Source organism: Glycine soja, chromosome 17 (assembly GCF_004193775.1).
Source record: "Glycine soja cultivar W05 chromosome 17, ASM419377v2, whole genome shotgun sequence".
Classification (NCBI taxonomy): Eukaryota; Viridiplantae; Streptophyta; class Magnoliopsida; order Fabales; family Fabaceae; genus Glycine; species Glycine soja.
In genome coordinates, this window is record NC_041018.1 from 2,429,086 (window position 1) to 2,679,311 (window position 250,226).

At 32.7% G+C, this 250,226-nt stretch overlaps 33 protein-coding genes, 4 long non-coding RNA genes and 3 other non-coding genes across 55 annotated transcripts; 24 read left to right on the plus strand and 16 right to left on the minus strand.

Annotated features, from left to right (window-relative positions):
- Positions 1-1,016: 1,016 nt before the first annotated feature.
- Positions 1,017-7,209, minus strand: LOC114392901. Its single transcript, XM_028354154.1, has 13 exons — positions 6,852-7,209; positions 6,452-6,638; positions 5,927-5,999; positions 5,284-5,431; positions 4,991-5,100; positions 4,575-4,715; positions 4,349-4,490; positions 4,126-4,269; positions 3,531-3,691; positions 3,353-3,427; positions 2,971-3,109; positions 1,894-2,169; positions 1,017-1,419 (listed from the first exon to the last, which is right to left on the minus strand). The coding sequence occupies exons 1-13, from the start codon at positions 7,128-7,130 to the stop codon at positions 1,270-1,272; spliced, it is 2,025 nt and encodes a 674-aa protein (XP_028209955.1). The 5' UTR covers positions 7,131-7,209; the 3' UTR covers positions 1,017-1,269.
- Positions 7,210-14,321: 7,112 nt separating this feature from the next.
- Positions 14,322-16,268, plus strand: LOC114392240 (probable N-acetyltransferase HLS1-like). The gene is made up of 3 exons (XM_028353290.1): positions 14,322-14,646; positions 14,927-15,057; positions 15,229-16,268. Exons 1-3 carry the CDS (start codon positions 14,458-14,460, stop codon positions 16,115-16,117), a joined length of 1,209 nt encoding a protein of 402 aa, XP_028209091.1. The 5' UTR covers positions 14,322-14,457; the 3' UTR covers positions 16,118-16,268.
- Positions 16,269-20,927: 4,659 nt separating this feature from the next.
- LOC114393680 (protein high chlorophyll fluorescent 107-like) lies at positions 20,928-25,955 on the minus strand. The gene is made up of 8 exons (XM_028355074.1): positions 25,301-25,955; positions 24,775-24,918; positions 23,275-23,580; positions 23,121-23,180; positions 22,698-22,943; positions 22,169-22,279; positions 21,901-22,077; positions 20,928-21,612 (listed from the first exon to the last, which is right to left on the minus strand). Exons 1-8 carry the CDS (start codon positions 25,826-25,828, stop codon positions 21,235-21,237), a joined length of 1,950 nt encoding a protein of 649 aa, XP_028210875.1. The 5' UTR covers positions 25,829-25,955; the 3' UTR covers positions 20,928-21,234.
- Positions 25,956-28,176: 2,221 nt separating this feature from the next.
- On the plus strand, positions 28,177-28,827 carry LOC114393224 (dirigent protein 21-like). Its single transcript, XM_028354494.1, has one exon. The coding sequence runs from the start codon at positions 28,260-28,262 to the stop codon at positions 28,800-28,802; it is 543 nt and encodes a 180-aa protein (XP_028210295.1). The 5' UTR covers positions 28,177-28,259; the 3' UTR covers positions 28,803-28,827.
- Positions 28,828-30,536: 1,709 nt separating this feature from the next.
- On the plus strand, positions 30,537-36,160 carry LOC114392562 (ATP-citrate synthase beta chain protein 2-like). Of its 2 annotated transcripts, none has more exons than XM_028353745.1 (17): positions 30,537-30,828; positions 31,820-31,938; positions 32,061-32,163; positions 32,273-32,338; positions 32,428-32,551; positions 32,648-32,782; positions 33,289-33,349; positions 33,426-33,502; positions 33,625-33,780; positions 33,880-34,008; positions 34,165-34,297; positions 34,401-34,528; positions 34,753-34,858; positions 34,974-35,050; positions 35,133-35,203; positions 35,310-35,594; positions 35,875-36,160. In XM_028353745.1, exons 2-17 carry the CDS (start codon positions 31,839-31,841, stop codon positions 35,948-35,950), a joined length of 1,827 nt encoding a protein of 608 aa, XP_028209546.1. In that variant the 5' UTR covers positions 30,537-30,828; positions 31,820-31,838; the 3' UTR covers positions 35,951-36,160. The 2 variants fall into 2 exon arrangements, with proteins under 2 accessions (XP_028209546.1, XP_028209547.1); XM_028353746.1 differs by lacking the exon at positions 30,537-30,828 and adding an exon at positions 30,835-31,341.
- Positions 36,161-38,883: 2,723 nt separating this feature from the next.
- On the plus strand, positions 38,884-47,019 carry LOC114393066 (serine/threonine-protein kinase STY8-like). 4 transcript variants are annotated; one of them, XM_028354326.1, is made up of 14 exons: positions 38,884-38,946; positions 39,232-39,752; positions 40,239-40,662; positions 40,744-41,404; positions 41,631-41,671; positions 42,065-42,133; positions 43,908-44,008; positions 44,146-44,224; positions 44,379-44,477; positions 44,608-44,676; positions 44,807-44,856; positions 44,960-45,041; positions 45,404-45,498; positions 46,245-47,019. In XM_028354326.1, exons 2-14 carry the CDS (start codon positions 39,334-39,336, stop codon positions 46,369-46,371), a joined length of 2,316 nt encoding a protein of 771 aa, XP_028210127.1. In that variant the 5' UTR covers positions 38,884-38,946; positions 39,232-39,333; the 3' UTR covers positions 46,372-47,019. The 4 variants fall into 4 exon arrangements, 3 of the variants coding, with proteins under 3 accessions (XP_028210127.1, XP_028210126.1, XP_028210128.1); XM_028354325.1 differs by having other exon boundaries at positions 38,917-39,752; positions 46,245-47,008; XR_003662463.1 differs by lacking the exon at positions 38,884-38,946 and having other exon boundaries at positions 38,954-39,752; positions 45,393-45,498; positions 46,245-46,298.
- A 1,540-nt stretch (positions 47,020-48,559) lies between these two features.
- LOC114392932 (huntingtin-interacting protein K-like) lies at positions 48,560-49,614 on the minus strand. Its single transcript, XM_028354197.1, has 4 exons — positions 49,365-49,614; positions 49,202-49,257; positions 49,037-49,103; positions 48,560-48,943 (listed from the first exon to the last, which is right to left on the minus strand). Exons 1-4 carry the CDS (start codon positions 49,491-49,493, stop codon positions 48,863-48,865), a joined length of 333 nt encoding a protein of 110 aa, XP_028209998.1. The 5' UTR covers positions 49,494-49,614; the 3' UTR covers positions 48,560-48,862.
- A 6,181-nt stretch (positions 49,615-55,795) lies between these two features.
- Positions 55,796-56,617, plus strand: LOC114393477 (glycine-rich cell wall structural protein-like). The gene has a single exon (XM_028354828.1). It carries the CDS (start codon positions 55,796-55,798, stop codon positions 56,615-56,617), a length of 822 nt encoding a protein of 273 aa, XP_028210629.1.
- Positions 56,618-64,939: 8,322 nt separating this feature from the next.
- Positions 64,940-67,174, plus strand: LOC114393188 (GDSL esterase/lipase At4g16230-like). The gene is made up of 5 exons (XM_028354452.1): positions 64,940-65,313; positions 65,394-65,521; positions 65,687-65,932; positions 66,063-66,318; positions 66,443-67,174. Exons 1-5 carry the CDS (start codon positions 65,058-65,060, stop codon positions 66,664-66,666), a joined length of 1,110 nt encoding a protein of 369 aa, XP_028210253.1. The 5' UTR covers positions 64,940-65,057; the 3' UTR covers positions 66,667-67,174.
- A 397-nt stretch (positions 67,175-67,571) lies between these two features.
- LOC114391981 (probable enoyl-CoA hydratase 1, peroxisomal) lies at positions 67,572-69,939 on the plus strand. The gene is made up of 3 exons (XM_028353005.1): positions 67,572-68,088; positions 68,536-68,818; positions 69,634-69,939. Exons 1-3 carry the CDS (start codon positions 67,679-67,681, stop codon positions 69,733-69,735), a joined length of 795 nt encoding a protein of 264 aa, XP_028208806.1. The 5' UTR covers positions 67,572-67,678; the 3' UTR covers positions 69,736-69,939.
- A 1,968-nt stretch (positions 69,940-71,907) lies between these two features.
- Positions 71,908-73,038, minus strand: LOC114393479 (putative ubiquitin-conjugating enzyme E2 38). The gene has a single exon (XM_028354830.1). It carries the CDS (start codon positions 72,922-72,924, stop codon positions 71,908-71,910), a length of 1,017 nt encoding a protein of 338 aa, XP_028210631.1. The 5' UTR covers positions 72,925-73,038.
- Positions 73,039-75,796: 2,758 nt separating this feature from the next.
- Positions 75,797-76,096, minus strand: LOC114393480 (putative ubiquitin-conjugating enzyme E2 38). The gene has a single exon (XM_028354832.1). The coding sequence runs from the start codon at positions 76,094-76,096 to the stop codon at positions 75,797-75,799; it is 300 nt and encodes a 99-aa protein (XP_028210633.1).
- Positions 76,097-81,239: 5,143 nt separating this feature from the next.
- On the minus strand, positions 81,240-82,500 carry LOC114392938 (probable ubiquitin-conjugating enzyme E2 24). Its single transcript, XM_028354202.1, has one exon. It carries the CDS (start codon positions 82,413-82,415, stop codon positions 81,402-81,404), a length of 1,014 nt encoding a protein of 337 aa, XP_028210003.1. The 5' UTR covers positions 82,416-82,500; the 3' UTR covers positions 81,240-81,401.
- Positions 82,501-88,583: 6,083 nt separating this feature from the next.
- LOC114393481 (putative ubiquitin-conjugating enzyme E2 38) lies at positions 88,584-89,651 on the plus strand. Its single transcript, XM_028354833.1, has one exon. The coding sequence runs from the start codon at positions 88,584-88,586 to the stop codon at positions 89,583-89,585; it is 1,002 nt and encodes a 333-aa protein (XP_028210634.1). The 3' UTR covers positions 89,586-89,651.
- A 4,234-nt stretch (positions 89,652-93,885) lies between these two features.
- On the plus strand, positions 93,886-98,301 carry LOC114393927 (probable protein phosphatase 2C 42). Of its 2 annotated transcripts, none has more exons than XM_028355432.1 (4): positions 93,886-94,486; positions 95,127-95,497; positions 96,530-96,766; positions 97,914-98,301. In XM_028355432.1, the coding sequence occupies exons 1-4, from the start codon at positions 94,180-94,182 to the stop codon at positions 98,124-98,126; spliced, it is 1,128 nt and encodes a 375-aa protein (XP_028211233.1). In that variant the 5' UTR covers positions 93,886-94,179; the 3' UTR covers positions 98,127-98,301. The 2 variants fall into 2 exon arrangements, with proteins under 2 accessions (XP_028211233.1, XP_028211234.1); XM_028355433.1 differs by having other exon boundaries at positions 94,353-95,029; positions 95,110-95,497.
- Positions 98,302-101,394: 3,093 nt separating this feature from the next.
- Positions 101,395-103,703, plus strand: LOC114393889 (pentatricopeptide repeat-containing protein At3g06430, chloroplastic-like). Its single transcript, XM_028355366.1, has 2 exons — positions 101,395-101,775; positions 102,196-103,703. The coding sequence occupies exons 1-2, from the start codon at positions 101,443-101,445 to the stop codon at positions 103,327-103,329; spliced, it is 1,467 nt and encodes a 488-aa protein (XP_028211167.1). The 5' UTR covers positions 101,395-101,442; the 3' UTR covers positions 103,330-103,703.
- A 959-nt stretch (positions 103,704-104,662) lies between these two features.
- On the minus strand, positions 104,663-104,858 carry LOC114394285. Its single transcript, XR_003662691.1, has one exon. It is a non-coding gene; the product is annotated as a U2 spliceosomal RNA (small nuclear RNA).
- On the minus strand, positions 104,663-106,397 carry LOC114393892. The gene is made up of 2 exons (XR_003662620.1): positions 106,324-106,397; positions 104,663-105,106 (listed from the first exon to the last, which is right to left on the minus strand). It is a non-coding gene; the product is annotated as an uncharacterized LOC114393892 (long non-coding RNA).
- LOC114393890 (pleiotropic drug resistance protein 3-like) lies at positions 106,330-110,454 on the plus strand. 4 transcript variants are annotated; one of them, XM_028355369.1, is made up of 4 exons: positions 106,330-106,867; positions 107,272-107,395; positions 107,516-107,601; positions 110,320-110,454. In XM_028355369.1, exons 1-4 carry the CDS (start codon positions 106,590-106,592, stop codon positions 110,360-110,362), a joined length of 531 nt encoding a protein of 176 aa, XP_028211170.1. In that variant the 5' UTR covers positions 106,330-106,589; the 3' UTR covers positions 110,363-110,454. The 4 variants fall into 4 exon arrangements, with proteins under 4 accessions (XP_028211170.1, XP_028211172.1, XP_028211169.1 ...); XM_028355371.1 differs by lacking the exon at positions 110,320-110,454 and adding an exon at positions 108,294-108,646; XM_028355368.1 differs by lacking the exon at positions 110,320-110,454 and adding an exon at positions 107,737-108,218.
- Positions 110,292-117,786, plus strand: LOC114393887. The gene is made up of 15 exons (XM_028355365.1): positions 110,292-110,623; positions 110,727-110,921; positions 111,532-111,606; positions 111,694-111,861; positions 112,130-112,293; positions 112,488-112,706; positions 114,075-114,201; positions 114,343-114,531; positions 114,898-115,139; positions 115,709-115,828; positions 116,320-116,545; positions 116,626-116,685; positions 116,765-116,938; positions 117,032-117,141; positions 117,267-117,786. Exons 1-15 carry the CDS (start codon positions 110,447-110,449, stop codon positions 117,430-117,432), a joined length of 2,412 nt encoding a protein of 803 aa, XP_028211166.1. The 5' UTR covers positions 110,292-110,446; the 3' UTR covers positions 117,433-117,786.
- A 1,905-nt stretch (positions 117,787-119,691) lies between these two features.
- On the minus strand, positions 119,692-119,779 carry LOC114394321. Its single transcript, XR_003662725.1, has one exon. It is a non-coding gene; the product is annotated as a small nucleolar RNA snoR118 (small nucleolar RNA).
- A 92-nt stretch (positions 119,780-119,871) lies between these two features.
- Positions 119,872-119,945, minus strand: LOC114394301. The gene has a single exon (XR_003662706.1). It is a non-coding gene; the product is annotated as a small nucleolar RNA R66 (small nucleolar RNA).
- A 2,223-nt stretch (positions 119,946-122,168) lies between these two features.
- LOC114393891 (calcium-binding protein CP1-like) lies at positions 122,169-122,918 on the plus strand. Its single transcript, XM_028355372.1, has one exon. The coding sequence runs from the start codon at positions 122,270-122,272 to the stop codon at positions 122,738-122,740; it is 471 nt and encodes a 156-aa protein (XP_028211173.1). The 5' UTR covers positions 122,169-122,269; the 3' UTR covers positions 122,741-122,918.
- A 2,631-nt stretch (positions 122,919-125,549) lies between these two features.
- LOC114393886 (DNA replication licensing factor MCM2-like) lies at positions 125,550-130,998 on the minus strand. Its single transcript, XM_028355364.1, has 17 exons — positions 130,720-130,998; positions 130,440-130,621; positions 129,673-129,842; positions 129,393-129,576; positions 129,075-129,294; positions 128,779-128,986; positions 128,461-128,595; positions 128,183-128,374; positions 127,927-128,099; positions 127,639-127,827; positions 127,408-127,524; positions 127,133-127,217; positions 126,906-127,055; positions 126,682-126,807; positions 126,406-126,588; positions 126,034-126,195; positions 125,550-125,952 (listed from the first exon to the last, which is right to left on the minus strand). Exons 1-17 carry the CDS (start codon positions 130,932-130,934, stop codon positions 125,836-125,838), a joined length of 2,808 nt encoding a protein of 935 aa, XP_028211165.1. The 5' UTR covers positions 130,935-130,998; the 3' UTR covers positions 125,550-125,835.
- A 954-nt stretch (positions 130,999-131,952) lies between these two features.
- Positions 131,953-133,177, plus strand: LOC114392268. The gene is made up of 2 exons (XM_028353327.1): positions 131,953-132,282; positions 132,534-133,177. The coding sequence occupies exons 1-2, from the start codon at positions 131,983-131,985 to the stop codon at positions 132,963-132,965; spliced, it is 732 nt and encodes a 243-aa protein (XP_028209128.1). The 5' UTR covers positions 131,953-131,982; the 3' UTR covers positions 132,966-133,177.
- A 6,603-nt stretch (positions 133,178-139,780) lies between these two features.
- LOC114392007 (transcription factor bHLH148-like) lies at positions 139,781-140,786 on the plus strand. The gene has a single exon (XM_028353045.1). It carries the CDS (start codon positions 139,984-139,986, stop codon positions 140,626-140,628), a length of 645 nt encoding a protein of 214 aa, XP_028208846.1. The 5' UTR covers positions 139,781-139,983; the 3' UTR covers positions 140,629-140,786.
- A 13,284-nt stretch (positions 140,787-154,070) lies between these two features.
- On the plus strand, positions 154,071-158,382 carry LOC114392566. The gene is made up of 5 exons (XR_003662343.1): positions 154,071-154,238; positions 155,321-155,388; positions 156,740-156,860; positions 156,960-157,058; positions 157,534-158,382. It is a non-coding gene; the product is annotated as an uncharacterized LOC114392566 (long non-coding RNA).
- A 13,166-nt stretch (positions 158,383-171,548) lies between these two features.
- On the plus strand, positions 171,549-174,646 carry LOC114394278 (WRKY transcription factor 23-like). Of its 3 annotated transcripts, XR_003662684.1 has the most exons (5): positions 171,549-172,202; positions 172,620-172,763; positions 172,945-173,442; positions 174,103-174,276; positions 174,415-174,646. XR_003662684.1 is itself a non-coding variant. In XM_028355960.1 (4 exons), exons 1-3 carry the CDS (start codon positions 171,652-171,654, stop codon positions 173,444-173,446), a joined length of 1,197 nt encoding a protein of 398 aa, XP_028211761.1. In that variant the 5' UTR covers positions 171,549-171,651; the 3' UTR covers positions 174,103-174,646. The 3 variants fall into 3 exon arrangements, 2 of the variants coding, with proteins under 2 accessions (XP_028211761.1, XP_028211760.1); XM_028355960.1 differs by having other exon boundaries at positions 172,945-173,446; positions 174,103-174,646; XM_028355959.1 differs by having other exon boundaries at positions 174,103-174,646.
- Positions 174,647-182,678: 8,032 nt separating this feature from the next.
- Positions 182,679-192,732, minus strand: LOC114392763 (flowering time control protein FCA-like). Of its 2 annotated transcripts, none has more exons than XM_028353987.1 (19): positions 192,183-192,732; positions 191,050-191,120; positions 190,865-190,943; positions 188,944-189,026; positions 188,806-188,857; positions 188,148-188,215; positions 187,850-187,916; positions 187,483-187,562; positions 187,336-187,400; positions 186,654-186,710; positions 186,380-186,545; positions 185,249-185,323; positions 184,611-185,078; positions 184,042-184,254; positions 183,755-183,961; positions 183,632-183,670; positions 183,421-183,486; positions 183,291-183,336; positions 182,679-183,020 (listed from the first exon to the last, which is right to left on the minus strand). In XM_028353987.1, exons 1-19 carry the CDS (start codon positions 192,412-192,414, stop codon positions 183,013-183,015), a joined length of 2,142 nt encoding a protein of 713 aa, XP_028209788.1. In that variant the 5' UTR covers positions 192,415-192,732; the 3' UTR covers positions 182,679-183,012. The 2 variants fall into 2 exon arrangements, with proteins under 2 accessions (XP_028209788.1, XP_028209787.1); XM_028353986.1 differs by having other exon boundaries at positions 184,611-185,138.
- A 2,101-nt stretch (positions 192,733-194,833) lies between these two features.
- LOC114393484 lies at positions 194,834-195,256 on the plus strand. Its single transcript, XM_028354840.1, has one exon. It carries the CDS (start codon positions 194,834-194,836, stop codon positions 195,254-195,256), a length of 423 nt encoding a protein of 140 aa, XP_028210641.1.
- Positions 195,257-197,527: 2,271 nt separating this feature from the next.
- On the plus strand, positions 197,528-198,499 carry LOC114392117. Its single transcript, XR_003662248.1, has 2 exons — positions 197,528-197,610; positions 198,357-198,499. It is a non-coding gene; the product is annotated as an uncharacterized LOC114392117 (long non-coding RNA).
- A 2,006-nt stretch (positions 198,500-200,505) lies between these two features.
- LOC114393725 (GPN-loop GTPase QQT2-like) lies at positions 200,506-203,571 on the plus strand. 2 transcript variants are annotated; one of them, XM_028355144.1, is made up of 6 exons: positions 200,506-200,945; positions 201,065-201,194; positions 201,307-201,533; positions 202,219-202,509; positions 202,699-202,904; positions 203,032-203,571. In XM_028355144.1, exons 2-6 carry the CDS (start codon positions 201,101-201,103, stop codon positions 203,312-203,314), a joined length of 1,101 nt encoding a protein of 366 aa, XP_028210945.1. In that variant the 5' UTR covers positions 200,506-200,945; positions 201,065-201,100; the 3' UTR covers positions 203,315-203,571. The 2 variants fall into 2 exon arrangements, with proteins under 2 accessions (XP_028210945.1, XP_028210944.1); XM_028355143.1 differs by having other exon boundaries at positions 200,506-200,810.
- Positions 203,572-204,475: 904 nt separating this feature from the next.
- Positions 204,476-214,302, plus strand: LOC114393733 (galactokinase-like). 2 transcript variants are annotated; one of them, XM_028355158.1, is made up of 14 exons: positions 204,476-204,600; positions 204,701-204,936; positions 205,062-205,240; positions 205,411-205,457; positions 209,407-209,501; positions 209,659-209,741; positions 210,343-210,411; positions 211,082-211,267; positions 211,792-211,926; positions 212,105-212,239; positions 212,713-212,783; positions 213,408-213,485; positions 213,686-213,827; positions 213,920-214,302. In XM_028355158.1, the coding sequence occupies exons 2-14, from the start codon at positions 204,774-204,776 to the stop codon at positions 214,028-214,030; spliced, it is 1,494 nt and encodes a 497-aa protein (XP_028210959.1). In that variant the 5' UTR covers positions 204,476-204,600; positions 204,701-204,773; the 3' UTR covers positions 214,031-214,302. The 2 variants fall into 2 exon arrangements, with proteins under 2 accessions (XP_028210959.1, XP_028210958.1); XM_028355157.1 differs by lacking the exon at positions 204,476-204,600 and having other exon boundaries at positions 204,651-204,936.
- A 1,456-nt stretch (positions 214,303-215,758) lies between these two features.
- On the minus strand, positions 215,759-216,617 carry LOC114391866. Of its 2 annotated transcripts, XR_003662188.1 has the most exons (4): positions 216,494-216,617; positions 216,268-216,357; positions 216,033-216,147; positions 215,759-215,915 (listed from the first exon to the last, which is right to left on the minus strand). It is a non-coding gene; the product is annotated as an uncharacterized LOC114391866 (long non-coding RNA). The 2 variants fall into 2 exon arrangements; XR_003662187.1 differs by lacking the exon at positions 215,759-215,915 and having other exon boundaries at positions 215,917-216,147; positions 216,494-216,614.
- Positions 216,618-225,665: 9,048 nt separating this feature from the next.
- Positions 225,666-228,469, plus strand: LOC114394193. Of its 2 annotated transcripts, none has more exons than XM_028355832.1 (4): positions 225,666-225,764; positions 225,953-226,666; positions 227,746-227,890; positions 228,013-228,469. In XM_028355832.1, exons 2-4 carry the CDS (start codon positions 226,129-226,131, stop codon positions 228,071-228,073), a joined length of 744 nt encoding a protein of 247 aa, XP_028211633.1. In that variant the 5' UTR covers positions 225,666-225,764; positions 225,953-226,128; the 3' UTR covers positions 228,074-228,469. The 2 variants fall into 2 exon arrangements, with proteins under 2 accessions (XP_028211633.1, XP_028211632.1); XM_028355831.1 differs by having other exon boundaries at positions 225,760-225,847.
- Positions 228,470-231,836: 3,367 nt separating this feature from the next.
- Positions 231,837-232,742, minus strand: LOC114392933 (cell wall / vacuolar inhibitor of fructosidase 1-like). The gene has a single exon (XM_028354198.1). The coding sequence runs from the start codon at positions 232,565-232,567 to the stop codon at positions 232,013-232,015; it is 555 nt and encodes a 184-aa protein (XP_028209999.1). The 5' UTR covers positions 232,568-232,742; the 3' UTR covers positions 231,837-232,012.
- A 3,338-nt stretch (positions 232,743-236,080) lies between these two features.
- Positions 236,081-238,345, plus strand: LOC114393486 (peroxidase 40-like). Its single transcript, XM_028354842.1, has 5 exons — positions 236,081-236,122; positions 236,347-236,610; positions 236,964-237,155; positions 237,423-237,588; positions 237,834-238,345. Exons 1-5 carry the CDS (start codon positions 236,081-236,083, stop codon positions 238,205-238,207), a joined length of 1,038 nt encoding a protein of 345 aa, XP_028210643.1. The 3' UTR covers positions 238,208-238,345.
- Positions 238,346-238,683: 338 nt separating this feature from the next.
- LOC114392276 (cell wall / vacuolar inhibitor of fructosidase 1-like) lies at positions 238,684-239,637 on the minus strand. Its single transcript, XM_028353341.1, has one exon. The coding sequence runs from the start codon at positions 239,543-239,545 to the stop codon at positions 238,997-238,999; it is 549 nt and encodes a 182-aa protein (XP_028209142.1). The 5' UTR covers positions 239,546-239,637; the 3' UTR covers positions 238,684-238,996.
- A 2,141-nt stretch (positions 239,638-241,778) lies between these two features.
- Positions 241,779-242,642, minus strand: LOC114392235 (cell wall / vacuolar inhibitor of fructosidase 1-like). Its single transcript, XM_028353287.1, has one exon. It carries the CDS (start codon positions 242,498-242,500, stop codon positions 241,946-241,948), a length of 555 nt encoding a protein of 184 aa, XP_028209088.1. The 5' UTR covers positions 242,501-242,642; the 3' UTR covers positions 241,779-241,945.
- A 4,066-nt stretch (positions 242,643-246,708) lies between these two features.
- On the plus strand, positions 246,709-249,034 carry LOC114393905 (prostatic spermine-binding protein-like). The gene is made up of 2 exons (XM_028355402.1): positions 246,709-247,390; positions 248,503-249,034. Exons 1-2 carry the CDS (start codon positions 247,055-247,057, stop codon positions 248,728-248,730), a joined length of 564 nt encoding a protein of 187 aa, XP_028211203.1. The 5' UTR covers positions 246,709-247,054; the 3' UTR covers positions 248,731-249,034.
- The last annotated feature ends 1,192 nt before the right edge of the window (positions 249,035-250,226 follow it).

Here is a 250,226-nt window from a genome sequence, read left to right on the forward strand (position 1 = left end):
AGGTATTGATAATGATAGATAATAAGTTTATTTATTTTTATTATCGTTTTTGAATATTTTCATATTATACTATTTATTTTAACTACTGTTATTTACAATATTTTATTATTCCAGCTTATACTTCTAGATATATTTTTTTTATTCAATAAAACTAATTTAATAGTTTTTGGCTACTAGTTATTGACTTTTAGTTATCAACTAATTTTTTAGCATTCAAATAATTTTTCAGTTAATTTTATCAAATATAAATTGAGCTAAAGAGTCTAACATTGCTTAATGCCATGAGTAAAAATAGCTCCAATAATTTAAGGATGAAAATTTTAATTGTCAAAGTAAATAATTACATATTTGGGCTAGTTACTAAATTTTAAGTAGGAGAATGCGTGTCACTCCAATGGAGTAGCATGTTTTATAGAGTTTGTTTGAATACAAGGACAAAAAACACTTTTGAGAGTTTCTTTACGGGAAAAAAGTTTAATATTTTCAGTAGAAAGCTCTCAGAAAGCGCTTCTTACTTATCTAAACAGGTCCATAGTGATTATTTTTCAGTTCTCGGCTAAACAAAATCAACAATTTATTACTTCTTACATGGCGATGTTTTGAAAGGTGAGCCTACTGTGATGCATACACACCCTTATTCATTTTTTTTTCTACCTTTTAGAATTATAAGTGGGTGATAATTTCAAATAAAGTAGTGCCATATTTTATCTGAACATAACTTTTATAACATTGTGGAAGCGTCTATAAATAAAATTGAGTCTTTGTTGGTGTTGTCTATAACCACGAACCACAATCAATTACAAACTTGTGAACTCTTTTTTATAACCCATGACCTCTTTTATTTTGAATCTATCCATATAATATGCAAGTCTCTCAGAATATAAAAAACTCCTCCCAACAAAGGTTAGAGCAATGACAAGATTGACAAGTAAAAACAAAAAAAAAACACAAGAGAATGAGAATGATGGGGTGAGATGACTATCTAAAAGTCGTTAATAAAAAATAATGAGACTAAATTCATTTTATAAATTAATTAAATAAAATATTCAGTCAAAATATACTATAAATCCTTACACTTTCCTTTGGACACGTCGCATGAGGTAGCGCTCTTTACGAATAACCATGGGCACTGCAGTCAGTGCCAGCGACTATACTGAAGAATAGAAATACATTCCATTCCAGGCTTCAAAACTTAAACGATAGTGGAAGGAATGGTGCGTTCAAAGTCTCATTACAATCCCAGTTCCCCCATCGTAGTGCATTCAACAATTATTCACATTTACATGCACGTGTGATTTCCCACGAAATTGAATCGTCGGGCGAGAGGCCATCTATCACACAACCATCTCGCTTGCAGTTTACCAATGCAACCATAAACCTTTCATTTTCTAATGACGAAGGATACATTACTTGTTCATCCTGAAACAAAAAATAATGTGTTACTTGCAAAACAAACAAGTATTTTTGAAAGTCATGTTACATTTAATCTGAATTCAATGCATAGCCACCTATGCAATTATGCTATATTTGTGGGCTGAGTATTTTTTGGTGCAGCATTATCCAAACCAACAAGCAAAGCAAAATATACTTTTTATTGCTTGAAATTTGTGTTGCCCGATAAATTATTATTATTAAAACAAAAAATTAATTTGTTATTCATTTTTTTTTAGGAAGTGTAATTGCGGATAGTTATTCAACTACCGGCCAGTATTACCCTGTTTAGTGTATTCATATGTTGGACACTTGGGCCACAATTTCCGGATAGTAATCCGCCTTATGAGGAAGCTCTGCCCCCCCGCTTCTTATGCGTTAACGGGATAAATACCATCCCCACCTAGATATGAACACAATTTTGCTTGCAATAAACAAGTGATATCGAGTTTAAAAAGTTACCTCGGGAAGTTCATAAAACTCCTCGGGAGATATTTGCAACAAATCCATAGCAGTTTGACCTGTGCACCATGCTAAAACTTTCGTACCCGTATCCTTATCCGCAAGAGTAATTTTCAGATGGAACGTGCGTACTACCGCAGCATCAGAAATTGTACGACAAAAGCTGCATTCCACCCATCTATCAGAAATCTTGTTGACAAAATGACCACAGAGAGAATGTGCAAATATTGTATTAACGTAAAAATACTCAGATGGATCGAGCCAGACTCGACATACCTACAACAATATTAAGGAAAATTATCAGAATTTGTAGGTAAACAATAATTAACGGAGATGCTGTAAAAACTAAAAAGGATAGGCATACTGGCAACGGTGAGGACGCTAGGGAAAGAGATTCAGAACCGTCATCAAGTACGGTCAGGTCATATCTGACGTAATAATATAATACAATATATTATTTATGCCATATTTTTAATAATATTATTATCTTGCTCTCTATTTTTTTTATTACACCATACTTTTCTTTTATTGAACAATATTACGCTCTCTCTGTTGCATTTCTTGCATGTGAAAAGCGTTTTTATACATGAGGCTTGGCGCGAAACAACAGTAAAACCTTAATCTTCTTGTAGCCCTAAAGGCTTCTACTTTGCTTTTTCTCAATTTGGGCTGGTTAAGTACAAACGACCAAAGGTCGGTGAACTAGCTGCGACCGGTAAAACTACAAGCCCAGCCATAAATCAGACTCGGATCATCTGGTATTCCAACTAGTGCTTCATTCATTATGGTTGAGCATGTGCATAGAGCAACAAAACAAGGAACATCGAGCTCGGACAATAAAGAAAAATAGAAAAAGTGGGTAAGGTTATTGCAAGATGTCTTATTTCAAGTACAAAAACAAAATATAAGATGCTCGCGGTACATGATATCAGGTTGCAACGGCTATAATTACTGATTTGTTTTTAAAATGTTAATAACAGAGAAGACACTAGTGACATGAATACGACATAGTAATAATTGAAACAAAAGGAGAGAAAAAGTCAAATAAACATTCAAATAGTAATGCATAACTCTTACTTGCGCATAGCTAGTCTGGTAAAAAATATCAGTGAGTCGCGATAGCTTATGAAGGCAAGATGAGTTGATCAATGCTGGTAAACAACTGAGATTGATGAAAGAAGCCCCAATATCATTCTCAAACCATAATACTTCCAGACTGTCAATCCAAAAACGTTCAACTGCGTTGTATGATTATGTGGATACTTTAACCAGAGTACAAAAACGCATTAAACTATACAGGCAGATAATACAGGTAGAGCAGACAATATGATGGAAAGGGGAACTAGGCAACATTTTTTCATCGTCAATTTTCACAATTATCTTTCTCCTTATGTGTGAGTCTGGTGGCTGGTGATGTGCATCAATTTTCAATTTTAACATTGAAGTTGGATGTACTCACCACTTTTGTTTTGACATCGTACATGTCAAGCCAGATATGTATACAGTGTGACCGAAACTAACTCTTCCCAATGACCTGAGGTATATTATAAGACTATAAGAAGGAAGAGTACATAAGAAAAAGAATATTTGGAAGTGCAAAGAAGCATGTTAAATGGTTCCATTATACTATTCATTACCAAAATCTCGCAAAATGAAGCTTTGTCCAAATTTCTCCACTAGTATCTGCGATTCTTAAAGAGAAAACAGTTTGTTGGTTATTTTCTTCTTTGATAATATCTGTAACAGCACCATAGAGACTGATGCCAGTCATCTTGATACGAAGGTCTACCACAAATGACTGCAAAACTTCACACAAGTAATAAAGTTAAGTAACCAACCATAAGATGCACAAGACAAACTTTTAGCAGTGCACATAAGCTAGCGTGAAAAATATTAGTAATAAAAGAGAAAAGCTAACATATTTTTTTTTCCAATACATCCTTTATTACTGGGAAAATTTAATGTAGGCTCCACTGAATCAATGTTGAGGCCTACATAATTTATCGGGCAACAGAAATTTCACGCAATAAAAAGTATCAAAAGCGTGTGGCTAAGCTAAAGCCAATAATACAATCAAAACAACGGTTATTGGCAGGCTTCCAATATAAATATCTTTCTAACATACATAAAGTAAAATAACATGCGAGATAGCTATTGAGATCAAGAACAAATAGAAATTAAGAAAAGCTATCGTTTACTTTTCTTGGGAAAGGAGGTAGAGGGCAAACTCACCCGAAAAGGATAATTACTGAAATCAATGGTCCCCTGAGAATCACGGGGCAAGCTCACTTGAGAAAACTTAAGATCCTGACTGGAATTAAAAGAACCCAAGGGCCGTGAACCATGACGGCGGTTTGGAGTCAATGTTACGCACACCTAATCGGCAGAGCTGTTTAATATTCTCTCCATATGACAATTACAATAGTTTATTTCAATACAGAAATCAATAAATCACCTGTTCTTCATGTTGAATATAAGGCACCAAATATAGTTGTGTTTCGCTTCCGTATTCAAGACATAAGTCTTCACTTGTCTCAGTATCACAGTCCACTGAAATATTAACGTATGGTTTGTCCAGTGCAAGCATGCTTCCCACTCTGTATACCCCCCAAAAAATGAATGATATACGAATATGAAAAGAATTATGCTGTTTCAGATGTCTGACCACTGCAAAAATTCACCTGAAAAGATTGGCAAGGAGAATCTGCTCACCCCACAAGAAAAACTTTAATTTGACTCCATCACCATCAACAAGAGTAATCTGTTTTCTTTGTAGGGTTTCAAACTTCCTGTGAATTTCCGAAGATTCAATCTTTTCAATCCTATAATCAAAATAAAAAATAGAAAGGTCACATATTTTCAATCCTATAATCAAAATAAGATAATAGAAGGGTCACGTGCAATAGGGGAAAAAATGACTAGTTAAGGCTATGGACAAAATAACTAGTAAGATCAACCATGGAAATATATTATCTCATAAAAGACGCAATGCTCTGCAAATTCACAACATGCTCACAACAAAGTCAAGTGAAAAAATATAACACCAGTTTTTTTGGATAAGCAAATATAAATATAACACCAATTGCAAGTAGTTTACCGGGCATAAAGTGAATATGAAGCCCCTCGGTTCACCGCATCAAGAGAAATTGAAGAGAAAGGGTCTGAACAAAACTGAGCTCCTAGTAGCATTGCATCATCATCCTGATTCTATGGTTTTGAAGAAAATTAAAGGATTATCATCATGAAAACTTTATCTGAATCTCATCTTTTAGGTGTAGCAAAGACCAAAAGAAAGAACTAGTCTACAGAAGCACAGAATTTATTCCGAACTTGAAATACTTGCATATGAAACTACCACAAATTTATATTTAAAAAATCTTTGACCATTACCTCATCCAATAGAATCACAAGATACTCTGTTGGCAAAAGACGTGGATGTCCAGAACCTCCAGTGGCAGTTCGGAGGTAGCAACCAGTGAGGAAAATCTCTCTCCCTCGCTTCAGAATTCCATTCTGCAGTCCTGTCAAGTCATAGAATCTGCTGGACAAAATATGATACGTTTAATATTAAATGAAATTGCAAATAAGAGCATTCCAAGGTTTTGATTTCAAAAAACTTGCTACATATTTGAAATTGCAAAGAGGAGCTAAATCCATATTCAATACTTGTATTTTATGCAGATATTTGAAATAAATGTAAGTCATTGGAAACTTTAAAATCTTTACCATAAGAAAAGTTGATTCGATGAACAATTAAATGCACATGCAGTACAAAGAGAGAATATCTTCTTGAACTTCATTATCATCAGATTGTCGCCCAAGTAAGTTGAAGAAATAACGCACTTAAATTCTCTCAAATATAAAATAAAAGTATTTCTATGTTTCCATATTTTCAACAGCAAGATAACCAAGCTACATGCAGTGAGCAAAAAACAAAAATCAGCTGACAGTGCAGGCTTAGAACAAAATCTTTTATTTACTATGCATCAAATTACAAAATTGAGTTTGACCTTGATTGATTTAATACAATTACCTGCGGTGTAGATAGACATCTATGATATTGGAACTCCAATAATCCCCTAATGTAAGCATGTGGATGTTTGTGCCTGCAGATGATAAGCGTCAATCATTACAAAGCCAAAATAAAAACAGCCTTATCCAACTAAGTAGGATTAGTTACATGAATCAAAGGATCTAGGAGCAAGTCTTTTTTTCCAGATTTCTCCTAAATACCTAACCCAAATTACTTTCTACTGCACTTAATATGGTGTAACACGTCAAAACTGATGCCTATTTGTAAATAATGTCTTGATCTCCACCTCACATCTCGCCCAAGCATTTTATAATTATAACCAACCAAATAAAAGTGTAGCTAAATAGAGAATCAAGAATGCAGAAGTTGAATTTAGCTTATGGAGAAACCAAATGCATTTTAAATATTTTCTTCTACAAGTGTTTATGGATGAGTTTATTCAAACAAGGCACGTTAAATTTCACATTCATTCCCCGTACTAAACCGTATTCAGGAAGAAGAAAAAATGCTTTAATTCCAAATTACCTGGGAGCACAAATGCATCAATAATAACAGCTTCTAGAACACTGTTCAAGGACAGGAAGTTCTTCGCGTATATGGAATCAATGGTAACAGTGTTTGGAAGCTTTGTCCTCCGATGATTCTTCTTGAGGTGATTGATTAATTCGAGCGGCTTCTTCGGAGCCCCAACCCAGCGTTGCTCACTCCACGCCTTCAAAACAAAATTAACGATAAGAAAAGCATCCAAATACAGCAGAAACCTAAATAAACTCAACACCACGCAAAAGTAACAGCAGTTACTACATAACTTATCTCATTCCAAAAGAGATGAACATAACCGACTAGAAATCCCTAATTAATGCATTTAATAGTCCGTGCGAAGAGGAAATTAGAAAAATGAAGGAGCGAAGGTGATGTTATGCACCTGAGAGAGTTCAGAGAGCAAGATCGCGGGAGTGACACCGCTTGAATAAGCAATGCAAGTCTTGAGAATACGAGAAACGATCCAACTCCATCCAAGTCCATCGGAACCGTCGTCGTCTTTGTTTCGATCGCCTTCCAGCGATAATAGCTCAGATCTTGCGTAATCCACGAATTTGAGGAAAGGATCTTCTTGCTCTTCTTCCTCCTCCTTTTGTTGGCAATGGTCTACGTCCATGGCGGAGCCTACCTTTGTATTGCAGGCATAACCTCTATTCTCCATTTTCGAGTCGCTGAGTTTTCAGATGCAGAACGAGAGATCTTTCCAGGGTTGAGTGTATAATGTATATGGAGGCTTGGCGCGATTTTCAATTGAGAATGCTTGTAAATAGGTCTTCCACTTTTTGGCGGGAAATCATTTGTTGGGCTAACATACGGCGTTAGGGCCCAAATTTCATACGGAGAGTCTGACCTGCCTATTTTTTATTTATTGTTTTGTAGGCAACTTTTCATTGCTTTGGCGTAATGCCTTCAATTTAAATTATACTATACTGTTATTTTAGTCTATCTATTATATAAGATTAGCATGTTTTTATATAATTAAAATTTATGCTGTAAAAAAATAATTAAAACTTATAATATATAAATATTTTTTTAATGTGTAAATTATGTTATAATTAAAGTTCATAGCAAACAAAATCTTTTGAATATATAAATTATATTTTAGAATTATATTTAATAATTTAAATTATTATGTAAGATTATTTTTAATTTTAAAAAATACTATTAAAATCAAATCAAGAGATCAATACAAAAGATAATAGATTGGAACAAAGTTTAAAATGTCAATTACACACAAAAAAAATGTTAACTCAAAAAAGAAATTAGTTGGATATTAAATAAAACAGCATATATCTTTTAATATATATATATATATATAATATAAATAAAAAGAGGGATAAAAAATAATTCCTTTATTTTTAAAGTTTTTATTATTATTTATTTTCTTAAAATCTAATAATTTTAATTAGGTTGAAAAAAAAAATGAAGATGATGAGTTAGAATACTATAGACTGGTCCATTATATGTACTCTTAATATTTATCCTTCATTTTATTTTAAACTAATAACTCAGATTAAATCACTAAAAGTGTACACGTGACCTTTTCTTCTCAGTCCTACCAGATTTCACCGTTCTCTGTGTCAGGCAAACAGTACAACAACTCTTCTTGTCACATCCGTTGCGTTGTCGTCACATCCCAGTCTGAGATATACACCTTTCTCTCGAACCCTAGCTAATTTTTATTTCTCTCTCCTTGAAAAAAGAAGGGGGGTCTAAGAACAATTCATTATAATGACTAGGTGGTGAGGCTTTACCTGGTTTAATCCGTTCAGGTTAACAAAGTTTTGTCGGTTGTTCGGACAATTATTTTTAAATATTTTTGTTATAATAACTGTTGTTTCTTTAATTAAGAATCTAAGATGTTATAACAACTATTCTTAATATTAGTTGTTATAAAAAAATTTATTTAGTATTTTCTATCATGTAACATTACCTCGGGGAGAATTATATTGTTCATGAAATCATATGTATAATGAAGAATAATTAATTTGAAATTTTTTCTTTAGATTATTATGATACAATTTTTATTTTTGTAAAGCGATAATTAAACTATTAATATTTGAAATCTTTTTTAGTAATGCAAAAAAGACTTTTACTCAATGATTATCAAACATATCGAATCTCCATATGTAAAAAAAAAAAAAGTTGTTTCATTACTAAACCATAGTGTTTCTTTTTATTTAAAATATAATTTTCCATTATTAATTATTTATATAATAATTTATGCATCAATAATAGTCGGCCATATAACATTTTATTTTCCATTTTATATTTTTCAGTAAAAAAAACATTTTTTTATCTTACTTGTCTTGTCGTTTTTTGTCCTGTATTTCAGATCTTATCTAGTGCTCTAACCTCTAACGGAATCTGATGATTGAGCATTATATTTATAATTTTTTATATAAAATACACCTTTCTTTATTAAAATAATTAAATAAATCCATATCTTGAATGTATACGTATCCAAGGAAGAAAAAAAATACGAAGATAAAAATAAATATTAATATATAATGAATAATATAATAATTTTTTATTAATATTCAGAAATATATATTTTATCTGGAAGATGCCTTTCAAGTAGAAAATGCACAAAGTTAAGAAATGGAATATGCTATCTTTCTATTTTCAGCAACAATTAAAAGGAAAAAATTCTATTTAGAAAGTTGCAAGAATAAGTAACACTATTTCACTCTGTTAGGTATATTGTAAATTTCTATTTATGATAAAAAGAAGTAAAGTAGTAGAATGATATTCACTATTAATTAGGAATTCATACGATAATTTTACGTGTACTTTGATTCTATATGTATCTTTCTTCTCACATGTTTCTTTTATGTGTAGATAATTAGTCGTGTTGTTTTTGTTGTTTTCTTTCTGATAGATATACAAAATAAATAAAAATGGGTTGCACGCTGCTAAATTGTGACTAATAGCTAATGGACGTGACATTTATTTTATAAACTTATATATCAAATTAACTTAATATTATTTAATTAATTACCGAATAAAAAATTATACTTTTCTTAATTATTTATTTAACACCTAATATAAATCATAAGATATTTATATAGACTATATTTAAAGGAACAATTTATTGAACTAACTTTATTTTTAAAATTAAAATTTTCCAATAGCTATAATTTTATTTTTTAAATTTATTTTATTTTTAACAAAATAATATTTTTCTTAAATGCTTTTTAAATTCATATATTTTATCCTCATGATTCTCATATATTATAAAAAATATTGAACCGCAGTAAAAACACATCAATAGCAGTAAAAAAAACAGTTTTATATATATTTATAAATTTTAACATTATGTACTACACAATGTGTTTTAGAAAATTATAAAAATCATATATATATATATATATATATATATATATATATATATATATATATATATATATATATATATATATAATAAACTACTAATAACAGTTTCCTGAAAATAAAAATAAAAATTACTAATAAAAGTAGAAACAGATCGAATTAGAAGCGTTCAAGTGGCAATTCAACGTTTCAATTTGTGATTGGAGCGACAGATAGAAATCGACAAGACGCTGAAATATTCGAGATATAATGCAGTAGTCGATCGATGTATTTTCAGAAATACATGCAGAATTTCTACAACCTCTTCATTAGAATGCACAATAGTCAAACTCCTTATAAATGATTTAAAAAACTCTTTTCCCTTCTGTACATTAAACCATAAGAAAAATTGACGACAAAAGTTCTTAAAATGAAAAAGGGAAAAAAATTAAAGGAATCTGACACTGCCATACCCTCATGTTTCTCGATATTTTCCATCAGTAGGGTTTTTACACGTCTAAAGTAGGCTTGGATAGTGTTTCTGCAGCAGACATTAGAAGGACAAAGCAATTATAAGTTCAATGACTAAAACTAAGAGAAACAGTTAAGTGATAAGAAACGAGCGAATATGCACACAGGGTATACCACTGTAATTTAACTATATTCCTTGATTGGCAGTGGCTGCATCTTCACGTGGTTTCTTCAACAAAGGTTCCCTAGTTTGCCTCCTCATGGTAGTAGTGATAACCACAAATAACAGTAATTAACCCAATTCAAAGACTATAGTTTAAGAAAATAAATTAAATATCACTTCAATTCGTCTCTTCATGAAATGAGTACTTATAAGTACTTCCAAGGAAAAAAAAATGTACTTCCAAGGAAAGGGCATTTAACATGCTGAACTTGATTCAAGTCTCTACTCATTCTAGAGACCAGGAGTTGTGAAACATAGCAAATTTTTTCCATCTTGAAAATTCAGTTAAAATTAAATAAATCTAAAAGCGATGCTATTTTTTTATAGGATATAATCTGCGTGCAATATGACACCATTTTTCTTTTTGTGTTAGTTTTTTTTTTTTTTTGTTGCAACCTAGGAATGATTACTGGTTCCATATGAGATCAGCAATGATTCTATACAAGACAGTAAAGAGGCATTCGACGTGTAATTGTTAAGGCCACGATCTATATATAAGTTTCATATGCTTCAATATTGCTGACTAGTAAGAGCAAAATATTAAAGGGATCTTTTTTTTATAAAAATTTTAAAAAAACTTAGTATATTACATAAAATATCAATTTTTATGTTAATCTTTTAACTTTTTTAGCTGTAAAATCATTTATCAGAGTTTTATAATCAAGCAATTCTAACACTTCACTTTCAATAGATAAAATAGTCAATTCATTCAATCTATCTTGTAACATTGTTGATTTTAGATATGATTTAAGCAAAAGATCAACATGAAATAAAATTATAACTAAATGTATACATAATCAATTTGGAGTTCTACAACGTATTTATCTAAATTTGTAAATTAATTTATGTATACAAAATATCAACATGAAATAAAATTTTAACTAAATGTGTGATCTTATAATCAATATTTTTTGCCAAAATATTTTTTTATATATCAACCATAGATATTAAATTTAAACTTTGTATTAATTTTAATAAATTTTTTTTAGGTAAAGGAGAGGTTAAATATAAAATAGATATAAAATAATTTTCTTTAACATTTTGAAATAAAATTAAAATTTTAGATAAATGATTTACGATGACCATTACATTCATAACTTAAGATTATGTTGTCTTATTAATGAAAAAATGATTACAAATAATAAATTATATCTTAACAAAATTTACCACTTAATAATTTAAATTAACAAAAAAACATTAAAAATGTAAAAAAAAAAAAAAAAAAAAAAAAAAAAAAAAAACTCTTGAGGTCTAAGATAAAAGTCTGATTGACCTTATGGTTTCCACGGCCTGCTTGCTAGGATACGAGTTGAAATTGCATATGAAATGTATAAGGATCCGAGGTTCTCACAGTTCCATAGTCAGGATGGGAACACTAAAAAATAACGTATATTTAATAAGTTTATAAAAAAATATATTAAGATAAATTTAAAAGAAAACTTATACTAACTAGGCGTTTGTCTGGCGGACTAAGTTATACTCCTCATTCCTTGCATCAATATGTTTGTAACTTGTCTAAAAAAAAAATTGTAACTACTTTAACATTTCTTGGAAATTTAAAATTTTATTTCAATTAAAAAATAAAAAAAAATCAAATAGACTAAAGTGAAAGTGAAAAATTATTTTAGACAATAAATACTATTCTCATGGAAATACAATATTCTCATTTATTTACATGAGAATAGAAAATAGAAAAGTTATGTGTAATAAACTTGTATGACTTATTCCAAACATAGGAATAATACATTTCCCAACTTATATGTCGGAAAATAAACTTGTATGACTTGAAACAAATGTCACGTAAGTTAACGAAGTTTAGTTTAGTTGGTTGGATAAAATATATGAATTATTATAATTTTTTTATAATATTTTTTATTCTCATAAATAGAAAAAAAATTTATAATTGTCATAAATGACTTTTTGTAAGTCGAAATAAATTTAAGAGAAAAATAACTATGCACTAATAGTATAATTTTTTTACATTATCATTCAATTACAATTTATTATTTATGATTTTTATAAAATTATCTTAAAAATCATAAAAATAGTGATTTGTGATTGAATGATATTAATGTATCACCATTAAACTCTAAAATTAATTTGTAAAAGTCTTCTAAAAGACCATTAATTAAGTTTGGAGATATTACATGCAAAAAAAATATGTATATATAGAAGTCAAAATGATGAATTTAAAGATGAAAAGTTAAGCTGTGATAAAATTATTCTCTAGTTTTTTTAGAGGAAAGGTATTTAAGTATTAATGACTAAAGACACTAGTATTATGTTCGACAAGACATTTTAGTTTTTTTTATTACCTTAAAAAATTATTTAATTATCTGATAAATAAGTTTTTTTAATACTTTCTAACATTTTTTGAAATGTTACTTGAAATAATATTTGTTTACATACTAGCTTCTAGATTATAGTTTTTTATATTTTATTTCACTTTTATCTTTGATATATATTTTTTTTTATTACCTTTTTAAATAAATCATGATTCACTACTTTAATAACTAATTTTATCAAACATTTCTAATTTAATAAGTTAATTTTTTAATTTTAAACTAATTTTTCAGCTTTCAATTATCTTTTCAATTAGTTTTATCAAATATAACCTAGGTATTATATTATACGATGAGAGATTAATTAATTACTCTATAAGAATGATTTTTTTATAGTTATTTTTCATTCTTACCATTTATTTTTTAAAAAAAGGTAATTGTTATAATGAGTAGTAAATTTTAACTATTAAATTTAAAAAAGTGAATAATAAAAATGAAAAATGATTCTTTTAAAATTAATCTTGAAATATAATACAAGAAAAAGTTTGAGAAAATTAGCATTGTTCGATAAAATTAAAATCTGATAAAAAAAAACACGCCTGAAATCTTACATCCCAATCTCAGTTGTGATCCATTTTTGTATATGATAAATTCATGCGCCCATATAAAGTACGTACATGCATGTATGTATACATAATACTATTGGGAACCCACATTCTAAGAAATGCATTGTATACATTTTCATTCAATCTCGTAAAGTATTCACAAACCCATCATTTCCTAAACCTCGTGCCAATAATTATTTTTTACAATAACTTCTACATTATTTATTTCTCTTATACATAATTATTTTTAAAAATGATATATATATATATATATATATGTATATATATATATATATAATAAAAACACTAAAAAACAAAATTATCAGTAAGGGTCTAGATCCGTTGAAAAAATGACCAAGCATATGTACCCACCAAACCCCGGCCCCCCCTACGTATCTGTGACAACTCACATGTCTGACCACACCTGGAGTAAAAAGATCATCAGCATTACCATTATAATCAATACTTTATGTGTTGAATAGCAATTAAATTCGTGGAGTTTTATGTCGAAGGGCATGGATGAGTGTGGACACATAACATATGATTTCTTAGGTGTATCGCAAACGACATTGGTAAGTCTTTTTCATTAGCTACGTACACACACTATATAAAGTACGTACACGCATGTATGTACATATATTTTAAGTGACAATGTTTGAACAAAGTTATGAAAATCCTTATGCATAGATTCACTGGATCATTTTGAAAGACTACTGTTTCGGTTTTGTGGTGCATCCCGTGTAGATTGTGTACTTGTATTTGTCCTAATGACAACGACTTTAATGAATAGTGTCAGCCTTTACTAATAAAAGCTAACACGGTAATGCTATTTTCAACGGACGCATCAAGTTGCGGGTTGTGATAAAATAGTTATTAACGGAATATTTTGATAGAGATGATACAAGATCATAGGACATTGTGAACTAACAACCAATGATTTTTCACCATATATAAGGATGCCACATGAATCGGATGGTCGGGAGTGAACCCAATCAAGAAAGATCCAATCTGAAAAATCTTTCCTTTCCCAGATATCACACCTTATATAGTACTGCATCACTTTGCTTCTTTTAGGTAAGCAAGGAGAGAAGAAAAATGGTTGACACTTTCAGTATAGAGAGCAGGCTTCTTATAAGAGAGTTTGATGAAGATAGAGATGTTAAGGTGGTGGGGAAGCTTGAGAAGAACTGTGAGATTGGGACTAAAAAGGGGGTCTCCATTTTCACCAACATGATGGGTGACCCTTTATCTAGGATTAGGTTCTATCCCCTTCATGTTATGTTGGTGGGTAGCTAATACCTTTTCTTTTTCTCATTTACATGATTATCTTTTCAAATCCTCACTTGGAAACTTGAGTTGAAGCTAGCTAATTATAAATAGAAATATGTATTCCATTCTACATCTGTCCCAACCAGGATCACGACGCTCCATTATTGTCTATACTTACATTCTGCTTCTCCTGTATATATCGAAGCTTTATCTGTTTCCAAATTAAACATACATATAGTAATTACTAACATGAATATCTGACCGTACTAATCATATGCTTCATAATGGCCTACAGGTGGCTGAGCTGCTTGAAAGCAAGGAGCTTGTCGGTGTGGTTCGAGGGTGCATTAAGAGTATGCGAACTCCTTCTGAATCATTGCTGAAGATAGGTTGCATACTAGGCCTTAGGGTCTCTCCTACACACAGGTAATACTAATTAATATACCCAGTTTCTTCAATTTAGTGAGATGTAAAATATTGAATTTAACTGGTTCTGATGAAGCAACAGATTGCAATATAGTAGTCGATCAGTATTGTGCTGAATAATAATATATACCACAGATCGAACATTTTACATTTACTCATCGATCTATGCAGGAGAAAGGGGATAGGACTAAAACTTGTCAACTCAGTCGAAGAATGGATGCTGAGAAATGGGGCTGAATATGCATTCCTAGCAACAGAAAAGAACAATGATGCCTCTATAAACCTATTTACCAACAAATGCAAATACGTGAGCCTCAGCTCACTTGTCATATTTGTCCATCCAATTATTAGTTTCCCTGCAAAGCACATTCCTAAGGATATAAAAATTGAGAAGGTGAACATGGAGCAGGCAATTTCCTTATACAGAAGAACCCTTAGGGCCAAAGAGTTGTACCCATTAGACATGGATTCTATTTTGAAGGAGAAGCTCAGCTTGGGAACCTGGGTGAGTTATTACAAAGATGAAGGGTGCAGGCTCAACTTGCAGAGGAATATGGTAGAGAGTGTCGATGAAGACATAATTACCAATGAAATCACAAGCTCATGGATCATCTTTAGCATATGGAATACTTGTGAGGCTTATAGGCTTCAACTTAAAAAGTCTCAGCCACTTAGGTTTCTCCATACAACATTAAATCATGCAAGAGACAAAATCTTCCCTTGTCTGAGAATGTCGGTGAGTGAATCACTCTGCACACCCTTTGGGTTTCTCTTCCTCTATGGACTCCATGGAGAGGGAGAGAACCTTGGGGAGTTAATGGAATCCATATGGAGGTTCACATCAAGGTTGGGAGAAAGCTTGAAGGACTGCAGAGTGGTTATAACTGAGTTAGGGTTTGGGGATGCACTTGTAAACCATGTCCCTCTAACAGCTTCTATGTCATGTATCGATGATATCTGGTACACTAAGAGAATTTCAAGCCACAGTGATGAAAACGATGATGAACTGCTGATGAAGAGACAAATCGGGAACGTGTTCGTTGACCCTAGAGATTTTTAGGTATATAAGCTTCACACGGCTACTTTTTGTTGATCTAAGTTGCAAAGGCTTCGTCTATAGCATCATGAGATCGCAGCATATTGAGAATTATGTATACCATTGACTTTAAATTATCTCTTAGCTGAAGGACTACATTTATGATTAACATCAATTGATCATGTGATCCTTTTTATTTCTACTTTTCGATCGGTCTTTTCCTTTTCAAATCCCAGATCCACGAATCATCATTGCAACAGTTTTATATATCAAAAGGTGGACTTAAATAGTAGTTATTTATCATTTATCGATTGAACTCAAAACAAAATCGACATATATACCTACATGTTTTCCTTGGATTTTACGATACAAAGTTTCAAATAGAATCCTCCTATCTTCAGGAATCATGGTTAATGGCTGAACTTATACATACCCTGGCCAGTTCCCCGTTTCAAACAACAGTATTTCTTTTTTGCAAAATTATAGTATTGTTTCAAATAGATTAATTCGTATATTAATCTCGCTGGAATTCGACCTTTTTATTACTAAATTAATTTATATAGGATATGAGCATATTGTTTAATACTATTCAACACCAATTCCCTTTTCATGGAATCATCGGGTTGCTTGGAAAGGTAAGAGAATGTAGTATGACGAAGGGTACGATTTTCTTACCTAATCTTTTGGTGCCACGACACTAATTCAAATCAGTTTGGATAGAAGCTGATGTAGTGATGTGGCTGTTCATGGCGTCATCAGATCCATTGAGAGAAATATTTGCATAAGGAAAAGCATAAACATTCATCCTGTTTTGGGTGGATATTGTTTACATATAGCTAATTCTTTGAATACATTTGCTAATATATACTACTTTTAGAGTTTAACAGACATTAATTGTAAGTACAAGTTTTTATAACAAGTAACCATTTTTATTATAATTTTTAACATAATTATTATAAAAAATAACAAATTTTATCATATATTATTTCAAAAGTTAATGTAGTTATCATATACTTTTAATAATTGCATAAATTTCACGTCAGATGCAATATTGGCCTATGTTGTGGATGTTATTTTCTGCTTCAACTTTACAATTAATTTTACAGGAAGCGGTGGGGCACTAATATTATCTTGCTTCATCTTGGGTTGGCTCTCGCAATATGGGAGTTTGGAAGGTAGCCACATCAAAAACAATAGAAGGGAATTGATTCAAGTGGCTCGTCATGCAGAAGGGATTGATACATGTCTCTTTTGTTCCTATTTTTGCTTGCCTCGAAGGTGAAAAGGACGTCGTGGATATGGAAGGGTTAATTATGGTCTTAGCAACTATATGCAGCAATTCTTCTCATATACGTGGACAATTTGAAGGAGTTTCCATCGTGGCTGGAAGGTTAAACAACACAATAAATAAAATATGTAGAGGTTAAACAACTTAATAACATGATATAATGTAAATTAATAAAATTAGTTATACACAATTAACAAAAATGCATCAATGATTAAAACTCGAGCTTCAGAATTTAGAGTTCACTTCAGCTGTCCAAATTCAAGAAAATGATATATTTTGGTTATGTTTGGCAAAAAAAAAAAATTAGTTGAAAAGCTAAGAAAAAATTGTAAAGTTAGCATAAAGTTGAAAATTAGATAGAAAATGATAGTTAGAAGTTGAAAAATTAACTTGTTAAGATTGTGTTTGACAAAACATTTTAATTATCTTTTAGCTTTTTTTATTAACCGAAAAAACTCATCTAATTGTTTAATAAATAATTTTTTTAATAGTTTTTAACATTTTTTGAAACGCTACTTGAAGTATTTTTTTTAAAGCAATAACTTTTATTTTTTTTATATTTTTTTCACTTTTATCCTTGATATATTTATGTATTTTCCTTGTTATTTTTTTAAAAAATAAATCATATATTATTTTTCTATCATTTTTGTATTTTTCAACTACTTCAATAACTAGTTTTATCAAACATTTTCTAATTTAGCATGTTAGTTTTTCAACTTCCAATTATCAGTTAATTTTATCAAACATAGCCTAAATTATAAATGTTCGATAAAACTAGTTGTTGAAGTCATTAAAAAATGTAAAATGATTGAAAAACAATAAAACCATGATTTGTTTTAAAAAAAATGTAAGCAAGAAATTTGATAAATATATTAAAAATAAAAAGAAAAAATATAAAAAGTTAAAAGTTAGCATTTTAAAAAATGTTGTTCGTTTTAGAGAGCTTCTAGTGTTTTGTACCAGCTGAAAACTTCATTTGGTTATTTTGGTAAACCAGTTTTTTATGATTCTAGTTTTTAACTTCTACCTTTTTATATTTTCTTCCATTTTTACTCTTAATATATTTATCAAAATTTTTATTTATCATTTTAAATAAATCATTATTTTATTATTTTTTAATAATTTTACACTTTTCAGATATTTCAATAATTAGTTTTACCGAATACTTAATTTAATAAGTTAGTTTTTTAACTTTCAACTTCTAACTAATTTTGATGAACATAGCCTTCAAGTAAACTCTAGAAGTTACTAAAAAAAGTTTATTTACCGAACACCCAAATGAGTTTTTCAATTAGTAAAAAAAAGTTAGAAATTAACCGAAATGTGTTGTCGAACATAACTTTTGTCTGTGGAATGTTCGTCTTCCAAAATTTTAAAACTTATTTGGGATCTTTCAAATTATAAATACTTTTTTTGGTATTTGTCATAAGTAATATTTTGTTATAAATGTTCCGACCTCAAGTCCACATCATTTTTTTAATTCTGAAGTATTAATCACTTAAGTGTTTGGTGGAATGACTTTTGACTTTGACTTCTAAACGATGCTGTGACTTTGTGACTTTCGAAACATATACAAAATTAGTATTTTGATCTTTTAACATATACAATCTATTATCTTTTCTACAATAAATATAAATATAAATTTATTTTTTAATACACTAATCCTTATTTTGTCATCTCATCTCATATATCCATTCCATCACTACAATTAACATTCTCATTTTTGCAACATTTATTATTTTGGATGCATTTTTTAGTTTCATCATGTCTCGTGGCCCATACTAATCACTCCATCACTTTTCCCATTATTCTCTGCACTAAATTTATTTTTATCTTTAAGAATGAAACATAATATGAAAAGATTTACAATACTCACACACTCTATTAAATCAATTGAGTTAAATTTATTCATATTTTCTTTACACTATATAAGACATCACATATCTTTGGATACATTTTAGACCTAATTTTATAGATTTGTTTCTTTTAAAGTACAATTAGAACTTTAAAGAATGAATTGTGCACATCCTAACTATTAATGACAATAAATAATTCATATTATTACCGCTAGTTTAAATTTATCACATTAAATTTACTTTAAAAAGATAAAAAAAATACATATTGTTATATTATCGTTTTTACCACCACAATAACTATAGTTGTCACCACTAATGATTGTATAATGGTGATGACGATAATAATAATAACAATAATGATAATTATACAAATATGAAGATGGTGGAAGCAATAACATTGGTAGGTATTATATTTTAATTTTTTTAAAAGATAAATTTGATATGGCAAATTTTAGATTAGTTGTAACAATCTAAATGGTTAGGATGTACATACTTACCTTGTAGAGTGCAGCTGCTCAATCCAACTTTTACACTTCTCCTACATTTACTAACTTCTGCAATTAAATTATGCAGGTGTTTATAGATTCTACTGTCGTCTGGCGTCCTCCGCGGTTCACATTTATCTAATTTTCTAGATGTTTCATTACCGCCTAGCTACCATTAAAACACTGCAAGCCTTTTCTGTGCATTAAATTTGCTGCCATATAGCAGTGACAGTAAATTTGCTGCCATTCATTTTATCTTTCTTTGAATTATATGATTTACATCCTTTATTTTCCTATCACTTTGCATGATTAGCTGTGCAGTAAATTTGGTACTTCTTCTATGAAACACTCATTCATTTTATCTGTATTTGAATTTTATGATTTACATCCATTATTTCCCATCACTTTGCATGATAAAACCAAAATACTTAAATTATGTAACTTCAATAGTACAGGATCTTTCTCTTAAAAAATAAAATTAGATCAGGATCTTCAAATTTCACCTTTGTAAACAAAAGTCACGTGCTTCGGAATATTGTCTCCACATCTGTACGTAACTTCCCAATTTTTTCTTCTTCAACTTTTTGAATTAGGACTATATTATTAATAACCAACGTGCATTCATTGTGGGACCAATTGCCCATATTTTTTACAATACTTTTTTAGCACCTTAACGCGTGACTTCCTTATTGATGAAAACCGTGTATATGTCTTTTTATTCTAACCATTGCATTTCTCCGTCAATCTTTAATTTGTAGCATTTGCTTTCATAATTAACCTATTTTGCGTAAAATGTAACTGATTTTTCTTCAATACGAGTCTCTTGTCTTATTCTCGGATCAATGTTTATCCCACCATAACACTATCAAACTAACCAGCAAATTTTAATCGAGGCATCAATGTCAGTCAAAATTCGAGATTTTATTACTTTTGGCAGGTTTAAACTTCACGGATCAACATCATTAATATTTTTTTTCTCTTTTCTTGATGAATCTTGTACGTCGATCTTAAGTGCCTTTTCATCAGAATAGGAAACTAATGCTTATCAGTAACACTGGAACGGCCTTGCTCCTTTTTTCTTTTCTTTGTGCCAGTGAACTGCTTAGCTCTCATTACATTCTTGGATGCACATTCGAACCAGATGGATCTCGAAGAAAGGATAAGACTATTCTAAAGTGACATTGTCTCTAATTAAAGTCTGTGAGTAAAAGGAATATCGACTATGGATTTAATTTAATATGCATCATAAATCGTAACCTATAAATCCAAAAGGGAAATACACCATTCCTTGGAAACTTCGGAAGAGAAACCTTTTTCCTCTGACTCAAAAGCAATGTTTTGTCAGTCATTTAGTTTAGTATATTTTCTTTTCATTAAAAAAATATTTCTTATAATGCCGTGTTCAACTCAAGGCAATTACACCTCTCATGCCACGGTCATACTATTCAAAACAATTTTTACAAGACACCAATATGTATATATATAGCTGAAGACCCCACACCCTAAACTAAATTACTGTGTGACTTGCACTTCAGCAATTTCATTAATTGATCGTCGCCATATCCTTCTAGGAGACGTACTTCTCTTCACAGAATAAAATTTTGGTTCTTCCAACTGAATTTCTAGATTGGACAAATCTAATGTTAGCTTTTGCTTAATGAAAGCATCCAAATCAAAGTCACTTTTTCCATTTGCATCATCATCATCCTCGTCTTCACTAGAAGAATCAACTCTGTTTTTATTTGTTCCCGCAATGTTCCTCAAAGAATCCAGTGGCATGTTGTACGAATTTGGGTTCAGCTTGAGGATTCTCTTTAAACTGTCAATAGCCGGGTCTAAAATACCTAGGAATCCCATAACCCATGAAGCATCATCTACAACTTCTGTGCGCTGTAGCATGCAACAAATAATATATCATATATTAGCAGCACATAAGGATATTTTTCTCAAATTTCAACTCATTAATCATTATAAACAAATTGATAAATACCCAAATTATGGAGAAATTATTATAGTCCGGACAGCTGCATGCTCATGATCTTAACTAATATCTATGTGATATGTAGTCATTTTTTCAATTTAAGAAGGAATTAATAAAACTCAATTATATGTCATGTGGAAATTGGGATTTGGGAGCAACCAGATCATGTAATAATCTCTCCAATTTATGACAGTTACCTGTTGGAAATAGAGATTACGAATCTCTTCAGCACGCACAGAATTTCCTTGATCTTCCTCCACTGATGCCCAAGTCATCCATGTCACGTAACTCTGAGAATTTATATTCAACGATGATTTAAATAATCGACGAGCAGCTGAAAGATTGCCAACCCTATGCTCCAGAACACCCCAAGCCTGCATTAGGAGAAAGTTGTTACCATAAATGAATAGTAAGCTATGTAAGGGATCAAGTTGTCACGACATTTATCATATGCAAGCATGTCACCTGGAGACATCTGGCAGCAGTTTCACTGTTTTGATCAATTGATAAAGTTTTTTGGTATAATTGTCTGGCTTTATTCAAGTTTCGTTCCTTCCATTCCATCCAACCCCAAGCCTACATGTCCCCAAAATTTTCTGGTCAGTCATTCTCTTATTCACATAGTTAATATACCAAAAAAATGTATATATGGGAATCAAAACTATGCAATAAAATAAAAATCATGATCCATGCAACATGGTGTTTTAAATATAAAAGATAAATAAACTTGTATGTTCAATTAGTATATTCTTTGAAACATTAATTAGGATTCGGAACCAGGCGAGGACATCTGTTCCTTTGTTGTCTTTCTAAAATATCTTATTTCCTGCAAGTCAGCACTACATCATGAATAGTGTGAGGTAGATGCGGAGAGACACAAATCCCTCATCATATCAAGCTTACTAGTTACTACACAGAAGATCATACAAAAAGGAATAAAAACTAGGATAAAGATATTTAAGATAGATTAGATCCGAGAGAAGAAATTCCTTACAAACCAAACAGGCTGGTGCCTTGGATTCAATTCAGATGCTCTCCTGAACAAAACCCGGGCAACGTTTGCAGTTGAGTATTGGTATTCTAATAAAGCAAGAGATTGAAGTAGAACAGCATCCCTTGGGTTTAGATTATGACCTATCTTTAAAAGTTTTCTTCCCATGTCAATGTTGCCCATGTTAGCTTCAAAAACGCCCCATACATGCCAAGCATACCTATTTTTAGGACTAGCCTGTACTGCTTTCTGTAAATTACAAAGAGTAAAACACACATAAGTCATGAATTGAAAAAAATTAATAAAAGCAAATGGCAAAGAAAAATGTCCTAACTCCTTATGAGTATATAGTCTGCCAAGTTTCACAAAAGAAGAGGAAACAGAAGGGGAAAAAAAAGAAGGATGGAACTAGAAATGTTAAATAACCTCAAACAATTTCCTAGCAGCACGGTAGTTTTCCTGCTCCACCTCCATTTGCGCCCAACTCTATTTTAGAAAGAATGAATATGATTTGATAAGATAACAAGCATTACATAAAGTTTAATTCAGAAACGATACCCCTCAGATAATCATGACTTACAAGCCAACTAGCACAACTATTAGGATTACACTTAGTGGCCTGATTGAATAAATATCGAGCCTGCAGATATCTATTTGCTCTAGCTTCAAGCCGTGCAAGTGTTTGGTATATGTACTCATTCTGTCCACAATATTGAAGACCTTTACCAAGTAGAATCCTTGCCTTCTTTAGATTTCCCTGCTTTAATTCTAGATTTGCCCATCCATGCCAAGCAGCAACATGCCTCTTGTCAGCAACTGTGGCAGCATCAAACAACTCTCTTGCTCTCCTGATATTTCCCATTTGCATTTCTAGAACAGCCCAGCACTGTTCAAAGAGAACTTGCACTTGTTAACTTCAGTAGAATACAGGTTAAAATTCAACATATCAGGGTATTAGAAACAATCACTCTCATTCCTAATGTTATTTTAGCAGCTGAAAGTTATCTATGCCGGGTCCAGTACATGCCTCAAAGGCCATATGCATGCCAGGTCAGTAAATTATAGTCATGTCTAAGCTTAACTGTGATTTTAAATTAGATGTAGGGGCACTTTTAATACATGAAGGAATTTGATGCCGAAAGTTTATTATCAACTAAGTAAAAAACCTAACACAAGTACACGGCTACTAAATATAGATAAGGTCAGAGGCAACATGCATCACTCTTATCTTTAACAATTGACTCATTGTCTAAACTCTAAAGTGTATGTTGGTGAGGGTGTACAGATATGTCGCTGCTCTCCTGCAATTGTAGTGGACACTCTCACTAAACCACATCCCTAAAGAGGGGAAAATGGGACCCCGCCATGATTCTGCTGGGGTTGAATGATCAGATCATCCTCATGGCTTATCATCACAGCTTCATGTTCATAATGATGGAGTAGAGAAATAAGTTCTATTACTAAACAAGAAAATTACCTTGATCCATATCCAGTTCCATTTAGATGCCATGAATTATCTTAGGAGAATTGCAAGCCCTATAAAACTATGTCAGGAATTCTAAACCTTTAACACACTCTCTAGTAGTCTCTACAAAGTAGAACACTAGAACTTGTGCATAGAGAAGGACGTTACAACTCAAGTATTCTAGCAAGGACTAAATTTAGGTGCAGTTCTTTAGATATTTTTGATACTGTTCTCCCATCAAAATTAGAACTACACCAAAAATACCTAAGAAACTACATGTATGTATTGTCTTTCTAGTAATACATGAACGATTTCCAACCTAAAAACAAAAAAGTGCACATTTGGATTAAAGTTAAGTTTGCAAAAGCAACTTTTTTTTTTTTTTCTTTCAAAAATTGTGAAAGCAACCTCGATATTCCTTTCAACTGAATTTTGGTTTCAAGACAAATGTAAGAATTGAAGGAAGCCAAACAAATACATATAACCCGAATGAGTTTATTGGACAAACGTAAGTTGAAGGAGGAGCTCAAACAGTAAAGCAAGCATAGCCTAAATCAGCTTGAGAGTGCGAAGCATGATCATGACATGCAAAAATTAACACACATGAAAAATAACCTGCCAAATGTAGGCATTTTCACCCTGCGTAGCCTGGCAACCCTTCTCGTATATCTCTCTGGCTTCACTTGTTTTTGATTGCTTGCTCAATATCTTTCCAAGTACCACGTAAGGTCGACCATCTTCAGGCCAAAGGCTTATACACTTTCATTCCCAATCAAAACAAGACAAGAAAACCCATCATCAGAAAATAACCCAGCAAAACTTGGCAATATTTCCAAAAAACAAAACAAATTAAGAACTAAAAATATTAAATTTTATAGTGCACAAAGGCATCCGAAAGGTCCCCTTAAAAACCTATTCATAAGGGGTGATCTACCCAGCTATATAAACACTTATCATGTTCATGAATTACCCGATGTGGGACTATTCTTAACACGCCCCCTCGAACCAGGGCTCGTCACCACAAAACGAGGGCTGGCAGCACCCACCGGACAGAATCAAGGGATCTAGTTTAGATGGTTGAGCAGGGTGTATGAATTATTGTAAAGTCTCTGACACTATCATAAAAAAAAGGACACCACACCTTACGAAGTAATGACTCTGCCTTTTCATACTGAAAGGTTCTGCGAGCCAAAAGCTTCGCCCTGTATAACGCCAAGTCCAAATTAATTGCGAGTGGCCTCTCTTTGGATTCGACCCTCTCTGGCTCAAACATCGGCATCTTCTTCGCAAATCTCGCGAGCCCCTCGTCGATCGCCGAAGCCTTCGGGTCATCTTCTTCTTCTTTCTCCTCTGTCTCCTTCTCTTCTTCCTCCTCCTCGCCGGAGTATTCGGCGGAAAAATCCGTCACCGGCCGGCGAATCACGAGGGCTTCCTCGAAGCTCGAGTCATCCGGCGAAACTGCAATGCGGGAATTCTGTTCGGGTGAAAGGGCATTTTTGTCCAGCACCGTGGTCGACGAGGAGGACGAGTCACTGAGGGAGCAACATGGAGAAGGTGAGTGTAGGGGTAAAATGGGTACTTTATGTGTCAACTTGAAGAGATGATTGGGGTTCTTGGACTGAGTTAAGAAAGTGAAGGTGGAAGAGGAAGATGAAGGGAGGGCGTTCATTTCTGGTTACCGGACTAAACTGTTTCCTGTTCTTTACGTGCAAACCAATAGTTGAATGTTGAAGAAGAAGAAGAAGAAGAGCATGTAGAATTTTACTTCTATGATCCTCTGTTGGACTCGTAAAACATTTTGCTTTGTTGATATAATTCGGGTGGAAGGGTAGTTCAGGAATTGTGCATGTTATGTGTCAGTGTACTGAAATTATCCACGTAACCACATGGCTTATGTGGCTGAGGCCTTCATCCATGAAGCAGATTTTAGTCATACGTGTGGGTTCGTGATTGGAAACTGTGGTCGTGTTCGTGATTTTACGAACATAATATAATATGAGAAACGATTAATAAATGGGAAAGAACAACACGTAGTCAAAATAAAATTGTAACTTTAATATTCACGGTAATTTAAATAGAATTATTATTGTTTGTAGAAGTTACAGGTCTTTTTTTTTTTGAGGTAGTTACAGGTTTTTTTTTATGGAATGTAATTTTGCTCAATTTGAATTAAGCTAAAATAATTACGTTCGAATTAATTCACGGGCACGCATTTGATGGTAATATGCTTGGGAAATAAGAATAAGATGAAATAAAATTCTAAGTATTGGTAATAATGTCAGAAAATCTCGAACGAAAATAACTTTAACTTTTATAACCGAAGGTGATGGGTGTAAAAAATAATAATTACGAATATTAACAGCTTGTGTAAACAGTAGACATAAAATGATGTGTAGAATAAAGGTTTATTTTGTTCTTTTAAATATTTAAGATTTAGTCCTGCCAAAAAATATATATTCAAGATTTAGTATTACAATTTTTCAAAATTGTGTTATTATTGTTTTGAATTGGGCTTATAACCCAAATCACATGATCGACTATTTCATCACAAAACATTTGGAAAAACGATAATTACATTTTTCCTGATTAATAAATATCTTTTTTTTAATACTTTCTATAAATATATCCTTCTAATTTAATCCCCACCTTCAACTTATTCACATTGAGAGCTCGTTTTAGGGGATTTAGCTCCTCTAAAATGTGGGGACACACTTTAGAGGATAAAGTGTATTCACAATGGTTAGATTTTTTTTTTATTGGTTAGAAATTTAATTATTGAAAATTGTGATAAAATTAAATACATCTTCTAAAATGCAATTTTCACTTTAAAAGACTCAAATTCAACTTTAGGAAACCACTTTTTAACTCACTTTTTTCTTTTTTCCTTTGCTCCCAACAATCATGAGACAAAAAGAAGTGTCTCAATGAGGTATCCATATATCATAACATAAAGTCGTCTAAAAAATTCATAAATAATTAACTATTTTATATCAGGGGAGCCAAAATAAAATCTAAATAAAAATTATTCATAAATTATTAAGTATTTTATATTTTCGTCTAAATTCATTGATTTTTCTCTAGTTTCTTTTAAACAAAAGAAAAGAAAAATTCTTAAAATATCTTATCATGCAATCATTTTCTACCATGTTATTTTATGTAACTCCTATCATACTAAAATCAGACCAAAACATAATAATAAGAAGTTAAAAATAAGTTTGTAGTAAAGTTGTACTAAATAATATAAAAAATACACACAAATATAATTCTGGTAATGACACTAACTGCACCAAATTATTCTGCACAAGATATATCTTTGTTGTGTGAGAACATCATAGAATATTATAATATTCGTTCATATACTTACACTTTTAAATAACTGTTATATTCGAACTCAAATTTGCATGAATGTTCATATTTACACCTATTATAATCACTTGTTTTTAACACTTGTTGTTTTTTCTCGTTGGATACCTAAATGTTCATATTTACACCTATTATTATCACTTTGGTTGATTTTTGAAAAATTAAAAAAAAACATTGATTATTTTTATGAAGATAGAGATGTTTGATAGAGCTTCAAAATTTAAACCCTATCTAACATGACAATGTACAAAGTGATAAATGTTCCTCTAATACGTCATCCCTCTGGCTAATATTTTCAATTAGTAAATACAATAAAAATGCATATTTAAACCATTATCAAAAGTGAAATGAAATTGATATATTTTCTTTTTAAAACAAAAGGAAGTATAAGATGAATGAATATTAACTTATGTAGGACATCAATGTTCATCCTACACCCTAATTAAATTTTGTTTTCAAAAGCAACATATAAACGATCGAAACAAGAGATCATTTGTCGAAGTGGGACCTCATAATATGAATGCAAGTCAAATGCTTTTATGCAGTTGGAATCTCAACTAATCAACTTCGTTTGTCACTTTCCACTCGGAATCTTGTTTAATCAACACACAAGTATCTTGACCAGCCACAATTAAATTAATAACCGGTAGGAGTCTTGATTAATCAACACACAACTGACAACAATTAAATTAACGCCAGGTAGAAAGAAAAAAGGGTACAAGAAACAGAGCAGGGTCATGGGCACTCCGTTGAACCTCACATCCAACATCTTCTTCTTCATCTTCACCTTGACCATTTTCTTTGTTGCCTACACCTTCCCCAGGCTCCAACCAAAGCAAACAAACCTCGTATTCTACGTCCACGACCACTTCACCGGCGAGCTCTCCACCGCCGCCACGGTGGCCGGAAAGTGTGGACCCGCCTCCAACATCCTGCACTTTGGCACCGTGGCAGTCGTAGACGACCCAGTAACAGTGGGACCCAGCGACGACTCAAAGCTCATTGGTAGGGCCCAGGGCATATACGTAAATTCGCAGCTTGATGGCAAAGGCTTGTACATGGTTTTCTCCGTGATCTTCACCAATGGGAAATTCAAAGGAAGCAGCTTGGAGATTCAAGGATCAGATATCTTCACGATGAAGGAACGGGAATTTGGGGTTGTGTCTGGAACGGGGTATTTCAGGTTTGTGAAGGGGTATGGGATTATGGAAACGGTGTTTATGGATATTGCTAGTCTCATGGCTACACTTAAACTCAATGTAACAGTCAAGCATTATTAGGAGGATTTGATTTCTGCTGCAAAAACATTTTAACTGTGGTTGTGGTTTTCAACTTCAACAGCATACTCCATGTATTTTACAGAAGGAAAATGCGTGCGTGCAAACTTCTGTAGCAGCTGGACTTATCTGTGCTATCCCGATTCTTGATTCTAATTTACAAAACAAAACCAAGCTTCGTCCAATTAGATTTTTAAAGAAACAACAACAAAAACAAAACAGTTATAAATTAATCAATGAACACACAATATACACTACCTGTGCCCTATTCCTGGAACACGGATGCCCTTCTTCTTCATACTATAAAAAAATTCGTAAGGTGTGTGTAAGACTCTGTCACAAGAAAGAGCATAGCAGCTAGCAGTTAGCACCACATGTTAAAAGTTAAAATTGTTGTTGGATGGTCAGCTTCACAGGAAAAGACTATTAATCATACCCTGTCATAAGCATCCTTGATAGAGCGAGCAACATCATCAATGACACCTCCAAACCGAGGACCAACTGTAATTTGTAAGCAAACAAACCTGTTCCATAAGCTCATTACTGACCATTTACTTATGTATTATTAATATTTTATACTTCATAATACATTTCTCCGCATTCAAAAATTGTGATAGAATTCAAATGTATATAAGAATAGTAATGTTTTAGTGCATAATATATGAGTAGTTAAAATTATAAACAAAAGTTTTGCATTAATAATATAAATTATTTTATATGCATCATCTTCAAATTTAAATTATAACTGAATGAAAATAATCTCAACTATTTATACATGGCTTTATAATTAAAGTTTAATATTTTTACGTATAGATATAGTATCATATTATATTCTTATAAATATGAAATAATGTAATATTATTACTATTATTATTATAAACCATAACTCTTATTCCATCATAGTGATTGTAATTTCATTTATGCAATCTTTTTTAAAACAATAACAATTACAAATACTCTGTTATTATTATAATCATAAATAAAATATTTGTAATGTACGAACTTCATACTATATACATTGTTTAAGATGAATCAAGCATGACAAAATAACAACCATATTTTTTTTATAATAACAATAATAATAATTTTGAAGAAATACTAACAACATTATTTCTAACACTATTTTTACTCTTTATTAAAATTTATTAAAAATTACAAATTTTAACAAATATCATCCCTAAATCAATTGAGATACGAGGCTTGTTAAAAGTTTAAATATTGATTAATTTCAATCAATACCAAAATATGTTAGAGAAAATGCTTTTAACATTTTTTTTAGCTACTAACAAAATGTAACGTGATAGATAAATAATATTATTTTTTTAAATTTTAAATATGTGATTATCAATTCAAATTGTGAGCCGTGTGTATGAGAAATATTTGTTTGAAGATATTAAACCCGGAATCCAAATAATTTAAATGATTAATTTTTTATTTTTAGCCAGAAAAAATGTTACACAGACATGAGACATCAAATATGCTATTCTACGTCTAGAAAGAGAAAGAAAAAGTAAGAGAAAAATATAAATTTAATAAGATTTATAATGTAATAGTAAAAAAACAAGAAATATTAATAAAATATTTAAAATAATATGATGATTGCGTATCATTATTATTAAAAAAAGAATGGGCCACACTCCACTGTGCGTTTTATGTTATTTTGATGTTAATCAATCGCAACAAAAGCATGTTACGAATTCGGGGTCTGATTCACCACGCATTCAAGACCAATTAACCCACTGGCAGTGCTCACTGCTCACCGCACCGCAAAACAAGCAAGTTGAATGCGTAGAGCGAGACAGAGAGAGTAATGGACATTGCGCAATGAGAATGCGGATGCGATTTAACCAACAAAACCAGTCATAATAAACGTGACTCATAGCTAACTACCTTCTGCCACGTGACCCCTCTCATTTTCTTTCTCTTTCATTCAATATTTTCCTCTCCAGCACCCATCCGAAATTCAAGCATTTTTCCTTCTCTTCACTCACTCTGATCTCCGCCGCGGATTCCAATCCCCTCCCATTCTGTGAGTTAACTTTTTATCCAATGCAAAAGCTCCCTAATGTGCCTGAATCTGATTCCTCTCTCTTCCTTGCTTTTTTTTTGTGTGCCGAATTTTAAAACCGAGAACCTTCACATTCAAGTTATCATTCCGTTTCTTTTAAAAACAATAATTAAGGCGGAATCGGGGAATTTTCGGATCTGGCGAGTTACGTTAATTACGTTCGACGAGCGTTAATTAGCTTTTAGTTATTTGAACTTAATGCCTAATGTCACTTCTGTCTAGTCAGGGTAGCTGTTTGGTGGTGATTTAAGACTTTGTTTGGTCTTCCGTCTCATTTACTCACCGCATTGACAAATTTGCTTCTCCTTTTGTTTTCTTTTTTTTTAAAGTACGGAATTTAATGATGTACTACTACTTTGGCATTTCCTTTCCCGCGGTTATAAGAGTGAGGGACGCGTGTCGTATTTCTTCGTAAATACCTTTGCTGAATGTTTTGATTTCTTGCTTTTCAAGTTTCAGAGGTTCCACATTCTGGTTTGTTATCTTCCTTTTCCGTGTGCGTGCGTGTGTGTGTTATAACTTCATGACCTGACACGTGGATTTTTGCCTTTCCTCCCTTTATGAATGGTTGATCTGCTATTGTTTTGTTACATCACCAATTCGTATATCTCTATGATTGTCTCTTAATCAGTCCTCTGATTCTGGAATTTTTGTTTTTAATGAGTCAATCAGCCTTAAGAGGGTTCTGGTTGTTTTATAATTTATGTATCTTAAACAATTTACCTTCGTTTTGCTGCTTATAAATTTAAATAGTTTATTAATGTTGAACCCTGGAGAGAGATTTCGATTTCTCTATGTGATTTTGACTGATTAAGAGATTTTTAAAAAAATATTTCATTTAGTTATTTATACTACATTCCAAATGTTACTTTTGGTAAGGTGTCAATAATTCATTTATACTGTATTTAGTTTCTACTGCAATATAGAAAGTAATGCACTAGTATGTCATCAGATCTATCTGTTCCTTCGTCATGGCCACTGGACAACTCTTCTCCCGTACTACACAAGCTTTGTTTTACAACTACAAGCAACTTCCTGTCCAGCGGATGCTTGACTTTGACTTTCTTTGTGGTGTGTATCATTAACTTTATCATATTAAATTCTTATTATTCTTCCAGACTGACAGTAGCAAATTTGTGTGTTATATTAATGTGTTTTTAATATTAATGGAAGACCCTATTTTTTATTCGCAGGTAGAGAAACACCGTCAGTTGCTGGAATAATTAATCCTGGTTCTGAGGGATTTCAAAAGCTCTTTTTTGGTCAGGTGGAAATTGCCATTCCAGTTCATGCTGGGTACGTGTGTTTGGTTCTGGAAGATGAAGTAACTTGTAATGAAAGGAAATTCTTGTTTTGTTGTCCAAGTTTAATGTGTTCTTAGCCGTATGTTGAATTCTTTTTTCAGTATTGAAGCAGCTTGTGCAGCACACCCCACTGCTGATGTGTTCATCAATTTTGCGTCATTTAGAAGGTTGGTATTGCTATGATTATTGTTATTCCTTTTGACTCCAGGAGTATCTTATTGCATGGTATCATGAGAATAGATTGATATACTTGCAGTGCGTCTGCATCATCCATGGCTGCTTTGAAGCAGACAACAATTAGAGTTGTTGCTATTATTGCTGAAGGTGTACCGGAGTCAGACACTAAGCAACTTATAGCGTATGCTCGAGCAAACAGTAAGGTGAGAAGAGAAATGGAAATTCAAATTAAATAAATCAACTTCATAACTAAAGAGAATAGGCTGGAAATACTAATTTTAGTGGCGATGATGTGGTAGGTTGTTATTGGGCCAGCCACTGTTGGAGGAATTCAAGCTGGTGCTTTTAAGATAGGTGACACAGCTGGGACAATTGATAACATAATTCATTGCAAGCTCTACAGGCCTGGATCTGTTGGATTTGTTTCTAAATCTGTATGTAGTTATTCATTTTCCTGTTTATGTCATTTGTCGTTCTCACCTGATCTTCTCATATCAAGGATAGATCTTTTTATCTAGTCCTACTATGAAAGAGTGAAAGTTACTTAGCTATTAATATTTTGCTGAGCACTCGATCTCATTGATTTCAGAATGGAAATTATGGCTCTAGAGTGATGTATCAATTTAATACAGAAGTGCAGTTCTGCTTAATAGTTTACAATGGCAGTAAACTTGCATGATAGGATTTTGTAACATTACTAATTAGTAGCCACCATTCCCTCACCCCACCCACCCCTTTTTCTGTTGATAAATAGTGGCACTAGCTACTACAGCTAAGATGATGTGGTTACATTTTGCAAGTGAATAACTTTTATCCAATGTTGGATTAACAAACAGTGGTTTATAGTCACAAGAAAGATGGAATTTGAGCTTTATTTCTTTTGCATGGTCTTATTATACACAAATGATTTTGAGAGAAGAAAAAAAAAATTGAACTGCAGGGTGGGATGTCCAATGAATTATACAACACTATTGCCCGTGTAACTGATGGAATTTATGAAGGTACTGCCCAGGTTTATTTTTCTGTATTTCTTAATGATGGTTTTGAATTATATTGTAATATCCTGTTTTGCTACAGGCATTGCCATTGGTGGAGATGTTTTCCCAGGTTCCACACTTTCTGACCATGTTTTGCGGTTTAACAACATACCACAGGTAAAATTTCACTTTTATCTTGGGTACTGTATATAATATCTGCAACTCATTAAGAACTGCAAATGATTTGGAGTATGTCCTTTTCTTGTGAATGATCAGTTTGTATTTACATTAAACCTCAGGTGAAAATGATGGTAGTACTTGGGGAACTTGGTGGGCGTGATGAGTATTCTCTAGTGGAAGCCCTAAAACAAGGGAAAGTGACTAAACCAGTTGTTGCTTGGGTTAGCGGAACCTGTGCACGACTCTTCAAATCTGAAGTACAATTTGGTCATGCTGTATGTCAGTGGCCCAATATTTTTTTACTAATTCTCAGTTATAGCATTTATAATAAGGGAGCCAAATTCCTGATGTTCAGTGGCACTTGTATAAATTAGGGAGCTAAAAGTGGTGGTGAGATGGAGTCTGCTCAAGCAAAGAATCAGGCACTAAAAGAAGCTGGAGCTGTTGTTCCCACTTCATTTGAAGCTTTTGAAGACGCAATAAAGGAAACATTTGACAAATTGGTTAGTTTATCTTGAAATTTTTCATCTCTCTAACTGATAATTTTACCTTGTCCCCAACTCCCCATCTCCCAAAGGGAGCAATGTTTTAAAGAAGTGTCTTTAGTTTTTAGTTGCCTAGATTAGCTTGAATATCATAGTTGTTTTTTCTTTTGTTAGGTTCAAGAAGGGAACATCACACCTTTTAAAGAGTTTACTGCACCGCCAATCCCTGAGGACCTTAACACAGCAATTAGGAGTGGAAAAGTACGTGCTCCAACTCACATTATTTCCACCATCTCTGATGACAGAGGTATGTTGGGATCCTTCGAATTTATAAGTTGTAACATGGAACTGAGGTGTCCTAGACACATTTGATAGCTAAATTAAACTTTTCTTCCATTATTTTTCCAAAGGTGAGGAGCCATGCTATGCTGGTGTACCAATGTCTACCATTATTGAAAATGGTTATGGTGTGGGTGATGTAATCTCTCTTTTGTGGTTCAAACGCAGCCTTCCCCGTTACTGTACTCAATTTATTGAGGTAGATTATTCATACTCTAGTCTGCAGTGCTTTCCTTAAACTTTTTCTCCCTTTCTTTCAATGTATGTTTATCTCTTAAGCATGTGAAACTGTGTATGCTCAAGCTTTTTAAGATACATCATTGTGTTGTTAGCTTTTCATATAGGTGTTGGTTTTCAGAGTATAATATTGATATCTTCTTCTTGCTTATATTTTTCTGATACATTACATTGGTGATTGTTCAGATATGTATCATGCTATGTGCTGACCATGGTCCTTGTGTCTCTGGTGCTCACAATTCTATAGTAACAGCAAGGGCTGGGAAGGACCTTGTCTCCTGTCTTGTTTCAGGTAAATACAGGCTTCTAGTCTTTCTACTGCTGAAGTATGCTTGGTATCTGACTAAGTCCCCGTGTCTGTACACTATTATTTCCATTAAATGATCAGTAATGAGCTTATGAAACAGGTTTGCTTACAATTGGTCCTCGATTTGGGGGTGCCATTGATGATGCTGCTCGCTATTTCAAGGATGCCTATGACAGGGTATGATTAATAGCCTTTTCCTGTGAAGCTGGCCATCCAACTACAGTTTTAACATGTGGTGCTATGCTTTTTCTTGTTACAGAGTCTTACACCTTATGAATTTGTTGAAAGTATGAAGAAGAAGGGCATCCGTGTTCCAGGAATAGGGCACAGGTAGTGTATACTGTGTGTTCATATACTAATTTATTACTATTTTGTTTTTGTTGTTGTTTCTTTTAAAATCTAACTGTATGAAGCTTGGTTTTGTTCTGTAAATTAGAATCAAGAATAGGGATAACAAAGATAAGAGAGTCGAGCTGCTACAGAAATTTGCACGCACGCATTTTCCTTCTGTGAAATACATGGAGTATGCTGTTGAAGTTGAAAACTACACCCTCACCAAGGCAAATAACCTAGTTCTAAACGTAGATGGTGCAATCGGGTCACTTTTCTTGGATCTTCTTGCTGGTAGCGGAATGTTCACCAAACAAGAGGTTGATGAAATTGTGGAGATTGGCTATCTGAATGGGCTTTTTGTTTTGGCACGCTCCATTGGTCTGATTGGGTGAGTTTCATTTTGATTTTATAAATTTGTCAGGAAGAGCATTTCTTTTTCTTTTTTAGTAAATTACGGATATCATTTTTGGGTGTATATAAACACAAATTACAACCATTCTGTGTCAAAACTCGTAACTTCATTGGATTTTGATATCTCTAAAGTGATTAGATGTGTTGGGCGAATCAATTGGACTCACGATCTCCACCTCCACAAGCACAAAGGAAAAAATACATACACAATATTTGGGACTTGTACTAATTCACCGTTCTTTAATTAATATTTTCAGGCATACCTTTGACCAGAAGAGGTTGAAACAACCACTCTACCGCCACCCATGGGAGGATGTTCTTTACACAAAGTGAGGGGGTTCTGTATGGCAGGAGGAGCCTTGTTATGCTTCAAATTAGCATCTTTTGGGAAATTATGCATCATGCTGGAATGATTTAGTTTTTAGCTGTTCGACGAGTATACGGGTCTACTGGTATCTAGCCATCTTCGGTTTGTAAGTTGTATTAAAAATTCATTCATGAGATAACTTGGTCAAATTGAAAATTATTCCTTCTCTTGATGAAGATCTTCTCTGTTCTACTATGGGTTCAAAAGAAAATGGTTACCAAATTCGAGCGCATTACACTGCTAATTTGCCGAAGTTTTTTTTTTTTTTGCTAATAACAGTTCTAGTAGGCCATGGAAAGGTGCTGCACAATTTTCTTATAGCATTGGAAGAAAGAAGGGGAAAAAAGTCACATATTCAAAACTCTCGGGATATTTTTAATAAACACAGTAATTTTTGTTGGTGTATGAGTGAAAGTCATTGTCCGCTAGCATGAATGCTGAGATAATGCCATACTGGTGAAAGTCAGGTAATTCTACTAATGGTGGAAATCAGGATGAAAATATATTCCTAAATGGGGAAAGGCAATCGGATTCCATTCAGTTCATTGTACCTTTCACGCCTCCTAAAATTGTGTGCGTGCACTCATTGTCATTGATGTGCACGAAACCAACCATTAATAATTGAACCAGACAATATTTATAAGAGAGAAAAATTTGAAGGATTTTCATTTGGTGTAAAAAAATATTTTTTCTTTTACAAATAATAATAAAATGTCATACTATTTTTTTAAAAATATTTATGTAATATTAAATTATATTTGTAATTATTTATGAAATATAAAATTAGAAATAACTATCCTTGTTTTATTATTTCTTTTTCTCTACATTTACCAAAAAAATATCATTAGAATATTTTTTATTTCATTTATTATTTTTTATTATTTGTGAAATAAATAACAAATGTGTGATTTGATTTTTTTTCTATTTTTTCCTCACAATCAAACCTTTTCCACTAATTTATTTGTATAAAAATCACAAACCAATTATTCCCAATTTATTCTATTTGAATTTATATTTTTTCTTATAAAATGAATGTAGAATTTTTAATTAATTTTTCAATTATTTATTTTAATTTCTTAATTTAGTTTTAAGTATTTATTTTATTTTCTATATCTTTTCTATATATAGTTTATAGAATTTCTATATATAAAAGTTATTTATTTTACTTACTCACATATTTCAACCAATGCTAGTTAAAGAAGTTAACAAAGGAGATACAAATAATGTAAAAAAAAAGGAATATTAAATGCAATATGAGAAAAACAAAAAGAGATAAAAGTGTAATTTTTTTTAATTGTACAATGACAATAACCATGACCAAAACTAAGTCCTCATCATATTTCTAATGGGTTAAAGGAGGTTTTATTTTTACTTGATTATACTTTTGTTCCTCAAGTATAATAATTGTGTGAATTTAATCTTTCATGTTCTAATTTTATTAATAGCTTCTCTTAAGTATTATAAATATAAGATTTTAGTCTCTTAATTTCAATTGCATCACTTGAATCCTAATGTAAAAGTTATGTAATTTTAGTTCGTCAAGTATAATTGCACGATTGGAACTAATTTTTAGGGACTATTTTTTTCAGAAATTACAGATATTTGACCTTAAAAGTCACATTTGAAAGCCTAAAGGTAAATTTATAGAGTCGTAATACAGTTATAAATATTTTGATATAGGATGATAACATTGAGTCTGTCAAACGTCTACACGAAAATCTGTCAAAATAAATAAATCATTGTTTATAATAATAAAAATAATAAACTATTAATGAAATTTAACTTTGTTCGTTAAATAATTATTATAAATTTATTGATTTGATATCTGGATTTGATTCTTATAAATAAAAAAAGTATTTGCTCATATTAAAAAAAAGGTTAATTTTACTTGTATTAGATATTACTTAGCTTAACGCTGAATGACGGTTGACGTTGTATATCTTTATCATTTCAAACAATTTCTATTTTTTTGTTGTTGCTAGAAACACACATAATTGTTAATGAGATATAATTCAATTAATTGATTAGTACGAGTAAATTATGGTAAATTTTTTGACACCGTTGATTCCCACGGCTAAAAATAAGAAACCTTCATAATTGGAAAAAGTAAAATAAAATACATACTAGTGAAAGAATAGTGTGTTTTGACCTATAAAAAAGAATACTCCCTTGCTTAAAAAGAATACTCCCTTTTAATTTTTTTATCCTATGATAATGTACATCGAAATAACTCCACTTACATATATAAATATTCATTGCTATTATTGTAAGGTTATTAAATTTATATTTAATTAATCAAAAAGATATTAAAAATACCTATTTTTATGGACACCGAGGAACAGATTCAATTAAATGTGTCAGTACAATGAACATTCCCGAAATGTATAAAGAAAAATATCCTGATGCTTGCTCATTTGAGGTTTCATTTAATTTTGCTTTATAATGACTTATCACAAATTTTGCAAACAAGGAAAAAACAGAAATGTGTCTGAACCAAACTAAAACAAGTGGAGTCCTTTTGAATTGAAGAGAAAAAGAAAAAAAAAAAAAAAAGAGTAGCATGCTCTACGGAATAAAAAAGTGCTGGTGTATGAGAATGAACCAATATGAATGAAGAAGCGACTCAAAAGTTTTAAACCAAAAAGACAGAGTACGTTAAGAAACACAAACCACACACGCTCAGAGGAAGTTGGCATGTACGCTCACCAAAGATTGGTCAAACATTAAGAACTTTAAATGAGAACGGGCTGCTACTCACACGCGCATGTTCGCGCGTGGGTTTTTGACGATGATGTAATAATAATATTAATAATGAATAACTTTTCTTTTGGTCCAAATAGCTGGATTGAGATATTAACGATGAGACAGAGAGTGGAGAGAGAGAGAGTTGAAGTAATAAGACTAAGCAAAACCAAAGGAGAAGAGCATTGTAGAGAAAATAAAAAAAAATAAAAATGGAAGGGTGAGTAGAGATAGAGAGAGCAAACGCAAACGCTGGTTGTTTCGTTTTTGTTTTGTTGCTGTTTTTTTTTTATCCACAAATATTACTTGTTAATATTATTAATTTTTGTTTAACAAAAAATTTCCAACTGATGATTTTTACTTTATATCTCTCTTGTTTTTGCTACTTTATTGGGTGTTGGAGAGAGAGTCAGAGATAAGACCTTCAAGTTGAGTTGAGTTTTTTTATTGCAATCTGTTTTTGTCTGTCTAATAAAATATTTTTATTTATTTATGAGCCTTCTAGAGAGAAAGGGAGATGAATGTTGTTACTTGTTATTAGTGGAGGCTTCTGAAGAGAGTGAAGAGTAGTAGCGTGTGTTGTGTTGTTGTTGCTGCTGCTGCTGCAATGGGAACTCCACCAACGGATGAGCTTGTGAAGAAGATCCAACAGCTGGAGGAAGGACACGCGCACCTGAAGCAAGAAATGTCGAAACTAAAACTCTCCGATGTGAGACACGGCCACCATCGCCAGAGGTCGCACTCCGTCTCTCCGCAGCGTTCTAGATTGGGAGCTCCGCCGAAGAAGCGGAGCGATGCACCGGCTGCTGCGTGGAAGCGAGGTTCGTGTTCTTTTAAACAGTCGTCGCCGCTGCAGAGGGAGAGTCGCGGTGGCGGCGATCCTCAAATTCACGGCGGAGGAGAAGAAGCTGCTCCGCGCCGTGGTCCCTCCGCCGTCAATTTCACGGAACGGCAGTATCTTAATATTTTGCGGTCAATGGGACAGTCCGTTCATATATTGGATCTTAACTGTCGCATAATATACTGGTCAGTAATTAGTTTCAGTGCTTCACATTTTTTTATTAATTTGTTTTGTTTTTAATTTCAATATATTTTTTCCTATTCTGTAATGAAGATATAGTTAATGAGGATGCCTAACATATGAATGTCTTTACTTTTATAGAAACTTTCACATTTAACTTTTCTAAGATGAGTTATATAAGTTAATTTTAGCTTATGAGAGAAAGTGAATTCATTGTCTTTTTTTTTTTCTATGAATACTTATGGAAAAGTTTCTTCTTATAAATATTTATGGAGAAGTTTCTTCCTATAAATATTTATAGAAAAGTTTCTCCAAACAGGACCTTATGATTAGCCCCTTGCTGAAAAATGGATGTGCTGACTGTGTTTGAGGTTTGATATATGTTGACTGTTGAGTATGTAATGTTGTATGGTGATGAATGCATGAATTCAGGGAATCTACATTAAAAGCTTGTTTTTGAATAAAAATATAATCGGAGAGTAATTTTGCAGGAACCGTAGTGCGGAAAATCTATATGGTTATACAGCAGAGGAAGCTCTAGGACAGGATGGGATTGAGCTACTTGTAGACCCTAGGGATTTGGACTTGGCCAATAATACAGTGAATCGTGTTATGATGGGAGAGAGCTGGACAGGGCAATTTCCGGTCAAGAATAAAACAGGGGAGAAGTTTTTAGCTGTAGCGACTAATACACCTTTTTATGACGATGATGGAAGCTTAGTTGGGCTAATTTGTGTCTCTATTGATTTGCGGCCCTTTCTTGAAATGAAAGTTCCAATGCCTACTAGTGTAAGGAACATCGAGTCAGATTCAGATTCAGGTGGAACCCGACCTAGAAGTAGCATTACAAATAAACTTGGCCTTGACACTCAACAGCCGCTTCAAGCTTCTATAGCTTCGAAAATTTCAAATTTGGTTTGTGCAATAACTTTCTTGCTTATGGAATATTAATATACCATGGTGTGTCTTGACTCTTGACATTTAATCATTAAACAGGCATCAAAGGTGGGTAACAAAGTTAAGTCAAGGATCTGGATGGGAGAAAACAATTTGGATCGGGAAAGTGGGAGTGGTGAAAGTCATCATTCTGAGCATAGTTTGTTGGAATCTGTTTTTTTGGAGCAGAGAGAGGATGCTAATTCCAGTGGAGCTAGCACCCCCAGAGGTGATGTGCCACCATCCCATTTTGGTGCGTTTTCTCATGTCGAAGAAAAATCCCAGGGAAAAGCTCTGAGAGAGTCTGGTGATGAGAGTGAAGGAAAATCTATTCATAAAATCATACCTAAGGCTGAAGCCTGGATTCAAAGGAAAACATTATCATGGCCGTGGAGAACAAAAGATCGAGAAGGATCAGATGCAATGAATGTTCGTGTTGCTGGGTCCTGGAGACAGAATGATCAAGAAAATGAATCAGTTAATCAGAAGATTCTTTCTTCTGGCTTGAAGCAAGAAAGCCAGGCAGGTGAAAGTAATCGCCCTACTAACAATGAGGCTTCAGGATCCTGGTCCTCCTTTAATGTTAACAGCACAAGTAGTGCCAGCAGCTGTGGGAGTGCTGGCAGTGGTGCTGTCAATAATAAAGTGGATGTGGACACTGATTGCTTGGATTATGAAATTTTGTGGGAGGACCTGACAATTGGAGAACAAATTGGGCAAGGTAATCACATTCTTAACTAAACTACTAAAGGGGCAAGCTTGAGAACATAATCTTTTGATAATATCTATATTTTAACAACAAAAGTATTTTTATCTTTGAAATGCCATTTGCCTCTTTTAAAGCTCTTATAATTTACTAAACCTATGCTTTTAAACCCAAATATCTTGTTAGCAGTGGTTGTTATGCATTTTATGCCTTGTAACTTGTTTCCTATTCTAAATTGCAGGTTCTTGTGGAACTGTCTATCATGCTCTGTGGTATGGATCAGTATGTTCTTTTCTCTTCCTGTAATTACTGGTTTTAGTTTCATGCATTATAAAGGATATTCTCTAAGCAATTTACCATAACTTAAGATTTCTTTGATATGCGTTCTTTTCCTTCTTGCCTTTTTGAGGTGTAAGAATGTACTTGAGTTTTTTCATATATGTTTATGCAAATTGTGATTGTTGCAACTGGTACTACTAGCATTTAGTATGCTGAAGTCCTTTATTGTGCTAATTCACCATTCTTGAGTTAAGGCATCATAGGATTGCTGGTTGGCCTGTAAAATGAGGATGGCAACTCTAAGCTTGACAATGTTAGAATGTGTCTTTTATAGGTTGACAACCTACATTTTTCTTACTGCAATTCTGATGTCAACTTATATTCATGTTTTTGCAGGATGTTGCCGTCAAAGTTTTCTCGAAGCAAGAATATTCAGACGATGTGATACTGTCCTTCAGACAAGAGGTATACTTTCCCGTAGCCTAATTTGCTAATCAGTGAGGAAGTGGCATAGGTTTTGAAAACAACTTCTGTTGCTATGTAATTAGGAGAGAAAATTTGATTAGAAAATATTCGTTTTCATTAGAAAAGAATAGTTTCCTTGGAGGATCTTACTTTGATGTTTGCTAAATTTATTACACAATTGGGAGGGGAATGACATACTTGTTGCTTTAACTTGATTTTATGTGACACACCAATCCACATGCAAGTTGGGCATCATAGATTTCTAATATGTGAACTTGATTCATTTGTTAACCATGTGTTAAATTTATTAATTACTTAGGGTTATTTTATATGACGATAAATAAGCATCATTTTGAATTTGCTAAGCTTATGAATGAGATCAGTGTTTATACCCATAATTGGAAGTGCATGGTTGGGGTGAATGATGCCCTAGATTTTTTTTTTTTGATGGGGGGGCTGTTACATCACATTAGAGTGGATATAATTAGCCAAATACAGTGTAAAGCCATACATTTAGCGTAAATGATAAAGGTATGATTTTCATAGCATGACTGGTTGAGTAAAAAGTTCATTCTGTTTAACCAGTGATATAAATTAGGATAATTAAACTGGCAGATAGTTTTTTTTTTTTTTTTTTTTTTTATCTTAATCTCTTCTTTGAAAATAAAAATAAAAAACTTTAGCTGGAGGATAGGTTCTCCTGTGTTAGAATCTAATTGTAAAGTATGAGACTTGAGTCCCACATTGGAAATATGAGATTCTAGTGTGGGATTTATAACCCCTTTGGTTCTCTAACTACAACAACTAGTTTTTGTGGTCGAGTTCTCCGAAGGTTTTTATCAATTGGTATTACTGTTAGAGCTATTCATCATAGCTGTCAAATGAAAACAAGCAGCGAGTGGTGACTTTGACATTGCAACATTAGCTTGGGCTAGTCAACGGGCTGTTGCACAGGCAGCCTGCCAAAGCACCAAGGTTGCAGAGTGTGATGGGATGTTAGGATCAAATTGTTAGGTATGGGATTATAGTAGTGGAGTTTATAAGGTTTTGGCTCTCCAACTACAGCAACTAGCTTTTGTGGTGTAGTTCAACAAAGGTTCTTATCATCCCATTCTAGGGTCAGGCATGCCACAACACTATTTAATTTAATATGTTATTAAAGGAAAAGGTGGCTTCGGTTTATCTTTTTGATTGGATGGCTTTATGTGACTTCATTAGTTGTCCTTCAAGTACAATACTGTTTGGTTAGTCAGCATGTTGTTATTAGCAACATCTTTCTTCCTAAAATAAAATATAATAAACTATTAATGTTGATTTGATATGACCCATACATATTCTATTCCCTCAGATTATTTGACATGGTACTCCAATTTACCTTGGTAACATGGATATACAATACTGTTATAGTGACCTAGATTGAATTATATTTTCAAGTTTGACAATTCCTTTATCATGTTAATTAAAATAATCGGAAAAAATTTTGGATTAGTGCAGAACCTATTAATTGTTTATTTTGAGTGGAGTCGCAGCTATCAGGATTGCTGGGGGTTTGATTTAATGTACTCTCCAGAATTTAGCTAATATGGAACTGTACCTTGTTCTTCCACTTTTTCATTTTACTGTTTTGATCACTTTTCTCTTCTTAACCTCCTGAAATTTCTTTTGTCCCCTAAAATTTCTTTTCTCTTCTCAAGATCACTTTTTCATTTTACCAAGCGGCTGCCCCCTAAAATTTCCTTTGTCTAATATGAATTTGACATTTCATTGTATGAAGGTGTCTGTCATGAAAAGACTTCGACACCCAAATATTCTTCTCTACATGGGGGCCGTGACTTCACCTCAACGTCTATGCATTGTGACAGAGTTTCTCCCGCGGTTTGTTCTGCAGTTTTCTTTTGACCCCTTTGTCTCAAGAGCATTATGATTCTAGTTTATCATTCTATGTATCACAAAGTACTTGCTACTTAGCTGGACTGATCATTGCTCTGTTCATTTGTATTTTATGACTTCAGTGGAAGCTTGTGCCGCTTGTTACACAGAAACACATCTAAACTTGACTGGAGACGGCGAGTTCATATGGCCTTGGATATTGTAAGTATTTAGTAATAGAAATATGGACAGTAAGATGTCTATCTCTTTAGCTGGTAAATAAAGATATATCATTGTAATGCTGTTTTTTTGGTATCTTAGAAATCATCTCAGTGTTCGAAGCATGTTGTATGCTTACAACTTACTTTTTCTACAGGCACGAGGTGTAAATTATCTTCATCATTGTAACCCACCTATCATCCACAGAGATTTGAAGTCATCAAATCTTCTAGTTGATAAGAACTGGACTGTGAAGGTCTGCCACTTGTCACTTTTCTATTTATCCTACAATGTTGGGTTGGAAGTCTGTCGTTGATTGCTTAAAGATTTCTAGCATTGTGTCTGTGTAGTTAGAGAATATCTTAATCAAGTGTTAAATGAAACAGGTTGGTGATTTTGGTCTTTCACGTCTTAAGCATGAAACATATCTCACAACTAAGACAGGAAGGGGCACGGTAGGCTCATCTTGTTTTTTGTTCCCGTGGCTGTAATATAGTATATGTTTGCAATTGTCCTTTTCTTTACATTTTCACTACTAGAGGCTCAAAAACATTTTACTGATTCTAGCATTATTTTGCTTTATAGCCTCAATGGATGGCACCGGAAGTTCTTCGTAATGAACCCTCTGATGAGAAGTATGCTCAATCTATGCTCTCAAGTACTCTTTCTCTCCACTGATGTTTTTAAACAAATTTCAGACTTTTAATATCTGTTTTTACTGCTTCTTTGGAACATCAGATCTGACGTTTACAGCTTTGGAGTAATATTATGGGAAATTGCAACTGAAAAGATACCTTGGGATAATCTCAACTCAATGCAGGTATTGCTTTCATCTGTAGATGAACCTTTGAAAATATATACACGTGCAGCCTGAAATGGTAGTAAAGCCTATTGAATGGAAATCCACTGCAGAGTGTTGTTTTATCTTTTGGTCATTTGCTTTTTAATGTTGTTTGTTATTCCAGTGCTTTAAATTGTGCCTTTGGTTTGTTGCTTATTTAGTTTTTGAATTACACTTATTCTATGTTATTAAAGACCATGGTGACTGGAATCTTTTATATCATAATTTTTTCCAGTTCCTTCTGTATATCACATATGAAGACCTTTTTTCTTGATGGAACTATTGAATATGGATCACTGTGGGTGCATATATGAACAACTGTTCCTCTAGGAATCTTGCAGGTGATTGGAGCTGTAGGATTCATGAATCAACGGCTAGAGATTCCAAAAAATGTTGATCCACGGTGGGCTTCTATAATTGAGAGCTGCTGGCATAGGTGTGTATTCTCATCTCTCTGAAACTTTTGTATCCCAATCTCCCAAATAGCTTTGAATATCCAAGCATGAATTTTATCACCCAAATGAACATAGAAGTGGCTTGTGCTCCAATAGTTGGCCAGCTTACCGTAAAAATCTTCGTATTACTTGCTGTTTCATCGAACTGGAATCATTTGGCTTTTTTTTCTTAATATTAGTTAATGCCTAATGTTACATTTCCGTGCTGCAGTGAATAAGAAACTAGCCGTTGCATAGTTGACTTTTGGTTGTTGCGTTTGCTACCTAGGCTTAAACATGTTTCTAATTCTTACCGTTTAGTCATTATTCATTTTATACTTTTAGTTTTTTTTTTTCTGTTTTGGTCCTGATAAAATTTTGTTTTACGATTTTAGTAGTTGACATTATTTTTTTAGTCCTTGTAAAAGTGTAAACTTTTGATTTAGGTTTATCTTTTTTTGAAAAATATTCATTTTGGTCCCTATTATTTAAAAAACAACAGTCCAATAGATGATTGCCATGCCATCAGTAAATAATGACAATAAAACTGTAAAAATTTTATAGGGACCAAAACCGACACAAAAAAAATAAATTATGGGGGCCTTTTTGGTTTATATGTAAATCCTTGATCGCATCTATTTTTCTACCTCCTTTTAGTAGTTTTACTCAATACTCAATATTGAATCCATGTGGAGTTACCAAACACTTTTGCCGACTTATAAATTTGTGTATTCCTATTTCCTACCAGTGATCCAGCTTGCCGGCCAACGTTCCCCGAACTGCTTGACAAGCTTAAAGAGCTGCAAAAACAGTATGCCATTCAGTTCCAGGCTGCCCGATCCACTGCCAAGGAAAGCACCCAAAAGGAGTCCTAGACAACCTTGGAGCTATTTTTTCTGTCACTGTGGCTGTGGCTGATGCTTAATGATTTTTTTGCATATATTTTACCAAAGCTGCTGGAGTAGATGAGTTAGTACCAAGTACAAACAGCTGGTCTTGGAACCATGTAGAGTAGCTGATCCTGGAGTCCTCCAACATTTGCTAAGGTATTATGAAGAACGAAGAAGGGAGATGGACTGATAAAACTTAAAAGAGAGGTGGGGATTGCCAAACTTTTGATAGTGATTGGATTAGTCATCTTATTTTTCTCTAGTGGCATTTTAAAGTTTCTTCAATTGATTGGTGGTGTTGTGTTTGGAGTCTTGTCAATCGGATCGATCACCACCCGCATTGTACTTTTCTATGCAAATGTTTGCGCCACTATTTAAAAGTTGTACAGAAGGTAGCGAAAAGAAAGGGAAAAAAATTCGTTTGACTACATAGATTAGAATCACAAAGTCAGTGTGGTTCTGTGTTTTCAGTTAATGTTGGATCTTTATCATTATCCACTTGAAGCAAAAAGTGCAACTTAGCACGTCAGACAGCCTTCCATTCAGCATTTGGTTGGCCTGTTTCAATTCATCTTATGGAACGAGTGTAGAGAACAATTCCAGTGTGCATGGTAATTTTCAATTGCACGGGCATTCTATTTGGCTACCATTTTTATATATATTAACTGAACTTTAAAATTCTTATCTCCTAAAGGATGCTATAATAAAAATAAAGTAATATATAGGAAATAAAATAAGCAAAATTTATTTCAAATCAAACGCCCCTTTTATTTCTAACGAATAATTTCTAATAACATTATCAAAACCTTACGTATAGCAACATATTTTTACAAGATATTATGAGTTTTTTCAATAGAATACTATGATTGTTTGAATTCAGGAAGTGCAATTGGCTAACATTATCTAGTGTTTTTTCCTCTTAAGTTAAATCAAACACGTTTGAAGAAAAACTCTTACAGAAAAATCAAAGACATTATTTTTTTATAAAAGAAAAAAATAACTTTCAAGAAAAAAAAAACTAATTGAAGTTTTTAAAAATACACTACAAACCTTAATGTCTCTTCCCTCTCATTTTGAACTAATTGATATGACAACAAAACAAAACTTAGTTTTCAACGGAAGAATGTCGATAAGGAGGGAAACATCTCATGCAACTAGTGGAAATCTGAAACAACTTCAATGGTGGGGAATTTATAAAGCCTACTTCAGGACTAAGGTTGCTTTTATCACCTGGGAAGTCCATTATACTTTCAGATAAATATTATTGGGATTCCCCGACAAAAAAAAAAGGATGACAAACTAATGGCTCTAAAGACATCGTGAATCTAAGGATAAAGAAAAGGCACCATAGCATGAACTGTTGCAGCGTCTGGAGCCAGCTATATGCTTTTCCAATAGCATTTTGGGAATCTCTCTTGAATACGGAAAAGTAAGCGAAAACATGGTGGACGCTTCCTTCCCGACAATGTCAACTTCAATTAACACGGAGAATCTAGGCTCGTCAACTTGGAAGTAGCAACATTATGTAAATAACCACTTGCACAAGCTGTTCCGCACAATAATTTACTAGAGCCTGTCAAGTACAAGGCTTTCTGTTTGACAACACTAGTTGATAAATTATTAAGCACTGAACTCGAAGATGAAGGAGCTCCACGCTGAACATGCAAATGAGCTTATGCAAGTGATAAACAATGGAGATACAAGACGCCAACTATTCCAAGCCCCAACACTACTAGTACTATGCATGGAAGATCGATTAATTTAGTTCCAAAATTTTGTCAATTTGATGGATGAAAAAAAAGAAAGAAAAAGAGTTGTTAAGGTAGCCGAAAAAATCTAAGAATCTTGGTGCAGTTAATTTTTGGTCCAATAGTTAAATGAGTTTAAATACACTTAGATGGATGGAGGGAGGGAGAAAACTTCGTTAAATAGGAACTCGTTCAAACTATTGGTAAAAAATATCAGTACCAAAACTCTATTTTCCACAGAATTTCTCAAGAAAAAAAATGTTTGAATGGTATGATCCAATGGGTGCTCCCTACAGTGAGACCATGGGCTGAAATCCCACTCTTCACTTTCCCTATAACAGCTACAAATTCTAGCTTGAAACTATGTATATCAAAACAAGAGAACTACCCCTGACACCAGGTCCCCTAGCCTTCATGAAACATTATTTTATTGGTTCTAACTACTTAGATTGAATTGAGCCCAATGTATCGTCTAAAGGTCAGCACCAAACATAAGAGCAGAACAATGCAATACAACTTGGCTAATCTATTCTATTCTTAGCTCCTTTATATAATTTATGCTTTCCAGTGTTAGCTAGAAAGACTTGATGTATGAATATAGTAATTCTGTAAACATTTAAACACGTGTTTCAGTACAGGGAATGTATAGCTATAAGATTTCTGAGCAAAAATTAGGTCTTGGTATTCAGATGACTGAGATAAACATTGACACTTCCATTCCCACAACTCTAGCGAAGCAAGTGCCGGATTGCAGCTACTGCATCACCTTTATGCTCACGCAAGGTCCTTTCAGCAACCTTTTTATCCAGCTGTTAGAAACAACACATAAAAAAAAATATATCAATTAATTAATTAATTGAAAAATAAATAAATAAAATTTAAAAAAATACGAAGTTACCCACCTCTAGTTCATTCGCAATTATGTCAACATCAGCGGCATTTATCTTGACAGCAGCTAACTCTTTCTCCCTGAAATTAAGGAGAAAAAAAATACAGATTAAGAGTTAATTAATCATATGTGGAAGACAGAAAAATAAATAAGGAGTGTAAATAGAAAATGATATAACCTCATACGCATGGCTTGCCAGTCAGCTTCAGCAGATGCAGCAATTGATGCCATGGCCTGCCCCAAGATCGTTAGAAAATAGCGCAAAAAATCAGTTTCAACGCGAATCAAACCGTTGTTGTGAAATATCGTAGCAACGTTTGAGAGAGAATAGAGAGAGGAACCTCTTGGACGCGAGAAGAATCGAGTTGGCGATCCTCGACGCGGTCTGTGAGCTTGTCGAAAGCTTTGCTCTGTTGCTGCAAGTCCTTCGAATCCACAACCCTCTCTATTCCTTCGTCTGCACCTTCCATTTCTCTCTCTCTCTATTCACGCTTTCTGCCCCCAAAAATCAATGCAATTCCAGAACGCGCACACTTTTGCCATCGTATTACTAACGAACGGAAATTTCTTACACCACGCGCAACGCTGGAAGAAGTGCATTTGATACTGTTTGTGCTCGGTTGCTTTTCGGGCCGTACTGGGCTGAACGTGAGAACCACTAGCCTGAAGCATTAGGGAATTGCTATTCTTATTCCTACTTTTGCTATTTCTATAGCTTATGTGCTTTTAAAAAAATTATTCTGAAAATAATCTTTTAAGGAAACATGATTTCTTTAGCAAAGTAAACAATGTATTTATGTTTTTTTGTGTATGAGGAAGTGCAAAAAAATACATAATAAAAATATGATTTCATTATATATTTTGTCAATGGAATCGTATTTACATAAAAAATACAACAAAAATATATATTTTTTTGTTATTTTATACAACAGAAACATCATTCCATTAAAAGGGTATTTACGTAATAAAATTATTTTAATGCACATGGAAGTGTGAATAGCAAATTTGGGGGTGAAAGACTTTTCACACTCAAAAGATTTTATCAGATGACGAATTATCTTTGAAAAACTTAATTAATGATCTTAGGGCCAGGGCTGACGTGCATATCCTTGAAGAGAGAGGCATGGTGTACCTATTGTTTAAAGGTGTTGCATGGTACGAAAGCAATTGAAACCAATAAATATTTTTAATTTTTAATGGATGCTTGATATATTTTTTCATTTTTCCTTTTTCTTTCTCACTTTCCTTATTTACCCTTCCTCCTCTATGTCTCGTTTCCCTTTAACCACTCACCAGCCTCCACCGCATAAAGGAACCACAGCATCAGCGCGCTGCGACAATAACCCACCAAACCGCGTCGACCCACCGCACGACGTCGATGACCCATCACCTGTCTCACCTTCACCAACAATGGATCTGGTTTTGGTTTGTTTTTCCTTCCTTTTTCGACGAGAACCCAGCCTTCGCAGCAAGTGAGGTAGATAGTTGCGGGCATCACGAAAAACTTGTGGAGGATCTAATTTGTAATTTTGTTTTAATTTCGTTTTGGATCTGTTAAGTTTTTTTGATCTAAGATTTTCTCTTATATTTTGTAGTTGGTTTTAATTGGGGATCTTATTTGTAATGTAGTTTTTTGATCTGATTGTTGCGATGGGTAGTGAAGGAGGTGCGATTCTGGGGGTAGGGGAATCTGCGATGCTGAGTTGAAAGAGATAACCACACGGAGTTGAACGACAATGACCACAAGAATTATATTAATGAATAGAGCTAAGGGAGATGGACAAATTGGGAAAGAACAAAAAAAAAGAAAAAGAGAAAAAGAAAAAATAAGAAATATTTTTAACCATTAGATTTAAAATACGATTATCTAACGGTGAAAAATCCTCTCGCACCGCACAACCCCTTCTAAAATATGTCGTTCGCACCGTACAATCCACAAAATTGGGACACACGTCAGCCTTGGCCGATCTTTAGAAGTCTCTATTTTCGGCCATATTTTTTTCCATCTTTAAGAAATGTATTTCAATTTCATATTGCGTTGGTGTGTATGGTGGACTCGTTGTCATGGCATCGTAGGAACTGTGGGCTGAAGGGGATTGGGCCTATTTATGTTGTAGATGCATCTTGAGCTGCGCTTATCAGAAGCAAATTGGTTTGGGCACCCAGTATTTTTATTATTGGGACACTAGGCATGGCAAATTTTTCAACGAGGCGCTATTTTACAAAGTTATTCCCATTTTAGGGCTGTTTGAAAAGTATTTCTCAGGGGGTGTTGTTTTTGCACGTCCCCAGCATGGGATGCGCCATTTCTGATGGCGACTTCGTGCATGATGGACACATGTCGAGGGGGGAGGAAAACGTCATTACTGCTGGCGATTTGAGACGTGGGAAACGCCAGCACTGTTGGCGCCACAGTGAAAGCGCCACTGCTCTTGGCGATTCAGCCTAGGGTAGGGTCAGCTTTTCTGCAGCAGAGGCAGCTTTGCAGTAGGCGGGAGCAGTCCTTTGCAGATGGTGGCGCTAGTCATTTTGGCGATTTAGGAGAAGGAAGAAAACGCCACTTCCTTTGGCGTTTTAGGAGGAGGAAACGCCACTTCCTCCTAAAACGCCAAGAGCAGTGGCGCTTTCACTGTGGCGCCAATAGTTCTAGCGTTTCCCACGTCTCAAATCGCCAGCAGTAATAGCGCTTTCCTCCCCCCTCGACATGTGTCCACCATGCACGAAGTCGCCATCAGAAATGGCGCATCCAATGCTGGGGACGTGCAAAAACAGCACCCCCTGGGAAATACTTTCCAAACAGCCCTAAACTGGGAATAACTTTGTAAAACAGCGCCTTGTTGGGAAATTTGCCCACTAGGCATAGTACGTGAAATTCCTATTTTGCCCTTTTCATAAAATTGATGTGAATTGAGTGTACTAGCAAAAATACTGGGTGCCCCAAGCAGTTCCCTTATCATAATTGTTCTTGGTCCAGTAAAATCTTAAAATTTCTAAAAAAGATTATTTTACCAATCTATTCTAACACTTCACCATGCTTCTTTCTCCCTTTCCTCTTACCTGTGCCCTCTTTGGTCTCACCTACTATTAAATACACAACAAAAACACAATTTAATTGTGATCTTGATTAAGATATACAACCAAATCATATTTTTGCTTTGTATTTTTAAAATAAAAATAAATAACCAACAAAAAAATGATTCTACTTTGATCTTCGTTGAAACATGCAATGAAATTGGATTTTTCATTTTTTTATGATTTTTTATTAATTATAAATGCAAGTTACATTTTTAAAAGTAATCAAATTAATTATGATACAACTTAACATTTTTAATAGTACTTAATATTTTTTTTAAATAAAATTAAATTAATTGGATACAAGTTATCATTTATAAAGGTAATCAAATTAATTATTATAAGAATTACCTTTATTAACCATAATCAAATTAATTGATGATATTATTTTGATTACAATTAAAAAGAATAATTTATGTTATCATTAATTTAAATTTAAATTAAAAAGATAATTTATGTAACAATTAATTTGATTACTTTTTAAAAGGTAATATGTGTTATTATTAATATAATTTGTATAAAAATTAATTTAATAAAAAAGGTAACTTAATTTTATAAATAATTTTTCGTGGAAAAATACCTAGCAAAAGACATGTCATGAAAACATATTTCTGTTTTAAATTATGTTTGCATCCTTGCATTACAATAGAAACACGTTTACGTTGTAAATTTTCTTTCCGATTATACAATGGATTCATGATTATATGAGAAGGATATTTTTGGAATAAAAAAATTATCAACTCTTTGGTAGGAACCAAATTTGCATGGGACCAATACTAACACACATGCATTTTTTTGTTATGAACTCATGGTAGAACTTTAATTTTAAAAAAAGTCCAATTTAGAGATGTTAAAATGTGAAAAACAAATATTTGAAAACAAAATAATAAAGTATACATATTTGGACAAAAAACAAAAACACAAATCTACATGCAACGCCCAGTTTAAATGTGTGTGATTCCAAAGCATGCGATGACATTTTAAAAAAAAATGGTAACGTGACAAACTGTAAATTTGTTTGGGAATGATGCGCGCCACATTCTTAAAGTAATTAAATTAGATTTATTATTCTTACGTCTATATATACGGCCGTAATTCCTGATGCAAAGAAGCAGCAATCTCACAAGTTTCAACTAAACGCTGGTAAGGAAAAAAAAAAGGGGCCAAGCAGGATCGTGTGACGATGTATTCGAGTCCACGATGTATGTACTCAAAAAATTAAACTCATGCCTTCTACTAATACCATGGAGAACGAAAAAAAATATGAAAAATGCAATTTTACATTTCTCAATAAAAAAAACTTTCTACTCATAACTGTAATTAGTAGTATATATAAAATGTTGATGATAAATATAGTGTCTTGCGCGTAGTACCTTTTGCTTTTACATTTCAATTCTGCTTCTGAAGTGCTGAACAGCTAGCTTAATTAAGGCTTAGGATATCCCCACCCCAAGAGTTGGGTGGTTGATCACATGATACTGCCGTCCAGCTATTCTGACTTACTAGTAATTAATTAATCCCATTTTTTCTTAATTGTCGAAAATGAAGTGATTACTGATAGGGATGTTTTTTGGTCCGAAGTGTTGCCAGTGGAGGTCCAGATTCTATAAACTTGGTTGCCTATAGACTAGGCTAGCTTGATTTTTTTTTTAAGAGTGAAGGAGTTGATCTAAACTCCATGATCAAATACTATATGTAAATATGAAATGTAAGTCAGTGAATATTTCACAAGAATAATAATGCGAGAATAAAGGCGCATACAATAATGTTAAGAGTATTAAAGATACTTTATCCCCATTTTGTCCACCCGTCATTTACTTGGAAAACGTTATTAACTTTTTTTTTCTTATCAAGATTAAAGTTATTTCATTTTATCAAGAATAGTGGATAGTACAAAACTAGAAATATAATCAAAATTATAGATGTCAGCTTGAAATCTTGACGTCCTTTAAAATATGTATGTAAATATGGTTAATCTTATTTCACAAAGGATCAACTATTAGAATTGAAGGGCGGCATTAAAATCCATTTAAAATGCAGGTATTTTATTTGTAACATGCATTAATTGTCAATTTTTCTATAGCTTTATTAGTTAGCTAGATAAACTACTTTTTAATATTGAGGTTTTGTGAAATATGTGTATACCTAATATGCCTTTTACTATATATTCATGAAGCAACTTTTACATGTGCTAGGGTGGCTAAACGTCCAGGAATGCTATGTTTCTATAACCAGGCTAAACACTAACAGTTGTGAGCTTCATTTAATTTGATACTGAGATAGTTCACATGCTAATCCCATATATATGGCTTTGAACCGACAAATAATACACATGGTAGGGCAAGCTTGCCAGTTATAGATGACAAGAGCAGTATAAAGACGTGAGAGTCTTCAACAATTCATAATTGCGATCTGCCAATCGCAGCCACTTACAGAAAAATTTTCTACGTACAGTTTTTACTCAGGCTGAAAATAGTAGAAAATTAATCGCTCTGTATCCTTGACCTCGACCAGTTACGTCGAGCATTGAATATATTTACCAACTGGCTAGAGTAATTCTATTGGACACGAAATATAAGAGAAAATTTACGAGCATAAAATGACATGAATAACAGATAAGTTTACTTCCGAAGCATTAAGAGAGAAATTCAATATCTGGTCTAAGTATATGGAAAGGTATCTGTTAAAAGGTGTATGTCAACCATTTAAATAAATTTTAGAATCTATGATGGAGTAGTTATTGATTTTTGGTTAAGGAATACAATAATTTATTAAAAAAAGTTAATGAGAAATATTTTTAGGTACATTTGTTTTCTTTTTTCTAGATCTTGATTCCTGACATAAGAACTATGTTTCATGTATCAAGTGGTTGATTCAATAAATATAGCACGTATATAATATTGTAATTTAATCTAATCTTTTAATTTAACAACAGTCAGATCAAAAGTTGTCATATATAGGAGGATAACAAAAACTAATACTGGACATTATTAAGCTCTAACAATAAAAATGATTTAATTTCCTCTAACAATAAATAATAATAATTAGCTCTATCTTTTATTTAGAGTCAAAATACTGGACATTATTAAGCTAAAGAAGAGGAAACACATACATCATTAAAAATGATTTGATCCACTTGAAAAGAGACTTCCTCAGTTGGGCATTATCCAAATAAGAAAGAGCTAAAGCTTCTAAACAATGGGATCTATCTTAAAATGGTTAGTTTTTACAAAATTGTGAAACACGACTTCAATTTCTGTTAAAAGATGTTAACATTTACTACTGATTATATATCAAAATGATAATTCACTAGAAACCCAAAGAAACCTAATCGTTTTAATTTTATTTCATACAATGACCCGGGCCAAGCTCCTTTCACTTTCTCCATGTTTGTTCTTCTAAGCAACATATTAACATTTATGTTAATACTCCTACTCCACTGTACTTAAATACTAAAATGATCGAAGTAGTTGATGGTTGGGACATGACAATTAAGATTTCACCGGCCAATAGATTCTTCTTCCAAACAAGTTTGAACATTTAGCGGTGTTCGACAGATGAGATCTCCATAAGTCTACGTGTATTTATGGTGTGTGTGCTCTCGTTCACACTATAAATAAGTCCTTCTTTCCCAAGCTTTCTTATAGCAACCACAGCAAGCAATATTTTCAGCTGTATTATTTTCTCTCTTTGTGCAAAGATGGGAAAATTGCACAGCTATGTTTCAGTACTTGCTGTGGCATTTGTATTGGTGATAGGAGTAGCTGAATGCAGAAAAATAAAAGAAAATGAGTTAGTTGACGGTTTTGGAGGAGGTGGATTGGGTGGTGGTGCCGGTGGAGGTTTTGGTGGAGGAGCTGGTGCAGGAATTGGAGGTGGTGGTGGTGCAGGTGGGGGTTTTGGAGGTGGTAAAGGTGGTGGTATAGGAGGAGGAGTTGGTAGTGGTGGAGGTGCTGGAGGAGGCATTGGAGGTGGTGTAGGAGGAGGAATTGGAGGTGGACATGGTGGTGGAGTAGGAGGAGGAATTGGAGGTGGTGGAGGTGCGGGTGGGGGTGCTGGTGGAGGTTTTGGAGGTGGAAAAGGAGGTGGAGTTGGTGGTGGTGGAGGCGCAGGTGGGGGCATTGGAGGTGGTGCAGGTGGTGGTGCTGGTGGGGGTTTTGGAGGTGGTAAAGGTGGTGGTGTAGGAGGAGGAATTGGTGGTGGTGGAGGCGTTGGAGGTGGTGCCGGGGGAGGCGCAGGTGGTGGTTTTGGAGGTGGTAAAGGTGGAGGTGTAGGAGGAGGAATCGGTGGTGGTGGAGGCGCTGGTGGAGGCTTCGGAGGTGGACATGGTGGTGGAGTAGGGGGAGGAATTGGTGGCGGTGCCGGTGGAGGCGGAGGAGCGGGAGGAGGCTTTGGAGGTGGAGCAGGTGGAGGAGCTGGTGGTGGCTTTGGAGGTGGTGCAGGTGGAGGAGCTGGTGGTGGCTTTGGAGGTGGTGCAGGTGGGGGTGCTGGTGGTGGTTTCGGTGGTGGCGGGGGTTTTTGAATTAAAATATAATCTTAATAGTATGTATACTATATGCCATGCAATATGCAAGGCTCATTTATGGAAGCAGTGCGTATAACGTACTATATATAATATATAATATATAGATTAATGATTAAATAAATGTAAGTTTTCTTTCATGATCTTCTGATTCTTCTCCTTTGTAGCTTACAAGCCGATCGAGTTAATTATATTTTTGGTTTGATGAATTAATTAAAAAGCCAAAAAGTTTAAGACACATGGCATGTGGCACTTGCAATTAAACTGTACGGATACACACATGTAGTCTCGAAATAGTTCTTTAACAAGTTGGATTCTATCCAAGACGATGCATACAACTGAATATTGAACTGATAGGTAATAGAAACAAATTCGTGTATGACAAATGCGGTACCTATGCAGATTGATTCAGCTTGACGAGTTGTATATATGTACCTTACAGAAAGCTAGGCTTTATCACTAGAATTTACCGATCTTATTAATTTCTCTGGTGTGAACAGCAGATCGATCGTTCAGCAAGTCCTAGTTCAAAATGGAGAAGATATAGTACCTCCTTTAGTGCTATATATGCTATAGCCTATTATATATTAGTAATATATAGTACTAGGCTTTGTAACTGTAAATAACTATAGGACTTATTCTTTCTAGCTAGAAAAATCATTCAAGTGCCTCGTAGTTTCTTCATTTTGTATGACAAAGATTGGTTTTAGTGCTCCTCAAGGCTGTGTAAAGACAACCTACCCTTGTCTTTGCTCTCTACTATCTTTTCCTCTAGTGACTAACCATGCCATATTGAATTTATCCTTTGTTCTTGACGACAGTAAAGAAATGTAAACTTTTTTTTTAGAATAAATGAAATGGAAACTAATTGTACAATCCATAGGATCGATGTATACGTAAATATGCCTTATTAAAGATAAAAGTATTATATACTTCAGCAAGGGTAAATTAATAATAGTATTATATTTTTGGAAATTAACAAGGCTAATTAAGTATATTTTTTAAAAAAAATATCGTGCAATTCATAGCGTATAATTTTTTGTTTTTATTATTGTGACATACCCGTGGCATATAAGCTAGTCACATTACATCTATCAAATACGAGTTTTTAAGTTGATAGTTTTTTAAACAACAAAAAGTATTCACTAACCAAAAACACAGGTAGTAGCTTATTTTTGGTCAAATAGTTAGTTGATGACTGGTTTATATAAACTACTTAATTATCTTCTCAAATACACACATAGAATATATGTACAATGAAAATTTATAATGACATACTCTTAAATAGTCTCTTTTTGAATATTTTTTATTAACTGAATTTTATTAAAAAAATACATTTTTTAAAAATTTCATTTCTTATTCAATGAACTTTTCATAATTTCTAATAACTTTTAACTAATAATAAACAAATATATTAAAGAATATAATACTTGTACTACGACTCAACAATATTATGAGAAATGAAGAGGTCGATACACCCAATTTCAGGCACGTCGCTTCAGCCAGTTTTGGCTATCCAGAGGTTCTCGATGGTTTTTATTATAAAGAAATATTGCCACTTATATAATTTGATGAAAGCAAGAATAATACAATCATAATGATATTTGATAAAATTGAAATTTAATTGTTTAAAAATATTTATTTGACAAACTTCTCATATCTGTGTCAAATCAAAATGTAATTCATAACTAGTGGCTATTCGATCAATAATAATACTGTTCGGAACAACAGCTCATCAAGGGCTTTCATAATTCCATTGCTACTTAGGCCCTTGTAAATGCTCTTTGGGGGTTTGGGCTTAGCATTTAGCTGGCTTGCCAACCCCACCCTCGTAAAGTTATTTTTGAATCAGGGGGATTTGACCATTTCAGGTGATTTTTAAGTAACATTTTAATGAATTGGTGATTTTTCAAATTATTTATCTATCATCCGTGATTCTTACCACATCAAAATTTAGTGACACCACCAATATATCTTTTGTCATGTAGTATGTAGTGGGTGACATCATCCTGTCCATGTCACCCTTTCATGTGGAATTGGTAGAACAAGAGGCGCCACCCTGTTCCATGCATCCTTCGTTTTGTTTGTTTTTGAGGTAGTAAGATGGTAGGAGTTACATAGGTGGCACCAATCAAACACCTTGCCATCCAAGTGGCGCTAGTTAACACGTTATCTCTTGGTGCGTCAAACGAGGTCTTATTGTTATTGCTTATGAGTTCAAATTATGTCGCAAGAGTTGACCAATGTTTACTCATTAGGAATGAAATGAATTGGTTTGAATCTCAATGTGCACAAACTTGTAGCCAATACAGGCATCAAGGGCACAATTGAATTAATTATCCATAAAATTGACATAAGTTTGTCATGAATAAAAAAAAAATCATTTCATTCAAATTGTCATTATAATTATTATAATGCATTTCAATTTAACTCATTTTCATTATAAACACACATATATATATAATTACTTAAATTAAAATAATTATTAAAATTATTAAATTATGATTATTAAATATAAAACAAAGGAAGTAACTTTCAGGATGATGCTTTCCATGTAACACTTACCAGAGTCACATAACATGTTCTAATCCCACTTAAAGGGGTGACATAACAAAATACGAATTGATAGCATGGAATAGGATGGTGTTATATTTTTTGACAACTCCATCTAATGGATGACATGGAATAGGATGACACTATCCACTACATGAAAAAAGACGTATTGGTAGCGTCACCCAATCCCGATGCGGCAAGAATCACCTATCACGGGTAAATAGTTTTAAGAATAATCCAATTGAGTAAAATGTTTTTTAAAATCACCCAAAATGGTCAAATACCCTTGAATTACACTATGTGTTTGGGTTACCAATAAGTGGAATGTAAACCACGTTTTTTTGGATCTACCAGTATTGATATTTCTACATTTTGTGCATTGGAATGCACAAACAGACGTTTGGTGTCTTTCAAACACCCACCAAATGGTTGTCAGCTCTGTTCATATCGGTCATTCTTCATCACTTGCCATTCAACCTCTCCTCTATCAGATTCTCCACCATCTTAAGTGTAGTGATTGGCATACAAAGCCTAGCTATCAAAGTGCACTTGGAACATTATTTTACTACTAGTGTATATTTTGGATGTACATGAGCCAAAAAACAATATAAATGAATTTATCTATATGTTTTCCCAGAGATGGAAACACTTGGTACAGATATATAATAAATACATCAACTTTTGAGTCAAAGTAGGAACATACCTAGTCAACCTTCCGATTGTGAGAAGTGCATTAGGAGAGCTACAACAAAACAAGAATATAACTTTAAGAAACAAATTGTTGATAGTGATTGATACTTACAAAAGACCCTTGCAAAAGAAACATCCAAAATTAAACACAAAAGTAAAAAGACTTTCCTGGAGTTGAAGTTCCGACAAAGTACAAACCAATGTCTGCACTTGCAGCAATTTTCCGATCATTTTAGCTTTAAAGAGAGTGTGCACCTGAAAAGAGGGAGGAAATTTATAACTGTCATGTTCAAAATAAGCTCATTGTTCAATATGAGCAAGTAAATTGGAAATGACCAACCTGCCCGAGTTTGACATCCTTTAAATCTTGGAGAACATCTACATCTGTATTTGCTAAGGGTCTGCAAGCAATATATGAATTATAATAGGGATTATGTTACTAAAGGAAATACTTTTAACCTCCAGATATTCATTATCCAGAGTTCTTATATCAAAATAACTACGATCTGTAAAAAATTAAATGATAAAGTCAAAATAATTAATTACTACCGAAAAACTTTAAAACCAAAAGTTGCTTAACGAAAATCAGTGCTCCTTGATTCCACGTTGCAGAATTAATTTAAAATTTAAAATTTAAAATTGATTTTAAATATATTTTCATGTGTTTGATTTTATGTTAAAAAATAAATTAGAATTGATTTTGAGTTTAACCAACTTTAAATAACTTCTGGATTGAATCCAAAATTTAATATTGAATTTTACTATTAATTTAATTTTATGATAAAACATCCAAATATAAATTACATCATTTTAAAATTAATTTTAATTAAAATTAATTTTACAAAATGAATTTCATTCTAAATCAAATTTAGTAACGTTTATCCAACCGCACACACTTACTTTTGACATATATTTTTTTGGGTGAAAGTAAAATTTAACATATATCATTTGAGTATACATTTTCTTGTACTCTTGTCTTGTCCGAAACAGGACAGGGGATGACTTGAAATAAGACCACATGCCTGAAATGTACCAACATCGCAACATAATTATATAAAAAGAAGTAGAAGACCAAAAACGTAGACGAAACATTCGTTAAGAAAGCAGTAGAATTTTGCTTTGGATCATATCATATGAGAGAACATTTCCGTCGACAGCAAATATTGGCAATTATTAAGATTTTAAAATTGCAGAGAAGCGAAAACTTCCATGCACAACTCCAACAATTTCATTGATTTTGATTCCTCGTTCAAACGAGTTTTGATGGTTTGAGAAGATATATGCAAACCACTGTCGTGAGAAGAATTGATGCGCACCTCCAACAATTGTTATTTAGCAAATGCAACGCTATTGTAATTGTTTATAAAATTATTATTGTAGTTGTTGAATTTTGATTAATTACTAGTACGCAATATCTAAATGTTTTAATATTAATTGGTTTTTATTAAACAAATATTATAGTATGTTTCTAAAACCATGTATTGGTATTTAACTTGAAAACTTCAATTTAAGTTTTGCCCATTTATTGATTGATACTTGTTAATTTGAAGTTGGTGTAAACTCTTATTTTTTGGCTGCATAAAATCTTACTTTGGAAGTTGAAATCTAAGGAACTATTAATGTAAAAAGGTACAAGCCCTATACTTTTTATTTATCTATTTTTTTTTATAAAATATAATTTTTGTCTTCCTATTTTCTTATATACATATATATAATTTTTATCTTCTTATTTTTTAATTGAGATATTTCATCTCTGAATTTTAAAAAGTTCATAATTTTAGTTTTTCATTTTTTTAATTAAGATTTTTTATTTTTCACTTTTAAAAAATTTATAACTTTCAAATGTTAATCTATATATTTTGTAAATATTGACTGACATATGTCTATTTATTATCTACGTGACAAAATATTTTTTTAAATTATTTAATTGTTAATAAGCTTAATTTATTAAAAAAGTACATAGTTAAATATGAAATTAAAAAATAAAACTAAAATCGCATATTTTTTTTAAGAAGTGGGGATGAAATGTCTAAAGTAAAAAATAGGAGGACTAAAATTATAAAATTTTAAAAAATAAAGAACAAAATATCTCAATTAAAAAATAAAAAAACAAAAATAATAGATTTAGAAAAAATAAGGGGAAGCAAATGACATTTTAATTTTTTTTACTACCTCATTCCAATATCTATTGATATTTTAGTCTTTTTGAAAGTCTAATTTATTGTTTTTTCCAAATATACTTAGGTTAAAACATGAGTCATTTAGTATTTTTAGAATAAAGTAATATGTATATATATATATATATATATATATAAAATAAATTGTGATAGAATGATATATAATATAAAAATTCTATCAATGCATGAATTATATATTAAAAATGGAAATAATAAATTAGCTAAAGTCAAAAGGAGGCAAGGTGTTACTTATAGATGTAAATAAATAAAGGGCAACCAGTATTTCATCTAACTTCATTAACTAAAGTAGTTGAGGCCCAGGATGAGACAAGCTTTAAGTCAAACTCTTTGGCCATTATAGTTTACGCGGTCATGAATAACATGATGCCACACATGATCAACAGCTATGCTACTTCCTTGTTTCTTTACTGTTGATAGCTGTAATTCAGTTTGGAAAACCTGTTAGCCTCTTAGACGTTGAACACTTGATGCGTGCTAGCTAGTCATTCTTCCATATGCTGTACCATTTAAGATCCAAAAGAAATAGTTTAAAATGATGCATGTACACTTGCTCTACTGGTCCATGCTAGAATTTGCATTCCCTTCATACTAAAATCATTTAAAGAGAAAAAAGGATATATAGAAAAGAGAAAAGCGTGTATCTGTACTATATATTCAGTCATTTAATTAAATACAGGCAATGGATTTTTGCATGTTAATATTTTAAATAACTATATTAAGTCAAAAGTTTTGTGTTTATCTCTCTTCTTAGATATTAAATAGTTGGTCCATATTAAAATTTATGACTATGTACATTTTAGAAAAAACAAATAAACACAATTTTTACATTGAAAATTGAGTTTTTGTTAACAAAATTAATTTTAAATTAAATTAATTTATTAAAAATGATTTTGATTAAAATTAATTTTGAAATTTATACGATTTATTTTTTAATATTTTTATTATAAAAGTTACTCAATGGTAAAACTTATAATATAAAATATTTTATCTAACACAAAAAAAATCACTTAAAGTTGATTTGATTTAGAATCAATTTTTCAGCATGAAATTAAATATATAAAAATTTATTTAAAATCTCGTTATTTAATATTTTAACGTGATTATGGAGAACTTAACGCCAACCAAACATGTACTTACTAAGAGTGGATCGATTTTAGTAGTATAAGTATGATTTAATATAATAAGGAAGATAATGAGAAATGATATACTAGGTGTTTATAGTATTAGATAGGGATATCAATGAAAAAAAAATAGTATCATGACTTATTTATAATTATAGTGTTATGTTGTTTTACATGAAAAAAAAATTATTAAAAAAATATAAGAGAATACTAATTTTATAAAATTAACTTTATTATTATTATTAATCTATTTTTAGCTTCTATTGTTTTTATCATTAATATTATAAAAATATAAGTAAATGATAAGAAATAATGTTTTTATGCAAGTGAAAAAAAAGCTAAAATTTTAATTATTTTAGGATAATTTTTTTCTTTTTACCCATCGAATATTATGGAAGGAGGGGTTATCTTACTCAAGAAATACCCACAATGAGTTTTTCTAAGATTTAAAGCAGCAATGAAAATATTAATTGAACGATCAACGATGTCCCTGCAAACATTAAATAGTTTCCCTTCTTTTGCTGGAATGCATTTAATTACAAAACGTGAAAATTCATTACTTCTGAGCTCTGAAGTTTGAACAACCTAGTGCACTGTTAGTAGGTGAAGATGATTTTAAATTTGAGAACCTCGTGAGCAACAGAGCAAAGCTATGATGGATTTCGTTGTGTTGCACAGAAAGTCAAAAGCTTTCACAATGTAGTATAAAATATGTGAAATTCATTTTTCAATCTCTTTCTACTTAATTAATTAATAAATCTTTATTTGAGTTTTTTTTTTTTATAAAAGAAAGTACTTAATGTAGTAGCACAAAAGCATTAATAAAGACAAACTTTCCACAAGATCTCTGTAAAAAGGATCAGATAGTAACAATGATAATGAATCCAACAAACAATCAACAAAAAAGTTTTTATTAAAAAATATATTAATTAATGTTATTAATTACTCAGAAAAATTGAAACAAATAAATATTACTGACTCTCCAAGTTCAGTGTAATATCCAATACTTTTTATTCACTAATTCATTTTGGAGATATCACATTATATTTCACCTCTCCTCTTATTATATATAAGATTCAATTACCTAATTCATTAATATTAAGAAAAAATATTAATTTTGTTGATAGTAATACATTTATTTTAAATTTATATTTTTTTAAAAAAATTATCTTTAATCATTATTATTATTTTTCTAATAATTTATCAATATATTTTTTCTTTTTTTAATGAAGGGTATTTTTAATCTAAAAATAATTAATACAAAAAATATCATAAATTGAGTCTTAAAAAAATATAATTTTAAATTTGAATATTATAAATAAAAACAAAAAATATATATATATTTATAATACAAAAGAATTTTACATTGTAAATCAATCACATAAAATATTATCTAAAACAAATTTATTAACTTTTATAATACATGTGTCTGAATCTAAGTTAAAGATACACGTTTTTGTATTAGTTGCTTCCGATTTTATACGTTGATGCTCCAAACACCTGTTTAAACAAGTGAAATAATTATTTAAAAAGTGATATGTGATATAAAAGTAATTTCAGATTGATGAATAGTTTAATAGTATTAAACTCTTGAACAAATGTTTTTCTTTCAATCTCATTTATTTCTTCAAACCAAACGGTCAAGGCTAGTAGCTCTATAGGCAGAGCAATTAATGTTGACCCACTGCATGATATTATGCCCTCATCTGATTTGTTATTATAAAATTCTATTATTCATAGCTAGTGGGAACGTCTTCTGCGCATTATAAAGCCCATTGTTTTTGGTACATTTTAGCTGCAGAGGGATACGTACCATATCGAGGATCCCGATTTAGTACTTGATTGCAGTTGCAGTGATAACTTATTGTACTCTTTCTAATGGGTATCCATTTGAACAGGGTCATCAATAATGTTGGGATTCTGCTTCGAGTTTTTGTAGTCTTGGTGGTCCTGTTTGGCATTTCAACTTCATACGATCTCCCTTCTACTTTTATATTCGGAGATTCACTTGTTGACGCGGGAAACAATAATTACCTTGTTTCCCTCTCAAAGGCTAATTATCTACCCAATGGCATTGATTTTGGAAGACCAACGGGAAGGTTCACTAATGGAAGAACCATCGTGGACATCGTTGGCAAGATTTACCACCTTTTTTCCTATGCTACTTAATTTATTATTTTTTTTTTGTCTAATGAGTTTTTCTTACTTCACCAGGTCAGGAATTGGGTACCGGTTTCACCCCACCTTATTTGGCACCCTCCACAATTGGACCGGTAATTCTGAAGGGTGTAAATTATGCCTCTGGTGGAGGTGGAATTCTCAATTTCACTGGAAAAGTCTTCGTGAGTTTCTGCTTCAGCAGCTATTGTTTAAGATCTAATTATCGATAAATTATTGGATATCATCATGAGTGTTTTCGATGATCTTAGACCATTTAATTATTTCTTTCGTTATTTCTCTAGTAGAATAATAACCATACGCGTGCATATATGTGATGGGATTGATAGGGTGGTCGACTGAACTTTGACGCACAGATAGATAGTTTTGCAAATACCAGGCAAGACATCATATCCAGCATTGGTGTTCCTGCGGCTCTTAATCTACTCAAAAGGGCATTGTTCACCGTCACAATAGGCTCAAACGATTTCATAAATAACTACCTAGCACCAGCACTCACATTTTCCGAGCGGAAATCGGCGTCTCCAGAAATCTTTGTGACCACCATGATGTCAAAACTCAGAGTTCAGCTCACTGTAATATATATTTTTCTCGGCATTATAATTTTATAAAGTCCTTTTCTTTGTTTCTAAATATTTCTCCTACAAAATTTTAATTGGTGTAATAGTAATACGTATATAATTAACATTTTTCTACCACATGCAGAGGTTATTCAACCTGGGAGCTAGAAAAATTGTTGTGGCAAATGTGGGGCCCATTGGGTGTATACCAAGTCAGAGGGATGCAAACCCAGGTGCAGGAGATAGCTGTGTTGCTTTCCCCAATCAGCTGGCACAGTTATTTAATTCCCAGCTAAAGGGCCTCATTACAGATCTCAACTCAAATCTGGAGGGTGCAGTATTTGTTTATGCAGATGTCTACCAAATTTTACAAGATATTCTCCAGAGTTATGTAGCACTTGGTATATATGTGTCTATCTTAATTGTTTGGCTATTATTTAATCTATTAAAACCTTGAATTTGCAAGTTGCTTTTGAACTAATCAGGACACTATTTTGTTGTGTGTGCACACCACACGTGTGGCAGGTTTTGATAATGCATTTTCTGCTTGCTGTCACGTTGCTGGGCGCTTTGGAGGTCTGATCCCCTGTGGTCCTACATCGAGACTTTGCTGGGACCGATCCAAGTATGTGTTTTGGGACCCTTACCACCCTTCTGATGCTGCAAATGTTATCATCGCTAAACGTCTCTTAGATGGTGGTTCCAATTATATTTGGCCAAAGAACATTCGCCAACTCTTTCAATCTTAACCTGTTTCTTCCGGTGACAATGGATGCTTGGAGGAGTCATGACATTTTCTGATTGAAATCACGGGCAAGTAATATATTGATAAATGTCCATAGCAATTGAAGCGGAGTGGGTTTTTAATCTGCCATGTTATATGGTACGAAAGGCTTCAGTACAAATTAAGTTTATATATATAATTAGCTTAGTTATATATTTAAAAATGAAAGAAAAATTAGGAGTTAACGAAAACTATGAGTGAGTGTTGGTGTTCAGTTTCATGACTTGAAATTTTACAAGAATGGGAAATTTGGTTAATTTGTTTGGGTAGGATGTCTTTGCTCCTAGGGAATGGCAATGTGCCTCAAAGTTGATATGCTTATGAGATTTGATGAACTATTAAGTGCTATATCCCAATACGATGAAAGATACAATGTTACTGATATCTCAAGCCACCATGTTTATAAGCCATCCACCCACTTGCTACCCATTCACGAATAATTATAATGGAAGATTCTAACGTTACATCCGCGACATATTTTTACTAAAAATACTCCATTCTCAATAAAACTCTTGATGCTTAAGGTTAATGTATATTACAATTTAAGAAATATTTAATATTATTCACCAACTACACGTTTAAGGTTAATGCATATAATTTAATAAATATCTAATATTTATGATAGGAATAATTGTGTAATAAATCACAAGTGTTAAATAGGAATATATACGAAAAAAATAAAATTTAAATATATTTATAGTCCTTTTAATTTAATTTTTTTATTTTTATCTATTCAAAATTATTATTTTTAATTCTTAAAAAATATCTAAAATACTGATCTCAAGCTTGAAAGTTGGATAAAGGATAATTACCTGACACGTCATTTCTTAGTTGGCGTCACGCACTTCAATTCAACACTCCATCCTCAGAAATCACCCTTCTTAAGCCCCAATTGATACTAATAATCAATCTAACGTAAATAAGTACTATAATAGCTATCTATCGAAACCAGCGAGCAAGATCGATTCGGGTCAAACATGGATGGGCAATCGCCGGAGAAACTGATACTGGTGAAGCGCGAGTCAAACGGCGTCGCACTGGTGATGATTAATCGTCCCGGTTCCCTTAACTCGCTGACCCGGCCCATGATGGTGGACCTGGCCCAGGCTTTCAAGAGACTCGACCGGGACGAGTCGGTGCGGGTCGTCATATTAACCGGGTCGGGCCGGTCTTTCTGTTCGGGCGTGGATCTCACTTCGGCAGAGGACGTGTTCAAGGGCGATGTGAAGGACCCTGAGAGCGACCCGGTGGTGCAAATGGAGCTCTGCCGCAAGCCAATCATCGGAGCCATCCGAGGTTTCGCCGTCACTGCTGGCTTCGAAATTGCCCTCGCCTGTGACATCTTGGTTGCTGCCAAGGGATCTAAGTTCATGGACACTCATGCTAGGTTCGTTCCCTTTTTTTCTTATATGTAATCAACTCTTCAAATTTTCTCATATCAATAGTCAATATTGTAGGACTGAACATCTTGAACGTGAAATTAGCATTTGCAAGATCAGATTTCTGATTGTGGTTTCATATTAGGGACTCAACGGTCTGATAAGAGATGGCCTTACGGATCTAACAACAATCCTTAAGATAAGCTTTCATGACCATTTTAGAATCTGTGTTTGTAGGATTAGTTATTTGCAATTGTACCGATACACCAACAACATTTATTAGAATAGACTTTGATATCATTTTAGAATTTGATTTGACTCTAATACCGGTAGGAATAAGCTAACTCATAAGATGAGAGTTGTTCCACTTATATACACTATTTTGACTATATCACAGGATCTCCAACATTATTGGATGTATAATTTTCTGTTCTTATAGCATGGTATTGTTGCAGGTTCGGGATATTTCTTTCGTGGGGTTTGTCTCAGAAGCTTTCGCAGATCATAGGGGCCAATAAAGCCCGGGAGGTATCTCTCTCGGCCACACCTTTGACTGCAGAGGTAGCTGAGAGGTTGGGTTTGGTGAACCATGTCATTGAAGAGGCTGAATTGTTGAAGAAAAGCAGGGAAATTGCGGATGCCATTGTGAAAAATAACCAAGACTTGGTTTTGAGGTACAAGGCGGTCATCAATGATGGCCTCAAGCTGGATCTTGGCCGCGCACTTTCTCTTGAAAAGGTCAGTGTTGTGTAGAATTTGTGTGTCTATAATTACATAACATGAATTCAATGAGACAGGTTGGTTTGGTTCTCTGGTCTAGGCCCACCATAACAACGATGTTTGTCTCTGTCATAACATGTTGAATGGTGCTTAGAATAATGTTGGATGATAGGCTAAAAGAATATAAAATAATGTACTTGGGATAGAAATTAAATTTATCAGCAAGTGTGTGGGGTGCAGCCATTGATTACTGTTCCTGTTGTTGATAGAAATGCAGAGAGCATAAGAGCAAAACCTCAAAAGTCTAAAGTATGTTTATACTATGTATAAACTTTATAGCAGTAACATCATTAAAAATCTTATTGTTAGAATTGGAACAAATGGTCTCAGTAAGATAAAATGTTGATCACATTAGCTCACCTTATAATGTGGGAAATTTTGTTTGAGATCTTGAACAAGCATTTAATTGGTCAAATTTGCCTCTGGAAGTCTATCCAAAGTCAAATTAGTTTGCAATCCTTGTGATTAATTTGTCTTAACGATATTCTATCAATGGACCTCAGACTACAGTGGAATTTTCGTCAACCGGAGATTTCATATTCTGTACCTTTCGTAATTATTGGAAACAAATAGAGAAAGGTTGTGTTAAATTGAAATTCTATCTGGCGATTGCTTTCTTTACTGTCTCTTTGCAACTATTTCTTTCCTTATTGTGTCTGTCACTCTGTATTATCCATTTCATTTTTTTCTTCTTTGTGATCTGTAATCCTTACTTGGATTGTACACTCCAAATCATCTTACATACAAATTCTCTACCTGTGTATGAAATTTAGGAGAGGGCTCATGACTATTATAACGGAATGACGAAGGAGCAATTCAGGAAGATGCAGGAATTCATAGCTGGTCGAAGTTCCAAGAAACAGTCCAAATTGTAGGTTCTTTATTTTCGCTGATCTCTCGTGCTGTAAATGTGTATATGTTTGCTTCCCCAATTTGGGGTTTTACGAGCACTATTCCATACAAAAATCGGCCTACCTTGGTTTTTAATAATGAATTATATAAATGATAGCAGTTCCTCGTCATCGAAATTCAAAATGAATGTTGTTATGAATTATTTCTGGTTTTTGTTGACTTAAGTATGTCTGTATTAGTGTTTTTAAATATGGAAATTCTATTAGTCCCTTGCCCTGAATTGAACTCTTAAATGTGTGAATGGTTAAGAGGATAAAAATGAAAAAAAATAAAATTGAATTAAAGTAAAACGTAAAAGGTGTAAGTCTCACATGAATAATGTAAATTACGATGAAGTAACATACACAAAAAAAAAAAAAAAAAAAAACTACGAGCCAAATTCGAACTCTAGTGGAGTACTTAGTTCTTGCGCCCAATTGTGATTTAGGGTTGTTTTTAACTTTTGACAAACTCTTATAAAAACTTATTGAAATTCAAGTTAGAGAAAAGGAAAAGGTAGATTGGAAGAGATTGATTGAGAGAGAAATTGTTTCTGTAGAGAAGAGATAATATTAAAAATGTCAAATTAAAATATTAAGTGAAAGTCTCTTTTTCTAAATTTATAATTTTTTTCGTTAGATTTAAATTTTGTATTCTAATTTATAATGTAGGAATATATTTATATTTATGAGAGTGATTAACAAATTAACTTCCAATATTTACATTTCTCAACATTTACGTTAATTTTGGTAAAATTTGTAGTAACCAATCAATTGATTTTTTTAACAGGAATAATAAAAAAATTATTCGATTTAATTAACTGTTTGATAAATTAAAATTTCTTGCTCTAATTATTTAAGAAAATGATCAGAAGTTTAATATTCATAAAACTTGAATTAAAATATGTTCAATACTAACAATTGATTGTAATTTTCCAAAATTTACAAATATTTCAAAATAGTAATCCAAAATTATGATGAAGCTTTAATTCAAATTTTTAACTTAATATGATCTTTGAAAATTGTCCTATCAATATAACCCTTAAAAAGAATTCCAAATCACAATCATCAACTATAAGATATTTCACCCCCTTTCAAAAAAAAAAACTATTAGATATTTCACGCAACTTTTAAATTTTAATAGAGAAAAATAATTACGTTACTTTTAATTTACAAGGTTTACATTTATTATTGTAAGAATATAACTTTTAATTTTAACATAAACAATAAACAATTTACATTTTTTTGAAGTAGTGAACAATTTACTTATTTGATGATCGATGCAAGTTGTTTTTTTTTTGGTATCAAAGCAAATTAATAAAGAAAAGTTTGTGTAACTTTGATAAATCATTTAGAAGACCAGTCAAAGAAAAAAACCCTCTTATAATTATTGAGAATAACAAGAAGGGAAAGCTGGGGTAAATAGGATCTGCAAGCCACACACACAAAAAAAAAATGTCTATATATGTATATATGTTGATGTTGATATACACTGAGGCATGTGCTAGCTATGCGCAAATTTAAAAAAGTAAAAGATAAAATATTTTAATTAAAAAATAAAAAAAATTAAAAGTATAAATTTTAAAAAAATATGGGAACAAAAACTACACTTTAGTCTAATTAAAAATTATCTTATATCACAGTTTAAACAATTTATTATAAATTCTAACATAAAAATTTATATTTTAAAAATATTTATTTATTATGAATATTACTTATATAAAGGTTATCACTCATCATTGGGTCTGGCCACTAACTGTTGAAGTGGGTTGAATACTGATCCGACATGCACCATTATTGATGAATGGTGTCACACTTAGACTAATCAATCTTCCTTGATAGACCTAGTAATATTTATTTAATCATGTTTTATTTTTGGATATTAGAAAAAACATCTGATAAGATATTATCGTATAATGTAAAAAATAAAAAGTTATGTTACTTCGTAATTAATTTCAGTAAGTAGTGGCGATTTTTTGAATTTTATTTTACTAAGGATAAGTAAGTTGTGTTTTAAAACAGATTTCGGTCGTTATTTTTTTTTTAAGAAAATGATACTAAAGGTTAAAAAAAGTTTAAAATATATCATATATAAAAATTGATTAAAATCATTAACAGATAATGGTGACGAAAGATTAATCACTTAATAATTTCTCATTAAAATACCAACCTTTTCAGTAATAAATAAGAAACAAGACAAATTAAGAAGATTAAAGAACCGATAACTATCTTGTTGACGACCTCCTCGATGATTTCAGTGCTTTTGTATTCGGATTCCTCCGTCTCCAGCTCCAAGTGTTGGACGAAACCCCCCAAAGAAGCACTATCGTTCTGTCGAAACGCTCGAAGAAGCAGAGGGTAAAACTCTATCATCTGCTTCTTGAAACTCCGTGAAACTTGTACCCTTGACAAAGGAGGCAAGTGATCAGAAGAGTAATACCCAACTCTCACGCGGCCATTCGCGTACTCATTGCAGGCCGCGAGAATCAGTGACGCTCGCTCGCGAAAATGGGCACTGACAAAGGCTTCAAAGTTCCGAGGCGGATCCTGAAGCAGATGGAAGGAAATTTTACAGGTTTGGGTGAACACGTCCTCGTTGTACACACGTGACGTGCTCTCCAAGTTTATTAAACGCCCCAATGTAGTTGCACCAGGCTCGTTAAAGTATGGGTTCTCGTTCAGAACCAGACTTTGTAAGGAGAGCAACACTTGGAGCATGGTCGACCCTGATGGGTCCCACTTCTCCCTCTTTTTCCCGTACCACGTGTTGAGAAGGCTCAAGCACACTTCGCCGCTGGGGTGAAGATTTGGGTTGACCTGGAGCCCGAAAGAGTCAAAATGCAGCTTTGGAGGGTGCTTCGGGTAATCAGAAGGGAACAAAATGTCGAAGAAGAAGAGACCATCGTGGTACGGTGTGCCGGCAGCACCTACAATCACGGCCCTCATTAGATCAATGCGTCGCTCGTAGACACGCACGTAGATTGATTCGGGCAAGTTATGCTCCAGGATTCTCCACTCTCTCATGATGGTGCGGTACGCTTCACTCTTTGAATCGGTGAAGCATTTTCCTTTCTCTGAACCCAGAAAGTGGTGATCTGAATCATCTGAAACCACGTCGAATTGCCCGAACTCATTTGTCGTTACTTCAATGGCGTTTCTCAATGGTTGTTGCATCTTCTTCACGAGTATGTTTCTAATGCCTATCAAACTCCTTTTCTCCGTTGAAGGAGCGTTTAAAGGTGTAATGTAAGGTTTTTCAATTTTTTAATATCTTTCTGAATACTAATGCCTACCAGACTCTTAATTATAAGGAGCAATTTGTGACTTTTTCCAAAAAATAAAAAAGATAAGATAAGGTTTTTTGTATATTAATCCACAACAAGATAATCTTTTGAAGATTCAAACACCCACGAAAAAGATTTTATTGTTATAAAATAACAAATATATGTTAAAGAAAACAAATTTGAATTGTTTATGATGATTCAAAGATGATTGACAGATGTACAAAACAAATATTTGAAGCATTTAAAATACTTCCCCCATTTTTTAGGAAATTAATTACATGTTTTATTTAAATAAATTTAAAAATTTATTTTAAATTGGAGCATTTTTAGAAGTTATCTTTTAACTAAAATGTTTTTCAAAGTTTTTTTTTAACAAAACCAACTTTAGAGATTGTTATTAATCTCTTATCTTTTTCAATCTATTATCATTTAATTTTCACCTTTATTTTTTAACAGAATTTTGATATTTACGTTTTAGATATCAATATTTAAAAATAAATTTGTACTATCAAAATATAAATTATTTATTATGTCTTAAATAATTATTTTTATTATCATATTATTGGTAAAAAAAATTCAGCCAAAAAATATACACTGATGATTAATTTTCATAAAAATTTTAACAATCTAATTTTTATTAAAAAAAATTCTCTTAATCATATTATTTTATGTACAAACCTGAGATCATAATCAAGAATTGCTATTTCCACTCATTCTTATTACTAATGCAATCTCCTTTCTAAAAAAAAAACCCAAAAAAAATCCTGAATTCTGGAAATTAATACACTCCCCTTATGCTTCTCCCTCCCTTTGGGTACCAGATTCCCGAAATCTTATCACAAACACTTTTGCATGCTTTCCGTTCTTTAAAGATCTCCTTCCTTAGACTTAATTTGCACAATTGTTCAACAGCCTGACCGATCCAATAATCAAAGTGATTGAAAAACCCTTTAAATAATGACAACGAATATCGAAGATCCAATAACACAAAGGTGTGGATGGAAATAGAAAAAAGGAATAAGAAGTAAAGTGATAAACTGCACTGAATAATTATGTTGCAACTCAAAAGCAATATTAGAATTACATTTGTTCGCTTCAGGGATGATCATGGTACAATCTGAATATGCATAATCACGAAAACCTATTTTGACTTCTTCCTCATTTCCTCGTTTTACTTCTAATTATTGTTTTAAATAAAACACATTGATCAATTCATGATTCCTACGCTTAGTCTATGAAGGTTTGAAGGCATAATGATTTCCAGAAGACCTCTCACTGCCAACTCCTGTTTACAAAATCACCATACGGTAAAAAGAGAGTGTATTAGTTTTTGGAATACAGGGTATTCCAGTAAAATAAAATTACAAAGGAGAATGTACTAGTAATAAGGGAAGTGAAAATAACAATTGCCCTTGATTAAGGAGTCCGAGCATTGTAACACTCAGATTAATAACATTAATAACATGTTGGTTTGTTAAAAGTTATTTATTTCTTATAAATGTAATTATATTATTCTCTTAATAAGACAAAGTTTTGCCTTCTAATAATTGATGCTATAAATGTTGGCAGTAATTACTGATTTCATTAAAAATCAATTAGAAAAGAATATGGTGATTGGATAATGGGTTTTTCAGGTTATCTTTGGTGAAACTAATCATACTCATGGGTTTATTCCATGGTCTAAGGTTTGCTTATAGGAGTATGGTTGTCATAACGTTTATTGCTATACGGACTCCACACATATCCATCGCATTCCTTTTCTCATGAGTCATGATTATGCGGCTATCACTGACTCCATTAGTGACATGTTACAGCCTAGGCTTGCTCCATATTCGTGGCTCTCCGCCTCTTGGACTAGGGCTTGTTTTGCAAACTGATCCTATTGGCACATGGTTTCCTCGTTTGTAATTTATTGTTCCTTTTTCCCACACGAAAATAATAAAATTTTGATTGAAAAATAATATATAAATTGTTTTGAAAGATAAAAAAAGAATAAGAGAAGAGGGGTCATACGTGCACAATGTAAAATTATTTGAAGTGTAATTTAATAATAACTGGAATTTACATATGTATCACTTGTTTAAAAGGATATGAAATGACAACAACTTGCATCATAAACTTTAATAAAGTAGCACCATAGTCCTCTCTAGAAGAAGAAGCGGGTGTAAAATAAAGTTATGTTTTTTTAGAGGAAGAAAACATAAAGTTGTTAAGAAATACTACTATGAAATTACATAATTACCATTAATCTAGTTAAGACGTGTAATTAGGCATTATTAAATTTTCTTTTAAATGAAAAGATTAAAAATATATAATATTAAAATTAATTGAGATCATCATTAACAAATAATGGCCATAAACACCTAATAATTTCTCATTTAACACACTAATTCTTTGATCTTCCAATCAAAGCATCCAATCTAATCAATTGATCACAATAAACTATGGGAAATACTACTACTTGTTCAAACATAGAAAAGAAAAAAACACAAATTAGGATTATGGGCACTAGTTCAAAGATAAAAAAAGGAAAAACACAAATTAAGACTGTTAAAGAACCAATAATTGTCATTTTCATGACATTCTTGAAGATTTCACTGGTTTTGTTTTGCTTCCTGTAGAGCTTCAAGACGTTCTTGTCCTTGAAGATTCCGCTGTTTTTGTTTTTGGATTGCTTCATCTCGAGATCCAAGTGTTCGTCCAAACATTCCAAAGAAGCTCCATTGAGTCGAAACGCTCGAAGAAGCAGAGGATAATAAATGTCAATGATCTTCACCTTGAACACCTGAGAAACTTGTATCCGACTTAGACGGACGAGGAAAGTCAGAAGAGTAATAGCCAACACTCATGCACCCATTCGCGTACTCGTTGCAGGCCTGAGAGAATCCGAAACGCTCGCTGGGAGGGATCCGAAGCAGAAGATAGGAGGTTTTGCAGGTAATAAGAAACGCGTTCTCATTGTAGACATGTGATGCCGACTCGGAGGACGCAACACCAGGCTCGTTATAATACGGTTTCTCGTTCAGAACCAGTGCTTGAATGGAGACCAACACTTGGAGCATCGTGGACCTAGATGGGTTCCACTTCTCCGTCTTTTTTCCTGTCAACGTGTTTAGAAGGCTCTAGTAAAATACTTTTTTGCTTAAAAAACATACTTCTTCTAATCAACATGAAACTAATTTTACCTAACCTCCTTCTCCTTATGTAAACATATACCCGTATATATTCTCCTTCTTTTACACTCTTGTGTCTCTCATATTTATCATTATTTTGAATTTTTTTTCTATTAAGATATAATGTATTTTATCTAGTGCTATTTTTTCCTAATAGTTATTTTATCATTTTTTTAACCATATTATTGGTATGGAGTATTTATAGGCTTTGACAGTGGTTAATGATCATCGGAAAGTCTAACTGATCACCTTTGGTAAGTTTTTTTCTTCTAATTACTTTTTTTTCATCCATAAAACTTAAATTCAAGATCATTTTTAAGGAAATTAAGTCTAATATCACCCATACTAATGACTTATCGGTTGTAACTCTATTTTTTAAACCGATTTCTCTCTTTCATCAATAATTTCAAATTATTTTTTAAGTTGTTTTTGTTGAAGAATTTAGTTTTTAAAGTTAATACTAAAGATATTTAAACTTCATTTTATTTCTTAGAATAATATACTTAATTATGAGATATTCAAAATTAATTGTTATTGATATTAAAATCTATAGAAAAAAGTTATGATATCAATGACAAATATTTTTATATGTGTTTTATAATTATTCATAATTGTTATATATATATATATATATATATATATATATATATATATATATATGTGTGTGTGTGTGTGTGTGTGTGTGTGTGTATTTATCGAAGCATCTCGATCAGAGAAGAGACGACCAAATTGATGCTTAGTTTCTTCGTGTTTTTTGCACTCAAGATTGTAGGACTGTGTATCCTTCGGAGACCCTCTACGAAAGAAGAGATGACCAGACTAACACTTAGTCCCTTTGTGCTCTCGCACTTGAAGTTGTGGGGCTATGTATTCTTTGGAGACCCTCAATCGAAGAAGAGATGATCAAACTGACACTTAGTCCATTTGTACTCACGCACTCGGGACTGTAGGATTGTATACCCCCCGGATAGAGAAGAGACGACCAGACTGACACTAAGTCCCTTCGTGCTCTTGCATTCAAGATTGTAAGATTATATACCCTTAGGTCAAACCCCTTTTGTTGAACCATCTCGGGAATGGACCAATGCTCTAGGTTTACTAGATACATGACCCATTATGCATCCTAGGCTACTAAGCCACATAAACTGCCTAACATGTCCAGTGATCTCGAAACGTCAAGCAACGATAAGATAAGATAAACCTTCTCTCGGGAATATCAGATTAGTCAGTTATGACATATATCTATATATACCTTGATACTTAACCTAACCTAAGGAGACATATTACACTTCACACTTAAAGGTATTTGAACTAAGTCTCTTTCATCTAAAATACGATCGAGTTACACAATATATATATATATATATATATATATATATATATATATATATATATATATATATATATATATATATATATATATACACATTATTTTTTTACGACTCTTTCCTTATTGTATATTTTTTTACGGCTCTTCCCTTATTTTATTCTTCGTGTTGTAGTCTCTAGTTTCTTAGGAATAAATTATCTTTTTTTTTTTTCAAATTTCTATCAATGTGTTGTTTTTTAGAAATTTACAGTCTCTAATTTATTGTGATATTTTTTAAAAAAATCTATTAACTATATAAACAAGATAGTGAAAAATTAAATAAGCCCAAGCAATACACGGACTAAAACATTAGTTGCTATAATGATTTTATTTTCTAATTACAGCATTGTAATCACATCCTTAAGAATGTATATATGCTTACATATCTTTCTTAGATCGAATTCAAAACCTCTTCAATATTTTTAATATATATTATCAACTCAGCTATACTTATTAGTATGAATAGGCAATTGTTAAATATACCATAACTAAATTAATAATATACTTCTCATTTCTTTTTATTTTTACTCATAAACCCGTCCCGTTTGTAGCTAATTAACTTTAATTTTCTTTCTTTCCTAAACCCGTCCCGTCCCGTCCCCCAACTCACCTTATACTCCCATGTCATTCTACTTTTTTTCCCACGGAAACAACATTCACGAGGTTGAATTCTTGTACCTCCTTGGAGTTCAACCACGCATACCCTCATCCATACCTTAATTCCATACACCTATTTTGTTGGGATTGCAAAATAGGATCCTAATTCAATAGGCATACCAGAATCACATGATATGTGGTCAATCCAGGACACAGAGCAAAATCATCTCGAGCACAAACTCCTTCTAAACTTGTATTCCTAATGACAAAATACACTAAATGAAGAAAAACGCAGTTCTTAACAAGTAATCATAAAAAATATCAATCAGAGTGCGAACAATTAAGGAGAAAATTCATAACCGAAAGAGCAGAAGGACCAAAAAGATATACAAAATATTAGACTTTGTGAAAACCAAGTCCAAATCCAAAACCGCAAATGAAGAAAAAAGAAACCAGCATAAGCCGCCGTAAGGGGTTTTGAGAATTAGTTTGAGAAGAATTGTCAATTTTTTAATTTCTTAAAAATTATTTCCTCATTTGGTCTCTCGGGTGTGTTCATGACTGAGCCCTGTTTGCAGTGAAAGAAAGTTAAAAAAAATAAATGAGATTCATATTTTTCCTTTTATTTATTTAGTTCAAAACTTTCATATCATTTCACTTCTATTTGATTTGATGCTCATTTCATTCCATCAAACATTCTATTAGAGAGGGATGTATTTTCTTTTCTCATGGAAGATTGTATGAGAACAATAAAGATACCAGGGTAGTTTGGGACAAGTGAAAAAAAAATGAAGGGGAAAGGTAGGTGTACATAACTAAAGTTCATCAGTTTTGTTGTTCCTTACATAATGGAAATTAAATAATACCCATATTTTTTAATCGGAAAAATAAGATAATTAAATTAATAATTGGTACAGAGATACCACCAACACATACACAAATACACATTAATTACAAATTTTCTATTGATTTGTGTTTCAAGATAAATATTAATAAGTCAACATTACATCTCCATATTTACTCGCTACAGTTTGCCTATTGGTTAGTTTCTATTTATAAACTTTCACCTGAAAGTGTAAATACAAAATAACCAAGACTTCAACCAAATATCCCTCCCATCCTCTATTGTCAATAATTATCTAAGGAAATCAAAACACAATTAAATCAGGACACCACACATGGATAATGTTTTTGGCTTTCTCCAATAAATAATAATACCCATTAGTTACATAGATAGCAAGGCCCCTATTTTCACGATAGAATCAGATGGAGAATCTCCCCTGATAACTTGAATGATTTTTCTGTTTCTTCCAAACAGTGGTTTTTTTATGTAACCAAAATAATGATTTTATTTTAGTAATATTCAGTTTTGTTGATATCAGGTTTTAGGGTTAGGGGTGATTTCAGAATCTAAAAGTCATAATATTTTATATAAAAAATAATTTGGTTCTTAACAAAATCTTAAAGCTTCTAATAATTAAAAAGACTCGTGTTAACAGAGTCTCACATTAGCCTTCGTCAAACGTCAATCATAGACCGCGGAGTTCCTCTTCTTCCTAATTTCATCACCATATTTTATGCTTTGTTTCTTTTATCTATCTCGTTCTGTTTCTGATTTGTTTGTTTCTCTCTCTCTCGTTTTAATTTATCTCTCTTAAACGAAGCATATGCCCACAATGCAGAAGCAGTATGATTACAAACTTCCGGCAACAACGCAATCTTGATGATATGTTTTTTACATGACAGTCCATTTTTTTTCACCGTCGAGTCACTGATTTTCTTTAAAAATTAAAATCAACAGAGTCAAACCTTAATCTATCGGATAAGTTTCATCTCCTCCAATCTAACAAGTCACTGGGACATATTTTAAAATAACTGATTTATGGGACACATACACGCACCTTTTTTAACTTTCAAACAAAATTATCTAAGGATTTTAAGTATTTTGGAATTACCTTTTGATTTAAGTAGTTTTAGCATTTTAATTTTTAGACAAACTTTTATGCTAAGGATTTAACTATTTTTTGCATTATTCTCTTATTTAAGTACTTTTAGTATTATTCTCTGATATGATTATGATAAGAGTTTTCCTTATAATATTTCTCACACAATTACTTTTCAATTTTCAGACAAACTTTACGCTAAGGATTTCAAGTAATTTTAGTATTATCCTCTGATTTAAGTACTTTCAGTATTTTAATTTTTAGATCAATATGCCAAAGATTTTTAGTACTTTTAGTATTATTCTCTCATTATATTTGATAGAGTTTTGCCATATAATAATTCATGCTATAAGAAAATTACTTAATTAAAAATTAAATTTTGATTCTAAAGAATATATGAAAGAATTAAAAAATTACACTTTAATTTCGTCTTTTCGCATCTTAGACCATCACCACTTAACAATAAAGAGGAGCCACGCACGAGTTATAAATAGAATAAAATAGCATCACCAAAAGAAAAACAATTGTGAAAATGAAAAACTGGGATACACTTTTAAATTATCATTCAATCATAAATTATTATTAATATAACTTTTAAATAATTTATTGTTATTAAATAAAATGGCATAATTAAAAGAATTTCTAAATTGTTAACAATCTAAAATTCTTTAAACTTACTCTAGATAATAATTAAAAACACTATTAATATATTAGATAAATAAAAAATATATTTCAGTAAAAAAAAATACAAAATATATATATACATACACATACACACACACGAGCATGTGAGGGGGTGCGGGAAAGGATGATTCCTTTTATTTTCAAGAAGGATGTGTGTTTGTATTCGTGTCATGGGAGTGTATAGCGCGATGAAAAGGAAATACAAAAATTACATAATACTTAAAAGAGAGACAGATGAAAAATATAATACTGTAATTAATATAATGAAAAGAAGAAAAAAAAATGCAAAAACTAGACAAGAGAGAGATGATTTTAATAATAAGTACATTTGCATATGCATTTTGCAGATTTGCGGCTTGCTTTAAAGGAAAGGAAATAAAAGCCAAGACTATCATTTGTATAGCAGAGTGGTGACCGGCCAAGCAGAAGAAAGGAGGTGTAAATGAAAAAACTAACCTTTTTTTTTTTCTCCTTCCAATCAAGCATCAAATTTTATCAATCCGCCATAATAAACTAAGCGCAGTACACTGTACACTACTTGTTGAATTATTAAAATTAATAATAATAAAGAAGAAGCAGTAAAAGAGGCATAGTTTTATTTTTAAGAACTTTGAAGACTGCGATCTCTCCCTTCAATCTGGCTCTTTTTCTTCCATCCCAAAGTTTGTTTGATCTTTTCCATGACCTTCTTGAAGATTCTTCTGCTTTTGTTCTTCAATTGCTGCCTTTGCCCGCCGCCGCTACTTTTCTTTTCGGATTGCTCAATCTCCAACTCCAAGTGTTCGACCAAACCCCCCACAGAAGCACCTTTCAGTCGAAACGCTTGAAAAAGCTTAGGGTAAAACTGTATCATCTTCTCCTTGAATTCCCTTGAAACTCGTACCGTTGACGAAGACGAACGCAGGTCACTAGAATAGTACCCAACTTCCACGCGCCCGTTCACGTAGTCGCTGCAGGCAGAGAGAATCGGAAACGCCCGCTCGCAAAAATGGGCACTGACGAATGCTTCGAAGTTTCGGAGCGGCCTCTGAAGCAGAAGGAAGGAGGTGTAGCAAGTAATGATGAACGCGTTCTCGTTGTAGACACGTGACTTGCTCTCAGAATCGAAGAGACGCAGAGGCTCGTTAAAGTAAGGGTTCTTGTTGAGAACGAGTCCTTGGATGGAGACCAGCACTTGGAGCATCGTCGACTTGGATGGGTCCCACATCTCCGTTCCTTTCCCGTTCCACGTGTTCAGAAGGCTCAAACACACTTTGCCGTTGATGTAGAGATTTGGGTTGATTCGGTACCCGAAGGAATGGAAATGCAGCATTGGAGGGTGTTTAGGGTAATCAGAGGGGAACATGATGTCGAAGAAGAAGAGACCATCGTGGTAAGGTGTGCCCGCGGTACCTACGATCACGGCCCTCATTAGATCAATGCGTCGCTCGTAGACACGCACGTAGATTGATTCGGGTAAGCTTTGCTCCAGGATTTTCCACTCTTTCATAATGGTTCTGTAGACTTTACTATTTGAATCATAGAAGCATTTTCCATTATTTGAACCCAGAAAGTGGTGATCTGAGTCATCCGAAACGACGTCGAAGTGCCCAAACTCATTCGTCTTTACTTCCATGTTAAATTTTTCTAGATTGCTTCTCCGTCAATTCAAGGAATTGGAACCTGAATCGGAGTGAGAGAAAAACTCTTACAAGGTGTGAGACTTGAGAAGAAAGCCAGATTTAACAAACGAACAGTGACATTTATATTTATTTTAATCTATCATTTTCATCCTTATTTTTAATAAATTTTAATTGTTTTTAAATAAAATTATCAGTAGATAAAATAACTTTGTTTTATAATATAAATTATTTATTAAAAAAATTAAAATTTATTATATATTAAAAGTATTTATTTATTATAATTTTTAATTATACAAAATAAAGATTTATTCAGTGAATTATAAGAGCTAAAATTAATAAAACTGAAAACTATGTCCAATGTTGCAGATAACTAACCAGTAATACTGTAATAGCATATATACTTCCGTTGACAACTGTCAAATAAGACTAAATCCAGCCATATAATGTATCAATCATGTAAACTTTGAATTCATAATAATAAATTAATCCTTTATGTAGCCTTACATTTGTACGCAACTTTTCATGATGATCATACTGTCAAAGTGAAAAATTGACCCATTTCACTCAATAGCATTCTTGCATACCATTGGAAGTCTGTTCAATTCAAACATTTCTGGGTGCATATATGCAAATCTTAAATACATTTGGTTATTGTTTTTTTCTTCAATAGTTGGAGGCATCTTATGTATACCCTATATCATTTTGGCTGTCCCTCGATCAAACTAATTGCAGATGTGAAAAAAGATGAGCCATCTATATTAATGCGGATATGTATGGACTATTACATAGCCATATATGTAAAGTTTCAATTAATTAAGAAAAAACTAGGCAAGTTGAGTTAGTCTAGTCTCTCAAACTTGAAACTTGAAACTTGAAAGTGACTGCCAAGCAGAACTAATATTGTCCAAAATAACCTTATTTGATACTTTACTCCTATTCTGTATTTAGTCCACATCGCAGTGATGATTTAACTCTTTTTTTTAGCTGATAGTATAGTAAAAAGGGATCGGCTGTATATATCAACCTTGCAAAGTTACAATATTGCTAGCTATCAGTTATAACACAATTAGAATAATAGGACAAGTAAATAATCAAATAAACTCTGGCTGAAACAAGTATGTACTGTTATAAGGTAAGCCGTGCTATATATCGTGTCACTGCCATGGGTATAGGGGTAAGTGAAAGTAGTAATATTCTAAAACGTACATACACCATTTTTTTATAGATGTTTAAGAAATTCTTAAATTTAACCAAAAAAATATTATTTTATAAAAAAATGATTCATACTAATTTGACCAAAATAATATTTAAAGAAATAAATTATTTTTATTTTTATTTATTTTTTGTATAAACAGTAGGTATTATTTAATCTCTCGTTCGAACATAGTAGGATTACAATAAACAATAATATTTTTTTTTTCCAAAGAGACAACAAGAACGAATTTTAGTGTGATCATTTGCGTTAAATATCAGAAATAGAGTTAACCGATTCAAGTAAGATTTTCTCAAGTGAATATTATGTAATATATATATAAAAAAAAGTAATGTATTTTTTTTAACAATCAACCAATATCTTAAACGTGGTGAGAAATTCTTAATATGAAGATAATTCTAAAACTTCAAAAAAAAAAACTCAGTATGACTAAAATTTAACAAAACATATACTTATACAATAATAACGGTGAAATAATTTATAAAGATGATATTTGCAATGCAATACATATTTCAGTAAATTAACGTCAGACATTTTTATTAAATTATTTTAAAATTGATGGGTGTGTAAGTGTCTGAACATATTCAGTGAGATGACTAATTTCATGTGAGAGTAAGATAAATAAATTTGAATCATTTATTTTTCTTTATGAAAACATATATTTTAAAGAAAGAAAAATTAATAATTACAAAATATAATTTAAACTTTTCCCATTATTATTTGGCACCCATCAGTTTTACTTTAATTACACACGTATTCTATTTTTTTTTTCAAATATTTCTTTTGGCAACCCCTGTATCTAAATGGGGTTAATTTTTCATTAAATTTTTAAAGTAAATTGCATATATATCCTATCTATTTTTAGCAAAACCCAAAATTACCCCAGATTTTAACAGAACTTATTCTCCCAATTAACCCAAAATTTCGTTCAATATTCTCAAACATTCAATCCCTCTTTGTGGCGGCGACCTCGTCGGACGGCGACAAGGACCAAATAGTCTGGTATGGCGAAAACCCTGTTGGGGATGCGATCTACATTAAACAAGTTAGACCCTCTTTGTGGCGGTGACTTCAACCAACGGCGACGAGGATCTGGCAGATGGTGAACAACGACGATTCAAAACCTTCAGAGCCTTTCGACTGCGAACACCGGCATCGCTTGAGCAGTTCCCTTGTCTTTGCAATCTTTAGAAGCTAATTATCTCCGACAGCAGAATCCTCGGTGGCTTCAAATTTTTCGTCCATGGTGGTGATGCGCCTCTTGCCGGCGTTGTCTTGTGAAGATGAAGCGGAACACAACATTCTCCATAGATGCTGTCGGTAAAAATTAAATATACACTGCCATTATAATTTGCTTAGCCACTAAGAGAATTTTTGCTTCCCTGTTAAGTATTCACCGCCAAGCTAGAAGGGTATAGAAACTTCCAAATCTGAAATATGATGACAACAAATTGCAGCACCTCCTTTACTCCACTATCTTAATTTCTTTTGTTAACCATTAAACGTTTTCTCACTTTATTGTATTTACTTCCCTATACAATTGTAACGCATTTGAAATGAATTCAATAGATGAATTTGTGTGAACGAAAGTAAGAAATTGAAGTATAAATTCTTCCTTCTCTCTCGTTTTATTTTTCGGCTGCGTGAGTGAATGAGTTTTTTTTTTTTTTTTGTAAGGTGAGTGTTTGGGAGTTGAGTTACTTGTAATTGTGGGAATGATGACAGAGGAGGGAGAATTAAGAACTATGTGAGGTTCACAGAGAGAGAAGATTGATTATTAGATTACTGCAAAAAAAAATAAAAAAAAAATTGCGTAGTTGAATTTGGTTTGAATTTGTTTTTGCTGCAATTTATTTTTCTACAAACCCAGCTCCCCCTTTGAATGGGTGTGCACGAAGAAGAGAAGGGTATTCGAGATTAAAAAAATCATTAAATGACATGTGCTAGGCACATGATCTGTTGAAGTTAACAGACGGTATTAAGGGATTAAGGGTACTAGTGTAATGAATATTAAAAAATTAGAAGATTTTCAGTCGACTAAAAAGAAAAGGAGAAGATATATGTATAAATGAAATAAAACAGAGAAAATATTATTGTAATTTATTCTAATCTTTAAATATAATAAGTCATCCATATACAAAAAGGAGTAAATATAAATCATACAAGCATGCATGTGATGAAGATTTAATGTTATGAAAGAAGTAAATATATTAGTTGTGTTGTGACAATAAAATCTTTGAGGCCGGAGTATATACGTACGTGTCTAGGAGCGACGTATTGATCGATCGTAGGTGCCGCGGGCACACCGTACCACGATGGCCTCTTCTTCTTCGACATTGTTTTTCCCTCCGAAGCTGCACTACCACTCGTTCCACGATGCTCCAAGTGTTGCCCTTATTCATGGAGATATTCCTTATTGTTGAACTGGGACAAGAGGTCACGTGTCTACAACGAGAACGCGTTTAGCACTACTTGCAATGGAGGAAGTTTTGTTATTAACAGAAGATATTCCTTACTATATATGATCAGATTTTCATGTTTTAAACCTGAGAAGTGTGAAGTAAACCAATGAGATGAGAAACAAACAGTGCAGGCCATCTTCCCCTTGCAAGCATTAATTAGATGAACAAAATTAAGTAATCTTTATATATATATATATAGTTTTTTAAAAATGTTATTTGGTAATACTTGTAATTATTTGTTGAAAGTTAGTTATCAAAATTAAAACTACTCAAAGTTTCTTTGATATTTACTATGTTAAAAGATAAATTAAATTTTTTTTATGGTTTTATACCGAAAATATTTTACTAATGTTTTTTTTTTGTTTCTTTATTTTATTGCACCTAAATCCTATAATTGAAAATTAACCAAAAAAGAACCAATTGAAAAATAAAAAGTAAACATATTAATTTCATTTGCCATACAAAAATATCCTAATACAAAAATAACAAACTAATTACCATATATGGCAAATTAGAATTAGGTAGCAATGTAAATAATCTTTAGAGTATCCACAGTTTGAATAAGCTTTGGTTTATTGAAAAGGAACTGGAACACCATGCTTCTTGCTAACAATACTCATTCTCTTGTAGTGAGTACCCATACCAATGGGAACACCTTGATCAGGTCCTTCCCAAAAGGGAGCTTCACCATCACCTAGAAGACTTTAGTATCCTATCCTGAAAGATTCAGCCAGTTCCTCCGTACAATTTTGAAGGAGTGGCTCAACACGAAAATTTATTCCCAGCAAACCAAGAAATTTAGATTGAGTAATTGGTCCATGAACAGACACTTCTCCTGCATATATATAATCATTAAATTAGTCGAAAACTAATCTTTGTGTTCTGAGCTAATATGTTTACTTCTGACGTCTTTGATATGATAACACTATATGTCTTGTCTCATTATTACATGTCCAAGTTAAACCCAAATTCCAAACTTGGCCAAAACTGAATTCAAAGCAAACCTCATGAAATTCTAGATAACTGCAAATTAAACACCATCTAAACTGTGTACATCTTCCAACAAAAATATGTGAAAAAACAGATATGTTATTTCAAAGTCATTACTACTTTTGAAAACAGTGAAGACTCATTCATAGTCCAATACCATATATTTTAAAAGTTTTGATTCAGTGACACAGACACATTATTCTCATAGAGTACACATTGACTTAGGATTTAAGAGTATATTTTAATAATAAAATTAAAAAAAAAACACTAGCCACATTTTTTTTAATACTCTCTAATTAAAATTGACGAATTTGCACATTGATAAAAACTGTTATCACACCACACCCACACCTTTGATTTCCATAGAAGATTTTATTTAATTTCTATTTTTAATTAATTTAAAATTCAGCCAATAACATTTAACTACATTTATTTGTACCATGTTGGTGCAAATAGTGTTCGCACTATATAGCACTGGTGTAAATAATTTATATGATCTTAGAAAAGCACTAAGAAATATCATATACCTTTTTTCATATTCAGATCAATGGCGGAATCAAGACCCTAAGAATGAGTGGGTTCAATTATATAAATATAAATAAAATAAAATATAAGAATATAAAATTTTATTTACAAATTTAATAAATTTTAAAAAATAAGAAGCTGGAAATACACACCCTCACCGCTACGTAGGTCCGCCCCTGTCCAGGATTGTTGAAAATTTTTGACCCACTTTGATTTGTTTGAGACGAAGAAAATAAGATTTTACTTCTTTCATTTTTCCTTTTATTCTCTTTTTCTTAATGACGAGAGTTAAAAAAATACGTTAACTTTAGGAATGAAACCATATTTTATGTTGTTATGAATTAATCTTTTAAAATCTCACGTTCATCAAATAATAATTATCTTAAAAGACTATTCCACTCTTGCTCATTTACTTATTTATTTATCCTTAGTAAACCACTTACAGTTCACACAAACATTTAAATATTACAATATCATTTACTAAAGAAAGGTTAGTAATCCCTGTCATTATTTTTTTCCCATACTAAAATTCTAATTAGTGGTTTGGTGAAAGGTTGGCAGGATCCTCTATTTTAAAAGCCCAGAAACTCGTCTAATTACTCTGGGTTTTGAAATTATTTACTGGTGCAAGACATGCATCACTATCTTTACAAATTTTCACACAACACACATAACACGTATTTAAATAAAGCTATTTTTTTATAAATAAAAAATCTTAAACACGTTGAGATTGATCAGATAATAAACACGTGAGGTGATAATTTTGTATTGATAATTCTGGATTGGCTCACAATTTTCTGAACACGTTGCATAATTGTGTCTTCATTGCTCTTTCAACTGAATCCATGTCTGATGCATCTAGTGCCACGTGCCCCTTCCTCCCACTCTCACTTTCATTTCCATGCACTAACCGCTTTACTAGCTCACAAACAGACATATATAATAAGAATTAACAAACCAGTTCGCTCAACATGGCAAACACCAAAGACATTGAACGGTTCGACGTCGTTTCGGACGATTCCGACCACTACTTTCTATCAGCAGTTGGTCCGAATCCATATTCCTTCACCAACGCAAGAAGCGACGTGCACAAAAGGATCATGATGGAGTGGAAAATTCTTGCCAACAACAACCTTCCTGAATCCATCTACGTTCGCGTTTACGCCAACCGCATCGATTTGCTCAGGGCAGTGATCGTAGGCGCCGCAGGCACACCCTACCACGATGGACTCTTCTTTTTCGACATCGCGTTCCCACACGATTACCCGTTTCACCCTCCAGAGGTCCATTATCGCTCCTACGGCTTCTCCCTCAACCCCAACCTATACAACAACGGACACGTGTGCCTGAGCCTCATCAATACGTGGGTAGGGAAAAGTACCGAGAAGTGGGACCCATGTGGCTCCACCGTTCTTCAGCTGCTGTTGTCGCTCCAAGCCCTCGTCCTAAACGACAAGCCGTTTTTCAACGACTTTTGGTGCGAGATGATTGGGCGTGGCCGCGGGCTCTTCGAGAAGAAGTCACTGGCTTACAACGACACCGTCTTCGCTCTTAACTGCAAAACCATCTTGGGCTTGCTTCGACACCCGCCGCGAAACTTTCAAACATTCGTCGTCGGGCATTTCCGTAATCGAGCACGTGCGATTCTGGGCGCGTGCGACGACTACGCGAATGGGCGCGTGAGAGTTGGGCGATACAGTGAAGACGGTGACGGTGAGGCTTCTGATAGGAGAGTCAGGGTTTCGGAGAAATTCAGGGAGTCAATGCGAGTGTTGTATCCTCAGCTCTTGGAGATATTTCTACGGTGCGGTGCTTTTTCGCAGAGTGATGCGGAACGCTACTTGAAGATGGAAAGAACTAATGTGTTGTCCAAAAATATGGGGAATGTTACTAACAGAACGTACAGGGTTCTTGTGAGGAAGGTGATTGGGAAGATAAGGAAGCTTTATGCTTCAAAGTTGATATCATGTTAGCCCCGAGTCAAGTTTGCTACTCACCACAGTCTAGTATTTTCATGCTGATCAAACTAATAAGAACCCAATCAGAGGGTAATAAATTGATATCATGTCAAGCGCATAAAGCTTCGATTAACTTGATCCATTTAAATAATAGATTTCAATCTCAACATTTAGCTTGTTTATTTAATTAATTAAATACATAAATTTAATGAGTTATAGTTCATAAATAATTTAGTCCATTTAAATGAAATTAAATTAATGACGAGTAGTTTCTAAAGTATCACATATTCACATAACATGAATGTGTGCATGCGAAATGTCCAATTAAATCTCCATTTTTATATGAAATTGAATTGATGATGAGTAATCCAATTAGTTGTGATTAAAAAATTAATAATTAAAATTGAATTAATGATAAAAAAAAAATTTTCTTACTAATAGCAATTGAATTAATTATGATAAAAAAATTATATTAAAAAAGGGAATTTTCATAATAATGACCATTTGATTACTATTACAAATAGTAACTTTTAATTTGTTGTTTTCAATTTAACAAAAAGTAATATATATCATACTTAAATTGACTTCTATTGAAAAATGTAAATTATATCCTTATAAATTATTTGATTTCAATTAAAAAATTTAACTTATATAAACATAAAATTGATTAGTTTATAAAAATTAACTTATACAAAACGAAATACATCTCTATTTTGTTTTATGAAAATACAAAACAACAATGGGTTCCCATTTTTGTATTAAAAAATTATACAAAATGAAAATGTGTTTCTCTTTTGTATTTGAAAATTATATAAAACTGAAACGAGATTTTGTCGTGCTTCATGATCAACGAAAACACATTTCTGCCAAAAGTATTTTCATCAAAGAAATAAAGCAAACAAAGTAAAGCAAGGGTGTGTCAATAGCAAAAATGCATGAGTGTGCCAATAACAATGCCCTGAGCCCCTTGCCATGATTTGACAAGCCCAATGGAATTCAAGTACCGTCCTCAATAAATTGGGATCTCCATCCGCAGAAAATAAAACAGAAACCAGGAATAAGAAGAAAAATGTTGTTGATTTTTATTATAACTACTTTAAATTTATACTTAAACTGATTTTATAATGGGTTAAACCTCTAAAAAAATTACATTAACTGACCGTGAAAATTTAGCATCGTAATTACGCGGTTAAGTTTTTTTTTCGCCCTTATAAATCCCCGTAGATTATCCTATATAAAAGTACAAACCCTTTTCATGGGAGAAGGTATAATCCTTTTCCAAAATCAAAATGCATTTAGATGAATTTTCCCTTTTGATTTTCACCCTTGTTGGCTTTTAAAAATATCGAGCAAATTGGTTAAAAGGGAAGAAGAGCAACGATATTCTAAGCATATTATTGTGTTTGGTAGGAAAAAAAAAAGAAATATGTAAAAAATACAAGGAATGAAAATAGGAAAGAGAAAATTAGAGTGAATAAAAATAGATGAGAAATTTTCATGCCTTCTTTTTATTTTTAATTTCTTTTATATTTTTCACGTGCAATATTATTATTATATAGCCACTGAATATGATCAGACAAGTGGTGCATGCGTAACCAGTGGGGACTTGGCTTCCAATGTCTTCCATTTCTTCGTGCATCTCTCCACGACATCAACATTGATGATGGCATCATGTCTGAAATTTCTGTTAGCTAGAATCAATCTTGCCATTGATGTAAACTGAACTACCCTACAAACCCAGCTCCCGTGAAGAAACCTTTTCAATCTAAGCATATTACTACGTTTTGCAGGCATTTGCCTTCTGTTAATTGGTAACATTTATAACATATATATATATATAGTGATCATATATAATATTCCTAGCTTGTACTGGAGTTCCAATTCTAATGGAGGCTAATTAATTATTAAGGTTTAGACTGGTTTTATTCTTAATTTAGACTTGCTAGTGCTTGTGGATGGACAATATATATATTGATCAAAGCAAACTTGGTTTTAAAATGCGTAAGTACTAACTGTGCATTTAATTTTTAAATTTTGCTTAATTATCATTATAATCTATTTTAATTAAATTTGAAATATTAAGTACATTTTTCTAACCATTTATTTTGTGTACTAAGTTGTTAATTGACATATGGTGTGTTTGGTTGGCAGTGGAAATATGAAAAAGCTGTCACGATCATGCATGCACTTTCTAATGCACCGCTTAAACAAATATACACATAGTTGTTAGTTTCTATAGGGGCTTCTAGTTGGGTCTTTTGCCCTTCATATGCACACATGCACTAAAAAAAAGATTTTCAATGTAACAAATAGTTTTTCTATTACCAATTTAACGAATTCTTTTTTCTAACAGAAAGTTATTTTTTAATATTTATTGTTGACTGATTATATTCAATAAGATATAATTAACAAGATGTAATGAGATTCACATAAAAATCATTTAATAATAAAAAATATGTGTTAATGTGTAAAATGAAAAGGTGTCAGATAACAACATCTTGCTATAACATATTTTAAAAATAAACTTACTATAAACGGATCTCATCTATGCCAATTGACGTTATATATATATATTTTTTTTACAAAACTTCTTAACTCTTAATACTTTATAAAAAAATAAAATGTATTAAATATCTTAAAAACATAAAAAATCTAATACTTACCATACAAAATAAGTGAAGAAATTAATATAAAAAATTTGTTAGAAGATTTAAAATGGTTTTTTTTTTTTTATATGCGGAGAGAAGATGATTCTATTTTTATGTATTGCCCTGCGTAGTCTGACACCGTAACAAGCCAAGGAAAGCGAAATGCCGAAATCCCATGTAGAATCCGTAGTGCTAAATGTTCAAATGAATGAAGACAAAAGTTTGATGTAGAATTTAATTTCATTTAACACATAACTACATTAAACAGAATGATAACCCCTAGTCAATTTACGTCTAATCCTTGTTTAGCTGTTGGCATAAAAACTTATGTTCTTGATAGAGGGACAAAGGCAAGTGCGTGTTTGTCCTTTTCTTTGTTTGGATGATTAATAACTGGTCATTATCTCATGATATGTCGATTACCTTATACTATGAGTCGGATTACAAAATAAATCATAACTTTTATCCCAATTAAATTTAAAGGAAACCTAATAATTAAAGCAAGGAAGAAAAAAATGGCTTAGGATATGTGTGACCCAAGCTTAAATTAACGAGGTCGGTGATGCTAATTAGACATCCCTTACTCCAATAATGTTACTGTTATAAATCCCGCCATTAGTTAGTTATCTATGTTGATATTTTTTTATCTGTACAATCCAATTTTAATTATTAAAGAATTTATAACAATAAATATATATTATTCAATCAATGAAGTTAAACTTTTTTTATATACTATTATTTAATTGTTTGATAGTTAGTTGAAAAGTTATATTTAATTATGCCTACCCGCTATTAGCTACTGATATAAATTCAATCAATTTGTGTATTCAATTTCATCAAATTCTCTCTCTCTCTCTCTCTTTTATATATAAAAGTTCTTTTGCTTGTGAGTTTCTTGGGCTTGCCTACTTAATTTTCTCTCGCTCTGTATATCTCTCATGCATTTTATCCACAAACAAAAATAAAAAGACCATGAATCAACTCTCTCTCCTTTTTTTTTCTCAGGCATGAAAAATTGCTTGTATATTTTGGGACCGAGGGAATATAATATTAATTCAATGCTTATGTTTTTCTCAATTAAATAAATGAATGAAGATATTCATCTTCTATTCTCTATTCAACAATACTCATTATTAGCTTTAAAAAAAAGTCAGAATGTGTCTCATTTTAAAGACAAAATAAACCTTAAAAAATAGTAATGGAAAATAAAAATTTTAAGTACAGAGAGAAAAAAACAATTTGAATGTTTGTATAGTGTAAAAAGCAATGTATATTTTTAAATTGATTTTATTATTACTATCTTCGTAATACTGTGAAATTATTACGAAATGATGTGAATTATATAAATAACATTATACCAAAAACAAAATAAAGATCACTTAATTGTAAAAAACTCACACTCAAAGTGTATTAATTTTGTTTACACATATAATAACTTATTTCAAAATACTCATACTAAATTAAAAAAGTACTCGGATAAATATTATATATATATATCAAATGAAGACTAAACAAATATAAAGAAAAATACATATTTAAATCAGAAAATGAAATAAAATTAAAAAAAAAGCTAAAAACATGCTGAGGGAATATTCTCCCAAAGACACGAAACTGAAGAAGGTGTTTGTCCCAACCCAGGTATCAATTTTAATGTTTTTAAAAAGGAAAAAAGGTCTGGCATTGAAAATAACATCAGCAAACAGAGTCTTCCCCACACCATCCTTTCCCCCAAGAGAATGAGCCCGTTCATGCTCCTCTACCACCGAACACACCCCGCCACCACCGAACGCTAACGTGCGCCCCTTCCTTACCCTGCGCCTCGGCACTCTCCCTTATTCCCCCTCCTTCATAAGCTCCGCGTTAACCGTCCTCTCTCTCTCTCTCTCTCGGATCGGAGCGAGACTGGCGGCTCCGGCGTTGGGGGCGTTAGGGTTAGGGTTAGGGTTTCCAAGAGATGTGGTATGCTCCAGGCATTGATGAATCTGTTCTCGCTGTGTTGGAAGCCATTTGGCCGCGATGCTGCTGATCGAATCGATTCCATCGGAGTTACCGGAAGAGAAGGCAAAGACGGCTTGCTTTGGTTCCGCGACGGCGGAAAATATGGCTCTGGCGATTTCTCCATGGCCGTCGTTCAGGCCAACCAGGTTCTCGAAGACCAGAGCCAGATCGAGTCTGGTCCTCTCGGCACCTTCGTCGGCATCTACGACGGTCACGGAGGACCCGACGCCTCAAGATACGTTTGCGATCACTTGTTTCGCCATTTTCAAGGTTCTTCATTCGGAAGCTCCACTTTATACCCACAGTTTCGTTTCTCTGTTTTTTTATTTATTTATATGTTTACTTTCACGGTTGTTGTAGTGTGGATTTAATGTTGCCACGTTTTCAGCTTGATCGTTTCCTCATGAATTACGAGTAGCAGTAGTAGTAGTAACTGTTACCAGTTGTTTTCATGAATTCGCTTTTCTCGTGAACTTTTTTTAAAAGTACTTTTTATACTTTTATTTTTCTCATCGGTCTTTTGATGGAGTCTGAGATTTCACCGGGAAGTACACAGTTCAACATGCAGTATGATACTGTTTAGAAGCTTTTTTTTCTTTTAATGGTTTGTGTTCGTTTTTAATTATGAATCGATTTTAATTGGTGAATTGTGTGTAACTTTTTATTGACTTTCCTCTAATGAAACGAATTCGGGATTCCTTGGCACATAATGTTGTAATTAGTAAAGTGTTTTGGTCTCTTGACTTTTTTTGTGTTGAAGACCCGTGATTTTGATGTGGAGCATTCTAACTTCAATCTTGGTTCCTTCATGGGGTATGAGCGTTAGGTGTTGGTTGGTTCCACGTTGTCTTTTTCTGTTGGTAAAGGAATGCTTCTGATGCTAGCTCTCTTAGATTTCTTGTCTGTGCAGCAATATCGGCTGAGTCACGCGGGGTTGTGACACCTGAGACAATCGAAAGAGCGTTTCGCCAAACAGAAGAGGGGTACACAGCCCTCGTGTCAGGCTCATGGAATGCTCGACCTCAAATTGTAAGTGCTGGGACCTGTTGTCTAGTTGGAGTGATATTTCAGCAGACACTCTTTGTGGCAAACGCTGGAGATTCCCGTGTTGTATTGGGCAAGAAAGTTGGTAACACTGGAGGTATGGCTGCAATTCAGCTGTCTGCAGAACACAATGCAAATCTTGAGGCTGTTAGACAGGAACTTAAAGAATTACACCCACATGATCCCCAAATTGTTGTCCTCAAACACGGAGTGTGGAGAGTAAAAGGCATTATTCAGGTAATTTATATACTGTGTCCTCTCAGAAGTCAGAATCTCTCATCTTCCACATATGAAAAGCAGTTATTGCGTGAACATGGCTAAACATTTATTAATTCATTATATTCTCTATTGTTTTCCATTCTTGAAAGTGCTATGTGGAAGAGACGTAGATATTGATGCTGAAAGGTGTTGGAAGCTACTTAAACTGTGCCCTGAAAGGCCATTTTTCTGTTAGTTAAAATTGAATGCTACATATGGTCTATGATTTCTGAATCCGTATTTGTCGACAGGCCCAAGGCATGTAAAGCAAAAATCATATATTATAATTGTTATTTTACGCTGATAAAAAAATAATAATAATAGTAATAATTGTTATTTTACTTTTTGTTGTACATTTTCTACTGTCATATGTATTATTCATGATGAATCATCAACCCAATTATATTTTTTCAGAAGCTTCTTGTTCCTCAATCTTGTACTATCTTCATCTTCTGCAAGATTTTTTGCCAGAGTTCCTTTAAAAACATATTATCAGGCTAACTTTCAATAAGAAGATTGTAATTGTCCCCTATTCCCTTGTGAAGTTATCGGTGCTTAAAATTAGACCCTGCTACTGTTTGTATGTACCAAATCCCATACTTACACAAGTTTTAATCATTTTAATTTGCTATTTTACTTAGGCATTGTGGCATACAGCCTCTTTGGGTGTGTTGTGTGTGTTCAGTCGGTCCCTGATTTGTGTGGTTAAAACCAAACCATATAAATGGAAGCAAACTATTTATATTTGGTATAGAATATTCTATTTTTTTTACATTTGATTTGTATTGCATTAGTGTGTTAAAAATAAAAGCAATGGTCATATGAAAGACAGTCACTATACACTTTCCAGTTTAATTCTCCACACTATTTTATTGTTGAAGTCATACATATATTTTGTTAGTTAATGGTTCACAAGTTCTCCCACGGTTCTGCCATAATTATTTTGTTTATCTGTTTTACTTCCACACTCCAATTTTTTTACAAACATTTCATTGATTGTATTTGGTGCAGGTTTCTAGATCTATAGGTGACGTATATTTGAAACATGCACAGTTTAACCGGGAACCACTTAATGCAAAATTCAGACTTCCTGAACCAATGAACATGCCCATCTTGAGTGCTAATCCCACTATTCTTTCTCATCCTCTCCAACCAAATGATTCCTTCCTTATATTCGCATCTGATGGTTTATGGGAGCACTTGAGTAATGAGAAAGCCGTGGATATTGTAAACAGCAATCCACATGCGGTAAGATTCTTTTTTCCATGTTTGGATTTTCTTGTTGTACTTATTTATGTAATCGACGTTACCTGTTTTATATTTTCCTCATATAGCCATAAAATACATGGCTCTGTGTGTGTGGGTTTTGTGCGTGTGGGGGGGGAGGGGGGGGGGGTTTGTAATTCCGTGGTTGCATCTGGTGGAGGGCTAGTCCTGTTTTCATGCATTAGTAACCTGCAGGACCTATAATATTGATTTCGTGGTTTACATGTTGGTTGGGACAAGATTGGAAAATTCCCCCTGGCAAGTGGCAACTTTGATCCATAATTTCATTCTTCGTTCCCACCATGCCTCTATCTGATTCTGACATGAGAGGTTTTAGATTACCACTTTTGGTTTGATTTGATAGTGTGCAGAACAGTAGAAATGCATGACTGATTAATGGAGTAAGTAGTGTCTGTACATTTGCTGAAGTCTTAAGCTTTACAAGTCATGTATGTTCCTTTATCAAGAAGTTGCCAGATTCCAATTTGTTCTTATTCCTTTTGATGATGTTCAGATTTTTATTTGATCATCACTGTAGCCTTTAATATGATAGTTTATTCATTAATACATTGAGTTTTTTTCCTACATGCTTACCTTTCAGTAAGTTATTCTTTTTTAACTTATTATCATTGAATATTTCTGCTATTTTTTGCCTCATAAAGGCAGGTCCTGTTTAAATACATTTCTTCATAAGCATTTATATGAGAAGAAAATAAGAAAGGTAAATTGAATCGAGATTCTGCCACAAAATAAAATGAACTTTTGCAGTTAACTGTTATAGAAGCTTTCATCTAACTTCTCTAAAAGCTGAGATGCATAAGTTGGTTTTTAACTTATGGGAAAAACTTAATTTATTTTACTTTTTTATTCTTTTTTTTGCTAGTGTTTATGGGGAAGTTTATTCAAATGAGGCCTAACTTGTCTTCCAGCATTTGACTTGTATGAAAATTCAAATCACTCCCCTCACACACCCACCTCTCTCTCTGGTCCTTCTCATACTTTGTGCTTATTAAAAAGGGAATCATGATGACATTGTGTTATTTGGTTGTTATTCAAGAAGAAGCCTGTTTTATTGAATTCATTGCTGTCTTCCTCGTGTTGACATTGTACTAAAATTGTGTTACTGCAGGGTAGTGCCAAGAGACTTATCAAGGCTGCTCTACACGAAGCAGCAAGAAAACGAGAAATGCGATATTCAGACCTCCGTAAGATTGACAAGAAGGTTCGACGCCATTTTCATGATGATATATCCGTTATTGTTTTATTCTTAAATCACGACCTTATTTCCAGAGGCACAGTGCTAGACCCGGCACTTTCAATTCGAAGTGCTCTCGATCACTGACTTGTATCATTGTAAGCAGTCTTGTACCGATACCTGAAGCATACGCCATTGGTTTGCTAGGTACCTGGCTACAATATGCCATTCTTGAGGCACGATAATTTATTAAGTTATAACATATTATTTGAATTTTATTCGTGAAGAGGTAAAAAATAAATACAAAAACATCTTTTATTCCCTTTTCTAACCTCTTATAGTTTTACCCAAAATACTGGATTTTTTTTTTTTTGGCTGAACATAGCTAATCAAGCAGCATGTTGATTAAATTCACAAAATTATTAACAAATTATATGGAAAATTCAAAATTAGAACCATAATTTAGAAGCACCTTGAAGTTGAAATCTAATTGCTATTTGGGTCAACGAAAATAGGTAAATAAATAAAATTTCAATTTTATACCGCGGGATTAAAACTTGAAAGTGTTATCTAATCTGTTTATTATAAGATAAGATGTAAAATAAAGCTGGCACAATGACCAGCGAGCAAGTTAGCACTTAAAAGTCTATTTTTATTTATTTATTTTGCTTATAAATTGTCATTTGTTCTCTTTCTATTCTTGCATATAGAAGATTGAGAATTGAGAAATACGAATGTTTTCTTCCGAAAATTCAGTTGATCCATTAAAAACATGACAGCTGTCACCCAATTTATATAAAAAATATTGATTAATTTTAACCATTAGAATTTCTTTCTTATTCCAAATTTACCCTCTTTCTTCAGACAATCATATTTTGCAAAAGAAGCCACAGAATGGAAAATATACTTGAGTCATAGACGCCTTCTAACGTGCGTGAGTCATACAAGTCCTGTACGATGCAAAAGTTATCTTGACCGCCGGATACAAATGTTCCATAACACATGGGCGAGATTGTCGGATATATACTGTATCGGACGATCCCACGCGCATAGAGTATCCAATAGACAAAATAGTCTTTATGATAAGTCCATCCCCTTCTACCTAACCTTTAAGGTTTTAACAGCAACAAGAGAGATTGTACTAGAGTCGCACAGAAACCACCATATGTATTTTTATTTTTTATTAATAAAAATAGAACAGATGTGCTGCTAATCATTTCAATAAATGTTAAGAAAATTCCTACAAAATAAAGTAAATATTTATTTGAGACATTCATGCAAATTTTAATCTATTAACAATTAATTAGATTCTTTAGCACTAGAAAATATGAATCAATCAATAACTTAATTAACTCAAATCATAATTCTTATGTTAAAATGAAGTGGTCACTTAATAAGTAAAAAAAAATGAAAATATTATATTTATAAACAATTAAGTAGAATTTTTATAATCTTCTAATATATGTTCTTATTTATCCTAAAAAAAATGTAAAAACATATAAATAAATTTGTTAACAAATTTCATAAATATTACAAAATTTTAAAACAATAAATTAAATATTTTCTTGAGTCAATCGTCTAAATATTAATTTAATCACAACAAATGAATCAACCCGTTCGACCGTCTCACCCATCCATCGTCAAGTCTTCGCGCTCAAAATTCAACCCAGTCATACAATTATAATCCAAAACAACATCTTTCAATACATTTCGCAAACCAAAAATTCACCTAAATATAAAATTTACAACCAAAACTAACACTAAAGAAATGCAAAATCACATAGAAATCTTCAAAAATAACATTAGAACCACGTTCGACTATAACACGCCTGGTAACGATGGCCACCGCCAAACTCGACACCCACTACAAGGGAAGTCAAAATCAAAGTTGATGGCTTCAGGGAATCGACATCCACGACAACGATAATTCAATTTCTATTAAAATGTTTTTTATTTTATTTAATCTTTTCATATAAAAATTAAATGTTTTGATTTAAAAATAAACACATCAAAATTAAAATTTATCTTTTATATTATGGGGTTTGGTCATTGGTGAGGAAATGGCTAGGCAGCGAGGCGATTACGCGAGAGGAAGATCATTTGGTGATGGTGGAACTTTGGTGTTACCGTCGATGGAGGCTTATGTGTCGTCGGTGTACTGTATGTGCTGTATGTGTATCGTGGGGTGTGGAGTATGGGTACAAGGAAGGGGTTTTGTTCACTGGTCAGTAGGAGGGATAAATTTGGAAAGAAGTTTAATATTAAAATGCTAAATTAAATAATTATTTTATTATAAATCATTGACAAATGTCAAATTCCTAAGTTTAAATTTTTAAGATAATAACACAATTATAACAATAATAATATTTTAAAAATACAAAACCTTAAAAAATAAACGAGACTCTAGTTAATTGTGTAAGTGACCATTATGCAACGAGAGATAATATTACTCCAATGAGTGAGAGTATTGATTTTCATTTCAAATTTTCCTTTTTTAGACATTGCAAAATAAGTTGACAATCAACATAAATTTAAGAGATGAAAAATATATAAAATCATTAAGGGCAAAAAAAATTCCTAATGTTAACTTCCTAGATACAAGAAAGTGACACTAATAAATTGATGACCTCATCCATGCTATCAGATTACTAATATGCATTCTTATAGCAGAAACAACAAAAAAAGTAATAAATAAATCATGCATGTTATTATATAGATATCTTCCTCTACTTGTGGTTGCGATTAATAAATCAATAAATATTTCAAAATATTTATGATACGTTAAAAATAAATAAAAAGTTGATTGGAAGAGTGCAAATAATAAGAGATTCACTCTAAAAACAATACATAAATTTTAGCCAACGGGTTAAATGGGTTGACTTTCGTTTTAAAAAAATTAAAAATATAAAATTTAACTCATTTTTTAAATTGAAATGAAATTTATATTTTAATGACTCCAAGATGCCATCTTGTATGTCAATGATTAAATGGGTTCATTCTCGTTTGAAAAAAAATCAAACTTTTAAAATCTAAAATTTAACTCTTTTAAATAGAAAAATTAAAATTAATTGTCATTTGGAGGAGAAAATGGTGATTTGAAGTGAGTGTGCCACACTTGATGTTAATAATTTGGGTGTGTAATAAACTAAAAAATATATATGTTTGTGATAAAAAAGAGATGTCACAAGAATAATAGAAATTTAAATTTTTAGTATGAAATATTTGTGTAAAATTGAAATAAAGTAAATTATATTTTAATTTGTTTTATAAATTCTTTCTGCATTTGTTTTATTATCGTAAGTGGATTTATTTTTAAATAAGAATTTGTTAATTTATGAAAAAATTGTATATTAATCCGGGGAATATAACTACAACTGATATATAGAAATATATATCTGTATATCCTTTTCAATGAAAAATTTAAAAAAAGAAACTCTTGTTCTATAGCTATCTGTGGGTGGCTATGGCTTCCATATCTTTGTCTTTTTGTTCTTCCATCGTCCCCTCTCGAATTCCCCACGACAAATCCAACAAAACCCACAGCCATCATAACCCTACTTTCCCTCTCATTCGCTTTGGCATTTCAGCTCCCGCCGTCAAAAAGCGACACTGGAAAAAAGGGGAGTTTCCTGCTACTTCCCAACCATCCTTCCCCAACGACACTAGGAGGAAGACCCCTCTTAAGAACCTCAAGAAGAAATTCGACAAAAAGAACGATGCCAAGGCATGGGTCAACACTGTCACCGAATCCTTATCCGAACGCATCCACAACAAACACTGGCTTCAGGCCCTCCAGGTTCCTCTCTCTCTCACTTCACCCTTTTCACTATATCTATATGAAACCAATTTGAGGTCATTTTGGTTTCTTATCGGTTTTAGTTTGGTATCCCAAGTTTAAAAAGTTTTAATTTTGCCTCTTAAAGTGCTTCCGTTAGACCAAAATGGTCCTTTACGAATAACGTTAATTTTTCAATGTCTCACCAATTGACCAAATTGGTATGGTAAATTGATGGAAATATCAACTTTTGGTTTAATAAACACAATTTAAGAGACCAAAATTAAATGTTTAAAACAAAAAATTCAGATGACGGACTAAAATTATATTTTAGCATATAATAATTATCTCTAAAGTCATACTTAGAAAATCTGATTGGTTGACGGTCTAAGAACTTTTAGTGCATGTGTCTATTGGTAAGAAATCTACTTAAATGCACAGGTATTTGATATGCTTAGAGAGCAAACCTTTTACCAACCCAAAGAAGGGACTTGCATGAAACTCATTGTGTTGCTTGGAAAATCTGGTCAACCCCACCGTGCCCATCAGCTTTTTACCACAATGATTGAAGAAGGTTTAGAACCTACTCCTGAACTGTACACAGCGTTGCTCGCTGCGTATTGCAGGAGCAACATGATTGATGAGGCGTTTTCAGTTCTTAATGAGATGAAGAAGCTTCCTCTTTGCCAGCCTGATGTTTTCACTTACAGTACCTTGATCAAAGTTTGTGTCGATGCTTTCAAATTTGATTTGGTTCAGTTGCTGTATGAAGAAATGGCTGAAAGGTCTATCACGCCAAACACAGTCACTCAGAACATTGTTTTGGGTGGTTATGGCAAGGCGGGCATGTTTGATCAGATGGAGAAAGTGCTGTCCAGCATGCTGCAGAGCACTACATGCAAGCCTGATGTTTGGACAATGAACACAATCATCAGTGTTTTTGGTAACATGGGTCAGATTGATATGACGGAAAAATGGTATGAAAAATTCCGTTATTTTGGGATAGAACCAGAGACGCGCACTTTTAATATTTTGATAGGTGCCTATGGGAAGAAAAGAATGTATGACAAAATGTCATCTGTTATGGAGTATATGCGTAAGTTGCAATTTCCGTGGACGACCTCTACTTACAACAATGTGATTGAGGCATTTGCTGATGCAGGTGATGCGAAGCACATGGAATGTACATTTGATCAGATGCGTGCTGAGGGTATGAAAGCAGATACCAAAACTTTATGCTGCCTTATCAATGGTTATGCAAATGCTGGTCTCTTCCATAAAGTAATTAGCAGTGTTCGCTTGGCGGGAAAGCTTGAGATACCTGAGAATATCACCTTTTATAATGCGGTCTTATCTGCGTGTGCAAAGGCAGAGGATTTGATGGAAATGGAGAGAGTTTTCAAGCGTATGAAAGATAGCCAGTGTCAGCCAGATGACACAACATACACGATCATGATCGAGGCATATAGAAAAGAGGGTATGAATGACAAGATATACTATTTGGAGCAGGAAAAGCAGACGATGATGACTGATGATAAAAAAGCTAGCCAGTTTGAGAATGAAATCTTAATTTGATTTTTGATTTATAGTTCAGACTGCTAATGCATCTGTATTCTATACCTCCATTTTCCGGGAGCGGCTGTAAATTTTTGTTTTGACATGAAGTGACCAGTTGCTGAGTTGTGCTATCGAACTTCATTTTTCACGATGAATGACAGCTAGTCCTGCCTAACTTCTGTATGTTGTACAGGTTAAATTTATGTTTTAGCATCCATTTGATTCGCAGAAAAGAACTTAACATCTGCAGCTTTTGGTGTACAGATTTAATGAACTGATAGTAGAGTTTATTAGTTTATTTTTGTCAATTTAGAGCTCATGTTATATTGAAGTGCTGCCTTTCATTCCTGCTGCTTACCAGCCTTGTCTGAAGGAGGCTATGTTTGATGACAGGATTAGAAAGTGTTGCTAGAGCTCCAAACTATACATGGGTACATGCTTTTGTAATGTACTTAATTATAAGATATCTAGATTTCAGTATTATTATCGAGAGGGAAACTGAAATTAGTTGCATGGATGACAACCTTTGATCTGTCTAAATCACATTAGCGATCAAGTTTATTTAGGCTAGGGTGTTCATTGAATTTTGAAGGTCAACAGTAAGAGCGGTGCTGTGGAAATACTGAATTTTCAAGTTCAGGCTGAGCCAAATTAAGTTGATGTTCGGATGACATAGGTATTCTGTCCGAGTCTCAGTGGATCCTCTTCTAGCACTTCATCCGCCCACCATTTATTTTTACTGGTGGTTGTTAGGCAAAAAGACCAGTGTTCCTCTTGTCAAATGCAGTACTGGCAACTGATTTTCAACTGGTTACCAAATATCAATTCCTTATATGAATTTATGTGCATCATGTGACAAAAGATGTATTTTATGTTTTAATCTTTTGAAGAACATAGAACCAAGTGAAATACCAATTGACCGAGTTTATTAGAGTTCTCTTTTACCGATAAATCTCATGCACCACACAGCACTAAAACCTACGGTAACTAAAGCAAATTATGGGTTATTGTCTCCGGTTTGGATGCCCAATTTTTTGGCTGAGTCGTATATGCCACGATGATGCAAGGAACTAATAAAATTCAGTATCTTACTTTGTACTAAAATAGGTTTACCTTTGTATTTGATCTACTTTCATCCTGTTTTAACAATATCTGATGGCTCATGGAAAGGGCTGTGTCCGTGTACCATTACTATACGGTAATTATGACTTTCACTAAAATTGTTGACCTAGAAATGGGTTTTAAGATTACTACCTTCAGACAACATAGTTCTCTATGACTTAATTTTTCATTCAGCTTGGCCCTATAAACAGAAATAAAATTAATTCAGTGTACATCTTTAAACTGAAAAATAGGGTGTGCCAGGCCCGTGCTACAGTGCAACGCATGGGCGACACATGAGAGTCCCAATAGCAAGCTACTGTGATGGACTCTCCCCATTAAAAAAGTAATTTAATATCGTGTGGACCAATGGCCCACATATCAGATATTAAACTGATAAGAACAGATACTACACTTGATCTTAGCCAAAAGGCCGAGAAAGGTATGAGCTTTTAAGGCTCCAGAGTTGTCTTTTATAATAAAATATCAGGTCATTGTTTTCTCTTCTCAGCAATGTGAGACTTCATCGCTAGTATTTCTGCAACATCCACCAAATAGCCTTTCTCTTCTATTCAGGTTTTGTTCTTGTTCTAACGTTGGATCACGGATTCATGACCCAGTTAACACACGAGTAATCTGAAGCTACCTTCCTCAGCTCTCCAAGTCTTAAAGAAAAAGATTCCATTCAAATTCACTGCAAAGATGCACACATGAAGGATCATGTCAATTTGTTTACCTCAAACTTTCAACAGTAGCAAATTTGACAACAAAATCAAATACATTGATATCAAGCATGCTGTTTTTGGACTTAATATAAATCATTTTTGCCACACCATGATAATCAATGTTACATTTTGTAAATGAAATATTTGTAGAAATAAAAACCACAAGCTAGCTAACATGAAATTGAATTTTGCACGGACAAATTCTTTTCAACTAATACACCATTTTTAATTAAATTTTGCGCTAATAAATTCTTTTCAGCTAATACAACCACAAGCTATCATTTAAACATTTGTAACTTTTTCACTATGGTAGAACGGGGGCTTCTCCCTTTCTTCCTCAACAAGACATGCAACACATCATAAGTGTCAGGAACATAAATAAACATTAACGGATTCCAACCCCTCATCAACTGTTATGCATTAGGTAGCTACTATGTCTGATAGGTAGTCTCAATGGATACTCTTCTAGTTGAATAAAACGGAGATGTATAACCTAACCAAGTGAAAATCCAAATAAAGACCAAGTTTGATTTGACTTCTCTTTTAATGAGAAATCTCGTGCCCCACATAGCACTTTTTTTATTTTTTTTCTTGGTCCAGTGCCTCCCACATTAGGTAGCACCTAAGCCTACTGTCACTAATAAAATTTTAGCTAGTATTCTTAGGTATTATGTTCAGCTTAATTATTACCATGAGTCACGAGTTCAATGTCGTTTTGAAATCCATTACGCAACAAATTTACATAATATGTATGTATTCCTTCAAGAACCAAGGGCAAAGGGACCACTATATAATATAAATATTCTACCTTAGACTTCCCTAACAAGACACTGGAATTTTATTATTGAACAGCATGATATTCCATAAAATGCCCTCTATTCACATTGGAGACAATAAAAGGGAGCTAGATAGAGTTTAGAACTCAGATCTTTTGTTGTATATGAACAACAGGCTAGAAGCTTGTTGCTTCACAAAATGAAGTAGAAAAGGAATGAACCATGCCACTTCGATATATCCTTGCGTGCTCTTATTAAATTCTGACCACGTATACCTTCCTGTTTCTTACTAAAATATTTTCAATCATGTCTCAGCATGGACTTTGGTGATTAATTAATGTATCAGTGAAAGCTCAGTTACAATAATAGTATAAAAAAGGTTTGTAGTTGTATTCCTTTTCATTAGGTACCTTAACAGCATGTTCAATTCCCCATTCACATGACAAAATGCATTGCATCATCAAAGAGGCCAATATCAAGCTTACAAACACAGCATGGAAGTTTCTATATAATGTTCAGAAGAGGATCAAAATATGATGCATTCCACACATATCTGAGTTTTAATCCCCTTAGTGTTGTGTTGAGATGGCACAGCTGGCAGGTGCGGATGAGATAGAGTCTCTGAGAAATGAGTTAGCAGAGATAGGAAGGAACATAAGGTCCTCATTTAGAAGTCATGCCTCTAGTTTCCAGAGAGTTTCAAGCATCAATCCTGTGCAACAAGAAGTTGATAACGACGCCGGAGAAGCGTTACAATGGGCTGAAATTCAGAGGCTACCCACCTTTGAGAGAATTACTTCAGCTTTGTTTGATGTTTATGATGGCATGGAAACAGGTTGTTGATGTCAGAAAGCTTGGAGCTCAAGAACGGCACACGTTCATAGAGAAGCTTATTAAACACATTGAGAATGATAACCTTCGATTGCTGCAGAAATTCAGGAAAAGAATTGACAAGTAACCATTTCTCTTAGTTTCACTACTCTTTCTCTTTCCCTTTGTAGCTCGTGTTGCTTGGAGATGTTTCACTAAGTTTTATTAAATTATGAATCATGTTAGAAGTCAACCAAATTATTATTTATCACACTTCTTCTAATGGCAAAAGTTACAATATAAGTCTAGCTCAAATGTGTCATGGAAAAGGATAAAATAAAAAGTTAAATATAACGGCACAGAAAAAACACATTTTCATCTAGTTAAGTATTTGGCGTGTAAGTTTCATGTGTTAATAGATGAATTTTAGTGTCTTAATATATGGTGGAATGATGTTCACTAAACCTCTAAATACCCAGTAGAGTGATAATTTATGTTGTAAATTTGAATATGGTTAATAAACTTTTGTTCATTATTTTGCTCTGTAGAGTTGGTATTAATTTGCCCACAGTGGAACTGAGGTACCAAAATCTGTCTGTGGAAGCTGAGTGTAAAATAGTCCAAGGCAAGCCCATACCTACACTGTGGAATACCCTAAAAGAATGGATCTTTGTAAGTAACTTCCTTTATTTTTTACTATGAATAACTTTTCTTAAAATTATCAATATTTGGATATACTTCTTTTTCTTTTCTTTTTTGTTTATTACTTTGCTTCTCTTATTTTCTTGAAAGGACACCACTAAATTGTCAGTTCTGAAATCTCAAAATTCCAAGATAAGCATCATCAAAAATGACAATGGAATTATTAAGCCTGGAAGGTATGCTATACTAAGTTTAACAGTGTTATTGTACCGGAATTATTTACTGCCAGTTATTATTTGTTACCTCATTTGGAATTTGGAATATTTATTGACTGTATTTGATGTTAGCTTATTATATTTATTCCGTTGCAGGATGACCTTATTGCTTGGCCCACCAGCAAGTGGTCAACCCTTTTTTTTTAGAACACAAATTAAATTTATAACATATAGATACATGACTAATGTTTTATAAAATTAAAGACTTATTGATTTTTTATATTAACCTTACAACCATACAAGAAACTATTAGAGGTTTGTTTCAATATATTGTTTAATTACTAATAAGATGTATTTTGAATAAAACATAGTCTCGTTGATGTCTGGCATGTGCACGATGATAGTGGTTCAAATTTTTATAATTTCTACTAAATTGATATGAACTTTGTAAATTATTTAGATAGTGTGAGATTTCCTGGCTTGTTGTTGGTGTGAATTTATTATTTTCCAAATTTGCAATGGAGAATTGATCTTTGTAGGAACGATTATGCAAATCTTTCCAAATATAACATCATGCAATCTTTGGTTTCATGGATCACAATAACCAATAAATTATCATTGATTACACCTCTTCAAAACTTCAAATAATGGATATGTTGTGAAAGACATTGGAACTGATGTTTGACAACTCCAATCTATCTTTTTGAATGTAGCACCATTTTCATAGATCTTGTCCAAGTGTGGTAATTTCTCTCACCTAGAGATAGCAAAAAAACTCGTACATGTGGGTATTTGTCTGAATCCGTCTCGATTTTGACGAATAATATTCGAGTTGACCAGGTATAAGTTCGGATGGAATTACTACATTCACCCCGACCCCAGACCCAGACCTGTCCCGCCACTTAAATTTTTTAGAATTTTTTGCATAATTTAATCAAAAAGTCTAGAATTTTTATTACTTGTTAATTTTATTTTAGAATTTTTATATAACTTAATATTCTTTCCTTAACGATTTTTGTAGACACATGCGCTATAATAAATTTATTGACATATAAGTAGTTAAAAATAAATGTTTAATAATCAATTTATTTTTTTCTAAAATTAAATTTTTAATATTTTTTTTATAAAAAATATTTTTTTAATTTGAATCGGATGTGGGTCAGGGATACCCGATACCTGATAGGTACAGGGATGAGATAATAAATTGGGTATCAGGTATGAGGGCATATTGGGAGTCGGAGTCGGGGATTGGAGAGACAATATCCGTCCCCGTCCCCATCCCGCCCCATTGCCATGTCCATCGAGAGGAAAAGATACCATTAGACATTAGTTTTATTTTATTTTTTCAAAAGCGAAGTAAGCATTTGAATTAGTGAGGTAATCAATTTCCTAACTCTCCACTTGAACACCTAGACAATTAGCCAATGAAAATAAATTGAGAAAGAAGTAGGGAAAGTGGATGGACCAGAGCTACTAAAGCTCTTATACCATCTTAACAAACAAAACATGATCAAGGAAAACTTATTCATTTTCATTCTCAACTATACGTATAATTACTTATACAATACTACTATATGATATGAAATTCTAAAGTATGAAACACACGAAAGATAACGTGCAATTAAGAGAATTCAAGAGCAGTGGGCATTTTTTTATAGCTGCAGTGAAGCGATTTTTAGCACATGTGAAAGTTAATTTCCAGAAAGGGAAAAGGGTGTTTTGGGGGAAAAATGTCCAAAATGTAAGAGGAGGTATGTTTTAAAATTAATGGAGGTGCATATTTCGATAGCCTAATACTATATTTATATGAATACATTGAATGGACTAGTCCGATATGATCCAGGGGATTTTTTTTCCTGCAGCATATTTTTTCATACACCCGGCAGGTGAGAAGGAAAAATTAAAAATACCCTTAGGTATAGTCCATATGAATCCATATGACCCATGCAGGTGTTCAACACGTGATCTTTACGTTAAACTAACCAATAACCAATTAAATTAATATGTCAATAATGTTAAAAAATAATTAGACTTAATTACAAAAAGAGTTCCCTTAATTATTTTTTTCATTTTTTAAATTGGTTATCTTATTTTTTAATTCACTATCGAAGTCTCCTTATTTCTCAAAATTCATTATATGAGTCCCAAGAAAAAAAATTGAATGTTGACCGTTAACTTATTTTACACGTATGAAATTCCCGTTGCTTAATTTGGATTCATGTTGTTGATTTTGGAAATTATGAATTTTTGTTAATGTGAAGGTTAGAGATTTTGGATGGATAAAGTTTACTTTTTGGGGTTGGGATAATTGTTTTTGAAATAATTATTAGTCACCAAATTACTTATTAGAATAAATTGAACATAACCTAAATAAATAATTACTTTAGTTATCAATTATATGGAACACACAATCAACATTCTAAGCTAACAATTAATATTTAATTTTTTCTTTGGAAACTCAAATAATGAATTTTGAAAAAATAGGAGGACAGTAAATTAAAAAAATAAGAGAATCCATTTAATGAAATAAGAAAAATAATGAAACACTTTTTACAATTGAGCCAAATAATTAATATTATTATATATAATACTAAAATTTTTAATATATATTTAATACACATATAAATTTTGATCTAATAATATATATTTTTAGATATATAAATTTTTATTTAGACCTATAATTTGTATTTTAAATTTATATATGTAAAAAAAAGGGAAAATCGTTGTTGACATTCACAGCCATCGAGTCCCGGCGGGTGGACTTGGCAAGCACAGTGAGTAGCGTTGTGCGAGCGAGCTTCACACATGTTCACATTCCAATCATTCCCTACATTCCTGAACCAAATCAATTAATCAGAGAGACGTAATGGCGCCTCGTTCATTCCTACTCGCCCTGCTGAGTCTCCTCTTGACTCAGTCCGAGTCGGCACCTCAAGCCTTCAAGAGAGAACCCGGTCACCCTCAGTGGCACCACGGAGCCTTCCACGACGTAAGAGACAGCGTCCGATCCGACGTTCGCCGCATGCTTCATTCTCGCGCTGAGGTATTTTCTTTTTTCGTCACCACAAAAATCAAAATCACAATCACTATCCAATTAATTGATGTGTTATTTTAAGTGTGAATGCTTTTGTCTGTGGTTCGTGTAGGTCCCGTTTCAAGTTCCGCTTGAAGTGAACGTGGTTCTGATTGGTTTTAGTGGAGACGGAGGCTACAGATACAACATCGATGCGCATCGATTGGAACAGTTTCTCAAAACTAGCTTTCCAGTTCACAGACCTTCGTGTTTGGAGACTGGGGAGCTGCTTGATATTGAGCATCACATGGTCTATAATGCGTTTCCTGTAAGTCACGTTTAGCATGCCTTGTACTCTTTTTTGAGTGCTATTCGGTTCATTGGCGCCTTTATGTGTTGTTTTTTCCTATTTGATAGTTGATTGAATTGGTTTGAAGGTGAAATATACTACTTCTCAAGCTTGAGCTTTGGCGGTTACTGTTTCACTGTAACTTTGCAGAGTATGCTGGTTTGGGAAGGATGAGGTTCTCGGATCGGTGGAGTTCTGAACACCGATATTTTGGTCTGAAATTGAAATGTTTTACCATAGGACTTAGTTTTGAAATAGTTAATTGGCGCTTAAATGCAGAATACGTTCATTGAAGGAGATCCTAGTTGCTTTCCTGAACTGCATATTATAAAGTAAAAAGTTACAACCATGTAACAACTAATGAAATATTCACCATGTCTGTATTTCTATACTCAAGAAAGAAAGAAAAATAGTCAAGATTGAATTGCCAGCCTTGTAAGGCTGAGAGAGGAATGAAATATGAGCTTTTGTTTAGATGAACGCAATAATCCCTGTCAAAAATTGCCAACTGGCTATGAATCAAAATCGAATTGTACTTTAGAAATCTTATGGATTAACCAAGACAATTTAAAATTAATTGTCACTGTAGGCTGGACAGCCCGAACTGATAGCACTTGAGAAAGAGCTGAAAGGGGCAATGGTTCCTGCAGGAAAAGCAAGAGAGGTAACTGTTTTTCCTTCTTTTTTTTAATGCCGTTTTCTTCTGTTTTGATTGGAAATAGCATTTTCTAAAATTTACCACAACTTGTAGACTGAATTTGGAAGGGAGGTACCTTTGTTTGAAGTTGAGGCAACAGCTGTGGAGCCAATATTTCAAAGGCTGTACTCCTACATATTTGACATGGACAGTGTGGGATCTTCTGTCACGGAGATGGATAGACCAGTGCCAAGTGCAATATTTATTGTAAACTTTGACAAGGTACAATCAATACCTTTAGTTGGCAAATGTTAAATATATCTTACTTTAAATTCTACAAGTTCAGTTGATGTTAACCTTATATTTTCTGTTTGTAAAATGTAATATAATTGGTAAGTTTGTTTTCACTAACTACTAAGGGAGGAAATATGAGTAACTGAATCCCTAGGTTCTTCATTCTTCCTGCTTGTTCAGTATCATAATTCCCTACTATTGTGGTAATTCTATTTTGTTTTTATCTTTTTTACTGATAATTTAAATTTTATTGTAGGTGAGAGTAGATCCTAGAAATAAGGAGGTCAATCTTGATAGTTCACTGTACGAGAAAATTCCCGACCTAACCGAGGAAGATATGAAAAGACAAGAAGGAGATTACATCTATCGTTATCGTTACAATGGTGGGGGTGCAACTCAAGTTTGGCTAAGCTCTGGCAGGTATAAAACAGTTTGGTTCTGAACATATTTTCTGTTTAACTTCAATTTCTTTCTTCTCTCAAAAGAGTGTAATCAGATGTTAGCGGTTTTTTACTGGCAAAAACTGGTCCAATTTATATCTTGTATCTTACAAAAAAGTTGTTAGCCCATACATCATACATGTATCCTAGCCTGACTTCTTTTTGTTTATTCAGATTTGTGGTGATTGACCTTTCAGCAGGGCCATGTACTTATGGTAAGATTGAAGCTGAAGAGGGAAGTGTCTGTTCTAGAACCCTGCCAAGATTACAAAATGTGATTCGTCCTAGTAGTTCGAGCACAACTTCTCATCAATCAAGCAATGATATTTTTCTTGGGCAGCTTGCTTCTTTGGTATCAACCACAGTGGAACATGTTATTGCACCTGATGTGAGGTATTCTGATTTCATCTATAAGCAAAAACAACTACTCAAGTCTTATCCCAATAATAGCATCTCCAATAGAGGTTCTTAATGTTCTTATCTATAAGAACCTTTCCTATTTAGTTTCACCAATGGAGCAATTACATGCGGCATCTATGGTGTAACAATTTTCTTGTATAAGCTACCAGTTCTTAAACATTTAAAACCTGTAAAACTGATTGTTGGACACAGGAGAGTGATGCAGGAATAACTATGATTCTCTTTTGAATACAAAAATCATAATAGGGCCAGAGGAGAGGGATGCAGGAATCAAGCCAGCTGCAAGCCACTCTCATTTGAATACAAAAAATAAAAATATTATTATGGGCATTATAAACTGTGCACAATGACTGTGACTCTTTTGCAGGAGAAACATGACTAGAATATTATTCTTTAAATTTTAAGTTAAAATAAAAAATATAATAGAGGATATTAATATGTAGAGTAATATATGAGACTCATTTTAAGTTTTTATGTAGTTGCACCTTTGTCTCTGGAGTAAAATGTTGTTAGAGTTCTTAAAATGTGACGTGGCATGGTAAGGTCCATCAAAAGTAAGTTAAGCAACCCTACCATAGTTCACAAATAGAGATGCCCTCGGTTGTGGTCAACTATACAGGGACTCCACACATAGAAAACTAACATACCCTGGTGCCAGAAACCTCCTCGCATGTAAAGGTATGGAAGAGGGTCATTATATGCAGTCTTCCCCTTGCATATGCAAAGAGGCTGTTTCCATATTCAAATCCATGATTGACTGGTCACAAAGGCGAATTTTACCATTGCACCTGGACTCGCCCTCCCGTTGGACTCTATAACAAACTCAAATTCTGTAAAACCTTTAAGAGTAAGGTCTTTACATAAGTTTCTCCCAAGGTTTTTTTTTTATTTTTTGGCATTTCACTGCCCAAAATTGATTATCTTAGAGGTTAGCTGATCATATTGTATTCTGCTAGAAATTTCATGAGTTCATAAGCTCTTTGCTTACGCTGGACCTTTTTCCCATTTCAACCACCCAGCTTGAATTTTACATATGACATCCCAATTGATGCCCCCACAACATTGTAAGATGGATTCTAGATGACTAAACTTTGAAACTATTGGTATGATGTGAACCTTAATTTTACACAGCAAAAATAAATGTGAACCTTAATTTTCATCTCCAAAGCATTGCTATCATCATCTCATGCCAGTTTTGTATTTTGTTTAGTTTTGAATACTTTTTTGCAAGTTAGGCTGCCAGTTTAGTGTCTAGCATGCAAATTATAAGGGTGCTCAAATACTTTGTTGACTGATAATGTTTTAACTCGAGTTTAATTGTATTTTTATTGATTTGTTCAGGTTTGAAACTGTTGATCTTACTTCAAGACTGCTTGTACCAATAATTGTGTTGCAAAATCATAATCGATACAACATTATGGAAAAGGGTCACAATTACAGTATTAACATAGAAGAAATCGAGGCCGAGGTTTGTAATTTCCTTTGGAGTAGACTACCAATTTTTGTTAACTTGGTTTGAAAATTGTCTGATGGATTTTCTTGAATTGAGATTTTGTGCAATTTAACAGGAAAAACATGTAATTGTTACATTTTTGTTCTTTCCTCTCAGGTGAAAAGCATGCTTCACGATGGGCAAGAATTAGTAATTATTGGGGGTGTACATTCATTACATCGCCATGAGAAGCTGGCAATTGCTGTTTCAAAAGCTATGCGTGGACATTCCCTGCAGGAAACCAAAAATGATGGCCGTTTCCATGTTCATACCAAGACATATCTGGATGGTGCTATTTTAAAAGAAGTGGGTGCTGCCTTGTACTCTTGTTTCTTAAATCTACTGTTTTTAATTTCTCATGTGATTTTATATGGGTAATGTGGTCTCTTCATTTCCATGGGGTAATTATTTGAGAAATTTGCGCTAACCTTTTAAGTTGTGAATCACGAGTATGGCTTTGTAACCCCTTTAGATAAATAGACAAAGTTGAATGCTTAGTAGTCACAGTGCTGCTCGTGTTATCCTTTTAGGCTAAGTGATCTTCTGAAGAACTTCCAGAATTCACTATCGACGTATCTGAATTGAATTCATCAGCATCTAAGATTCTAAATGCAAATTGATTTTATTGCTTTCTTAACTATTTCTATATGGACTTTAAACCACATTTTACAGGAGATGGAACGTTCTGCTGATGTGCTTGCTGCTGGATTGCTTGAAGTGTCTGACCCATCTCTTTCAAGTAAATATTTCCTCCGCCAGAATTGGATGGATGAACCTGAAGGGTCAACTGATTCTATTCTTAAGCATAAGTCTCTCTGGGATTCTTATAACTCAAAATATAGCCAGAAAAGGAGAAAGAAAGTAAAGAAACAAGGGGATCTACAACCAACATATGGAACTAGAGTAATTCCTGTGTGCGTACACTGCTATCTCTTGCATAGATGTACATTGAAAACACAACTCTAACATCATAGTGTCTTTGTTCTTTTATATTCATATTTATTAATAGGTTTATAGAACACAAGTTAAAATTTTCTCCTTTTATTATTTCTAACTGCTCTCTTAATTAGGTTGATTAGAACACTTTGTAAATTGGGAGTTATATACTTTGGACTTTGTAAACTCGGTTACCCAAATTTGGTGGCCTTTTGCAAAAGGAAAGGGAATGCACAAATAACTTTACTTGAATGAGTCGGAATGGTTGCCCAAAAGAAAGGATAAATGATGTTATCCCCAAAACAAAATAGTAGTATATTGACTATATGTAGCTCTTAACTTACTAAAAAATATTTAGCAAAGTGAAAGATTGAAACTCTTGTGGTTAGAACATTATATTCATTTTGGTGTTTTTTTTAAAAAAAAATGAAATGCATTATATTGCAATTGCTGAATGAAGAAGTATTTTGATCGGTGTTGATGATATTATTTTGATTCAAAACCAATTCAAACTGAAATTTCTAAATGTAATGCTTTTACTATGTAGCTTTGTGCTATCACTGGCTGATGTTGATCCAAACCTTATGATGGAGGATGAAAGTATGGTATGGACAAGCAAAGATGTTGTAATTGTGCTTGAGCATCAAAATAAAAAGATTCCTTTAAGGTGAGTAAATATGATGTATGGATATCCAGTGCTTGCAAATTGAAGATTTATACTTACTAATTGGCAACAGACTATGCTATTGTAGTCTGTATGAAACCATCTCTTATTTCTATGTGGAACTGCTAATCCTTTTTGTCCATTATAAGTTTTCACATCTCAACTTAAATAGTGACAATGATATATACCTTCTGATCATTTTCATATTGTTTTAAAAAGAATTTTTAGTCATTGCATTTTGATTATTTTATTTTGTTTTTAAATATGTTGATGTCTGTCTATTTGAGTGTATATTGCTAATGCGGTGTAATATAATTCATAAGTTAAGTTTTAGAATGCATATTCTTACTCTCTTGTCATGCTGACTGTCTATTTGGCTTGATTTGACTCAAAGAAACCACTTCTAAGTCCACTTTCAGTTACCTTGGGTTTCCTCGTTATTTATCACTTTTGTCATGCAAAAATTCACACCACTCTTAATTGTCTTTTTGCAGTTACGTTTCGGAAACACAAAGAAGGCATGCTCTTCCATCTCAGGCACAGCGGCATATATTGGCTGGACTTGCCTCAGTTGTTGGTGGTTTAAGTGCGCCATATGAGAAGGCTTCTCATGTACATGAGAGGCCCGTTGTGAATTGGCTTTGGGCTGCTGGTTGTCATCCATTTGGACCATTCTCTAATACATCTCACATCAGTCAAATGCTCCTAGATGTTGCTTTGGTGAATGCTCTCTCAATATGCCAAAATGCTTTTTATTTACCAAGAGGTATTTCTCAAATCAGCTTTTTGTTTGTCGACAGAGGAACTCAATATATGCCCGTGTGGATTCTGTGCTTCATAAAATTCGTGATACGTCAGAGGTAATTCATGCTTCATTCGAGTTAATATAAATACCAGTACTTGATTCCCTGATTATGGATACCTGCCAACTCTGTGCAGACTGTCCAAACTTTTGTAGCAGAGTATCTGAAAACTCCCCTTGGTGAACCAGTAAAGGGAAAGAAAGAAAAGTCAAACACTGAACTGTGGTTAGAGAAGTTCTACAAGAAAACTACTAATTTGCCAGAACCCTTCCCACATGAATTAGTTGATCGCATAGAAAAATATCTGGATGTAAGCTTTACTTGATTGGAGTTCTTGACCTGATTTTGTGGGCATTTTTAGTGTTAACAACTTAAAATGTTGCAATTTGTATACATACACCAGGGCCTTGAGGAGCTGCTTGTTGATATGTCTTCACTGTTATATGATCATCGGTTACAGGATGCCTACTTGAACAGTTCAGATATTCTGCAGAGCACCATGTTCACTGAACAGTAAGTTACCCTGTATTTTAAAATGTTATATATGTTGTCAAAATGAGAAAAAGTTTATATTCTAGTAAACTGATATTTTTCCCCATGATACTGTTCTAGTAGCTATTTACAATTGTGCATTGCAGATATGTTGATCATGTCTTGACCAGCGAGAGGGATAATATGAGATGTTGCAAAATTGAGTACAAATACCCGGTGCACTCCTCTCAAACTTATATATATGGGGGAATACTTATTGCTGGATTTGTTGTGTACTTTGTTGTAATTTTTTTCTCATCTCCGGTGCGCTGAATCGAGATTTTGAAGCCAACTGCCAAAAACTACCAAGTCATATCACACTAGGTAGAGCTTATCACTGCTATACCAAAATCAAATATCAAATGGATACAATTTTGAATGCATAGCTATCAATGCAGGACAAATGAAAAGAGAACAAAATTACTAGAGTAATATTGATTAGGTTATGTATTTTGGTAGGTACTGGCAGGGGCTTCAGGTTTAGTTTACTTTTGACATTCCTAGAATGGTAATAGCTGAAGAAATTTTATGTGCATTATTTAATTCGTTGCAAAGTAGCGGTAATAGCTGAAACCCTAAATTTAATGCTGAAGATACCAATGAATTTGGTAGCGACTAAACCATAAATTCAAACCCTCAAGTATTACTCTCTCCTAAATACTAGTCTTTGAAGCTATGAAATTATATTAGTATTTAAAGTATTAAATATCTATTAATTTAGTTTCTACCTTGATATATTTCACTCACATTCAGGGTATAAATTGAAAGATTTTGTAATACTTGAATAGTTTATTTACTTTAGGGACTATTTAGAACATATTAATACTTTAAGAATGAAATTGATGGTTTATTCATCTGGTAGCTAAATATTATTTTAAATGTTCTTATATTTTAATGGTAAGATTGTAATAAAATGTGTGTAAAACAAATTATTTAAATATAAACCATTGAGTTTTTTTTAGAGGACTATTGAGCTTTTAATAACTTGAAAGATTGTAGTTGAAAATATTAAGTTAAATTCTTTTAAAAATCACAATTACAACTTGCGTATTTATTTTAGTTTTTTTTGTCTGTTTTCCGTAGATTTTTGGCATTTAAGATTTTTGAAAATTGTTTAGAAAGGAAAATATGTTTTGGACATCTCCATTTCTCACTTTTCTGGGTGACGTAGGAAGTTAAGATTTAAGAAAGCAAGACTTTAATTCGAAGGGCACTGACAAAGCTACGCCCCAAATCTTGGGTCTTGGCTAATGGTTAAGGATCAAGGAGTCGTTGTTGATTGGCTTATAAGCTCCACCTTAACGTGCCAATCTTGCTTGCCTCGGCCCCATCCACCAAGAAAGGACTTGGATTCTCTGCAGCTAGTCTCTCTATCTCTCTCCCATTTCTTTATTTTTCTATAATCTTTGCTTCATTTCTTCATTTTCTCTCCTTGTTTCCTTTTTTTTTCTTCTTTGCTATAGCGAAACAGCACTACAAGATCTATATAAAAGTAATTGGAGAATGAGTTATTTTGTTGATAGTCCGGTGATCTAAATCACTTTGTATACAAGCCTGTCAATAAATAACTTGGTTTATACTTCATTTGACATATCTCCCCCATTCTCAAAATGTGAGCCATATTTTTCAGGTTTAATTGTATTTTTAATCTTTCAGGTATTACTGAGATTTTAAACCCTTAAATTTAATTATGGCAATTGAGTGTCTGAAATAATATCGTGTAGATCAAGTTTTTCTTCCACGGTTGCCCAATGAACACATTCTCCCCTCAATTTTTCTCTCATTTTTAAAAAAAATTTCCATTCCGCTTCATCTTTTCACATCAACTACTCAATCTTTATGCATCTTCAAGAACCGAAATTGGCTCCAAAAGTTTAACTCGATTTTGGTCTCTAAAGATCCTCACACAACTTACATTTGCTAATTTCAAGATGAAATACTTTGCTTACAAATACTTCTGCCATGGTCAAGTTCCTTATCAATTTTATTCATCCACAAAACTGTATTAGATGACTTTGTCTTGCCTCTTTTAGCCATTAGGAACAATTTGTTCACAGTTGTTTCAATCATTATTTTACCTCTTTAGGTAATGATTTGAAAGAAAGGTATTGGAATGTTTCAAAAGAAAAAAAATGCTAAATTATGACAAATCTGCAGAATGCTTATTCTTCTAACATGATTTTCTACACATTTTTTTCACAAGAGTAAACTTGTAGGTTCTTTTATTTATTTAATGAATCACCTTCAATTATATAATTTTTAGCAAACTTTAATCAATAATAAAAAAGACAAAAAAATCAAATTAAATGTGTTTTTAACCCTACACTTAATCAAATGCTTCTTTTTCAATAAAGAATATACAAAACGAATAATGTAACAAAAATTACGAATGTTAATGTCACAAACTCGTTTAATCCGGCCATAAAACTTAATAAAAACCCAAAGAAATTCCATATTCAATTGCCTAATGGAACTCATTCATGGCTCGAAATCAGATTTTACCACAAAATAATCTTTAGGAGAAAGAAGAAATAGTCAGAGATAGCTATCTAGGCTAGCATTGTGCTTCACATATAGCAGTTTTACCTGCTCAGAGCCCAGTGCTTATTTCATCATTCAGATCTATTTTCCTTTACCCTCTTTCTCCCAAATTACAATGTTACATAAACTACCAGACAAAAAAAAAAGGATAAATTACTAAGGTTTGGTTAGATCCTCAGCGATTATGCTTATAGTTGTCATCAAATTAGACAATCAGGTCTCAAAGATATCATGCCATCATAGGATCCCACAAGTCTAAAAAGAAGAAAAATACACTGAAGCAATAGAAAAAGTATTTAAATTAAAAATCGAAAGTTTTGAAGATTAAAAAATGAAAAAGTTAATTTAGCAGTTTAATCATTCACTGCGCCTGGAGAAAACAGACGAAGGCGAAGTGACTCAACATTCCTGCGAAAAATCTATGCCTCTTTTTATCATTGATTAGGAGATAACCCATAATACATGGCCGGTGAATCAAAGGCATCTCAAGAGGCAAATGAACATTAAATAAAGAAAATTGAAACAACTAAAGCTACGCCGTTGGTAGAATGGATGAAACTTACAGAGGAATAGGGTTTTCTGTAACCCTTTGTGTTTGTGTGAAGAAGGAGAGCCTCTGAGTTATATAATGGTCGTATTTGAAATAGGGTTTTTATTTTTGTGAAAAGACTAAAGAACCTCCCTTATTCTTTTAATTACGACTTTGACCCTTCGTTCTTTTTTTCTCTTAGGTCGAAAAGCCCTTTCGTCCTATGAACTTTGAGATGAACTTTCAACTAGTCGCCCTATTGGACTGGACTCCATAACTTTGTAAATTGTTAATTAGCCCATTGAATTTAGAGATATTTTTTTATACTTAAAACAGAATCAAAATATTTTATACGTTTTAAAAAAATAAAAAACCAATCAAGCTTTGGCCGGCTCATTGAATTTTTCCCCATAAATTAATAATTTATTTATTAGTCCATTGCATAACTTAGATTTTAGTTAATAAATTACTCGTAGTATTTTAAAGATGACATTATTACAAATAAAAATTGAACATTAGAATAAGTTATATAATATTAAGCTTTCAAACAACCCAAATGACATAAATAGGTCTTGTTACCTTCACATGTAAAATTCTCTAAAACTCAGGACAATAACACGTCACAAATAAAATTAATCTCCAAATGAATAAGTTGAATGATATATCTAATCTAAGAATAAAAATCAAACTTTCAAATAATATTACATTTGAAAGAGAACATTTAGGAGAAACCAAAAAGTTATTATTTAAACATCTTAAATCATAAAAAAATTGATATAAAAACATCCTGTAAAGTTATTTAGCTAAAAATCAAAATTTTATGACCTATCAATATCTATTAAGACATTAATAGCTACAGTATGTAGAATAGATAATTTTTATACAGTATAGTTATATCAAAAAATAATAAATTTATTGTGTATAATAATTTATGATTGAATAATCGGAGTATAATAACTATTGATAACGCTAAATATACTATTAATTATTTAGTATGCAAATTTATCTCAATTATACAAAATTAAAAAAGAACGGACCAAAAAGAGAAAAAACTATAAAGCACCAAAGGACAGAGACCTTATAACGTGCTAGACTCACCGCGTGTTCCCAATTCCACAAATGAAGTCGACGCACAACTCACTCATAAGTCAAGTCGGGCGGTTTCGAAAATTAAACGGCCACAATCGTCTCTGACAATTATTGCTAATATCATCATCATTGAGAAACGAAACATCAAATGAAAATAAGAAGCTTAAAGTGAAGTTATAAAAATAAATATAGTAGAAATTAATATTTTAGTTTAAAATCACAATAGGAATAAAACAATGGTTTTTCACACTTTCATTTTTCTAATATATATGAATCAAACGTAACAGATATATGGTTTAATTTGTTTTTTTAGACACTAGAAATAGATTTTATCCTTTCTTTATTTATCACGCCATATTGGTGTTAAATCTTTCCTTCCTTAGGTTTTAGATTTCTCTTCCTATATATATATATATCATTTAATTTTTATTATTTTGCAAATTTTGTTACTATAGTTTTATCTTGCAAATTTTATTATTTAAATTTCATTATTTTTTAGATTTTACCGTCAAAATATTTTTTCAAAAATTTTACCATCCAACTTTTAATAATTTATGAATTTTAACATCAAAATTTTATAATTTTATGCTTTTTATCATCACATTGATAATAAAGCGACGTTGTTTTTTTTATCATTAATAGTAATAAAATATTAAAAACTAAAAATTTGAGTGATAATTTTTAAAAAATAATAAAAGTTGAATTATAAAATCTGAGAGGCTTCTATAAAGGATGATGCATGTGATAAATGAAAAGGAAACAAAAAGGCAATGATGTCATCGCATACGTAACGAAGCGTAAGCGAGTGGCCGAAAGCAGAGCGAAAGGTCCAAGGCCTTGCTGCCCAAGCCTCCGAATATCATGGGCTCTAAATCCTCTATTTAAGACACACACGCATTTCTTTTCCTCTCAACACACATCGCAAACACGCTGTTCCTACAATCATTCCAAATGTGCCCTTCCGGTCGCACCCTCCTCCCTTCCTCCGTCTCCGATTTCCGACCGGCATTCGACGTCCTCGATGCCGACCGCGACGGCAAAATCAGCCGCGACGACCTCCGCGCCTTCTACGCCGGAGTCGGCGGCGGAGGAGATGACGTGATCGGGGCAATGATGACAGTGGCTGACACCAATAAGGACGGGTTCGTGGAGTACGAGGAGTTCGAGCGCGTGGTCTCGGCGGAGAGAAAGCCCGTGGGGTACTGTGGGGCCATGGAGGACGTGTTCAGGGTCATGGACAAGGACGGCGACGGCAAGCTCAGCCACCATGATCTGAAGACTTACATGGCCTGCGCTGGTTTTCCGGCCACCGACAACGACATCAACGCCATGATCCGATTCGGCGGCGGCGACCAAAACGGCGGCGTTACGTTCGATGGTTTGCTTCGTATATTGGCGCTTGATTGTTCCCCCGCTAATTAATTAAACCTCTCGGGTATTGGCTGCGCGCGTTTCGTTACATTAATTAAACAAGTGTTGGGTTTTGTACTTTGTCCAAGTTTGAGAAATTACAGTGATTAATTGAATCCAAAACAAACCACCGGTGTAATCAAATACCACCCGTTCTTATATTCTTACGTTCACAATTTCTTCTATCTCATTATTTCTCTGTCTAGATTCTTTTTATGCATACACCAAAAAATGGTGAGTAATTCTAAAAAAAAAACAAGGGTTGTAGTGAGCCATGCCAAAATGGTCGTTCATATTCCAATGTTTGTTTGTCCAAATATGGAGTAAGGGACCATTTATTTTTGTTTGGCTTGGCTCGTGAGATTTATTGGCAAATTAGTGCAAGTATTTTTGGGGAACTATCAAATATTAATTACTAAATATTTAATTTTTCACAAAGAACAGATAATCAAGTCAAATGACTATAAATAAACGAATAAAATAAGCTCGTTTTTTAAGTTTTATATTTCTAAATTGCAACAGTGTTTAATTTAGAATTCAAAATTTATTGTATTTATTTACCCTGGTTGTTTGTTAGTATTATGGTTTATGAGTGGTACGATGTATGTCACATTCTAAAATTTGCTCATCACCACAATTTCTTTGTGAATGAGAATTGTTGTAGTACCGCGTCTAGTGTTTTGATAGAATATCGACAATACCATGTAATACAAAGCGCCATTGTTGGTATTGGCAATAAACGTCAAAAGCTATTTAGTCACTCCTTGTGGTATTTCATGCTATTTAATATTAATATAAAAACTTTTTTGCTGTGCAAAAAAAAAAAAACACGACACGCATGCATAAACGATTTGGTGTATATTTTCATTTTCTTTTTATCAAATAAAAGCTTTGTACAACTCATTATCAGTAATATTGATATTGTTGATGTTACATGGTACATATTGTCTTTGCGAGCACATCATATAAAAAAATCAAATAGTTGTATTAAATGTTTTAAATTACTTATAGGTTTAAGATTTAAATTTTCATTTGAAAGACATGTCTACATTTAGAGTCTTATTATATTTCACTAGAAAACAAAAATAGTTTTGTTATATTTAAGTATGTACAAAAAAGAGAATTCCATGTTGAAACCAGCAGGTTGGTCTCCATATTCTTCCTCGTCAGGTTGGTCTTTTTGATAGTGTATGATATGGTGATCGACGGAAGCCTCGTCGTCTTGGGAGGCATGGGTGGTGTTGAAACCAGCAGAAGAGGTTGGGGAGTCAGGATTGGGATTTGAAGAAGGGTTTTGCCTGATTCCATGTATTATCTTTCCTCTAGGAGAATTCAATTGCTAAAAATTGTTATGATTACACTAGGAACTAGATGCACCAGATGTTGTTTAATTTTATATGCTAAATTTAAACTTATCTTATAAAGAAATAATTTACTTTTAAGTTTTATTTTAAAAATAAAATGTTTTAATTTCTTGTTTTGTTTGTCGAAAAAACAATCTTGATTTTAAAATTTAATGTTTTTGTTTTTGGTAGTATTTTTCACCGAAGACAATGTTTGAGTTGAATTAAGCTGAAATAATCACACATCTAAATAAATTATTTCTTTATAAATGTCTTGTGGCCTTTCTATATTAAAAAAACATTTAAATACATTTTTTATCCCTTAATTATTGCAATCATAATTTTGATTCTCTTATTGAACAATTTTAATCACTCAAAATATTGTAATTGTATAATTTTGATTCTTGGTCAATCTTCCACTAAAAATATAATAATAATTTTATTAATGTGAGATTAATAAATAACAATGTGATACGATGAGATGTCAATGTATGTGATAGAAAATATAAATATTAATGTGTCAAATGATATGTATAATGATATGACATGCAAAAAAAATAATTAAAATGTCAAACATATATTTATAAAAAATAAAAAATAAATACATTAAAAATTATAATAATATAAAAAGAATGTAGAATTAAACGTAACAATTTTTATACTTGTTAAATTTTATAGATCTCAAACAAAATCTATAACTCATGGGTTAGAACGAACAACAATCTCATGTATTATATATATAGTTTCCGACTCACATTAATTCCTGAAAAAATATCGTCCGCTTCGATATGAAAAAACATTTTATATTAACTATTTAAATAAATTTTTGGTGTTAAAATAGAAAGTAAATATACATAGGTATTTGATACTTTCAAACTTAAAAAGTTTTTAAAATTTATTATCATAATAAATAATGCTTTAAAAATCTTATATTTAATTTAAAAAGGCTTTTATTTTGGTACAAACAACTAATATCAATTTAATACTGTTTAAAAAATAAATTTATAAAGATAAGTTGTAAAGTAGAAAAAAAAGCATATTAAATTCATATTCCATTGAGTGTCATATCAACAAAAGTATGACTTCAATCATTTAACTTATCAGCGAGTGTCCCTAATAATATTTTCTTAGAAGTATATAAAATTATTGATTTTAACATTTTAAAAGACAATAAAATTCTAAATAACCCTCATCAACCCTAAAATTTAATATTTTATCTTCTAAACACACAATAAATAACACTACTAAATATTATTCATGTCAAGAATCACAAAAAAACTTCTAAAAAGTTCATTTACATAATTCACCTATTAAGAAAAGTGTATATTTTAATATTAAAAAGAATGAGAATACTTCAAACATGTCTCAAAAAACATTGTCCGAAGAAAATTAGCTATAGACAAAATTGAAAATACTTTGTACTAACAAATAGTGAAGTAAAAAACATCTCGGAAAAGGAAAATACAAGTTGCTCCAAATGAATGAGATCAATTCAAATTGCATATTTGTTGTGAAGTCAAGGCCGTATCAGCAGTAATTTAACCTAACTAATGAGAAATATTCAAAGCATTGAAGGAATACTTCTTGTTTTTTGTGTGGGATTGAAGGAATACTTTTAAATACAGATAAAATATATGCAATAAAACTCAAAAGAGATACCTACATTTAGCAGCATAAGTAACTGCTGGAGTCGATGGTTAAAACCTTAAACATCAAATATTCAACCTAAACTGACGGATGATAAAACCCAGATACTGTCTACTCTCATCTGGTAAGGTGATGTCTGATCACTCTCCGTTCTTCATCCAATACAAAATTGGCCCTTGAAAAGTGGCTGCTATTGAAGAATGGTTTCAGATCATAAATATCATGCTCTTGAGCCTGCAGAATATCAAACAAACTCAGAGGGTCAAATAATGTATTATCTCGGTTGGAAAAAAACACAAGGAGAAATGCTATTACCTTGTGGTAGAGATCATCTACTTTGACATCTATGTGAGTTAGACCAGAAGCAGATCCGGTGACAATTTCTTCAAAATGCAGAGCATTCTTTACAAGCTCGCGAAGAATATAAAGGAGCAGTTCATTGTAGTCCTTTTTGAAAGTCATATACTTTCTAAAGCTCTGCAACAGCAAGCACACTGTTTAGGAAAAGGACCCGAGGGCATATTTTTCCAGTACCAATTCCACTAATTTTAAAGGGAATCACAATAGCAAAATGGTAGTATGTATACAAAAAAAAAATTCAAAATAAAAATAATTTGTAACAAAATATGATGCCATGGAATATCAGCATTTAACAGAATTGTGGCAAATTCAGAATATTTTATATACCTTCTGAAGAGCCTTCTGCACCCCAAATTTTTGAGTTGAAATGAATGATTCAAGTAGAACACGAATTGCCATGTCTACATCCTCTTGTGTAACATGTTGCCTGAGATGCATTCTCGCATGTGCTTCAGACATCCTTATCATTGATTCAATGTGCCTTACAGCAATAGGGACTCCTTGTCCGTGCTATACAAGGAAATTAGAGCAGCTTGTTAGTGAATTCAATACAAACAATAACTACAATCTAGTTTGGTAAAAAAAGTTATGACAGGGTATTACTGAAGATTCCCTCCGCAGTTCGGCATAGACATGTGACAGTTTATCCATATCAGCATCTTGTAACCTTGGAAAAATATTCAACTTGGCATATGTAATGTACTTCTTCAGTAGCTGTTGAGGAAGTATCTGCAAAAAAGCCAAAAAACTCTCAAGAGTCAAAACACAGAAGACATAACCTAAGTTTCCGTAAAGGTCATTAACAATAGCAGGATCTTAGCAAGGACCTCTGGATCAGCTGGCATGGCAGATGCATGGATATCTTGGAACTCACTAAAGGACTTATCATCTTGCTTGGCACCCTTGGGTTGTGACTTGAAGTGACTGTCAACGACAAACGTTGCAAGCATTTCATCAGTGACTGGATCAACAACATCCTGTAAAATAAAGAACTCCCTCAATAAATATATTCAAATGAAGAGGTAAACAAAGAAGCAATGAATATAAATATAACCTTCACAACACAGAGGATATCAAAACGAGAAATAATTGGATCTGTCAATTCAACATTTTGAGAGAATGTTTTTGAGGAATCATATCTGCAAGTCAAAGAAAAGTTAATTTAAGAGTAAAGCTTAAATGCTTGAAAAAAGGATCAAAACCATATATCAATACTCATGGTAATATCTTTCAATGTGTATGACAGTTGAAATCTTAGCTGGGACACTGATGAACAATGCCAACTTGCAGCCAGATTCCAGATACATGCAACCTTGCATATTTGCTTACCTTCCTCCAACAGGATTTGCAGCAGCAATAACAGAGCAGCGTGCCTGAAGAGATGTAACAATTCCAGCTTTTGATATGCTTATACTCTGCTGCTCCATGGCTTCATGGATACTCACCCTGGTAACAAAAATATAAATTAATGGTCAAGGATAGTTTTTGTATATCATGTGAAGGTGTAGTTTAACAATGTAATTAGGAAAATTCAAATAATTACAAGATTGATTTTCTTACCTATCCTGATCATTCATCTTGTCAAACTCATCAATAAGACAAATTCCTTTGTCAGCTAGAACAAGTGCTCCCCCTTCAAGAGTCCACTCCCTTGTGACTGGATCCTTATGAACGGCAGCTGTAAGACCCACGGCAGAAGCCCCTTTACCAGTAGTGTATACAGCTCTCTGTCCAGTTTTCTCAACATACCTTGCAGTAGATTTTGAAATATTTGTTAATTTATAGATTTGTTAATTTATTGATCACTAGTAAAAAGATATCTACAAAATAAAATCTAGAAAATTATACTTGAGAAACTGAGACTTCGCTGTCCCTGGATCACCCAGAAGAAGAACATTTATGTCTCCCCGCAGGCGGTGCTTTCCTTCCACGTTTTTTTCTTGACCTCCAAACATAGCTAAAGCTATTGCAGTTTTTATGTCATCATGACCATAGATTGATGGAGCAATAGACTTAACAATCTGAAATTTAATCCATAGCACATTACATTACAGAACAATAATCAAATTGAAAGAAATACCAATAAAAATTCCAAGGAACACACCCTTTCTCCAATTCGAGGGTCTTTAGCCAAATTTTCAATCTCTTCTATGTCTTCCTGTGTAAGTTTGTAGGCAGAAAAAAGGTCTTGCTTTTTCGTAACATAATTTGCCTCAACAACAGTGGCAAACACTGGAAACCCATTTTTTGTGTTTAAGGATAAGTCAAAATTATTGGTATAAACACCTGTGACCTCCTGAAATAAGAAAATGATTAAGAAGGTCATTATATAACAACTAAGGGCCGGCCAAAAAATTGATGAGTCAAAGTAAAAGATGATACAATTTCTTCTCCAGGGCGTGCACAATCAATCAGATCATTTAATAGTATCACTTCCTTGTATCTTGGAAGTCGACCTGCAGGAACTATCCCTGGACTCTCTTGGAGGGTAAGCTTCTGAAAATTCCTATAAATTGTCTACAAGGAGCATAGAAAGAAAGAAAATGAGTTTATTTACCTTTTAGTCTTTTAAAATAATGATGATCAACTTATTTTGCAACATCTCAATGCAAATGTCTTTTGTAATCATTTGACCTAGTTGAAATGACGATCAGCACTCAGCAGAATATGTGCATCCAAAAGGGTTCGAAAACTTTGTACCTGTTCAATATTGACAGTGAACGGTCCTTTTGATTGACACTCAGGACAGGATCCCACTTTCACCTCTGAATATGAATTCTGAAAAAAAGGCCCCAAAATTGCCCCGCATTTGTTACAGTCATACTTCACCTGCTGCAACTGGGGGAAAACTCCAGAACGTCTGGTTACTACTCCCCCAATTCGGATCATTGTATTCAAGTGGATCTGCCTGCTCCAAAGAAGCCAATTTTAAGTTTTTCATCCAATGGAAAGGGAAGGAGAATGGAGTAACACATCAGTTATGTTTTTTTATCTACCTTATATTTCGAATCTGATCATAAACTGGCAAGTTGGTTATGCGCACATAAATCTTTTGGTGTATATTCCTGTAATTTGGATGTAATTCAAAGACAACATTTTTCGTAACATCTTCCATTACTTCTAAGACAGATTGAGGGGCATCAGCTAGCCAAATGGCAATGTTGGGATGAACATAGATAAATTGTTTGTAATCTATCTCCAAACTGCACTTACTAGCTGGCATTTAAAAACAAAAAGAGTAAGCTGGTGTAACAAAGATATCACTAACTGTCACAAGTACGCAAACATATCATAGAGAATATATATTATATTACCTGACACCATCTCATTTATCAGCCAGACATATTCCTTGTCCCGATGTTCATTTTTTGGATTAAGATAAGTAAGTAAGAAGTCCTTGAATTTCCTGGCTATGAAGCGGCGCACTTCATCTCTTGTAACCCACTCTCTAAGTGTACCTTGAACATGATACATCTCGTATCCATCATCAAAATCATCCTACATTCCATGTACCCATGTTAATTGTGAAATAAAATCAATGACGAAACTTTAAAATATTTAAAAAGAAAAAAAAAATCACAAAGTAGATAATACGTCATCTCGATCATCCTCCGTTTGATCAGTCATAAGAATATCCTCTCTTGAGTGCCGTTGTGACCTTCCAGGTGAACTTTGCATACCATCAAAGTCATCATCACTTGCTACAGAAGGTCTAAAATCAGCTCGAGCCCTTTTAGAAGACCTGTGATTGTCATCATCTGTATCTGCAATAGAAATCAACACCATTTGTTTCCCACACCAAAAACTTTGTAAACAATAATAGTTAACAAGGCTTATTATATTTACATTTCTAGCTCCTCTATTTAAACCTAATGAGTTGTACTAGTCCCCCAATAATTTTAAGTAAATTTCATGACTCAAATTTTTTTAAGTTTGTTAAATAGATAAATGATTAGAAATTCATTTGCATCATATATGCCATGCACCAATGCATGATCAATCAAATATTTCTGCCACTGTGTCACAACTCACAAGCAATACAATCATTTTTCCTCGTATCCACATCAATTAAATAGTTTGTTGCAAACTAATTCATTATACAGAATTGTTTTAGACCCATATATTATAATCTAATTCAAATTTCATCCAAACAATCAAATTTCCACCATTAAATTCTTTGATGTATAGCAGCCAAACAATTTTCATCCATTACAAAAAATTTAGCAGTCCATCGAGGACGATGGACTTCCATTGCCTATACTCAATTTAAAGAAAAATCAGTTCAACAAATGAAAAATAAATAATCAATTTGGGGCAACCAATTCAGAACAATTAGGGAAGAGATAAAATGGAAACATTACCCTGGTCGTGGAGAAGCTGGGGAAGCTTGTTACGATTGGAAGCGCGACCATCGCGCGCCTCGAGTTCAACCTCCGCAGCCCTTCGATCTTGCATGATCTGATCAAAATCTCTGTCGTCTTCCAACGAGTCGTCCAGCCCGAACGATTCGAACTGGTCAGCCTCATCCATTCTCTTATAATCACTGTCCATTCACCCAGGCAGCGAAAAGTTGTAAGTGCAGAATGAATTAGGGTTTTCCAAGAGATGAAAAAAGGGAGAAAATAAAAAGAGAAGACTAACTCCAAAAAATTGTCATTGTAAAGATCCTCTCCATCTTCTTCTTCTTCCTCGGGCTGTTCTTCAATGTCGTCTCGTACGATATCGGGATCGACGGAAGCCTCGTCGTCTTGGGAGGCATGGCTGGTGTGGGTGTGAGGAAGCTGGTCGGTGTTGAAACCAACGGAAGGAGAGGTTGGCGATTCGGGATCTGGCGTTGAAGGGTTTTCAGGTGCCATTTTCTTTCTCTTACACTAGGCTTTCTGTCTCTTCTGCAACTCTCACCCTTCTTTTCTCTTCTCTTTCCAACTATATTTTTTCTCTTTTGTGGGGGCCCTCCGTTTGGCGGGAAAAGTTTGGCGCCAATTCTCTCACTTGTTGGCTTGGCCACTCTGCATAAAGCCCATTATTATTATGGATCGCATTTGGATTTAGACTCTTCAGAAACTTATATTCTTGCTATTTTTCGTTCGCTAAAGGATAAAATGTAGTTTGATTAAAAATATAATAATTGATTTTTATCTTTACAAAAAAAATATACTTATAATATATATATATATAATGAAATTTTTACGCTAAAATTTTAACTATTACTTTAAAAAAAATTGTTATAAGTATACTTTTTTTATATTTTTCTTACTTATTTTGTATGGTAAGTATTACATTTTTTATGTTTCTAAGGCATTTAATACATTTGTTTTTTTAAGTAATATTTTTTATATCAAATATTAAGAAGATTTGTAAAAAAATAAAAAAATTGAAACATTTGATGTATAAAAAAGTAATAAGTTTTGTAATATATATGGGATAATGCAATTGGAATGAAATTATCAGCTAGATGTATTGTCAATTAATATAGGATCCCTTTATAGTAAGTTTATTTTTAAAATATGTTACAGCAAGATGTTATTTAACACCTTTTTATTTATATATTAACACATTTTTTATTATTAAATAATTTTTATGTGAATCTCATTACATCTTTTAAATTATAGCTTACTGAGTATATAATTCGGTCAACGATAAATATTAAAAACTAAATTTTACATTTTATACACTAGGTATAGGTTGAAGGGCCAAAAAAAATAACTTTCTCTTAGAAAAAGAATTCGTTAAATTGGTAATAGAAAAATTATTTATTACATTGAAAACCTTTTTTTAGTGTCATATAGTACTTTAAAAAAAAGAAAAAAAAAGGTTTAAGCATAAAAGACATGCTCTTGCTCAAACGCCTCACAAGACCCATATTAAATTGAACTTAATAAAATTCAATTCAACTCCCGCCAAATGAAAGAATCTCAAACGCCTCACAAGACCCATGCTCTTGCTCGCTCATCGGAGAAGAGCAATCGCAGATCGCAGGATTCCCCAAACTTCAATAAGGCACAACGCACTTCGCAAAATCTTACTCAGTTTTTTCGGCTTTGCTTTCTACACATTCAATTTTTCATGTTTATTGTTGCTTTCATCTTTTGCCAGATTCAAACCAAATGTTTGAATGCTGCATTGAAATCCATTTCTGAAGTTCCTATGAATTCCTCCACAATATCCGACACTTTATACGCTAATCGCAGTGAAGACGCTACTGTAAGTTTGAATTTGAATTGACTATTCAAGCTCCAAGTAATTTCTAGGTGCTCTTCATCATTGCTTATTTAAGAAAACTCTTAGATCGGACTAGTAGCAGAGCTTAAATGAACAATTTTATTATTTATGGTTAATATATGCCTCGTGTTATGTACTGTTTGGATTCCGAGAAAATAAACCGTGTAAAGTAAAAGTGCTGTGGAAACTGGAAACCACAACCGATTCAAATGGTTTTTTTTTATTTGTTGCAGATCTCGTTGGTGGAAGAAGGTTTGAAGGAAACCTTGCTTCCGTCTGATAAAATACCGTCTGAAAAGGTCATCGATGAAGTAGGAATTGTTTCCATTAAATGTTTGTATGCCTATGAATTGGAAAGTTCCATGTTCCCTTCCACAGAGTCAGAGATTGCTGCTATTGATCTTACAAATGCAAAACCTAAGGTCTTCAACTCACACAATGCTGCACCTCAATATAAGAATCTTATGGATGAAATAACCAAATATATCATAGAAGATCTTTATACGAATACTGTGCCAGAAGACTTCGATCGGTCTTATCAATTGATGTCTGCAAAAAACCGAACGGTGTTGCTGTTGTTCTGCACTTGGCTTATTGGAGTGTTGGCTATATTTTTCTTCACTTCTGATATTCATTGCCCTTACCGTGGACCATTGCCGACTTGAACTACTAATTTCATTATGGTTGATATGCATTTAGAGTGCGGAAAAAGATGTTAGATATTTTGTTAAGTGGCTTTTGTAGTATATATCTCAAAACTGAAACTCTAAGACACTATGATGTCCTTCTTACACTTGAGTTACGTTGAATTACCATGGACTAGTAGAGTTTCATCGAAATTGACGTAAATGTATAAATATTTGAATGTTGTGCTTTATTACTGCTCTAGTAGGCGATTTATATCTGATACCCTCCTGCCCATGTCATGTGGTTCGGATATTGTAAAGTTAAGCGTGTATATATACATGATTTGTGTTGTGTGGCATAACATATATAGGGGCAGTTTTCTTGGAGTTAATACAAGATACTATACTAACTTCACTACTAATTGGCTAATTGCCATCGCCCAGCATAAAAGCCAAAACTGTCATAGATTCTGGTGGTAAGCTGCAGACGTTTTGTTAGTCAAGTTAGGCTGTATAGGTTTCCCTCGTGCGTGCTATAAGCAATTTCTGTTAGAAGAAAGTCTTGTCTCAAAGGAAAATGTGCTCATTGCATCGCAGGCGTCACTAAAATGCAAGGCGATCTTAAATTCAGTTATTATCTCGGCAAAGCTCGCTTATACCTTGATACTGAGCAAAAAAATTCTTATGCATCGTATAATTAACCGAGAAAGATTTAATTTAATCACCACTCCCTAGCTGGTATGTATCTGATGTGAGGCTTGATCAGTGAGAGTGAGTGAGTGATGGTTTGGTGGCTGACGCAGGGACCTTGTGATTAGGTTGCAGGGACTTGATGGTTTGATATGCAATGGATGAAATTTGGTTATAGCCACGCACTCTGCCTGCACTGACTTGGCTGAGTGCTAGTTGCAACTTGCAAGTTCGGGGATTATGTGTTCAACGCCTTGGGAAATGGTAGCGCGACTTGATATTACTATTAGGTTGATCTATGCTTCTTATCAATAAAAATAAAAATAAAAGGGATCTGTGCTGAGTTCTAGTCTCTAGGGACTTATATTTTGGGATTGCTGGAGGTTTTGCTTTTGTGGTTTGAATTCTAAAGGCTTTGCAAGTCATTGATTCTCTGGTGAAGAGAGTTGTGGTTGTGGTCAGTGGTGAGTGGTCACGGTTGATTCTAAGAAGGGTTAACCTATATACTTGTTGATGGTATACTATCACATGCATGATGGCAACGGAAGAGCAAGCAAAGGTCTCAAAGTGTATATATATATATATAGGTTAATAGCGTGACTGCAACAAAAGATTAGGAAGAAACGGCGTTTATTCTTCTTGTTAAAAATGTTTATAGATGCAATTATTTAATTTTTATTGTGCTGTTACAATATTATTTAATAGAATTGTAACATGCTTAAAAAAAATAGAATTGTGACATAATAAATTTTTTTAAAAAAACTTAAATACATTTTTTGCATACAATCTAGTGTTTTTTATTCATTTTAGCGCTTTGAACAGTAAAAAAAATTAAATAATAAAAAAGCATATTTAAAACGTTGTAAGGGCAAAAAATTTACAGCGATGAAAATGAAAAAATACTAGGGACGACAAATGTTTTTAAACAAGAAAAAAAATACATATTATAAATTGAGATCACATAATAAAGTACTGAAAAAGTTGTATTGAAGATAATCAATATTCAATAGAGATATGAAAAAATATTTGTAATTAACTTTTGTACTTTATTTAGTAATTTCATGTTTTTTTAATAATAAAGGGATAACAATAGAAACTAAATTCTTTTTAAAATGAAATTGAGTGTGTGTTTGGTTTTAGAGAATGAAAAAAAAAATGAATTAAAGTTGACTATAAAAAGTTTGAGCCTATAAAAAATATAAAATTTTCTTTAATGTTATTTCTTTCATGTCTATCAAACACACCGTGAAAGTCTTCTACAAAGAAAAAAAAATCAAATTATAAATTAGTGTTGTAGAAACTAAAATATAGTTTAACGTTTTTATTAAAAATAAAATAAAATTGACTTGCCAAACTTCAATCAGCAGATAGATAAGGAAATAATAATGACAGGTGGTGCTTTTGAAAAAAAAAAAAAGGTGAGAGGTTGTATGTTTGACCCAATGCTTACGCACCTTTTCTTTTAAGAAGATGAATGAGTTATTATAGATTATTTTAGAAACTAAAATATAGTTTTTTTCATCGCTTATATGATTTCATTTGATGGGATACACGATAATTTAGTTTTGAAAATGTAACCAATAATTCAATAAGCATCATTCTTATTTCTTATGCGAAAACATCTTCGTACCAATTATCATTTCCCTATATTATTTTTCTTTTTATGGTCATATGCAAATTCTGATTCTTACTAGGCCGTATTAAATATTTCTTTCTTTCTATGCTTATGTTGGTGAATCTGTGCTTTGGTTTGGGACATTCCAAACGAAACTGAAAGTCTTAAACCAGTCTTTCCTTTTTTGGTTATTATTGGTCGAAAAAACACGGTTCCTTTTATTTTTTATGTCAACTAATCATGTTTTCTTAATATATCAGAACTCTATGTTTGGCCCCAGAAAAGTAGGTCCAATTTTGATGTATACGGACAGTTTTTCACTAGCAGCCCAGCTAGCAAGCTTTTGTTGGTGTCCATCTCTATTGTTGTCAAGAAACTTATTCCCAACTGGCCAACTCCATATGGTAGATCCTAATTTGGCTTCCGTGACAGGTCAGCTTCCTGGAACATCATTGCCAGCTTATTCCATGTTCCTTGATGGTTATTATTCCAATCTTCTGGAACTTGGTTGAGGCTGATAGGTAAGCTTATCTAATTAATCTACCCACTTGCTCTTTCCTTTTGTTTATTTGTTTTGTTCTGCTCATGATTATATATTTCTATTAGTTGCTATTCTCACAATCCAAGAAGAGCTTGGTGCCCCCTTAATACCAAACAAGAAATTAAAAGATGCCATATTGAAGTCAACTCTCAGGGTTAGGTGATTCATGCATTGCCATTTAGTAAATAAATATGTTAAACTATATATGAATATTCCGCATATATACGTACAGGAGACAAAAAAAGGTTCCAAATTATGAAGATTGCGTGAAATCTACTGATCAGAGGGTAAAAGTTTTTAGCTCACCAAAAAAAAAAAAAAGTTTTGATATAATTGTTCGAGTGATCATATGAAATACTTGCTTAGATCATTAAATTTTGCAAACACGAGGAATACATGAGAGAGAACAACCACTACATGTTTGTCAATAATTTTTTTATGGCTACATCTATTGATATAATTTACCTTACAATACATGTTAGATTTATGATGGCTACACAGTACAGTATAGCATAATTATTGACACTAAGCTAGTTTGTCAATAAATTTTATGTCATTAGTTTTGCATGCAATTTATCATAGTTAACTATCGATGATTGCATGCGCGGCTGGGTTGTCAATAGCAAGACGTTTCATGTATGCCAACATTAGTGGAATCCGGATCCTGTCCACCGGATTTTCTAGCGTGTTGATGACATTCACATATGCATTTGCCAACGGCTTGACTGTTGCAAACGACCGATATAGATACGCCCCCAAGAGTTTCTAGCTATCTTCGCCATTTCTTACTTCAATATCACTAAAAAATTCATTTAACTCCATAACATTTTCTATTTTCAAATTCATATCCCTCCTTAGCTTATGAACCTCAATTCTCAAAAAGCCATACCAAAGCAATTACGTGCACCCCTAAATAACAAGATAATATGGCAAGTATCCTTATTATATACACAACTTTAATCTAATATCAGATCCATTTGATGGGATAGATCCAACCTTAATTATATTTGATCTTATAGGCACTCATTAGGCGGGTCATAATTTTTAAATCAGTTTTTAAATTTTTACACAAAAATCTCAATCACTTATTTAATTATTTTACAGATTGTGGTACATAATTTTATTGCGTCTGTAGCTGTTCCCGTTTAGGTTTCTCTTTGGGTGACCTAACCAAAACATTCAAGTATGTGTATCCTGTCTAGTCTCTACGACAATAGTTATAGTTTTTTTTTTTTTTTATTAATCTCCAATGTCAATCTATCTCCATGATTCTTGAAGATAAGATATAACTTTGATCATATATCATAATCTCCAAAAATAACAGATAGGGTAATTACTATACTTAAATATATTATTTTTTTAATGACTCGTAAGGTGGGTCATGATAGGTGCTTAGTCCAAAGATGGCCAGAGGATACACAGTAGTCATGAATGATTTCTAGTTAATCTTGGATTACCCTTCACCGCTGATGTGCACTAAGTACCCTGTTTTGTTCTTTTTATTATCCCTTCTCTTTGGTGGTCGCTGTCTTATTGTGTCTCAAAAGGGAGGCAACCTCGCTGGCTCCTCATAATGCCTTGTCGTGATTTAGCTTTTCAAAATATAGTTATCCAACATTATCCCCTGTTGGCTGTTGTCACACACATGGTACCATAATTTTAACGAGAATGAGGAGTATGCTTATGATGGGCATTACTATAAACATAAACTAAATCATCCATGATCATATTGGCATTCGGATCTTGTTTTTATCTTCTCCATCGGCTCTTACTTTTCACCCCTCACTTAGGATAGGTAATTATACCAATTGTGTAGCTTTATGTTTTGGTATCTTTCGAGTCCCGAGTTCTCACCCAATGAAGTAGGGACAAAGCACTCGACCCTTTAATTTGCACAAGCATTATGACATCACAGAACAGAAGAGTGAATAGGAGAATTAAATTACAAAAAAGAAAAAGAAAAAGAAAGAGAGAGCGAATAGGAAGATGTTGGGAAGCCTGCTCTGAAATAAGAAATTTAAAAGTGGCAAGCATCATGTTGGTTATCATAAGCTAAAAATGAATGATTGAGAATTAAATTATAAAATATCTATTGTACGTGAGAGAAGGGACCCATTTCAGAAAATGTGGAGCATGACTGTCCAGAAGCTCAGAAAAGAATAAAAATCCAAAACCGCAACAAAAAAACAAAAACAATTCGGGGATGGGAATTAAACTGCCAGAGAAACACTCCACACAGCACATGCACCCCCCCTCTTTTGTTTATTGTTAATGTTAATGGATGATGACCACCAACAATCATTGCACTGGATGAAAAGAAATGAATTGTGGGGCCTTATTCCCTCAGTCAATAAACATCGTGCACCCATCCAATGCGGATCCAGTTGCTCAATGCTTACCTATCATGAAACCGATGCACTCGAAAACTCTTCGAATATGTCAAACAATAGTTTTGGTCCTTTTGGTTTTGGATAGCAACCGGGTTGATTGACATTGTGTACTTGCAACGTCAAGGTTAGATGGGATATACAAAGACTTGCTATTAAACAATGTATCTTGCACAAAGCACATATTTTATTTCATCAATTATAGGCAATAAGAATGAAGTTTAGGTAGTTTTTATGATGTTTTACAAGGAGTTTAAGTAGTTGGTTGAATATGTACGGGAATTATTATAAATGCTTTTATGTTTTTACTTAAAAATTTATAATAATTACACAAAAAACTTGAACTATTATTATTACTATTATAAGTTTACGTTTTTTAATTTTTATCAATTTCAGATTTTGATTTTATTTTTAGTACTTATAAATTTGTATTTTAGAGATTCAAATTATAAAATATAAACTTATAAAGACTAAAAATAAAAATAGAAAACTCACAAAAATCAAAATTGAATATACATAAATTATAGAGACTAAATTAAAAGTGTAGAAATATACTTAGAGGTTCAAGAACGACAAACTTATATGAATTAAATTCTTATTTAAGCCTTAAATCAATACAAATTACTACTCGTTGAAGACAAAACTGCATGTTTACTACAAATTCTCTCGCTCGTGCGGGTAAACTAAAATTATCAACATGTTTGGAATTTGTGTGATTGGAATTTTTATCATGTTCAAAAAAGATTTTCTAATTCTTCCAAGTTCCAACCCCTTCGATACAATCCCTTTGCCCTCTTTAATATGTATCACTATTGTACAGAAAATGTCTCAAATCTCAATGGACCACATTTGCCATCTTCAAGAGTCTCTCAACCTCGCTGGATTATTTATGCTATTTTCTTCAACAATGAGTTAGACATGCTACAGATTAGATGGGCATGAACTTTTATCCCAATATGTCTAAAACTTGTGACACATTCCAAACATGTAGTTAGTAAGAATGTAGAAGGTGAGAAAAATTAGTCTTGATAATATAACTATATTGGTAATTAGTAAATCAATTAATTTTAATTTTAATAGTCTATTTGTATTATATGATTAAAATTTACTCTTGTAATATAGATACTCTAGTCTTTTATGTGATACACTATGTGTATCAAAGTGCAATGCCAACGATTAAAGTAGAACCAATAAGTTTCCCGAGCAAAGCAATTTAAAATTAGAAAATGTCCTCAAACATAACAAGAAAACATTGGCACATTTACCTCGGTGAAAGATAGCAAAGCTTTCTCGCCATTAAATTTCATGGACAGAACTTGTTTATGTTCCTGGCCGAAATTAAATAAGAGATGAGAAACAGAAAGGCTAATAATTTGTAGAGAGAGAAAACGTCACCTGCAGCAGAAGAGGCATTTTAATTAATTAATTTTTTTATCAGAGAAAATAGGCTTTACAGGCTGGCTGGGCTCAAGTTGAGACAAGTGCCGAAAGTTGAACCCAGTCCAGGAGGGAGCTGAACAAATGTCTCAAGTTACGGCCCAACAACGTAAATAAAATAAAATATTTTAATTTATTCTTTAAATGAAAAAAGAAAAGGACGCGTGCTTTGGCAGTCTCTCTCCATGGCGATTGTGATCCCTTTATATGTCTCGTCCACCGTTTCTCTCTCCCTTGAGTTCAACCTCACCTCCCAGGGACATCTCACCCATTCACCTTTCTCCTCCACTCTCATAGCTTTATTAGCTTTCCTCTCACTCTAATTCTCTACCCCCAATCAATCTCAAAATTTCCAATTCTTATTTTTAAGAATTGAACATTCTTCAAATGGCATCGTCACCTTCATCATCATCGTCGTCGTCGTCGTCTATGGTCTCAAATCCAGTTCCGAACACGGACCGGTCACGTGACGCGAAACGGAGGAAGAAGAAAGCGCAGCTGAGGCAGCAACTACGGCAAGAGGACCAGAGCAATCCCAAGTGGAAATCCCAAGCGCAGCAACAAATCTACTCCTCCAAGCTGCGCCAAGCCTTAGCCAGAGTTAACCTCGGGTCGTCGGCGCCGCCGCGCCGAGGCAAAGCCGTGCGCGACGCCGCCGACAGAGTCCTAGCCGTGACGGCCAAGGGGAGGACGCGCTGGAGCCGAGCCATCCTCACCAACCGGCTCAAGCTCAAGTTCACAAAACACAAGCGACAGAGAGTTACAATTACAACACCCCCAACCCGGTCAAAGAAACCCCGGGTCAGCGTTTACCGGCTGAAGGGGAAGGGTTCGCCGGGTGTGCAGAGAAAAGTGAGGTTTCTCGGACGCTTGGTTCCCGGTTGCCGAAAAGAACCGTTACCGGTTATTTTGGAAGAAGCCATTGATTACATACCCGCGCTTGAGATGCAGGTTCGAGCCATGAGCGCTCTCTTTAACCTTCTCTCCGGCGGCGGCGCCGCCTCCACTTCCGCGCCACCTAGCTCGTCATAGAACACACTTTTGGCTTTAGGCGTTTATGTATGTATACAATGTATGCCATGCCATATCATGTCATGTGTCTGTCCATTTTTTTAATTGTTATATTACTATTGTTTGCCTCGTTTTCTTTCACCCTTGCAACCAAAGAAGCTTTCTTTCTTTCCCTTTAATGTTACTAAGTGCATAGTATATACATACATATATATATATATATATATATATATATATATATATATATATATATATATATATATTCTCTTTCCAGTAACTAATCGTTCGTGAGAATGTGAACATTGCCTTCAACAATTCACCAACGAGTTTCGGTCGTCGTAGTTCAATGTTGGTTTTGTTCGTGACTTTCCTCCGTGAGACGTAATTTTGATGAGTCAAGTAAAGATTATTACAGACAATAAAGAATACATATTTAGAATTAGAATTTAAATCTGAGACCACTAATCCTAACAATTTCGTACCGTTAATCCATACTTTCTTTGATAATGAAAAGAATACAAATACAAATTAAGAAAAAAGAACAAGTTTGCAGTTGAGAAGGGCTAATTACAGGTCCTGACTCTCCATCAGAAAGGTAAGGAATCGGGTTCAAATAAAATACCTCTTTCTCTACCTAGCAAATTTACTATCCTTGAAAAACAAGAAAGATAGAGAATTCATTCTTTGCCCAAATTGTTGATAGATTAGTAACGAATTGATGAATAAGCAGGTGGTTTATACTTTATAATAGGCGAGAAGCTTGCAAAACAAACCACCTTTTTTCTCAGGGGATAATAATGTTGTTGAGGAAAGGAATTTATGGTGTACGATGTAAGTTGGTGTCACTTGAACTGGTAAGTAGGTTAATAAAACTTATCAGAGTTGTAAATTTGTAAGGGTACGTCGGTAGGTTTGCAATTAACAAATAACATGTGCACTTAATTAGGTTGCTTTGTTTCAATCTGAATAATAATATATAGTACCATGACCTGAAATGAAAATCTCTTCCAGGTCATGGCCAACCTTTTCTTAATTGGTCTTACGGGTTCGCTTGTACATTTTGAAACTCCAGTTAGTAGTTGGTATTTTGGATGCATTCTATACTGGGTCCTAAGGTTGATACAGCACAAACATTCATTCATATCAAATATATTTCACATCACATGCTTATTTATTTCCGGTTACTATTGAATGACAAAGCTTGTAATGGTATTTTAACTTTCTTCTACTTTTGAAGGTCTATCTGGTTGCTGATATGTGAGAATTTATTAGTCTTTATCTCAGCTGAGCTCAGTGCAATAAGGTTTTCTGATACTGTGGGAGAAATTAAAGTAAAATGTGTCATGGAAATTGAATGGACTGAATGGCTAACTCCACTTCTCTAAAGTTTTCCCGAAAGCGCCAAAAACATGCTTATTGGACACAGCAGAATGGCCAAACATGCCATGTGACTTGTCGCCCACACCTTACACGACCCCACTTACCTTTGACATAATCTACTTCTCCTCTTTTTCTTTTTTCTTTTATTTTTCCCTCCCCGATTTTAATAATTCCATATATTCCACTCAAATAAAATTAACTTCCGTAAAAAAATATGAGTATAGACAAAAAAAACACACCATGGATCCTCCTTAAAAAATAAAAGCAAGTGTGAAGGGGGAAAAATGAGAAATGAAACAGAATTTGAATCCAAGCGTGCGTATCTGAGATGCTCAGCTTAATGGGTCACATGCCCTTTTAGATGGTGCAATGGTCTCTGAAGGACTAAACAGGTCGTTTTCTTTGAACCCTTCTCTCTTTGTGTGGCTGAGAGCCAGTTAAGACACACGAGTGCACCAGTTTAATCGTTTTCAGTAGAAGTACTCACCACCCCACAACCCTCGTTAGAATCATAAAATGGCTGGGAAAGAAGGGTTGGGTTAATTTACTAGAGGACCACGCAAAAAAGATTGAAAAGAATTGCATGTCACTTTTTTTTTTATTTGGGGGGTTACACAGGTAGAGCATTCATTTCGAAATTTTCAAGTTATCAGACCGGAATTTAATACCTTCCCATGTGGCTATTGAATGGCAAAAACACCAAAAAGGGTCACTTTTACATTTTATTTACCAAATAGGGGCTGTTTTGCAATTATTTACCTAGGGGGTCTGTTTTTTTATTACAAAGTGCCCCCCAGGAAGGCGCTTCCATGGAGCACGCGACACGTGGCACAGCGCGGCGCACGAGACAGCAGCAGGGTAGCGCCCCTGACGCGGGCGCGTCTGGTAGCGCCCTGCTGCTGGGCGCGACTGGTAGTGCCCAGCGCGTGGGCGCGACTGGTAGTGCCCCTGACGCGGGCACGACCCAGGCGTGTATTTTTTAAATATATTTTAATAAATTAAGCTAATTAACGATTAAATAATTTAAAAAAATATTTGTCATTTAATTAAGTTTTCTAATTTACGACGAAACTCAATTAAATTATCATTTAATTAAGTTTTCTATGGTATAATATGAATTTTATAACTTTATAAAATATGAAATTTCCAAGTTATGATCTTTTGTTTCTTAAAAAAAAATAAAAAAGTTATGATCTTTTGGAACTTTATAGCATATGACAGATGACTCATTGAATTGATAGTAAAACATTGATTCAGTACGTTAGTTTAGTTTAAACGTCTCTTAACATTAAAAAAAAAAAAAGATTAGATTTAGACCCACTAAAAAAATACATTTTCTCCCAGACTCAACGGAACTGAGAAGGGGGGCGTGTATTTTTTTTTTAATTTAAATGTTTAATTTTGTTAAAATACAATTTTTGTTCCTCTATTCTCTTATATTTGTACTTTTAGTCCCATTATTTTTTAATGGAGATATTTTATTTTTTACTTTTAAAAAATCAACAATTTTAATTTTTGTGATCAATTTTAAATGTTGACATAAGTATTTTATAAACCTTAAGTGATAACTATTTATTTATTATGTACATGTCAAATATTTTATTAAATTATTTAATCGTTAATCAGCTTAATTTATTAAAATATATTTAAAAAATACATAGGCGCCTGGGTCGTGCCCGCGTCAGGGGCACTACCAGTCGCGCCCAGCGGCAGGGCGCTACCAGACGCGCCCGTGTCAGGGGCGCTACCCTGCTGCTGCCTCGTGCGTCGCGCTGTGCCACGTGTCGCGTGCTCCATGGAAGCGCCTTCCTGGGGGACGCTTTGTAATAAAAAAACAGACCCCCTAGGTAAATAATTGCAAAACAGCCCCTATTTAGTAAATAAAATGTAAAAGTGACCCTTTTTTGTGTTTTTGCCGCTATTGAATCCTGCTTTTCACATTATGATGGCTAAATTCATGATTTCTGAAAAATAGTAACACACAAAGGAAGAAAACCAAAAGGAATTTTGAGAAAAAACTACAAAGAAATGGAAATAGGTCTTTGTTGCATGTGTCCACATCCAGCACTAACATAAAAGTATGATCGTTTTCAAAGCAAATGGCAATGGTCACTAATCAATCTGGCGTTTTCTTAATGAAACTCGTGTCACCAACTTCCAACACAAATGTTATTATCATAGCGGAAACATATTCATGAAAGGGAAGAAAAGGATGAATAACAAAGTAATATATATATATATATATATATATATATATATATATATTCCCATTGTGTTGTCCTTACTCCTTTCCCTATGCATACAATCTTACCTCTACGTTTTCTTCCGTCGAAGATATATTCGATTAATTTACCTAATAGTGGACCAATCATTAATTCCCCCATCCTTTTCCTATGAATTCTATGGGTATTCCCTTGAAAGCTTTGATCAAGTGATATTGTATAAGCACGGTAAAGTAAAAGAACTAGAGATGCTTCAATTGATAATGATGAAAATCAAAACATTTTGATCTCATTACGTTTTGTCACCCAAATAAATTGACCTAGATCTTCTAATGTTTCTCCCATGACCTAGAACAATTAACAGTGAATTATATGAGATAAGATTGTTGACTTTGACCGAACTTTGATTAATGTTAATTATTGTGAGTTTTAGTGTTGATTGAGTTTTGAGATCAATACATCTTAATAAATTATCTAATAAGAATTGAAATAACATATTTCAATGCAGGTCAACCACTAATTGACAAAAATAACAATATAATAAGTGATTAATACAATAACATTAATTATATTTATAAAAATTTGAGATGAATCATTTCTTGGCATAAGATCAAAGGTCTCTCAAGATAATATTTTTTTCTTAGATCCTTTATGTATATATAAAAAAAGAAAACTAAAAAATACTTATAAAAAATATATATTTTTGCGTTGATTTATGCTTAATTTCTTCTACTGATAGATCATATATCTAATTTTACACGTAGAATAAATAATAAATATTTTTTTGTTAAATTTATTATTTATTAAATAATTGTAAAAAAAATTGAGTCCCTTTGATATACTTCTGTATCAGTACCTTAGTGAAACGACAAAGATAAATTTTTCTCAACCCGAAGTATTATTCATTGTTCACAATTGTATCTTAAAGATCTCTCACTCTTAAGTATTGACTATAGTCAACATTTTCAATTACGGACTAAAACAACACTTTGGGTTGAGCAAACCTATTATACGGATTAGATCTCAAGTCCAACTCGAAACAAAAAAGATTCAATCTAAATACTAGTTGGTAATGTTTGTGTGTAAGAGTATTTCCTAAAATAGAACTATATCATTTTTTTTCATTTATTAGTAGACATTAGTCACATTACACACTTAGCTTCCTATTAAAAATTATGTTTAATTACCGTTCCTGAATTTAGGATGCATGCTTTTTTTAGTTTCTAAAATTTAAAAATATTTTTTAGTCCGTGAATTTTAATAAATTATTTCTTTAGTTTCTAAAACAATAAATTGACATTTTATAACAGTTTTAAAATACAAATTCAAAATAAATCATAAAAATTGACATTTTATAACAGTTTTAAAATACAAATTCAAAATAAATCAACATTATGAGTTAATTTAGAAAATCAATCCATTTTATTGTCAAACTAGTTTCAATAAATTTTAAATAAGTATACAAATTAGTTTTTAGTATCAAAATTAGTTTTAAACAAGATTTAATTATTTGTTTAGTCTCTCAATTTGGAATATGTGTTTCTTTTAGTTCCTAAATTTTAAATTGTTTTTTTCTTGAATTTTGACGAATTATTCTCTTTAGTCTTTAATATAATAAATTGATACTTTTTTTTATAATTTTTAGTTTTCATAAATTAATATTATTTTTTAACCGTTTAAATTTACATTTTAAAATTGTCATAATATTAAAAAAAATTACAAAATATTAAAAATTATCATAAAGTATTAATTTATTATGTCAATGACTAAAAAAGAAAATTATCAAAATTCAGAGATTAAAAAAATATTTTTAAATTTTAAGGACTAAAAAAACATATCTTCTAAATTTAAGGATTAAAATAAAAATTAAGCCAAAAATTTAAAATTTTTTATATGGAAACATATAATATTTTTGCATAATAACTTCATGTAAAAACCAACATGAAAAACTTATTCGTAAGCCTTATCTCTGCATAGTTTTTTTTTTAATTAAAGGATGGGACAAAATAGATTGTTACGCAAATTAATTGATAGTTTGACAGCCATGTAATGTTCTCTTGACAATACCCCCATTTCTCTGGGGAAAAACGATAAGATTTATTTGGAAAATACTACTAGGAATAAAAGATCATGATCGATCATTAAAATTTGAAGTGTGCAAAATTTACTGCGCTAACGCCTTTCAATTTTATTTTTTTAATGCGCTAACTCTTGGAAGTATAATCATGGTTAATGAGAACAAGGGGGCTCCACAAAGCATCAAATAATTAATGCTTAGCATGTGACATAAAACGGTGGCTTAAAGCAAATGCCGTAATTTAAAATCAGTAGCTATCCGTTTGTGGTCTCCGGCCGAGAATAAATCCAAATCACCTAGATTATTTATTAACAATTATAATAATACAAAAAAATTAAGTTATAGACCAGAATACTAGCTAATTATATGTAAAACATTGCCTATGAATTGAGTTGTTACCATTTTAGTTTATTTATGATTGTGAATATTTAAATAGGTAACGTGGTCGCGACAGTGAGAAATTTCAATCTGTGTCTCAAACTCACCGGTAATTGAAACAATAAGATTTTTTTTACGAGAAACATTAAGATTCTAGATTTCTTTGATATTGCTATTCTTGATAATTTCTTTTGTTACCTATACGTCATCTTTGGAGATATAATATGAATATGCATTTGAAAATATGAAGGAATAGAAAACAGGTGAAGAGAAATGAAATTAATTTGCTGTACAAATTATGTGAGAAAGATGCGAAGAAAGAAAACGAACAAAAAGGGACCAATTAAAGATATTAGCATATTTAACTTAATCAATCACCAGTAAAACTAATTTCCTAATGTTTTATGTTATTTCACTAAAATACTTAATTTCTAGGACCACGGTCTTAACACTTTCGTCCTTACTTTATCAAATGTATGAAAAATGTATGTTCTGTCTAATTAGAACTTTACACCAATCTGCTTATTAAAAAAAATTACAATAGTCCTCCATTGTTTTTTTTTCCTTTCTAAAACTGAGAAGTGATTTAATTTTTTCCTCCCATCATTGATAAATTTAAGGAAAGGTGTATGTATATAAGTTTAGGTATACAGTGAAACCATTGATGCAATATCACGCTGAATTGTTCACTAAAGAAGGCGATGGGTCGACTTTGTTGCATCAGGATTGCGCCCGTGGCATTACCGGAAGCATTGGTTTCCAACACAAACGGTGAGGAGAAATCTAGGGAAACTAGGATTGGGGCCTTGGTCATGGCTCGTTTTAAGTGATCAAAAGCCTGTTGAGCCTTCGGTAACCAATGGAACTTATCGCGGTATAGGAGTGTTGTGAAAGGAGAGGCAATTGCAGCATACCCCTTGATAAGTCTCCGGTAGAAACCAATGAGACCTAAGAACGCCTGTAAGTCCTTTTGACATGAGGGTATCGACCATTGTAACATGGTGGTGATCTTGGATGATTCTGGTTCAATGCCTTTGCCAGAAATAACATGACCTAGGTACTCCAATTGTCATTGGACAAACAAGCATTTGGAGCGTTCCAGATAAAACTTGCCTTGTAATAAGGTTTTGAGCACCAATTCCAAACGTGAGGTGAGTCGACAGGGATTCATTGTAGATGAGAATGTCATCGAAGAAGATCGTTGTGAATTTGCGTAAAAATGGTTGAAGTATGTCATTCATTGTGGCTTGAAAAGTGGAAGAGGGATTGCACAAACCAAAAGGCTGACACGGTACTCGTAGTGACCATGGTGAGTCCGAAATGTCATTTTGGTGATATCCTCTTTAGTCATTAAAATCTAATGGAAGCCTTGACAGAGGTCTAACTTGGTGAACCGTGAAGCATGCGCGAGGTCATCTAATAGTTCATCTATCGTCGGCATCAGAAAACAATCACGGACTGTGATTGAGTTCAGGGCGCGGTAATTGATGCACATCCGCCAACAACTGTCCTTCTTCTTAACCAATAGCACTGGAGATGAGAAAGGGCTATGGCTGATACGAATCATGCTGGAGTAGAGCAGTTCCGAAGCTTGCTTTTTTATTTTAGACTTTTGGAAGTATGAGCACCTGTATAGGCGTACATTGACAGGACTAGCGGAAGGGATGAGGTTGATATGGTGGACGATCTGGAGGGGTGGGAGAAGGTTCATGGGTTTGAGGAATATGGGGGCAAATTTGGTAATGATGGCTTGGATATCATATATGTGGTGGGGCAATTCAGGGGATGCGTCTGGGTCGACAATGGGTTGCAACGAGAGATGGAATAGAGATGATGTGGACCCGATTTGTATCATGTGTTTGATCTGCTTGGTTGAAATGCGGGTAGGCCCATTTGCAACATCAGCATGAAGCTCTACAGGGCGGCCCAGATGGATGAACTTTATAGAAAGTGTGGTGTAGTCAATAACTATGGGGCCCAAATGCTTAACAGGCAAGACATGGAGAGTCGCTGTGAATGAGTGACTCTGTATTAGCCGAGGAATGTCGGCACAACGGTGAAGACATTCTAGTACCAAGCCATTACCAACCATAACGCGTAGCGATGACGTATCTTCCATGGGTAAGGTCAAGAACTTGGCGACATGAGGTTGTATGAAGTTATGTGTACTACCACTATTGATAAGGACAATGATGCGAAAATGGTGAATGGAACCGTAAACTTGAAAAGTTTTTGGTGTCGAAAGGCCAGAGAGAGCATTAAGGCTAATGCGTGGTAAGGGCTGAGGCGGTGTGGGTTCGAAGTCAGAGCATGGTTGTTCGGGTAACAGGGAATTAGGTGGGTTATCGATGTCATTCGGCTTCGCAATAAAGAGTAGAATATGCCCTTTGCATCTATGGGTAGAGCTCCACTTCTCGTCACTATTATAGCATAGGCCCTTCTCACGGTAGTGAGTCATTTCATCTGAAGTGCGGTGAACAAATGGGTTCCTCGGATTGGAAAGGGTAGGTGTGGCGGGAGAACTGGTCTAAGAAGGTACATGGATGGGTGCAGGTTTATAACTCCGACAACGATCGTGAAGTTTATCTTCTTGTAACTTAACAAGGGTTGTTGCTTGAGGCAAGGAAATGGGCTACAGTGCTAGGACTTGATGGTAGATTTTCAAAGACAGGCCAGAAATGAAACAACAAAGGAGAAATGAAGGGGGAATTTCGATGATACGATTTGCCAGATGCTCGAATTCCATCAAGTAATCATTGACGGAACCACATTGAGAAAGTTTGAAGAGAGCACCCTTAGGATAATCGTAATACGTCGGAGCAAATCATGATTCCAACACCTGAAGAAGACCCAACCATTATGTGATGAACCCATTCCGGGACATCCATTGAAACCAACTTAAAGCAAGACCGTCCATGTAGAACGAAGTGGCAATGATGAACTCATCCTTGGGTGTACCTTGATAGTCGAAGAACTGAGAGATCTTAAAGATCCTTTCCAATGGGTCATGGTCATCAAATCGAGGAACCTCGAGTTTGATATGAGGGCGCGATTGAGGAAGGAAAGGGGACAATGTTGGTGGAATTGTGGTTAATTGGTTGAGTCGATCCAACAGGATGTTGCCCTTAGTGGCCAGGCTGGAGTGTTTGGACACGAGGGACTCATGATGAATAGTTAATCAGGAGATGGCCTCCTCGAGTCTATTGATGGTTGTTTTGCGTGTAGCATGGTCAACCATGACAGGTTGGACCAAATTATAGGAGGAGAGGAAGAGATAAAGGAATGAGGACCTTGATTTCGAGGACAAAAGGCCTCCTTACTACATTAAATGTTCTTACTGAAATTCATCTCAGATTCTTTTATTTGCTCGTTTATATAGGTCCTAAGATGCTTCTATGATCATAACAGAATTCATATCCCACTAAGACCACTGATAACAAAATTCATATTCCACTAATATTACTAACAACTTCTAACATAATTTGGCATTTTGCTAATATAGAACATATGTTATCCGTTCCTACAATGGCTACACATAATCTTCAAGATACGCAGGTCTATTGGTGCTCCTCTTGGGCCTTCCTTCATGGGCTTCTGTTGTATCAACTTCTTCCACTACATGGTCCTCGGGTTCGGGTGTGCTGATGTCCTGGTTGCTATCATAGCCACTTGTTGGCAATCTCATATATAGTCGTCACTCTATAGAAATGGGAGATGAGGTGAGTTCATTTTGAAGCATATATATTTCATAACACATTGGGTTGGCTTGTCTTCTTATTTGCTGACAAGATTTGCATAGTTTGGATAAAATCTTGTAAAACCAAGCATTTTTAATTTAAGGATAATATCTTCATTTTTAATTATCTACAAGCAATTGGATTATATCCTTGATTTTCATGTCTTATTTCATGAAAAAATAGACCATTTACTTTAAAAAGAGCAAATATTTTAATACGTGCCTATCTATGTATATTCTTTTTTTGCTGAAAAAAACTAAAGAATCTTCATGAAAATTTATAGACCTGCGTATACGATACAAAATAATTCAATCCTCTAAACGAGATTGCTTATTTTACATCATTCAAAACCATTAGTAGAGTTTTTTGCACTGCAAAAATTTCGATAGTGAATTGGAGTGTGTGGGCTAGCTTAGCTAGGACTTGGGAATGGTGATTTGATGTGTCACTTCACCTAATTTTCCTTGTTTGTTGAATTACTTATTGTTTTTTTAAATGGCACACGTGAAAAGAGATTGTGGAAGGAATCCACAAGTGACCTCTAATAATGGTCCCAAATAGAAAGAAAATGTTTATTCGTTTTGGTTTATTGGATGTTATAGCTAACTAGGCACATTATTGCCTATTAATTAAGAAAACGATTGCAGGTATCGTGGGATTATGCTTGTGGAAATATGTTTCCATTAGCATTACCACGAGAAATTTGCAAGAAATTGCAACTTAACACAATTTTGAACTCAAAACAAAAGAAATGTAAACAAATGGCTATGGTGAAAGTAGCTATCAAGAATGTAGACTCTGTCATTGTGTTGGTTCACAGGTGTGCATCGCAAACCGGTCTTTCCCATCAACAAATATCTTGCATAATGGAATAGTGATTAGTGGAACTGTAGGAGCTCTTGATTAGCTACTATTTTGATGCTGCAACAGTTCGACCAATATCTGGCCCGAGATTGAAGTTTGAGTTGTTGGCCAATTAGCTCCTTAAGTTTATTACTATTATTATCGAAAAACTGTGGAGAGAGAACATTAAGGTCTCCCAGGTTAGAACGGCATGAATAAACTTTTTATCCAAGGGATATTTTTTGCAAAAATCGAGCCAGAAACGGGGAATATCTCTATACATACTTTCAAGCCACAAAAGTGATCGCTTATCTTATGTTTGGTTTCTTACTTACAGTGATGCCTTGTGATCTAGAAGTTAAACAAGTTATGTATTTAGAAAAGTTAAAAATTAATGGCCAACATTTAGTATGAAATTATTGTACGCTATAGTTCATAGAAAAGTGTTTCCAGTTTCTAAAGAAAAAAAAAGTAAATAAATAAAAAAATAATTCATTGAAAGATAGAGTGTCACGTCAATAATATTATTATTTTTATTTAATAAATTAAAACAATATCAAATATCTTATAACACTTATATATTTTGTTTAATCTAATTAGATTTATTTGAGGTGCATGTGAATGGCATTATGAATCAAGTAGACTGTAATATGCTAAAATAGAAAGTGAGGTAAGATTTTTCACTTGTAACTAATGCATGTGAAGTCACCAGAAATGGAAACGGAAAATAAGAAAGACAGAAGCATTATAAAAAAATGTCAATATCTCTCACATGCTGTGCACTATATGCTCATATACTTTTTGTGATTAGTGGAGTCATCACCTAGATAGTGAGTCGTGCATCCTTTTGTAGGGGTAGGATAGGATAAGACTTGTAACTTATTTGAAGATCATAATAGCACCATTAATGATTTTGTGCACTAATAGTAGAAATTGATTGGCTCCGTTTTCCTTCTTTACCATTTCTAAATGAACAAATTATATTCTACTTGTTAGGTTAGATTGACAGCCGCCTTGTAATGGATCCAAGTAATTGACCTGTCTAATGCAGTGACAAAATTTAATAACATAAGTTCTTGGCCTGCACATGCTCACTGCCTCATCCTATGATTCGTATCTTTCTGATTGCAGTTTTCGCAATGTTCTATATCCACAAAATTCCCGCAATTATTTCCCTAAGATTCTCCAATGATAAGCTTCTCTTCTTATCTACTATCCTTGTACCATTATTTCCATGCTCGTTTTTCCTGTTTTGGCTTCTTCTTCAAAACCCCGCGGCAGTATTCGGTGGAAAACAACGGTCATGAAATATGAAAAAAGATCCCTTTTTTTATTCTTATTTTTTCCCCCATTAAAGCTCTTGACTCTCTTATATCCCATTTCCAGCATTTGTAAAGGATACTAGTATAATTTAGGATAGTGTAATCAATTTTCAACGACAACGAATGCGTTTTTAAAGCATGCTAGTATAATACAGGAATTAGGATTTTCTCTCCCAATATGTTGTTTTTTAATGTACCATATGGCCCCAACACAGCCATAAGAACATTTGTTAGCTAACATGAGGCGGTGCCAGCAGCTGTAGTGCAGATAAAGCGCAATTTATCAGGTTTTGGTACTGATCACTTACCCATGACTCTGATAAGCAATGATAGGAGAATAAACCTCTAAAGTTGTCTGTCACATTAGCATTACATGTGTTTGGTATTTTACAAATCTTTCCTTCTGAATTTGTAAAACCACATTCATTTTAATTATTTTCAATGTAAATTGATAATAAAAATAAAATAATTACATGTAAAATTAAATATTAACACAAAGTTTACTCCAGTCCTAAACTTCATGCGACTATGTTCACGAACTAGGGAGTACATTGAATCAAACATTTAGCGAGCAAAGTACTTAATTTATATGGTTTATTTTAGCATTCTAATTAATTAATTAATTAAAATTACGCAACTGCTAACCAAATCCAAGAGTTCTGGGCTGAGGCAATTCCTTTATGTTAGCAAAGGCATGGACAATTTAATGCTTTAATTACAAGCGTTATCGATCTATCATCATTTTCAACAATACGACGAGGCCAGCAAATTGCAAATGACGGAATCATAATCATGTTTTGAGTTTGTGGCTCCAGGAGAAATTCCTTCCGTTTGAATACTCTTATTATCAAGTTGAGACATAATAAAAAAGACAATGAGAGTGATTTTCTAATTCTGAGAAGTGAGAAGGGAAATGTTAAGACAGAGGGTATTCATTCGGCAGTTAAAGTTGTTGTTTTGTTGACAGCTGAGACACATGATATGCAATTAGATTGAGTGACATGACCAAAACAGTTGGTACTGTACTCTCATATATTCCACTCACTCGGGACTTTCCTTACGCAACAATCATAAATTTACATTATACCAAGTTTAAGGCATTTATTTTTTGAAATATAATGGAAGATATTGTATTCAACAATGAGAGTGCAGATACAATAGCTCAAGTTTAAGGAGCCCTACGCTAACCTTCTTCTTTAATCAAACTCAGATATAATAATCACATGAGCAAACTTTAGAAGACTACCATGGAATGGCACAAAAGGCCCCTTGTGAAATCATCCATGGGCTTATATTGAGAGGCCTGTCGGCCATATTTGACTTATGAAAGGATTAGGCTTCTACTTCCAACACCCCTAATTAGAAAAAATGAGGGGTACAGGAAGCAAAAGCCGAAGGATCAATATCCTTGGCCCATTATAAGTACGAACCCAGAGTAAACCCATGATGGAGCTCTCACTGGGTTTTGACCCTCAACAAAGAAAGGCCCAAAACAAACAACCAGCGTGTACACGACATTGGTGTTGAGTTGAGGAAACAACTCAACATGCAATGTCATCAGGAACGGGTTATGGTGTGGCGGAACAGAGAGGGATTCCGGGTGTTCAATCTTATCTGACTCAATCATACCTTGATGTCAACAACTTTGCTCTTCCTTTTCTCCAACAAAATGGTCTCTTCTTTCCCCTCAATAATCAATGCACTATTCATGTTATGTTTCTTCCTTAGTTATTGTAAATGCTAACTCTATTTCTTTGGGTTTAGAGCACTTTTAGATTCTCAAAAGTTTTGTTTGTTGAAATTTTTAAAAGGATCTGCTGTTTGTTTTGCTGCTTGATCCCTCAATTGATTTTTTTTTCTTTTCAAATTTGGTATTGGATGAGTATAATGAGACAATTTGCTTATGTGTAAGATTAAGAGAATATAAGTGGGTTGGAAGGGAGCAAGATTTTTCATTTGTAAGTATTTTTGTGGTTCATTGGATTTGAAGCAATGACATAAATGATGGTGGGTGAGATTCAGCAGCATGTACGCAACAGTTAGTTTGTACGGTATACAAGTGCCATTTTTTATAATGTAATGTTGTACACCTTACTGAGTTAGAACTTGGAATGTTTCAAAGATTTTGTAAAGACCAATTGATGGTAACAAGTATTTTTGGGAGTCAGTAACTCAGTAAGTATACACTTCAATGTAATTAACTAATTCATATTTGTTTAATTGTATGTTTTATGAGATGGGACTGTTGAAATAGGTTCAAAATACAATTTTTTGAACACCAGGGTTGTTAGTTATCATCTACAAAGCCCAGATACAGGGATACGACAGTTTTTAAAAAAAAAATTTAGGATACAATACATTCCAAGTGTGTTGACAAAAATTTATATAGATGCAGAATATTGGTAAAGAAAGAGATATTGATCATTTCTCATTAATTCATAACTACGAAGATCACAACTTACAAAAAGAAGTTTGTGATCATAACAAAAAACAAAAAAATTGGTAGAACTTTGAATAAGTATTGGCTCAGTACAATAGCTTACAATTCAAAAGCATCGTTACTAAGATTACTATCTAATTCTAATTGTATCATTCTCCTTGCTCCTGTCACCAGCGATAACTGGTAAGCATAAATCATAAAAATAAGAATTTCTACTTGAATCAATAACTGGTAAGCAAAAAAAAAAAAAACGCTGTTTTCTCTCTGTACCCAATTACTGATATTATTTATTTATTGTGATTGTCAAATGTCAGGCAAAGATACCGGATATTGAGAAGTGCTTAGATGTCGTTGCTACATTGCAAGCAAAGAGGGGGTACTGGTGAGGGTTTGTTTGGAGCTTATTTTCCCATATAGTATATGGCTGTAAAGTTGTTTAGCTGCTAGATACTTGGGTTTTATATCTGAGGAAAATGTGTTAGATTCGAATGGTAGGATTAACTGAAAAATTTGTGCATTTTATTCTAATCGTATATATAAAGTTTCCCTCACAGTGTATACATTGATTTCTCTAGTTGGTAAATGCCTACCTAAGTATATACAATTTGTACTTGTACCCAGTACATGTATCATGTATGACTCACAAATTGATTACATGTGCTTCACAGGTTGGTAGATAATATATATATATATAGCCATAGGTGATTGCATTCAGCTTTTGGGTTGTGGGCTTGTGGCTTTAACTATAACTTTAGCTCTATTTATTGATACAAGTGAGATACAACTTACTTGATTTGTAATTTTCTAAGAAGTAGTTGTGGGATATTCTAGATATTCTATAGTTCCTTACAACAAAACAATGACGAAAACAACCAAGCCTTTTCCCATTGAGAAGGGTTAACTACACCAAGGAAACGTCATAATTTTCTATTGTTAATCATGTCTACTGATAAACCATTGAGCTCTAAATCCTTCTGTAGTTCCTTACCATGTTGATTTTTAACTCTTGCTCATTGAGAACCATGGTCAATACAGTTTAATATTTAAGATTTTAAGGATTGATATTACCTTCTTTGGACTTATTATGCTACTGCTGATTGTTTCAGTTTTTAGTGCTATGCATCCGTGTATATTTGCATTTGATTTTTTCTGGCTATATTTTCTATGCCATGAAGTTTGTAACATGAAAAAAAAAATCTTGATGTTCATTGGTATTTGTCAATTTCTAATCCCTTAGCATTATTCACAGTCTCAAGCTGATGACTGGAAGTATGCTTTTGTGTGCATGACTAAATACTCCTCATAACATTGATAGCATGACTAATCTCTTTCCTGGCAATCAACATACATATACATGAATATTCATGATTGTGCTGAGTGTACTGCTTCTCTTTCCTATTTGTCCACTTGCTAGATTTTTGCACAAATCTGCACATTTTGCCTTTGGGATAGACCTTTGTGATTGGCTTTCTCGGTTGGTCTTTGCTAGGAGGAATCATGCTCAATATTGGTTTAGTTCAAATGATTTGAAGGTTTTTTAGTTACAGTGATATTTTAATTTTCAGCTAGAAATTTCCATGTTATAATCACTACCTCTATAATGAGTGTGGTACTTTCTTGTTTACTGATATTGTAAACCGTTTTACACTATCAGTATCAATGAATCAAATTTGAATTCATTGTTAAATCTTTTATTAACCAGAAGGTTTATGTTTCACTCTACTTAAATGCAGACACTTACTGCTGATTTTGAGGTGTTCAGAAGAAAAATATTCACAAGCTTGTGTAGAGGAAACTGATTCAGTGTGTTTATGGCTGGGACCAAATGTTATGTCAGAATATTCATTAGAAGAGGTGCTTCCATGTTAGTTTTAGCTTTAGGTGTTATGGATGTTTCTTCATTTTCTTGTTAATTCTTTCCCTACAATAGCTTCATGTGAATTTTTGGTGCAGGCTATTGATCTTCTACAGAACCAGGATAATGCTAAAGCCAGTTTAGAAGTTCTTGCCACTGATATACAGTTCTTGAGGGACCAGGTTACATTAACCCCGGTCAGATTGCCAATTTTCACTTGCTCTATATCTGTCTGTGCATTTGCCATTACCTACCCATCAAAAGTAAATTAATGGAATCAGACTTGCATTGCATGGCCAAGCATTGCAAGCACTTCACTATCTCTTAGGGAGTGCTTAGTATGATGGGTGAAAAATTAAAAGATAGGAAACGTAGAAGAGAGGAGTAGATGGGAGTGTTTGTTATTGCATTTTTACTTTCATCTCTATATATGGAAATTTTTATTTTTAAGAAGCATGACACATTGGCAGTGGCAAACTATCATGGAGGTTTCTTTTTTTATTCGTAGTAAGCAATCACAAAACGATTTGCACCTATAATTTTCTACCTTTTCAATTTTCTCTAGCTACCAATCACATCCTTTTTATTGTGCACATGTTGCTAATGTATATGACCTACTTGACATGAATTAGTTGTAGTTCTCAATCTTTTTTATTTTTTTTATTTGATCAGGTTATAATTAGAATGTTCATCGACGGAAAATTATACAAGCTGGTGCCATAACAGCTCAAAAACTAGCAAACAAAAATTCATACCTGCTTTTTTATACATGTTGATTAATATACTGTTATCTATAACGCTTGGAAAAACATCATATCCAGGTCCATAGGCATGTTTTATTTAGTTTGATCACATGGGTATTTTTGTTTAATTTCATAGTGCCGGTGTTTAAGGTTTATTGTCTGAGCAAGCTAATATTTGAATTCCAAATCTGGGCCAGTGGGGTAATCAATCAAAAAGGCCCCACAGAATCTTTAGATTGTGAGTGAATTTTGTCGGTGAAATTATGCAAAATGAAGGGACAAGACGTGTAATCCAATGTTATTATACGTGGCAGGGATTTGAGTAAATCCATTTGTACAACTGGTCTAATACTAATAATACAATTTCTGGAAAGCAACAATGTAATGGAAAACAAGGTAATCCAGAATCTTAGTCTTAAAGATCTTATAGTTTGAATGGTTGAGTTAGGTATAGTGGCACTGTTATTCATGTGCCAAAACAGGACTCGTTGTTGGTTTCTAGCTTGACATATGGTTGAATATTATATGGTTAGCAGGCTAATTAATTTTATGGGCATAGACTCTTCACATGGGGACCCATAAACAACGGTGAGTGTCAGAAGTCAAAAGCAAAATCGACCTCTCGAACCAGTTTTATCTCCTTTTCTTTTTGTTTTTCAGTTGCAAATAGTATAAACTTTTCGCCGAATATGTGCAGCAATGCCTCACAAATTTATTTAGGGAAAACCGCCTGCCCCTCCTCTAATATCAGTCCAAAACCTTCTTTTCTTTGGTATTACTGTTGTCATTATTATTGTTGTTGAGAGAATTGACTTTAAAATAACCCTAAATTTTAATTCAACGGACGAGAAACATTATAAAGTATGCTTTGTCCATATTCCGTTCCATGCGTAATTTAGAGTGCACACCTCATGATCGAGACAGTGAAATTACATAACATTAGGATTGTGATACATTTTGATGCTGTACTAAATCTGAAAATTTTGTAGATCCAATTCAACCTCAACAATTAATTCAAGGGAAGAGGATAGTTTAAATCATTAGAGATATTTTCATATATATCTTGGATCTTAATTAATTTGTCATGTTTATGTATTCTTTTATTTTAACATTTTGTTATAATTTAGTTTTCGCCAATGACTTTTTTTGCTTTATGAAAGTTGTTAACTTATTTCAATAAATTTCATGATCAAATTTATAAGTTTTCATAAAATAAGAATTTATTGAATAAGTATTTAATCAAAAGCTATTTATCATTTTTGGGAGGGGTTTAAAGGCTGTTTTTCTAAACAAATATGTACTCATTAATGACCATTTCTTTCAGCTGGTTAGGATATTGGCGTACCTCTTTCAAAGACAGTGTATTTTCAGTTTTAGTTGTGTCTACACTAGATACGTTGAAAGTTGGTTGTTTAAAAGTTAGTGCCGGTCCAAGTTCGTCACCTATTATTTAAGCCGTGAAGTCTTATCCTAGATTCTAACTCTATGTGGCTTGCTTTTATAGCTTGAAGCGAACTCTTGTATCAATAGTTTGTCATGCATATTTTCTATTAATATATCATTTATTTATAGGGTAAACAAAGTTGAAAATGGCTTCGTGGGCCAATGGTGTGTCACCTTACGAACCACAAACTTATCTAGAGCTTTTGGTTGGTGAGGCACCTGTACCTTAAAATATAATCGTCAGAGTCAGTTCTATCTCTGTCAAAGAACTATCCAAGGTATAGGTGTGGTTGACCTTATTAGACGGGACCTTGGCCCATTTAGTGATGATCCAATCCTTCACTCTATTGGCACGTAATTGAGACATCTTTCACAAAAAGTCCCCCCCCCCCACTTCCCCTTCAAGCCATTAATTTCCACCGTATTTTTATTTTTTAGTGCCATTTTTGTGATATCCCCATTCATTTTGCCCTTGAAAATTGAGTTGTTTATTCGCCGTGAGCGTGCAAGACACTATAATCTAATGTTAAAGGTATATGCTTTCCTCTCTCAAGGTTTAAGATCGGATCATTCAAAAGAAGCTTAACGTAGTTAAATCTGGGTAGTAAGTACTACTCATTCTCGTGGGTCATCAAATTTGAACAAAGTAAAACAAAACAAAAAGGTTGATCAATACTTCAAATTGGGAAAAGATAGGTTGGTTAAATGTGAAGTTTGAGATGTTTACGTTTGCATGTATATGTTGTTACATTCAGAGTAGAAATCATTTTTTTATTATTGATAAAGGGTATCTTATTCAAATAAACAAAATATCATATCTAAAAAGCGATTTTCAAGGGCATATGCTTCATAATTATGTCACTTTCATTACTATAACAGGAAATAGTTGAGATTGTCAATCTGATTAGCGTGGCTTATTCTGAAACACTAACTATTCTGCTCAAATTAAATGCATTCTCTCAACACAACACCCGGTAAAAGAAAAAGAAAAAGAAATACGCATACGTACCAATATTGGTATATGCTAGTTCACATATATCCACGTTAAGATATTACTCTGGAATTATAATTTTTTCCAAAGCATTGCAATTAACAACATCCATATATTTGCGGTGTAAATAAATAAACACCTATCTATATCTTACAAATAATTGAGACACGAAGTGACACAATATGCTTTTTTATTGTAAAAAGAAATCACTGGAATCTTTCTTAAGTTGTAATCAACAATGATATTATTTGGCGTAACTTCTTTGAATACGGATAAAGAACACACCGAACATTAACTGATCATACGCAACGACAGTGGAGTATAAAGTAACCTGCCAGATACCGGTATTTGTTTATTCGTAATGTTTTGAAGAATCTATAAACGTGATATTAGTTAATAACCTATATTTCCTACCTCGTGAAAAAAAGTTGGATATAATTAAGAAATTGAAGAATTTATGATACTTTACATTGATGGTATTTTTCTTCTACTTGTAACTGTTTTGGGCCTTCTACTTATAATTATTATTAACTATTTGTTACATAATTACGATATAAATTTCAATACATTATTTAATAATTGATGGTGCAAAAATATTACAACAAAAGGTGCCAAAGAAAGTTCAAAATGAAATATGCATGCACCTTCCTTAGAAATAACAGCACACAACTAGAACCAGGGCTAGGATTGTTGAAGTCATTTTAGTCTTTAGGTCTCCATTAACTCAGCATGATCTTTTATATATGTATACTTACTTTCTTTTCAATAAATCGAACTAATTTTTTCTCAAAATTAATATTTTAGTTTGCTTGTTTTTTTTACCTAATACATATGGATCACTAATAAATATTTTGTAGTACTTGCCATTCTAAAAGTAATTAATTCTTCTGATTCTTCCATATATATATTCGCTTATTTATAGAAATACAATATATTGTAATTTGTTGATTCTAGCACTACGATGAAATTTTATTTAATCAACCCACCTCTCTCCTTAATTTATATGTATTTTTTTAAAGTATATACTTGGATTAATTTATATAATGAGAATAATTTATAATTTATAATATATGAAGAAGGTGTACTTTAGTACTGTGGAGATAAACTAGAGGCTAAGGTATTATTTGAATTAGGTTGATTCGATGAATCTAATGATTTAAATCAAACTATTGAATTGGTTTATCAATTGACTCATTTTCAATTTAAATAAGAATTAATTTAATTATGATTAGTTTGATTTTTGAATTATTTTCTTCGGCCAATAAAACTTGGTTATTTGATCAAATATTTTTAATTTGTTTTTTTTAAAATCTATACATTTTAATATTTAGATATTTATGGTATTTTGTCCATTTTTAAAATTTATTTTAACTTTCTTATCTAGTGTTATTAAATGTCCTTGATTATGTTTACGATATAATTTAACATAAATTAGATATAAAAAATAAAAAATGTTTGGTCTACGTTGTGTGAAATGATATACTACTGGAATAACATTTTTACGTAGAAAGCGTCGATGTGCATCGTTTCGTGATTTCCAAAAGAGCAGCAGTAGCATGGGCATGGCTACAAAAAGCACAGATGGAGTCCCTAACTTTTGTAGAGACGTGCACGCAATACGATGCCGATTTGTCCTCTTTTTGCCCTTCTTTGTCTCTTTCTACTCTTACGCGTTTTTACCCCCTTCATCTTCAAATTAATTAACATACTATCATTATTTAATGACACCATGCAATAATATAAAAACCATATATATGTTGACTTTGACTTCCCATTCCTCATGTACAGTCCCACACAAGCCAACTAAACAAATGTTTTAAATATTTTAATAGTAATTGAAACTTTGAAACGTATCTTAAATTATTGGGCAGTTTGAGCTGTAAGGATATCTCATAACATGTAGTATTAGAAAATAGAAAAATATACTACTACTTTTTTTTAGCTTACGGGAGAAGAGAAAGATATGCAGAGGTAAATAGAAAATATTCCAAGCAAGAGGCGCCGCAATCATCGCTTGCGTGTTCTTATTTCTACAATTTCGAGAACCATTCTGCCTTCATTTGGGTCCAACTTTACTGTGCTCTGTTTCAGCTCTGCTTTACACCATTTTATTTTAATATAGTGGCAAACATCCATTTTACACTGTATTAAGATTAGTATTATGGTGAGAAATAATTAAACATTCCCATTTTTTTTAATAGCATCTCCGTAATTTTATTGATGCCAGTTGAGTGAGTCAAAATCAATTTTAAAATCATAACAATTGTAAAACAACATATCATTATTTTAGAAAAATCATGGGGAGATCGTGGTTTTGAGATAATCATTGTAATTTTATAATTTTAAAAAATATCTAAACATGTAATTAGTATAATTTACTTTCACTCATACCATGATTTGTACCATTGTTGTTGTGACTGTTGTGAAATCATTCATTTCTTTTGAGTTTTTAACTTATCTTTTTTAAGCTTTATATTATTATATGAGATTTGAATTTTTCAATAATTGTTCTATTTGTAAATTTATTAAAAATATTAGATTGGATCCTACATGTTATTTCATATTTTCATATTAAATTTTACTTTTACTTCAAATTATTAATTTATTTATATTTTAAGTAACAGTTATATTTAATAACAACACTCGTAATTCAAGAAATGATTTTTTCAATCAATAAATGTAACCTATACTATAAATAACCTAATGAATGCATCCGCTCTCATAAGAAATAAGTGATGAATGTCTCATTAATAACCTAATAAATTAAAGGCATAAAAGAAAAAATGATAATTAATATATATTTATGATTTATTACATACGTACACTATATGCAATACTATGAATTATTAACTTTTCATTAACGATATTTATCTTCTTAAGTAGATTTCTCAATTTAAAATGTCAAATTCATAAAAAAAATGTTTATCATTGTTAAATAAAATGTTAGGAAGGGAGTACCAAAAATGAAAAATGAAATAAAACCTAATTGCTTTTTCTTATGTGAATGCAAGCTGGATGAATTAATAAAGAAACGTAACATGATATATTTAATAAAATCAAGCGTGACAAAAAGATGTAAAGAGTAGTCATAAACTTAGTATCAACCAATTCCTTCCACTGATTATCCGTTTTATCGATATCGTTCAAGAGTTAATCGCATCACACTTTTGTGATTATAACTCTTTTGGGGGGAGATAACCCTAAAAGTTGACTGAAAGGAGTCAAGACTTTGCGATCTTAAAACTAAATTAAGAGTACCAAATCAAATTAAAGTCGATGCCCCACCTAAAATAACATGACGTACGTCTACTTTGAACACTGTCTGCAATTATTTAATTCGGTACGTTAAGCTTTAGGCAATTTATATGATAAACTTTGTTTAAGTGGAGAGAACAACACTTTATGGGGCAATAAATATTCTCTTATCATGTTAACAACTGCTAGGGAAGAAAACTGAAGAAAAAAAATGGTATCTTAGACCGCAAAAACTTCAATAAGGTTGTCTTGATTTAATCTGATGACATTTTTTTTATGTTGCGGTTGAAGGAACAATGACTAATATTTTTATATGAATTAGTTCTCATACTTTATTGATTTTAATTTTATACTATTATTGCTTTGGTCAAAAGTTGTAGGATTGACTATCTAGAGAGCTATATAGACTACAGTTACAAACATGACAAGTTCAAGATGAGAATGAACTATGTTGAGAGCTATTTTTAAAAAAATAAAAAATTAAAACAATGATTAAAACATTGGCAGATCTTGAGAGAATCTAAAGCAATAAGTTAAGTTTCAGAATACAATCGTAGCACCTAATTTCTACTGAAAACATTTCGAAGGAAAAGGAATCTCAGAACTGAAGTAGGTGTTTTGGAAATTTTCGCCTAAACAGATCAACTCATAAATACTCCTATAATATAGTATGGAAATCATAGATGGTGACACACATCTAGAACACAGCTTTATATTATTAAAATCACAAATGGGTTTGGTTAACATGTTTTAAAATTAAAAGGATTCTGACAAATAAAATATATTCGAATCATAGGTTAAAAAAAAAAGATTAATCAATTTGCTTTCACATTTGCTACACCCAAATATTCAAATAGCTTGGAATCAATTTTGTCAATCATCAATAACTTTAGGCAATTTACATGAACGCGGGTGGAGGAATCACAGAACTAAATCATCAAATATTCTCCAATGTTTTTTATAATGAAAAGAACAAAGAAGACTAATAAATCCTATGCAGTTAAAATATAATGGTCGGTCATAGAATACGGAAGATGGAAGTTGGAAGTTGCAATTGAACTTGGAGTTGGAGGCCGTCTGAATTAAGATTGAGAGAACGATGTTTTGTATTATAAGGGGCGTATTATCTTGCAATTTTCCCAATATTTTTGTTTCATGCGAACAAGAATATTGGCTGGCCAACTGGTTAAAAGAAACAAATTAAGCTGCCAAGCAATGTTAAACTAGAGCCTCATATACCAAGTTTAATCCACCTAATTAAGTCAAAGAATAAGTTTTCTCTTACATTACCTCATTAATTTATACTTCTTTTATTACATTTTTTATATGAAAACAAAATAGATATAATATCATAAATTACCACTGCAACGTTACGATTAAACCGTTTGTTTAGTAAACCAAGAAGATATATAGTAGTATATTTTAGAAGTGAAAATGATGAACATGCATGACAAGTAAGGTGGGGTGCAGAAGCAGGGGATTAAATTTAAGACCATGGTAGTACTAATAATTAATTAAGGAAAAGTTGTTGCTTTCTTTTGTATCTGTGTGGTTGAACGAACGAGAAGAAAATATTCAAAAGGTTGACTTTTGGCATTAAATATAAGAGATAATGGCAGTGTTTGGGATTATCCCATATAGCGACATGTTGGCCGGTATAATCATAGAAACCGCGGTCAAACACCCCAAACAGAACTTTAAATCCTATGTCGGTTGCTCCCATGTGATGTAGAGTCCACACTGTCACTGACCATTGTTATGTACATACACATAACAAAACACGAGATATATACTCATATACACATAAACAATTAACAAACCACGCGCCGCCGAAAAACCCGCGGCGTTGCCACTTTGCTCCACCATCTGCGAGTGACCTCGTGAAACGAATATCGCTAAACCTTCTTCAATATGTTACTAATAACATTTCATTATTAAAAGATAAAATACTAACATATGTATTTTGAATAATGTAAAAAACTAATAAAAATTAATCTTACATTATTATATACTAGTATCAATTAAGATTTATAAGTTGAGTACACTTGAAACATTAATTAAGGAACTTAATACATTAAATCAAATATTTATAGTTATTTTAAAAAATAATTATTAATTTTTTTTTTGTATTTTAATATGTAAAATATGTTTCATTGTACTAATACTTTTTCAACTTTAGTTTTTTTTTTTTAAATATAGTTAATGTTTTTTTAAGCAACATTTAATGTTTTTTATTAAATACGGTCTTTGTACTTTTAACTTATTTAATATCTTAAAGGCATTGAATGATTGATTTTTTTTTCTTTGCAGTAAGTGAACTTCTAAGATGCACAATTTAATAAGATTGCATTTATTGGTGATTTAAACTAAAGCATTTGACTAATTTAATTTAAAGTTATAAATACATCATCACTTGTGCACTTTAATTTATTTTTTTTCATTAGTAGAATTTGTAAGAAAAATATAACACTACTCGAACCAATTAAATGCGTCTATTACCGTCGATATCATTTTCCCTGTCCCACCTCTTTAATGTTATTGCCCAGGAATTAATCCAAGATAATACAGTACCTAATAATCAACAACTACTCATTATGGATACGTGTTCTTTTGTTTGAAAAACGTTGCCTTAAGCACACCTTCCAGTTAAGGATATTTTGAAATAAAAATCAACAGCAAATTTAAATAATTTTGTCGATCAGCACTTGAAGTGAAAAAAATAAAATGATAAACTAATAAATAAAATTTCTCCTATTAATTAGAATTAATTTATGTATGTCAATTTATGGAGAAATTAGAGAAGAACGGTTTTTTAAGGGAAGAAAAGAACGTATTTGAAAAAGATAAAATGTATAAATTAATAGGAAATAGGGATGCAAGAAGCCAATATGCTAAACTATTCAATACCAAGTTTGTTTATAAGCATATTTCTCTTGTTAGTTTAAATTCAAGTTGATATATATATATTGGGGGATGAATAGATTTTATAATTTACTACATAGTTTTAATGTGATGTACGAAAGATTAAAAGAATTAGCTGTACTATTATTCTAATGCAGGGGTACGTAAAATTTTGTATATCTATAGTAGTGAACACAAATAAATTATGGTCTTTTCAGAGACGATAAAACAACGGTAATTACGCACTTGATGATAAATACACGCTTTCTTATCTTATATTATTCCTACAAATCACAGCTCTTTTGTGGACATGCATGCCATTCACAAATGAAAAGAAACAAGGGAATCATTGCCATGATTAAAAAAGTAATCGATAGTTTAGACTTTAGACATCCAAAAGACGGTGTTTGTTTATGGACATAAAAAACATTGATAAGATATAGATTTAGCAGAAAAAGAAGAAAAATACAAAGAGGTAAGGTTAAAAATGAACAGAATGGAATTGTATTGTAATGCAAAAGAACATGTAGCCTTAGCAAGCAACGGTTGGTTATTATAGCATATGGCTTGCTTGGGAAGAGTGTGTTTGAAGCAATCATGGAATATACCAAAACCGCGTAAAGTGCATTTGCTTTCAATTTCTGTTTCAGTGACTTCCAGCCGTCGGATGCGACACGTATGAACTGCTACACACTTTCTGATGCCGCCACGTGTACTTGCACTGGAGTGGGCCTGTCTCTAGCTATTGGGCTCCACCACCCTCATCGATCGTGAGAGGTGACGTTCCCTGCCCACAAAAGATATTTTAACAAAATCTTATATTTATTTTTTTTCTCCTTTTATCCCTTTAAATTAGTTTAACTTATTTACAACTTAGTAATTAAATTAATATGATCTTTTATTAGAACTTTTTTTTCGATACTATCTTTTGTTAGAACTTAATGCATTGAAAAGTAAAATTAAGCTTATAGGCACAACGTCAAACAATGGACACTCATAATTTTCAGTATTTAAGAAGCACTGTTGTCATATTCTGTTAAAATAGTGAACAAATAATACTATATTTGAAAAATATAATAAATTAGGTTTCTATGAAAATTTACAGCACTGAAATTGTTTTCGATTTCATTAAAATTTAGTATTGTCACTTAAAACTTAAAAGAAATTTTAATTTTGGTAAGTTGCAAAGAATAAATAGATCGAGTAAAATAAAATAAAGTCTTGTACTTAATATATATTGCAAATTTAAGTTATCACTTGTCTCTTCAAGGTAAATGTGAATTCATTTCGAAATACTATTTGAGTTTAGAGATTTTCTCTACTTGGACTGAACTTCTCTCCTTAAATTTATCTTCACAACTAGAAATCGTACCATAATTAAAAGAAATCATTTTAACTTATTTTTTCATGTTGCTAGTTTTGAACTGTGCTTTTGAGGCTTCAGATTTAAACTCCAAACCAACAAATCAGGAAACCAACGAAATTATTTAACAATAAATTCTTAATGTATGTTTTCATTTTCATTTATAATATCAAAATACTATAAAATAAGAAAATAACAATCCACCTAACTGATGGGCGCATTAAATTTTTTAAAAGCATTTATGACTCTCTCAACATTGGTCCGTCTGGGCTCTTGCCCCGTTTTGTAATAATAAAATAAAACCAAAAACAAACATCGATCTAAAAATTGAGTGGGGAAGTGAAATATTACTGGAGCAATAATATTTCAAATAAAATTTACACAGAAGTCATCAAATGAAGTGTTTTTATTAGCACAATGGATTGGATCGAATTGGCAACATTCTGTTTTTTTTAATTACAGAACTAATCTTATATATATTTCGTACATTTAATCTATTTAATTCTTTATTCATGTGCAATTGAATGAAAAAAAAAATTAAACACTTATTCGTTAAATTTTAGAAGATTAAAGTTACACACAAATTTGACATCAAACTTATTGAAATAAGTTAAAAACATTTTACCGTAGTGAATTTATTAAAATAAAAAGTTGTATAAATGCAGCTGGTTTTTATGAGGAATGAGTGACGTGGAAATGATGTAAGCAAAGTAGGACTTGACTGAGTAATAGTCAGGCACGTGCCGAAGCTTTTAATTAACAAACGACGACGATCTTAACAAGTCGCAACTCACAACGTTGTACGTGTTACTTGTTAATTTGTTTTTCCCTTAAACCTTTATTTTTCATTCCTTTTTAAGTACTTTGGAATTAATTAAAGTAACTCTTTCTAGGAGATTTTTTTTTTTCTTTCTATGCTAATACTATAGCTACTTGCTGGATTTAACCTTCAAACGTAAGCGTTGTCTGCACGAAGACTCCTTTTCACTGGAATGCCTTTATATTTAATCATTTTTTTCTGACAATTAAAATATTCGTTCATTGACTGAGTCCAACAGTTGATTCAAATTTAATTTATAGTATCACTGTAGATCTTGCTGCCTGATTCCACCTCATCTTATGGAATGAAACCGGAGTAAGAAAGGGTCTCTGTTTTATTTTTCTTTTCATTTTATTCTATTTTTTAATCTATTTTCTAAAAAAATTACACTGTTCAACAAATATTTCTTGCTAAACATTTATTAAATTTGGAAATTTATTTTTTAAATATTTGGGTATAGAAGTCAGGACGAAGAGAAATAAAATAAAAATAAATAAAAACAGAAGAATGTGAACTATATGTAACAAGTAAAGAAAGAAAAACAAACGAAAATAGAGATCGAGTATACTATGTAGTTATATGATATGAAGTATCATTATTGATTTGAATTTTGAGTGATCAATCCAAAACATGATGATTAGTATCTTTCCCTATTATTGACTTTATCATGTCGATCATATTGCATATGTTGAAAATGTTATTAACTTAAAATGAATACTTAAAAAGATATATATATATATATATATATATATATATATATATATATATATATATATATATATATATATATATATATATGTATGTATGTATGTATATGTTAATGCTTAATGTTGTTAATATATTTATTGACATTTTTTATGCTTTTAATAATTGGGTAAAATTCTATCCTAATCCTCATATTTTAATGTGCAATTGGTCTCACATATCAAATTTGAGTAACTAGTTTTACATGTTAAATTTGGATTTTAGTACCTCCCTTGAAATACCACAAAAATTAGTATGTACTAACATTATTTTTTGTTATATGAATCACTACACAAAGATTACATGTTTATTAATGCTTAATTTCTTGTAAAGTTTGTCCTCGAGGATAAACATTGTTTAAAAAAAATTCAAATTTCATATAAATTAATTATAAATAATAACAAGATAAAATATACCAGTGAAAGATAATTTTCATCTTATGAATTGGTTTTTGAGATTAAGTTAAACTCTAATACACATTATAATATAATATTAAATTTTATCTTAAATCCATTAAAATGAATCATTGAACATATTATTCATGCATCAAAATAAAAAAGTACGGGACATGAGTATATATATTGAAAAAAAAAATCAAATCTTACATGTTAAAGATAATGTCAAAGATAGATTATATATTTAAAAATCTATTCTCATCTTATAACATAACTTTTAAATTAAATTAGACATAAATTCAAATTTTAAGTTAACCTTATCACTTTTTTTCTCACCAATCGAACTTAAATTTTTAGTGCTTCATTCCATTCACCTGATTTATACATAACAATTCTCTTTGCACTCAAAGAAACATTTTGTTGCTTCTAATTTTCTGCGAAGACACCACAAATTTTTATTGCTCAGCGCCAAATCAAATAATACACTACAATAAAAATGTATTTTTTTACTACATAAATAAAAACGTGTTAGACATAATTGGTTTGAAAACAACACTAAAATCAATTAATTTTAAGCTAATTAATTAGTACATGTTTAACATAGGAGTACTTTAATGGTATCAAAATTCTTTCCATTTTTACACTCAAAGCAACATTTCGTTGCTTCTTATTTTGTGACGATAACACCACATCTTTTAGTTGCTCACTACCAAACCAAACACTATGATTGAAAATGTGTTAGATTTTATTGCTTTTAAATGCATGTTCATAAAAATATTTGTGGAAGATCCAAATTCTAGTATTTATACACGAAAATGAAAAGATAATGTAAAATAGAATTGACCAGCCAAAACGTGTCACCAAACTACACTTATATAGTATGAATCAGCACTAGCAAAAATAATTTTATTAGAATAGATTACACAATAGGAAATGAAGAAAATGAAGGGTGAATTTGGCATGATGATGTTAAAAGGGGACAGGACCATCAGACGGTAATGATCAGAGAGCGTAAACCCTTTTCCTTACAGCCCACGTGTACACTCCCCCTGTTCACACCCAAACCGATTGCCTGTCAAATATACGCGTCGACTGGGACCCACCACTGGTCCTCTTTTGCAGTAAATGCTATTGCCATCCACCCTCAGATCGGAAACCGCCACATGTCGGTCACCACTAAGGTGGGAAACCTCCCCGAGCCAACCTGTTTTCCAAATTCCCAACCAAATCCAAGCTCCTTTCACACACTCTATATTATTATTTTTTTTATTTAAACAAAACCCCCCTCCAAACTATCCCTTTCTTTTTCTGTTATTAATTAATATTTATGTGATATTCTGAGGAAAATTTGGAATATTTCATGATTGAGAATGAGACACTATTTTTTCATAATACCGAAATCTATTCTAATGATTTAATTTTCCTTTACATAAATACTTTCATATTGTAATATATATATATAATATCTAACCATCAAACCCATAGGTTAACTAGTGTGATATTTTTTTTAGCTTAATCTATATCTCAAATTTAAATTCTAAATATGTAATTACTTTAAATATACTCTAAGAAAAAGAAATTTTTTTATCTCATAAGTAATTTTATTTAATTCAAACATAACTGTTTAGGATGAAAAATATTTTTACCCTAACAAAAAAATATACATAAATATATATATAAGGATAGAACATCTAGTCATATATTTTCCAAAAAATTATGTGCAACTTTTCATTTTTGAAAACTACCATATTTGAAGAGTTGTCATATTTTAACAAATATATTACGATTTAAGGATCGAATTTCTAGTCATCATCATTAATATACTTAAAAGAAGGGTTTGTAACTGTATTTTTTTAGCTTTTAAAGAACCGTTTTTTATTTACAAGTAAAATTTAATAAAACTCTGTTAAACGTGGTATACAAATTGAATAGTTTAAGAGACTTTACTATGTGAGAGCATTGAATAGTTTCTCCTTTTCTTTCAATATAATACTCCTATAATAATGAATAGGGTAACTTTTTATTTGAAGTTTTTGAGAAATAGTTTTAAACAAAAAGAGAGAGAAAGAAAAGAAAATGAGGAATATGTGCAAAGGTTTTTGTCGATATATAGCACCTACAATTCATTAAAAGCAATGGAGGAGAAGAGAGAGAAAGAGAAAAACTCAAAGTCATCATCATCTACCATGGCAAATTCTGTGGCATTTTCCGACGAGATTCCTAACATGAGCATGAGCTTCCCTTTCTCCCCTGCTTTCTCTAGTAGCATCTTTGACATGATGCCACCACCACCACCTTCCTCATCTCACGATCCTAAAGCTCCCAACTTTGCTAATAGCTTCATGGACTTGCTCGCTGTCCCTGCTGATTATTATACCCCTTCTTTATTCGACTGGTCCCAAAACACCGCCCCCACGTCAGCACCACCACCTTCCACCACCCAAATCAACCACCCTCTTCCGTCGCCAGCCAGCTCCAATGTCCCCGACGGCTCCGAGGTTCTCAACACTCCGGCGTCTCCCAATTCTTCGTCTATTTCATCATCGTCCAACGAAGCAGCAGCCGCCACCACCGCCAACAAAACAACGGGAAATGATAATGAAGAGGAGGAAGATGAAACAGCAATAGATGCAACAGCAGGCAGAGAAGAAGAAGATCATCAAGACCAAGACAAGACTAAGAAACAGTAAGTAATGATAATACCAATAATAATAACTTAATTATTTTCTTAATTTTTTTTATTTGTTTTCTTGAAAAAAAAGGAATGAATTCTGTATGTCATTCAATGTGTTTGTGTCAAATAATAATAATAATAAAAATAATAATGAAATTAAACGAGGATAGAGTCGGTTACAGTTGCTAACAAACAGGGTTGCTGAGTGGTGACAATTGATGGAAGATATATTAGGAGGCCGTTTTTGTGTATGTTCATTGAACTTAAAAATAATGGGTTTTCGTTATAATGTCATTTCTCTCCGATTTCATCTTCTTTTACTTAATTTTGATTTCTTATGTTTGTTGTTATTATAATGAAACCCAACAAAAACAAAAACAAAAAAACATGCCAATAATTATTGGTTTTTTGCTCAAATTCCATGCTTAGGCTCAAGCCAAAAAAGAAGAACCAAAAAAAGCAAAGAGAGCCGAGATTTGCGTTCATGACAAAGAGTGAAGTGGATCACCTCGACGATGGCTATAGATGGCGCAAGTACGGTCAAAAAGCCGTCAAAAACAGCCCTCATCCAAGGTATATATATATATATATATATCATATACCCATGAGTATATAATTATTAATCAATATCAAATATATGCATTTCATTTATCAAACCTTAATTCATTTTGTCATTATGATTCGTTCTTCTCCTTTTTAGTACTTTGGATTGGGACTAATAATTAAACTATTTCTTGCGGTGCACGCAAAACAGGAGCTATTATCGTTGCACCACCGCGACATGCGGCGTGAAGAAGCGCGTGGAGCGTTCCTCGGAGGATCCTACGGTGGTGGTGACAACCTACGAGGGGCAACACACTCACCCGTGTCCTGCCACGTCACGGGCTAGCTTCGGGTTCATGCACTCCGAAGCAAGTGGGTTCGGACCCACCAGTGGACTAGGTTCGGCACACTTTATGCTGCAACAACAACAACAGTTTCGGGACCAAGCACAAGCACAAGCAGCAATGTTGTATAACTCCACCTCATCGTCATTGTCATTGCCACTGAATGTTGTTAACTCAGCTTCTTGTGTTAATAATAGCTATGCCAATACGTCATCGTTGAGTGGCTTTCTTCAGGGCCAAGAGAATCATCAGCGAGGTTTTGTGCCGTCTAGGGTGGTGGCTCCTCATATTTTCTTGAGGGACAATGGGCTTCTTCAGGACATTGTTCCAACGCAGATGGGGAATGAGGAGAATGAAGATCGTGTGTAGGTGATGATCATCATAATATATAGTCATATTTTGGGTTAATTAATTAATCATAGAACTTAATTATGACAAATTAGTTTATTTTAATTATTTTGTTGTATATTAATTATATGTATCTTTGTATGGTATATTATTATGTACCGTTGGTTCTTTAGCTAACTGAACTAATGGTGAAAAGTGAAAACCTCTATGGGCGGGCTTCTTGGGGTGTTTTGTGTTTTACTTTAGAGGTTACCATAGAGAAACCTCGCTTCAACTGATGGCTTGTGTTCATATGAAACATTTTGGAGGTTCCCACTTTTTATGGTTAGATAATAGATATATATGGAGGGACTTTGTATTCTGATTTTGTGACTTTAACTTTTTTTTCTTTTTTCCTTCTATATATGGTAATTCTTTGTAACTAGATATTTATATATTCAACGATTAGCCATTTTTGTCCCCTTTTTTTTTTTAAAAAAATATTGTTTTCTCGTCTTTCTCATGTCATCCGCATTATTAGCTTCTTTAGTACTTCCTCGTGATTATGATCTTTTGGTTCGATGGATTTTTTCATGGTGGAAAACCCAATGTTTTTTAGGGCTAGGGTTTTTTCTTAATTTGTTCAGTTACTTGCATGTGGTGAAATGCTTTAGCTAGCTGCGTCTTTTCCCTCTCAGATACTTATGGTGGCAGAGACTTAATGTGGGAAAGGGAAAGTCAAGAATATAAGCTAATAAGCAATGGAGCAGGGAACTCTATATCTATGATGAGGGAAATTTAAGAAAGAAAGATGAAAACTATGCACCAGAGAGAGTGTTATGATTGCCCCATGACTTGACACAATGCATGAGGTATGGAAAAAGTTGTAACATTATTACTTGAGTAGTACCGTTTAGCTTTTTGTGTATGATGGCTTTTCTCATCATCTTCCCCTATAAGCTATAAACAAAGATGGGCTTCAGCCATTCAATGATGATGTGTGTTTCCAGGGAAGGAAATAGTTAGAGCATGGATTGTTTCTTGATGATTGCAAAAGATGGATGATGTGAGATATTGGTGTGGAGAAAAGTATTATATATATATATGGTTCTCATGCCCTAGCATAGCATACATGTTTTGTTTTGTAATACTAGCAGAAGCCATATGGGCCATGCTACTATCCCTATCCCTGCTTGGGAATTAGATTCATTAATTATTTGACGTACAACCCTTTGATGCAAAGAAAATTCGAGTTTCAATTTTTTTTATATAATTGTTGCAAAAATAAATAAATAATAATTGTTGTAAAATTTGGTTATATAATTATTTGGTGTACAACCCTTTGATTCATAGTTTTTTTTATCTTATTGGAATTAACATAAAATCATCTACTTTGTAAAATATATATAATCAATTTTGCTGGCTTATCTAATTTTCTGTACTGTTTCAAATTCAAATTCGTTAAGAGGTTAGTTAAATTCAAATGATGTTCAATGTCTTCAAAATAGAGGAGCATCAATGTTTGAAAAAAGTATATTGAACTGAGATTATTTTCCAAAAAGAAAGAAAGACAAGAATATTTCAATGGTGGCTGTGGATAGCAATGTGCTAATTTTTTGTAACTGTCCAGAATACGATGAAGAAAAAAGATAAATCATACAAAGAGATTCTTTACAAACACGTCATTAACTGATGTATTAAGATTTGAGTAAAAATAATAATTATAAGGTTGATTGGATGATAAAAGAAAAAATGAGAAAAGAAAAGATCATGAATTCAATTCTTCTACTAACAAAATACTAACAATTAATAACTAACATCACACCCCTTGCTTTTTCTTCTAAATATTTTCATACCAAATAGTGCAATTGATTGGATGAATTTGGAAAGAAGCCATGATTGACTCAACATACATGCTAGTTGAGTTAGTTAAAAGTTTGAAAGTTTGGATCTTTTGCCGTACGGTTGTATTTGGCTGTTTAAGAGATTTTAGTTTTCAATTGTTGATCACACCTCAAATTAAGGATTAAATATTTGAGATATTCTTTATCATGATTTTCGAGAGGTTTAAAGCGAGTTTAATAAAATGCTAGCTGGTTTTAAATTTGCTAAAAGTGTGAGAATATCTTAGATTGACAACTGATGTGTGTCTGCTCTAAGCTCTTACTATATACTAGAAGCAATTTGGAGGAAGAAGATATCAAGAGCTAATTTGTTTAAGCTTATTTTTTAAAATAAATGTTTGTGAAACAAAATAAGCACTTTTATGATTTTCTCATAAATTTGTTTAAATTGTTTTTACTTAAAATAAGTTTTTTTTTTGTTTTTTTTTTAAGACTAATCTTATTTGTTTCTTAAAAACGTTAGTTTTAATTTTTTTTTTTTTAAGTTTAAATAAACTAGTCCTAAAACTTGTTAGTAAAGGATTCTCTCGTACTGTTTCTTTCATTCATACTAAAAGTTTCCCTGAAGATGAGAGGTGGTAATACAAGAATACCTTAAATAAAGCATGACACATACAGTACCAGCTGAAATAGAAATTAAGGTTTAGTGGAAGGTCAAATATATGTAAATGTTTTTAAATTACTGTTCGCATGTACAATTTTAAGGTTTCTACAACCATATATCGTAATTGTAGTTATGATTATATGTTGTTGATTGTAACAATCTTAATTTAAAACCATACGTGATTAATTGGCATGCAAGTGGTAGTATGGACACAACCAGATAGGGAGGAAGAAAATTTAAAGAAATCACTTTTTTTTTAAATAAAAAAAATGTACACAGAAATTCCATGTGATGAAGCTTTACCCATTTTCCCACCATGTCGCTGGTTAAAGAATATTCTCTGCTTGAAGCGAGGAAGAAAAAAGGTTTTCTTCTGATATAAATAAAATAATTAGGCCCATTTAGAGCGTGACTTTATTTGGTATCCCAAACTTTCCAGCCATCCAACTTTTATGTTATCGAATTGCAAAAGGCAACAGAAAAGTCGTATCTACTTGTAATCCAATTCCAACTGCTGCAGTGACAATTAATTTGATGCTTTATAGAAAAAAATCGAATCAAGGAAGTGAAAGGAGGTCTAGTCGTTTGCATAACAACCCATATGATTCGTTGGAGGTATCTTCTTAATCCAAACTCCAGTAGAAAGAGTTACTCATTCACTCTAGTCACTTTAAATACCACCATATAATAAACACGTTCATTTTTCGTGGAAACATGATTTACTTTATATTTTAAATTAATTTGTATATATATATATTTGGTTAGCCTTATCTTCGATTAAATGACACATCCATTAGAGATAAGTTTCAAATTTGGTGGAAAACTCGGGTAACAATTTCTTTATTCCTTACTTGTTTTGCAAGTTTAGGAATATGTCGGACAAAAGCAGTGTGTTAAAAATGTGGCAACCAAGGTGTTAACTTCTTGATGCAAAACTCTTCAACTTTTCAAGCTTCATAGTCCCTTTATCTAATTATGATTCTGAAAGAAAAAGAAAAAGAAAAGCCCCCCAAACAGTGAGGGGGAAAATAGATACCCATCAGTTCCTTGCTAGAGAATAGAGATTAGACAAAGATGGATGAATCTGAATCATTAGAATATTTTGGTGCCGACGGTCCATTGGTCGTTCGAAATTATTAGTCTACTAGTGAAAAAGTTTGGATATAAATCATAGATTGTATCACGAATATTAAGAGTGATTAAAGGGACTGAGGATGCAAGATACAATCTTTTGCTGTATATCATTCCATGGAAATGTTTCAAAAAAGAGAAAGAAATAATATCTTCCGTATATGGACTGAAACAAGTATATGTATTCATAGACCAAATGAATATAACCTCGACAGAAGTTATAAAACCATACATAATAATTGAAGAGATATTTGCTGTTATAACGTGGGGGCTAACTTCTTGTTACAAGTCCGTTGCTATAAGTTAGAAGTTTAACTTTTGTTTGTTTTTAAGATATCTAGAATTCTGTGACTTTTGAATTTCTAATTGTTGAGAATCGTGTGAAGAAGTCACTTCTTAATTCATTGAGACGGGAGTTCGAGGTGCTTGAAATGAAAGACATAGAAACCATCACTGAATATTTTGCCAAAGTAATGGTAGTGGCCAACAAAATGAGGAGCAATGAAGAAGATATGCCTGATTCGAAGGTGATCGAGGAGTCAAAGGACATAGAAGCAATGTCCATTGACTAGCGTCAAAGCTCCAGGTGGTTTATGAACAGGATTTTGAAAGAAGCAACCGAGATGGTGAACAAGCTCTCAAGGTGGAAAGAGTAGAGGACGAGGACAAGGAGCATACCGAGGTAGAGGATGTGGAAGAGGGAGACAGTCTTTCTCAAAGGCCATAGTGGAGTGTTTTAAGTGTCATAATTTGAGGCATTTTCAATATGAATGTTCATGATAGAAGAACATAAGCACACTGTTAAGTGTGGAAATAACTATCGAATATATGTAGCTGGGAAAGGTAGTGTTAGATTGGTGTTTAATGACACTACTTTTCTTATTCGAGATGTATATTATGTGTCTGAGATTCGAAACAATTTGTTGAGTATGGGACAGTTGCAATAAAAAGGGTCTTTCCATTCGCATAAAAATTGGATATGCAATATCTATCATCCATGCAAAGGCTTTGATTGTGCACACAAAGATGAGTACCAACCGTATGTTTATCCTTCTCGATGAAAGCTCCAACATCACTCCCCCTATTGAAGAATGTCTGCATACTTCCTCCGATCTCACTTACCTTTGGCATCAAAGGTATGGCCACTTAAGCTACAAGGAACTGAAAACACTACAGACAAAGAAAATGGTGCGTGGACTACCTCAACTGGAAGCCTCAAATGTCCCTTGTGAAGATTGTTTTGTCGGTAAGCTACACCGTAATCCTATTCCTAAGAAAAGTGAAAGTCGTGCTAATAAGGTCTTGAAACTTATACATGCAGATATTTGCAGACCAATAGAGCCAATCTCAAATAGTGGAAAGAGGTATCTCTTGTGCTTTATTGATGATTATAGTCGCATGGGTTGGGTCTATTTGCTCTTTGAAAAATCAAAAGCTTTGGAGTGTTTCAAGATTTACAAGAAACTGGTGGAAAAGGAAGTAAAGGCATCCATCAAGTGGTTGCGGACAGATAGAGGAGAAGAGTTTAACTCTCTCACTTTCAAATCTTTTTGTGAAAAAGAGGGAATAAAAAGGCAACTTACCACAGCATATACATGACACCAAAACGGAGTAGCATTACGCAAAAATAGAACAGTGATCAACATGGTGCGCTGCATGCTTTCTGCTAAAAAGGTTCCCAAATCCTTTTGGGCTGAAGTTGTAAACTGGACATTCTACTTGTTGAATTGATGTCCAACACTTGCTGTGAAGAACATCACTCCTCAAGAAGCTTGGAGTGGAGTCAAACCTTCAGTTGAACATCTTCGAGTTTGGGGTTGCATGGCATGCGTGCACATACCAGAGGCAAAACGAGGTAAACTTGACGATAAGAGCTTTCCTTGTATCTTGTTGGGTGTAAGTGATGAGTCAAAGGGTTATCATTTTTTTGACCCTAAGACAAAGAGGATTGTAGTTAGTAAGGATGTAGTGTTTGAGGAACAGAAGAGTTGGGATTGGGGACCAAATTATAAAGAACAAATAGAAGCAGAATTGGTTTGGGGTGATGATGGTTTCAGTAGTGATGAGAGTGAAGGGGAGTATAGAGATGAGGTTGTTGGTGATAGGTTACAGGAAGACATGGAGTTCAATAATGGTGATGACAATGATGGGAATAACATGAGGGGTAGTGAAGCAGAGAGTTCACAAGAAAATGTGATTGAAGGGAGAGTGAGGAGGACACCGACTTGGATGGAAGGATTTGTAAGTGGTGAGGGCTTGAGTGAAGAAGAAGCAGAGGCCTACATGTTAGGAGACATGATACGTGATTATCTAACTTTGTTTGAGGAAGCTGTGACGCATGAGAAATGGAGAAAGGCTATGGACAGTGAAATTAGCTCAATAGAAAAAAACCAGACTTGGGAGCTCATGGACGTACCAACTGGAGCAAAAACAATTGGAATGGAATGGATTTTCAAGACAAAATTGAATGAATTGGGTGAAGTTGATAAGTATAAAGTACGATTGGCGGCTAAAGGGTACTCTCAACAACATGGAATTGATTATTCTGAAGTCTTTGCCCCTGTTGCACGCATGGATACAATAAGGATGATTGTGGCACTTGCAGCATGCAGAACATCTTTCAGTTGGATGTCAAATCTGCATTCCTACATGGAGAATTGAGTGAGGACGTGTACATTGGGCAACCAAAGGGTTATGTAAAGAAAGGGAAAGAGCAAAAGGTTTACAAGCTACATAAAGCTTTGTACAACCTAAAGCAAGCACCAAGGGCATGGTTTAGTCGCATAGAGTCCCATTTCGTGAAGGAAGGATTTCAAAAATGTCCAAATGAACAAATCTTGTTCATCAAAAGAAGCACTAGAGGTAACATATTAATTGTTAGCATTTATGTTTACAATTTGATTTATACTGGTGATGATAAGGGCGTCATGATTGAGTTCAAGAAGTCTATGATGCAAGCTTTTGACATGACTGACCTGGGGAAGATGAGATTCTTCCTTGGCATTGAAGTTTTGCAAAAACCAGATGGGATTTTCGTGTGTCAAAGGAAAATGCCACTGATATCTTGAAGAAATTTGCAATGGTTGAGAGCAAACCTGTGAAAAGTCCCATTGTTCCAAGTTTCAAGATTAACAAAGATGTTGAGGGTGTAGCTGTGGATGACACTTCAAGCAAATTGTTGGAAGTTTAATGTATCTTACAGCTACAAGGCCAGATATAATGTTTAGTGTGAGCTTAAGTAGCAGGTAGTCAAAACCAACTCAGTTGCATTTACAAGCTGCTAAAAGAATATTAAGGTACTTAAATGGAACTACCAGTTATGGGATTTTCTATAAGAAGGGAGGGGAATAAAACTTGCTTGCTTTCACAGATTTTGATTATGCAGGAGATGAAGAAGATTCTAAATGTACATCTGGTTATGTTTTCTTATTGAGTTCAGGAGCAGTGTCATGGATGTTCAAGAAACAATCAATTGTTACTCTCTCAACTACTGAAGCAGAGTTTGTTGTTGTTGCTGTCTGTGCTTGTCAAGCTGTGTGGAGGATGAGAAGATTTTTGAGAAACTTAAAGAATGATCAAGAACGTAGCACTGCCATCATGTGTGATAATAACTCAACGATTAAACTTCCAAAAAATCCAGTAATGCATGGAAGGAGCAAACATTTCAGAGTGTGTTTTCATTTTTAAGAGATCTTGCAAAAGATGGAGAAGTCAATTTGGTGCATTGTGGAACTCAGGACCAGATTGCAGATTTGATGACTAAAGCCTTGAAACTTGAGGTCTTCCAAAAGCTCAGGAAGATGATGAGGATGCTTGATCTAAACGAAGTAAATTAACTGCATAATAGTTTAAGGGAAGGAATGAAGAGATCTTTGGTGTTACAACGTAGGGGCTAACTTGCTGTTACAAGTCTATTGCTATAAGTTAGGAGTTTAACTTTTGTTTGTTTTCATTAAGATATTTAGAATTCTGTTACTTTTGAATTTCTAATCGTTGAGAATCACGCAATTGTACATGAGCTATTTTCTAGCACTCTGTTAAGAGTTGTAAATGCTATGTAACAACCACTTTGAATTCAATAAAGCAGCAGTCATTTTTGCAAGTTGCATATACACTTTTTTATTCTTTACAATAATAACTCTTTTACGTGAAAAAGGGGGTTCAAAATGGAGTTAGGAGTATTTTTGTGCAGAACATATATCACTGTTTATATACAAATATACAATGTAAGAGTATATTCATTTTCTTTCCTGATTCAGATGTGAGATTGATAAGTTTGATGATTTTTAACAAATTTTAGTCAGTAACTTACTACGTCAATCCTTTGTCTTATATATCTAAACATTTAAATGTGAATTCATAATTGAGAATTCAAACAACCTTTTGGTTTTTTTGGTATTTATTAAATGTACTTATAATGGGCAGCTTAATTATTTTTTACCTTAGTTGGGAAATAACATCAAATTAATATATATTTAAATCATTTTGGGCCATAAATATTCTTTTTAAAATAATTTATAAACTATAGATTTTCGAAGGAAAAGAAAGGGAGAAAAATCAAGTTTTAATTTTTTTAATCAAGCAAATTATATGGTGATTATAAAAATAAATTATTAAATTGTGTATTATACAAATATTTTTATTTGGGATTTTTTTTCTTAAAAAAAGAAATATTTAAAATTATCAGTAGGATATACTACTCTCGGTGTTATATGAGAAATAAAACTATAATACAAAATATATTATCACTTGTTTCTTATAAATAAGATGAAGAAGTAGTATGCAACTAATTTAAATAAATTAATAAGAGAAATGTTAATATTATGGAGACTTTGACACTTTTGTATTATCAACAACGATGTGATTAGTTGTTTACAACTCTTTTTTTGGCAGACTTCTTTACCAAGCACCGGTCTTGAATTAAAAACTAAAAGTAATTCAGATTTGCGAGGATTTTTTTATATAAAAAATGGCAGGTATTGGGCTCAAGCCATTAATGACAACCTTAAACTACAAGTATTTATAGTTATTGTCAATAATAGAGAAATTAATTATACTTGTAAACAATAAAAACGTCTTGTGAAAATTTAATTGTCTCAAAAAATAAAAAAATAAAACGAGAAAATTAAAATGTGAAACGAATTAAAAAAAATGAAAAAGGTAAAAAAAAAAATTGAGAAAATAAAAATAAGATGTGAGGGCTCACTTTTGCCCTAGCCCCTAAATAGATAAAAGAAAGTTAAAAAAAGGATTTTTTTTTAAGGAAAAAAAGTTTCATTTTTCTGTTATATTATGTAAAGATAAACTCATCTTTAGTTATATTTATCCGTTTAAGATATTTTTCCATCACTGGAATGCTTAAAAGAAAGATATACAATTTTATTGTAAACCAAAAATGACTTTTATTAGTTAAATCGAGCTTTAGTTAAATTTTTGTAAGCGCACGTGAATGAAAGCCATTAATTCCTTAAGCTCGACACTGCTACGAGAAGGTACGAATCTCTCCTGGCGTGCTATGTTGCAAAAGGCAACACTACTGTTGTCCCAGAACATGAGCATGTCACAGAAAACACTTGAGACAAACGCTTAGATGCTCTTCTCAATAACCGTTATTATTTTATTAGGAAACCATCACTGCAAGCACCTAAAAATTTTGTAAGATGTGTCCCTAAAATTAATGGTTAAAATTTATATTTAAGCAAATATTATGGGACAGAACGATCTGGGTAGGGCATTTCCCCTGCCATGTATTTTGAATCCCACATCCTTAGTGCTGAGCCAGATAGTGAAACCTCGACAACGAGGGCCAAAATAACTCGCCAATGCAAATAAATTGTTACATGTCACATGGGATCAAAATGAAGACGGTAGTCCCCTACCTTTTTGAAGCATCAAAATGAAGATGGTTGTCCCTACCTTTTGAAGCTGTGACATCTGTATTAGCCGCCTCAAGCTCAACCCATCAAAGTTCAAACTCCTGCAGGTGAAAAAAAGATACCGTAAGTTAGCATTGAAATTATAAAAATAATAAACAAAAGTAGAAACATAGCCTAGTCTGACAATCCGCTCTTCAACATTCATAGCAAATGCATTTAAGTATTCCACCTTCTCCAAACTAAAGTTAAATATAAAATGTGACATTATCTAAATTCAAAACAAATTATTCTTCTATGCATTGGTTTTCATGTGGTTTGTGCATGCAAGCATTGAGAGGATAAGATAGATAAGAAAGCTCAAGGATGGGAACCTGCAGGCTTATTTTTCCACATCAATTCTTGTGTAGAATGAATACCCTGAAAAGGGATCAGGAATTATCATTAGAGTAAAGAGGGCATGATAAAATTTATGAACAGTGTGAGAAGTGAAACTTGTAATACCTGTGAGTAGCGTCCTGGATCACCAGCAGAAATAACCGATGCCTGTAACTGTTTATATCCCACTTCCTGAAAAGCCAAACAACTTTCAGTCATACACAACAAAAATCAGACACTTGAACATTAGCAACAGGGGGCTACATGCATAGACCACGAGGCACATCATACAGAGCTTTTATTACCGTTAAACAAATGTTAACTAAAATAGTGTTACCTGAACATTTTGAGGGCCCGTAACTCCATATGCCTGGAACTAGAATAGGACCAAAGGAAAGTCAGTAATACAAAATCACTTTTCAATGTCAAAAGGGAGTACGTCAATATGTCAGATGCTTACCGAAGAAGACAAAGAAGAAGGATGCTGTATTTGTTGCTGGTGGAGAACTTGTCCTTGGAGATGACTTTGGGGCTGAACATGTTGGATTTGGGGAACTTGCTGGGCAGGTAGTATTGAAGGTTGTGACTGAGTTTGAGACTGCTGAACAGATGGCCTTTGCTGTTGCTTTTTCTGTTCATATAATACCAACTCCTCAGGTTTCTCCCACTGTAGGTTGGTTCCAGTGAACGTTAGTTCCACAGGTATAATTAAAATAGCTAAAACAATGGCAACTCATAAATTCCTACCCGACTTTCACCAGTGACACTATTATAGTAGTACTTGAAGCCCTCAGGAGATATATGTTCTGTCCAATTACATTTGACAAGAGCCATGTTCTGGTTTATTGCTGGTAAGGCAGAATTAGCAGGTGTGGATGAAGGCACATCTGCAGCAGGTGCAGCTGCACGAGTGCTGGCCACTGCTTGTGCTACAGCAGTCCCAGGCCCAGCCCATTGAGACTACAAAAATAGAAAATTGGCACATAATCATAATTATGAAAGGTTGAAAGCATCCTTTAATACACCCTAGAAAATTATAAATGATACATCCTAGCATCATGAGGAAAAAAAAGTTTTATGTCCACAACCAGTCTAGTTAGACACCAAAAAGTCTTAACAAATCAAAAAATCAATTTAAAGAATACAATCCATGGAAAAGTTGCAAATATAAAAAAAATGTAGTAGAACTGATTTGAACCAAACTTCATAGATCAGTCTGACCAAAGCAAATTAAGCAAGAATACAGATCAATTTGTGAAACCTTGATAGAATTCAAATTAAAATCTAATTATGGCAGAGAATTTAACAAAAAATACCTGCTTTTTGGTAGCTTCTGCATTTTGCTGGAATGTTAATGCTTGACTAGAAGGTTGCATCATTTGTAATTGTTGTTGAAGCTGGGAGAAGGCCTGCTGAGATGAATGAAAGCTTGCTTGCAAAGTCTGTGTTTGTTGTGACAACATCTGAGCTAACGGAGAAGGGGATTGCTGAAGTGGCTGCTGCTGCACAGAGGGAGGAACTTGCTGTTGATTTGGAGTAGTTAGTGCAGCATTAGATTGCATGCCGGTTTCAAGATTGGTCTGAGGAATTGCAGCAGACAAAGCACTCTGTTGAGTTTGGGGCTGAGAAGTTGGAAACTGTCCACTTACTCCATGTACCTGCTGAGATGGAAGAGGAAGTTGTGGCTGGGCATGCTGCCTAAGAGATGTTTGTGGATAGGGAACTGGTGCTTGAGGGTATAACTGGTGGGAATGTGGCAGTTCCTGGGATGACTGAACAGGTTTCTGCAATGGTGATATTTGTTGATTGACTGGTGGAATTTGTGGCATGGGCTGATTGAAATTCTGAAAGTAAAATAAATCTACTAATATGTTCCAAGCTACCAAAGAGGAAGTGAAGCCTAATTATTAATTAATCACAATTGTATGCTGAGAATCTTATTAGACAAATATACCTGTTGTGACATCGGCATAGACTGAACTTGAAAACGACCATCTATGGGGCCTCCCAAGCTAGTCATAGGACCGCCCTATAATTGTTCAAGCATTAGTATAAGCAACAGATGTTGTGAAGAGCAAAATACTAATACTTGAAAAATAAATAAATTAAAATGGTGGAACAGTAACACAAACAAATGCATCTAACCAGCAATTAGTGGCCAATATTTTCTCAAATGTCCAATTTAATTCAAATTTAAATATATTATAGGAAAAATTCTAGCAGCACACCCTTCCCAACATCCTATTGGTAAGGTGAAATGCAATCGGTCCCACTAAATGATGTTGGTTTTCACTCCCTGTTTGGCAGGTACTATTCCCTATTTAGTAGAATCCACTTGCATTTTACCCAATAATAGTGTCAGTAGATGTACACAACCTCACCCCGCAAGCAGAGGTTATTTTCATCTCTATATATGAACCTGGGGCCTCCACAAGTCACAAGGTTGCTCCCACCTTGTGGGGTTTGGAAAGGGTAGATGTATGCAGCCTTACCTCGAAATTGGAAAGATTATTTCCAAGATTTGAACCCATGGCCTTCAACTCACAAGGTTGCACCTTACTGCTGCTTCAAGGCTCACCCCCCTCTTGACTAAGTTAATCCCATTATTTATTTATTTTTTACAAAAAAAGGTAATGAGACGGTGCAGTTTCATTCTTGAGATAGTGGAGCTTTCATGTTTTACAAAAAGACAAGAAACAACTTAGCTGCCTCTCACTTCATAAAATATCCAGAAGGCAGCCATAAATGTATTTAAATTGAAGGATTTAAGTGAATAATATGCATATTCAAGATTATATCTATAATCTATGCTTACACATAAAACTCAAACATTGTTTTTATCACTCTTCTGAATACATTAGTTGACAAGAAACAATAGTAATGTTCATGCTCTACTTGGCCAAACTTAATGGTAATCTGCTGAGTGCTAACAGTTTAGCACCAAGAAATCATAGCATCCACAGACCATGCAAAATAAAGCAACAATAAGAATTCAGTAGCACAACATTTTAAAAAAATGAAATTGGGTTGGGGAGGCATTTTGCATTAGATATTAGGATTTAGAGTGAACCAAATTTATACTTACCGCATTTGTAGGCAATGCCATGTCACCAGATCTTGAAATCAACGGTGGCCCCATGCCCTGAAGACCAGCATTAGAAGGTGGCCCCACATTTGGCGGATGCATGGGACGCCAAGCATTAGGGGGAGGCATACGATCACCAATAGGATCCGTAATATTGGATGGATGTCTGCAAATAGGAATTACAGAAGAAATCATTGTAACAAGTCCTAACATGACAAGAATATAATAGAGGAACCATGCAAAAGGTAGAGGGAAGTAAAGGTGGGGAGGCTACCTTGTGCCTGGTGCATCAAATCTAGGACCAAATCCTGGGCCTCCAAAAGCAAGACCCCTGAAGCAAGCCAAACAATTTTAAAAACCTCTGGCTGATATAAGCATAGCATGCATTCGAATAATAGAATATCTAAAAAGATACAAGGTCAAACAACAGTTTGGTATCGACAGACTTGTTTACTTATGTATCTTTATTTTTGCATCAGTGCAGCAGCTGATTCATACTACACACAAATATGTCAAGAATATTATTACGTCAAAGTTCCTTATGTAATTCAAGTCTGAAATGAAAGAGAAATTCCTTCCCTTCACCCCTGAGGAACAAAAAGTAAATAAGTCCCAACAATGAATAAACAACTTGTTGGAGTAAAAGACCAGGATCGAAGAAAAATCCCTTTTGACAACTTATACAGCAAATACTAGCCTTGTTTTAGACCTCTTCCATTTGAACAGTTCCCTTTGAAAATGTGGGCTAACCAGACTGAAGAAAGCAAACATACCAGAACTATTGTATAAATACAAACTGCCAACTAAAAAAAATGCTTCTTGCCTAGGCTTGATTTCATATTCATAAGCCAATTTGTGGCTCAGGTTTAAACAGTCCATGGCTCCATGCTTTATTTAATTAATTAGCTGTAGAAGGAACTTTTATGCTTAAGGATTATAAATTAGCTATGACAAACCTGGAATCTCCTTGGCGAGGCCTTTTAGGATCAGCAAACCGGACAATAAGTGGCTGCTCACAACCCTATGCAGAAAAATGCAAGATTAGCCAGAATGCTTTCATAAAAAGAATTATTAAAAGAGAAAAAAGATATATTTTTTCTTACTCTCATTGTGTAGATTCCATTAAGCGCATTAATTGCTGCCAGAGCCATATCTCTGTGTGAGTATTTAACAAAACCACATCCTTCAGCCAAAATAAGGGAAAATATTATCTATTCTGTATTGCCATCAAAGATCAAACACAAACACACAGAGACACAAAAAGAAGTAACCGAAAAATAAAAAATTATGATGCCTCCAAACATTGAAGGGAACAGTCAAAAACAATACCACTCATACACCAACCAATTCATACTTTCTTCAAGAACAATTATGAAACTGAAGCACGGAAACCAAACCCTCACCCCCATGATTTCACCACCATCCCCTACCCAGTTTCCAGCTAATATCCCATATAGGTAGGAAACATACCACGACTTTGTTTCTTCTCATCACGCATAAGATAAACATCTTCAACCCGGCCATATTTTGAGAAAATCTGATGCAAGAGAGTGAGACACCATCAATTAGTTCCATGTTAATAAAAACAGTAAGTTTGATATAATACTAGAGAGATATTAAATATTTAATAGAGAAATTATCAATTCATTAATCACAGACATCAGTCCCCTTGTGCCAAAGTTTCCCTTGTGCAAGACAACAATAAAAAAACTGTCCCACTGAAAATAAGAGTCTCTAGTGTAAAGTTTGATTGCAGCAGGAAACATACTTCCTCAACTTCCTTTACGGTAGCCTGTTTGTTCAGAGAGCCCACAAATAATTTGTACTCAACAGCACCTATTATATAAATTAATTTGCATAAACATGAAACAGTAAGTACAATCATCAGATGACTAATAACAATGATGCACTCACAAATACAAAAAGCACATCCATACATAAATTCTTCCCCTAGAACAACCTATTTTTAACAAAAATTAGCTTTGGAACATGTTCAGATGAAAATAGTATCACAAGTTTTTTTTCCTTATCAACTAATTAGCTGTTCTAACCCAAAAGTAAATTTCAGTAGCAGTTTTAAATATATTTTGATAAAATAATAAGTGAAACAACTACAATGTAGACAGGAGGTTTAGAACATATGAATGAAGTTAATAAAAGGGACAATTATAAAGTCCCTTTACTCCAATTGATAAATTAAGACACAAGTTTCCATATATAAAAGATGTTTCAAACATTTGATCAGGTTTCATAAGGCCCCCTGATGCAGAAGATTGACAATCAGGCCAGACTCCAGAGAACTCTAGATACGTTTTAAATATGATTATGGATACCTTAACAGTATTTTTAATTAAGCCTTGTGCATACTAAACATGTGGCGGTAAGAGTTTTCAAGCCTATCAATGTCAATAAATATAAATAGTTACCGAGGCGTTCCCGTTCACCATCAGCATATCGCACTTGGATTGGACCAACACCCTAAATAATAAGATACAAGTGTCAGAAAATTACTAACTATAAGCTGCCTCACTATTTACTATCTAGAATTCAGAAGCACAACTCACTCCAGGAAGAGTATGCTGATTGTGCAATGCTCTAATTGCCTGATCAGCTTCTTCTGAGGTAGCATATTTTATGAAACAACAACCTGCATAACAAAGATACTTTATACCAGTTTCATTAAAATACCCCCCCCCCCCCAGGCAATAGGTATCAATAAAAATAGATCCACAAATTAAGAAATTTGGCAAAAATGACAGCAAAAAACTTAATGTGATTCTATATTAAACCTTTTTTTGCTTAAAAATACTTAGCAGTCACAAGCCCGGATAATCAATGGCTGACAGTAACTGTAAAAAATTAAGGCCCAGGTACTCATAGTCTTTACTAATTACTCTTCAAACAAATTAGATTGATTCTTCTGGTGTATTTTGTAACAACTATTTGGGAGAAGACAAGAGACTAAAGAGAATTCATAAGGGGATAGATCAACCAAATTATATTTGAACACCTAATTTTTCATAAGGCATCAAAGCCAGATGATCCCAAAGATTAAGATCTCATAAAAATTTTAGTTGACCTCCAAGATAATCTCATCACAAGCGATGAGGCAAAAATCATCCAACCATCAAGATATCACATTATAGTTAGACAATAATCTTATTAGAGTATACTTGATTCTATATTCCTCACAAACATTTCTAAAAACAACTATCAGTTGCAGACCAAATGGATTTAATGCTCTTATAGATTATTTGAAAGGCACTAGAATTTCAATATTTCATGGACTAGAATTTTGGTTCCACCTATACGTTGCACACATTCTATTCAGATGATTTCTGACATTGGATATGGCATTCATACTCAAACAGTTAAACACCAATGTAATGTATTATAAGAAACAGACTGCTTTTCTCCTGCAACTGGATATTGTACAAGCTTGGAATAAATTCTTGTGATGGCCATTTGAACAACTATATTTCCCAGCATAATACTTTATTCACCAATAGAATAGTCATTAAAAGTATGATGGACCAATTGACAGCGGACCCAGTCAAATGTGGAAATACTTATCCAATACCTGCCATAACTTTAAAATAAAAATATATACAGATCATCACTGTTGTTCTCCCAAACCCATGCATTTCCAATTGCAAAACAACCACATGGCTCGGGTTCAACAGGAGCTGCATCATTATACACAATCACAGACATCACATCACCAAGAAGCAAAATCATTGTTCAAAACAAGCACCATATACGAACATCAAATCCAACACATAAGCATAAAAATAACGCTAAAACTACTTGCCCTAGATTTTGCATAAACACAAATGAACGGCCATCAATCACATCTTCAGCAGATACTGCCACTAATAAGGTATTTTTAATGAAGTATGAATTCCAGCAAAACCATGCACTAATATCAATCATCATCCATATTTAGTCAACCCAACTTCATTAAACCAACTCATATACGACATTCCAAGCCATTCATTCAATAAATGCTTATTTCACCAAAATATGAGAAACATTAAACCTTCAGTAATACATTGTGATTCAGTGATTAACACCATTCAAATGTAATAATCCAAGTTTTTCCACTGTTCCCTCTGTACAATAACTGACTTCTAAAATTTTGACATAAAAAAATCTACAGCTATGGCAACTGACACTCCAACTACAATCAAATATTTGGTAGTGCCCCCACCATTACAGCTACAATTGCAAGAGCAGGATCTTTTTGGTCCTCCAAGATCCCATCTGCTATACAAAGAGCACCTTACAGATTTACATGTTGTGGCTCCTTCAGGTATGACAGGATGAGGAAAAAAAAGGTGGAACCAATACTAACAAGTCTGAACTTGTTGCAAAAACAAACTGAGAAGATGATGAGCTTATTTTCTCTACCATCAGCCTCTCAAAGGACCTGAAATAAAGTGTATATGAATCAAGATAGTCTCATAATATAAAAATAACAAATACCTTGATGCTGTCCTGTCTTTTTATCTTTGATGAGGGCAACCTCAATCACGTTCCCATGTTCCTCAAACAAAGGGCGAATCTGGCATGAAAAAATTGTAACGAGATAATTAATCATTAATAAACTAAACTAAAGTCAATATCATTTAATGTACAGAAAATAAGAAATATTAGGCAATATAACTTACATCTTCTTCAGAGGCTGTTCGGGGAACAGATCCGACAAAAAGTTTGGCAAAACTTCCACCATCTAAACGATCTGAAAGAGGAAAACATGTCATTTGTTTCCATTACACCAATGCTATAACTGTTGCCAAACTAGAGAGACAACAAAAACAGCAAGGCAAAAACTACAACAATAACTGAAACAACTCAAGGTTGCAACAAAACATACAACCACCACCAAGATTTATCCCTCCCATCAGTTGCCAGTTCAGACCAACACAACAAGTCAATCACCACATATCATTGGAGCTCCTCCCAACCTCCCCTGGAAGTAAATTATAAAGCAACATAAACCCTAAACAATGCTGCAGCATCCCAACACCCCCAAAAATAAATAAATAAATAACTGTTGCTTCTCACAGAGACAAATGCCAGGAGCAGCAATGTAAAATACCCGATTGCTGACCATCAAATTACCACTCTTAAACCCTAACTCCTACCAGTAGTTTAAAGACTATTTTCCTGTTTGAATAAACTCCTTTCCTCCTGTCCTCCATGTGTACTTATAGGAGAAGAAAAAAAGAATAAAATGAAATTAACTACTCATATAAATTATAATAATTTCTTCCATATACCAAGTGAGTAGGCACAAGTGGTTAATGTGCCGAAGTTAAGATTGAATCGTCCGGGTACTACCCAAATTCGATCTTGGGCAGAAACAATTCTTAGTCAAGCTTTACTTATATCTCTCGGTCGAACTCCGGATTAGTTGTCATCTCTTTCCCCTAATGAACTGGAGGGTTAAGACAAAATAAAAAATTCTCCCATAATTTAAAATCAATTTCCCCCATCATAAGTTAAATTGAACTTCTCCTATAAAAAAAATTAATTGCTGAAAATGTTTATCCAAACAGAACATATATCCTGAACAATATCCAAAAGAAAAACAAAAGGCAACACGCTCAACATGCCCCATGTTCAAGCGACCATAAAAGCAATAGCAACTCAAAGAAGTTGCAATGATTACTACAACACAGCAACCGCAGCAATTGAAATTCGTGGAAAACGAAAAACTCTCTATTCAAGACTCAATTTTCAGTAGCAACAACACCGCAAACCAAACAAGAGAAAAGGAGAAAAAGTGAATAAAACTCACCGGGCGAACCACCACCGCGTCCGGAGAAAGGAAACCCTCGTTTCTGGCCAGCGAGCGGCGGTGGCGCCTGGTGGCCGTTGAATCCGAATTCCGCGGGACCCTCGGCGCCCATCGGCCGGAATCCTCCGCCCCTGCCGGGAGAGCGATGCGGGGGACTATCGAAGGCGCGGTGGTGCGGAGCAGCGCCGGAGCGGAATCCCCCGGGGCTCTGGCGCGCGTTGTGGTAGCTCATGGGAGAATCAGAGAAGCGCGAGTGAGAGTTGTTGCCCCCCCTGTTGGAGTGACGATAGTTATTATTGTTGTTGTGAAAATCATTGTTGTTGTTGTAACGTTCTCCTCTGTGTCTATCCAGCTTGGCTTAACAGAGCGGAACCCTAACAGAAACCCTATAGTGAGAGAGAGAGAGAGAGAAAAGGAGAAGTGGGTTATGTTATGTGTTCCTTTGCTCCGGTGGAGTGACACCTCTTGTCTTTCTGGCTTACGCTGCTATGCACCACTAGACACAACACAATCATAAATTCATAATTCATAAATACTACTCACGAATGAGACGACGACGACGAAGAAAGTATCTCGTGTTTGTTTTGTTTTGTTTTTGCGGGAGCATTTTTCTTAGGCTCTTGCTATTTACACTCCTTTTCGCTAGGTACACCCTCATAACTCCAACTATACTCTTCTCCCTTAAAGATGTACACTAAATATATTTTCAAAATTAAATATACTTATAACTATCATTTATAGTTTCAAAGATATACTTTCGAAATAGGTATATGATTTTTAATAAAATATCATTTAAAAATTAAGATCGTTAATGAGAAATACAAAAAAATATATATATTAACGAGATAAATGTTTATCTTTTACTCATGTTTGTTAGTCTTATTTTTATCCTATCATTGGGATTATTTAAATCCTATCTAAAATTTTATTTTCATACTATCTTTATTATTCTTTAAACCTTGATTTTAAACCATTTTCACCATATATTAATTATATAATATTGTTTTTTCATCCAGAACATGTAATATTTAGTGTTTTCCTTCATGTGACACTATGTTTCAAGGTATGTTCATGATTAATTTCATCTATTATACATTGTATTTGTAAAGTAAAGCTTTTGACAATGGTTTTTTCTTTTAAGTATGTTCATTCATTTTATAATCCAAGTCTATGTCAATTATTCAGGCCTCAACCCTCGAAAACTCTTAAGTACTTTGATTGGTATGATTTTTTATTATCGAAAATGTCCTTTTAGAATAATGTATACCATTTTGGAAGTGTATCTCTAGAACTATAAATTATAGTTTTGGAGATATATTTCGGGAATAGATATATTTAATTCCAAAAATACATTTTCAAAGAGGAAAATGAATGTACATCTTTAAGAGAAAAGGGTATAATGGATAGTAGAAAGGGGTAGAGGGATGTACTTCCAGAAAATTGAGGTGTAAATAGAAACAGCCTTTTTATTTTTATTATTACTGGTCCAGCCACCTAGCCCACTCACTCCTTCCTTATCTCGGCCTTTCAGTATTTTTAGTGTCTGTTTATCAAATTCTGCCATTTCAACGTTAATTACTTAAAGCACCATAGTATTTGCTTTGCTGCACCACAATTGTATTATAAATTGGACAATCCATGTTATAAGTATTATATATGGACTCAATCCGGAATGCAATTATGGTGCACCCAAGCAAATATTGTTCTGCGTTAAGTAATTTTCCATTTCAACTTTTAAGTTTCAACCCTTTATCTATCCTTAACTCTGTCACTAATGCAATTTTGTGTTTTTTTTACAATAAAAAAATTATAAAATACTTATAATTTATAAAAAATTATTTTGCATTAGTGTTTTGTGATTCTTTAAAATTTAGGAATTATTATTTTATTGGAATTAAATATTTATTGTAGTATATTGAATTCTCTTATTATTTGAAATTGCTAATAAACATATATTGTATTTATTAAATTTAATAAATATATTTATTCTAAAAATATAATGTTTAATAATACTATCTAAGTTAATTGCATTTTTTGTCAAAAAAAAATCTAAGTTAATTGTATATCATACTATATATAAATTTAATAATTGAAACTATATAATACAGATATAGATAGATAGGTAGCTGCAATTGGTATGCATGGTTTTATAAGGGAAATCGGTGCATCCATAATTAAAATTTAAAATTCTCGCGGTCTCTTTGTGATTTCATGGATTTAATTGGTTTCTGATTAACCCAAAACAAAAAGTTCATGGAAAAAAAGAGACCTATTTTTCTGTCCCTAATTTGCAAGCTTGTAAAGCTAATAATTTAGAATTCAAAACCATTTAGGCCACACTTTCACCTCGTTAGCGAATACAAAGGAAACCGTCAAAATATTTCCTAAAAATGGTAGAAAACATAGACCACTAGCGTCATTCCTCTAATAAATCATATTATTGCATGTTATAATAAGTGATTCAATTCAATAATCTTCCTTTATGTTTTGAGTTTAGGAGAAAAATGATACTTGCAAGTTTCTCAACTTTTATTCTCCTTCAGTTATCCATTTCATTAGGCTTCTTTGTTCCACCAATTCAATCCATTCTCTCTCACACAAGTTTGTTAGAGCAAATATGTCGCCAATCACCTCATTATCACCTTTGTGTCATGACTTTGCGATCATCAATTCATCATAGATCTAAAGCAGATATTGCGGGTTTTGCTCATTTAACCCTTGAGATTGTCAATGCTAATGCCTCTATAACATTGGAACATATACCCAAGTTTCATGGCCAAACAGAGGACCCTAAGCTAAAAATGGCCTTGAAAGATTGTCTTGTTTCATACAACACGATAGTCAAGGTACATTTGAGAGAGGCTCTAAATGCTATGGACGTAGGTGATTATAGGGCTGTACAACAAAAGGCTTATGTTACTATTATTGAAGCTGAGTCATGCAATACTAAATTTAGGAATCTGGCTACTTCACCTTTAAGGGATACCAACCGATATGTGCAAAATCTGTGTGCTATTGCCATTTCAATTGCTAAAAAATTGGTTCTGCCATACCAATTACCAACTTCGATTTAGGATTACTAAATTTTTAGTGTTCATATTTTTTGCATATACACCACTTGAGCCAGATTTCTATGTGTAAATACTTCTTTTTTACGAGATGTGTAAATACTTCTTATAGTTAATTTTAATTTTCCATTCCTTAATTTTAATGTTTATGTTACATATATTTTTTTCTCTCTTCTCTTTTAACATTTCATTTGTTAGATTTATCACTTTTTTTTCACAATCATCTACCTCTTTAAGGATGTGTACACTTTTTTTTGAACCATGTATACATTCATTGAGAATGTGAACAAAAAAATATACTTGGTCAAGAAATAAAAATTAATTCCTTGAGATACTAAAATTCATTTAAAATATTTATCTTTTTTAATAAATATTTTTTTGTGAGTACAAATAAAAAATCAAATCATTAATCACATGCTTAAGGAATAATGTTACATATCAAGTATATCACACTATATTAATATGATAACATCTATTTAAACACGCTACAACTCAATCAATAATAGTTAAGCATCGGAATATTGATACTTTGAAACACATCTAGTAAAAAAAAAGGGTGGTCTTTGCTAAAAGTTTATTCAATCGTGTGCAATACACAATATGTCATTTTCATTTGTTTGAGATTGCGTATGCTAGATATTATATAAACCAAATATATTGTGAGTTCGTTGTTTTTACGCAATGATGCATATAGGTTTATGAAGTAAGTTATTATAATTTTGATTTAAATTGTTTTTTGGTTTCTGTAAAAAAAAGGTTTTTTGGTTGATATGCATTAAAAAAAATTGACGATGAAAAAATTGCCCTTAAAATGGTGTAAACATTAAAAGTGATTCAACATCCTTGGGCTAAATGTAAGAATAACGTTATTGTCTCTCTAGTTTAACTATTCACATCCCCTATAAAAAATTTAACTATTCCCATTTCTCATTAATTACTTATAATTTTATAAATAGTTTAAATTTCACACATTATTGATATAGAAAATTTTAGACTATCAACCAATTAAAAAATACTTTATATATGACATAAGAATCTATGATGGATGTGAATATAAAAAATATTTACTCTATCAGCGTGTTATAATTAAATTCAATTAATTATAATTTTTATTATTAACTTGTTTTTAAAGAATCATTTTACTAATTATTAATCAAGCATAATAATGGACGAGTCAAATAAAACTATCTTGGGTAGAACTAATAGAAAAGCTATCTAGCTGAAAACTAGAAAATAATTGATAGTTAGAAATTGAGAATATATTTTATTAAATTATAAATATTCGATAAAATTAACAGTTAAAAAATGATAAAAAAAAATTAATAAAATCATAATTTATTTAAAAAATATAACAAGAAAAATGAATAAATATATTAAAAATAAAGTGAAAAAAATATAAAAATAAAAAATTAATGTTTAAAAAAATATTATTTCAAGTAAAGTTTTAAAAAATACTAAAAGCTACAGAGTAATTACTAGAAAAAACTTATTTATTAACTAATTAAATGAGTTTTTAAACTAATAAAAAATTAAAAACTAACGGGAATGTTTTGTGTAACACTTTAATTTGTAAACACACACTTTCTGATGAATAACAATCTGCAATTACTCCCATAGAAAATTAATTACTCCGTAAAAAAAACATTCTTCAATTATAATTATTCACAACTAAATAATTTGAATAAATTAATTATATAAAATAAATTTAATTGTACGGTTATTATTTACTAATTACTGTCTGCCAAAGAGAGACTAGTATTTTCTTTTTTGACAAAAGTATTAAGGAACTCCAAAACCACATATAATAAGTATTTCTTTTTAAAGAAAAATTGGTTGCAACAAAATTACCGAACTTGTTTTCCTATTGGTTAGTTAAAAAAAGTCACGAGAAACATTTGAAAACAAATATGAATGTTCATTCATTAATTTAAAGTGATTATTATAAAAATGAGTTAACATTTAAACTGAAATTGATAAAGAAAGAAAAGATAGAACAAAAAAAAAAAGTATGAGAAATTAATAAGAGTAAATAATACTTTTTTTTTCCGCAATGGATTCTGGCGACTCTTCCGGCGCTGAGGTACCCCACGTTTTTCTCTTTCTACATTTTACATCTTCGCTTTTGGAAACCATATTAACGGTTAGCTTGTGTAGTTGACTTCACGCAACCTAGTTAATTAGTGAGTAATGAATAGGAACTAAAATGAATGAAAAAAGAAGTTGTTGACTTCACGCAACAGGATAGTTAAAATTGTTGTTCTAGAACAACGTGCCATCAGAGCCAAGTTCCTATCCTTGATAGAGAACCAATGTACAATTGGTATCTACAGCGATATCCGGGCCAGTTCCCCGCCACCTCGGTGAGCTCTTTCCTTTCTCCCTATATTTTTTATGTTAGTTACATTGGAAACAATGAAAGTTTTCAAGCTTAAGTTTGGGCATGATGTTCTAATTTTTCATTATTGCACTGCATATTTGTTTGTTCCACATAGTCAAGTCTAGTTTGCATTTGCATTGACACACATTTGATAACCCTCGCCATAGTTATGATTTATGTGCCTATTTGTTTCTGAAATTTTGGATATACATGGATTGAGGACCTAAACTTTTGTTGATTAGTCTTGATGGTAGCCACTTATTTATATTTCATAATGTGAGAGACTTGGGTCCTCGTAGGGGTTGTTCTATAATATATACAAATCTCTGTCTCTTTTTCTTTGATTCAGTGTTATTTTCCTATCGATTATGCTCTCCCGAACTTGTGACTTGAAGCCCACTTAACAGTTAATGAAACTGTGTTTGCATGTTTGAATTTGTCATATGCTGTTCCTAGTTGGAGTTGCCCCTTTCAAGGTTGAATGCAACATATGATGCTTTTTTTTTGTTCAAGTCTTGTGTTTCTTATTTTCTTCTTGGTTTGGCCTTCTTTGTTTTATTCATTGTTTCGGGATCTAGTGTGAAATGTTAACTAGTGTATCTGACAGCTAGCATGTAGTGCAAATGTTCTTGTTTACATTCTTGTTTACATGTTAACTGTCAAGTGCTTTAATTCTGGTTATGTAGAATATCAATGCATTAATTTTTAGACATTTTACTTTTAACGCAGAGTTGAAACAACGGGCATGTCTGGTTCGAAGAAGATTGAAGATCAGTGACTCCCAGGATAAACATTGACAATACGAATGACTGAGTGATTATGTTTTTTTTATTATTATTATTGAAATGGAGAATAATTTTATTTTCCTCTCTCTTGTTTGGCTTACATTTGCCTTTATTTTGTTCTTTTAACTCTCAGTCACCGTCACCGTGTTTGAAGAAGATTTTGTGTTTATTTTTTACTTTCATCCTCTTATTTATAATATTTTAAATTTAAATTTATCGTATATTTTGTTGTACAAGTTCAATTAAAAATATATGGTTATTTCATCCTTTTCAAGTAAAAAAGTAAAATACAATGAGGGCAAGAATAGAAGAGGACACTCAAAAGAAAGGGAATTCGAGACGCCGACAATAACTAGGGATGAAAATGAGCCAAGTCAAGTCAAGCTTTATTAGGCTTAAACTCGGCTTGAATTGAATCCGTAAAGATTGAGCTTTACTCATTACCTGTCATAGACTTTTTTTTTTTAAGGCTCGGCTCGGCTTACATAAAAGTCTGGCTTGGCCCACGAGCATATTTAAAAGTTTGCTTAAAGACGTATTTGACTAATTAATTATTTTCAAATCTAGTGAAGTACTAACTAAAAAAAGAAACTTATAAAATTTCGTATAAGTAATATACAAATCCAAAAATAATTGATAAACAAAATTATATTGAATTCAAGTCGTTAAAACACAAAGTATATCAAAAGAAAATAAAAATAGCATAATATTAAAAAATATATGGATTAGAGATGATTTACACTAATATAGCCAAACAAAAATTATTATTAGTTAAATTAACAATTTTTAATCCAATTTTTGAATATATAATTATATTTAATATTTTAAAAAAATATATATCTACAATAATTTCATCTTAGTTTACTCAAGTCATATCTTATATACTATTGATCGAGGCCGTACCCGAATCAAATAAACATTAAAAATGATTATCTAGGAAGTGATCCCAGGTCGTCTCCCAACGAGCAATGGTCAACCAAACGTTCATCAGATAGTAATAAAACAGTAACGAATTGGGGGTTATCTGTTTGTGTAAATTAAACAACAAACAAATTTGAATTAAAAATTAACAGAATTAAAACATGTTTTCCCTTAATTCATAAGCAAGTCTCTTATCCTAGGTCAGTTCAACCACTTAATCCAACCCTAAATTAAATTACTAAGTGAAAATTAACAGAAGGCTGTCATTACGTGATTAAACAACACATACACCAATTAATCATGAACGAAACTGATCATTAAAAATGAACGTAAATTAAGCACAAAGACAATTAATCAAACACTAAGCATGCATGGATTAGTAGCAACAAATACAAAGTAATTGGTGAAGAGAAAAAACCAATCAATATTCAATAGTAATAACAAAACCTCAAAGAGAGTTGTACTTGATCTTCAAGATAAAACAATGCCGGAGACTTAGCCTTTCATTAATCACTAGAAATGAAATTGTAGATTAAAGCCGAAACAAAATTGCAGAAAACGAATTTTATTCTAGGTGAACAGTGTGCATGAACAGTAATAAAAATTGGAATTCTAAAATTCTAAAATTATTCTCCTCTCTGAAAAAAAAATTCCTAAACTAAAATCTTGATGCTATTATATAGGTCCTCAGTCCCAAAGCTCACAAATATATTTTAAGTACAAACCTATAAACGAAATAAAATAAAATCTGAATAAAATAAGATTGAATGAAATAAAATCTGGACGAAATAAAATCTAGATGGAATAAAATCTGGATAAAATAAAATATAAATGGAATAAAATTTAGATGAAATAAAATCTGGATAAAATAAGATCTAGATGAAATGATTTGATAAAATAAAGTTATTATTATTATTAGTTAAACAAGACAGTTTGTCAAGTTTAACAAGCTTTTTTTATAATTTGAGTTTAGCTTTTTAATCTAAAAAGGTTTTTTAAAAAGTTTGACTTTTATAGTAAACAAGTCGAGCTTTATATAGGCCAAACCAAAGGTCTTGGATAAACTATTCGGCTCATTTCCACCCCTAACAACAACTTGGAGGGAAACAGCTTAAGTGTTAGTAAAAGATTAAAATTAATCAATAATCTATTTATTATTAATTATTAAATGTCTTGGGTGGGTCGCAGGATTTTTCGGTTTCTTCTCGTCGGAGTTCGTCAGGGCAAAATAAAAGCAGGCGAAACGTAGTGTCGTTTTCCGTAGCGGCACGCTGCGTTCATAACCCCTCATTTTCATTGCGCAAAGAAGTAAAACCCCAACTTCCCTTTCGTCTCTGCCCTCACCTGCAGAACAGAACGCGTCGTCTCATTTCTCTCCGCATCGCCGTCGCAACAACACCGCCGAGAAGATAACCTCTTCAATCGGAAAATGAACGCTGATAACGGTTCCAGAGACGCCAAACTCGACAACCAACACGTTTCTCTCTTTCCACTTTTTTCTCTGTTCTCTCTCTTAGGAAACGAAATATACTGTAAATTGAAATTCGATTCCACTATTTAACGGGGAAGTTCAGTTCGCCGTTAGATTGCGTTGTTGACTTCACGCGACTAGGTCATACTAGGCTCGTAGGATAGTTAAATTGTTCTTCTATAAAGGATTAACCCTAACTATGTTATTTAATTTGATGAGATTTTTTTATGCTCATTCTTTGGTTTTGTTCGATTTTGAAGGCAAAAGACAAAGAAAAGGAGGAACTCACCGAGAATATGAACAAGTTGCATATTGAAGGATCTTCGTCTGGGAGTGGATCATCTAGCTTCAGAAGAAAACCTGTCATCATTATAGTTGTGGGAATGGCAGGTGATTTTGCTTTTATATTATTTGATATGCTAAGTGTTGGAATTGTTTTTCATTTTTACAATACTATGCTTTATGAACAAAGACTCGCAATAAATCTCATTTGTGTTTTTAGGGAGTGGGAAGACAACACTCATGCATAGGTTGGTATGCCATACACATTTGAAAGACATTCGGGGTTATGTGGTGAATCTCGATCCTGCCGTCATGACACTCCCATATGCTGCTAACATTGATGTGAGAGACACTGTTAAATACAAAGAAGTCATGAAGCAGTTTAACCTTGGCCCTAATGGTGGAATTTTGACTTCCCTGAACTTGTTTGCCACCAAGTTTGATGAGGTAAAGTTGGCTTATTAATCTCTGAAACTATTGTGAGTTGTGATATTCTTGTTAAATTAAGTTTTACCCACAAGGACATAGTACTCTTATCGGGTGATCTTATTTGTATAACTAATTTATATTTCTAAATGTGAGATCTGGGCCTTCACAGGGGTTGTTCTATATACAAATCACTGCCTCTTTTTCTTTGATTCAGTGTTATTTTCCTATTGATTATGCTCTCCCGAATTTCTGACTCGAAACCCTATCAACACTGAATGAAATTATGTCTGCATGTTTGAATTTGATTAAGGTTTTTTAGGCTTTTTTCATGTTTCAGAATTTGCTATGTGCTGTTCCTGGTTGGAGTTGCCCCCTTTCATGGCTGAATGCACTACACTGACATTTGATAACTAATTTAGTATTGAGATCTTATTTGTATAACTAATTTAGTGATACAAATAAGATTGATAATAGTAGTATAGTAATACATGATCCGTGCTTCATTTTCAATTATTGAGGCAGAGAGCTTCCTTGAGCTTCTTTGATCTTATGTTTTGGTTTTACTTTTCCTAATTAAGCTCTTGGTGGTACAGTTGAGTTGAGATTGTATTGTGTACATGATTAGTGGCTCATTTGTGTCCTCATTTGTTTTTAGTCTTACAGTTGCACCACATCATTTAATGTTTATGCTCCTCATTTTCAGGTAATTTCTGTAATTGAGAAACGGGCAGATCAACTTGACTATGTTCTTGTGGATACCCCTGGTCAGATTGAAATATTTACCTGGTCTGCTTCTGGTGCTATCATTACAGAAGCTTTTGCATCTACATTTCCCACTGTAGTTGCCTATGTAGTTGATACACCCCGTTCAGAAGATCCCACCACTTTCATGAGCAACATGTTGTATGCTTGTAGTATCCTCTACAAGACAAGGTTACCTCTCATCTTGACTTTCAACAAGGTTGATGTAGCAGCACATCAGTTTGCTTTGGAGGTATTGTTTATCTATAATGAATTTTCTTTAGTTTTATTGAAAAAGATGTGTTGGTTAGATTAGTTACTTCATTTTTTTGGTTAATAATAGGATGTTGTGATCTACTCACTCACTAACATCAGGTTCTGGTTAACTAGTAAAATCTATTTGTTGTTCATTTTTTTCTTTTGTGAAATTTATTGTGTCTAGTGGATGGAGGATTTTGAGGCGTTCCAAACAGCCGCAAGTTCAGATCACTCGTACTCATCAACTTTAACTCAGAGCCTTTCTCTTGTGCTAGATGAATTCTACAACAATTTAAAATCTGTTGGAGTTTCTGCAGTTTCTGGTGTAGGAATGGAAGCCTTCTTTAATGCTGTCGAAGCCAGTGCAGAGGAATACATGGAGACATACAAGTATTGTCCGAGCTTGACATATTTTTTATTTGTTTGCTTCACTATTACATTATTATTGATTTAGCATATATAGCAGGGTGTTTGAAATGACTAACCAAATAACTTCATTGTATCGTGCACTGTTTAGGGCTGATCTTGATAAAAGACGTGAAGAGAAGCAACGTTTGGAGGAAGACCGCAGGAAGGAGAGCATGGATAAACTGAGGAGGGACATGGAGAAATCTGGGGGAGAAACTGTAGTCTTGAGCACTGGTTTGAAGGACAAAGAAGCAAGTAAAAGTATGATGGATGAGGAAGACGAGGACGAGGAAATGGATGATGATGATGATGATGATTTGGGGATATATACTGAAGAGGAAGATGCTATAGATGAGGACGAAGATGAGGAGGTTGATAGGTTCGGCTTCTGATGTGATTCGTCACCAGTTGGACTGCATCAGAGCTAGATCTTTGTATAGCACCTTGACCTTCATTTGGTAAATGTATACAAACCTTGAAAGTTTGACTACTAATTAATCAACCACTTTATTTCATATAAGCTGTCAGCACTATTTGCTCTAGGTTCTTTACGTTTATGTTTTTGTACTACTTGCAGAGATAGTTGTGCTTGATGCAGCTTGTTTTTGGACTTATAAATTTGAGAATAGTGATTACTCAATTACATATATTGGGCAATTTTAATATAGTATAACTATAGATTATAAATTAGAGAATAGTGACTTCCCTCTTTGGATTGTTATTTGGGTGTGCAACTCTGATTAGCCTTTAGATCCAACATATGTTATGCAATCCCACTCACCGCTTCACGTGTTTTTGTTTGGGAGGGGGAGGAACAAATTATCGCCGCTTAACGTTCGGCTCGGTACCAATATCCAAAAGCCCGACATTCAAATTGAATATTACAACTCGTATTGAATTTATATACATACTTGATATACATACTCGTATTAAATTGATAAACTTTATTAAAATATCAATAAATCATTAAAATAGTATACGTTTAATATTTTACTTCAATAACTATTTAGAAGAGAAAGTAATATTTCAAAGACGTAGATGGTTGACTAAAAAAATGATAAAGCCATATACTAATCATACAGCTTTGCATTATAATAATGGAGGAATCTAAAAACAGTGATAAACACTGTTCATAAAATATTCTAACAATAATAATTGATGTAATCTTGAAACTCTTTATGACCCCCAGATGAATTTAATGCATCGGCAGTAATGTATAATTGATTAATGATTAATAATTAAAAATTTTCAATTAGAGCGACTTTTCTTGTTTTTTTAAAACAAAGATTGAAACTTTTATCCGAAATTCAAGAGATTTACTGTATAAGATCGTAACGGATATAGTGCAGTCTTACCTGAAATATGTTGCCTAAGAAGGTAATGCGAGATCTACAATCTCTGTCAATCTCTATCAGGGTTGGCACTTGGCAGTTCCTGATTTGTTAATCAGATATTTTTAAAAAATTAAAATCTCAATGAATCAGTTAAGTAAATAGCAAGAGTAAAAAAAAAAAAATAGAAAAGAAGGTTTCTATCGAATGAGACGAGTCAGTGCCACGTAATAGCTATCTTGGGTTGTTTCCAAATTCCAAATCTCAATCGTCATCATCATGGTTCGCTATCCAAATAACGTTTTTGTAATGCAAGGACAATCATATCATCAACAGTCCGAATAAAGGTAAACACATTCTCCTTTTTTTAGCTATTATTATTGCTAGTAATCAATAATTACAGAATTAAATGGCATATTATTAAAAACTGTTTTCGTTACGCTTCAGAAATACAACGAGCTGATAGAGGAGACAAGAAAAGAAAGAGAAAGAGTTTGCAGAGTTGAATTCCGAAAGAGGAATGGCGAAGCACGAGGAGCTTCCTATCCCGATTAACAATAACCTAGAACCCGTCTATGGCGGAGGTTCCGCACTCGAAGAAGCTCAGCTTCGTTTCGATAATTTGAAGTCCAAATTCGTCGAAATCTTCGGTCATCATCCTCAAATCTTCGCTCGCTCACCTGGTTCTTCTCTCTCTCTCTCAATTTCTAAATTTTCTATTTCTTTTTCTCTCTTAATTGTTTAGTTTTTATGATAAGAGATTAGAATATTGCGGTGTTTCACGATTATTTTGGTTTCTGCGGTGCAGGAAGAGTGAACTTGATTGGGGAGCACATTGATTATGAAGGTTATTCGGTGCTGCCTATGGCAATTCGGCAAGACACGATCGTGGCGATTCGGAAAAATGAGGCGGAAAAGGTTCTCAAGATAGCTAACGTGAATGGTGAAAAATATTCACTTTGTACTTATCCCGCCGATCCTCTCCAGGTGGATCCTCCAATCCTTTTTTGTTTTAAATACTACTGTATAACAATGAAGACCGTTTTCAGAAATGTGTGTTTAATATTTTTTTCTTTATGATTCATTTTGTCAATAAGATCGTGCTATGTTTTGTTGGTAATTTGATCTGATATTCTTTGGTTGTGTTTTTCATGCAGGAAATCGACTTGAAGAACCACAAATGGGGACATTATTTTATATGTGGGTGAGTTTATTTCATTTTTCTCTTGCCATTACCTTGGTTGTTTTAAGGTTATAATAATTGCAAGCTTAGTTAGATGTATGCGCTTTGTGTTTGTTCTACTTTTTTTAAAAAAAAAAATCAGCAAAATCAATTATACTGTATTAATGAACCGTTACCAGTGGTACCAAACAATACAGTTACATGTATAAATCATCCCCAGGTTAATGGCTATTTATCACACATGCATGACAAAAATACCAATTAACCCAAAATCCCATCTGACTACTTCGCATACAGTGATGTGTTCCCACTTCCCCCTCAGATTAATTGTAATGTGCAATGTATGTTTCAGCCCAAACTGCTATACCCCAGCCAAAGCCTGTCATATATCAAACGTTAGCAAATGAATTATAAGACTTCCCCATCTAGCAGGCACGGCTTCAAATGATTTAAACTTCTGCCTTAACTTGGACTAAGCAACGAACTTAACTTTCTGGACCAGCACTGAAGCATCAAAATCCTCATTTCTAAAAATACATGCATTTCTATTCTTCCAAATACACCACCCACATGCACACCATACCACATACCAGCTTTCTTTCCTCATTCTAGAACCCATCCCACAGGCATGTTACCTCAAATACAACAACAACAACAACGCCTTATCCCACTAGGTGGGGTCGGCTACATGGATCAACTTTCGCCATAATGTTCTATCAAGTACCATACTTCTATCCAAACCATTAATTTCGAGATCCTTTTTTATAACCTCTCTTATAGTCTTTTTGGGTCTTCCTCTGCCTCGAATTGTTTGTCTTCTCTCCATCTGGTCTACTCTCCTCACTACAGAGTCTACCGGTCTTCTCTCTACATGCCCAAACCACCTAAGTCTATTTTCCACCATCTTCTCTACAATAGGCGCTACTCCAACCCTCTCTCTAATAGCTTCGTTTTTAATTTTATCCTGTCGGGTCTTACCACACATCCACCGCAACATCCTCATCTCCGCTACACCTACTTTATTCTCATGTTGGCTCTTGACCGCCCAACATTCTGTTCCGTACAAAATCGCCGGTCTTACCGCAGTCCGATAAAACTTTCCCTTTAGCTTGATCGGTACCTTTGCATCACATAACACCCCCGATGCTTTTCTCCATTTCATCCATCCTGCTTGAATGCGATGATTCACATCCCCTTCAATTTCCCCATCATCCTGTATTACAGACCCAAGATATTTAAACCGTGTGACTTGAGGGATAATATGGTCTCCTATTTTCACCTCTGAGTTAGAAACCCTCCTTCTTTTGTTGAACTTACATTCCATATACTCCGATTTGCTTCTGCTTAGGCGAAAGCCATGTGTTTCTAGAGCTCGTCTCCAAGTTTCCAACCTCTCATTCAACTCCTCCCTCGACTCTCCAAGGAGGACTATGTCATCTGCAAAGAGCATGCATCTCGGCGCTATCTCTTGGATTTGTTCCGTGAGGACATCCAGAATTAAGGTAAAAAGGTAGGGGCTAAGGGTTGACCCTTGATGTAAACCAATTGTGATGGAAAAATCGTCTGACTCTCCACCCTGTGTCCTAACACTAGTCGATACCCTATCATACATATCTTGGATAGCTCGAATATATGCAACCCTAACCCCTTTCTTCTCTAGAGCTTTCCACAAAATCTCTCTAGGCACTCTATCATACGCTTTCTCCAAGTCAATAAAAATCAAGTGCAAGTCTTGTTGGGCCATGCGATATTGCTCCATCACCCGCCGTAATAAATAAATCGCTTCCATGGTCGACCTTCCTGGCATGAAACCAAATTGATTCTCAGTAACTTGAGTCTCCTTTCTTAATCTCCGTTCAATCACTCTTTCCCATAATTTCATGGTATGACTCATGAGCTTGATTCCCCTATAATTTGCACAATTTTGTATATCCCCCTTGTTCTTATAGATTGGCACTAACGTGCTTCTCCTCCATTCCTCCGGCATACGTTTTGACCTCATAATTTCGTTAAAGAGTTCGGTAAGCCACTCAAGACCTCTATCTCCAAGAGTTTTCCACACTTCAATAGGTATGTTGTCTGGCCCCACCGCCTTACCATTACTCATTCTTTTCAACGCTTCCTTTACTTCCTGTTTCTGAATCCGACGATAGTACTTATAGTTCCGGTCCTCTTCTCTTGTGTCTAGACTGCTAGAGTCATATCCATATCCCTCATTAAATAAGTTGTGGAAATACGCCTTCCACCTTTCCTTGATATCTTTTTCATGCACTAAGACTTTGCCTTCTTCATCCTTAACACACTTTACTTGATCCAAATCTCTAGTCTTCCTCTCTCTACCCTTAGCAAGCCTATATATAGATCTTTCTCCGTCCCTGGTTCCTAGAGCTTGGTATAGTCCGTCAAAAGCTTGGGCTCTTGCCTCACTCACCGCCTTTTTTGTTTCATTTCTAGCTATCTTATACTTATCCCAAGTTTCAGAATTTCTACACCTAGACCACTCCTTGAAACACTCCTTTTTTACTCTAACTTTGCTCTGAACATTTTCATTCCACCACCACGATTCTTTACCCCTAGGTCCAAAACCTCTAGATTCACCCAACGTCTCTTTAGCCACTTTAATAATCTCTTGGGACATCTTGTTCCACATATCATTTGCACTTCCTTGTGATTGTCCACACCAACCCTCCCATATCTTTTGTTGGAAGATTCCTTGTTTCTCACCCTTCAAGTGCCACCATTTGATCCTTGGTGCTACCAGAGGACCTCTTCTCTTTGCCCTATCTCTAATTCTTACATCCATAACCAAAACTCTATGTTGGGTAGTCAAGCTCTCTCCCGGGATAACTTTACAGTTCAAGCAATACTTCCTATCAGACTTCCTGATAAGGAAGAAATCTATCTGAGAACATGTCCCTCCACTTTTGTAAGTGATAAGATGTTCCTCTCTTTTCTTAAACCATGTATTGGCTATAGAAAGATCCAAAGCCTCCGAAAACTCCAAGATGGATTTACCCTCCCCATTCATCTCCCCTAGGCCAAAACCCCCATGCACCCCCTCAAAACCTCTAGCCACGCTACCTACATGTCCATTGAGATCCTCTCATAGGAAAACTTTCTCTCCTTGGGGTATATCCTGAAGTACCCCTTCTAGATCCTCCCAAAATTTTACCTTAAAGTGTTCTGCTAACCCAACCTGAGGTGCGTACCCACTAATAACATTAAAGGTGTCCTGTCCCACTACCAATTTTAAGACTATGATACGATCTCCTACTCTTCTTACATCCACGACATCCTTCTTCCACTCCTTGTCCACAATAATCCCTACCCCATTTCTTGATCTGATTTTTCCCGTATACCACAGCTTAAATCCCGAGTTGTCTAATTCTTTCGCTTTTTCACCTGTCCACTTAGTTTCTTGTAGGCACATAAAATTGATCTTCCTCCTCACCATAACATCCACTGTTACCTCAAATGATCAACTGAATTTGCTGGAAGCACTGTTTTCAAATTGAGTCATCCGTAACAAATTTTCCACACAACATCCAGCTTGTGGTGCGAAAAGAGTTGTCAAGAGCAGGATTCTTCTATTTCAAGACAAAAAGGACGCACATAGGCCACATCTTGGAGAATAACATTCCTTTTTCTAAGATTATCATATGTAGGAAGTCTTATAATTCTGCTTAATGAACCTTGGTTAACACTATCGAGATTATACAGATTGTTTGTCATTCGAATTATTACTAATGTGCATACTGGTTACTTTTCAAATTTAAATTATGAAAACGAGTGCTTGCAAGTTATTTTAATGATACATTTACCATTTGTAGTGTGGAATTTTAAATGATCTGCTATATACGAATGAAGGGGCTTATGGATAGATGTGGTGATTTCCTTTTTTGGGTGAACAAGAAAGAGTGTATACCATTGTTGTTCAATTCAGTATTAATTGATATTGTAACTGCTGTAGGTACAAAGGTTTCCATGACTATGCAAAGTTGAAAGGAGTGAATGTTGGTGAACCTGTTGGACTTGAAGTTCTTGTTGATGGAACAGTGCCGACAGGTGTGTTCATTAGTTCATTAGAAATGTGCTGCTAAGGACATGCAAATTTACCTCTAAGTTAATGTTGATCATTATATCTGGTTCTCTATTAGAGATGACAATTTGTCCGTTGATGGCAATAGATTAAAAGGAAAAGAGCAATATTTTTTTTTTGCAGGTTCTGGACTATCAAGCTCTGCAGCGTTTGTCTGCTCATCCACAATTGCTATTATGGCTGCTTTTGATGTGAACTTCCCAAAGGTACGCCTTTTGGACTGGCAAGCACTAGTGTGTGTGTAATAGTTTGTGCTTTGTGGAGCAAATTCTGTTAAGCTCTTGCTGAGCATTGAATGGATAAATTGTTTGCATATATAGCTTGTAAGATTTTTTTTATATTAATTATTCAGAGTTATGATAAGGAGTTATTGCTGGAATTTTATGTGCCATTTAAGTAACAATAGAAAAAAAAAAGTTGAATTTTTTAGAAGTGGAATAATTTAACAGTATATCAAAATTCAATATCAGTTCACCACTGACATGATGGTATTACTGGAATTTCACATATTCACCCTTGGAAGGTCAGATCTAATTCCTAGTTCAAACTATTTGTGGATGTTGAAGTTGATGTTTCATAAATCTCTATGCTTCCATGATTTATTTATTTTAGTGAATTTTGTTATTCTCATTACTCAAACAAGCTAAAATTTATAATTTTGTTTGTAGACATCTAAGATACATCTTTTATTGTACCTTTTAGATGGACAATTTACTACAGTGCTTTTATTGAATGCATCTCTTTTTGAAAAATATTTTATTGTTGTTTATTTTGTTTCTGACACAAATTATCATATATTGTTGACAGAAAGAACTTGCACAAGTTACATGTGATTGTGAACGACATATTGGGACTCAATCTGGTGGGATGGATCAGGTTGTGCACATCTTTTATTACAGACATTTTAAGTTTAATTTTTATGTGAACATGTCCCAACTAGTCAACTACCTATCCAAATATGATCTTTTCCTCCATATCTCCTATGGGATGACACTCATAATTACTATGCTATAGCTTCTTGTTGATTGGCACTGATTGACCAATGTTTATAACTAACATTCAAATTATAATGTCTCAGGTGAACAATTGAACATGTGCATATGGTGTTGTTTAATCCATCAATCAGAACTGAACTGTGTCAAATATATTTTACTATTTGTTACTTGATTTCACTGTACAATTTTTTAAAGTATGAATTTTGAAACACAAGCTCTACATTGTATAAAATATTGATTTTTAAAATGAGTTGTTTTTGGGTAGGAAGTGATGCAAATAGTTTGATTAATTTCCATGATTTAAGGATGATTAATTGTAGGATACCATTGTTGTGGCCACAATTTGAAAATGATAGTCACTCACTGTAGATGTATGTTGCATCATATTGTCCATTGATGCATTATCTGCTTCCAACTGGTTCTCATCAGATTCTTTTTATTAAATTTTTTGTACTGTATATAGGATTTATTATCCAATTTGTGCTTCTCTTCTTCAGATGTTCTGACATTTTACCTGGACTAAAATCTTTTTATTTGGTTTTACTTGGCAGGCAATCTCTGTCATGGCCAAGACTGGGTTTGCAGAACTGATTGATTTCAACCCAATTCGTGCAACAGATGTGCAACTTCCTGCTGGTGGGACTTTTGTGATAGCTCATTCTTTGGCAGAGTCTCAAAAGGCTGTTACTGCTGCCACAAATTATAATAATAGGGTTGTTGAATGCCATTTGGCTTCTGTGAGTACATTTCAACCTAAATAATGTTACTCTTGTACTTACTCCCTAATTACTATTTCTTGAGTGATATATAACCTGTTAGGGTACACATTTATTGAATGAGAATGCGTAAATAGTTTGGTAGTGTCTTTTTTGTTTGTTTGTATGCTGCAAAGAGATGACGGTAGTGTCTTTTTTGTTTGTTTGTTTGCTGCAAAGAGATGACGGTGATTTGAACCAACTTATGACTTCTTGCAAACTACCAAAACCACTTGTCCTACTTCACTTCTAGTGGCATTTTTTTAATTTTTTTCATATACTGTAATCCAATAATTATTTTACCTATTTCTATTATTGAATTGAACAAGAAAAATCTTGTTCATTTAAGATGTTTTTGGTACTTTCATGTTGAATTTAATCATTTTATACACATGTATGTGTGCTTGCATCAAAAGCTAGTTGCTTAGGCAGACCAACAACTTGCAGATCCTTTTGGTTTGTCGATTATATTAATTATCTAAAAACACTGTTGTGAAATTTTCCAGATTGTGCTCGCTATAAAGCTAGGGATGGATCCAAAAGAGGCAATATCAAAAGTGAGCACACTGTCTGATGTTGAAGGGTTATGCGTATCATTTGCTGGTATTTATAACTCATCTGATCCTGTACTTGCTGTAAAGGTAATTGTACCTCGTATGATGTCATCCTTAGAATTAGCCTTGTGTGACACTATCTTTTTATTTGTATTGAGAACATTTCATTTCAATTGATATGGATTTCTTTGAACTTTAATATTCTCTTGTGTTTGTAAAATTCTAAAACCTTTACCCCGTTATAAAAACTTTCCTTTTGGTACAGGAATATTTGAAGGAAGAACCATATACAGCTGAAGAAATTGAAGCAGTTACAGGGGAAAAGCTGACTTCATTTTTGAACAATAATGCAGCTTATTTAGAAGTGTTAAAAGTTGCAAAGCAATACAAGTTGCATCAGGTTATTTCTTTAAGCTTCATTAGCGAAGTTACCGCTATTTGTATAACCATAACAAGATCTGAATATATTATTTATTGTCAGTTTGGTTAAAAAAAAATACATTTTTAAATGGTATTAGTCTTTTCTCTTGTTCTGTACTTCTGTACTAATTAGAAAGCACTACTGGTTTAGTGTTCATATCACTGGATTTTATTTAAGCCCAGCGGTGGAGTTACTTTTATCCCACCTATATAAGCATGTGACAATTGCTGATTGGATAGTTTTAGTACTTAGTATATCCGGACTGCACATTTTGTTATTTAGTTAGAAGGTTTCATGTATGACATACTCCAATTGGGAAATAATTTATAAATTTCTTGTGCTTTTGTATTTCACCATTGCCAATAAGCATATCCATTGGTAAAAAGTATTAACAGGTAATGCATTATCCCTTTTATATGCTGTTATTTAATTTTGACACATTTTGTTTCCAGAGAGCTGCTCATGTGTATTCAGAAGCCAAGAGGGTTCATGCTTTCAAGGATGTCGTATCTTCGAATCTAAGGTGAGTCATTTGGATCTATCTTATGTAGCTATGCATCTGTGTTGTTTGTTTTCAATGTAATTCTCATTAACATTTTCATATTGTTTAAAAGTTAGGAGTTCATAGCTTCTAGAAGAATTGATTGAGTTTTGATAGTGCAAAGGGATAAGAGCCAAATGTTGAAGAGTAATTTTAACCCTAGAAAATTTCAGTTACAGATGAATGGAGTTTGAAACTCTGATTTTACATTTCTATTATCAGGTGCATGCAACCATTCCATTTGCTTTCACTTGTAGACATTAACTGATAGCAACATGATGCTATGCTACAGTGCTTGTTGTAATATATTGATATTATATGCTTGGTTTATAAGCTTTTCATTTAAATGTGACAGTAAGACATCCAGCAAACCCATTAAAATGTTATTGTTCCATGTCCTACTACTATACAATGTAGCTTGCAGTCTGCAGTATAGAGTTGGTCTTGGTTGTAAATTGGATGAGGACCACTCTGAATTTCTTCCAACGAGTTTTCTTTATTTTCATAAAAAATCCTTGAGGACTAATCCCATAGTTTGCATATATTGTAATTCTTTTGTAAGTAACCTGTAGGTTTCTTTTATGTTAACTACTCAATTATTTTCAGTGACGAGGACATGCTAAAGAAGCTTGGTGACCTTATGAACGAGAGTCATCATAGCTGCAGCGTTTTATATGAATGCAGGTATTGACTTACAGACAACAGTACTCTTAAATTGTATGCATAGTCAATCGTTTGGTTCCCTCTAGAAGGATTGTTTTATAAGGCATGATTTGTCATGTGAGCTTTTTCAACCTTGAAAATAGCAGAATGAAGAATACTTGTAAAATTTAGTTTCCTTGTTCAGCACTTAAAATTGATATATTCTTTATTCATGGAATCAGCTGTCCGGAGTTGGAAGAACTTGTAAATATTTGTCGTAACAATGGTGCTCTTGGGGCAAGGCTTACTGGAGCTGGATGGGGTGGTTGTGCTGTTGCTTTGGTGAAAGAGAGCATAGTTCCACAATTTATCCTTAATTTGAAGGTTTGCTATCATATTATATTTGACATTCCTAATTAATCGTTGGAGATTTGGAGCTAACAAGTTGTCAATGCTGAACTTTACATCCAATGCAGGAATGTTTCTACCAGTCTAGAATAGACAAGGGCGTTATTAAGAAGAACGATCTTGGCCTTTATGTATTTGCTTCCAAGCCATCAAGTGGTGCTGCTATCTTCAAGTTTTAGTGTTCTTTAACCCGCTTCCCTTCTTATGGCTGCGACTTTCTTCCCCTGAGATCTAGACACAGATTAGATGCAATTTCTGATGGAGTAAGATTAAATGGTACCATATTTTCTTTGTTAAATTATTTTAGTTGATACGATGAAAGCAAATAATGATAATATTGCCGAACGGCTTTTAAGTCGCAGCCTTAACCCGCTTCCCTTCTTATGGCTGCGACTTTCTGTAATGGAAAAATAAACTTGTTATCACCAAAACGTTTCAACTTTCTTCTCGAGATAATGAACCTGGAAGTTCACGTAAACGTAAATCTTAAATTACATTTAATATATATATATATATATATATAAATGAAGGGATCCACTTACTCTAATGGTTGGAATAAGTGGATCTATCATGGGAAAAAATTGAAACAAAATTTTGAATTATTTTAATTTATTTAATTTAATTAACAGTAAACTAATTAATTAAGAGAAAAATAAAATTTGATTAGATAAAAAAGTTCATTAAATTAATTATGTCAAAAGATAGTAAGAAAAAAATTATATTAAAATTATCATAATAATTAAAAAGTTTTTCAAAGATTATGATAGATTATAATTTATTTCAAGTAATTCAAAGTTTAAAGTGGTTTAAGGTAAATTGTTTATCCTGTAAGTTAAGCTTAAATTTGTCATTCATACTTTCATGAAAAATATTCATCCCATTAGTTATGTTTTTCTCTTAAATTAAGCATAAGCTTTACTACTTACTTTCATAAAAGAATTACCCCTCGTGTTATATTTTATATATTTTATCATGTAAATTAAGTTAAATTTTTTTAACACTTTTATGAAAAACAATCATCTTCATTTCTTAAATATCATGTGAAAAATTGAAATAAATTTTGAATTGAATTTTATTGTTTTTGTCATTTTATTAAATGTATACTATTTATTTAAGATAAAAATAAGTTTTGATCTAGATAAAAGAAAATAAACATTAAACTAGTTAAGTAAAAAGATCAGTAAGCAGTAGAAAATAATTTTATATTAAATTTTTTTATAAAATAATTTAAAAAAATTCTAAAATTATAAGAGAAAGTAATTTTTTCCAAGTATTTTAATTTTTTTAAAGTAAATTGTCAATTATATAAGTTAAAATAATAAATAAGAAATAAATAGTGATGATTAATTTAGCACAGAGAAGATAATAATGATTACACATAAATAAGTCAAAAGATTTATCTTGATTTTTTCATTTAATCACAAATAAATATAAATAATTACAACTAAAGTTAAATATGATGTAAAAGTCATATTCATAAAATATGAGTTTAATTTCTATGCCCTAAGATGTAAAAAGAGTTTTATATTATCATCAAATTATAAATTATCATTTAAATTATTTTAAAACAATTATTTTAGTGAAATGTTTTACCTTTCCGTTCATGATTTATCCTTTCAGTTCATGGTTTTTTTCCTCATAAAATAGTAGGTGACAGTTATAGATAATGTCCCACATTATGCAGAGTAATATATTTTCAATATATAAAATAAATTTTACTTAATTTTTTTAATACTTTTCACCTCTGGCTCTGGTGATCTATATAGTGATAGGATTTTATACTGCTGCCTCTGGTGATAAAATGTATACTATATGGATAAATTAACAATATATTGTCATTTTATCAAACATGCAATTCTTTTCAAACAAACCAATGTGTGATCTGTTTTCAAGCGTAAAAATAGTTATATGTATAACTGCAAAATATATATTTGAATTGCAATGGGAAGGTGTTGCTTATGCAATCTCTTCTTTCCTACAGCTTTAACATGATTTATTTTATATCTAAAAATTCAATCAGAATCCTAAATCACTTCATCAAAGGAATACAAGCAAGCACCGCACCTGTCAAAATGTTAGTTAAAATAAGAAATAGTGAATACTCTTATTCCATTTTTGGAATACAACTTGATCTGAATAATCAATCGGAATCAAAATAATCGTAAAACTTCATCTACATACTCAAAGTGAGTTTTCCAATATATCGGGGAAAAAAGTGAGCTTTCCAATTCTAACAAATTTCAAGCTTCAACGGCTCCCAAGTTCAACAGCAAAGTGATGATCTTCAGAAGCAGAACTGAAATGAGAGCATTAAAGTCAGTGCAAGTTCTAATCTGCCAGCGATAAAGACTTTTTCTTCATATAAAGTTTATAGTTTATGATGGAAATATATAAATAATAAAAACAAAGATCCTACAAACATATCCTTCAGTCATAAGGGTTGCCACGAGCATGTCATGAATTAATCAGTTTAAAGACCTTCGCAATAGGGCCAGGTACTCTGAGCCTGCACAAATAGCATTTTTACTAATTGAACAGAAATAAAAATAATAATAATTGTCAATGAAACTGTTATGCTTCAGTTGACATTGGATGCAGCAAGATGCTATTTATTTGATTTGCTCAAAGACTTAGATAACCACCTTCAAACTATTATTTGCTTCAAAGGTCTCCTACTCGGATTGGATAAGCCTTCATATTTAGTGGCTGGTATAATAGGCTAACCGGATCTAGAGAATTTAGCAAATTTAAATTAATAAGGAGAAAGACAAATTTTATCTTCTGGCATAGAGATAGAGATAACACCTAATATAAAAAATTATCTATTATTGGAGGAAAGATATGATAACATTATATTTTTTCTATTTATATTATTTTTAAAGGAAAATTTAGATCAAAACATCTAGTTTCACTTCTGTAAAACGGGATGATCAAGATTGAGGTAATTTAATTTCATTCCAATTTATCCATTAATACTAGTTCATCTTTGTACCGTTAACTTAATGTTAGAGTATTTTCACAGGTGTATTCTACCACAATTCATAGAGGAGTTCACTGAAAAATGATGCTGTGAGAAAATTCTGTGAACAAAAGTACGACATAGTTGAATCCTCAAGCCTTAAGCATCCATGCTAATATGTAATACCAGTACCTTTTTGCAAACTTGCATTTAGAAAATGAATAAATTAGACTGGAGCTCAAATATTGATTTTCTATCTAAAAAATTGTGTCAAGGTTAGAAAGCAATATTAGAATTTTAACTTCCAAACTTCAGGTATTACTTTTGTTTTGCTGTATGCTTGCCAACTATGCACACGATATCAACATTTGTAAGTCTTTTTACTCTTTTACCATTTTTGCCTTAAAAAGAACAGAGCTAAAATTAATAAAAAGTGATCATATTATAATCACATTGTTAAGTTTCAAACCTGAAGAAATCATATAACCTATTGATATGAACCCTCATGGCACAAGGGCTGACTTAGGATCGTCTAGGATTAAACCTTGATGGAAAATGCGAAAATTGATTAAGGAAAGGATGGAAAATAAGGTGGTTAATTTCGTGGGTCTTAATAAGGTGGTTCTTGGCATAAAATGGATGAATGGGATGGTAAAATGTAGGTTAAGTGGTGGCTGGACAGAAATATAGAAATGACAATAACTGAAGCTACAGGGCTCCAAATGAGGTGATTCCAAAACGAGGTGAAAGGTCTCGTTTTGAAAGTCAATTTAGGCTCAAGAATCACTTAATTTGAGTGCGTAAAATGGGAGTTATGACCACGAGATAATTCTGGGCAGAGGTGGATTTTCTGGAATTGTGGTTTGAAAGAACAAGGGTGAAGATGAAAGGAAGGAAATAATCACTCTTTCCAGCGAGGGCAACACACAAAGGTTGTGAAAGTCCTTTGATACAGCCAGGGTGTTCTTGAATCACTCAAGAATTTAGGAGAATCACTCTCACTAAGATAAAAGAGATAAACTCTAATTTTCTGAATAAAACTCAACTTGTGTTTATTGATAAAATGGTTCAGCTTATATAGAAGCTTTACAGCAGATTTTAGTAATGACCCACTAACCTAGAATTAAAATAACTTAATGCCATTAACCTAGGGAATTAAAAAAAACTTAATGGCTGAGTCTAACTGAAATTGTGGCAACCAAAAGTCACCCCCAACAGCCAACAAGTCAGCCACCATTTGGTCTCCCAAAAGGCTGATGCCTAGGTTGCCAATTGGGCCCTTATTACAACTTGAACTAAACCTAACTAAAGCCCTTTTAGTTGATTAACCCAAAACATATTTTTGGTCAGCCAACTTTACAAGGATTGTGCCATTATTTAGACAAACTAAACACTCTAAAATTGAGATAAAGTGGTGTCATTTAGTCCTCCTCCATTTGGGCCATGATACAACTCACAACCTTGAACTTTTCTCCTTGAAACTTGGGCTTGTATTCAAATAGTATGGACAACACTTGTTGAAAAGCTTCCTTGACTTTCCTTGCTCTAACCCTTGTCATAGGTCCTCCAAATCCTTCAAGTGGATCCTTGCCCTTGCTCTTGAACATGTCCTCATCACCTATTCTTTTCCCTTTCGAGTTTACTTGTTTATGAGATGAAGCCATGAAGGCGAACATGTTACGGAAAGATTACCATATAATACAAATTTCATTCTAAAAAAAAAGTAAAAAGGTTTGGCATAGAGATAATTAAAATGATTCTGATTAGCCCAGGAAAGAACCTTCCTTAATTATCATCAAATCAAAGTGGAAGTTATAAATTGCCACGAAAAGGTTATAAAATTATCTGATGGTTCAGACTAAATTATTTCACTTGAGTTTAAACTACGGTCGTCGAATCACTTCCTCCAAAAAGATAAGAGTTGTTTATGTTAGGGCCTGCCAAACCTTGAAATATCAGAACCCACGTGCTTTTGTAGCTTAGTTATTAGATGTGGGTTCAAACTGCACGTGGTTGTGCAAAAGCCCCTATCACGACCTATTCAATTGATTATTAACGATAAACGTCAAAATTATTAAATCTTTGCATATAATATCCCAGAAAAATCTTGGCATTTAGTAATAATGTGATTTTGGTTCTTTCATATTTCAGTTCTTGGTGACAGAGATATCATTCACGGGAAGAGAAAATTCAAAACACACACACAAGCAATGCTTCAGAATAGATTTTATTTATTTATTATGTTTCTAAGGCAAGAGAGGAAAAATTCGCCAACTAAGCGATTCAGCTCATCAACTATTAATTTTCTTCACATTGTTCTCACTTTATATTTTTTTTATTTGCTTGAATTTTATTTATACATGGGGCCTGGCAAAGGACCCTGTACATCTTGCTAAATCGGTGAATTGCTTATATTAATTAATGTTTTTTATTCTGCAAGCCAATCTTATAAAGGGACAGAGTTTATTGTTGTTCAAAGGTCCACTTTAAAGAGGTCTTTAGTAGGTAATTGTAAATGTCATTACTGTTGATCCTTTAAAAATACATAGTTGATTTAAGCTTTTCTGAAAAAAGAACAGGGGCAACTACAGCTACAAATCAATCAATCATTATTCATCACTCTTGCTTTTAAAATAAAACAATATGAATGTGTAAAAGTTCATATTTTCTTTTGATACCTAAACTTTTAGAATGGGATGACCGACGGTGCCTAAATTGTCTAAGATAAAAAAAAAAAAGCCTGCAAACTTAAAATATTTAGGTAGTTTCATTTCTCTGTTTATACTGTCTCACTAGCAACTTATAATTTCAATTTCTATTACTATCCTATCCTAAAAAAATTCTTTTGATAGGAATCCTAAAAAAATTCTTATTAAACTTTAATTAAGTATATACTCTTGCAAGTTATAATTATAATTTTTTAAATTAACCTTTTTTTTAAATATTGAATAAAGTTAAAATTAAACATTTTTTACTGGAGTTAAAATTAAACATAACTACTATAAAAGTATAGATAAAAATTAAAAACAAAAATGTACAATTAAATTAACATAAGTTTGAAATTAAGAAAATACATCATGTTAAAAAAATTTGCTATTAAATATATGTATTCAAATTTAGTAAATAAAAATTAAATTAAATTCAAAATCACTGTCTTAGCTACAGTACATGATAAACATATATACTTCCACTTCCATTCCATTCTTTCAACCACACTATTCAAAAAGTGATTGTTTTATTTGTGTCTTTTTCTTTGAACGAACTTCTTTCCGTTGCCTTCTTTCGTCATGCTCAACATCACCTTTCTATAGGGTTGGTAAGGAAATGTAAACAAGTAAAATTAGCTTAAAGCAAGTGTGAAGTAGAGAAAATAAAAGGAAAATATTGTTAGGCTATTTTCAAGAAGAAAAAAAAGCTTGAGATTGAATGGTAAACATTTATAGATAAGTTATATAAAAATATATATATACTACAATGAAACCAGCAGCAAGATGATTGAGTTTTAACATATATATGAAAACTCCTCTTTGATTTTTTGTAATCAATATATAATATATAAAAAGGTTATGGTTAGCTAACTAATAAAAACATGATTATATTTTTATAAAAGACTACATGTATTTTCCAATCCTACAAAAGTTAAATAGAAATAGATAAAAATGAAATTTTAATTTGAAGTTGTGGTTTCGAATGTAAATGTATTTTCCAATGTAGATAAATATATATATGAAAACTCCTCTTTTATTTTTTGTTCTTAGTTTTAACATAATGTCGAGTGGATTATTGAGTTTAAATTTTTATTTTATCAGGAAAAAAAATACTTTTTACATTTGAAAAATTCACATTTTTTTTAAAGGCAAAGAGCAATGAGATTTACATTCATAAACTAGTTAACTAGGCGGTAAATTCGAAACCACAACTTCAAATTAAAATTTCATTTTTATCGATTTCTATTTAACTTGAGTAGGATTGGAAAATAGATGTAGCCTTTTATAAAAATATAATCAAGTTTTTATTAGTTAGTTAACCATAACCTTTTTTTTTGTTATATATTGATTACATTTTTTAAATGGCAACCCCATGTATCAATTGGAAAAGTTAATCTCTATGTTGAGAAAATCTATAATATGATGGGTTTGTTGTTTTAATGATTTTTTTTATAAACAAAGTTTAAATTTAAAATATTTTTTTAAAGAGAATTAAGCTATTACTTAAACAAGTCAGTCTTTGTTTCTTGGTTAATTTAATCTGTTAGAAAATATGGATCGATGTTGACTATTTTTTCAGATTTATAAACTGAGAGTATTGAGTACATACAAAATAATCACTTCTTAAATAGTAAGTATCACATCTATTACACTACATTAGTATCTATCAAAGAGACACATAACTCCTTTCATATATGTGTTGCTTTAGTTTTTTCGTTGTAGAGGCACATGGCTTCATTCTTTTAACTACATTCACACTTAAGCGTTGAGATGTTTAAAGCAAAATTGCAAAAGTGAAGAAAAATAAGTAAGAACAATTGGTAAACGTTAATGCATTTAACTAAAATTCTTTAATAAAAGAGTAATTCAAATAGGTTAATTTGAGAAACCCTAAAGTGCTGATTGATCTATCTACTTGTATATTCAATTAAAAATTAATAAAAATTATATAAGGGCAATGTCAGAGAATAAATTATAAAATTATTAATGAAGAATGTAAACTAGCAAATGATAATGTGAATAGAAGAGTTTAATATTTTTTTATAGATAAACTCATTCAGTTTAATATATATATATTTTTTTTTTTGTTTTTCACAAACATATTTCTTTAAAGACAATTCTCTTTTAAACATAGTTAGATGCTAATGTTATAGAAAAGTTTAAATATTAAGTTTTGGTGTTTGGAAGACTAATCTTTTCTGCCGAATTCAACCTTATTAGTTATAATAATGTTTTTATACAGTTTATTTATAAACACGGTTCAAACAGTGTATACAAAAATTATAAAAAGTTAAATCAGATTAAATTAAAATTTAATTGAAAACTCATTCTGATTGATGGGGAAGGAGTTCATATTTTAGGAGTGTCACTCTCACCTTGCCTCCCATACTTGACAACTTGTGTGCCTCTTCCTCTTTTAAAACAGAGAGTGGAAAGAAACAATTGTCCCAAGGCAAACTATCAGCATAGATTAATACTGGTCAATAGGGCAGGATCATTATAAGGAATCATTCTTTTGAGATACCCAGCATATCTCTCACTTATTTTGGTGCACTGGTCCTACCCACCTCCATTTTTTTTTTCATTTGGCTGAACCCAATTTCTTGACAAATAAAAATATAGGTATAAAAGAATTGGCTATACATAATTTTAAACTATATGGAAAAGTTGGTGCACATTCTACCTTTTATATCCAATCCTGCAACCAAAAGAGACAAGACATGCTATAATGTCATTGTATTACAGTTGCCAAAATCATTATTTAAGATGTTTTAATAATAAACAGACAAGTTTCATTACCGACGGAAACAATTTCATTATTGGCAGCTGTAGTATGGGAGATTTGGCTACATCGAAATGCAATAAAATTCAACATGAAGACTATGAATTTAGAAGAGGTATTTGAAGCAGTAAGATACAAATCTTGGTCATGGTGTAAGGCCAATATCAAGGAGTTTGACTCATCATTGTATGTGTGGGGCTCTGCTTGCAAACATATCAGATAGGGATTAATGAGATTATGCAGGGGAGCGGTATTTAAATTATTATGGCTCACTGTATAAGGCAATATCTGAACCGATTGTGTTTTATTTATTGGATTCTTATTACTTTAATTGTTTGTGGCTATTGTAACTACTTGTAACAATGTCACTTGTTATTAATTTAAAAATCCTTTTTGCCGTGCAAAAAAATAAAAATAAATGAGAGGTTCACTGACGAGTAAGACAAGGTTTCACGTTGAATTAATCATAATTCAAATTTCTATTATTTTTATGAGATAAGATAAATATAAGTATCCATTTTAGTAAAATAAAATAAAAATAAATTATGCATAAGAATTTTTCAAATGTAGATTTTTTCGTAAATTATAACCTTTTCTCTTAAAATTTCCATCCTGCTATAGAAAAACTATTTACTATTAGTTCAGGACATAAAATTTGTTGGCTATCAATGCAAAACCAAGCCAACATGAGTAGAGGTTAAAATTAATGCCAGATAAATTTATTTTATTAGGCAACATAACCCCCCAAAACCAAAAAAGGGGGGCAACGGTAGGTCCTTTATGAACGAATATTTATTACGTCAATCTTATTTATTAAATAAAGACGCGTGCGTGAAGGGGGAGCGTAAAACACGTTTTTCAAATGAAAATTCTTTCCATTTTAAAATTAAATAAACAATAAATTAAATATAGAAGGTTCATTTTATTAAACCTGATATTGCGAGTGTTTTTTCTTGACAAAATTTAGTACCTTAAATACTTTTGAGATTATTTAGTTAAAATTAAATTATTACCTCAACTATCTATATAACAAAAGTTAGTATATTGATGATTGAAATAAAACTCTAATTTTAATTAAAAAAAGTTTTAAAAATTTCTAAGTTTATCTTTTTAGATTTTCTTATAATACCATTTTTTTTATATATATAAAGAGTATGTAGGTTGAAAATGAATCTTTACTGAACGTTTTGTATTAGTACTATAAATGAAACTGATTTAAGAATAAAATATCGAATAAAAACACTCATTTCTTTTTATATTATAACCATTCACAATTAAATAAATAAAAAGCCCCAGAAAAAGTGTCGGTGAAGAAGTATCCATAAATCGAGCACAACTGTCTCTAAAGTAGAAATAGATTAGGTAAGAAAAACGTGTTCAAAGGCGTCGTCCATAGAACAAAATCAGTCACTAATTTACTATTAATAAAGAAAAAACTAGGTTAATAAGCGTTATTTTTTTTTTATCAAATTTTAACACGGTTAACTTAAACTAAAATAAGTTGAGTCAACTGAGCTACCGAGTAGATACTAAACTTAGTAATTTAAAACCATGTTTTTGAGACACGGTTTGACGAAAAATTCAATCGAAAGAGGTTATGAAAAAGTTAGAGAATAAAAACAAAACTAGAAAAAAAAAAAATAGGAATACAGTGTTGCCAACTGTCGGCGCGCTTCCTTCCTATAAATGTGCCGTTTTTTGAAGACATCAGATGGAATTGGCTCTGGCAATGAAAAGAGAGACAAAAAATGAGAGAGTTTAAATTTCAATTGAACTATTAAGATTGCAGGCAGTGAGGTAGTAGTTTCCCTGTAACGTTGTGAACTCCGTTTCACGGGTTTTTTTTTATCAAACGGGACAATTTTTTTTTTTTTCTATTTGTGGTTGAATTTTAAATTATTATAAAATACCATCAGTCATAATAAGTGTTATTATTTTAAATTTGTGGATTGATTTTAAATTTTTTATTTTTTATTTTTTTAACTGAAGTTATAAAATTTTATTTTATTTACGACTTTAAAATTGTATATGTTGTTTTTATCTTACGACTTTAAATTTATAAGTTTATTTTACTTTTTATATGTTACGACATTGAAGTTGTATCCTTTTTTACGTTTAAAGTTTCTTTTAGAATTTTTTATTTAATTTTTTGAAAAAAATATAAATAATTTTATTTATTTAATTATTAAATAAATATTATTAGTTTTAGTTGTTATTGGTTTTATTAAATATTTTGTATATATTTTTAATATTATTTTATTTAATGTGTTATATATTTTTTTAACATTGTTTTGTTTAAAATATTTTATATAGTTTTCAATATTGTTTTATTTAATATATTTTGTGTATTTAAAAATTAGATAATGTTTTAATAATGTTATTGAATTTTATTTTTTTTAAATGAAATAAAAAAACTAACATAATGTTATTTAATATTTTTTAATATTTGTTTTATTTTAAATACTTAAATTTTAAAAAACTAAAATTTTAAAATAAATATTAAAATATTTTATTATTAATATTAACTTATAATTTATGAAATAATATTATTTATTTTATATAAAAAATTACTATTAACAACATTTAATAATTTAATAATAAAAGTAATTATTAAATTAAAAAACATAATATATTAATATAAAATCAACAATACAAATTAAAAAAAATAAAAAAAATAGAAATTATATTAACCGTCTACTTATCAATAATTACTAGGATTATATTAGAAAATATATAATTTTTACTTAAATGTCTTAAATTTTTGAATTAAAGTCTTTTAAAATTTTCTTTTTTAATATTTAACTATTTTATATTATTTATTTCATTAAAAAAATCAAATTCAATAATATTATTAAAAAATTATCTAAATTTTAAATATATAAAATATATTAAATAAAAAATATTAAAAATTATATAAAGTAGTTTAAATAAAATAATATTAAAAAATATATAACATATTAAATAAAATCATATAAAAAATATATACAATATATTAAATAAAACTAATAATAGTAAACTTAAAATATTTATTTAATAATGAAATAAATACAATTATTTAAAATCTTTTTTAAAATAATTAAAAGCAAAACAAAAGAAAATATAACATTATAAAAAATCCTAAAACAATTTTTTTAAAAAGAAAAATGATTTCAAAATCATAAAATGTAAAAAAAAATTATGTAAGATAAAAAAACATATATGACTTTGAGATCATAAATAAATAAAATTAAAACTTAAATTTTTTTTTACAACTTGAGTTAAAAAAATAATTCGATATTACAATTTTTAACTCAAAAATCATGATATTTATTACTACTTATTTTATTTTTTATAATAATTTAAAATCAACCCTAAATAAAAATAAAATAAAATTGTCCCATTTGATTAAAAAAAAAAAAGCCCCTTTTCTCCTGCTTTTTTGTCCCTCATCGGATCTCGCCTTCTTTCTCTTCCTTTCAAGCAAGGTATCCACTTTTCCGCAATGCCGTCCTCAACCTAGTTTAAAAATTTAAACTTTATGTCTTTCTCCAATTTTCATAAGTGCCCAGTTATATCTACTTAACTTCAGTTCATTTTTCTTTGGCTTACTAATTAGAAGTAAGAATTTTTCTTTTGGGAAACTGATTGAACTATGTCTCTTGTTATGATGCAGGGTCAGTCCATTCCTGGGTTCACTTTTTTTATTTTGTGATATCTTTTGTTGAGGAGGTGGATTGAGTTTAAGGATTTAGTTAAGGGAAACACTGTAGAGGAAATAATTTTGCAGGGTAGGTAACAAGAAGGGATAAAAGTTGGATTAGTTTTGTTTTTATCAATTGTGGGTTTGAGATGGATCATAAGAGTGCAAAGGATGAGGATGCTGAAGTTGATCTTGAAAGTGGGTTGGTTTTGACTGATTATGAGTCAAAGGATGTCTCTACTCAAGGTAACACAAAACAAGGAAAGATAATACTTACTAAGATTTCTTGTGGGTTTGCTGGAGATTGTATAAAAGGTGAAGATAGGTATAGTGGATGCTGCAAGGAGTCAAAGTTAACTGTAGTTTCAATGGACATGGTGAAAGTGACAAACAAGTTGTACTCAGTAGAATATGCAGAGAATAATACCCCAGAAAAGGAGAAACGTAAAATGTCCAGTAATAAGAAGGCTCCCAAACCTCCAAGACCTCCTCGAGCTCCTTCGTGGGATGTAGCTGACCAGAAGCTAATCAGGGAGATCACTGAACTCGCCATGCTAAAGCGTGCGAGGATAGAGCGAATGAAAGCCTTGAAGAAGATGAAAGCTGCTAAGGCATCGTCATCTTCCAGTAGCAGCACGTTTGCTATGGTTTTCACTGTTGTCTTCTGTATTGTCGTATTACTCCAAGGTAATATTCCTTTAATAAAATTAATTCTTATCATCATATGACATTTTTGAGTCGGGTATTGTTTTGCCTTGTTCTGTTACCTTTGGATTCTGCAATTTTATTGGCACCTATGCCTATTGGTTCTATTTTCTTAGCTAGGACTTTTCATATTTTGAGATCATTACTTCAGTATTATGTTTGATGAATTCCAGAAAAATCGTTTTTGTAAAACTTACATGTTGAATAGAATTCTCCGTGCCAGCATCTAAAAGTGGAGATAATTGAAGTTAATATTTGTTGAATTTCTATTCATAAGTATACTGATAGTTACTATTTTTCTGTGCTAATAGGTTGGAATGTCAAGCTCTTGGATAATTTTACTATGACTAGGCAAAAGCAAAAAAGAAAAATAGAAAGTCTTCCATTTTAAAACATCTGTTAAGTAATAAACTCAGTCAAGTATATTCACACAATTGGTCTTGATTCAGTATTTATCATTTGAAGACATGGTTTCAAGTAATTCTATTGAGACATATGGATCAAACTTTTGAAGACTATTGAGTTCTTTCCTTTTGTTCATATTATGTTCTGTTCACTCAGCATTTGGTGCTATTTTTTTTAGACTTGCCTCCTTTGAGGTTCAATCTAGTCATATGGATCTAAATAAATAACTTATTTTTTCCAACTAGCAACTGAGAGAATCATTTTCCATTCCCTTGATGCATTTTCTCCTTATTTCCTCTTTGATGTGTTCAGAATGCCATGCAAAGGGCTTTTAGTTTGTAAGACTATAATATAGCACCCACTTTTTAGTATAAACTTTTCTAGCATACGACCATTGATATGTTGAGAAAACTCTATTTCCAGTTATCTGATTGTGTTTCATCTGTATTTGAGAACGCTGTAACTGTCTTCTATTTCTATGGTCTACAAATTTCTTTCATGTTATGAATCAATCAACATGATTGTGTTTTATGGTATTTCATCATCAAATGTTTTTGGTTTAGACTATAGAGTTGCCTACTATCCAAGACGGGAATCAAATTCAAGAAAACAATGCATTCCCTTTGGTCTTAATTTTTACTATGTTCTCTTTACAGGCATGTCATCTGGAAAAAGTTCAGTGACAATTTTCCAGGGATCACCTGAACCTGCAGGAGTAATGGAGGGTGGTCTAATTGATGTTCAACACCAACTCAATCCATCTTCAAGTGACTCAAATGCACCTGGTTTAGAGCCTCACAAGTAAGTTGAGATGCACACTGTTCATTGAACATTCTTTCTTTTTCTACCTCATTCACATAGAGTACAAAGCCTGCGTAGCAACCTTTCTGATATAATCATTGTTACTTGATTGTACCTTGCAGAATTGTACAGCAGGTAACTGGTTTAGATTTGCCCGCACAACTGAGAAGAGGTGCAGGTTAATTAATGCTAATATAGTGACACCAAGCATGTCATTGTCATATGGTATTGTACCCCATGTGCTTCTCACCAAAGATTTTTTTTTCTTGTCTTGCAAATGTATTTCATCATTATTATGAGATTGAATGTGTTGGGCAATTTATCCCCTGTATGTATATTATAGGTCAATTAGTCAATGGGTGGTGGGGTGAGTTAAATTGCTTAAGTGGTGTTGCTTGTAGTTACCTCCTCAGCAACTGCTTGTTGCATGCACTTGTTGAAATTCAGAGTTGGAGGAGATTTTGCTTTTGAAGCTTCACGACCATATGTAGTCACCTAACTAATATTATCATGTAGCGATATCTTATCTTTTTCCAATTATGATGTGAGGGAGAAAGTGAAGCCTTATGATTTTGTTTAGTGTCTTTCTTATTCTCTTTATTTCCCTTTATATTTCCTCTCCTAATATGGGCGTCATGAAACACAGGTTAAAATCGGCATTTGTTAGGAAACATGAGAAGAGCTAGTATGCAAGAGGGAACTGAAACTTAATTTACTGAAAAAAGTGATATATAAATATATAATAGCAAGTGAATTATAATATTATATAATAGTATAACTAATCATCAAATTAACTCGTGCATTTGCAAGTAAGCAGCTGACTCGCTAACTGTCTAACTGACTAACCAAGTTAACCAAACAAGAACACAATATGGCAATACCCCTGTTAACATCAAATTGCTTTACTTTGAACATAAAAAATGAATTGCCTTTATTTTACTTGCCACTTCTCCAAACATACCTAATGTAAATTCTAATATCAGTCACAATCCACTCTTGGATCATGACTAACGTAAAGACCATGATTTCCTTACTTTGGCTAGCCTTCACTTCAAATTACAATTAAAAAATCAACCAAAAAGGATTATCGAAAATTCGTCAAAGTTTTTTTCTAATAACAAGACAAATTTCATATTAAATAAATTGAGAAAATATATCATATATCCATATAAATCTATATATACATATATTCAGATTCAACAGTTAAATATCAAGGTCACAGAACACAACATAAGCCATTGACATATTATCCAAAATATCAACTAATAGTCATGTTGGTCATATATATTAATCATCAAAGTGTCTCAAAATATCATAATTATACCATAAGTATATCTATAAGATAGGATCATCTACATCTCAAAATAAAGATATTTTCTCTATATTTATTCCTACTCTTATCCCTATTATACTGGAGTCACAAGAAAAAATACTCTCTCTCAAACGAAATGGAGGCCTACCAAAAAAACAACAAATTTCTAGGTAAGTCGGCAAATATCAGGAAGTTAGCTACTCAATTACCCGTGTCTCTGAGGAAAAAAAAATAAAAAAAAAGGAGTAAATCACAAAGATTTAGTGAGAGCATAAAATATAAAGTGGACTTGAAGGAAAATACAAATATAACTCGAGTCTTTGCATAAAAAAAACTTAATTGACATTAAATAAAAGTGAAATAATTACAACTCATTTTTAGAAACTATTGTATACTCCCTTTAAAACTTTTAAAACTACATATAAACTTGTATTCAAGAAGAATAACTTTACTTTCATTCTACTATGTACATATAGATCACATTATCTTTTCATCGTGACGAACAATAATTATAGAACTACAACATTTAGCTCGTAGGCTGCATTATCTATTTATTGCAGCGAACAGATCTTTAGGAATTATGGATATTCAACCCATAGGTTGCATTATTTATTCGTTGTAGCAAACGAAAAACATATATACTATGAGTATTCAACTCATAAGTTAAATTATCTCTTTGTTGTAACAAACGACAATCAATCATAAACTCATAATAAATAAATAAATAAAATAATCAAATATCCACTCTTAAATACCTTATCGAAAATCTCAAAGAATAAATTTCAATTAAGAGAAAATAAACATTTTACTTCATTCTCAAGTACTTCTAGAATTTCAAAGATCACAAAAGAATATATTTTTTGGAGTTTACTTGATTCTCTTAAAAGAATTTTAAAATGTCGTGAGATAAATTAGCTACTCACACACAAAAAATACTATCAATGTCTTCTAATGCAGTTGAGAGGATCAACCATCATATTTTCATAAGATCTAAGCATTTAAAATAAAAAAGAATAAGAGATTAGGCACAATTCTCAAATTTAACATATATAGGATTTTGAGGGAACCACCATGATTCCTAATACTTAGTTTTCTAACCCTTTTCAATGAGTTATAAATTTACCTTAAAGAGATCAAATATAAATTTTAAGGAAATGAGTGATATTCCTTTTTATTCTAACCATCTTTTCATGTTTGAGAGAGCCACAAGGATACAATAAACTTAATGAAATTTGGAATAATGAAGAAAAATGAGTGAAATGTTGAAATAAAAAATGAAAAAGAAGAGGGAGAGTTTCAGAGATAGGGGTGGGTTCTTAAAAAAGTGATGAGAGGAAAAAAAATGGAATGGAAATGGAAAAGTGATTTCAATATAATCACGATGTGACTTAGATATTAGTAGAGTATTGTCTAATTAATTACCAACCACGTGGTAAAAACATTTTAATCATCTTATCCGTGAATTTAGGACCATTGTTCAAACTAAAAAAAACAATTCTGTAACGCAAGTTTTTTAGAGCTTTTTTTTATAAAAAAATTTTAACTGTTAAGAAAAGTACTGAGACATTTTTAATATTGTTTTTGTGAAAAATTATATAACTATTATGATTTTCAAAACTTAATAGAATTAAGTAATGTATAATTATTTTTAAAAAAAGAAATTAAGAAAAAACTGAGAAGTGAAACAAACAAACAAACTCTAGTTTCTCCATCCCTCATGGATTGTAGTTTTTATATTTTACAATATTCGGAACATAACCAAAGAAAGGGACTTCTCCTTTGAAAGAGAGAAAATTCTCATTATTCGGACAAAAACAGTAAGGCGTGTGACATTAGTTGTATTTAGACAATGACGAGTGAAACATAATAAAACTAAACAAAATTACTGTACAATTAGGACAAAGCATGATAAATATTTCGTTCCGTTTGAAAGAAGAAACATAGTATTTGAGCATGTTAATCCATTTCCATGAAAACAAAACAATGCATATATAAATTTCGACTTCAAGATAGCTAGTTGTGTGTGGCTCTTGCAAGCTTCGGCTGAGATGCCATAAGACTCTACCGAGTATTGAGCATGTTTAGGAGTAGCTAGGCATGTGATTTCACATGTGACTGCTTTCTCTCTATCTCTGATCCGACAAAGAAAATTAAGAAAAAGTTGACAAAACAAAACAATCTTCATTACATACGAAGTGGACACCTGCAACAGTTTCCATTCCGTAAGGTAACGAAAGAAAGTTTGGATGGATGAGTGTAACAATTCAATAATATTTGCTGGTCCTGATTCAATTTCTTATCCTATGGTATGGCAACAACTCGATGATAAACCAAGTATATGGTCAAATCCGAGACAAGCATATTCCCAGTCCTAGGTGCCGTTGGTTGTCTAATTTAACTTAATTGGATAGTTAGTAAGTAGTAACCACTCACTTGAATGTTAAATTTGTAGGTTTTGAGGCTGTGGTGAAACAGATTTTTAATGCATGTATAAATTGTTTTAAAAAATGTAATCATTTTTTAAAATTCTTTTTCAAAAGTTGATTAAAAAATGATTATTTTCCAGAATAAATCTAACAATCAATTATGATTTAAAGGGGAACGAGGCTCATAAAAGTGAGACCAGCAGCAAGGTTATAAAAAAAAGTATGGTTTATAAACGGCATCTTTAGAGTACACAGAATTACATCATATAATTATTTGTACAAACTGAAGCATCTAAAGCATTTATTTATTGAATAAGATAAGGGCACTAATAATTGCTATATTCTACAAGAAATGAGGCTGGAAAGGAGGAAGAGAAAAATAAATCAGCCATTTAATAATAGTTTAATTATGGCAGCAGCCACATCCACCAGCTTCTGCATAATGTCATTTCTATCACTTAAGGGTGCTTGAGTTGAGCCCGAGAATTTCTTGTCGCAAGCATTTACTTCCTTCTGAGCATCAACTATGCAGTAACTGGCAAACCCAAATCGACCTTGGTTTATGGCATCAGCTGCTTGTGGGAGAATGTACTTCACAACTGGGATGTATGACTCAGCACAGAAAGCCAACTGTTGCTCTAATTGTTCATCTGAGGTCTGCTTGATAAGCTCTTCAATGTAACTGAGTGTGTCAGTAGCATTTGTCAGAATTCCATTGACCATTATGAGGGCCATACCCTTTGGATCACTTTTGGGGGCTAAGGGATTTGAGTGTAAGATGGAGCTGCAAAGGTCATAAAAGGGTGTTTTTTTGCATATTTGGTCTACCAAATCCCCATCCCCATCCCCATCAGAGGAATCAGTTGGTGTGAAAAGAATGCAAGATAGAAGAAGAATATGGAGTAGAAAAGAGGGCACAAAGAGTGAGCTCCACCTCATTTTCTCGGGTAAGGGAATGAATGACCAAGCTTCTTTCTTGGCTGCTATTTAAAGTTAGGTTGGTCGTTGGTGAGTTAAAAAATTGAGATTTGTTTGCCACCAATTGACAAAAGGGAAAATTGTTGGACCCCTTTAATTTGCTGTATTTTAATCCTTTTTATGTGCATTTGTGAGTACTAACATTTGTTGGGTGTAGCAGAAAAGGCTAATCCTTCACAATGTGACAAATTAAAGTTCAAATTCTTGTTAAAAGAGATGTGAAGTGTCGATACTTAATATTTCCTTGTATCTTAAACAGGATTACTTCTGAAAGAGAATATAGATGAGGAACCGATAAAAAAAAAGTGCATTTATGAGTCATTTCATATAATATATAATAATTGTTCACAGGTGTGTTGTTTGCTTTTTGTAACCATGGGCTACCAGTGCTATTGCAATTGCGTCTACACTTTGATGTTAAGGAAAAATCCTTCCTTGTATCACGGATATCTTGTTTTCAGCTGGCTTTTAGCGCCAACAGTTCCACAGTTTCTGTTGTGTTTACACTCTTCTGTAGGCTGTAAGATGGCAAATTAGAGATCCTTCGAGATGATGTTGAGTTCAATAAACCCTTTCTTTCCCTTGGGAATTATAGAAAGAGGGGGCAAGGGACATTACTGAGATTTCGTTCATTAAAGACAAGATCTTGACGATTACATGTGTTAGAGCTTTCTTGCTTTTTAAAGATAAGAAGGCAGAGTCATCATCCCTTGCACAAAGACACACTAACTAAAACCAAGCATAATTGGCATAGCTTCAATTTAAAGAGTCAGAATTATCAACTTTTTGTCTTGTTATTAATAACAAACATAGCTTGTTACATTGAACAACAATTTTCAAATGCTTTTAAGTTCCAACTTGCTCGAACATTTTCCCTATTAGTCGTGGTCCTAATCAAATAGGAGACAAAAGAAGAGACTTCTAAGAATTCTTTATGGTATGTAGTGCATTTTAAATCTTAAAACCATTTGATTATATTATTTAATAGTATTATATTTTAGTTCTTATTTTTTTTTTCTTGACTTCACATTCTCTCTGCCTTACAGAGCCAATCAATTTTTACTATAGGGTGTTCACTTCTTGTGGTTGGGATCACAAAAATACAAAATAGGAAAGCTTCTCGAGGTTTCAAAGCAAGGGTTGCCCCTGGCAAGGGATGCTACCAGACTACCAGTACCAAAAAGGGTCCCCTACATAGAAATTGGACCAAACATCTTTAAACTGAATGAGGTCATACCACCCTAAATGAGTTTTGAACGTCAGAAAGAAAACGACGAACCTATATCCATAAATTATATTAACTTAATGGATAGCCGAACCTTATCATTTCTAGCAGGTTGGTTCGGCAAATCAAAATAATTGAATAATTTTAAATCTTATTATTTCATCCTGTTACCAATTCTCCTATTAGGTAAGTTTCAATTGTGTTTTATATTTCTAAGACAATAAATGTTTTCATTCAATACTCACAATAAAAGATATTAGGAGGATTTATAAGAGAATATAGTAAGAAAATTTAGTATTACTCATAATTTTCTAACCCACGATTAATTAACAAGATTAAGACGAATTAATGTGAAGTTGTTCACTCTTTCTTTTCCAAAGACTAAGGGTTAAAGGTGAGGTGTTTATTCATTCTTTTGAATATATTCTCTTTTTCTCTCTTGTTAGTTGTTAGTTGAAGTTTATTAAAAAAAGATAAATTTTTGTGAGTCTCTCATCATATTTAAATGATTATCTTTTCTTATAGTTATCAATAAATTTTAACTTATAATATTTAAAAGAGTATGATAGTAGCCCTCCTCCTCACACTTATTAACACCCATCTCGTTATTTTTATTTAAATTATATATTTTTTTTAAAATCAATATCTTTACTCACACTCTAAACTTTTTTTTTTAATTTACCCTTATAAAAAAATAAATTTGTTTTTATTCTCATGAAATTATTAAAACATTTTATAATTATGATAGAATAATTTGAATGATGAAATCTTTTATTAACGTGTCCAATAAATGAATATTATATTTAATGAATACATTATGAAGATTAAATGGAGAAAAACTAGTTTATTTTAAAATATTAAATGTGACTTTGACAATATAATTAAAAATACAAACATGTAAAAAAAGACCCTTTTTAGTTAAATAAAATTAATGGACTAAAAAAGGAAGAGAAACAGATATAAGATTATTTAATGTTTTGTTTATTTTTTTCTTTACATAAAATAAAATATAAATTAAGTTTTTTTTTACAGAAAATAAAAGTTTAGGTACTAGACAATTCAACTTTTGATTTTAGCAATAACTAGTATTGATCTTAACATTTGAATGGTCGAACAATTTACCGTTATAAACTATTAAAGACGCCTGTCCTTCATAGTGGAAATGAATAGAAATCCTTTGCTGTAGGAAAGACCTTCATAGTTCATACCATCTTATACCAACAACATTCCTTTGCTGTAGTTATATGATGATACGAAGGTCTTCATTGAATGAAAGACATTGATGAATCAATTTACAAGGATTGTAATGCTAAACTCAGTAGAATTAAAAATAAAGAGATGACGAAAAGCAAGAACATATGGATACATTTTTGGTTTAGAGATTAGAACCTTCTATTTTAAATGTTGTATTTGTGTTCTTGTATTGAGGTGTCACCTTTCTGTGTTAACAGAATGATCCATGATAATTCCAATCCTACAATTCCTGTCGACAGTTTCCTAATTTTTAGGAGATTTGCTATTGGGTGATGTGGGTGCATCATGCATGTATGGTGTTCATTGCATTTATATTTATTTTCGTGGTCATTTTTTAATTTTATATATGATGATACATAAAGAAAGTTAACTTAAATGATAAAAGAACTTAAACAAGAGTAAGTTTGAAAAATAGGATAAAAAATAGTCAGGGGTGTGAATAGATGTATTAAAATGTCAATAACTTTGTATATTGTATCGAAAAAAAATGTCAATAACTTCATTCAAGATTTAACTCGTTTTTCAAAATATGAAGGATCTGTTTAACAAATACTAGTTGTTAAAGACTGAGGCATATCACATCACTGTCAGATAGCTAGCAATGCTCTGTCAATTATTTTTCCTATAATTGAATAATAAAAATGAAAATAAGAAACAGAGAAAGCAGAGGAGAGGGGGCTGTAAGAATTGTGAGCATCACAATGTGTGTTTCCGAAGCAGACGGGACTAACAAGAGTGCAGGATTTTTTTTTTTTTTTTTAATAATGACAAGAGTATAGGATTTTATATTCCTATGATGCCGCTCAAGTTAATAGCATTTTTATCGGACATTAAACAAACAACATATAATATGATATTATAAATATAAATTACATCGTTTGTTTGAGTAACTAGAGCAATTGTCTAACTATATCGTGCATAGCATTGTGCCACGTAAGCTTCCAGAATTGCTATCTACCAGCACACGAACTCAGTGATTCCCTTTGACCAGGTTCATGGCTTTCCTGAAGCAGTTAGTGGATCTTGTCCAGGCCATTGTTTGCTTTGCTTTTGATTACGTTGATACTCTACTAACCACTTCTTATGCTTGACTGTTTCTTTTAACAACTCCTCATTAACACCGTCACTGATCCATTTCAACTTTATCACACAACACTCTGCTACTGCAAGTAAGTTCCTATATATAGAAGAGCAGTGTGAAACATTCCAATCCAATAAACCTTCCTTATTATTCAGAAATATATAGTAACACTAAGAGTAGTTACTACTATCCCTAAATATAATAGCCATGCAATTAGTACTATTGTGTCTACTGATACTGAAGCTCACTCCAGCCTTTGCAACCACCCCGAATGATGCCTATGGTGGTGATAGTAGTGGCTGTCCATTAGGGACTGACATATACCAATACACTTGCCCTGAAGCTGAGGCCATCATATTCTCTTGGGTGGAGCAGGCAGTGTCTCAAGACTCAAGAATGGCAGCCTCACTTCTTAGGCTACATTTCCATGATTGCTTTGTTAATGCAAGACATTCTTAATTTTCCTCCACAAGTTATCTTTTAGAGTAAAATTACATTGACAGCTCCTGAAATTTTGTGAAATTGCTCAAAATCTTTCCGTTTTTTCCATCTCTATACTAACTAACTCCTTAACTGTTTGAAAAAACATTTGCACAACATTATACATTATACTAGCCCTTTAATTGTTTAAAAGATATTACACCCTGTCCTTTTATAAGAAAAAGTGATTGAAAATGTTAAAAAAACAAAGAGATTTGTGCAATCTCTCAAATCTTAAGGATGTCAACATAATTTGCTCTATCTTTTAAAAGTTCTATAAATTCAATTAACGGTATAATATTTTGTTGACATTTCAGGGTTGTGATGCTTCAGTCTTGCTAGATGACACACAGGACTTTGTTGGTGAGAAAACTGCGGGTCCAAATTTGAATTCCCTGAGAGGATTCGAAGTAATCGACCAAATCAAATCCGAACTGGAACTAGTCTGTCCACAGACTGTCTCTTGTGCTGACATACTCGCAACTGCTGCCAGAGATTCAGTTCTTCTGGTTTGTCATTGTTGCCTTCCTGCCTCAGACTTCATGGTTTCTCAGTTATTCTAGAATTTAATTTCTATGCACCGAAAATGTAACGTAAAATGTTTTATACTATCAGCTAAACTAATCAGAAATCATGATAAATATGACTTTAAGATATTTAATGTGAAAGTCAATAGTACATGAGAATCCATGATTAAACTGACACTGGAAAAGTACGTACGCTATTTTCTCGATTATTCTAGCTATCATGAATCATATTAAACTGCTAAGTTACAGTCAGGAGGTCCAATTTGGGAGGTGCAAATGGGAAGGAAAGATGGCATTACTGCTAGCAAGAATGCAGCAAATAATAACATCCCAGGTCCAAACTCCACTGTTGATGTGCTCGTAGCTAAGTTCGAGAATGTAGGCCTTACACTTAAAGATATGGTTGCCCTTTCAGGTTAATCATCTTTACGCCTTCTTATTCACATGCTATTAGTAGGATTGACAAATCAATCCATTTATCCATCCACAGGAAATTTTTTAATGGATTAATGAATTATTTTGATCCCATCCATTGGATACGGATTAAGATTTATCCAATTCATCCATTTTGCTGGCCCCTAAGCTATTAGAATTTAGTAATATTTTTCATCATTGAGAAACAAGATCAGCATTTTTTTCCCATCCCTCTCATTTTTTCAGGTGCGCACACTATAGGGAAAGCTCGGTGCAGAACATTTAGGTCGCGCTTACAGACTAGTAGTAACATTGATTTCGTCGCATCATTGCAACAGTTGTGCTCAGGACCCGACACAGTTGCACATCTTGACCTGGCTACACCTGCTACGTTTGATAATCAATATTTTGTAAATCTTCTATCTGGGGAGGGATTGCTCCCATCAGACCAGGCTCTTGTGAATGGCAATGATCAGACACGACAGATTGTCGAAAACTACGTGGAGAACCCATTAGCTTTCTTTGAGGACTTCAAACTTTCTATGTTGAAAATGGGAAGCTTGGCATCACCAACTCAAACTAACGCCCAGATTCGTAGGAACTGCCGAACTATTAACTAATCTTAGTTAGCCTTTGCTTTTTAAGTAAAAAAATCTGATATTGCCCTATGTAAAAGCAATATGGTGGGGGCATGCTAATTGATTATTATAATGAACTATGTTATCCTATGGGGAGTAAAAATTAATTAATGATTACTTGAATGGAGCTTTAGTTAAATGTTTATAAGCACCTGTTAAAGCCATTAATTCCTTGAGCTCCACACTGCTACGAGAAGGAAATAATTGCTCTGACATGCTGCATTGCAAAAGGCATGATAGTAATTAACTGAATTATGTCATCATAATTATAGGGATTTTTTTTTTATAAATAAAATAAAATATAACTGTGTTCATTGGATTTATTCTGTATTATTTATTAATTTTATATATGATATATAAAGAAAGCTAAGTTAAAATGATAAAAGAAGAACCTGAATAAGAGTAAGTTTAAATGTCAATATCTTCATAATATGAAGGATCTGATTAACAAATGTTTGTTAAAGTTAAAAAGGCTAAATTGATGATACATTAGAAGAAAGTAGAAGCACAAGACAGAGGCATATCACATCCCATGCGCTGTCAATTATTTTCCAAGAATCAAAGAAGAAAAATGAAAATAAGAAACGTGGAAAGCAGAGGAGAGGGGACAGTGAGAAATGAGAATTGTGAAGTGGCAAAAGCAGTTGTGTTTCCATTACAGAAGAGACCAACAAGAGAGCAAGATTTTATGTTGTGTTAATTGAAAATATAATTATAATGTGATATTACGAAAATTAAATTGCATCATCCCCTCCGTTGGAGTAAGTGTCACTAGAGCAATTGTCTAACTATAGCTGCAGTTATGGTTGCAACATCGTGCATAGCATTGTTGTGATTGGTGAGTGGCGATTTCCCAGCAGAGAAGCTGTTCTCACAAGTGGTGGCCTCAATAGCAGCATCATTGGCACCATCTTCTGCGAACTTGGGGTCTCCTTTCTGCAGAGACGCAACGGCTTGTGCCACGTCAGCTTCCACAATTGCTTTGTATCTAGCAGCACACGAACTCAGTGGTTCCTTTTGACTAGGTTCAGGGTTTTTCTGAAGCAGTTGGTGGATTTTGTCCAATGCATTGTTTGCTTTGATTTTGATTACGTTGACCATAATAAGTGCCAGCCCTGTCACATCTGCTTCGGTGCTGCGAGGGTCGGAGGAGAGGTATTGGATGCAAAGGTCGTGATGGGGTGTCTGCTTGCAAGTTTCTTCAATCAGATTGGCATTGTTTTTTTGATGGATGATTCTGGAGTTAGTTGCTGGAACTGAAATCGTAGCTAAAACAAGAGTACTGTAGAAGATAAGAGCTAATGATTCCATAATTTTCATGTCTGTTTGAATGAGTATGTAGGGAGATAGAAGTAGAAGATGAAGAAGGGATGGATGGAACACTCAATGTCTTTTCAGAACTGAAAATTGCTGAGACATTTTATAGTTAAGAAGCTGTGCCAGAGATTGTGTCGTGCACGAAACTGATCATGGTCGTGGGTCAGCTTTCGGCACAGAGAACATGCATTTATTTTAGTTAATCGTACCATTTTCTAGAAGAAGAAAAAAGAACAATATATATATATCTTTATACGATTAAAAATTATGTGAAATTCTTACCTTTACTGTATACTTTAAAACTTAACTCAAAAGTATTGTATCATCTTCTGAAAATTCCTAGTTGATAAAAACTAATTGCCAATAATGCTAAGAATTATATTGAGAAGAAAAAAACCATCCTTAAAAATCCATTCACACTAAATTAAAATGTAGTGCATATTTAATTCTCAAACAAAAACAGTGCAGTATAATTTAACTTTTTATTTATCTTTCATTATTAATCAATGATTTTTTTTTAAAAAATAATAATAAAAACAATGAAAAAGTAGATGTTAGGCTCAAATTTGCATTCAAACGATGTACTATAGTCCATTCCGTTAGAGGGATTTTTACACTTTTATCAAAATTATAAAATTGTAGGTGATATTTTGTTTGTTGTATATTTTTAACTTATTATTTTTTATAATCTTCACATAATTTAAAAAATAATAAACCAAATAATATTAAGTAAATTAATCTCAAAAAATTTGTGTGGTATAATTTAGTCTTCAAATTTATCAACTTCGTCTATCATTCATAAATTAGTCTTTTTTTAAAGGAAATTAGTCCTTTTATATAAACTTAATCATTGAATCTGCCAACTTTGTAATAATTCAGTTATTTCAACATGAAGTTGAACTAAATTATTGACTAAATTAGTTTATATTTTAAATTTTAAAATAATTGATTTATATAAACGTTACAAACCTTCAAGTTAGTGAGCAAGCATGTTCTTAAGATAATAATGTGTGGCATGATTATTGATTGAGATCTAAGTCCAACTAATGTGATAATCTTAAATTATTTAATAATTTTTTTTTTTTGCATAAAATATCTGACCGGACCATGTTATGACTTGCGTATATGGTTAATGATGAAATTTTCTCAGAGCCTATATACTTTTATTGAGAATTAGAGACTTATTTTTGGAAGTTGAAAAAATATTAAGTAGTTTATTTCTCTTAGCATTCTTGCATATACACGATTAAATCCCTTACCATATATTCAAGAGCATCATTATCTCTCAATCATTCAATACCATATTGGTAATTAAGGGCTAATGTAAATCGTATAACTGTAAAAAATGCTGCTGCACATTTAAAAAGACAAAAAAAAAAGGGGGGGAGGCCACGCACATAATTAACTAACTAGCTAGAAGGCCAGTGTGAAAGCTTCTTCAGGCGTGTACTCCTGTCTCTTTAGAATGACCAAGTGATCACTCTGCCCAATAGATGCTATAATGAAGAGTCGTGCTTAGATATTGAACATAATCTCTCCAACCAGCCTAAAACAGCGATAATCACCAGAAAAGGACAAGTCGGTCCACATATTAATTTGGTTCACTTATCCTTATCACTTCTTTCTACCCCACTATCATTACTAAAGATGAATAAGACATGCATTAGTGATGGGGGAAGGGAAAAAGCAAAGACAAGAACAAGATATCAGATATGCTTATCCGCAATTCCCAATAATTGAAAAAAGGATATACACATACATATACATATGTCTCTCTCCATATTTTTGTTAACAAAAACCAAAGGATAAATTGCCTGCAAAAACGCAGCTACGTGTCTTCCTCTTATAATACGTTAATATCATGTTTAAGGTTTCTCTTACAAAACGGAGTTTGGTCTTTTAGCATGGGTTAGTACCTCTTAGCATGACAAATCAAGGTTCTATTTATTTATTTTTATTGGAGAAGCGTTCTTATTTGGCGTTTAACTATGTCTTCGATATATTTTTTTCTTGAAAAAAAAAATTAGTTGTAGAAAACAGAGAGAGAAAAAGTACCACTGTCACATTTGTGATTGCATCACGTACAATTCTTGATATTATGAAAAATTACAATCAAACGTAGTTGATGTGACCATAATTGCAATGATAATGTGTAGTTGTGATTGCAAACAGATTCTTAAAACCTTTAAGCAAAAGGAAATGAAAATATCAAAATCTTCAGACGAAGATCAAAAAGTAAAGAGCAACTATGATACTTGTCTCAATGCAAATTAGATATCTGGGGAACTCGTGAGAATCACGAGAGGGTTGGATTTTATTACATATAATAAACATTTTATAAAAAGCTTTAAAATAGATAGTATTTTCACATTACAGTTAACAGTACAATTAAGTATATATAGTTTAGAGCAACAATCTAACAATAGCGGCAGTAACAGCAGCAACATCATGCATAGCATTGTTCTGTTTGGTGAGTGGGGAATTCCCTGCTGCAGAGAAATCAGTCTCACAATAAGTAGCCTCATTAGCAGCATCATTAGCCCCATCTTCAGCAAACTTGGGGTCACCTTTCTGCAGAGCCTCAGTGGCTTGTGGAACATCAGCAATTAAAACCGCTTTGTATTTATCAGCACAAGAACTCAAGGCTCTTCTTTGCTTAGGCCCCGATGCTCCCACCCTCTGCAACTCTTGGATTCTTTTCAATGCATCGTTTGCTTTGGCCTTCATCTCTTTGACCATGATTTGAGCCAGCCCTGTGACGTCAGCACTGGAGCTCCCAGGGCTTGCCTTCAGAGACTCAAGGCAAACGTTGTAGTTGGGAGTTTTCTTGCAAGTGTTCTCTATCAGCTTTTCGTTTTCTGGAAGCAAGGTTCTGCTGCAGTGGCTTGATGGTATTGAAATCATAACAACAATGGCTAGGAGATAAAAGAAGAGAATTAGAGGCTTCAAGTTTGTCATTGTTGTTGATTATTGAAAGAGATTGGTTTTGGTAGTTGCTAGATTCCACTGAATGGAATGCTGCTAGGCCTTTTTATGGTTAGGAGCAGATGTAGTGGACCTAACCTTTTTCCTATTTAAATGCAGATATATGTAAGAAGAATGTTATCGAAGATTGATATATGTACGCAATTTTCCACATACATGGTGGTTTTTTCAAACCAACTTTTTATATATATAACAATATAACTTTTTAAGCAAAAAAGTGTGCAACTATCATCTTATAAAATTGTTGTCTCCATTCCAGCTTGCTTTCTGTGCTTAAATATCCACCGTTATATGTTGGCTTGACAAATTTTTAATTTGTTGCGGTTAAAATTGCAAATTCAATCATGACTTACGACAAAGATCTTCCTAGACTAATTTGTTTGAAATTAAAGTAGATGTCCATCGAATTTGAATGCATTTTAGAAACATAAAAATTATAATTATTAATTGAAAAATAATATTGAATGACTTAAATATTTTATATATTTATGCGTATTTTTGTTATTAATTTTAATTAAAAATTATGACTTTACCTTTTTATTTTAAAATAATCTTTAATTTAGATTACCCAAATTCACTGTGTGGTCTTTTTCTTCCACTATATATATCTTAATTATTTATATGCACAAAAGAAGGTATTTAATTAAAATTGTTCGTGATGTTAATTTGCGGCTGTATTTGCATGTAATCAATTATTGGCTCGTACTCTATCTCTATCTGATGCAAGTAGTAATACATGGTTGCATTAAGGTAATACATGCCATTGCCAATTGGGCCTTTATTTATCCGGAAAAATATATATTGGACTGAGGAATCACGTTATCAGGTTGATCTCGATCTGTTATATCTAATATAAATTATTATATTTTGAGTTAATGATATCCAAGCTTTCAACCATAATTTTTTAATAAAAAATAAAATATCTATTCAAACATTTAATAAGATTTCATTACAAAGATACATAAACTGTTTTACTTTTTTTTGTGTATTTTTTTTTACATAAACTGTAATGTCAATGTAATAGTGAAATAAATTTTATTAAATATGTATGGAATTTATGTTATTTTATAAAAAAAGGTGAAATTTAAAGATATGTTAAAAAAAAAGAGGACTGCTGTTTGTTATGAACAATTATCTCACTTTTTTGGAGATGAAAACCAAATTAAAGAAGAAGAAAAAAACAAAACATCAAAATCAAAATTTAGTCATTTTATAGGAATTAAAAATATATTTAGGTCAAATATTAATGATGAAAAATAAATAAATGAATGAATAAATATTAATTAAATTAAATGAATTAAATGTAACTTGAACGAAGAAAATAGTAAAAACAAATATAATTTTTAATTGTAAAGTGTTACAAGTATTTTTTAACTTAAAAAGTTATAAAATATAATAAATATACACGGGTAGGTACGAATAAAGTTGGTTGGTATAATATTTATAGTTACAAAGTTCTATGAGTAATTAATTACTCATGCCTAAACTTACATTTATTTAATTAGTGAAAGCCTTATTTCTCTTTTTAAAAAAAGTAAAGACCTTATTTAAGGTAAATATTTAATTTTTTGAATAACAAGTATTTAGTTCAAGTGATAATAGATTTGATTAAAATCTTATATTCGAAAGTATTATAGATGAAAAAAAAATATTGAAAAGAAAAAAATCTCATTATAGATGTTGACACAAATTTTTTATGGATAATCATTAACAAATCAAATAAATATTCCATACCAATAAAATTAAAATATGAATTTAGTTATCATTCTTGTTTTGTGCTGCTCCAGTCCACTACGAACCATGAACCATTTCGTTACGTTTTGCTTTTTTGGGGGGTAAATAACGTTTTTAATATATATAAGTTTCGGCACCCTTTTTAAACCAGAAAGAACAGTTAGAATTGGATAGTTGCATAAATCACAAGCATATAGCCATACGGAGGACGCATGCAAAAATGGAATGGTGGCAAATAGCGGGTTTCTTACTTTCTTTCCTTCCTTATACTTCACTATTTCTCATGCATGCATGATGCGTTTTCTGTACACACGAAACTATCAAACCCTTTGTATTTTCTTATGTTATGTCTGAATATGTATCGTTCTTTCACAGCTCATATAGATTAAAGATGTCTGGTCAGCTTCTAGCACTAACAGAGAAAAAGTGGATTGGAATGATCGATTATGTGATATACTAATATGCAATTATTAAGCAAAAATGGTGCTTACCTGTGTGATAACTGATAAGGACTTCTACCTTTACATGAATTACGAGAACATGACAAGTCTCTCTTGAGTTTTCATCAGTTTCACGATATACGTGGAAATCGCAATTAAAGTTTTTCTAAATTAATCATGCAGATCGAAAGTATAGATTTAAAGGTAGAGAAAATAAAATATATAATTAAATTAAAATGAGTTAAAAATGAAAAAAAAGCATCATTTAAACAATAAAATATTAAACTACTGTTACAAACTTAAAAGATAATAATTTCAGTTTTTAATGTAATAAATTATTCCTTTAAACAAACAATTCAGTGTTGTATAATTGTATTAAGCAGTGAGGATAAGAGTGTCTGCATATATATATATATATGATTCACTTACTCCAAAGTAATTATAAAAGAATTATTTATTTTTCTTATAATTTATTTTCTTAAAATCTAATGATTAAATTTAATTAATTTTTATAATTATTAGATTTAAAGAAAATGAATGATAAGTTGAGAAGTAACTCGAAGATGAGAAATAACTATTTTAGTAAGAAAATCTCTCCTCATATATAAGCTTTTATATGTGCTTATTTTAAAGTTCACCAACCTCAAAAGTTGACTTAATCCAAAATAAGTGTTTTATTACTTATATGTTCTTGTATTGAAAAGTGTAATATCTTCTTTCAAATGCGAGGTATCCAAAATATACTAAGCGTACAAATTGATCCATTTAACTTGTATGGCTTATGTAGGTTTGAGCAGGAACATTCATAAATAGATCCAATTCAATGTGGACCAAAAAAATTGATTCAAAAAATCAAACAATCGAATAGATAAAAAAAATAGAAAAATCGAAATTATTTATTTGATCAAATCAGAGAGTTTGAATTTGATTTTAAAAACTTATCCAAAAGAAACTTATATACATGTATATATTTTTATTCATAAATTTATAATATCACTAATTCTTATTTTTATTTAATAATTATTTGAGTTAATAAATATTTTATTATTAGTTATATAATAATATAAATAAAATATTTGATATTTTAAATTATTTGTTATTATATGTTTTGAGTGTCAAAGTTTTATTGATGTCAATTTTCAATGTCATTTCACCAAATTTCCCCTTAACTTACATTTCATGCACTGAATGATTCCCAAAGCATTAAGAACATTGTCCAAAATTGAACGTCCTCTACAAAAGTAAATTGCTCGGAAAAAACATTTGTGAAGTAAAGGTTTAAAACAGTTGGTGAAAATTTTGGATATAATCTTATAAATGACATTACACAAGATTTTTTTTTATTTTTTATTTACTTTAAGTGGCTGTCAATAGGATTATTCTATTAAGCAGTGATTGTTAAAAATTACAAATGATGATTTTTGACGGTTTAAAAATTATCATTATTCATCTGAAAATTAAATTATAATTATTAGCACTTTTAAAATCACTAGAATAAAAAATAAATACTTAATTGTACTTATATTTTTCTTATTATAATCATTTTGTGAATCTAGTATTATTTATTTATTTATCTAATAAATTTTTTATTCCATAATATTTTAATTGCACAATTTTGTTCTGTCTATATTTAATAAAAATATTGATGTAAAATTGCAATAAAGCGTCAAGCATGATGTAACAGTGTAATAAAGTGTCACACACTCACACCAGCTTTTTCAAAAAAAAAAAATGTCACTAACATTTTCATTAAATATTAAATACGTTATTAAGTTAACATATAAAACCAAAATCTATAGTTAAAATTTCTAAATAAAAATCATATAATTAAAATAGTGAAAATTAAATTTGCAAAAAACAGAGAAGGACCAGTTACAATAAAGAGCAATAATAAAAAACTAATAATGTAATTAAGATTTTTTTAATTAAAAAAGTAATTGAGCTAAAATATAATTAAAATTTGACCAAGTATGAGTACAATCCGAAATCCAAATAATGAATGATCCGGAAAGAAAACCCTAGCCCCGAAGTAGCACGTGACTGTGAAAATAGGAGTAGTAGCGAGCGCCGCAAGGCGAAATCACACTATCTCTGCTGAAACGCAAATGCTTTTACATCGACCGTCCAATCAAGTGCCACGTCATCGATCCGCGTGAAATCGATTTTGAACGGCCAGGATCAGCGCTGCAGAAAAACTGGGGGAAGCGAAGGGAAGAGGCTGGTAACTTGGCTGTTTTCTCCATTCTCGCGTGCTCGGTTTTGGATCGAATTTTTTTTTCTCCGTTTGTTTGCGGAACAACGAGTTTCGAAATCCCGTGGAGAACGTAACATTCTTTGGTTTCTGGATTTGAAGATGAAGGCCACAAAGGAATTGAGCCAGCATGTGGAGGAAAATGAGGTCACGGTCTTGGTTGATGAGGAGGAGGACGAAGAATACGAGTCCGAGGATGAAGTAGTAGACGACGGAGAGGACGATGAAGACGACGACGACGACGATGACGATGACGACGACAATGAAGACGAGGAAGACGACGATGAAGATGATGCTCCCGACGGCGGTGACGACGACGACGATGAAGACGAAGAAGAAGAAAGTGATGTCCAGCGCGGTGGAGAGCCTGACGACGACGATAACGATGACGACGACGAAGATGAAGACGAGGAGGATGAGGAGGAGCAAGGGGAAGAGGTAGTTATCTCTAATTTGCTTTGTTTTTTTTTTTTTTTTTATTTTAAAAACCCTAATTTCCTGAAATTGTTATTGTTTTGGATGCAAAACTCGATTCTGGATTTTTTGTTATCTGTTATGTGTTGATTTTTACTTGATTCGTTTGCCTTCTCCTTTAATTTTTTTTTTTTTTTCTGTTTCAAGCCAGGTCGGAGACCCTGGAGAGTCTTCACTAACTCGTTCATTTAATCATATACCGGTTATTTGTTAAGACCTCGTATGTTTCTCAAAATATTTTCTTAATTTCTTTGAACAATTGCTTATGGAACCTTTTTAGTTTTTTAAAAAATTCTCACTTTTTTGTTTTTTTTTAAACAATAGCTTATGGAACCTGTTTATAAGACTTTGCGTTTTATTTTTCATTTTTCTTCCTAATTCCTTTTGTGATGGGAGGGGGCGAGGGGCCTAAATCCTCTCCCTGCTGCCATGTCCTTTTCCCTTGTTTCAGAATTACGTGCATTAGTACGGTTAGTACTGACTATGAAAAAGGTGGAGATTTGTATCTCGAATTTAATTTTAGACATCCATGAAAATTTACTCTATTTTATGTATAATAACAATATATTAATATCGTTAAAATTTTCAATTCCTCAAGTACACGTTGTTGTTAGATCTTTCGTAATTCCTTGGTTCATATTTTGACATGCTTGCGAATTTGTTCTTGTTGTCTTATTGATGGCAACCATATGGGGGAAACTATGAATACCTGTTCACTAGGAATATGCATATGGTATAATGTACCGGGTCTTTTATTAGCGTTGTTACTTTAGATAACTTTATTTATTTCTACTAATTTAGGCTTTATGGTTTTTTATGGGGGGAGGGGGTTGTTGAGAATCTACGTAATAGAATCAAGTTTCTGCCAGAAGAACTAAAGAACATGTTTCAGCCTTTCATGTCACATTTCATCCTCAAGTCAACATGAAAATGAAGATCTGTGAAATAAATTTTAGTTGTCTGTATCTATTGTTTTGCCCCATGCTTTTTGTCAAATCATCTATAGGTATAATTTTCTATTTTGTCATGTCTTCCTGCGTTTGAATTGCTTTGAGTATGACACATAAAACTTGTAGGCGGATTTGGGAACAGAGTACCTTATCCGCCCTCTAGTCACTGCTGAGGAGGAGGAAGCATCTAGTGATTTCGAACCAGAGGAGAATGGCGAGGAGGAGGAAGAAGATGTCGATGATGAGGATGGTGAGAAGTCTGAGGCTCCACCAAAAAGAAAGAGGTCAGATAAAGATGATTCAGATGACGATGATGGCGGTGAAGATGATGATGAGAGACCCTCTAAGAGGTAGAACTGGGTCCATTCTTTGCTTAAGGGCTCAGACTAGTCAACTTATCTCCCTTTGCCCTTTAAAAACATTTCAGGGACTTGTTTCATTCTCTCTTGTATCATTATGGTGCGACATTATTTAGGCTGAATAACTTTCATGTTTGGTGCGTAGTCAATGGATTAAAACATTTGGTAGAACAAATTTTGTAAGACTTGAATGTTTTCTTAAAAGGGCTTTGCAGCTTGGTAGATCTTATGTTATGTATTACTGTATCTGTTGGTAGATTTCTACGTATTGTTTTTTATATAACGATCGTATTATTATACTCTTTTGTTTCTATATTACATGTTGAGTGCTTCTTGTCTATGGGCTTGTAACCGCTGGATCGGCCAGAGTACCACATTTCTTTGAGGCACTCAGAAAGTGAATTCCTCGTTGTGTCCATGATGATATATTGGATCTATACGAACGGAAAAATGTGTCCAAGACATGTTTTTTAAATTTTGCCTTGATTAGTTTCAACTATGGCGCAATGCTGGATATTGTTTTGTGCGTACCAGTAAAACAACAAAATTTCATTTTTACCTTTCTGTAAGTCTAATCATACAGATTAATTTAAAATTAATGAATCATGCAAGAATATCAAATATGTGACTTTTGTGTTATTAGTATAAAATTTTAATCAATTGAATTAATAGACTAATTATATTATAAAATAATTAATGCTGTTATATATAACAAAAAATTAATGTATATTCAATGCACTTATAAATTTAAATAATAAATTTTGTAATAATTAATTTTGATTTAATAATTAATTTATTTATATATATAAATTATAAATAAAAATTATAAGTTTCATAAAAATTTATATATGTAAACAAATTAATTATTAAATTAAAATTAATTGTCACGATATATTATATGAATTTACATGTGCATTAAATATATATTGAAAATTTTATTATTATATATAACGACATTAATTTTATAACATAATTATTCTATTAAAATTAGAGCGTTATGCTAATAAAGCAAGATTTACAGGTTCGATCAATACGTAAGAGGCTTACAGATTGATTAATGTGTATTTGATTTATGGATTCGCCAATCCGTATCAGCTTTGTGAAAGAATAAAAATGAAATTTCACTATTTTGTTGGGTGTATATACAATTGTGCTGGGTGCACAAAGCAATGCCCTAGCAATTGATTTACTATGCTTTGTGCCTGCAGTATTGGGGATCTGTGTTTCTCTACTTATTGGCCCGTAACGAAGTAGCTCTCACGGGAGGAGGGGTTGGACTTGAGAAAGGCTTTTACATGCTTTTTTTTAGAATCTTTACAAGGTGCCGTAAGAAAAAGGCTTACATGCCATAAAAAGTGCGGTACGGTTCAGATAGCAGACCACAATACCCAAATGAAAACAACCGATTGGCTGTTGTGTTCTCTGCCATTTGTTTCCCATTATTTTACTTTTGTCCCTTATTTTTCATGCTCAAGTCTTTATTCGTCCATC

Excerpts from the sequence above, each read along its gene's own strand:
- LOC114392901 (XM_028354154.1), bottom strand. The coding sequence starts at position 7,130 with ATGGAGAATAGAGGTTATGCCTGCAATACAAAGGTAGGCTCCGCCATG. Across the intron at positions 6,639-6,851 it reads TGCTCTCTGAACTCTCTCAG|GCGTGGAGTGAGCAACGCTG; the intron begins GTGCATAACATC and ends TTTGTTTTGAAG. Across the intron at positions 4,716-4,990 it reads TCATATTCACTTTATGCCCG|GATTGAAAAGATTGAATCTT; the intron begins GTAAACTACTTG and ends TTTTGATTATAG.
- LOC114392240 (XM_028353290.1), top strand. The coding sequence starts at position 14,458 with ATGGTTGACACTTTCAGTATAGAGAGCAGGCTTCTTATAAGAGAGTTT. Across the intron at positions 14,647-14,926 it reads ATCCCCTTCATGTTATGTTG|GTGGCTGAGCTGCTTGAAAG; the intron begins GTGGGTAGCTAA and ends AATGGCCTACAG. Across the intron at positions 15,058-15,228 it reads AGGGTCTCTCCTACACACAG|GAGAAAGGGGATAGGACTAA; the intron begins GTAATACTAATT and ends CGATCTATGCAG.
- LOC114393680 (XM_028355074.1), bottom strand. The coding sequence starts at position 25,828 with ATGAACGCCCTCCCTTCATCTTCCTCTTCCACCTTCACTTTCTTAACT. Across the intron at positions 23,581-24,774 it reads AAAATGCCTACATTTGGCAG|TGCTGGGCTGTTCTAGAAAT; the intron begins GTTATTTTTCAT and ends CTCTTTGAACAG. Across the intron at positions 21,613-21,900 it reads GTAATCTCTATTTCCAACAG|CGCACAGAAGTTGTAGATGA; the intron begins GTAACTGTCATA and ends TGCATGCTACAG.
- LOC114393224 (XM_028354494.1), top strand. The coding sequence starts at position 28,260 with ATGGGCACTCCGTTGAACCTCACATCCAACATCTTCTTCTTCATCTTC.
- LOC114392562 (XM_028353745.1), top strand. The coding sequence starts at position 31,839 with ATGGCCACTGGACAACTCTTCTCCCGTACTACACAAGCTTTGTTTTAC. Across the intron at positions 33,350-33,425 it reads AACTGATGGAATTTATGAAG|GCATTGCCATTGGTGGAGAT; the intron begins GTACTGCCCAGG and ends GTTTTGCTACAG. Across the intron at positions 33,781-33,879 it reads AAGTACAATTTGGTCATGCT|GGAGCTAAAAGTGGTGGTGA; the intron begins GTATGTCAGTGG and ends TGTATAAATTAG.
- LOC114393066 (XM_028354326.1), top strand. The coding sequence starts at position 39,334 with ATGGGAACTCCACCAACGGATGAGCTTGTGAAGAAGATCCAACAGCTG. Across the intron at positions 44,009-44,145 it reads GTGACAGAGTTTCTCCCGCG|TGGAAGCTTGTGCCGCTTGT; the intron begins GTTTGTTCTGCA and ends TTATGACTTCAG. Across the intron at positions 45,499-46,244 it reads ATTGAGAGCTGCTGGCATAG|TGATCCAGCTTGCCGGCCAA; the intron begins GTGTGTATTCTC and ends ATTTCCTACCAG.
- LOC114392932 (XM_028354197.1), bottom strand. The coding sequence starts at position 49,493 with ATGGAAGGTGCAGACGAAGGAATAGAGAGGGTTGTGGATTCGAAGGAC. Across the intron at positions 49,104-49,201 it reads TGGCAAGCCATGCGTATGAG|GGAGAAAGAGTTAGCTGCTG; the intron begins GTTATATCATTT and ends CCTTAATTTCAG. Across the intron at positions 48,944-49,036 it reads TAATTGCGAATGAACTAGAG|CTGGATAAAAAGGTTGCTGA; the intron begins GTGGGTAACTTC and ends TGTTTCTAACAG.
- LOC114393477 (XM_028354828.1), top strand. The coding sequence starts at position 55,796 with ATGGGAAAATTGCACAGCTATGTTTCAGTACTTGCTGTGGCATTTGTA.
- LOC114393188 (XM_028354452.1), top strand. The coding sequence starts at position 65,058 with ATGGGTATCCATTTGAACAGGGTCATCAATAATGTTGGGATTCTGCTT. Across the intron at positions 65,933-66,062 it reads AACTCAGAGTTCAGCTCACT|AGGTTATTCAACCTGGGAGC; the intron begins GTAATATATATT and ends TACCACATGCAG. Across the intron at positions 66,319-66,442 it reads CCAGAGTTATGTAGCACTTG|GTTTTGATAATGCATTTTCT; the intron begins GTATATATGTGT and ends CACGTGTGGCAG.
- LOC114391981 (XM_028353005.1), top strand. The coding sequence starts at position 67,679 with ATGGATGGGCAATCGCCGGAGAAACTGATACTGGTGAAGCGCGAGTCA. Across the intron at positions 68,089-68,535 it reads TTCATGGACACTCATGCTAG|GTTCGGGATATTTCTTTCGT; the intron begins GTTCGTTCCCTT and ends GTATTGTTGCAG. Across the intron at positions 68,819-69,633 it reads GCGCACTTTCTCTTGAAAAG|GAGAGGGCTCATGACTATTA; the intron begins GTCAGTGTTGTG and ends TATGAAATTTAG.
- LOC114393479 (XM_028354830.1), bottom strand. The coding sequence starts at position 72,924 with ATGCAACAACCATTGAGAAACGCCATTGAAGTAACGACAAATGAGTTC.
- LOC114393480 (XM_028354832.1), bottom strand. The coding sequence starts at position 76,096 with ATGCTCCAAGTGTTGGTCTCCATTCAAGCACTGGTTCTGAACGAGAAA.
- LOC114392938 (XM_028354202.1), bottom strand. The coding sequence starts at position 82,415 with ATGGAAGTAAAGACGAATGAGTTTGGGCACTTCGACGTCGTTTCGGAT.
- LOC114393481 (XM_028354833.1), top strand. The coding sequence starts at position 88,584 with ATGGCAAACACCAAAGACATTGAACGGTTCGACGTCGTTTCGGACGAT.
- LOC114393927 (XM_028355432.1), top strand. The coding sequence starts at position 94,180 with ATGCTCCAGGCATTGATGAATCTGTTCTCGCTGTGTTGGAAGCCATTT. Across the intron at positions 95,498-96,529 it reads GAGTAAAAGGCATTATTCAG|GTTTCTAGATCTATAGGTGA; the intron begins GTAATTTATATA and ends TATTTGGTGCAG. Across the intron at positions 96,767-97,913 it reads TAAACAGCAATCCACATGCG|GGTAGTGCCAAGAGACTTAT; the intron begins GTAAGATTCTTT and ends GTGTTACTGCAG.
- LOC114393889 (XM_028355366.1), top strand. The coding sequence starts at position 101,443 with ATGGCTTCCATATCTTTGTCTTTTTGTTCTTCCATCGTCCCCTCTCGA. Across the intron at positions 101,776-102,195 it reads ACTGGCTTCAGGCCCTCCAG|GTATTTGATATGCTTAGAGA; the intron begins GTTCCTCTCTCT and ends TTAAATGCACAG.
- LOC114393890 (XM_028355367.1), top strand. The coding sequence starts at position 106,590 with ATGCCTCTAGTTTCCAGAGAGTTTCAAGCATCAATCCTGTGCAACAAG. Across the intron at positions 106,868-107,271 it reads TTCAGGAAAAGAATTGACAA|AGTTGGTATTAATTTGCCCA; the intron begins GTAACCATTTCT and ends TTTGCTCTGTAG. Across the intron at positions 107,396-107,515 it reads CCCTAAAAGAATGGATCTTT|GACACCACTAAATTGTCAGT; the intron begins GTAAGTAACTTC and ends TTTTCTTGAAAG.
- LOC114393887 (XM_028355365.1), top strand. The coding sequence starts at position 110,447 with ATGGCGCCTCGTTCATTCCTACTCGCCCTGCTGAGTCTCCTCTTGACT. Across the intron at positions 114,202-114,342 it reads TAGAAGAAATCGAGGCCGAG|GTGAAAAGCATGCTTCACGA; the intron begins GTTTGTAATTTC and ends CTTTCCTCTCAG. Across the intron at positions 116,686-116,764 it reads AAATTCGTGATACGTCAGAG|ACTGTCCAAACTTTTGTAGC; the intron begins GTAATTCATGCT and ends AACTCTGTGCAG.
- LOC114393891 (XM_028355372.1), top strand. The coding sequence starts at position 122,270 with ATGTGCCCTTCCGGTCGCACCCTCCTCCCTTCCTCCGTCTCCGATTTC.
- LOC114393886 (XM_028355364.1), bottom strand. The coding sequence starts at position 130,934 with ATGGCACCTGAAAACCCTTCAACGCCAGATCCCGAATCGCCAACCTCT. Across the intron at positions 127,056-127,132 it reads ATATCCTCTGTGTTGTGAAG|GATGTTGTTGATCCAGTCAC; the intron begins GTTATATTTATA and ends TTTATTTTACAG. Across the intron at positions 126,589-126,681 it reads AACTGCGGAGGGAATCTTCA|CACGGACAAGGAGTCCCTAT; the intron begins GTAATACCCTGT and ends TTCCTTGTATAG.
- LOC114392268 (XM_028353327.1), top strand. The coding sequence starts at position 131,983 with ATGAAAGAATCTCAAACGCCTCACAAGACCCATGCTCTTGCTCGCTCA. Across the intron at positions 132,283-132,533 it reads ATCGCAGTGAAGACGCTACT|ATCTCGTTGGTGGAAGAAGG; the intron begins GTAAGTTTGAAT and ends TATTTGTTGCAG.
- LOC114392007 (XM_028353045.1), top strand. The coding sequence starts at position 139,984 with ATGGCATCGTCACCTTCATCATCATCGTCGTCGTCGTCGTCTATGGTC.
- LOC114394278 (XM_028355959.1), top strand. The coding sequence starts at position 171,652 with ATGGAGGAGAAGAGAGAGAAAGAGAAAAACTCAAAGTCATCATCATCT. Across the intron at positions 172,203-172,619 it reads CAAGACAAGACTAAGAAACA|GCTCAAGCCAAAAAAGAAGA; the intron begins GTAAGTAATGAT and ends TTCCATGCTTAG. Across the intron at positions 173,443-174,102 it reads GAGGAGAATGAAGATCGTGT|ATACTTATGGTGGCAGAGAC; the intron begins GTAGGTGATGAT and ends TTTCCCTCTCAG.
- LOC114392763 (XM_028353986.1), bottom strand. The coding sequence starts at position 192,414 with ATGAGCTACCACAACGCGCGCCAGAGCCCCGGGGGATTCCGCTCCGGC. Across the intron at positions 189,027-190,864 it reads AAAGACAGGACAGCATCAAG|GTTGTTGTTTCATAAAATAT; the intron begins GTATTTGTTATT and ends TTTGTTATGCAG. Across the intron at positions 183,962-184,041 it reads GTGTCACTGGTGAAAGTCGG|TGGGAGAAACCTGAGGAGTT; the intron begins GTAGGAATTTAT and ends ACCAACCTACAG.
- LOC114393484 (XM_028354840.1), top strand. The coding sequence starts at position 194,834 with ATGACTTTGCGATCATCAATTCATCATAGATCTAAAGCAGATATTGCG.
- LOC114393725 (XM_028355143.1), top strand. The coding sequence starts at position 200,763 with ATGAACGCTGATAACGGTTCCAGAGACGCCAAACTCGACAACCAACAC. Across the intron at positions 200,811-201,064 it reads CCAAACTCGACAACCAACAC|GCAAAAGACAAAGAAAAGGA; the intron begins GTTTCTCTCTTT and ends TCGATTTTGAAG. Across the intron at positions 201,195-201,306 it reads TATAGTTGTGGGAATGGCAG|GGAGTGGGAAGACAACACTC; the intron begins GTGATTTTGCTT and ends TTGTGTTTTTAG.
- LOC114393733 (XM_028355158.1), top strand. The coding sequence starts at position 204,774 with ATGGCGAAGCACGAGGAGCTTCCTATCCCGATTAACAATAACCTAGAA. Across the intron at positions 212,784-213,407 it reads GTCGTATCTTCGAATCTAAG|TGACGAGGACATGCTAAAGA; the intron begins GTGAGTCATTTG and ends AATTATTTTCAG. Across the intron at positions 213,486-213,685 it reads AGCGTTTTATATGAATGCAG|CTGTCCGGAGTTGGAAGAAC; the intron begins GTATTGACTTAC and ends TCATGGAATCAG.
- LOC114394193 (XM_028355832.1), top strand. The coding sequence starts at position 226,129 with ATGGATCATAAGAGTGCAAAGGATGAGGATGCTGAAGTTGATCTTGAA. Across the intron at positions 226,667-227,745 it reads TATTGTCGTATTACTCCAAG|GCATGTCATCTGGAAAAAGT; the intron begins GTAATATTCCTT and ends TTCTCTTTACAG. Across the intron at positions 227,891-228,012 it reads CCTGGTTTAGAGCCTCACAA|AATTGTACAGCAGGTAACTG; the intron begins GTAAGTTGAGAT and ends TGTACCTTGCAG.
- LOC114392933 (XM_028354198.1), bottom strand. The coding sequence starts at position 232,567 with ATGAGGTGGAGCTCACTCTTTGTGCCCTCTTTTCTACTCCATATTCTT.
- LOC114393486 (XM_028354842.1), top strand. The coding sequence starts at position 236,081 with ATGGCTTTCCTGAAGCAGTTAGTGGATCTTGTCCAGGCCATT. Across the intron at positions 236,611-236,963 it reads TCCATGATTGCTTTGTTAAT|GGTTGTGATGCTTCAGTCTT; the intron begins GCAAGACATTCT and ends TTGACATTTCAG. Across the intron at positions 237,156-237,422 it reads CCAGAGATTCAGTTCTTCTG|TCAGGAGGTCCAATTTGGGA; the intron begins GTTTGTCATTGT and ends GCTAAGTTACAG.
- LOC114392276 (XM_028353341.1), bottom strand. The coding sequence starts at position 239,545 with ATGAAAATTATGGAATCATTAGCTCTTATCTTCTACAGTACTCTTGTT.
- LOC114392235 (XM_028353287.1), bottom strand. The coding sequence starts at position 242,500 with ATGACAAACTTGAAGCCTCTAATTCTCTTCTTTTATCTCCTAGCCATT.
- LOC114393905 (XM_028355402.1), top strand. The coding sequence starts at position 247,055 with ATGAAGGCCACAAAGGAATTGAGCCAGCATGTGGAGGAAAATGAGGTC. Across the intron at positions 247,391-248,502 it reads AGGAGGAGCAAGGGGAAGAG|GCGGATTTGGGAACAGAGTA; the intron begins GTAGTTATCTCT and ends TAAAACTTGTAG.